This window comes from Martes martes, assembly GCF_963455335.1.
Source record: "Martes martes genome assembly, chromosome: 2".
NCBI lineage: Eukaryota > Metazoa > Chordata > Mammalia > Carnivora > Mustelidae > Martes > Martes martes.
In genome coordinates this window covers 150,207,629-150,495,986 of record NC_137889.1, presented here as the reverse complement: position 1 = coordinate 150,495,986, position 288,358 = coordinate 150,207,629, and the positions used below count along the sequence as shown (strand labels likewise).

At 41.0% G+C, this 288,358-nt stretch overlaps 4 protein-coding genes and 1 long non-coding RNA gene across 10 annotated transcripts in view; 1 reads left to right on the top strand and 4 right to left on the bottom strand.

Moving 5' to 3' along the window:
- BST1 (bone marrow stromal cell antigen 1) overlaps positions 1–11,524 on the bottom strand; it is a 27,106-nt gene extending 15,582 nt beyond the window's left edge. For 2 of the 4 annotated variants that reach the window (XR_013966482.1, XM_080797742.1), the window contains exons 1-6: positions 11,238–11,474; positions 8,947–9,073; positions 6,752–6,887; positions 4,260–4,342; positions 1,084–1,160; positions 1–86 (exon numbers count right to left, since the gene is read on the bottom strand). The exon at positions 1–86 is cut by the window's left edge and continues 7 nt beyond it. Coding sequence is in view for 3 of the 4 variants with exons in the window: in XM_080797742.1 (XP_080653868.1) it covers positions 1–86; positions 1,084–1,160; positions 4,260–4,342; positions 6,752–6,887; positions 8,947–9,073; positions 11,238–11,398 (670 nt within the window). In the remaining variant the exon portion in view is untranslated. Of the gene's footprint in view, positions 87–1,083; positions 1,161–4,259; positions 4,343–6,751; positions 6,888–8,946; positions 9,074–11,237 lie in introns of all 4 variants that reach the window. The other 2 variants (XM_080797741.1, XM_080797743.1) reach the window with 2 other exon arrangements.
- A 14,393-nt stretch (positions 11,525–25,917) lies between these two features.
- LOC308338889 lies at positions 25,918–30,212 on the bottom strand. The gene is made up of 3 exons (XR_013966443.1): positions 30,068–30,212; positions 28,259–28,374; positions 25,918–26,279 (listed from the first exon to the last, which is right to left on the bottom strand). It is a non-coding gene; the product is annotated as an uncharacterized lncRNA (long non-coding RNA).
- Positions 30,213–61,812: 31,600 nt separating this feature from the next.
- FBXL5 (F-box and leucine rich repeat protein 5) lies at positions 61,813–104,843 on the top strand. The gene is made up of 11 exons (XM_080796174.1): positions 61,813–61,964; positions 70,653–70,868; positions 73,274–73,369; positions 74,921–75,107; positions 77,624–77,806; positions 80,259–80,384; positions 83,758–83,906; positions 84,511–84,593; positions 85,499–86,221; positions 97,515–97,663; positions 104,052–104,843. The coding sequence occupies exons 1-11, from the start codon at positions 61,881–61,883 to the stop codon at positions 104,126–104,128; spliced, it is 2,073 nt and encodes a 690-aa protein (XP_080652300.1). The 5' UTR covers positions 61,813–61,880; the 3' UTR covers positions 104,129–104,843.
- Positions 104,844–108,665: 3,822 nt separating this feature from the next.
- CC2D2A (coiled-coil and C2 domain containing 2A) lies at positions 108,666–243,873 on the bottom strand. Of its 3 annotated transcripts, none has more exons than XM_080795297.1 (37): positions 243,571–243,873; positions 238,069–238,127; positions 235,991–236,074; positions 234,022–234,145; positions 213,433–213,521; positions 212,997–213,098; positions 207,294–207,392; positions 206,401–206,574; positions 201,708–201,870; positions 197,846–197,982; positions 197,098–197,229; positions 190,587–190,796; positions 189,528–189,634; positions 183,995–184,135; positions 180,818–180,974; positions 180,018–180,256; positions 176,871–177,048; positions 163,147–163,303; positions 160,791–160,938; positions 158,200–158,338; positions 155,851–156,054; positions 154,142–154,234; positions 152,957–153,048; positions 149,574–149,741; positions 146,473–146,578; positions 146,173–146,282; positions 144,552–144,723; positions 144,026–144,124; positions 140,573–140,749; positions 135,183–135,386; positions 129,944–130,033; positions 128,270–128,383; positions 126,607–126,741; positions 115,486–115,608; positions 113,188–113,246; positions 110,890–111,067; positions 108,666–108,984 (listed from the first exon to the last, which is right to left on the bottom strand). In XM_080795297.1, the coding sequence occupies exons 2-37, from the start codon at positions 238,105–238,107 to the stop codon at positions 108,796–108,798; spliced, it is 4,932 nt and encodes a 1,643-aa protein (XP_080651423.1). In that variant the 5' UTR covers positions 238,108–238,127; positions 243,571–243,873; the 3' UTR covers positions 108,666–108,795. The 3 variants fall into 3 exon arrangements, with proteins under 3 accessions (XP_080651423.1, XP_080651424.1, XP_080651425.1); XM_080795298.1 differs by having other exon boundaries at positions 144,552–144,648; XM_080795299.1 differs by lacking the exons at positions 238,069–238,127; positions 243,571–243,873 and adding an exon at positions 236,819–236,909.
- Positions 243,874–261,605: 17,732 nt separating this feature from the next.
- On the bottom strand, positions 261,606–271,196 carry C1QTNF7 (C1q and TNF related 7). The gene is made up of 2 exons (XM_080796896.1): positions 270,956–271,196; positions 261,606–265,240 (listed from the first exon to the last, which is right to left on the bottom strand). The coding sequence occupies exons 1-2, from the start codon at positions 271,191–271,193 to the stop codon at positions 264,609–264,611; spliced, it is 870 nt and encodes a 289-aa protein (XP_080653022.1). The 5' UTR covers positions 271,194–271,196; the 3' UTR covers positions 261,606–264,608.
- Between the last annotated feature and the right edge of the window lie 17,162 nt (positions 271,197–288,358).

Genomic DNA, 288,358 nt, shown 5'->3' with positions numbered 1-288,358 from the left:
GTTTTCCGATTTCATGCATAACCCAGATCTCAATTCGTGTGATTTTATCCTTCTGGAAGTAGGGAATTTCAAAATCTGCAAAAAAACTGAGAAACAGGAAAGACAATTTTCTGGGGTAAGATTTTATTTATTTATTTGGGACGGTGGGGAGAGCACAGAGGGAGAAGCAGATTCCCCACTGAGCAGAGAGCCCAATGCAGGGCTCCATCCCAGGACCCTGAGATCATGACCTGAGCCAAAGGCAGGTGCTTAACCAACTAAGCCACGCAGGTACCCCAAGACAGACAATTTTTTAAAAAGATTTTTATTTATTTAGAGAGAGAGCAAGCGAGTGAGAACACGAGCATGTGAGCAGGGAGAGAGGCAAAGAAAGAGGGGGAGAGAGAATCCCAAGCAGATTCTACGCTGAGTGTGGAGCCAGACAGATGCTAGACTTGATCCCACAACCCTGAGATGGTGACCTGAGCCAAAATCAAGAGTTGGACGCTTAACTGATTGAGCCAACCAGGCACCCCAACATTTCTTTTTTCTTTTCTTTTTTATTTTTTAAGATTTTATTTATTTCTTTGATAGAGAGAGAGAGATCACAAGTAGGCAGAGAGGCAGGCAGAGGGGGAGTGGGGAAGCAGGCCCCTGCTGAGCAGAGAACCCGAAGCGGGGCTCGATCCCAGGACTCTGAGATCATGACCTGAGCGGAAGGCAAAGGCTTAACCCACTGAGCCACCCAGGCACCCCCACCCCAACATTTCTTAAAGTCCTAAAGCAAGAGGATATCTTTCCCATTTCATTGTTAGTTACTTGCACATTACTTTTGTTGGAAAGCTTCCAGGGAGTTCTATGGGGGCATTTTTGGCCTTTATTTTTAGGTTATTTATTTCATTCATGCATTCATCAGCTATTAATGGCAGAGATGTATAGATGCGGCTCTGACCTCCAGTTCATTCAACTGTCTTTGCTTTACCTGAATTTACAGAAGCAAGCATTTTGCTGTTGATTAAGATGATTTTCTCAAGTTTCCATTGGAAAAGACTAAACATACATCCTGGCATTCTTTGCTGTATTTGTTGATGCTGGTGTTCTTACCCTTTAACAGGATAGGCTCCTGATGGCTCTGAACCATTCAGCATGACAGAGATCACTCCAGAACTCTCCCTTGCATACTATAAGAAGAAACAAGCATTTTGATTAAATTAACATGTTACTTTTTTTCACCAATGAAATGAACAATTTTTTAAAATTGACCTTCCTCATGTGAGCAAGGATGTACTAAATTTGATATCTCATACAGCTGGTAGGGATGAAACTGGCATCTCTTGGAAAGCAAATTGCTTTGAAATGTCAAAAACTCATAGACTCTGTAATTCCATGGCAGAATCTGCTCTTGGAAAACCATGTGAAATAATCAGTTTCCAGCACTCTATCAGCTGGAATAGACTAAAGTATGCTGCCAAACAACCTCAAAATCACAGTGGCTATAAACAACAAAGATTTGGGGCTCCTGAGTGGCCCAGTTAAGCATCTGCCTTTGGCTCAGGTTGTGATCCCAGGGTCCTGGAATCGAGCCCCACCTCGGGCTCCCTGGTCAGCAGGAAGGCTGCCTCTCCCTCTTCCACTCCCCCAGCTTGTGTGCCCTCTCTGTGTCTCTCTCTGTCAAAAGAATAAAATAAAATAAAATCTCAAACAAAATAAAAATGACAAAGATTGATTTCATGCTCACACTACATCTTTATCACAAGTCCACTGGGGTTTTGTTCCCTATGTCCTCGAGCTGATGAAGAGTCCATCTCTACAAAGTCATTGATTGTCAGGGAAGGTAGAAGTTGACAGTGGCAAATCACTGACCAGTTCTGAGACACTTCCACCCAGAAATCACAGCCACTCCCTCTCACATCTCATTGACAAGTCACAAGAAGTCACAAGAAAGTAACATCCACAGGCAGGGGAATGCAAACCACGTATGCAGGAGATGAGGCAGACATTTTGTAAGCAGTTCTAAGGACCATCACAAGCACTGTGCACAAAGGTATGTACTGCAGCCTTGTTTGCAAGCCATCTAAAATAGTGAAGAAAAAAGGAATAGCAAGTAAGTAACTCATAGTACTTAAGTGTCTGAAATATTAGCCAGCCATTAATAAAAGCGCAAAAGATTTGCAAACGCAGAGGAAATATGGATTTATAAAGCAAAATGAAATATTAAGAAGAAGCAGCATGAGCTCTACTGTGCTTAAAATAAATAAGCAAAAGTCTGAGAATATTAGTCAACCCCCCAAATTTCCCAAGGAAGATATGGGTCCAGAGAATTTCAGAAATCTCCACTTCAGAATAGTACCAGAACATTCAATTTCCCTGATAAGAGGTTTATACTGGAATGAGGTGGGGGGCTGGGAAGGCAAGTGGCACTGAGATAGCCCTGGCTGGACTTAGTGATGCCCAATACCAGCGGCAGCAAACCAACAATACACTTCGTATCATGCATGTCTCAGGGTGCTTCCAAGCAGTCAGTGCTAATGGTCATGGTTAAATCCACAAATGCCAAGGTCTGATGACCATGATGCTGAAGGGATTGCCTTCAAGCAGTAGTAGGCATATACATGAATAATTTTCTTATCTGTATTTTCTATTATTTGTCACTTTTTTATCCTGAGCAGCTATCACATTGATAAGAAAAAAATGTAATAAATAAAAATTGCATGCAGATATAATGAAGCTATATGATATAGTGGTTGAAAAATTTGTTCCCTGGCTCCTCCACTTATTAGCTCTGGAATAAGTCTACATAATAAGTTGAACAGAAAGAAAATACATAAATAAAAAAAAATAAGTCTGCCTAAGTTTCTTGATCTCTTTGTGCCTCATTTTTCCTATCTGTAAAACAGGAGTCATAAGGGTCCCTGATCTCACAGGATTGCTGTAAAGATTAAATCATTTAAAATAATAATTATTGGGATACCTGGGTAGCTCAGTCAGTTAACCCTCCGACTCCGCTTCAGCTCAGGTCATGATCTCAAGGTCATGGGATTAAGCTCTGTGCCAGGCTCCAGTGCTCAATACAGAGTCTGCTTGAGATTCTCTCCCTCTGGCCCTCCCCCCACTTGTATGCATGTGCTCTCTCTCTCTCTAAAATAAAGTTTAAAATCTTTTAAAAAATAAATAAAAATAAAACAAAATAATAATTATTAACATTTATGGAATACTTCTCTGCTACAGTTCAAACCCTTTCCTCATCACTAAACTACCTCTCCTTGTGCATAGATGATCCAGCACAGTCTAAGGGCTCATACGATGTGGGCATGATTCTTAGTTCCTTTACGAGAATGTTGACACAGTGCCTAAGTTGCTGCTATTATCCTACATTCAGGTGATGATGCCCCCATAACCTCCATGAGGGGCTCTGACAGCCCAGCACTCAGGGAGTGGAGTCTCCACCGGAAATGGAGCCTGTGGGTAGGGAGCATAAATGGGGTGCTCCCACTGGAGCAGCAGGAGAGCTCAGGAATAAACAGTGACTTTTGCCTGGAGCCGGCCCTCTACCCTGCTCCACCGCAGCATGGAGGAGGATTTAACCAACGTCATCTCACTCTGATCAACAAGGGACCCTGCGGACACCCGAAGATCCAGCATGGGACAAAAAGGGACATGGCCAGCCCTGAGAGGGAGTTGGTGGTGGTGGATGGCAGGACCCTGAAGTCCACTGGCCTCCCAGTCAACAGAACTAACATTTACTAGATTGCCATCATCTCTGGTGACAGTATTCTCTGACGAACAGACCTTTGGTAAGGGGCCATTTCTGTGTCTCCAGTTATCTTCTCCTCACCTGTCACCCATCACCTCCTATCACCTCCTCTATCATGAATAGTATGCTGCCTTGGGGACATTTCTGACTCCCATATCTGGATCTCAGGTGTCCCAGGGTCTCACATGAAACAGGTGCCACCCCTGATTGCTTTACACAGCAATCAAAAGCGTATTGCTTCCAAACTAAGAGCAGCCACATCACAACAGTAATAATAGTGACTATTTAATATCCTCATCTATACCAACACTCACTGAATATGTTGGCTGCACTAAGTATTTAGGCTCCTTAAGTCCTCACGCCTTTATGGAGCAGAAGGAGTGAATCAGAAAGTGGTGAATGTGAACAGCAAGACAGCCTCAGAGACGTTAAATCACGACCCAATGGTTCTGTCTCTGAACCCCTCTGTTCCGTGTTCGCATGTCCCACATGTGCTCAGCCTCCCAGTCAGCCTTCCCAAGCTCACCTGCATAGAGGCCCTTTTCCAGAAAGAATCCACAGCGTTGTTTTCACAATCTTCTGATGTAGGGCAGGACTGGTAATCGAGTCCTAAGGGGAAAATAGACAGACGTGTTTCATTTCAAACATTGTATCAGAGAAGAATTAATTTAAAACATTTCCTGACTCCACAAAATCTATATTTAGCCTGTGTTCACAAGTTTGATGTTCACAGTTCTGCCTACCCAACCCACAAAGAACCCAAGCTGTGTTGGGAAGACAGGTGTCATTTTGCTTCACACAAACGTGAGGAAGGCAAAGACCCAAGCAGTTGGCTAATGAGTGAGGCTGCCGACCATCAAGCATCATCATGTCAGCTCGGCTATTTCTTTACTGAGGTTCCAGTGAAGTGATTAAAAAACGAAACAAAACAAAACCTTTGCTCTGCTGGGTGAAGTGCCTTCTCTAGTTAGCCCTGGTCTTGGAAGTAAACGCAGCAAAAATACACCAAGAAAGTGATAGTCCTTAGCCAGAAAACAGAAATGTTATGACATTTAAACGTATAAAGTATTAAAATGTATTACATTTAAAAAATTCTAACGACGGGGCACCTGGGTGGCTCAGTGGGTTAAGCCTCTGCCTTCAGCTCAGGTCATGATCTCAGGGTCCTGAGATGGAACCCCACATCAGGCTCCCTGCTCAGAGGGGAGCCTGCTTCTCCCTCTCCCTCTGCCACTCCCCCTGCTTGTGCACTTTCTCAGATAAATAAATAAAATATTTCCTTCCTGGAGGACAGGGATGGGGTTAAACCTCAGAGGCTCTATTCTGGTTTTCCTTGGTCTTTGGGTGACCAGCCCCCATGCGAAGCCATCTAGGGGCCCCCAACCACTACTCATATCACTATCACACATAAGACACTCTTATTACTCCTCACATTCCCAGGGTTTTAGGAGCTGTGTGCCAGGAACTGGGGACAACAACCGAATTATTTGTGATTACACCATACTCTTCCTTCCTTCACATCCTTTTTCTCACGCTCCACATATCTCTCCTGCAGGATAATCAGACTTCCTGGTCACTGTGTATTGGATGAATGGCCACATCCGTTGACCTGAACCCTGCAATTTTCTATCTCCCTCCCAGTGGAAGCCCCATGCCATCTGGCCCTCCTTTATTCCTCTACCCTCACAGCCTATTACTTCCTGCTGTCCTTGCTGTTCCTTAAATACACCAGACGTTACTTCTTTGCACTGGCTGTTCCCTCTCTCAGGAAATGCTCTTCCTCAACTCCTTCAGATCTTTGCTCAAAGAGCTTCACAGCAAGGCTTTCTCTGGACATGAATGTAAACCTGCAACACTGTCCTCCCTCTTCCTCCCCCTTTCTACTTTCTACTCTCTTTCCTGTTTTGTTTCTCTCTGTAGCCCATGTATTCTTATGGCACACTATTTGACTTGCCTGTGTCTTGTCTTACCTCCCCATCTATAATGTAAGGATGGGGTATTATTTTCCTGTTTTATTCTCTGCTGTGTTTACAGTGCATAGAGGCAGAGAATGTACTCTATGACTCATAGTTGGATAAATGAATGAATGGAGGAGAATACAGAGAAATGAACTTAGGCTAACTTTTAAAGGGATTCCAGTCCCTAGGCAGGAAGAATCACCAATTTTCATGAAGGGAACACCTCCTCCCACCTCCTTTCTTGCTCACCCTTCAAGACTCATTGAGAACCAACAGCTGGTGGGAAGCTTTCCAGATTGGTCTAGGTGGGTGTCTCCGCTACTGCTTAGGACCTGGCCTTTCCTGCATCAGAGCACAGCATAAAGGAAACGACCCTCACAAAGCTGTAAGCCCACTGAGGAGGGGGACTGCTCTATCTCCAGGTCTCAGAAGGATCTGGATGCATAAGGAGAATTTTTCCTCACCACCAGGCCAACCCTTGTGACTTTCACTCTGATTTTAATCTTAAAACATCTCTGGTACCTGGAGTGGCATTTAAGTGCACAAGCTTCAGAATCCATCAGAAGAGGATTAACTCCTGGCCTGACTCCTTCGAGTGACTTAACCTTCTCAAACTTCAGTTTCCCCTTCTGGAAAATGAGAATCCTGAGGCCAGGTTGGGCAGGGCAGGGCAGGAAGCATGTGCCCTGGAATCAGACAGTCTGACCCTGCTGCTTTCTAGTGATTCACTCCTCAGCAACTTTCTTAACCTTGCTGTGCCTCAGTTTCCTTATTTATCACAACAGGGATTAGGAGAGGACCTATCTGCTGCTGGGGCTGCTCTAGAGATTAAATTAGTTAGTAAATGTCAATATATGCTTACAGAGTAGCCAGCAAAAGATAAGTGCTTTCTCTCTACTATTGTTATTATTAATTATTATTATGACCACCAACATCAGATGATTTAGGGGGAATCAAATGAGACAAATGCATAGGAAAACATTTAGCACAAATGGCAAATGCACAGTATCAACTTAACCAGGAGCTCTTACTCTCCTTGTGATTTGTCCAGGAGTCTTACCGGAGGCATTTTCCTGTCGACACCAGCTCAGAAAATCTCCAATCCTCCCGTATAGAACACTGCACAAAGGCAAAAAGCGAAGGCCATTCTCTGAGTAGCTAGTGACCAGGAGGTGGTTGTTTTCCCAGAACAGGGACTAAGGAAAAACAAACACAAAATTAACATGAAAATGAAATCAAAGCAGATTTTTTTCAGCCAGGCAGTCCATTTCTTTTTTTTTTTTTTTTAATTTTATTTATTTGTCAGAGAGAGAGAGCACAAGCAGGTAGAGTGGCAGGCAGAGGCAGAGAGAGAAGTAGGTTCCCTGCCGAGCAAGGAGCCTGATGTGGGACTGGATCCCAGAACCCTGGGATCATGACCTGAGTGGAAGGCAGCAGCTTAACCGACTGAGCCACCCAGGCATCCCCAGGCAGTTCATTTCTTATTCAACTCTTGACTTCCCTGACAACACGCAAACTTTCTTTTTCTTTGTCTTTGTTTGCCCATTCAGAGAGTGCTATGATCTCTCCTCCATCATTCCAAGGGTATCCTGCACACATTAAAAAAGTACTTTCCCTGTAGTATATATATGTATTTAACCTCTGGATTTAAAAATATCTTGTCTGTCTGTCTGATCTTGAGGAAGGCATGTCAGAGTCCTCTGCCTCAGTTTCCACTTCTGGACAATGGAGAGCATGAGCCCTTTCTCTTCTTCCACAGCTGTGTTCAGGAGGCTATGTCACCACAAAAAGCATTGGAGAGTATAAAGTGCCTCAGAAATATGTTACTTTTATATTGTATTTTACGATCTCCACTATAATGCTCAGTGTTTTCAGATAACACTAACAGAAATAACAATAGCCCTCTCATGATCTCATCAGACCCTCAGTAGTCCAACTGGACTATCCCTAGACTGGAAACTTCCCAGAGGGCAGGGGCTGTTTTGTTCCCCACTGCAGGTGTCCTCCAGCCTTAGCACAAGGTCCAACACATGGAAGGAGCTCAATAACTATTTACTGAGTTCATCAACTAGCACCAAAATATATGAAAGAGAACATTTAGGGTTCCTCTTTTTACTGGCAGGGAGACAGCAAGGTTCAAAAAGCAACATATTCTTTTTTTTTTAAAAGATTTCATTTATGGGACGCCTGGGTGGCTCAGTTGGTTAAGCAGCTGCCTTCGGCTCAGGTCATGATCCCGGCGTCCTGGGATCGAGTCCCGCATCGGGCTCCTTGCTCGGCGGGGAGTCTGCTTCTCCCTCTGCCTCTGCCTACCACTCTGTCTGCCTGTGCTTGCTCGTTCTCTCTCTAACAAATAAATAAATTTAAAAAAAAAAAGATTTCATTTATTTATTTGACAGACAGAGATCACAAGTAGGCAGAGAGGCAGGCAGAGAGAGAGGGAGAAGCAGGCTCCCCACTGAGCAGAGAGCCCGACATGGGGCTCGATCCCAGGACCCTGAGATCATGACTTGAGCTAAAAGCAGAGGCTCAACCCACTGAGCCACCCAGGTGCCCCTCAAAATGCAACATATTCTTAAAAATTATTATTTTTCAATCTATTATGTCTCTGAACCTTCCATCTCCATTTGCAAATTTTAAAAAACAATGTTAAGATTTTTTTCATTGGTAAATATCAATGTTATCTGATTTTACAATGAAAATGAAAATCATGTCATCGAGAAACAAAGCTATCTGACTTTTTTTAAACTCAAGGTATTGTTCTAAGTGAGCATTTTACATAGACTTTCTCATTTATTTTCATTTTATTAGAACTCAGAACACAGACATGGTTTTCTTAAAGAAACTGCTACTGAATAGCTAAAACCTTAAGGTCCCTTAAAATAAGGAGGGACGAGTCTTCAGGGAAAATACTGAGGGTAAGGGTCCTCTGAGCCACTTGGATGTTCAGGCCTTTGGGGCCAGTTAGGACACAAGTTATTCAGAATTGGCTAGGGGCAGAGCCCCAGGGGAAAGGTGCGGCAAGGTCCTTCTGTAGTGATTCCCTGAAGAAACTGTTGCCTTAGGAAAGTTCCTTCCACCCAGACAGGAAAGAGACCCAGGATTGCCACTGAAGACAAAGATGCCTTCCCACCAGAAAATTCAGGTGAGTTTGCTACTTGACTTTTTGAATTAGTTAAATTTAAAAGGGGGGCCTGCAGGGTCACAGACACCTGGCACCATCTATCTCTATAGGGACGGAGAGGAATATTTTACCTTGTCTCTGGGAATGGAATGTCTGGAGAGGTCAATAAAATGGTCGTAGTCTGAGGGAAGGACGGAACAGGGATCCTTAACCAGCACCACTTTGAAGGCTTCCCAGATAGCTGTGCAGTTCCTGCCCCTGTGCGGCACGACGCATTAAAAAAAGAAAAAAGAAAAAAAAAAACACATCATGAGGTGTCATGAAGTATTGCCATTTCTAAGTACTCCAACAGCTTTCCGAGCACTTTTGCCATTTATTAACTCTGCAAAACTGGGCAGAAAAAAGACAGCAAACTGTCCCGTCTCGTGCATTAACGCCCAGTCAGAAGAGAAGAAAAACCTAGGTGATGGATTTGGGAATCCAGTGGTGGAAATGGCTCTCAGACACTGTGGCACACATTTTTCAGAGCTAAGGAACACAGTCGTGGCAGGGTCTCCTGGAGATGAACACAAAAGGCACTTTGCTGGAGGATGACAATTCCAATAAACCATTCAGGCTCCCGACTCCAAGGGCCTCTCCATTGAGACTTAAGGTGTTGCAGAAAAATCATCAGACCTGCGAGAGACCAAGTGACCCTGGGAGAAGTAGGAGAACTTGGATTTATTTTACGCCCGTGGACCCAGCTGAGCTCGTGCTCCAAGTTCTGGGCCCCAGGCAGTGGGTTATAGGGCTTTTATAGGGGGCTGCAGGCAGTCAGGGTCCAAGGGCTATGCTGACTGCTGGTAGGTGGGTTTAAACTGGGGGAGTGGGAGCTGCTTTAGGTGGGAAGAGTAGTTGCAGGGAGCCTGTGGCAGGAAGCCCCTTTACAGGAGCAGAAGCAGCTGGTTATCTCTTGCTCCCAGTAGGGCTTCTGGTTTTCTCTAACTCTGGTTTTCTGTAACTTTCCATCTTCTGGGACCCCCTGGCCTGGGCCTACTCTGGGTAATTTTCCTCTTCAAAGGTCCACTGCGGGGTTGGTGGGGGGGCACATTGGTCAGGCCGGTGGACCAGTGAGTTAGTTAGGGATAAGGTTACCAGGGACCACAGTGAGAAGTTAAAAGGAATACACTGTTTTGTTCCTCCAGCATGTTCATTTGTTAGGTTCGCAAATCCTGTAAACTGCCCCGTTTCTGGGAAACCCCCAAGTCACTTAAGAATGCGGCAGATGTTCTTGGGAAATTACGGAGCCCCACCTTCGTATGCAAACTCCTTCAATGCCTTGCTCAAAAGATTACAAAGGTTTTACTAAATTCTTCTGACCAGCTTCCTCTTTGTAGGGAGTAACTAACCCAGATGTTGCTGGCTGGCAGCCTAAAACAGCCCAGAAGTTTATGTTAGAGACAGTGCTTTGAGAACTACCTCCCTCTCTCCTTACTTGCTGTTAAGTAACAGAAACTGTCCGCTTAAGCCAGAAGATTTGGGCTGATCTATTGGCTGACACACCTCCCGCCCTCACCCTTTGCTTTCAGTAACACTAAGGCAGACAGGACGCCCTCTGGTGACAGCCACACTTTTCAAGTCCATCCTAGCTTTCCAAAAACATTTCCCAAGGCATTTGTAACTGTTTCTTGTGTGGGGACTGGGTAATATGGGTGTTCCTTGTATTATTCTCTGCTCTTTTTGTCTGAAATGAAACAGAAAAAAAACTGGCACAAGAAAAAAAATTATGAAAACTGTAAAAGTAGGTCCAAAGAAGGAACAAAAGTTAGAAGAACGGGGGTGCTTGGGTGGCTCAGTGGGTTAAAGCCTCTGCCTTCGGCTCAGGTCATGATCCCAGGGTCCTGGGATTGAGCCCTACATCGGGCTCTCTGCTCAGCGGGGAGCCTGCTTCCTCCTCTCTCTCTGCCTGCCTCTCGGCCTACTTGTTATCTCTGTCAAATGAATGCATAGAATCTTAGAAGAAAAAAAAAATGTTAGAAGAAAGAAATAAGAAGCACTGTGCTGGCAAGAGTGACTCAAACTCATAAAGTCCTGTAGGTTTCAGAAAATCCGAAACTAATTCCCCAAGTCTCTGTATCGACCAATTTCCAGGTCCGCCATCCAGGGTCTGACCATTCTGGCTAAAACAAACACACACACACACAAACACACACACACACTCTCTCTCTCTCACTCTTTCTCTCTCTCTCTTCTTTCGTTCTCTCCTTATCCCTAGACGTACCACGCTCTGCTCTTGGCTCCCCGGACCTTTAGAATCCCACCTCCCCCCGCCCCACCCCGCGCACACCTCTCGGGTGGAGAGACCCCTACCCTTTAGACTCCATCTGCCCCTCCGAACAGCCTCCTCCCCTCTAGACTTCCCCGCTTCCCGGGCCCTGCTCACCGCGGGTCGGGATTCACCAGGGCGTCATACTCCGCGCACCGGCCCAGGATAATGCTTTGGAGGTGCCGTGTGGTTCCCTCCCCGCGCCAGCGGGCGCCCGCAGCGCCCGCGACCACCAGCAGCAGCAGCAGCAACGAAGGCGTGAGCCCCCTGGCTGTCATCGCCGCGACTCTGTTCCTCCAGCCCTGTCCCTACTGACTCACTTTCCATCCCTCGCCACCGTCACTCCCTCCGGCCGCGCTGCGCAGTGAGGCAATCCCAACACCACCCCCTGGCTCTCCGCCTCTGCTAGCTGCTTCAGTTCTAGGATTGACTTGGGACTTCAGTGGCGATAGGATTCTTGCTCTTGGCTATTTTTTTTTTTTTAAGATTTTATTTTTAAGTAATCTCTGTAGAGAGTACTTGGGTATACGAAGGTGGGGCTCAGACTCAAAACCCGGAGATCAACAGTCGCATGATCTAAGGACTGTGACGTTTTTGCTTTTGTTTTAATTGCGGTATAGTTACCATTAGGTGTTAAAGGAGTTGCAGGTGTACGACGTAGTGATTCATCAGTTCCATACACTACTCAGTGCTCACCCACCACCCCCCACCGTCACTATAGGTTATTATATTCACTATATTCCCTGGGCTCTACTTTTCATCTCCGTGACTTATTTGAGAACTTATTTATTTTATGTAACTTTTAATCTTCTTCAGTTATTTTGAAGAGGAAAATGGTACCCACAGCAGGATCAGGCCAGGGGGTCCCAGATGATGGAAACTCACTGACAACAAGCTAGAAATAACCAGAAACCCTACCCGGAGCAAGAGAAAACCAGCGCCTTCCGCTCCTGTAAGGAGGCTTCCCGCCAGACTCCCTGCACTACTGTTCCTCCCTAAAGCAGACCCCGCCTTCCCAGTTTAAACCCACCTACCAGCAGTCAGTATAGCGTTTTGGACCCTGACTGCCTGTTTTCCAGCCCTATAACCCACTGCCCGGGGCCCAGGACTCGGAGCACGAGCTCTTCTGGGTCCGAGCATAAAATAAAACCGAGTTCTCCTGCTTCTCCGAGTTCACTTGGTCTCTCGCAGGTCTGATTATTTTTCCGCAACATTTTTAGAGGTGAGATTCCAACCGTTCCGGCCCCTTGAGCTGCCGGCCGGGGTGGCTAGACTGCACCGGGGCAGGAAGGAACTCGGGATCCAACTGAGGGGGTGCGCCACAGACACTATTCGGGGTTCTCCTTCACCCCGAGTTCCAACCCTCTGGGCAGTCGTGCCCCGCTGGACTCTAAGGAGAAGTGGACCAACTTGCCTGGCAACTCGCCAGGACTCGGTAAACCTGCCCGGAAGATCATGTGTAGTCAGTTCCCGCTCGCTCGGTTGAGCGGGAAGGGAAGCTTCATCACCTTTTAGGAATTTCCAAAAGGAATTCCACAGGTCAGGGGCCTGGGGCGGGACAGGAAGGAATTTCCAAAAGGAATGCTACTGGAAAGACACCTGGGGGGGGGGGTGCGGGGACCTTAATAACTTCTAACTTTGAGTGAACGGCCTGTTTGTGTTTGCGGCTCTGGGGTATTGAGACTAGGAGTCTGAGTGGGCCCCAATCTGTTTCCGTGGTGACCTCGTAGAGTCTAGGGCGAGCCCTTCAGGCCCCAGTCTGGGTCTTATGGGAGACATCCTGCGGCTAGGAGGCACCCACGTCTCCCGCAGGAGATCCAGAGACCAGCATCTAACTGGTCTCTCCTTTGGAGGGGCCCCACCCTTTGTTTTGCGCCACCGAGGCAGGGAGGGAACAATAGGGTGAGCAAAAGAGCCCCTGTTTATCATGGGTGGAAGCTCTCCAAAACCTACGGTCCCAGACTGTATGCTCACAAATTTTAAGAAGGGTTCTCAGGAGACTGGCATCAAAATGTCTCCTGGAAAATTGTGCACATTATGTGAACTGGAACAGGCCACCTTTGGGGTCAGCTGGCCCTCCGAGGGTACCCTAAGACCTACCCACTGTCCAGCTCCTTTACAAAAATTATGGTCGGGGCTCCTGGACACCCTGACCAATTCCCATATGTTGATTCTTGGCTTCAGATAGCCCAAATTCTGCACTCATGGGTCTGATTCTGTGCTAATAGAAGGGACCAAAGTAGGATATTTGCAACCCAAGTAAAACCCAATAAAAGAGCCCGGAGGCTGTAAGGAAGCAATGCCTGTCCATCAAGGAGACCCCTTCCCAGACAGCAGGGGCGGCAGCCTGGATGAGCTTGGGAGGAGGATGAGCGAGCCCCTGAGGGAGCATGGAGTCTGCAGTCCTCCTCTGACTCCCGGGCCTGAAGCTGATCTACATGAAGACAGTGCTCCTGCTTCCTCTAAGTGGCCTGTGTGGGGAGATACCTAATTTAGCAGCTCTGACAGCCTACAGGAAACTTGATCCAGACAGAAACAGAATGTAAAATAACAGGAGCTCTCATCCTAAAGTTAAGAAAAAGGAGAGGAGGGGTGCCTGGGTGGCTCAGTGGGTTAAAGCCTCTGCCTTCGGCTCAGGTCATGATCTCAGGGTCCTGGGATCAGGCCCCGCATCAGGCTCTCTGCATAGCAGGGAGCCTGCTTTCCCCCTCTCTCTCCCTGCCTCTCTGCCTACTTGTGATCTCTGTCTGTCAAATAAATAAATAAAACTCTTTAACAAAAAATAAATAAATAAATAAATAAAAGAAAAAGGAGAGGAGACTAAGAATTCTGAGTGTCTCTGATAAACCAGGCATTATGTTGGATGTGAAACATACATTTTCATTTAATTTCTCAAAAACACCATGTATGCTTGTAGAATGTAAATAATGTAACTTTGGTTACCTAGTAAGTAGTTATAGGTAAAAAAAAAAAAAATCTGATAATCTGAAGCAGTGATTCAAACACAGAGAGGAAATGTGTGGGTTTTGGAATCCTGCAACTTAGTTTCAAAATTTTGTTTCAATCACTTCCTAGTGATGAGATTTGAACAACTTTTCTAAATTTTTTGTGCCTTGGTTCCTCTTTTACAAAATATGGGTAGTGTTTACATAACAGAGTTGTAAGATTCAAATTAGATTATCTCTGTTAATTGCTTAGACAAACACCTAATGTTTAAGTAACTCCCAGAAAATGTTTGATATTATTCTCCAATGATCTTCAAAATCTATGCTATTCTAAAATGTCATTCTGCTTCCTGTATTTTGCATATGGCAGTCATAATACCTACTGAAGTGTACTTTTCATGTTTCTTTTAAGATTAGTTTGTCTTAGTTATGGTGATAATCATGCCATTTGTGTATTTTTTTAAAAGATTTTATTTATTTATTTGACACAGATCACAAGCAGGCGGGGGGTGGGGGGAAGCAGGCTCCCCGTTGAGCAGAGAGCCGGATGTGGGCCTCGATCCCAGGACCCTGAGACCATGACCTGAGCCGAAGGCAGAGGCCTTAACCCACTGAGCCACCCAGGTGCCCCCCATTTGTGTATTTTTTAAAACTCAACTTATTTTACCCCTATTGTTTGAAAGTTGCTCTTTGATGAGTTATAAGTAATACATTATTGGAAATGGAAAACTTAATTGGTAACTAGCCTTAGGAATTGAATAGAGAGTCAAAGAAGGCAGAACGAGAGTCATAAAGTACAGAGCCCACGAGGAGACCCAGCCAGAAGGATAAGGCGGCTAATGGAAACTGCCTGCCTGATAGATGTGGGGGCTTCTCCCTCACTCATTTCCCAGGTTAATGGCTATTACTGAAGCCATCTGTGGTTAGTCTCCCTCCGGATGGTGATTTTTTTTTTTTTAAGATTTTATTTATTTATTTGACAGAGAGAGAGATCACAAGTAGGCAGAGAGGCAGGCAGAGAGAAAGGGGAAAGCAGGCTCCCCACTGAGCAGAGAGCCCGACACGGGGCTCGATCCTAGGACCCCGAGATCATGACCTGAGCTGAAGGCAGAAGCTTAACCCACTGAGCCACCCAGGCTCCCCCAGGACGGGGATTTTAAGGAATATTCCCAAGTGTCTGCTTCTCTTTTGGAGCTGACGAGCTCTAAAACCGGGAACGCTTTCTCTGCCTTCTGGCAACACTTTGCCTCTTCTGTCTTGTCTCCCCCTTGTCCTGTTTCTGCCCCACCTTGGGTGTGGCCTCCTTAACTGGCTTCTAGACCAGTCTCAGGCACTGTGGCTCCTTCTCTCTTCACTGTCAAGGAGCAAGAAGAGCATCCCCTGGACACAACACTGCCCACTCCAGATTTCCCCACTTGTCTTAGGTAGAACTTGACAATGGGGAGGATCCAGGTGGAATATAGTTTGGTATTTTTTTTTAAAGATTTTATTTATTTATTTGACAGACAGATCACAAGTAGGCAGAGAGGCAGGCAGAGAGAGAGGAAGGGAAGCAGGCTCCCTGCTCAGCAGAGAGCCCGATGTGGGGCTCTATCCCAGGACCCTGGGATCATGACCTGAGCCGAAGGCAGAGGCTTTAACACACTGAGCCACCCAGACGCCCCATAGTTTGGTATACAAACTAAGTTAAATTGTTGTTCCAATTAAGATAGACGTGTCTTTTAAGTTATCAGCACTAAATGTGAAACCTTTACTCTACCAAGGGTTACTGAAGGTCAAATAAGGTTGTGTTATCTCTGTTACAGTTTGTTAGCAAAAATACTAAAATGCTGGGTAATTGTCTCAAAGTTTTCATGGGCGGTTCTTAAGATAGTCTTTGGTAACCTGAAACTTTAAAGTTCTGCTTGGATGATAAATGGGACTAAATTCGTTAGACATCTAGGTCTTTTCCAAATAGCATGAAGTGCTAAATCATTGATAACTAGACACAGTTTTTTAAAAAAAATTTTAGTAACATATAATGTATTATTTGTTTCAGGGGTACAGGTCTGTGAATCATCAGTCTTACACAACTCACAGCACTCACCATAGCACATACTTTCCCCAATGTCCATCACTCAACCACCCATCCCTCCCATCCCCCTCCCCTTTAGCAACCCTCAGTTTGTTTCCTGAGATTAAGAATCTCTTATGGTTTGTCTCCCTCCCGATCCCATCTTGTTTCATTTTTTCCCTCTCTTCCCCCCCATGACCTTCCGCTCTGCCTCTCAAATTCTCATATCAGAGAGATCATATGTTAATTGTCTTTCTCTGATTGACTTCTTTCCTTCTTTTTTTCTGATTGCCTTATTTCACTTAGCATAATACCCGTTCCGCCCACATCATTGCAAATGGCAAGATTTCAGGTGTTTTGATGGCTGCACAGTATTCCACAACATTCCATTTATATTTATACACACACACACACACACACACACACACATATACATACATGCATATCTTCTTTATCCATTCATCTGTTGATGGACATCTAGGTTCTTTCCATAGTTTGGCTATTGCGGACATTGCTGCTATAAACATTCGGGTGCACGTGCCCCCTTCAGATCACTACATTTGTGTCTTTAGGGTAAATACCCAGTAGGGCAGTAGCTGGGTCGTATGGTAGCTCTATTTTTCACTTTCTGAGGAACCTCCATACCGTTTTCCAGAGTGGTTGCACCAGCTTGCATTCCACCAATGAAGTAGGAGGGTTCCCCTTTCTCCGCATCCTCACCAACACCTGTCGTTTCCTGACTGGTTAATTTTAACCATTCTTGACTGGTGTGAGGTGGTATCTCACTGTGGTTTGATTTGTATTTCCCTGATGCCAAGTGATGTTGAGCACTTTCTCATGTGACTAGACACAGTTTTGACTTCTTACTGAAAACAAAGCAAAACAAAACAAAAAACTAAGGATATTTAAATCTATTGGTAAACATGTTTTGTGCTTAATTGATTCATAAATTTGCCATCAAAAGAATTCTTGTGTAACAGTTCACAATTGGTTACTACTCAGTCTTCACTGGAGACTAAAGTTTCTAAGAGTATGAAATTCTAAATGTAATTAAGACGATGGGAATAAGGTAAACAACTCTGTATGTAGAAAAGTAAGAGATATGTAAAAAGATATAAGAAATAGGAATGCATTTTTGTTAAAGATAAAAGAAGGTAATTTTGTCCTAAGTGAGACTGGTTGTTGGGAAAGAAATGGCTTGGGACAAAATCTAAATGCAAAGGAAGGTTGTAGAAGGTTTGTGAAGGGAAAACTTTGGAATGAAATTTTAGGGGTGGTCAGAACAGACTAAGATTAAAATAGATGGATTTTAAAGTACACTGGTATAAGATTAACAGTATGCTTTCTCTCTTCAAAAAAGACAAGTTTTCTTAAATTGCTGGTCTACTCTTGATAAGAAAATGTAAACAGTTGTTTTCTCTTTGCCTGCCCCCCCTCCAAAAAAAAACCCTCAGTCTCTGTGGCTTGCCTTTATCAGGTCTTTAACACCCCTAATCCTATGTAGGCATGTGCTTTAAAACTTCCTAAGATCTTAACAAACTTCCCAAGATTTAAATTGTAAAGGAAGTGTTCTACATGTGATCTTAGCCAAAAGGCCGAGAAGCAATGTAAATGAAGTCCTCTTAACTCTTAACTTATTAGCCTTTTATTTGGTATGCGAAGTCACTCCAAAGTACTGTTAAATAAATGATAAGCCTTGGGTTACATTTGGGTGAGTGCTATGGCTATTCTGCAGGTAATGTGCAGTTCCTAAAGTTTTAATGTACTAACAAGATCATCACGCAATGTTCTGACTGTTGAAGTGTTGAGTGTCACAGAGTAACTAAGCTTCCTAGTCAGTAGTATTGTGGTGAACTCTCATATTGGATCATTGGCAATGTCTGTTTCTGAGTTTTTGTCATTTGCAAGTGTTCTTATTTTTCTTGGAAAATGAGTTTCATCTTCCAGGAAGTTCATATAAAGGACTTTGAGGACAAAAATAGGTATTCAATATCTTTAAGATCAAAACTGAAATTAGTAAAATTTCCAGACTAACTGAAGCTGCCTTCAAACTAAACAAGAATTAGTAACAAGGGACTGAATGAACTAAAAAGATAATTATAGTGTTATGACTCTTGTTTGAAACATTGCTAGTCTCTAATGTTTACTCTTCCAGACTAAGAAAAACTTTTTCATAAGATATCTATGACTTACAAAAAACATGATGAAGTATTCATTTGTGAACAAATTGAAGCATTTAACTTTTCTCTCTACCTGAACCCTCTGAAATTCAAAAGATCTCAGTAAGTATTCTTTCTTCCATGGCAATCGTAGTTATTTGCGTTATAAGAATCTTGTAGCAAGACACCATTGAAAGCATTTGTTATTTTACCAAGGCTTTGATGGGAATGTCTTATTTGAGAGACATGCATAGACTCAGATATGACCAAACATTTTTAAGGAACTAACCTGACTTTTTGAAATGTGGAGCCATAACGCCCCTTGGAAATGTTAGCCTGATACCTTGCTTACAGAGTTTCCCTCAGCCTCATCAGGTGAGTAAAGAATGTCACTTCCTGGCAGGTGAAGGAACCTCAAGCTTTATTGGGGACCTCATGAAGAGGAATCCACCCAAATCTACAGGCATTGCAGGCATGTCTGATAGCAAGTACTTGGCTTGGCTTCTGGCCTGGAGAGACTACTAAAAGTTCGACCTGGAGATTCCTTATGAAAGTTCCAACTAAAACAGATTCTAAAAGATCTATACAATCAATCATTCTTGCTGAGCTTGTGTAAATGATTATGCCATTTGTAAAACTGGACTTGTTTTTCAAACAAATTAGTCTTATTTGGCTATCTCTGGAAATGAGGGTTATTATAGAGAAAAATTATGTTTCAATGACACACCTTTGTGGATGTTAAATTATAGTTCTGACTGTCTTTGGATAATGTTTACCTAAGATAGACAACTTGAGGTAAACTTTGGGGAAAAAATGCACAATAGCTCATATAGACAATCGTTGTGCTTTTTTATTGTGTGGGGTTAATAACAGGACCCCGTGAGCATGATTATTTAAACGACTGGAAAATGGGATTGATTCCCCTACAATTGTATTATGCAACTAGTACCTTGACCAATTCTATGTGGCTGGGACAGTGAAATCACTCCATAAAAGCCAGAGCATACCCCCTTCTATAGGGTTAACTGTGGGCTTGTGGAGATAATGGATTGCCCCACTTTCTTCATGATTGGATTGGATGATATACTTGGGGATGCCCTTATCTCTTGACAAGTCTTCTCCCACTTGCCGGTGATTCCTTATAATTAGGTTCTTGTTAAGGTTAAACCTCAAAGGGCTTCTTGTTGGATTTCATCCCTCATAATCATATTTATTCTATTGAAGTACAGTCATAAACAAAGGCTTTAGCTAAGCACTTAACAGCCCTCTTTGTAAAAAGAGCCTCAAAACTCGCTATGGGACAGTCCCTGACTGGAATGAATTCACATCAGGTCCAGAGTGTCTCAGAGACCAAAGGCCCCCAATTGATGATGGGAGGCAGACTTATTAAATACCAGGCAATGCTTAAAATAATACCTAAAACCTGTCAGACTTTAAACCCAGCTACCCTGATGCCTGGACCTGACCATCATACTTCTCTAGAGCATAACTCTTGGAGGTTATTGATCTTGTTTATTCTAACCAACTGGATTCTAAAGATTCCCCTGTCAAAAATAAAGATGACAGTTGGTTTACTGATGGCAATAGTTTTATTAAAAAAGGGAATAATAATAATAAAAAAAGGAATAATAAGCTAGGTGTGCTATAGTGTTCACTCATGCTTGGCAATTGCCAAAGCCTTAAAAATTAATATTTATACTGACTCCAAATATGCTTCCCTAGTCCAACATACTCATGGACCAATTTGGAAATTATTACTCTTCTTTTTTTTTTTTTTTAAGATTTTATTTATTTATTTATTTGTCAGATTGAGAGAGAGAGAGAGAGAGAGCAAGCAGGCAGAATGGCAGGCAGAGGCAGAGAGAGAAACAAGCTCCCCACTGAGCAAGGAGCCCAATGTGGGATTCGATCCCAGGACCCTGGGATCATGACCTGAGCCAATGGCCTCGGCTTAACCGACTTGAACCACCCAGGCATCACAGAAATTACTACTCAGGTCATGATCCCAGGGTCCTAGGATTGACCCCCATATTGGGCTCCCTGCTCAAGGCAGAATCTGCTTTTCCCTTTCCTGCTCCCCCTGCTTGTGCTCTCTCTCTCTCTGTCAAATAAATCTTTTTACAAATTTTGCCTTAAGAAAATAAAAATAGAAAAAGTTATACCTTTTGTTATTGGTTGCTAAAGGATGAAGTAAGAGAAGAGAGATGAGGCATTTAAAGGTCTTAGAACAGGGGCACCTGGGTGGCTTAGTTGGTTAAGAGTTCAACTCTTGATTTCAGCTCAGCTCTTGATCTCAGGGTCATGAGTTCAAGCTTCACATCGGAGGTAGAGTTTACTGAAAGAAAGTAAAAAAGAAAAGAAAAGAAAGAAAAAGTGTGAGTCCAAGGGTGGAGCCCTTATCCCAGAGAGTAGCCTTAGTCCAGAGGAAGAAGTATGTGCCACCTAAGTTATCCCCAGGCTTTGAAACCTAGTGGAGTTTGCCTGGGTGGACCACTGAAGGTGATTGGATGGTGACTCCTTTTTGCCCCTTGTTTTCTTTCTTTTTTAATGGGAAAGGTTTTGACTGTTACCTAGGTCTGTCCCACCACTCTATGTTTGAAGCATAGAACTGGCTTTCTAATTTCACAGGTCCACAGATAGAGGATTTTGCCCTGGGATAGATTATACCCAGACCTTGTACCCACACCTGATTTAGGTGATGTAAATACAAGATTTGAGCTTTTGAGCTAGTGAGACTTCGATGAAATTTGAACTTGAGTTGATGTTGTAGTGGGCTGAGACTTTTGGCTACTTCAGGACAGGTGAGAGAATTTCTCATGCAAGATGGGTATGAGTCTTTGCGAAGAGTAGACTGTGATAGGTGGAGTCCCCCTTCACTACCCAGAAGATAACCAGATCTAAAAAGGATTTTGCACAAGTGATATATACTGATAAAAGGACACAAGATCTCTGGGTCTGAAACAATTACACATAGCAAAAACCCAGCCAAATCAGTATTGTTTGTTGGTTCCCCATACCCCAGTTCCCACAGCATGACATGGTAAGGGCCAGGCGTTACCTCTGCATCGTGCAATGGGTTGTACCAGAGAAGACTCTAGGGTGTTGGGGAGTTGGTGGTATTGTCTTCCCATCTTCCCCTCCAGAGAGATGATCTGATATGAAAGTAAACATCTCTGAGGGGGGGGGAAAGGCTTTATTTTTACTTCCCTGGATGTCTCTAGCTTCATGATACTAAACTGTTTCCCTTTACAAACGTTCTTAACTTGGCTGCAAATACCTTCATTCAGAGGATCCACAGAGCAGACAAGTGAAATATTCATAGGGAACTGTCTTCTAACACTTTATTTCAAGCACAAAGAAACTGGGGGTGGGGGTGTGATTACCTTCAACAGAATACAAAATATGGAAAATCAAATATTACAATAATGCTAGAGGTGGTGGCTGATGGAAACGAATTGCTAACCTTTATGATTTTAGAGAAAGCCCTTGCCCACAGAAACATCACTCACTTAAAAAAAAAAAAAATCACTCACTGGAGTCAGTGAATACACAAAGAAAGGCAGAAGTTGAAATTGGTTTGAGAAAGACCTATTAAGCAATTTAAGTTGCTTAATTATCAGCAACAACGTGAGGAAGCTCTATCAGTCAGTGCCCTTTTTGGATGCTTATTGAGGTCATCTAACAAAATCAGATTTTAGGGCACCTGGGTGGCTCAGTTGGTTAAGCGACTGCCTTTGGTTCAGGTCAGGATCACAGAATCAAGTCCCACATCAGACTCCCTGCTCATTGGGGAGTCTGCTTCTCCCCCTGATCCTCTCCCCTCTCATGCTTTCACTCTCTTTCTTTAAATAAATTAAAAAAAAAATCAACCTGTACCCCTGGGGCTAAAAATACATTATATGTTAATAAAAAAATGAATATATAAGAAGAAAAAAATCAGATTTTAAAATGTAAAAAAGGCTTTGCTACACATTTAATAATTATTCCTGAGAATATGACCTCAAGTTCAGATGTTAGAGTCCATTATTTGTTAATCATATGTATACTGAATTCCCCCTTACTATCATACAAAACGGACAGGAACTCTGCTCTTGTGGAGCACTCATCCTAAGGTGGCAGACTGACAGAACTAGTTATCAAATAAATAAAAATACTACAAATGATATACTACAAAGAAAAGAAATAAAGGGAATAATGAGAACAAAAACTACAGGGGCTGGGAAAATCCTCTTTAGTGAAGCAGCACTTAATTTATTCTCAAAGTATCAGTCAGTGTGAGTCATTCATTCACTCATTTATTATTTATTTATTCTATTTTTAAGTAATCTTTTCACCCAATGAGGTGTTCAAACTCAACGACCCTCAGATCAAGAGTCAGATGCTTCACTGACTGGGCCAGCCAGGTGCCCATGGAATGAGTCATTTTTTTAAAAGATTTTATTTATTTACTTTGAGAGAAAGGGAAAGCATGAATGAGTGGGCAGGGGGTGTGGGTGCAGAAGCAGAGGGAAAGAGAATCTCAAGCAGACTCCACAAGGAGCACAGAGTCCCCATGTATGGCTTGATCTCACAACCCTGACATCATGACCTGAGCCGAAATCAAGAGTCAGGTGCTAAACCTACTGAGCCACCCAGGCATTCCTGGAGTGTCTTTGTTTTTCTTTTTTTTTTTTTTTTAAATTTTTATTTATTTATTCGAGAGAGAGAGAACAGGAGCAGGGAGGAGGGGCAGAGGGAGAGGGAGAACCTGAGCTGAGGCAGACACCCAACCAACTGAGCCACCTAGGTGCCCCCTTCTAGAGTGTCTTTTAAAACCTAATTCAGATCATGTCTTGCCTATACATAATATTCTTCAATTGCTTTCCATTTCACTGAGAAAAACCCAGAGGCCCTATGAGGGTCTATAGAGCCCCTCATGATTTGGTCCCCAAATAGTTCCCTGGCCTTCTTTATTATTACTCTTTCTATAGCACTTATCTTTAAAATATTATAAGCCTTATTGTCTCTCTCCCTGCCAGAACATAAGTTCCACTATAGAATGATCTTTGCTTTCTTCATTTTGTATCCCAAATGTCTCTCAAATAGTTCCTAGACTTAACAGAAGTTCACTGAATTTGTGTTAAATCAATGTGAAGGTACATTATGATTTTATTAGTATTTAAATATAAACAAAACAAAAACAAAGTTATCACAGACAATGCTCTATCAACATCTAAATGCAGCATAGAAAAATATCACAAAATAAGAAACACAAAAGCAAAAATCAGGTAAGATTTATTTAATGTGATCGGTGTGCTTCCCTGTTCATAAGTTCACTCCAGTCTGGAACACAGGAGGACAATGCTACCCGCATAGCTGCTGCACCATTCAATCCATTTCTTTCCTTTGTTTTTAAGTGGGTTAAGATGGAAAACCCTAGCTCACACAAGCTAGCTGTTGTGAGTGGTCATAATAATGGGACACTCTTCCTACTTAGCAAAGTCTTTCTTTACCTTAATCCAAAATGCTGATAAACTTAATGTTTCATAATCACTCTTCAATGTATAAGAAGAACTGAGCTGCAGTAATTCACTTTCTTCTTCAGGCTCCAAGTTTAACTCAATTATTGATTCTGGGTTTCGAAAAGCAAATAGATGTCTAACCCAGCAGTTTTCGCTCAACATTTCAAATTTCTCTTCTGGGAAGAAATGGTTAAAAGTTTGAGACAGAGAAGTGAGATGCAACAATATCTCTAATTTTATTTCTTTCAAAATGTTTTCAGTAATAATATTCTCAATATGTTGCAAAAATCTTGGAAACATGTAGTAGCTAGGACTGTTGCTTTTAAGTCTCACTTGCGGTAACAATGATGTCTTTCAGAATCCCTGGATACGTTCAACATATTGGAATATATCACTATTTTTCCCCTGTAGTTTTAAACTCAGTTCATTAAGAATGCCAAAAATATCAGTTAAATATGCCAATTTCATTACCCAAATATCATCTTCAAAAATACTTGCCAAATGAGATTTTCTTGCAGTAAGAAAAATGTGAATCTCATTCCTGAGTTCGTAAACCCTGCTTAGTATTTTCCCGTGAGATAACCGACGGACTTGGGTATGATATAGTAAGTGGGTATGATTAGTTCCAATCTCTGAACAAAATGTTTCAAGAAGCTGGTTATTTAGTGAGCTTCCTTTAATAAAGTTAACAACTCACTGCATTTTTCAATACTCCCATGAGATTCTGTGGGATTTCTCTGGATGCTAAAGCTTCATGATGTATAAAACAATGATTCCACACAGCACCATTATTAGTAACTTCCAGCAATTTTTTAATTACTCCGCTATGTTTTCCTGCTATGCGTGCTGCTCTGTCACTTGTAATTCCTTTGCAGTTTTTCCACTTTAATTTATATTGACCAACAATACACTTTTCTAATTCTGTGAAAATATCTAATCCACTTAGGTGTGAGGTTATATTTAAACAACACAAGAAATCCTCTATAAAATCATCTTGCCACACATATCTGACATAAACTAAGAGTGTTGTGCAACTCCCTGTATCAGTGCTTTCATCAAGCTGGACTGCAAAATCTATACCAGACTGCAACCGAGCAAGAAGCATTGTTTCTAAATGTTCCGCAATAGTACAAATGTGGAGAGATACTATGTTATCACTAGATATCATTTTTAATTTATCAGCGGATTTGTCATCAAAAATTGTGCGTACCATATCCAAACATGCTGGGAGAATTATTTTTTCGGCAGCTGTGTTAGCCATTTTCTCTTTTGCTACTCGATATGCAATTAAGTATGATGATAATAAGGCTTTCTCACTAACGGCAGTAGAACCAAGAAATTGTGTTGACAACTTTACATCTTTTTTCTTTCCTTGAAAATATTCAAGAGGCTTATCAATAAGTTCAGCATGCTGAGTTTCTAAGTGTCTTTTTAATTTTGAAGGTTTTAAGCTTTCATTTGCAAGAATATTATTACAAATAACACACTGAGGTCTGTCATTTTCAAAGGGTTTTTCACATTTGATAAAACTGTATTTTAAATAATCTTCATTATAACGTCTTGCACTTAATTTTTTCTTTTTGAAATGTGGCTCAAACGAAGTTGAAGTCTGCAAATTAGAGTCAATATTTTTCTCAATATTGTCACTATTCACATTTCCAGATCCAGCAGTTGAACTTGAACATGCTTCTGCATATTTCACTTCATTTTTCCTCTTTCTTTTAAAACAGATATGATCCATTTTAAAAGTAATTTTGATTAAAATGTTTTAACTGCCACTTAACAAAAAATAAATTTTATATATATATATATATGTGCATATAAATATAGCCTAGATAACATCTTTCCAAAAAAATGCAGTTTGCAAATGCATCTCAGTTGAACATCTGAGAATTCACATCTAGTTGCAAGTCATGGTAACATAAAACTAGACTGCTCACCAACTTATTATGAAAACTGAACAAGACATCAGTGGACAAAGGACTGAAAAACCATTTCTTAGTCAGTACACATTCTATTCATTATATGCGCTCCATTAATTACCTTTTCACATATTGAAATTGACCTTAGTATTCCTTGCAGCACAATTCTGGCAGAGGATTCATACAAACACCTGATACTTTATATTTTATTTTATTTAAAAAAAATTTCATTGTGACTCACAGAACTGATTGCATGACCTACTGATGGGTCACATACAGAATGTGAAAGATACTGATACAGAGACATTTTCCTCTGCCGTGTTGAGCTTGAGTATGTCTATTTGATGATCAAAGCAGCAAGCTAATGTGCTCGACTGTTGGCTGGTACAGGAACTTCCTTGAAGTGGTAGGAATATATCTTATCTTTTCATTCTTGATATTTTTTGATGGGAAGAGTTTTTAAGAATGTCAGTATGATCTGACCCAGTGAGGATCCAGGGAGGCTTTCCACAGGTAGGTCAACTACCAGGTTGGACCTGATGATATATTTTTAGAACTTTATTGGAATGCATCCTTGACCTGGGAATAAAAGCAGAGATATGACGTCAAAGCTTTATAATACAAAGAGTATTACTGCCAGCTATGACAACCTTCAAGACCTCCAAGATCATGGATGCTGAAGCAAAAAGCCTAAGGCTCTTCTCATCACTATGCTGTAACAGCTTAGGCCTATTTCTGTAAGGCAAATCACCTAAACCAAGACTGGTAAGTAGAAAAAATGTCAGTAAAGCCTGGAAGTCAGCTCCAGGAGTTGGAAAGTACACTTACAAAGCTGAATACAGTAAGTCATGGAGGAACATAGTTCATTCACCATTACATACTTCCTCTTAGCTCGGTTTGGTTATGTCCATCTTAAAAGCACAGGTATCCCCCACTTTCTAAAAGTTCATGTTATGCTATTTCACTTTTAGGACAGACCTACGTTAATATCTATTTTTGTTAACTCAAAGAAATCCAAAGAAGATTTTAACTTTTATAAAAAAAAGCTGTTACTGTACTAATGTAGGTCTTTGATAAAAGTGAACTGGCATAACAAACTTTCAGAGAGCAGGGGATTTCAAGAGGAATGCTCTCCTTTTGCAGGGGAAACCTCACTTAATGCACTGCTCTCGTTGATCCTGGTGTATCTCCGTCTTAGCACTGTAACAAAGCACTTCCTTACACACCCTTCCATCAAGTTGTTTCACCCTTCTGGAGGAGGGGGGTATAGCCTTATATTTACTGTAATGTTTGTTAGAAATTCAACGACTTGGGGCACCACGGTGGCTCAGTCAGTTGAGCATCGACTCTTGGTTTGGGCCCAGGTCATGATCCAGGAGTCCCGAGACTGATCCTTTCTTGGGCCGCCTGCGCTCAGCTGAGTCTGCTTGGAATTCTTTTCCTCTTCCTCTCCCTCCTCCTCTCCTCCCCCCCATTCACATGTGCCATGTCTCTGTCAAATAAATAAATAAATAAATAAATAAATAAAATAGGATAATCAAAGAGATCCTATTTCATAATAAACTGCATATAATATTAAGTAGTAGAAAGAATGGTCCTATAAAAACATAAATGTAAACTATGTTTAGATTTAGCTTATAAAGCTTAACACCTAAATCTACCTAAAAATAACTCACATAAAAATACTAATATCTTATTTATTATTATAGGTATGAATTATTATTCTTTTAGACAAAACAGCTGTCATTTAGTGATTCTGGTCTTTTATATTTTTATTACTTCTATTTCAACCCAGTCCTCCTTGGGAGTTTATAATTGGCTATGCTTCAGACTCTTGTATCCAAAAAGTATTCTTAAAGAGCTTACTCCCTCGGGACGCCTGGGTGGCTCAGTGGGTTAAGCCTCTGCCTTCGGCTCAGGTCATGATTTCAGGGTCCTGGAATCAAGTCCCGCATGGGGCTCTCTGCTCAGCATGGAGCCTGCTTCCCCCTCTCTCTCTGCCTACCTCTCTGCCTACTTGTGATCTCTCTTTCTCTGTCAAGTAAATAAATAAAATAAAATAAATAAATAAATTAAAAAAAAAAAGCGCTTACTCCCTCTCCTAAATCAGGTAATTCACTTACAGTAATAGAGGTAATGTATTAGGGTACAGACCTGGTAGATGGGATAATGAAAGCATGGGGAAGTTCTTTTTTCTTTTTTTAAGTTGATTTATTAAGTAATCTCTGCCCCCAATATGAGGCTCTAACTCATGACCCCACGATCAATAGGTGCATGCTCTTCTGACTTGGCCACCCAGGCACCCTGGGGTTAGTTCTTCTCTAACTGAAAAAGGATGCAAGAGATAAGCTAAATGGAACACATACATAAGTAGAAAATGGTGCAAGTTTGATAGAGAGGGTATAAATAGTTTTCTAGGAAAGTGGTACTATGAATAGTCTAGGAAAATGTTTTAGGATTTTAAGCTGTATGCATGATTATCTTATATGCTTAATGCAACGATCATTATTGCTGTAAGCTTAATAGATGGTCTTTAGTTTCCTGCCACGAATTCTTACCTCTTAGATGTATCTCCATGGTGTTATTGAATATTTTCTTTTAAACACAGCAGGGGCACCTGCGTGGCTCAGTGGGTTAAGCCTCTGCCTTCGGCTCAGGTCATGATTTCAGGGTCCTGGGATCAAGCGCCACATCAGGCTCTCTGCTCAGCAGGGAGCCTGCTTCCCCCTCTCACTCTGCCTGCCTCTCTGCCTGCTTGTGATCTCTCTCTCTCTCTCTGTCAAATAAATAAATAAAATCTTAAAAAAAAACCACAGAGCAATATTTATGTATTTATTTATTTATTTTTAAGTAAATGCTGCCCCCAATGTGGGGCTCAAACTCACAGCTTTGATCGGTTTCCTCATAATTCAAAAACCTCTAATGGTTCTGAGCTAGTGCATCCTCGTCAGGACAATAACCTTTAAATCTAAGCCTTATCTTATCTCTCTAGATGTCTCCTTCATCCCATACCTTCAAACAATTCTACATTTTAAGCTCTAAGACTATTGAAGTTCTTGAAATACATCATGCACTTCCATGATTCTGCTTCTGACTAGTATTCTGTTTGTATCGAATACCTGTAAGTCATTTAAAATTCTCTTCATTCTTTTTTTTTTTTTTAAGATTTATTTATTTGACAGATCACAAGTAGGCAGAGAGGCAGGCAGAGAGAGAGAGGAAGGGAAGCCCAGGAGCCCTAAATTCTCTTCATTCTTGAAATGATATAGCTCAAATGCTAAAGCATTCATCCATTTAACTAACATTTAAGTACTTACAATGTACCAGGCACTGGGCATACAAAGCCCCCCCCCCCCCAAAAAAAAGATAGTGAAAAATTAATATAAGGGGATATCTGTTCAGTTCTTATAATGAATGAACCAGAATTACATCCCACTGATAAAGATTAAGAACATTAAGTAAACAAGGGGTGCCTGGGTGGCTCAGTGGGCTAAAGCCTCTGCCTTCAGCTCAGGTCATGATCCCAGCGTCTGGGGATCGAGCCCCGCACGGGGCTCTCTGTTCAGCAGGGAGCCTGCTTCCTCCTCTCTCTGCCTGCCTCTCTGCCTACTTGTGACCTCTGTCCGTCAAATAAATAAATAAAATCTTAAAAAAAAAAAAAGAACATTAAGTAAACAAGCAAACTGCAAAAGGATATCACATTACTGGTTGTTAAAATTATGCAAAACAGTACTATGTATGAAATTAAACATAAAGGTGCTTGGGGGAGTGGTTACCTAGCGCAAGAGGGAACAGAATGAAATTGCGTGGAGTAGACAAAGGACTTCAATTTATATTATCAAACAATTTATGTTATTTATTTCTCCAGTTAGATGGCGAGTACACAACGTTTGAGTTACACTTCTGTTTCTTTTGTCTAAAATAATCCTACTTTTTAAAAGAATCTATAAGGCTTGATTCCCTCCTGCAGGCATTGCTGATCCGTCTCATAACCAGTAACTTAAAATGACCTTCCATCTCTTGGACTCTCTCTTGTTTCCCTTTATGCACGCCATTAGTACCCTAGACCTTAAGGATAGAAGTTCCAGGTATCACCTCTGGGTATATTCACACGTTATCCACTTCAGCAGATTCCTGTTCTCTGCAGCCCTCTCAGGCCCACCATGCCTTCTAAGAATTTCTGCCTGACCCTTTCAGCCAACCCTAGAATAGCTCCCCTCAAATCCTTGATTGCTATTCCCCTTCTCCCGGGAGACCTCAACTCGTCCCTTGAGCAAAACCAGAAGGTGCCTCCCCCAACGAACCCTGGAATATCTCCCCTTAGAAGTCTGAGGTTCAGTCATATCACAGGCTGCCTTTCTCCTCACCTCCAGCCCAGAGCAGGAAGCCTCGCGTTTCGCCTGTCGAGCGGCGATTCAGCGCGTCCCCCAATTCCCAGCGCAACACCACTTCCGGCCGAACCTTACCACCCATAAACATCTCACTTCCAGAAGGAAAAGGACAGGCTCCGCCTTCTGCGCACGCGCCAAACCAGAGGCCCGGTCCGTCTCTTCCCTGTCCAAGCTCTCCTGCGGCAGTCTCGCGGTATTTCCTTCTCCCGCGGGAGTTACTTGAACGCTCGGGCGGTAATTCCAACTTGGGGGCTCAGCTGCGGGTAACCCGATCCTAAGGCGGCTTTGTAGACTTGACCTGTTCCGTAGGGCCCCTGCACCCCGGAGCGGACGAGGCTTGTCCCGGCCAGGTCCCGCCGCCATGAGGGCGGGGAAAGAGCCGCTGCCGGTTGAGGCCTTCCAGCGGACGCAGCAGCCGCACCAGAACAAGGTCACCAGCGCTGAGCCGCACGTACCGCACGGTAAGTGCGGCCCCGGGTCTCGGCTGCCGCCCCTCGCCCTCCTGGGACCAGCTTCCCCCAGGAGCCTCCCGTGGCCCTCCGGACTCCAACCTTCTGAACCTTCCCGACCCAGTTCAGAGAGGTCTGGAGGTCAGCCCGACGTCGCCCGGGCACCCCCTCTCCCCAGGGGCCTCCGGCCGCCCCTTCCACCCCCTCCTCCCGCGGACCCCCGAGTGACTCGTGAGCGCACGCACATTCCGACAGTCTTTATAAGAGGATTGTAGTGAATTTTGAATTTTCGTACCATTTTACCTTGTTTACTTATTTAGAGACCAACATTGTATTTAAAAAAATTTTTTTTTAAGATTTTATTTATTTGACAGAGAGAGATCACAAGCAGGCAGAGAGGCAGGCAGAGAGAGTGAGAGGGAAGCAGGCTCCCTGCCCAGCAGAGAGCCCGATGCGAGGCTCGATCCAAGCATCCTGAGATCATGACCCCAGCCCAAGGCAGCGGCTCAAACCACCGAACTACCCAGGCGTCCGGAGACCAACATTGTATTTAATGATCACAGTTTGGTGTCTCTTTAGGTTAAGAGTTCACTGATTTTAACATAAGTCTGCATTTCATTAACCAGGTTTAAAATACATACATAAATACAAATTTGTATTTCTGCCCTGTAATGATTTTAACAAAACACACTTCTTTGTTATTGACAAAATCAGTGTGTAAGTAAGCGCATCTTTGCTACAAACCAGCTATTTTTCAGGTTGATATACTTAATACTTAATTGGCTTTTATTATGGTTTTAAGAAATAGAAAAAAATAGACTAGATAGACTGGAGGAGCAAGGTGTTGGTGGAGCTGGGGACCTAAATTTTCCCAGGAATTCAGCTAGGTATCAAACCATTCCGAACACCTACAAACTCAACAGGATTTTGAAGAGAAGAATAGCAGCAATTCTAGGAACAGAAAAGCGACCATTTTCTGGAAGGTTTAAAAAGATGACAGAAGAATGATGTTGAACAAATATATATGGTTGGCTAATTTATTCAGAGGGAAAAAGATAGAAAAAAATTTCTTTTTCTCAAGCTAATTTTTCTTATTTGGCAGGATTACACAAATATTTTTTTTAAAAACTATTTCACTGGATGTTTAATTTTTTTTTTTTTTTTAAGATTTTATTTGTTTGACAGAGATCACAAGTAGGCAGAGAGGCAGACAGAGAGAGAGAGAGGGAAACTGGCTTCCTGCTGAGCAGAGAGCCTGAGGTGGGTCTCCATCGAATGACCCTGAGATCATGACCTGAGCCTAAGACAGAGGCTTAACCCACTGAGCCACCCAGGTTTCACTGGATTTTTAAAAACATTTTTTGATTAGTAAATATTTTACATGCTCCAAGTTTATAGAAAGAAATTCACCGAGAAGACTCGCTCCTTTCCTAGTCCCCATCCAGTATTTTCCCTCAGTCTTTTACAGATAACCATTTTTAACTAGTTTCTTGTTTACCCTCAGGTCTTCATGCAAATACAAGCAAATGTGAATATGCGTTCTTATTTCCTTTCATTTCTCCTTCAAGATTTTCTACATTGTTCTGCACTTTGCTTTTTTCTTTTTCTTTTTTTTTTTTTTAAGATTTTATTTATTTGCCAGAGAGAGAGTACACACAAGCAGGCAGAGAAGCAGGCAGAGGCAGCGAGAGAAGCAGGCTCCCTGCTGAGCAAGGAACCCCATGCGGGACTCGATCCCAGGACCCTGGGATCATGACCTGAGCCGAAGGCAGCGGCTTAACCAACTGAGCCACCCAGGCGTCCCATGCTTTTTTCATTTAATAGTATATTCTGGATACTCCTTATCAGTTAGATTTCCTCATTTTTTTTTAAGCTGTCACATGTTCCATTTTGTGGACATACTCTAATAGCCAATGCACTACAGGTACACACTTGTGTTGTTTCCAGTATTTATGTATTAGAAATGACTTTTTTAAAAAAGTAATTTCTGTACCCAGTGTTGAGAGCTCGAATCCCCAATCCCAAAATCAAAAGTGGTATGCTCCACTGACTGAGCCAGTCGGACACCCCTAGACATGATGCTTTAATGAATATGTATTTCCTACATTTGCAGGGGTAACTGTCAGATTATCTGAGGGGAATTGCTGGGTCAAAGAGGAAGTGTATTTGTAAACGTGGTAATTACAGTTGCCCTTCATAGAGTGGTCCATTCTATCCTCCCAGCAGCCAAATATGAGAGCTATTGCTTTTTTGTTTGTTTTTGAGAGTGTTTGGGAACCACTGAAATATAATTGGGTGTTTTTTTTTTTAAGAGTTTATTTATTTATTTGACAGAGAACACAAACACAGGGAGCAGGAGGGAGAGGGAGTAGCAGGCTCCCAGTTGAGCAGAGAGCCTAGACCCTGGGATCATGACCTGAGCAGAAGGCAGATGCCCTACCCCTACCTACCCATACCCACTAAGCCACTGAGGTGCCTTTGGGAGGATGTTTTTGATAGATAAGAACATTTGTAAGTAATATCCTGAGTAGTGTGGGAATAGGAGTTAAAATGATAAATGATAAATCAAAATGAAATTGCTGTGTTATAGGCAGGTGAAATTATAAAAGGCAGGGTTGAATTCACAACTGAACTGTATTTGGTACATTTTTCTAAATAGACTGAAGGATGTGTAGAAGAATCAAAACAATCTTTTGTAATCAAAATCTTATGCTTCTTTCCTCTGTGACAGAAGTAATTCAGAAACAGGAGAGAGACAAGTAAATGATTACCAAGTCTATCTTCCTTAATCATTTCTTTTGGATAGATGATTAAAAGTTATTAAGGACTAAAGATTTTAGTTTGATGAGACATTATTAATATCTTGGAGAGTCTGAGGTCAGTGCTAGGGATAAAGACTTATCAATGTAGTTTGTGAAGGATTGGTTTTATATTTCTGGTTGTCAGTAAAGCATTTTTTCGGGAGGCATTTGTTCATACCTTAAATACATTATGATAGTCTATAAATATGAAATCTGCAGCGGAGCAAGAAATAGAATTTGCGCCAGTTTATTACTTCATTTAGCCAAGTAGAGGGAATATGAAGACAGTGACATTTCAACTTATTTTAATTATTTTACTTTATCTTGAAAATACTCTGCAAGTTTTCTCAATTTGTGTTAACATTTGCAGTGAGTGTATCATCTAAAAACTTACTGGGTGAAAGCCTTCAGGGCTTTAATAATTTAGAGAGAAGACAGGGGTCTAAATTTATATGTGATGATAAATAGGGGCACCTGGGTGGCTCAGTTGGTTGAGTGTCCAACTCTTGATTTCAGCTCAGGTCATGATCTCGGGGTCATGAGATAGAGCCCCACATCGGGTCCCTGCTGCCAAGTCTGCCCGTCTCTCTCTCTCTCAAATAAATAGTCTTAAAAAAAAAATAAATAAAATGTTATGTGTGATGATAAGTAAGTTTATGTTATATGTACCTACATATACTTATTTATGTCACATGAAAGTCACCTTATACATTTTTTCTGCAGGGTAAAATATGATTGTAATCAAAAGCTAATTTACTATATAATGCTAGGTTTACTTTATTATTATAATGCTAGCTTTACTTAAAAAAATTTAAGAACCAGTTTCAGGTAAATATATTTAAATGAGAATTCTACTTAGGAAAGAAGTTAAATTTTGGTCCAGAAATTATTGCATCCTGTTATTTGGCAAATATTATTTCAGGTAAGGGTTATTTTGAGACTGTATTAAATGCATATGTAGTATATCTATGACTATGAATGACATTAATGTTAAAGCCTTTTTCTTTTTTCTGTTATTTATATTTTTTATTTTTTGCATAAATTGTAACTTCCTCATGAGTTATTATTAAATTCTAGAATTCTGAACTTGGGGAAAATCAGATGGTTGTCATTATAATGCCTCCTGGGAATAATTTTTTTTTTCTTTTCTTTTTTAGGACTGAGGCATATAGCAATGAAGTTCAGTGTTTGTTGTGCCAGATTCTAAATAAGTTCTTGGGAAATATGCTGGGAAAAGGCCAGATTGATAATATTTTGGGCATAAAATGGATGAAGCTCTTCTTATTAGACTAAAAGTTAAAAATCCAAATGTGAGGATATAGGTAGACCCGGCTCTTTCAAGACTTAAGACCTATGGGTAATGATTGCCCCAAGGTTAAAGGTAAGTGCTACCTCATGGTTTTTGTTTGATTTAAATGCACAGTAGTTAAATTTTTCCTTTTTAATTATGTAATATATGATGAGAGAAGAGTGTATGTAATACATGCACACATCCCATTTAAATATATGTTGTTTCAATAGCAATCCTTTGATACCAAATGGGTACCCTGTAATTGAAATACCCAGCATTAGAGTAGACCTACAGGTCAAGCAAAGGCTTATTCCCACAAGACTGCCCCCACTTCAGATACTAGCCACAAGTCTCAGGTATACCCAAACTACTTGCACTTTTACCTACCTAACTACAAATTTGGGGGATTCCCATGAATTGCCACACCCCCATCTAAGATATGAGAATTCTTTAGAATAATGGAACAGAATTCAAGTAGGTGCTGTGCTTACTATTACAGTTTTGGTTTTTTAAGATTTTATTTACTTATTTGACACAGAGAGAGATCACAAGTAGGCAGAGAGGTGGCTGAGAGAGTGGGGGAAGCAGGCTCCCTGCTGAGCAGAGAGCCTGATGTGGGGCTTGATGCCAGGACCCTGAGATCATGACCTGAGCTGAAAGCAGAGGCTTAACCCACTGAGCCACCCAGGCATTCCTCTATTACAGTTTTATTGTAAAGGTTACCACTGAAACAGCCAAATGGAAGAGATACATAGGGCAAAGTATGGGGGAAAAGGAGAGCAGAGCTTCCATGACCTCTGTGGGTATCCTATCTTCCCAGCACATTGATGTGTTCGCCGACCTAGAAGCTTGAGCCTGGTTGTTTCAGGGTTTTTTTTTACACTTGATCTTAGCCAAAAGGCCGAGAAGCGATCAGGGTTTTTTTTTTATGAGATTTCATTGAATAGGTATGTTGGATTAAATCATTGGCTATTTGAACTCAATCAGCAGTTCCTCTCCCCTACTGAAAATAAGGATGGGCCTGAAAATTCCAGCCCTGTAATCACCTAATTAGCTTTTCAGGTGATGAGCTTCCATCCTGAAACTATCTAGGGACCACTAACCTCTACCTTGAGTCACCTCATTACCATAAACTCTAGTAAAGTTACTCTGGATTCCAGAATAACCGGCGACACTCCTTTCACTCAGGACATGCCAAGGTTTTTGAGCTCTGTACCAGGGACAAAGATCAAATACATTTTTTTTTTTTAAAGATTTTATTTATTTATTTGACAGAGATCACAAGTGGGTGGAGAGGCAGGCAGAGAGAGAGAAGGAAGCAGGCTCCCTGCTGAGCGGAGAGCCTGATGAGGGGCTCGATCCCAGGACCCTGGGATCATGACCTGAGCTGAAGGCTTTAACCCACTGAGCCACCCAGGTGCCCAATACATTTTTTTATTACTTCATAAAAGAATAATAAAATGAACACATATCCCAACATCTGAGTTAAGAAATGGAATGCTGAGGTACCTTTTTAAGTGTCTTGTGCCTTTTTCTGAATGTATTTCCCCTTCCTTCCTTTCCAGAGGAAAACACTATCCTGAATTTTGGGTCACTCATTCATTACCGTGCTTTTCTTTGGAGTTTACTTTAGTTTTAAGGCTACCTAGATGTATCCCAAAATATGTGTTTTATCTTTGCCTTTTTTCACCTTAATATAAATGGAGTTATATTACATATATGCTTTTGTAACTATTTTTTTCCACTTAGTACTGTTTCTGAGAATCTAAAATCCAAATTTAAGCTTGTAGCTGTAGTTCATTCCTTTTCACTGTTAGATAGTAATGCAGCACACTTGGAATGTCCAGTCTATTGTGTGCTGTTATAAGCTAAGCTTTTTTTTTTTTTTTTAAACCACAGTGAGATATCACTTTATATATTTATTTTTAAAGATTTTATTTATTTATTTGAGAGAGCAAGGGAGAGATAGCACGAGGTGAGGGTGGGGGCAGAGGGAGAAGGAGGAACAGACTCCCAGCTGATCAGGGACCCTGAGATCATGACCCGAGCCAAAGGCAGACACTTAACCAACTAAGCTACCAATGAACCCCATGAACTGAACTTCTATCAGTATTCTCAAACATGTATAAGAATTTCTTTGGCTAATAATGCCTAGAGGCAGAATTGGGACTGAATTATGTATCCACAAAGTTCATACATTGAAGCCCTAACTCCTAGTACCTCAGAATGTGACTGGATGTGGAGATAGGGTCTTAAAATAGGTGACTAAGTTAAAATAAGGCCTTTGAGATGGGGTCCTCATCCAGTCTGACTGGTGTTGTAAAAGAAAAGGAAATTAGAACATGTCTATGTAGAGAGGAAAGACCATGTGAGGGCACTGCAAGAAGACATCTATCTACAAGCCAAGAGTCTCAAGAACTCAAACCTGTCGACACTTTGATCTTTGGTCTTCTAGCCTCCAAAACCAGGAAGATAAATTTCTGTTGTTTAAGACACCTAGAATATATTATTTTTTGTTAGGGCAACCCTAGTAAACTAATCAAGTTAGAATTGTTAGGTGGTAGGATTATGTACCTATGTAGCTTAGTTAATAATACTGTTATTTTTCTTACATAATTGGACTAATTTCCAGTCCTACTAGCAGTGTATGAGAATTCTTATTTTGCATTCTTGCCCGTGTGTGATATTGTCAGGCTTTACTTTTTCTAGTCTGGTAGGGGAGGACTGAAATCTTAACATTCACTTTAATTGCATTTTTCTGACAACTAAGAGTTGAGTATTTTCATATGTTTCTTGTTTCTATGTCAATAAAATACCTTTTATATCTTAGTCCACTTTTTTTATTGTGCCATGTTGTTACTTATGGACAGAAGTTGATTTTATAAAATTTATCCTTTAACTGGGGCACCTGGGTAGTTCAGTGGGTTAAAGCCTCTCCTTCGGCTCAGGTTATGATTTTAGGGTCCTGGGATTGAGCCCCACATCAGGCTCTCTGCTCAGCGGTGAACCTGCTTTCCCCCTCTCACTCTGCCTGCCTCTCTGCCTACTTGTGATCTCTCTCTGTCAAATAAATAAATAAAATCTTAAAAAAAAATTATCCTTTAATGGCCTGTCCTCTTTTTTATCTTATTTAAGAAATTCTTCCCACCCCCAGAGTATAAAAAAAGATATTCTCTCAATATTTTTCTGAATGTTGTACTTTACATTTAAATCCTTCTACTGGATTTTTTTTTTTTTTAATGTTTGGGAAGTACACAATTTCATATAATTTCATTTTTCCCCACATTAATAACTGTTGGCCCAGCCCTATTGAATAGTCTTTTATTTCTCCTCAGCTGATCAACAGTGGCAGCTTTGTCACCCATCAGAAGTCTGCATGGAATGTGGTCCTCTTTCTTGTCTCTTTCAGTTACAGTTTTTATCCACTACTAGACCAGCATCACATTGCCCCTCCACCTTTTTTTAGAGAGAGAGAGAGATTGCAGGGGTTGGGGGAGAGAATATTAAGCAGGCTCCACACTCAGTGTGGAGCCCAATATGGGACTCCGTCTCATGACCCTGAGATCATGACCTGAGACAAAATCAAGAGTCAGTTGCTGAACCGACTGAGTCACCCAGGCGCCCCTATGTTGTCTTTTTTTTTTTTTTTAAGATTTTGTTTATTTGAGAGAGAGAGAGAGGAGATCACAAGTAGCAGGGAGGGTAGAGGGAGAAGCAGATTTCCCACTGAGCAGGGAGCCTGGTGCAGAACTCAATTCTCTGGGATCATGACTGAGCCGAAGGCAGACACTTAACTGACTGAGCCACACAGGCATCCCCACATTGTCTTAATTATTATGTTTTTATAATCTTAATATCTGATAGTATTTTTAAAAAGTTTTTTTAAAGATTTTATTATTTGACAGAGAGAGAGAGAGATATCACAAGTAGGCAGAGAGGTAGGCAGAGAGAGAGGGGGAAGCAGGCTCCCTGCTGAGCAGAGAGCGTGATGTGGGGCTTGATCCCAGGACCCTAAGATCATGACCTGAGCTGACGGCAGAGGCTTAACCCACTGAGCCACCCAGGCGCCCCTCAAAAATTTTTGTTTTAAATGATATATGACATATAATTGTTTAATAATCAACATGTACATGATCCTGAAACTGTCAAATGTGGAAGTAGAGCTAAATAATTACATTTAAGCATAGGAAATGGGTTTTGCTTCTAAGATAAAAGAATCTTTTCAAGGCAGCACAATTAAAATCAAACTAATGGGACTTTTAAAAGCCATTTCTAATATGGGACTCAAGTTTAGGGTCTTTTGGATGGGGTTTTAGGTGAAAAAAGGTGGTGGGCCATGAATTGATAATTGGTGAAGCCACTTTAATGTATTAATTTTATAGGTTTCAGTGGTTTATTTTCTTTTTCTTTTTTTAAAAAGATTTTATTTATTAGCTAGAGAGCGCAAGCATAGAAGGAGAATGAGAAAGAGACTCACTGCTGAGCAGAGAGAGCCCGACTTTTGCTAGATCCCAGGACGGTGAGATCATGACCTGAGCCAAAGGCAGATGCTTAACTGACTGCGCCTCCAGATGCTCCAAGGTCTTATTTTCTTAATAAATACAGAATGCATCATTTGTTATATAATTATATTGGGTCCTTACTACTTTGTCTTTTTGTTTGTTAAGATTTTGTTAGCTTAGAGAATTCCATGTCTTCAACAGGCTAATGATAATATCATGTCATATGTACATAAAGTTAATAGATTTGAAAATCATACTTTTTTAGTATTATGGAAAATATCAAAGAGAATGGTAAAATGAACTGTTATCGATATTTGACCAATTTTGTTTCTGTTCCTTGTCTCCTTAATGGCCCCCTTCCCCATATACGCACACATATACACACACTTCCTGCACCCTACTCTCAGCTAGAATTATTTTGAGTCTTGGCCATTATAGCATTTCATCTAATATCCAGCATTCAGGTTTTTCTAATTTTCTAAAAAAAAAGTCTTCACCCTTGTTTCTTTGAACTGGAATCTAAACCATGTCCATATATTTTGTATGATTAATAATTCTTACTGTATCTTTTAATACATAACAGGCTGTCTTCGCCTCCTTGACATTTATTTGTTGTAAAGATTAGGTCATTTGTCAGGCTGATTTTTTCATATACTGGATTTGACTGATTTCATCCTCATACTCAAGTTATTCTACCATGTGTATTTCCTATAAACTGATAGTTAAGTTTAATCATGGCTACATTGACGTTTTAACTTTGGGGAGGTTTTAACCAAAGTTAAAACTTAGGTAGGTAGTGGCTTCTAAACAAAGGTTCTGTTATGTTGATTTTAGGAGGTGAATGACTTCGATAACATTTTTGAAATGGTGTCCTAATATATATGAATAATGGATTAAAAAGCAGTGATATAATTTCTATAAACCAGGTTCCTCTATATCCTACCTCCTCTAACCTCCCTATTTATACAAATGGGGAAACTAAGGCCCAGAGAGTTAAGTATTTGCCAAAGACCAAACATTTAATTTAATAGAAGTAAGGCTCTTGGGGTGCCTGGATGGTTCAGTTGGTTAAGCATCTGCCTTCATTCGGCTCAGGTCATGATTTCAGGATCATGAGATCAAGCCCTGCATCAGGCTCCACGCTCAGCACAGAGTCTTCTTGAGATTCCTGCCTTCTCCTCCCCAGCTCATGTACTCTCGTGCCCTCTCCCCCTACCCCCCCCACTCCAAATAAATAAAATCTTTAAAAACAAAAGGCAGGGCTCTTTTCCACCTTCCTTTCCTTTTACAATTTTGCCTCAGTTGTAGATACCTCCACCTAAAGGTGTTTGTGCATCGGAAAAGAGGTGTTCAGGATAGCATCTTTGCCCATCCAACCAGTTTTTGGGGCGAAGAAGGTAACAAATAGTATGCTGTAAACTTTGAATGCTTTGAGTTGTTTTTCGCACTGCCAGTGTGGTAAATAAGACCTTTAAAAGTAGTAGTCACAGAAAGGTCTTAGATAGGACCTAGACCTGAAGCCTGGTATATCCAGGATAGAAAGAATGTAATAAAATCTTTTTTTTTTTCCTTAAAGATTTATTTTTATTTATGTGAGAGAGAGCGAGCACAAGCAAGGGGAGGGGCAGAGGGAGAGAAAGGGGAAAAAACTCCCCACTGAGCACAGAGCCTGTCTCAGGGCTTGATTCCAAGAACTTGGGATCAGAAATCAGAACTTGGATGCTTAACTGTGCATCTGACTCTCGGGCCTTCTAGTCGCCCCTGCAATAAAATCTTTATAGGCCATAATAGTAGTAGGTTATTTGGTCCTAAATAATTTTTATTTATGGTACTTGTTCACCTCATTTCTTTTTGGGTTAGTATGGTTTGTTTTCCATTTTGATTTCTATTTATCCTATAAATACTGGGTGTAAATTAATGCTAATTTGAAGAAAATGAGTTATGTAACAAAATACAGGAAAACTAGAGGGAAGTTACATTCCTCTACAGCTTATATAACTGAACAGATGCTTTGAAATCAGTGATGCGAAACAATCTTCTATAAGCCTCGTTACCCTTCACTGAGATACCTTAGTTACTTCATCTGTTTGATATGTAAAAGTGGCCTGCAGTGGCAAGCTCATTGTTTTCTTTTTTTGTGACTCTCAACAAACTTGGGAATTTGCAAAAGTGATGGTTGTAGGTATATGACAAAATAATTCATCATTAAGAGCCATTACCTTGATTATTATTATTTTTTTTTACCTTGATTATTTTTAAAAGATTTTTATTTAGTCATTAGAGAGAGAGACAGAGCACATAAGCAGGGGGAGAGGGAGAGGAAGAAACAGATTCCCCGCTGAGCCAGCCTAGGAGCCCAAGGTGGGGCTTGATCCCAGGATCTGGAGATCATGACCCAAGCTGAAGACACCTGAGCCACCCAGGCACACCCCTTAATTATTTTCTAACACAATAGAAATATGTTAGCTGATAGGGCTTTGTAAATTTATAATGCAGCTAATACATAAATGCAACAGAGAAAAAATCCTAAATAAATACAATGCAAATAAAAATTCGGGAGCATTTTATTTAATGTGATGAGTATCCAGTCTGTGATACACCAGGGCAATTCTCACATGTCTGATATACTATTAACACCTGTTTCTTGTGTTCTTGATTTGATTATTTTAAAGTACTTATTTAAAGTACTAATAAGTAGTACTACAGTGATTCTGTTTTCTACAGTCTTACTCATCCAAAAGAATGATAAAGTTAGGGACGCCTGGGTGGCTCAGTTGGTTAAGCGGCTGCCTTCGGCTCATGTCATGATCCCAGCGTTCTGGGATCGAGTCCCACATCCGGCTCCTTGCTCAGCAGGGAGCCTGCTTCTCCCTCTGCCTCTGCTTGCCTCTCTGTCTGCCTGTGCTCACTCTCTCTGACAAATAAATAAAAATAAATAAAATCTTTAAAAAAAAAAAAAGGATAAAGTTAATGTCTCCTAAGCATTGTTTAATTTTTATGAAAAAATTAGTGTTTTCTTTTATTCTCAAGTATAACTCAATTTCTGATTCAGGGTTTTTAGAAAGCAACTGACGCTATCCAGATATTTTTCTTGAATGCATCAGATTTTGGGGGGGGCATAATGGTTAAAAGGTTGAGACATGACAGTAATAATAAAAAAATAGACAAAATATATGAAACTGTTTTTCAAGACATCAAGGAATGAAGTACACGAACCCTCGAGAGGAAACAAACAAGGTGAGTTCTATGATTGCTACAGCTTACTACCTTGAGAGAGTTTTCCCGCTGAATCACAGGGAGGAGGAAACAGGGAGAGAGAGCCTGGTGGAATCTGATGAGATAGTTGAGAGTCTGGTGAAACTGATGTGGTTAGAGTTTGCAGCACAGAGTACTAGAGAGAGGAGAGTTGCACAGGAAAAGAACTAAAAACTCCTTGAGTTTTCAGGTGAGTACTAATCAGTGCATGTAGCTGAGGATATTAATTACCTGAGGCTGAGTAAAAGATTACTGGAAGTTAATAGAGCATCTCCAAAAGGGCTGGGAATAATAGCTGCACCTACAAGACAGACTGGAAAACCTCAATGTTCTCAGAGCATTGGGTAGAGTACACTGATGGGTTTCACCTCAGTTGTGGGGAGTAATTTGTCCTTGGTTGAGCGTTGTTCTCTCTTGTGTTTAAAGCAAGACCTGAAAGCAATAAATCCTTTCCAAGTAACTGTACTAGAACAAAGATTTGCGGGAATGCAAAAACATCCAATACCCAGAAAGATAAAATTCCTAATGTCTAGCATTCAATCAAAAACTATCAAAGATGTAAATAAGTAGGAAAATAGGACCCATAATCAGACAAGTCAATTGAAACTGACACAGATGTTAAAATTTGCAGACATTATATTGTAACTCTTCCAAATTGTTGAAAAGTTTAGAGACACAGAAGATGGAAAAACAATCTTCTAGATGTGTGAAATATAAAACACCAGGTGGGAATAATGGCAGACTTGACATCCAGCAGAAAAGATTCATGAGTTTGAAGACCTATCAATGGAAACTCCAAAATCACAGAAAATTTTAAAAAGCATCTAATGTACTATAATGGACTAAGAAGTGGAGAAGAAATATGAAGAAACTGTTGAAGGAATGAGAGCTAAAAAGTGTCTAAATATGACGAAAACCATAAACCTATATAGATTTAGGATCAATGAGTCCCAAGTACAAGTAGCATGAAAAAACAGGGGCACCTGGGTGGCTCAGTGAGTTAAAGCCTCTGCCTTCAGCTTGTGTCACGATCCCAGTGTCCTGGGATTGAGCCCCACATTGGGCTCTCTGCTCAGTGGGGAGCCTGCTTCCTCCTCTCTCTGCCTGCCTCCCTGCCTACTTGTAATCTCCGCCTGTCAAATAAATAAATAAAATCTTAAAAAAAAAAACATGAAAAAACAGTACACCAAGGCACCTAATTGTTTCATACCAGTGAAAGAAAGGAAAAAAAAAAAGACCAGAGGGTAAATGCACTATCCAAGTAATTTGGAAACAAGGTTAAAATATGAGAATGACCTCAGATTTCTTTCAGAAAGAAATTGTAGAAGTTGACATACATAGTGTACTAGAAAGCACCCGTCAGCTTAAAATTATATGCCTAGAGAAAATGTGTTTTAAAAACAAAGGCAAGGGGCACCTGGATGGCTCAGTGGGTGGGGCCTCTGCCTTCGGCTGGGGTGGTGATCTTGGGGTTCTGGGATCAGGTCCAGCGGCAGGCTCTGCTCAGCAGGGAGCCTGCTTCCCCCCCCCCCCCCCGCCTGCTGCTCTGCCTACTTGTGATCTTTCTCTGTCAAATAAATAAATAAAATCTTAAAAAAAATTAAAAAAAGGCAAGGGGCACCTGGGTGTGGCTCAGTCTGTTAAGTGCCTGCTTTCCGCTCAGGTCATGATCTCCGTTTCCTGGGATCGAACCCCATTCCTGAGGTCCCTGCTCAGCAGAGTCTATTGCTCCCTTTCCCTCTGCCTCTGGCCCCTGCTTGTTGTGCGCTCTCTCAAATAAATAAAACCTTGAACAAAAATAAAAACAAAGGCAAAATACTCTTTCAGACTAAAGGTGAAAGAATTAATCACTAGCAGGTCTGTTACACGAGAAATTTTAAAGGAAGTCAAGTCTTTTAAGGCTGACAGGAATACACTAGAGACCAAAAAACAGGTCTGCAACTTGTTACTGAACTGCCGTAAGCTATGGATTATATGTTTTTTTTTCTTCAAGATTTTATCTATTTGACAGAGACAGAGCTCACAAGTAGGCAGAGAGGCAGGCAGAGAGAGAGGGAGAAGCAGGCTTCCCACCGAGCAGAGACCCCGATCCGGAGCTCGATCCCAGGACCCTGAGATCATGACCTGAGCCAAACGCAGAGGCTTTAACCCACTGAGCCACCCAGGCACCCCTGGATTGTATGTTTTTTAAAAAGATTTTATTGAGAGAGAGCGTGCTCACAAATGGGGATGAGGGGCAGAGGAACAGGGAGAAGCAGGCTCCACTGAGCAGGGAGCCCTATGGGTGGGCTTGATCCCAGGACCCTGAGATTATGACCTGAGCAACTCAACCGACTGAGCCACCCAGGTGCCCTGGATTGTGCTTTTTTTTTTTTTTTTTTTCTCCCCAGGGCCCCCATATAGATAATTAGTAAAGCTGGTATTAGGTGCATGATGGTGTTCATGCTATTGTCTCTTTTTTTTCCTATTCTTAATATTTGAGATTTTCCATCATAGAATATTTTTTTTAATTTATATTACCCAACAGTATATTATCTACAATGAATGGATCTAATTCAGTTTCATGTGAGGCTATGTTTAGATGACAGGAATCCTGTACTAAATGATCTTGTAACATATGTCCGACAAAGTGTTAGACAGTTCTCATCAAACTGGATTTTGAAATCTCTACAGACTACAGTAATAAGTATTGCTTCTAAGTGTTCCATAATAGTAAAAAAGAAAAAAGAAAAAGCTACTGTGCTGTCACTCTGCATAGGTTTTAATTAATTAGTTGGGACTTAAAAGTATACACACATTCAAACATGCTGGAAGAAAATATGTGCATTGTTTTCCCTTCTGTCTTGCAATATGCTTTAAAGATGATAATAAGGTTTTATCAGTAACAGTGGTGGACTGACTAAGAAATTAGACTGGGGACCTGAATGCATTTCCCTCCTTTATTAATAATCTTAGCTTGTTTCCAAGTAGCTTTTTAATTTTGTGTATCTTATGCTTTTACTTTTAAAATACCAATAATTTTTCTAAACGAGTATGAGTTCTTTTTTTTTAAGGTTTTATTTATTTTTTGTCAGAGACAGTGAGAGAGCAAACACAAGCAGGGGGAGTGGGAGAGGGAGAAGCAGGCTTCCTGCTGGCAGGGAGCCCGATGCGGGTCTCGATCCCAGGACCCTGAGATATGACCTGAGCTGAAGGCAGACATTTAATGACTGAGTCACCCAGGCACCCTAAAATACCAATGATTTGATAAACCCACGTATTAAATTATCTTTATTATAATCTTCTATACTTTTACATTTTAAAATGTAGCTTGAATAATGGCACCTGGCTAGCTCAGTTGGTAGAGCATATGACTCTTGATCTTGAGGTTGTGAATTTGAGCCCCCCACTTTGGGTGTAGAGATTGCTTAAAAATAAAATCTTTAGGGGCGCCTGGGTGGCTCAGTGGGTTAATCTGCCTTCGGCTCAGGTCATGATCCCAGGGTCCTGGGATCGAGCCCTGCATTGGGCTCTCTACCTGGCAGGGAGCCTGCTTCCCCTTCTCTCTCTCTGCCTCCCTCTCTGCCTACTTGTGATCTCTGTCAAATAAATAAATAAAATATTTTTTAAAAAATAAGTAAAATCTTTAAAAGGGAATAAAAAAAGAATATAACTTGAATGAAGTAAAGATTTGCTGTTTAACCCACTGAGCCACCCAGGCGCCCCTAAAGATTTGCTGTTTAAAATAAACATTAAAAAAATACATTAAAAAAATAAAAATAAAATAAAATAAACATTTTTCTCCATATTGTCATTATTTTATATTCCAGATCCAGGGGTTGAGCTCGAACTCTGTTTTCAGTTCATACTTTAAAAAAATTTTTTTATTAACTTTTTAAAAAAGTAATCCCTGTGGGGTGCCTGGGTGGTTCAGTCATTATGTGGCTGCCTTTGGCTCAGGTCATGATCCCAGGGTCCTGGGATCAAGTGCTGAATTGGGCTCCCACTCAGCTAGAAGCCTGCTTCTCCCTTCCCCCCTCCCCCTGCTTGTGTTCCCTCTCTGGCTGTGTGTGTGTGTCTCTCTCTGTGTCAAATAAATAAAGTCTTTAAAAAAAAAAAAAAGTAATCTCTGTTCCCAATATGCAGCTCGAACTCATGACCTTGCGACTGAGAGTGGGATGCTGTACCAACTGAGCCAGTCAGGTGCTCCGTCACTTCATACTTTTAAATTATTTTTTAAAGTATGGTTTATGTGCAATTTGTATTAGTTTGATTAAAATGTTACAAGTTACAGATTTGAAAATGTCACACTACACATGGACTGAACATCTGTAGCTGAAAATCTTGATACTTTCTGTCAGTAGCAGATGAAATGCCTTCACACATTAAACCACAAGTAATTGGATTTTGTTAACCAACACTTAATTGTACAATTATTAGCCTTCCCAATAAAGCAGTAATTAAATTGGCCATCTTATACCAGGAAAACAAATGAAAAGGCAGCAAACGATCCTAACAATTAATATTTTATTTATTACCTACTTTCCATTACTTGTTTCTCATAACAGTTGCCAAGGATAATCGTGGCATTATTGCTCAGACTTTAAGCAAATTGCTTTGGCATTTTCTATAAAGAGATTTGCTGGTTTCAATTCACAATTAGCTTGTGACCTGGTGTTTAAGAAAGCACTATCCTATGCCATTTAATTTGCATTTAGAGGCAGTATAAGGCTTTGCTTAGTCTCATTTGAAGGCAATGATGAGTATTTCCAGATCTACATGTAAAATAGGAGGATGCTGCTACTTAGTATAAAACTCATAAAGGATACAAGTTGTTCTGGACACCTGGGTGGCTCGGTAGGTTATGCGTCTGCCTTGGGCTCAGGTTATGACCCAGTCCGGCATCGGCATCGGACTCCTTGCTCAGCGGGAAGCCTGCTTCTCCCTCTGCCTCCTACTCTCCCTGATTGTGCTCTCTCTCTGACAAAATCTTTTTAAAACATACAAGATGCTTAACATGTGTTAAATAAAACTCCATTTTAAGAAATACCGAATTCCTGTAGAAAATGCCAAGTGTTATATTAGGCACTTGTTTTTTAAATAAATAAATAAATATTTATTTATTTATTTAGAGAGCACGAAGGGGAAGAGTGTGAGAGAGAATCTTGAGCAGACTTCCCATGGAGTGCAGAGCCCATCATAGGGCTCAACCTCACAGCCCCACGATTGTGACCTGATCCAAAATCAAGAGTCGGATGCTTAACCAACTGAGCCACCCAGGGGCCTGCTAGGCACTTTCATGATGTTTTGTCATGGATTGCCATAAAGGTTAAAGACCTTGCCCATGACCATGTGATGGTTCAGTGAAAGAGCCAAAGAACCTAAGTACTATGACATATTCAAGTGTCTTTTGCACTTACCATGATTCAAATCATTAAGCATGGGATGAAATTTCTTGATTAATAGTTTGAATTTGTAAAAGCACTAATATAATTTATAATTTCCCTTTAAACTGAGAGGTATTCAACAACTAGTAATTTCTTTTTAAGTGAGTCTTAGTTAATGCCAGTGACCTGAAAACAGTGCCAATGTTTAAAACCCTAATCTAGTTAGCAATTTGGGGAAGTTTTCTACATTAATACCTTGTGGCCTAACACGCTGCACTTTCATCAAAATTACAGCAAACAACAAATACCTTATATATTTAAAATGCGAAAAGTCATGTCAGTCTAAAAGATTTACATTATATGGATGAGATAACTAAATGGTTTTTGTTTGTTTTTTTAAAGATTTTTATTTATTTGACAGAGATCACAAGTAGGCAGAGAAGCAGGCAGAAAGAGGGGGAAGCAGGCTCCCTGCTGGGCAGAGAGCCCGATATGGGCCTGATCCCAGGACCCTGGGATCATGACCTGAGCCGAAGGCAGAGGCTTAACCCACTGAGCCACCCAGGCGCCCTGTTTGTTTTATCCAAAATGTGTTTATTGGGATAGTTTCTCATCTTGATTCAGGGGCTTTTAGTGCTCCATCCTTCTGTAAGCCTTGCTTTCCTCTTGTAGGCTGCCAAAGGACAGTGGAACAACCAACACACAAAACTACCATTTATGCATGGTTAAAAACCATGGTGATTTTGTAGCATCCTGGGCTCTTTCATGTCCATGAACTAGGAGGTGGGCTCTGCACCAGGTGCTTCTTCTTGTTCTTCCTCTTCTCTCCTGGGAAGTGAAAGAAGGAGGTCCTTCTCCAGGGTCATGTTCTCATGGGGAGGTCATCACCACCAGGTAGTCTTTTTAAAAAGAGTATGTCAACAGGAACTTGAGGCAATTCTGTCCACAGTGGGCCACAAGAAGAGTGAATCAGCTTCCTCTTGCTTCAGCGGAAGGGTTTGGCATCCAGTCATGAACACTTCACTTGTGACCCAGATTCCTTTGGAGGGGGTCCTTTGGAGAACACAGATGTACATATACTGTAGTCAAGAGTCCTGGCAACAGCCAAATGCCCCTCAGGTGAGAGCTCGTGTATTTGGTTTTTTCCTTAAAGGCCAGACTTTCTGTGTAATTTTGGATTGAGGGCCAGAGAGTCTCATCCTAAATTTCTATGCCTTTCCTCAGATAAACTTTAGCTCTTCTCAAGTGGCATAAAAATCACTTTTATTACATTTAAAAACATTTACTATAATTTTCGTATGAACAAAGCTCCATGCTAAGCAGAGAAGTTGGTGAGGGATGTAGGAAAAGGGGAAACAGCTGTAGCTTAGAGCATATACCTTGAGCATTCCCTGTGGGCACTCTGGGACTCAGGTAATATTAAACACACCTAGAAGACTGGTAGGATGGCCCCGCAAAAAGTTTTAACAAATTTGCTGGATAACTTAAGCAAGGCAGATCATCTTAAGGGAAAAAGAAATGAGTTGGGCAAGTACTAAAACCACTGTTGGAGTGAAGGAGGGATTCTGAATATGATGTACCTCAAATTTATCCTGGCTCAGACCCCTGAGAGTGTATCTGGTCCCCAGGGAACTAGAGGCAACACTACTTCAACAGTATTTCACAAGGAAGAAGGCACCTAAGTTCATGATGACCATTGGAATACAGGGTTCAGAGGAAGAATAGGAGAACCACAGGGGCTCATTTGTCATGTGGGGTTGCAGTTTAGCTACAATGGGAGAGAATCTGCTACTGAGCATGTGGGAGACATTCCTGGGGAGTCAGGAGCATGTTGCAGTATGGTGGATTTTGCTGAAGCTACAGGTCCTGTACTTGCTAGAGGAACAATGAATCATTAAGATTAATATATTAATGATATCTTGACCTCATTTGTACCTGTGGGCTCTTGGGGCCTGGGATATATAGTTATATAAGGATGAACAAAAGTGTCCCTACTTTGACAGAGGGCCCACTTTAGTGAGGAAACAGACACATTCATATCAATGAAAATAAAATGCAATGTATTCACCATTGTAAATGAAATACTGCACTGGATGCCTTATTGAACAGCACATAGGAGTATATGGGTCCTATTCTGTAGAAATTGGGATGCCATTGCATGTTTTAACTAAGGCAGAGTCATTTAGCTTATCTATGTTTTAGAAATACTTCTGACTGGTCTGGTGGAAGGATTGAATGAGAAGAAGCTAAAATCAAGGAGACTCGTTCAATCAGGTCGATTGGGCCTAAATTAGGTGTGTATTAGAATGATTGGAGAAGAGGGGGTGCATCAGAGATGTTTAAGAGGACAACGTATCTTATTAGATACTGAAGTTATGGAGAGTGAGAGCTTTTAAAATAACTCAAAAATCTTTAGAGGCAGTATTTCCTTTTTAAAAAAATTTTGTAAGAAATTTCTACACCCAACATGAGGTTTGAACCCAACCACAAGATCAAGAGTCATGTGCTCCAGCCTCTGAGCCTGTGAGGCACCCATAGAGGCAGTATTATGTACACTAAAAGATACAGGATCTGGGACTATACTGCCTAGATCTGAGTCATGACACTGCTGTTCCAGGACTGCCTTGGGCAAATTGTGCATCCTGTCCATCTCCGTTCTTTCATCTGTAAAATGGGGATGATAATAGTACACATACTTCATACAGTCATTCTGTGTGAATAAATACAATTTAATATAAAAGAAGCCCTTAGGAGAGTGCCTGGTACCCAGGTTTGTTTACTATCATTATTCTAGCTAGGGTAGGTAACTGGACGAGCATCAGTAAAAGTCACTGAAATGAAAATACAGAGGACTGGCAAACTCAGAGGACAGAGAAAATGGTGAGTTCATTCTTGGACGTACCGAATCTAGAGTTTCTGACCCATGGTAGTCACATACTGTTTGTTGACTACTAATAGAAATGAGCAGGTTTTTCCTTTTAAAAGTGCTTTGATCATATACGAGATACTGTCATAAGCTCTATACATGTATAATCTCAATTCTCACACAGTCCCTGTCAGATAGGTGGTAGTATTTCCATTTTAGTTTATTTAGCAGAATAATGAACAGGTTTGTATCTTAACAGTATTAACAAAGGCCTCATTTCCAGAAAGTAAAAGAAGTTCTGATTTACTCTGCTGGTGGTGAGTGAGAAAGTAGACTGGTTGAGATTTGAACCCAGACACTCTGATTCCAAAGCTGGTGTACTGAATCACTACGATAGCTTGAACCATTTTGAAACCTTTGACCCCTAGTGTCTCTCTCTCTCTCTTTCTCTCTCCTTTAAGATTTTATTTATTTATGGGATGCCTGGGTGCCTCAGTTGGTTGAGCATCTGCCTTCAGCTCGGGTCATGATCTGGGATTGAGTCCCATATCAGGCTCCCTGCTCAGTGGGGAATCTACTTCTCCCTCTCCCTCTGCCATTCCTTCTGCTTGTACTCTCTCTATCTGTCAAATAAATAAAGTATTTAAAAAAAAAAAAAGACTTTATTTATTTATTTATTTGAAGCAAGGGGCGGGGAGTGGGTGGGAGCAGAGGGAGATGGAGAAAGAGAATCTTAAGCAAACTGTGCTGAGTGTGTAGCCCAGGGGCTCGACTTCACAACCCTGAGATCATGACCTCAGCCAAAATCAAGAGTTGGGTACTCAGCTGACCAAGCTACCCAGGCACCCCCCCCTTCCCTGAATCTCTTAATACTAGAGTCTATTAAGAAATGGCGTCCTATTTTATAAAGTGTTGAATGTTTAATAAGAATATCTGTAATTTATTCTATGGCTATTATGGGTCAGGCATTACACATATATTGTCTTCAATCTTCACAATACCCCCTCAGTGTGTTATAATAGGTATTTTAAAGCAGTGGAAACTAAGGCTCAGAGATGTCCAAAAACTTGCCAAGAGTTGCATAACTACTAAGAGGAGAGGAGAGATTTGAGCTCAGGTCTATTTATTCCCAAAGTCTGTACTATTATCTTCCAAATTTAGCTATATTACGTTTAATATATCATGTCACGTTTTGCAAGTGATACCACGAGTTCCATGAATTCTACAACCATGTTATCAAGTTCAGAAAACAGTTTTAATTATGAAAGCATAATAACTGGAATAGTATTTTTCAAACTTCAGTTACATAAGAATCATATACAGAGCCTGAGACTTTGCCCCAAATGTATCGAATCAAATGTTCAAAGGTTGAGTCTTAGAAATCAGATCTTTAAAAGGACCTGATACGATTCTAATGAAGGTTCTCCAAGGACCATGTTTTGAGGAATGTTGCAAGGATGGGGTTGATTCAGGTACTCTTGGCATCTGAGCTCTGTAGGTGAAGTCTTTTTATTTTTTGGAAAAAAAATTTTTTAAAGATTTTATTTCTTTGTCAGGGAGAGAGAGAGCACACACAAGCAAGGGGAACTGTAGGCAGAGGGAGAAGCAGGCTCTGCTCTGAGTAAGTAGCCTGATTTGGAACTTGATTCCAGTACCCTGAGCCAAAGGTAGATGCTTAACCAACTGAGCCACCCAGGTGTCCCTGGGTAAAGTCTTATGGCACTTTTATTGCCAGTACCATAGCTTATTACCTCTAAGTTATTTTTTCAGATCTTCTATTATTAATTTAGCTGATTGCAAGCACTTAGCTAAGAAACTTGAAGTCATGTGCGCTCTGCCTCATGTTCTGTCAATATATTATTTCCCATTCCCTCCGCACTTTTTTCACGGATGAAATTCCCAGCAAAGCTGTGTGGAAGAACTTGCACTTCACAGAAAATGAACTATGATAGCTGTGTAAGAGGAAGAGCATTGCAGCATGGTGAAAACATCAGACCTGGTTTCGAGTCCTACTTCTGCCCCTTTGAGCTTTGGTTCCAGTAATATTGGTTTGGCAGAACCTACTTCACAATGTTGTGAGAGAATGGGGTGCCTGGTGTAGAGTTAAGATCTCTCAATAATTGGTGGCTATCATCAATGCTTAATACACCCTTGTGTTTAGAGAGGAAGACTGTAGAAGTACTATGCTATATGCAAAGAGAGGGTTATCATTTCTTCTGAACTGGTTCACTTAGAGGTTGGCAAGATTAAATGCATGTAAATCTGTAATTGTGAATGAACTAATCACAATAAAATGCATCGTAAACTAAAATGCATTATGTAAACTAATTACAGTTAGACTAGTTACACAGAGAATATAATGGTTGGGTAAAGGTCAAATAACTCTTGATAGACTTATCTGGGTGGTTGGTGATTGATTTCCCATAATAGGTAAGCAGTTGTCTGAGAGAGTCCTTTTTGCATGTGTTGGAGATTATATGTATTAATTACTTATCCCCCCTTATCACTCTCAAAATTGTCCAGAAAGGGCAAGTGATTTGCCCAAGGTCCCATGGGTAGGTAGGCAGTGACAGAGGTAGAATTAGAACTTTGGTCTATGTTTTATGTATTAACCTGGCCATTAAAAAATGAAAAAGCTATTAGTTAATGGGAAGCAGAGGTGTGTATGACCTGTTTCTTTCTGCTGTCAGCATTTAAAAATTTACCAGGAGTTGCCTTATATAACTCCAGATACTGTGTTTTGAGTTTATGAGGGTTTTAAAAAATGTCAGTGGTAGGAGGAAGAAAACAGAACTGGTACTTCCATAAATCCTCCCCACACCCGTGGGGATTAAGCAATTGCCTGCCAGATTTCATCATTACAATAAATGTAAGCCTGACAATTTACAGGAAGCTTATCGGTCCTTTCCGTTCCAGAAACTTGTGATGCTTTTCCTTACTACATGGTACAAACAGCTGAATCAAATTGTCTTTAAGAGTAGCCACCTTTCCCTCAGGCTATATACACTGAACCATCCTGTTCCATGCAAGTTAGCCCATAATAGGGCCTTTGTTTGAAAGTCAAGCAGGTGGTGCTGACTTGGCAATATTTATTGAGAACAAAATAAGTGACACATAGGTATGTTTAAGAAATGGAAGGCTCTTATCTGTTTGGAATTTTTGCAAAGAAACATTATGAACCATTATACACATTATATGTTCATATTTATAATGAAACAAAATCTGGTCTTAGCATTATCTGAACTACTAATCTTCAAAAGGTAACCTAAGGACTGAGACCATTCTGTATTTGGACACCTGTAGTTTATGGTGTAGCCCATATTCTTTGCGCGGTTACTTTTGGCTCCAGTTCAGAGATTAAGAGCACATATTAGTCATTTAGTTTGTTGACATAAACTAATGACAAAATTTTCTTTTGGTGTAGGGTTAAGTGCATGTTCTGGGATGAGTAAGACATAGATTTATATCCCTGATTTTCCACTAATTGGCTCTATGACCTTGGACAAGTCAATAACTGTCTAAACATAATTTCCCTTTTCTGCCAAGTGAGAAAAAAATAAAACCTTCCACATATAGTAGTTTTAAGGATTATACATGATAATTCATTGAAGAATTTATAGTGCCTAGTACATAGAAAGACCTTAATACATTTTAATTACTGCTTTCTTCTCTTTCCATCTATATATTTTTCTTTCCTTTATTCTTTCCCCTACTCTGTTTTTCCTCATTTTTATTTCTATCAATTTGTTTCTTTTTTCTTTTATGCTTCTTCCTCTTCTCAGTTCTTCTGTTATCCTATGCCTTTGTACAAGTCCAAGCAATTCTTTTTCTCATATGTGAGACCCCCATCTCTAGGGGAGACAGGGCCACATCTTGAAAAAGGGAACAATAAGTCATGTCTGTATTCCAGTCTGATGCCCTATCCTTTTAGTCAAGAATGGGAAGCATGTGTTCCAAAAATGCAAAGTTGAAGTTCTGGAAAGGGATACTGAGGCTCACTGTGGACACAAAGGGCCAATGAACAGGAAAATGCCCAATGTGGCAGATATTCCCCAACTCAATCCCCTTCAGCAGCCCCCCCCCCGAATTTCTAAGACTTTAAAAAAAATATATTTATTTATTTGTTAGAGAGAAAGGGATTGAGAGAGACCAGAAGTGGTCTTCCTTGCAGGGACACCTGATGTGGGACTCAGTCCCAGGACCCTGAGATCATGACCTGAGCCGAAGGCAGATACTTAAACATCTGAGTCACCCATGCATCCCCCAAATTTCTAAGACTTTTGAAAGATCTGGCAGCAACCCTGGAACCCTGGCTGGCTCCGGAGGCCCTGCCCAGGTGAGGCGGGTCCTATGTGTGTGTCATGCAGGAAGTGCCACAGGGGTTTGGTGGTCAAAGGAGTAGAATCCAGCTAGAACTCACTGGAATGGCTTTCTCAGGACAAGTGAGAAAGCCCCATGTCAGAAGAATAGGACCGTGAGGAGGAAATGTAGGCCAAGTTCTCCAGACACAGTTACAGCAAGCATCCTTGTGCTCTCTCTGTGGGGTGGGATGGACCTCAGACACTGGATATAGCTCTGTCATTATGGATCTTATGGTGATTAATGTTAATTAAACTGAAATATTTAAAACAAAAGAAAACCTAATTTTGTTTTTGTTTTTCTTTTCTTTCTTTTTTTTTTTTTAAAGATTACTTATTTATTTATTTGACAGAGAGAGAGAGAGAGTGTGAGCACAAGCAGAGGAAGCAGCAGAGGGAGAGGGAGAAGCAGGCTCTCCACTGAGCACAGAGTCCCACGGGGGGCTCCATCCCAGGACCCTGGGATGATGACCTGAGCTGAAGGCAGATGCTTAACCAACTGAGCCACTCAGCCATCTCTAATTTTGTTTTTCTTTCCTTTTTTTTTTTTTTTAAAGATTTTATTTATTTATTTGACAGAGAGAGACAGTGAGAGAGGGAATATAAGCAGGGGAAGTGGGAGAGGGAGATTCAGGCCTCCTGCTGAGCAGGGAGCCCGATGTGGGGCTGAATCCCAGGATGCTGGGATCATGACCTGAGCTGAAGGCAGACGCCCAATGATTGAGCCACCCAGGTACCCCATAATTTTGTTTTTCAAATACAAAGTTAGGGGAAATTTTTTTTGCTAAAATTTTATTATTTATTTATTTTTAGAATTTATTATTTGAGAGAACGCACACACAGGAGGAAGGGCAGAGGGAGAGGGAGAGAGAGAATCTTAAGCAGTCTCAATGCCCATCTCATAGCTCCATCCTCAATCTCATGACTCTGAGATTGTGACCTCAATGGAAATCAAGAGTGGGGTGCTTAACCCACTGAGCCACTCAGATGCCCCCTTTTAGTGCCTTTTAGATGTATTTATAAAATACAGTTATCAGATTATAATGTGTCCATTTCTGTATTTCTGACATTAAAAGTAAAACATGTTCATTTAAAACATCAGAAAGAATAGAAAAAATGCAAAAGAGGGAGGGAATCACCCATAATTCTTATCACTCAGAAGAGACTTATTAAGATTTTTCCTCATTTATTTCCTATCCTTCATATGCATTCTATAAACATGGTGTGGATTATACTGTAAGCACAATTTTGATCCTACTCTTTTCAACTAACATTCTACCAGACCCATTTCTCCGTGTCATTAGAACACTGTCTCTTCCCCGAAAGATGCTTCCAGTCCTATGGGAAAGATGATTTTGGACCAAAGGGCAGTGTACAAAGAGAAACCACAGAGGCAAAGCAGATGTATAAAACAGGTTAGAAAAAAATTTTAAGATAAATACAAAATGGCTCTGTGCAATTAGCACTGTCGCTATTGATTATTTATAATCAAACATTTTTAAATAGTATTTTTAAAGATTTAAAATTTATTGCCTAAATTCTTAAAAAAATTCTTATTAACAATTTTTTTTATAACTGTAAGAGCAATAGGTGAATGTAGTAAAATATTAAAACTGCACCAAAGGGTACATATTTAAAAAGTATTTAACTGCTTCCCATCCCAGAATCCCTGCTTACAAATTTCTATTTTTATTCTAGAAACATACTTTTTCTTTTTCAACACAAAAGAAATCATACTTAACAGAATGTTCTCTACATTTTTTTTTTTAACTTAGAAAATCTTGGTTTCATTCTGTATCAACAAACATAGATACATCTTATGCTTTTTATTTTTTTTAATTTTTTTTATTTTTTAAAAAATTTTATTTATTTATTTGACAGAGAGAGAGATCACAAGTAGGCAGAGAGAGAGGAGGAAGCAGGCTCCCCGCTGAGCAGAGAGCCCGATGCGGGGCTTGATCCCAGGACCCTGAGATCATGACCTGAGCCGAAGGCAGAGGCTTTAACCCACTGAGCCACCCAGGTGCCCCATCTTATGCTTTTTAAACAGATGTATATTTGCCCATTGAATGAATGTGCTATAGTTTATTTATCTGATATCCAGTATCCTACCAAGGGACATCTAGTTGTTTCCAGTTTTTTGTTTGTTTGTTTTCTTGTCATTATACCAGAAGTTTTATTATATCTTTGTGACAAACTTTTCTTTCCATAGTGTTACAGGTTGCATTGTGTTCCCCTAAAAATATATGTTGAAGCCGTAACCCTCAGTATCTCAGAATGTGACTATAGTTGGAGATAGGCCTTTCTAAGAGATAAATTACATGAGGTGGTTATAGTGGGCCCTAATCCAATCTGACTGGTGTCCTTACACAAAAAGTAGGTTAGGACATAGGCACAGAGGAAAGGCCCTGTGAGAACATGTGAGAAGGTAGCCATATGCAAGCCCATGAGGGAGGCCTCAGAGGAAATTAACATGCTGACACCTCAATGTTGGACTTTCAGAACAGTGAGAAAATAAATTTCTGTTGTGTAAACTGCCCAGTCTGTGGTATTTTGTTATGGTGGCCCTAGCAAACTAATACGCACAGTGACTCATCTATAATTATATGGTGAACACAAATGGGGAAATAGCATTCACTATTTAAATTAAAAAAAGAAAGTGAGGGTTTGGGGCAAACTGAAGGTCTATATATATTTCATTTTTTGAAGGCTGTTTACCTATAAGTTATCCTAAAGGAAAATGAAAATAAAGGAAAGAAGGAAAGAAAATTACCATCTGAGATTGCATTTCAAGTCTGGCTATCCTGTCTTTAACAATGCCCTCATGCCTACTGAAACCTGTACTCCCTGATCAACCTAGCCTGCTGCAGCAAAATGTTGATTGGCTATTTTGACTGACAGTGAGGATGAATTCTGATACTGAGTTAAGACAGGGATTCCAACTGTTTTTGCAACAGCAACATTCTTTCATTGCTTGTTTTCACAGCTCACCTCCTATTGGGGAAAGTGCTGTGTCACTCACATAAACAGAGTTAAATGCCTTAGAATTGACTTTCCTTGACCACTAATCCTTTCCAGGGCCCTCAAAACTAGGGTTGGAAAATACTAGTGAAGAGGCTTAATGTCGTATTTTTAGGTCACCACGGAATGATTTGGCATCTTTTTGTCCCCCCTGTGGCATGCAGTTTTTCAGAGAGAATGAGAGCAGAAAGAAGTAACTGAAGATACACCAGGCACCATACGATGTGGATTTTCATTGCTCTGTTCACCTGCCTATCCAGTCTCCCTGTGGTAGCTGATAGCTAGATGGTCTGTTAGAACTTCTCTGTCATATATGAGAAGAAATCATTGACAGGTGAGTAAAGACAACCTTGGCCTCAGTAACAGTTCCTGATTGGCTGAGTTGCAGCAACCTATAATGACACTCCACTGATCAATGCCTTCTTTCTGGGGCTAAAGTTTAATGTAAATCATTCATTTGTTCTAGATATAGCAGATAATTAATTGCTACATTACTCAGCATATGGAGCTAATGTTAACAGCTTCCTTCAGAGGGGAGAATGACCCACAGGACTTATTTTTTATCACTTTATTTCTTTCATTTTGTCATCTTAAACAAATTCCCTGAGATGGCCAGAGTCCAAAGGGGCTGTTATTACTGTTGAGCTGACTACACAGCTTCAAATTCTAGGTTACAGCAAAACTGTCTGGATGGATTTTTTTTATTGTTGTGAAACACTTATTTAATGTGCTTGCTTCTGGAGGTACTAGGTGAACAACACAGACACAAATAAGTATTGGGAAATAGAACATTGTGTATTGAAAGTCAGTTAAGATGAGGAAATTACAGAATACACGGAACTTTCCTCATTCCTTCTTTCTTTTTTGTTTTTTAAAGATTCTTATTTTTAAGTAATCTCTATACCCAACATGGGGCTCGAACCTATAACCCCAAGATCGAACGTTGCATACTTCACCGAGCCAGCCAGGTACCCCTGTTTCTTTTTTTATTCAATAGATATTGAGTCCTGGGGCACCTGGGGGGCTCAGTCCTTAAGAGTCTGCCTTTGGCTCAGGTCATAATTCCAGGGTTCTGGTATCGAGCCCCGCATTGGGCTGAAATAGATATTGAGTACTAACTATGACAGGCATTGTTCTAAGTGCTGAGCATAAAACAAGGTGCATGTTCTCATGGAACTCATTTCTTCACATAACTGGCTCACCTGAGGTCTGATTCTACATTTTGAGACAGAGTGAAAGATCACAATGAATTAAAGAAATGGAGCAGAAATAAGAAAATGTCTTCTGGCGGATAATAAAAAACAGAAGTAAAGCCCTAGTGAAAGAGCAGAGTTTAAAAGAAAGAAGGAGAAAGGGGAAGAGGATGACAGAGATTAATATATATTCTATTACTTAAGTGTTAAATACTATTTCTTTTTTTTTTTTTTAAGATTTTTATTTATTTATTTGGCAGAGAGAGAGCATACAAACAGGGGGAACAGCAGGCAGAGGCAGAGTGAGAAGCAGGCTTCCTCACTGAGCAGGGAACCCGATGCCAGGCTCAACCCCAGGACCCAAGCTGAAGGCAGATGCCCAACCAACTGAGCCACCCATGCATTCCTGTTTCTTTAGGACAGACTATGCATAAACCACATCTCTGTATGCCACACAACTAATACAGTGCCTGGGAGGGTAATACTGGACCTAGATTCATATGGCCAGATTATTCTGTTTCTAATCCGTGGGATGCTAGGCAATTACCAGAATGTCTTCAAGACTTAGTTTCCTACAGGGCTACCTCACAAAATTGTTTCATTTAATAACAGCTTACAGGCAGTACTTACTATGTGCCAGGTGCTAATATAAGCAGTTCAAATATATGAACGCTCTTAATTCGTGTAACAGTGCCATAAGGAGGTATTTGTCTTAGCTCAAACTGCTATAATGATACCACAGACTGGATAAAACAACATAAGTTTATTTCTCATGGTTCTGGAAATTGGAAATCCAAAATCAGGGTGCCAGCATGGTGAGCGCCCTCTTCTCCTCCCATCAAGTGGTGAAGGGGAGCAAGCTCTAGGGACTCTTAGAAGGGCAAGAATCCATCAAGAGGGCTTTAGAAGGGCAACAATCCGTCATGACTTCATCTAATCCTGATTACCTTCCAAAGGCCCACTCTTTATACCGGCACATGGTGAGGCAAGGGGGTTTCAACAGATGATTCTGAGGACACAAGCATTTAGTCCATAGCAGTTTCGTCCCCATTTTCTACATGAGGAAGCGGAGGAACAAAGACTTCATGCCGCTTATTCAAAGTCCTACAAGCAGTAGCGGGCAAAACCAATAATTTAACTTTATCTCCAGTCTGTGCATTAGAAATAAACAGATGCATTCTACTACAAGGCTCTTTCTGACCTTCTACTCCATCATTTCTTGAATATTCATGAAATTCCTATGTAGTCATGGAACTATGATAGATAATAGGGATATAAGGAGTGAACAGAACGTATTTGGTTCTTGCCTTTCTGCAATTTATAGTTATTAAGCAAATAACCAAACACTTCCAGGTTCTTAGTCTTTCCTGTTTTCTCCCATTTTTCTTGGACTCTCTTAGTCCTCCAGGCAACCAATTGAGAGTTGATCATGATCAGTAAAGCCGGCAACAGGGTCTCCCTAGGTCTCTTCGACGGCTAGGGCAGGGGGAAATTGGCCTGTGGGCAGGGACTGACCTTTTTCCTGGCAGTGACCTTGCTTATCTCCTTTCTCTGTGAGTCTCGGCTTAAAATGGAAGTATGTGGGGGCACCTGGGTGGCTCAGTGGGTTAAGCCTCTGCCTTCGGCTCAGGTCATGATCTCAGGGTCCTGGGATCGAGCCCCGCATCGGGATCTCTGCTCAGCAGGGAGCCTGCTTCCTCCTCTCTACCTGCCTCTCTGCCTACTTGTGATCTCTCTCTGTGTCAAATAAAAAAAAAATCTTAAAAAAAAAAAAAAAGTATGTGTACCAAGTTTCTTTCTCGCCCTTCTGTGGTAATTCGCCCTTTCCCCCCACCACCCAATGCCTTTCTGACATCCCTGACCAGGTGTTCCTGTGCTTGAGGTACATTTTTGCCTCCTTGATCTCCAGGGCACATTTTTCCTTCCTTCCTTGGAAGCTCCAGAATTTCACGCTGCCCTCCTCTCTGGCCTGCCCTGGAGGAGATGGTGCCTTGCCCCCAGACCCAGCCTCGGCGCTCCCCGAGAACAGAAGGGCGGCAATTGTCCGGTCTGCTCACGCAGCATGGTTTCTCTGTGGGTGCTGAGTTCTCAGAGCCTCAGTCCTGGTCCACCCATTCCCGGAGCCTTTGACCAGCGGGCAGGCAGGTCAAGCCCGCCACTCAGGAATGGCAGGGGTGCAAAGGGCGGCCAAGGAGGGCCCGGTGGGGCACAGAACAGCCACATGGGCAATGGGCGTCACTGCCCGCGGCGCCCAGACGAAGGTCCTGGCCTGAGCTCGGCCATTGTGCTCGGCTGCCTCGGCCTCAAGGCCTGGTGGGCGTAGCGGCAGCGCTGAGAGCGCCCCCAAAGCGACCGCCCATGCCTTCAGTTAATGTGTTTGATGTTGTGAAACAAATAGGGTAAAGACTTGGTTTCTTTCCTCGGCAAGCGAAGGGGCCAAGGAACGAAAAAAGCGGAGGAGGTGGGTGAGAGCGCGAGCCGCCGCCGCGAGCCTGGTCACGTGGGCCTCAGGGACCGCATGGCGGCGGCCCGCGCGTCCCCGCGTCCCGGCTGGCGGAGTAGGCCGGGCGCGCGCGCCGACGGGGCGGGCGCATGCGCAGGGGGGCGCGCCGCCTCTGCCCCGCGGCGAGGGTGTCTATGGAGAGGCGGCGGCCGCGGCTGCTGAGGCAGAGGCTGAGGCAGTGGCGATGGCGCCCTTCCCCGAAGAAGTGGACGTCTTCACCGCCCCACACTGGCGGATGAAGCAGCTGGTGGGGCTCTACTGCGACAAGGTAACGGTGTGCAGAGCCTCTTGCTCCGGGCAGCGCGGGCTAAGAGGAGGAGCGGGCCGGTCCCCGGGCGGCCTGGCCTGCGCCGCGCCCGCAGCCCCCGGGGCCGCGGCGCACGGATTGCCGCCTGCGCAGCTGTCAGCGCCGCGCTTGCTCCCCGCACCTTCTCGGGGGAGCCCGCGTCCCGACCCGGCCGGCGGCCTCGAACGTGCCCTCGGGGGCCGGGGCGCGACTCCTGCCCGGCTGCGTGCCCCTGGCGGAGGGCCGGGTTCCCTGCGGCCGCGCTGGGCCTCCGGCCCCTGCCCCCGCCCACTCAGGGAGGGGAGTTCCTTGGCGCCCCACCGACCTTCGGGGACCCCGGGCCGGCCACCTGCGCTGGGCTTCCTATCCGCTTGGGCAGACCGTTTCTGCAGCTGTCCCCCGCTTCCCCCAGCAGCACCGCCCCTCATCCTGCTCCTGGCCCGTTTGGGGGCTCTCGAGTCTCTTTGCAAACACCCATCCATCCTCGGAACCTCTAGCATATTTCCTGCCTCAATGGGCAGCTTCTCTCAACCCTGCTCATTTTACGCCCCAGCTTTTCACTGGCTTGATTGGGAAGAAAACCCAGGTTTCTCGGTCTAGGGACTGCAGAAACTTCACTTTTCGTTTATGGTTATCTTTTTCCTCGCAACTTTTATTGTCCTGGAGCATTTACCCGGTGTAGATTTTGTTGTAAGACCGCCGTTCTCTTTTGGAATTCTTACCGTGGTCTCGAATACAAGGGACCTCGGAAAAAGTTCGGTTTAACTGTGAGAACCTTTTTGGAGTGTTAATTGGTGCAGCATTAACTGAAAAAGGACTTTTCTGGAGATAGTGCAGGGCCTTTTTGATGATTTTAAAACAGTATTAAGCGTCCACATTTTTATCAGTTTTACATTGGGGGAAGTCCACATGTATCCTGAAAACTTCAGGCGGTCCTGTCTCGTGTAGAAATGAACCAAATAAAAAGCATTTAAATAACGATTGTTTAAGTATAGAAGTCAGCTCTGATGAATTTTCAGAAATTACATAGCATTAAGCGGAACCACTATTGAGAGAAAAGAGGGGTTCTTACAGCTCAGGGTAGTTGAAGGGTGCCCACAGTGTTCAGTGCTAGGCCACATTCAAAACCAACACTTTAAAACGCATTCACAACCATCGTTTCCTCCCTCCATTTTGAAAATTAAAAAATACCTGATTCAGATATACAGGTTTAAACAGGACAGTGATTCTCAACGTTGGTTGCTGATTAGAATCATCCTAAAGGCTGTTAAAAATCCCAATGCCCAGACCACTGAAAATCAGCCTCTCTCAGGGTAGGACCCAGGCATCAGCTGTAATATAAAGCTCCTGAGGTGAGTCCGGTGTGCAGCCAAGGGTGAGAACCATTTATCCTGGAGAAGCATAAGGAATGGGCAAGCCATAGCTTAAGCTCTGTAGCCCTAAATTTTTTTGAGATAGATTGCTATAGTGTTTTTACTTCCTCTGGCTTTTGAACTTAGTTATTCTGACAGTATTCATTAATTGCAGGAAATTAAAAAGTGGGAGGTTTATTTCTCAAAATTGGAAAGGGAAAGTTAATGAGGACTAATGGAATAGGAGGTCGTCTCTGCAGTTTAGCCTGGAGAGCACCTGAAATTGTTACGGAAATTTTTGTGCATGTGTACACTTTGCTAGGGAGTCTGTCGCTTTCATCAAATGATTGTGACTCTTCCATAGTAGTTAAGAGTCACCATTTTACTTAGTTATGTGATAGATTAACCAGCCTCATACAGTGCCATTAAAAAAAAAAAACAATACCTCAGTCAAGGAAGATTCTTTTCAGTAAATGTTTCCTCTTTAAGTATTTAAGAAAGCAGTTTCAACTTGACATGGCCTAAATCAAAATAATCATTAATTCTTAATTACATATAGTTAATGAGCTTGCTGTGTATCTTCATCAAGGAAATTAAAAGTCCCGATTTTCCAAACTGTGGATCAGAGACCAAGGTGATTTAGGGGGAAAAAAGTGTATAGGAATTCTACATCAAGATTTCTTCTTGATACTGATAGCTAGTGGAAATCTCTCCTAGCATGTCCTTTGGGAGCTACAGTGGAGAAATAAGTGTTTAATGCTGGCTGAGTAATCTTAAAGGACTATTTTCGTATTCATTTGTCATCTGAAGTTTTGCCTTCACCATCATTCGGTTTGTAAAGACCATGGATATTCAACCCAAATAGTCTACAGTAGAATTTTATAAAATGAGAACTAGTTTTTGTACTCAAACTAAAAAGATACAAGGTATGTTATTTCACTGTATTCTAAATGTTAATTCTGAATGTCAAGTAACTGTAAAGTGGTCAGTTTTATTTCCAGTATCAGACTTTTCAAGTACAATATATTTCAGAAGCATCCATGTATTTACTAGCATCAGCTCAATCATTTGTATGCTCAGACTAGTTTACTTAGAATGCTTTATTCTTGTAGGACATTTTAAATATTGCTGTGTAATACCTAATTTAATCCTTTGCTCTTGGATTTCCTCTTATATTTATATAACATTTTATGGAAAGATTTTCCCCTGTTGTGCAGACAATAGTCCTTTGAGGTAGGTAAAGAAGGGGGTATTTCTGTTTTTAATAGCTGGGAAGTCGTAGGCTTTGGTTAGCTAGACCCATTCTACAAAAGCAGTTACAGATTCAGACGGAAACCCAAGTCAGGATCTTGATTTCCAGTTTAATTTTCTTTGTATGAAACCAGAGTCGTTTCTGAAAAATTTTTTTGGTTAAAAGTCAGTTACGAAATCTTTTTCTAATTCACTGACCTTCCAAATTGGGATGATTTTAGTGAACATTTCATTGGATGACGTCTTTTTTCTAGTTTACTCCGATTCTCCAGTGTTTCCTCTAGTCCTCAAAATTCTGCCAGTAAGTGTGGAGTCTCTACTGTCTGTCGGCCCTGTGTTGTGTCAGCCAGCATTGGTGGTGCGACATGGGGAATTTACGGTCTTACAATTGTTCTAAGGTGGAAATCCAAATGCAGTATAGTAGGAGCAGAGGGAAGTGTACAGCTAGCTGTATATTAAAATGTCAGGAGTGGTCTTAAGATTTCCTTCAGGTGAGTTCTGAGAATAAAAAGTAAGTGGTGGTTTTAAGGATGTGTATAATACAGAGATTCCTAGACTTACCTATAAGCCAGTTATAAAATTTTTGAAGTGGTGGAGGCTGTTATAGAGTGCCCAAGTTTTTCAGGTAGTGATACTAAAAGTGCCATTTGGTTACCATTTTATACATAAGGGACATTTTTATGACAGAAGTCCTAGGAAGGAAATAAGCTCGTAATAATTGGAACAGATTATTTTTTAAAATTGAGTGGGTATAGCTTTATGAAGAATTTAGTTTTCCTTTTTTTCTCTTTCTACATACCTATAAAAACTCTAGTTGACTGGAATTGGGAAGACCGGTTTAGAGACAATATTGAATGGAGAACTAGGAGAGGAAGGAGAAGGGAATTTAATGAGTTCTTACTACATGCTTACGTTATTTCTTTGAATCCTCACAGGAGCCCCATGAGAAAGTATTACCCATCATTTAAAGCCGGGGAAACAGACTTAGTTATTATGTAACTTCCCAATTCAACTAGTGATTAGGAGAGCCTAAATTTTAATTACAGGATTTCCCCCCCCCCTTCTGAAGCCCTTGTTTTTTTTTTTTAAAGATTTTATTTATTTCTTTGACAGAGAGAGATCACAAGTAGGCGGAGAGGCAGGCGGGGGGGGGGGGGGGGGCGGTGAAGCAGGCTCCCTGCTGAGCAGAGAGCCCATGTGGGGCTGGATCCCAGGACCCTGGGACCATGACCCGAGCCGAAAGCAGAGGCTTTAACCGACTGAGCCACCCAGGCGCCCCATGAAGCCCTTGTTTTTTAATATTACCTTACTAGTTCTGTTACTTACTATTTGTTACATGATTTTATTGAAAACATTTCACGTGTAGGCCATAGTTCTTTTCTATCTGTATAGACCAGATAGTTTTGACCAGATAGTTAATTGAGGTTTCTTTATTGGATATAAGTTTCCCTTGATTGAATCAAAGCATTGTTTGGCTTGGTAGCTGAAAAGTAAAATTTATTTGGGATAATAGTGTTTGGGTTTTTGTTGTACTATTTTTCATATCTATTTTTAAACTTAATCTAGGCTTTAAGTCACATAATTTTTTGAGTCACTTTGAAGCCAGGTTGTAAGATTTTAGATTGTAGAGTGAGACATAAAGTTAGTTATGAATTTTTTTAAAATACAGGAGATATCATGTCACTGGTTGTTACTGTTTGTTATGTGTGTCTTGTTCTATATAGGTTCATTTTTTAGTTTGCCAAGCATCAGAGTATACAAGTTTGTAGGTCATTTAGGAACTTGTATATCCTCCTGTAGGGCAATGTTTTTCATAGTGTGTCCTTTAATCCATTAGTGGGTCATGAAATCAATTTTGTGGGTCAGAAACAGCGTTTAAAAAAGGGAAGGCAGCTATGCTCACCACTATACCACCAAGGCCGATAGAAACAGCGTTTAAAAAATGAAATGGAAGAGTAAATATTAGAGTACATCACAGGGTAGAGAGGGAAATAGTGTTTCCTGAAATTTGTTTGAAGTGTCTGTGATGTGTGTGTCTAGGTTGCACTGTATTTCAGACTAAAGGTCATAGTTAAACGTGTTTGAAAAACACTTCTTTAGAGTAGCATTTCTCAACCACAGCACGATTGACATTTTGGGCTAGATGATTTTTTTTTGTGGCTGCTGTCCTGTGCAATGTAGGATGTTTAGCTGGATCCCTGGCTTTTACCCACTAGATGTCAGTAGCACTTCTGCAGTGGTACCAACCAAAAATGTCCTTGCCCATTAGTTCCTAGAGGGTGGGTGGGGGGGTGCGCAGAACTGTCCCTTGGTGAGAACTATTGCTTGAGAGCAAGTATTCTTTCTGACAGTTTACTCTGTTGGATGTGGAAGGATAACTTTATGATTGGGACTAATATCGTATCTTGTGGAAAGAAGGTAAGTTTTAGAGCCCTAGAGATTTGATCTTTGTTTTGTTGTCTACTGGTTGTGTGGTTTTGGGCAAGTTATTTTTTCTCAGCCTCATCTCTTCATCTCTGAAATGGGAATTTTAATACCTACATAATCTAAAAATACTTAGTATAGTACATAGTGCGTCGTAGACTTCAGTATGTCACAGATAATTAATGTGTAGGTTTATTTTTGTGTCACTCAAGTTTGTATGTTTGAATAACTTTGCAGAGGCAAACAAAGTTTTAAAAATTCATATAAACAAATTTTTAAAATGTTAAATTGTATGTGCTCTGGCTATCTTTTAGCTGCTAAATTTACTGACTTTTAGATACCAGGTTGAAACAGTTGCTCATTTAAAGTGGAAATACAGTGATTCGTGTGGTATAAGGACTTTTTTTTTTTTTTAATTTTATTTATTTGAGAGAGAGCATGAGCAGCGGGGAGGGGCAGAGGGAGAGGAAGCAGCAGTCTCCTGCTTAGCAGGGAGCATAATGCAGAACTCCATCACAGGACCCTGGGATCATGATCTAAGCTGACGGCACACGCTTAACCGACTAAGCCACCCAGACGTCCCAGTATAAGGACTTTTTTTTTTTTTTTTTTTTTAAGATTATTTATTTATTTATTTGACAGGGAGAAAGAGAGAGAGCGCACATGCAAGTAGGGATAGTGGCAGAGGGAGAAGCAGGCTTCCTGCTGAGCAGGGAGCTCGATGTGGGGCTCTATCCCAGGACCCTGAGATCATGACATGAGCTGAAGGCAGATGCTTAACCGACTGAGCCACCTAGGACTTCTAATGATAGTTTCATATGGGCTAACTATATAAATAACAGAAAAACCCAAGTAGGGCTTAATACAGGTTAGATTTTGTATTCTTTAGATATATTATTAAATTATTACAAGAACCCTATGAGGTATTTAATATTATTAGGCATATTTTACACATGGAAGAAACTGAAGTACAGAGCAATTTAGTGACTTGCTGACAGAGATGGATTTGTACCTAAGTAATCTGGCTCCAGAGTCAGCACTTTTAGCCACTAAGCTGGATTGACTATGAATAATGTAGAGTCCTCTTATACATCTTACTGGGTTCTCAGTCTATAGTATGAGTCTCGTCTTTATCTTAGCTTGTTATTAAATCTGAAGATTTTGTAACAGTCCAATGAGAATGTATGCAGAATTTCCTGCATGTCTTTTAAAATGTTAAGTCATATGAGGGTTTTAATTTATTTTTTTGCCATGCTTTGGTTTTTTTTTTCAAAAATTATATAGCTAATATCATGTTTTCTTTAGATTAGTCTCTTATTTCTACTAAGACTTATTTTTAATTAAAAATTTAATTTTTGAGATTAGCCACTAGTAAACTTTATGTGGTCTTGTGTAGCATTTCTTAGGATAAAATCTACAACATTGGTTTAAAGAAATCCATCCTGCCTGCTGTTTTTGTATGGCTCAGGAGTAAGAATGATTTTTACATTTTTAAATAGTTGCAGAAAATCAGAAGAATAATATATTTTAATACGTGAAAATTACATGAAATTCACATTTCTCTGTCCTTAGATAATCTTTTGTTGGAACATAGCCACACTCATTCATAGACTGCTTTTATGCTACAGCAGCTAAATTAAATGGTTGCTGCAGACAGTATGCTCTGTAGAACTTGAAATATTTACTATCAGACCCTTTACAGAAAAAGTTGCCAACCCTTGTTCTAGATAATTTACTTACTTATTGTGGCTACTGCTCCTTGTGTTACTTCCCTTCACTAGAATGTAAGCTTCCTAAAGGCAGCGATTTTGCTCACTGATGTATTTATCCTGAGTATCAGAAGCAATGCCCAGCTCATAAGAGTTGCTCATTAAATATTTGAATAGAGTAAACAGTGCATGAATTTATAAAAATGAGTGATTAATTTTCAAAATGGTGAGAGCTATGCTTCTTGAGCACCAATTCATTTAAATTTCACAGCAACCATGTAAACTACAGATGTTGTTGTTCTCATTTAAACACCAAGAAGAAAAACTAAGACATTGAAGGAGGAAAGTAACTAACCCAGGATTACAGAGCTAAGTAAAGGATAGAAGTGGGATCTGCTCTGGAGTCCTACAAATGACTTTTAATACCTAATCCATAGTGCATTTTCCAGAAGATACTTAGTTAATTCTGCTATGTATAGTGGAATAGTTCGGCTTTAGGAGTCTACCGTCTTTTCTGATGCTTTGTCATGAGCCTGCTACTCCTGCCTGAGACCAGGCAATTAAGACAGCTTAGCATCTACTCCATTTTAAGGAATACTGGATCAGACTTGACAAACCCAAGACTAGAAGTGTGGTGTTAGAGGCTTTTTGCCCTCCATTTACAGTCTGTGTTTTTATTGTAATCAGATTTTGCCTCTTAAAATGACTTTTGAAACTGGAGTTGAGTTGATATAGTAGAAGGTAGATTTAATATGGCAGTGGAGGTAATGGAAGATTTGAATATTATTTTGAGCTTTAATTTGAATCAGGTTTCTTGATAAGATGTATGCGTTTAAACATGAGAATTTAATTTGCCATTAAAGGTAAAAAATTAAAATTACATACAAATAGTCATTTTCTTTGGTTAAACAGTAGAATTAAAGAATATGACAGTGTATACATTTCTTTGTATTTTCATTGATTTGTATTTTCATTGATTTGTAGCTTTCCTTCAGTCCTTTTGCTAGGTTTCAACGTTATACTATTACAGTGCCTCTACCTCAGAAAAGTATGTGATTTCTTATACAAGCTGCTAAGTGTTTATGCCATTTTTCTTTTTTCTTTTTTTTCTTTTTTTTTTTTTTTTAATTTTTTTTTTTTTTATTTATTTATTTGGTGCAGAGAGAGACAGAGACCACAAGTAGTCAGAGAGACAGGCAGAGAGAGGGGGGAAGCAGGCTCCCCGCCGAGCAGAGAGCCCGATGTGGGGCTCGATCCCAGGACCCCGAGATCATGACCTGAGCCGAAGGCAGAGGCTTTAACCCACTGAGCCACTCAGGCGCCCCTATGCCATTTTTCTTAAGATAAAAACCCCCAAAACTAGTTCCCCTGAAATTGTCTAGTAATATTTTAATAGCTCAATACTTTATAATTATTTCTGTAACAGATCAGACCCCTCTTGATAGTAAAGTTTAAACAAACTATGAGAGTATTTTTAAATTTTTACATTGTAAAAGTAATATAATAGCATAAAAAATATTTGAACAAAGACAAAAACACTTACATGTTATCCTAACACAACTGTTTTAGAATTTCATACAACTTTATAGAGTGTGTGTATTTTTAGTATGTACATAGAGTAATGGAATTTTAGGTTTGGAGGGAGTTGGGCTAATCCCTTTAGTTTAAAGAAATTATGTGATATATTGGTGTACCATCATTTACCTGTATCATCAAGCCCTTCAGAATATAAATCGGTATCTTCCTGACCTAGTGTACTTTTTATTATACTTTTATAATTTGTTAATTTATGAATTTCTCTTATTTGTACTTGAACCAAGTGTAAGAGAGGTATTCTTCTATGTACAAAACTAAATAGGGGTGCATTTGAGTATTTTTTATAGATGCATATTTACATATACTTATTATGCTTTTCTTTTTAAATTTTTATTCAGCTTTCTAAAACGAACTTTTCCAACAACAATGATTTCCGTGCTCTTCTGCAGTCTCTGTATGCTACTTTTAAGGAGTTCAAAATGCATGAGCAGATTGAAAATGAGTACATTATTGGTTTGCTTCAACAACGCAGCCAGACCATTTATAATGTGCATTCTGACAATAAACTCTCTGAGATGCTTAGTCTCTTTGAAAAGGGACTGAAGAATGTTAAGGTGAGTTACAAAAATGGGTATTTATCACAGTTTGTGTCATTTGCTGGTATGTCAGCAAAAAGTGTTAGCATTTTATAGTAAACGATGTTATAGAAAATATTCTGACACTTGTTAAAAGACCATAAGGAAGACTTTATTCAAGGGATTACTACATTGAGGTTTTGCAGTAGGGGTGAGAGATTGGACTCTCAACTCTGAATATATCAAGGAAAGCTGGGGATTTATGGCCAAGGAGCAGAGTGGGGGTCAGGAAAATACTAAGAGGAAGCATCAAGGATAGGGAGAATCTTGCTAGACTGACTCAAAAGGGTTTTTGCTGAAGGCAGACCTGGCTGATAAGATATTGAGGGTGGATAGATACTGAGGATGGTAAGATGCCTAGGGTAGAGGGATTTTTGCTAAACTGACTCAGAATGACTTTAGCTAAAACTGGGCTAAGTGGGCCAAAGACAGAGCTTACGGTTGAGGCCTAGTTGAGAAGGGGGCTCAGAGGAGTCTGTCTCAGGTTGATGAGAATCTTTGTCAGTTACCTCCTCATTACCGTATATAAAATTTTATAGTGAGTGCTCTTCCCCAAATCTTAAAGTTGTTTTTGTAAGTCAAAATTTTAATTACCATAGAATTTTTACTTTCTGGTAACTTTTGTTCAACTCTTAAAGCTATAATATATGTAGTTATTGGTGACTAAAGGTGAGATTATTACTAGAGTGGGTACTTTTATAAATTTTATTTATTGAAAAATTGAATGTTAGTGATAATGTTTATTTCCTTTCCATATTTTAGGGTGCAGGATTGTTAAAAACAGGACAATTTTTAATTGTATAACATAAAATTAGCCATATTTGAGTATAGTTTAGGATAATGATAAAAAGATTTTCCTTTCAATTATATTTACATATTGTCGCAATTTGAAATTTGATCTTCATTTACAGCTCCCTTCTGGCTTGGTGAAGCATAGACTTAAGTTGTAACTGTGTCAAACCCCACACACTTTTCACTTACAGATTTATATTCTAGAAAGACTGTTCTGCAGCAAGGAGGAGAATGGGTTGAAGGAAAGGACAGGACTGAGGAGGAAGACCATTCTCAAAAGTATTGAAATAGTGTCTGGAAGAAGACACATTAGTAACTGCTTGGTGGGAAAGTGGGCGATTGGGTAAGGGTAGAGTACTGGGTAGTGATGGAAGAGAGATTTACTTTTTATTGAATACTTCTTTGTACTTTTTCAGTTTTATATCATGTTCATATATTACCTGTTCAATAAAACGATTAAGATCTGAACTAAAGTAGTGGCTAGTGGAGACAGAGGGAAGGGGACAGATGAGAATTATGTAGGATATATAATTGGTAGCATGTAGGGCATGCACATAAAGGGGAAAGGAAAGGAGAAAGAGAAAGGAAGTAAGAAATGAGAATTGAGCCTAAAATTCTGGGGAATATAGAAAAGGCTTGGGGAATAAAAAGATTCATTTTGGACATGTTGGATTTGAACTGCTTGTGCAGTCCAGGCGGGCATTTGTTAACAGGAGGATGTGTAGATGGGTTTCAGGGTGAGAAGAGTAATTTGATTTGGAAAAGCAAATTTGATCATTCTTAGCAGGTGAAGTGGAACTGGAAGCCACTAGGGATGGTTAGGGAAAATGTATAAAATCTTCAGAGAATAGGACTTTGGATGAAATAATGGGAAGCAGTTGAATAAATTAGTAAAAAATGGAGGAGACTCAGCAGGGATACAATATTCCTATATTTTAAAAGTTTCATTATTTTGTAAAGTTCCACATGTTTTAACTTGAGAGGGCTGATGTAGAAGTGATAGCTGTTATACAGGGAGGAGATGGGATCTTAGTTCATCTGAGAAAACCTTTCAGCTGTTGTCCAGAACTAGACTGATTTACTTCAAGATGTCTTGAGCCCCTTATCTAGAGGTATATTGATACCTGACCTTTTGAAGTAGACATGGTCTTCCATTAGCATAAATATCTGTTACTGGCATAACAGATGTTGTGGATTGTGTATTGGAGGGTACATTGGATGAGTATGAAGGTACTCTGGTGATCAAGTCCACTAAGCTCTTGGAGACTGCTCAGACATAGGTTAAGAAAACTGAAACATAGAAATTATATAAATGTATATGTCAGAAATTAATAGAAGTTTTGAGCAAATAGTTGCTATTTTTAGACTTTTTATGACATTTTAAAGAAGTATTAGATCACATTACTAAAAATTCAGGGTTCCTTTGCAAGATATTTTAAGGACATCTTTTATGCTACAAAAAATACAGAGACCACTTTGCTGTTCTTCAGTCTATTTTTTCCCTGAGGTTTTATGTTGCAACTTCCTAGGATCAGTACAGTATAAATAATGAAGCAACATTTTTATAGAATATAATTTTTTTATGTTTCTAGAATGAATGTGAGCAGTTAAATTATGCAAAACAGCTGAAAGAGAGATTGGAGGCTTTTACAAGAGATTTTCTTCCTCACATGAAAGAGGAAGAGGAGGTAAGCATAATTTTTTCTTCCTTGTGATTTTGACTTAAAAATTTTTAATTTGTTTTGGCTTTCATTCTTCAAAATAATGCATAGGAAGATAAGCCTCTGGTTCATTTTAGGAAAAGAAGAAAACCCTAAGAAAACATAAAATTTGTTCTCTCAGAGAGGTGGTTGCTTTTCACTGAATCAGTGACTTAATTCATTTGCTCAACTAATCCTTATTTTCTGTGGGTCCCTGGGTTGCTCAATTTGGTTAAGCAACTGCCTTCAGCTCAGGTCATGATCTGGGAGTCCCAGGATTAAGTCCCATATCTGGGCTCCCTAATCAGCAGGGAGTCTGTGCTCCTTCTGACCCTCCCCCATCTCGTGCTCTCTCTTTTTCACATTCTCTTTCTCTCAAATAAATAAAATGTTGAAAATTTTTTTTCTTATTATGTAGATGGCACTGTATTGAATGTTAACTTTTCATGTTACCTTAATGTCTTCTTAGAACCTTTAGAGGATTCTTGAAACTTTTCAATGTTTTGTGTATATTCATGCTGACATTAAAGTATTTTTCGTGTTCTTTTTTTTTGTAGGGGATTTTGGTAACCAAATGGTAGTGTTTAACTAATCAGTTTTATTCCTAGTACACATGTATTAGGATATCACTGATTGGATGAGCAAAACATTTTCCCATTCTCTTCTTTCTCTAAATGTGGGGTGAATATTAGGATTAGGGTAAGGAATAGAAAAATTATTTTATGAGGAATGGGATTCTTGTTTAATTGTTAATCAGTTACTATGGTGATTATCACTTATGGCTTCACCTTATAATCAGATCTCTATTTAAAAAAACAAACAAACCTACTTTTCAGCTCTTTCTAGACTGATTAAATCAGGTGAGAGATACTGGCCTGGATATATTTTAAAGGTCCCCAAGTCATTGTAATATGAAACTAGCATTGAAGCCAATGAGTTACTAGAGTAGTGTTCCTTAACCTGAGATGGTCATCAAAATTATGTGTAGAACAAAAAAAAAAAAACCCAGAAAACAAAACAAAACCAAACCTGTGGCTTCATTTCTTAAAGATTCTAATTCTGTAAATTGGAGGTTGGGACTAAGCATCTGTTTCAAAGAAGAAATGTGGATAGTTCAGGGTCTCAGTAGAGCTTTGAGTTTCAGGGTTCTTAGTATACTGGGTACCTTTTACCTTTCTTATATGATTTAGAGGTACTACTGAGGTCCAGTTCAGTTGCTGGAGTAGCAGAAGGCAGTTAACTGACCTAAATGTCTAACCATATGAGACTGCTTAAGAGTGTTTCACAGCTTTGCACAGGAAAACCTTCTGCTTCTGATGCTTTTTAATTACTTGGGATTTATTAACCAGAGAAGCCATAGAAGGAAGGGTCTTTTTGGTGTTATTCTTCTCTACACTTTTTTGGATAAGCTGACTGGGTGGCAACAACCTAAATTTCTTTCTCTTGGAAATATGGGGTCATAATACTGCAATTGAGCCATTATTTAAAAGGTGTAAACAAAATTAGTCAAGCATCTTTCCTTATGAATGTTTCATTTAGGTTTTTCAGCCAATGTTAATGGAATATTTTACCTATGAAGAGCTTAAGGATATTAAGAAGAAAGTGATTGCACAACACTGCTCTCAGAAGGACACTGCAGAACTCCTTAGAGGTCTTAGCCTGTGGAATCAAGCTGAGGAGCGACAGAAGTTTTTTAAATATTCTGTGGATGAAAAGTCAGATAAAGGTGAGATTCATATGTTTAAATAGTGAGAAGTTTGGAGACCATTTGCATCTTGTTAATAAGAACTTTAGATTTTGTTTGAAGAATAATTTAAGTCATTTATTTTCAAGTGTATATTTAATTGAAGACAGTAATTTCTTTTTTTTTTTTTAATGATTTTATGTATGTATTTGACAGAGATCACAAGTAGGCAGAGAGGCAGGCAGAGAGAGCGAGAGGAGGAAGCAGGCTCCCTGCTAAGCAGAGAGCCCGATGGGGGGCTCGATCCCAGGACCCTGGGATTATGACCCGAGCTGAAGGCAGAGGCTTTAACCCACTGAACCACCCAGGTGCCCCTCTTTTTTTTTTTTTTTTAAGACTTTATTTATTTGAGAGAGAGAACAAGTGGTAGGGAGGGGCAGAGAAGGAGAGAGAGAGAGAGAGAGAGAGAGAGAGAGAGAGAGAAAAGCAGACTCCCTGCTGAGCAGGAAGCCTGATGTGGGGCTCTATCTCAGGATCCTGGGATCATGACCTGAGCCGAAGGCAGATGCTTAACCAACTGAGCCACCCAGGTGCCCCAAAGACAGTAGTATCTAAGAATTTGGTGTGGTTTGTGATAATTTAACATCCCATATGCAATGTAATGTTGGGCCACATGCAGTGTAGTGTTTCTTAAAGGAACTTATGTAGTAATAATAATAATAAAAATTATTTTGGTCAGTCAGTATCACTGAAAGCTATCATATACAGAGTACTTTTGCAGTATCATCCAACTTTCTTTTTTTTTCCTCCCCATCATCTAGCTTTCTGAGCTCCATTGACCATAGTGACTGTTTATCTTTCCTTGTTTTGTCCATCAGTTTTTAAAATAAGTTATGCTTATAGCTTTATTTCCATCCTTTTCCATGTGTTATTCTCTTAGCTTATATCCAATAATACACAGGGGAGCAAGTATGAGAACACTGTTTTTCTATGTATTGTTACTTTAAGAAAACAAATGAGAAATGCAAATAAAGTCTGCTTGCCTTTTTAATTCATAGAGTACTTCCTCATATTTATTCTTTTTTTTTTTTAAAGATTTTATTTATTTATATGACAGAGATCACAAGTAGGCAGAGAGGCAGGCAGAGAGAGAGAGGAAGGGAAGCAGGCTCCCTGCTGAGCAGAGAGCTCAATGCGGGGCTTGATCCCAGGAACCTGGGATCATGACCCAAGCCAAAAGCAGAGGCTTTAACCCACTGAGCCACCCAGGTGCCGCACCTCATATTTATTCTTATTGATCTTTGATAGCTTTGCCTTTTAAAATATCATTAAAGGAAATTGGCATCCTCAGGCTAATAAAAATTTCTTTTCTGCTTCTAGATGGGCAATAACAGTGACAGTCCTGTTAAAATAGCTTAAAATTCTTTGAAATTGGTCCTTTTCTCTTTATTTAACAAAGTAGGTGAGATGCATGTTGAAACAAAAATGTTTTTATAGGTGAACCTATAATTAAACCCATAAAGCTTGTGTGCTTCATTCTGAAATGCAGCTTGTGCCTTCGACACCAAGCCAAGACCTGTTGTGTCTAGTTTAATTGTAATTCTCACATGGGATTTAAAAGCATCACACTTATTACATTTAGTTTTCCCACTCCTTCAAAGCAAATTATAGCTGTATTATGATTAAATATTTGCCATTTGAAAAGGTTGGGTTAAAGTAATGTGATCATAGCATTTCTGTATTTAAGTTGCTTTGTGAGGGCAAATCAGGTGTACAAGGTACCTAAAATTCTTTGCAGTCCTTATTGATGAATCTCTTGTAGTTTGTATTCTTATTGTAGCACTTCATTTGCATTTTTTGGGAAAATTGCTACTGAAGTAATTATAGGAAATTGGACATTCAATGGCTATTTTTTTTAAATAGTTGCTGACAAAAGATTGCCGATAAAAATGTACACGAGCATTAGAAATGTTAACATTACATTGTCTCAGCTGGCTCACAAATAGTAGAAGTAGGTTTGGTTACCTGTGGTTACAGAAGTTAGATTTCACAGACCTCTTATATCAAATGTGAAAATCAAAGAGGGAGCAAAAGGAAAATATTGACAGGAGTCCTAGTACATGAATGGAACGTGTTATGAGATTTGTGTGTGTCATTAAAAATGCCTTGGAGATCTCATAATCTGGCTGACTCTATACTTGAAGCTGTATAACCTGCTGGGTTCCTTTTTCAAATGATGCTTCTTAGGCTACAGAGTGAGTATTGTTTTTTCTGTGACGCCTTTGTAAGAGGAAGTCAATTCTGTGTTCATTATTGTTGCTCCCACTGATGAAGTATGATTTGGGACCTCATAGTTTAACCCTACAGGTTCTTAACAATTTGAACATCCCCATGTTACCACTAATCCATGTTATTTCCTTTTCACATCTTGGAAGCAGGAAGGAGTGGACTTTAGGCACTGGATTTTATTTATAGAAATGCGATTGTAATTTTTTACTGCATTTGCTCTTATAGCCTTTAATGTTAACGTTTTTTGTTTTTTTTTTTTTTAATTTCAGAAGCGGAAGTGTCAGAACAAGCCACAGGTATAACCCATCTTCCTCCTGAGGTAATGCTGTCAATTTTCAGTTATCTTAATCCTCAAGAATTGTGTCGATGCAGTCAAGTAAGCACTAAATGGTCTCAGCTCGCAAAAACTGGATCGCTTTGGAAACATCTTTACCCTGTTCATTGGGCTAGAGGTAGGTAAATGAAACTTTTAGTTTGTTTTAAGAAATACTTCAATCCATTTTTCTAAGTGATTACTTGTAGACATTAATAAGCAGGGTCAGGGAGGGAAATTCTGAGAGGTTGACCAAAAAGTAGATTTTAAAGTTAGATGATGTGCTTTTGTATACACTTTTGAAAAACTAGCAATGCTGATGTATTCATGGGTGATTTATGTGATGTGTGCAATTTCTTTTAAAATAATTAGGAAAAAAAATAGGGGAGAGAGTGCAAAATAATTGGCAAAATGTTGATAATTGTTGAAGATCGGTGATGAGGTGATGGGTATTCATTATGCTACTTTTTAAATACTACTTCTTCCTGCTTTTGCCTGTGTTTGGAGTTAAAATGAAATTAATAGGTTGTCAGAACAGATTGAAATAATTATATTATATAAAAAAGTAGAGAATAAATTCTATAAAATTTAAAGATGAGGCACCATTAGGGCTGCCTTGGTAGTGGCTCAGAATAACTGACTCTGTTTTTGACTTAAGCATATTTTTTGGTGATTGGTAATGCCTCATCCTAAATCACAATTTCATATTTATTTCATTGTGATAAGTTACTTTTACTTGTAAACAATTAAAGAAAATTTCCTTTTCATGAGCATATAGTGCAGTCATGGAGTAAAAGCAAATAATATGGCATACATTTTTCCTGTATGAAGCTGAGTTAAAACAGTTTCTTCTAAATGATTCTTTTAACTTCACATTTAAATTAAATTTTTTTGTTTGTAATTTGTCATTTTGACATGCAAATACATATTTCTCACATAATTATAAATTGAATTTAAAGCATTTATTTTTTTATTTATTTTTTTTTTTTAAAGATTTTATTTATTTATTTGTCAGAGAGAGAAAGAGAGAGAGAGAGAGAGATCGAGAGCGAGCACAGGCAGACAGAGTGGCAGAGGGAGAAGCAGGCTCCCCGAGGAGCAAGGAGCCCGATGTGGGACTCGATCCCAGGACGCTGGGATCATGACCTGAGCCGAAGGCAGCCGCTTAACCAACTGAGCCACCCAGGCGTCCCAAAGCATTTATTTTTTATGTTAATATATAGCATCTTTAAAATAGCTGTTCTTAGATATTTTTTTATCAAAGCTGTTTGAAGTATTGAGTGGACTTACTACATGATTAGAATTATTATTACTTTTTAAAGATTTTATTTTTTTTATTTGACAGAGAGAGAGAGAGCGTGCACAAGTAGGCAGAGTAGCAGGCAGAGGGAGAGGCAGAAGCAGGCTCTCCCTTCACTGAGCAGGGAGCCTGATGTGGGGCTCGATCTCAAGACCCGGGGATCATGACCTGAGCCAAAGGCAGCCGCTTAACTGACTGAGCCACCCAGGCGCCCCAGAATTATTATTTTTATGTAGAATAATTTTCCTATTGGAGGAAAATGAAATATTAAGTGAGAAGTCGAGGGAAATATGGATATAGTTAATACTTTCTTGTTTAGCTGTATTTTTAACTATTAATAACTAATTAATAGGGATTAACACATAATTAGGTACTATTTAAAAAAAATTAGGTACTATTTGATGTAAAGATCAAATGTAAAAGTGCTGTACAAGACTTCTGTGATCTTAACCAGATCTTAAATATGCTTCTCTTTGTTTTTTAATGTTTAAACAAAAAGTTTCAATAACAATTTTAAATTTATTTATGGTGTTTGTTTCTAGTGTCTCAATCAGAATTTATTTTTACCACCATCCAGGGAACATTTTGAAATGTCTGTGGAGACATATTTGTTTGTCCCATTTGGGGGGATTTTACTAGCCTGCAGTGAGTAGAGGCCAGGGTTTGTGCTAAACATACCATATTATAATGCACAGTACAGCTCCCCACTGGAAAGAATTACCCAGCCCAGAATGTCAGTACTGTTAAGATTGAGAAATTGTAATTTAGATGTAATGTTAAGAGTTCAGTAAATTAATTCTGCATTATCTCTTACTTCACAGTTGTATAATTTAATCTCCAGGATCTTTGCATTTATGATTTAGCTTTACCTTAATCTTTCCCCTTTGACTATGTTCCTATCTATTGCTGAATTGCCGACTATTCACTATTGAGCAGAAAGTCTTTGCTTACTTTTGTTTATTAGCTATCATCATTTGGAGGGTATTGCTGGTGCCAGTGTGAAGCCACAGTAGGGGAAAAAGGTTAAGTTCTTTTCAATGATTTCTAAAATTGCATGTAAGACTATTGATAATTATTTTTCATAATTCTTTTTAGTATGTCTGAAATTCCCTTGCATATTATTTAAGTGTAATTTTTAAACCATAATTGAACATTTCTAACAATTGCTGGCCCATTGCCTAGAGCTCAAGTATATTCTGTGTGCAGAGATTTTTATTGTAAATAGGTAAATTTTTTTTTAATGGTAGCTGGTCTAATCTTACTTTGTTCCTTTTATTTATTTGTTGAGTAGGTGACTGGTATAGTGGTCCAGCAACTGAACTTGATACTGAACCTGATGAGGAATGGGTGAAAAATAGAAAAGATGAAAGTCGTGCTTTTCAGGAGTGGGATGAAGATGCTGATATAGATGAATCTGGTAAGCTATGTTTGGAATTAAAATGAATACATGGTGCTTTAGTAATTAATATACTTAACAGTTAAGTGCTTATAAATTATTAGGTGTTAAGATTTGCATATTTTGTGTCTTTTAAAGAAATTGGAGTTTATAAGCCTACTACTTTGTAAAATTTGAAAGAATAATAAGCAAACTTAAAATTTATTGTTTGATTTAAGTGTATATAGGATTTTTTCCCATCTGTTGTTATATTTAAATACTTAAATCAGAAAATAATGGCTATTCTTATGGAAGTAATGTACATTCATTATATAGCACTTTGTAGTTTACAGTGTTTCTTTTAGGACCATTTTATTTGATCAGTACAGCAATATTTATTGAGTCATCGTGGCTTATAGGAAGGAGCATGAAGCTGTTGAATCTGTTTATTCATTTGTAAACCATCATACTACTTGCTTCACAATGTTAATGTGGAATTAAGTTATGTATATATGAAAATTCTCTGTAAATAACAAGGGATTATAATAACTAGTCTAGCCATTCTATAAGTACTGTGGGAGAATTGAAGGGTGACTAAGACTTTATTCTTAAAGAACTCATCTGGCAGAGAATTTAGAATAGGTAATTCTTAATTCAAGGTATATAATTAAAAATGCCACAGTAGAGGTGCAGAAAGACGCTATTTGGGAGTATAGAGGAGGAAGAGAAAAATTCTTACGTACTATTGTAGGAGGTAATTACTAAAAGGTGGTGAAAGAGTAAAAAAAAAAAACGGACAAGACATTCTAATACCTGGTAAAACTGAAACTGTAGGAAATTTTTATTTATAACTTGCTCACTTAAAAAATACTAAGCTGGGGGCGCCTAGATGGTGCAGTTGGCGTGTCAGACTCTTGGTTTCTGCTCAGGTGTTAATCTCAGGGTTGTGGGATCCAGGCCCACGTCAGGGTCTGTGCTCAGCAGGGAGTGTGCTTGAGTTTCTTACCCTCTCCCTTGCCCAAATAAATAAATAAATCTTTAAAAAAAATTTTGGCCAAGAACCAAATGTGGAAAAGGAGGACTATAAATATAAAGATCTGTGAAATGAAGTCGCCACATTGTGTTATGGTTTTGAACATTTAGAGGATGCTACACAAGAAAGAGGTCTGTTTCAGCTAGATTGGGTGATATGCTCACCCTGTGTGTGGCAAGAACTTTCTTGGGCATGGGGTTAATAGCAAACAAAATAGGAAAAAAAAATCCTTGGCCTTAAAATTTGGAGAGGGGAGGGACCTCTGGGTGGCTCAGTCAGTTAAGCATCTGCCTTTTGGTTCAGATCTTGATCTCAGGGTCCTGGGATCAAGCCCCGCATTGGGGTCCTTGCTCAGCCAGGAATCTGCTTCTTCCTCTCCAACTCCCTCTGCCCCTCCCCCTGCTTTTTAACCCTCTCTCTCCATCTCTCTCAAATAAATAAAATCTAAAAAAAAAAAAAAGGGAAGATGAATGATAAACACAGGCAAAATATATATGCTGTGTTGGTTAGTGTTGGGAGCCATGGAGGAAGAGAGGAAAGAAACTAAAATTTTAAATAGGGTGACTAAGGTCTTCTGAGAAGTTTGAGCAAAACCCATGTGAGCTTTAAAGTCTTTACCAAACTTAGTGTATTTGTCTCAGCACTTGAGGAAATAACCAAAGAATGCTTATCAATAAGCATTCACATTGAAAAGGAAAGGTTAAGGCTGTAATGATTGAGCCTTGTTAAGGTAATATACCCGTTCAGCTGTTTGGTGTAGCTAAGACTAAACTTTGGATCTACCACCTATTTTATGTTAGTGCTTTTTCAGTTTAGTTGTCTTTTCTAGTCTTGCAGGAAGATATTGTTCTTCATAGGATATTTAATTTCTTATTTTTTTTTAAAATTTTTTAAGGATTTCCCAGTAAAACAGATTTAGGTAGGGAGGACCACAGAAACAAAAGAATTATTTGGGAATAAAATTACTGTAGGATAAATAGGGTTTGCCAAAAGTCATTTTTATCTTTGTACTTTACATATGTCTGACTAATAAACAAGAAATTTAGGTAAATCTGTAAATATGGAACCATTAGTCACAAATTCAGAATTTTTAAAAATATTTCTTTCATAAGCTACACTCAGTTTTATTTTATTTTATTTTATTTTATTATTTTTTTTTTTTTAAAGATTTTATTTATTTATTTGACAGACAGATCACAAGTAGGCAGAGAGGCAGGCAGAGAGAGAAGGGAGGAAGCAGGCTCCCCGCCAAGCAGAGAGCCTGATGCGGGGCTCGATCCCAGGATGCTGGGATCATGACCTGAGCCGAAGGCAGTGGCTTTAACCCACTGAGCCACCCAGGCGCCCCACTCAGTTTTATTTTAAATGAGACTTTCTTAAAAATGAGACTTTCTTAGTTCTGTTAAACTGTTCAGAGATATTCAGGTTACGTCTTTAGGTAAGCATAATAATAATAGTGCCCTGAGAAAGGTAATACAATTATTAATTCATTCTTTTTGGTTTAGTTGGCATATTTTTTTCACTTATATCAAATTGGAGTTTGTAGTGTTTTTGTGATGTTGGTTGTTAACAGTGTGGCATCCTATTGCAAACATCTAGGCTCTACAGAAGTTACTAAGCAAAAACCAAAAACCATGCTTCTTAAAAATTCTAAGGTACTTTACTTTTACTTGATTTGTTATGACCAGGCTCATTCAATTGTTTTAAATCCTTTTTAGCTCTGTGTCCCTTTTATTTTTCTAAAATAACAAATGATACTTTTATCATAGTTACTTTTCTTTTGATTTTTTTCTTGAAGGGCTTCTACTGTTTTCTTGAAGAGCTTCTACTGTTCTTTTAAATGCTCAATATTTTTCCAAAACTTTTTCAAGTTCCTGAAGCTGAAGTTATTTTTTTCTGTCTCTGCTATACTTACTCATCACCTTCAGCCTCAAAGAAAGTGAAAAAAAAAAATCTTCCCTTCATTCTCATTATAAAGTTTTTTTTCCCTTTTGTCTCTTTTTAGTTGATGTCAGACCTGTTAAATATTAAGTTCTGGTGAGTGAGACCTTATCCATTGAAGTTGCTTTACATACATATATAAGGGAATTTAAGAATAGCATAAAGTATTAAAAAAAAAAAAAACCAGAGAGAGAAAGAAAAGGGATTGACCTGGTTGACCCAGCTGGATAGGCACCTGACTCTTGATCACAGCTCAAGTCTTGATCTTAGGGTAATGTGTTCAATTCCTGCACTGGGCTCCACACTAGACATGGAGCCTACTTAAAAAAAAAAAAAAAAAAAAGCAAAAAGTATTTCATATTTAATAACTTGGTGATTCCTTGAGTAGCCTAATTATAATTACTGGTATCAAATTCTTAGATTTTTGAATTCATTTTACAGAAGAGTCTGCAGAGGAATCGATTGCTATCAGCATTGCGCAAATGGAAAAACGTTTACTTCATGGCTTAATTCATAATGTTCTACCATATGTCGGAACTTCAGTAAAAACTATAGTATTAGCATACAGCTCTGCAGTTTCCAGCAAAATGGTATGTATAAATTAGTACTAGTTTGGGTATTAAGAAAAAGTAGCAGTGATCTAAATTTGGTTTACTTATTCCTGAATTTAATGAAGGAAAAAAAAAACAGCTGTTTATTCAGGAGAGTGCCTTCCCATGGGCAGCCATACACTGCTAACTTTTCATGTTATTTCATTTCAGTTTTCCTAGTAGTTTTGGCATATAGGTACTCTCTACACATTATAGAAAAGGAAACAGAGACCAGGAGAGGTTAAACAATTTACTTAGTTTCACAGATACTAAGTTCAATGATGAAGCCCAGTTTTTTTTAATGTTTTTTTTATATGTAAGACTTGGTAAAACAGGCAAGTGAGATTAAATCACACTGTCTTACAAGTGTGTCTTGTCCTCCATCAGAATCTCCTTGGGTATTCTTTAGAAATATAAATTTCTTGGGTCTAATCTCATGGTTACTAAAACAGATTGTCCAGAGTTTTGAGTCCAGAATATATATTTGTAATGCGAACTGAAGTGATTTTTTACATGCACAAAAGCTTGAGAACCACTGGCTTATGTTATTTACTGAAAGTTATTTACTAAAAGTTATGTCTTTCTTAATCTACCCCCCCACCAGGTTAGGCAGATTTTAGAACTTTGTCCTAACTTGGAGCATCTGGATCTGACCCAGACTGACATTTCAGATTCTGCATTTGACAGGTTAGTTATTTTTTGGACATTTCAGTATAATGATTTCAACCTATGTATTAGTAGAATTGTTCTGTAGTTTCTTATTTCCATAATTGCAGTTTAATTGTACTATAATTTTTTACTATCAGATCTAAGTCATATGTGACTTAACTTGATAGCACCCTCCAGTTCTTTGCTTCTTGCCATAGGATCCAGCTGATCCAAAAATTCAATTTGCATCATCCTTTCATCTTTATAATCCTCTACTGTGTGTAGACCTTTGAGCCTTGCTGGGCAGTCAATGTAGATTGGCATTATATATTTTTAAGAAGTTTCCAGTTTCATTTGGGCTCCAAATGCCATTTGGCAAAGCTTTCTCTTACATTCTTCATATTCTGGAACTGTAGCATTTTCCTCAAGCTACAGTCTTCATAGGTTTTATTTCCTTAGATACCATCACTTTCTTTCTTATTCTACCTCACCCTTCTCTTTCCTCCTCTAGCATTTATATCAGCATCTCTCTCCCTGTTTCAGAGGGAGAGGTGTACCCTTCTCTGGCTATGGCTAATTCTATCCCAGTTCCTAGAGTTTGTTTCTTCTGGATCTTCCTCCTTTAATTAGTTATTCTCTTTCTTTGGTGTGTGTACAGCCTTTCTTCCACTGGTTACTTGTTGGAATAATAAGTGAAGTCTCTCCTCTCTATATCTTTGTCCTTCTACCCTTATAACGGAAGGGTAGCAATAATCTTAGACCCTAATTACTCTTACTGTCTTTTCTAACTCCTAGTTTCTAAAATGATGCCTGACAATAGATACTCAGTAAATATTTGATTATATTAGATTTTAAATCTTTTAGTTTCTGTCTACTCATGTAGTCAAATGCTTTTGAAGATTTTAACAATATCCACTAATAGTCCTATTATTTCTTAATTATAGTTGGTCTTGGCTTGGTTGCTGCCAGAGTCTTCGGCATCTTGATCTGTCTGGATGTGAAAAAATCACAGATGTGGCTCTAGAGAAGATTTCTAGAGCCCTTGGAATTCTGACATCTCATCAGAGTGGCCTTTTAAAAACTACGAGCAAAATTACTTCGACTACATGGAAAAATAAAGACATTACCATGCAGTCCACCAAGCAATACACTTGTTTGCACGATTTAACTAACAAAGGTATTGGAGAAGAAATGGATAATGAACACCCCTGGACTAAGACCGTTTCTTCTGACAGTTTCACTTCTCCATATGTGTGGATGTTGGATGCTGAAGATTTGGCTGATATTGAAGATGCTGTAGAATGGAGACATAGAAATGTTGAAAGTCTTTGTGTAATGGAAACAGCATCCAACTTTAGTTGTTCCTCCTCTGGTTGTTACAGTAAAGATATTGTTGGATTAAGGACTAGTGTCTGTTGGCAGCAGCATTGTGCTTCTCCAGCCTTTGCATATTGTGGTCATTCATTTTGTTGTACAGGAACAGCTCTAAGAACTATGTCAGCACTCCCAGAGTCTTCTGCATTGTGTAAAAAAGCATCAAGGACTAGATCGCTTAGAGGACAAGACTTAATTTACTCTGGGAGTGAAAAATCTGATCAAGAGACTGGACGTGTACTTCTGTTTCTCAGTCTGTCTGGATGTTATCAGATCACAGACCATGGTCTCAGGTAAGTAATTAGTTGCTGAATATTAAGAAGTGGACATGTTCACGTTCTCAAATAGAATATAAAAATTTCAGTTTAAGTCATTCCTTTTAGCTGATTTGTTTAACTGAAAGAGTTATCCAGAATCTGTCCTACTTCAAAGCATTAGAACAATGTAAGTTGAGCTCAGAGTTTCATTTCAGTCCATTTAAATTCTTTGTGAAATATGGAAGAACATTAAGAGTTAGTTTTTTTAAAAAGAATTTTTGTTTATTTTTCAGAGAGAGACAGTGAGTGTGTGTGCATATGTACAAGGTGGAGGAAGGCAAAGGGAGAAGCAGACTCCCTACTGAGCAGGGAGCCTGAGTGGGACTTTATCCCAGAACTCTGGAATCCTGACCTCAGCCAAAGGCAGACACTTAACTTGAGCCACCCAGGCACCCAGAATGTTGAGTTTAATCAATAGTCAGCAAATGCCTACAAATTTTCCAAGATGCTTTAGTAGATGAAAAATAGGATAGTTTTTCCCTCAAGGGCTTGTGACAGAGAAGAAAATAAAATATACCATATTCCATTGCCGTGTATTATCTGTGTATACTCTTTAAGGGGTGTCATATAGAGATTCTGTGGGTATCAAAGGAGATAGAGAGAAGACATCTCTCATTCAGTTGTAGTAAATGATCAGGAAATTTAATGAAGAAGGGTGCCTGGCTGGGTCAGTCACCAGAGCATCTGACTCTTGATCTCAGGGTTGTGAGTTCAAGCCCCATGTTGGACATGGAGGGAGCACCTGCTTAAAAACAAACAAACAAACAAACCCAAAAACCAAAAAAACAGAAAGAAAAAAAGAAATGACACTGAATTGAATCTTGAAGAAAAATGAAGGATTTTGATAGGTGACAGTGGGAGAAGACACCATTCATTCCAAGCAGTGAGGATTACTTGAGCACACAGTACACACAGTAGTAAAGCGCTATTGTAATTGTTGTTAGGTTATTTTGTTGTTATGGCTGTTCTCAGCATTATTAATGTGCAATAATTATTTCATTATGTTTGATAGGAACTTTTGGAAATTTGTTTATGTGTTTTCTCTTTTACCTTGTAATAGACTTGAATTTTATTAAGGTTCTTTAATAATGGGATGATAGACATGTTAAACAATGAAAATTCATCCAACATGAAGCCTAGTATTCTTCTTTTCTTGTCGGTATGATCTTTAGCAGATTAAGTTGGACTCAGTAAATGTTTAGAGACTTGGTATTCCAGTTTGGTTGTGGTGAATGATACGTACTGGGTGATAGTAGGATGTAAGTTTATAAAAGTAGATTGGTGATATATAAGTGGAAGGTAGAAGAGCAGAAAAATTATTTTTTGAGTAGCCTTCTGTATTCTTTCTTTAAGAAGCAAGGTCCTTAAAAAAGGTATGTATTTCAAATGTACCCACATGGTTTAATAATTTATAAAAATGTTTGCAGTTAAAATCCTATTTTAAATTTATAGGGAAGTTATCAGAAAAGTGATCTTTGTAAAGAGTTTTAAAAAAATTTTTAATTGTTTAATTTTTAAATTTTTATTAACATATAATATATTATTTGCCCCAGGGATACAGGTCTGTGAATCATCAGGCTTACACATTTCACAGCACTCACCATAGCACATACCCTTCCATACCCATACCCAACCATCCTCTCCCTACCCCCCCAGCAACCCTCAGTTTGTTTTGTGAGATTAAGAGCCTCTTAATGGTTTGTCTCCCTCTTGAGCCCATCTTTTTTTTTTTTTTTTTTAGATTTAATTTATTTATTTGACATACAGAGACCACAAGTAGGCGGAGAGGCAGGCAGAGAGAGAGATGGGGAAGCAGGCTCCTTGGCGAGCAAAGAGCCCGATGTGGGGCTCGATCCCAGGACCCTGGGATCATGACCTGAGCTGAAGGCAGAGGCTTTAACCCACTGAGCCACCCAGGTGCCATCCCCTTTTTTTAAAAGATTTTATTATTTATTTGACAGATGGAGATCACAAGTAGACAGAGAGGCAGGCAGAGAGAGAGAGGAGGAAGCAGGCTCCCCTCTGAGCAGAGAGCCTGATGTGGGGCTGAATCCCAGGACCCTGGGTCTTGATCCCAGCTTGTTTCATTTTTTCCTTCCCTATCCCCCAGACCCCCTGCCCTGCTTCTCAAATTCCTCAGAAAATAATTCTATACTAATTTATTGGCATTAATATTAGAATTTGGCCTACTAAAATCTTCAAGGGGCACAGAATTACATTTATTATTATTTTATCATTTAGGATTTTCTTTTCTCTTTTTAACTTAAAATGAGTCATGGTTTTATATTGGGAATTTTTGGAAAATGTAGAGTATCTGTTGAAGTAATTTAGTGCCATTATATAGCCTTAAGTTTTACAAAAAGCACTGCTGAGTTGTATCGGAATTGAATAGCCAGAGTTTAGAATTTTTGGTCTTTGAGCATGATCTACTTGTACTGCCTTTTTTTTTTTTTTTTTTTTTGAAAAAAAAAACAAAACTTTAATAGAAGCAACAAAATAGCTGAAGTACTAAAGACAAGCTTAACAAGTAATGGACACCATCTATAAGAAGAAAACTTTAAAATACTGAACAACACAGAAGAAGATTTTCATTTAAACAAGCAAAGTTCTGCCATATTCTTGAATAGAAAAAGCCAACAACATAACGAAGTCAAAGCTCCCAATATTATCAGTTGGTTGGCCAAATACAGACAAAAATTCTAGGAAAAAATCATAATAAATAGTGCCTTTGTAATTTATTAAACCACATTATGAAACTAACTATATGGAAACAGAGTGGTATGTGCTTATAACTAGAAAAAAAAGAATAGAAAATGCATCTAAATCTATAAAGCATTCTTTTCGTTTGATAAAGAGAGCTCGTCAATTTAAGTAAAAAAATATATGAGTTACTAAGTAAATTAAACTAAGTCAATAATAAGCCATTTTGAAAAAAAAACATAAATTTGGATTCCTGCCTCATATACAATAAATTCCAGATGGATCAAAGAATTATAAATGAAAAATTAATCATAAAGTATTAGTGGCAAAAAACTCAAGCACATAGAGTTCTTTTATAATCTCAGAATGGTGAAGACCTGTTAACCATTGCAGACAACTCTAGAAGCCTTGAAGTAACATATTGGTAAATTCAGCTATATAAAATACAGTTTTTCTGCCTGAAGAAAAAAATAAAAGGCAAGTGACAAATGGGGGAAAAATTGCAACTTATATCACAAAGTATTTGTTTTCCTAATGTGGAAACATTCATACCAATTAATAAGAAAATAATCGAAAACAGTTGAAAATTTGCAAAGCACATGAAAAAGCAAATTACAGAAAATGACATACAAATATTTAACTCCTGAAAATATGAAAAGACACTTGATCTCATTTATAATAAGGAAAATATAAAATTATAATTTTGTAAGATACAATTTTCACTTACAGAATTTGGCAAGTATTTTAAAATTTGATAACACAGAGGCACTTTCATACTTCTTGCTAGAACTGTAAGTTGTACTTGTACTGCTTTTTTAAGTTATAAAGAAACTACCTAGGAGAAGTTCTGTATTTTATTTTCTCTCGTTTTTTCTTTTTGTTACTACAATCTTTAGTAAACTAAATTAATCTCTTTCTTCCTGGAGAATGGAAGGGTGGAGGTAAAGCATTCATTAGCTCAGAGATGTAGCTCTTCTTGGCTCCTAGATTCTGTTATGTATTATGGGACCCACTTAGAGCTCTGTTATGTTATGTGTTCTTATGAAAAATGTTGGAGAAAATACCATGGTTCACTGACTTTGGGGCCAGACAGACTTGGTGTAGGTTGATACTGTTTTTTTTTCCTACATAACTGGCTTTGTGTAAAATACTTAAGCTAGCCTTATATAGGGTGAATAGGTGACACATAGTAGATTTTCAATAAATAGTAGTAGCTGTGTAATGATTGCTTAGTTATCTTTGACATGAGCCTTTGGAAATTGATTACATGTTTATATTGTAAGAAGACAGTATATATTACATATAACATACAAAATATGTGTTAGTTGACTGTTTATGTTATGGGTAAGGCTTCCAGTCAGCAGTAGGCTACTAGTAGTTAAGTGTTTGGGAGTCAGAAGTTACGCTTGGATTTTCTGTTGCACAAGGTGGGGATTGTTGGTGTGCTTACCTCTGCAATGTTCAGGGGTCAACTGTAGATTTGAATATTACCAGACTCTTTAAAAATTGGATATCAGATATGTTATAATGAAGAATTTATCCAGCACAAAACCTAATACTTCCCTGCCATTACAAGAGATACTTAATATGAGATGATCACAAAAATCTTTCAGAAGGCGTGTACCAAGAGTATTTTCCCCTGAGGTAACTGCTGTTGCTATGGCTTGACTGCTGTGCATCATTCCATTAATTTTCTTTTTGTTCAAATTCAAGTGCATAGATTGTAGTTAAAGCAATACAAAGTAAGACGACCATATTCTCATTCCTTTTTAAAGTTTTTTTATTGTATTTTTATATATGTATTCCTGATAATGGTTTTAGTTGTTTTTGAATGTAACTTGGTTTTTTGTTTTTTGTTTTTTTTGAATGTAACTTGGTTTTAAAGAATTAGGAATTTTTGGTTCCTAATAATTCATTTCCATATAATTCATTTCCAATACCATTATCTTTTTTATTACCACTGTACCTTATTAAAACATATCTGTAGCTCTATTCAGTTGTGTTTTTTTTTCTTTTTCCTTTTTTTTAGTTTATTTTAAGTAATCTCTACACCCACTCTGAAGCTTATATTCAAAACCCTGAGATCAAGAGTTGCCTGTTCTTCTGATGAGCCAGGCAGGCACGCTTCAGTTGTGTGTTCCTTTTTTCTAATTTTTAAAATTTTTAAGTTAAAATTCTTTGTTTTTACTTTTGTTGTGGTGGTGGTGGTGGGATTTTTTTTTTTTTAAAGACTTCTTTTTTAAACACTTTTTAAAAAAAATTTATTTCTTTATTTATTTGACAGACAGAGATCACAAGCAGGCAGAGAGGCAGGCAGAGAGAGAGAGGGGGAAGCAGGCTCCTCACTGAGCAGAGAGCCCATGTTGGGCTCGATCCCAGGATCCTGGGATCATGACTTGAGTGGAAGGCAGGGGCTTCAACCCACTGAGCCACCTAGGCGCTAGTGGTGGGTTTTTTTGAGAGGGAGTACAAAAAGTGATTTTATTTGGGGACAGGACCTGTGGGCAGAAAGAGCTGTTGCCACTTTTGTTGTTTTTTAAGTTTTAAATAGGCTTCACACCCATCCTTAAGTGTATGGTAGGGCCCAAACTTACTAACCTGAGATTAAGACCTGAGCTGAAATCAAGAGTCACTCAACTGACTGAACCACCCATGTGCCCTCAGTTGTATTTTCAGCATGACCAGTTTTATCATTCAAAGAATGAAATAACACCTATACCCTTTTGTAATATTTCAGAGCTGCAGTGATATCTGAGCAAGTGGCAGTTTTCCTATGTTTTCTTAGTTTTATTGGGGTATTTTTAAATAAGTCAGTTTATTAAAAAAATCTGTATAATTAAAAATCTATTTCAAAGAGAGTCAGAATTATTTATTTATTTTTTAAATTTAAATATAATGTTTTTTAAATTTAAATATAATGTATTATTTGCCCCAGGTGTATGGGTCTGTGAATCATCAGGCTTACACATTTCACAGCACTCACCATAGCACATACCCTCCCCAATGTCCATAACCCAGCCACCCTATCCCTCCCCACTCCCACTCCCCAGCAAGGGAGTCAGAATTTTGATGACTATAATTAAGAGGTATCTTCTATTTGCTTTTAGTGAAAAAGGATTTAGAAACTTCCTGATAAGCTTTGGAAAATGCTAGGAGGGGGACATATTTCATCTAAAAGCAGAATTATAGAGGGGGTGGGGGTGAGGGATGAGGTAATTGGGTGATGGACATTAAGGATGGCACATGATATAATGAGCAGTAAGTATTATATAAGACTGATGAATCCCTGAACTCTACATCTGAAACTAATACATTATATGGTAATCAATTCAATTTAAATAAAAAATGCAAAAAAAGTAAAAGCAGAATTATAGGGCTTTATTTGACTATAAGTTTCCATCCCCACTTCCCTCCAAGGCATAATTCTTTTGTATTCATTATGTTGGTTTAAAAATTACTTCATTTTGGGGTGCCTGGGTGGCTCATTTTGTTAGGTATCTGACTCTTGATCTTAGCTCAGGTCTTGATCTCCGGTTGTGAGTTGAGGCCCTTCACTGGCTGTGCACTGGGTGTGGAGTCTCCTTAAAAAATAATAGTAATAAAAATTATTTCAAGTGATCAGTTGCAATAGTAACTACAATTGGTGTCAGTGGGTTTGAGAACAAATAAAACTCACATGTGCATACAACTTAGTATATGGGAACAGAGGGGCTAATTGGGAGCTTTCAGTCCTTCTGCATTAATCATTATGTTCTATTTAGGGATGGGGTAGCATGCGTTTTGGCAGATTGGTTATATGGGGCTTGTTACAAGAGCATTGACTATGAGAATGTAGATTGAAAATCAGTACTTTTTTTTAAAGATTTTTATTTATTTGAGGGAGGGAGATGGTGGGGGAAAGACTATGAGCACAGTGGGCAGTGAGAGGGGCGGAAGAAGAGGGTGAAGCAGACCTCCTGTGGAGCAGTGAACCCAATGTGGACCTGGATCCCAAGACCCTGAGATTGTGACCTGAGCTGAAGGCAGGCACTTAAGTGACAGAGCCACCCAGGTGCCCTGAAAAATCAATATTGTAAAGTAAATTGAAGCCTTAAGGAACAGATAGTGTCATGCATAGTCTCAGTGCAGTGTTTCCAGGTTTTTGTAGGAATGAAATCTTGGCTGTTATTGATTAAAAGTAGCCTCTTATTTAAATTCTCAACCTTCTTTGGCCCCCTCACGTTGCTATTATTGTTTTGTTATGCACTACTCTTTCTCTCCTTGACCCCAAGGCAACTACTCTTCAATTTTTTGCAGATAGCATATATTATTGTTAGGTCTTGCTTTTTAAAATTCAGTCAGATACTCCCTGTCATTTAATTAATTTATTTAGGCTGTTTACATTTAACATAATTATTGTTACGGTTATTTTTATGCCTATCATTGTGCTGTTTGTTTTTCTCTTGTTTTACCTTTTCTTCTTCTTTTGTCTTTTCCTGACTTCTTTTGGATTTATTAAGTACTTTTTAGTATCTTGTTCTGTTTCTCTTGTTGACTAGTACCTCATGTATTTAGTGTTTTCTCCAGAGTTTGTATGCATTTTTGTAAAGTCATTGTTTACTAATCCCATCATTATCATTTATTGGTCTGTTTCTATTGATTGATTTTTTCCCTCATTCTTTGAATGTCTAGTATGTCATGTGATACCAGATAGTGTGAATTATACATTGATGAATTCTGGATTTTGTTCCGTTTCTTTAAAGATTACTACTTTTTTAAAAAAGATTTTATTTACTTATTTGACACAGAGAGAGATCACAAGTAGACAGAGAGGCAGGCAGAGAGAGGGGGAAGCAGGCTCCCTGCCGAGCAGAGAGCCCGATGTGGGGCTTGATACCAGGACCCTGAGATCATGACTTGAGCTGAAGGCAGAGGCTTAACCCACTGAGCCACCCAGGTGCCCCAAGATTACTACTTTTGAATTATTCCCTGCTCTGTAATATTTCTGTATATCTTATATATATTTCTATAACTTTTTTTTCTTACTGCATGTATTGCCAATACTTGGTTTAGTGTTTCTTTCCTTAAGTTGAGGACAGAACCTGTATTTTACTCATCTTGGATTTTACTGTTTAGGCTTGTGTCTGACATACTTGGGCATTGGTGATAAAAGGTAGACTTGAGTGATCTTCCTTGAATGCATTTTTTTAACTTGTTATTACTTTTCTTTCTAAACCTTTCAGTGAGTTTTGTTACACTTTGGTTAGGTCCAAATTCTTGGCCCTTGCTTACTTCTGTAGTTTATATCTTTTTATCTTCTTAAATCTCTAAATTTTTACTTGGTCACATCCTCACCCCCACCAAGGAAAGACAAGAGACAAATGTCTCTCTCTCACACACAAACAGACACACACACAGAGCCATCCTTTTTGTAGCCATATTCAACTATTTTCACTTTCTTCAAGGCACCATATTTCTCATCCTTAGGCATTTGAATTTGCTCTGTCTGTAACATACATTTATTGGCTAACTTCTGTTTGTTTCTATCACAGTTTAAATGTCTCTTCTTGGGGTGCCTGGGTGGCTCAGTTGTTTAATTGTCTGTCTTCAGCTGAGGTCATGATCCCAGGGTCTTGGGATGGAGCCCAGAGTTGGACTCTCTGCTCCCGTGGGGAGCCGCCGCCTTCCTCTCCCTCTGCCTGCTGCTCCCCCTATTTGTGCTCCCACTGTCTGTCAAATGAATAAGAAATCTTAAAAAAAAATTAATGTCCCTTCTTATAGGAAACCTTTTTGGACTCCCCTCCTTCCCCCATCAGTGCCCTTCTGTATGTTCCAGGAGACCATCATATGGTATTATAATTGCATATTTATTTTTGATTTGTTTGATTTCCCATTAAGCTCAGTGAGGGCACTGACTGCCCAAGTTTTTTCTTCAAGTATGCTGTGAAAAGAAGTTTTATATTCCATGCAGTCTGTCCTTAGTGTGCTGAAAATTTTAAATTTTAGGAAATGGAGCAGCCTCTGCATCTCAGAAATAGCTTCTGAGATCTTTTCAGACCACTTTTTTTCCCTCCCAGATCCACTTTTTTTTTTTCTTTTAAGGTTTTATTTATTTAGGGGCTCCTGGGTGGCTTAGTCAGTTGAGTGTTCAACTCTTGATTTTGGCTCAGGTCACGATCTCAGGGTCATGAGGTCAGGCTCTGCTCTCAGCTGGGAGTCCGCTTGAGATTTTCTCTACCTTTGTGCCTTCCCCATCCCCGTTCTGCTCACACACACACTGTCTCTCAAGTGAATAGATATATATATATTTTTAAGGATTTTTTATTTATTTGGCAGAGAGAGGTCACAAGTAGGCAGAGAGGCAGGCAGAGAGAGAGGGGGAAGCAGGCTCCCTGCCGAGCAGAGAGCCCGATGCGGGGCTCGATCCCAGGACCCTGAGATCATGACCTGAGCTGAAGGCAGAGACTTAACCCACTGAGCCACCCAGGCGCCCCGTGAATAGATATATCTTAAAAAAAAAAAAAAAGATTTTATTTATTTAGAGTGAGAGAGAGAGTGAATGTGAGCAGGGAGAGGAGCAGGGCAGGGAGAAGGAAAGAGAGAAGAGAATCTCAAGCTGACATGGCACTGAACATGGAACCTGGTGCCAGGCTTGCTTTCATGATGCTGAGATCATGACCTGAGCTGAAATCAAGAGTCCACTCAACCAACAGAGCCACCCAGGTGCCTTGAGACCACTTTTTAAAAGCTGTTTATTATTTTTTATTATGAGCTATTCAGCTTTATAGGAGAAAAATAATTAACTTTAAACTTTGTACTGTCTTCCTTTAAAGACCAGTGTCTCTAACTGCTGTGGTCCAGTCAAGCCACTGAGTTCCTGAACTGTCACTGTTGTTAATTTGAAATCTGAAGGGATGGCTCAAGATAATTTATGATTAAAAAAAAAAATTAGTTTAAATCAATTTTTTTTTTTTCAGTCAAAATGTAAGGGGATGTATGCATTTAAATCTCCCTTGGGGCTTGGAGTTTTGATTTTTTTTTTTTTAAGAATTTTTTATTTGAGAGAGATGAGAGCAAGTGAGCATGAGCAGGGGGAGGGGTACAGGGAGAGGGAGAGAGAGAATCCCAGTAAACTCCCTGCTGAGCTTAGAGCCTGATGCAGGGTATGATCCCATGATGCTGAGATCATAACCTGAGCCAAATTCAAGACTTAGATGCTCAACTGACTGAATAACCCACCTGCCCTGATAATTTTTTTTTAATAGATCAGTTTCTTCTTTTAAATATGTAGTTACAAAACTTTAAAATGTCCCTTTCTAGTTTTTGCTAGTCAGCAGTCCTTTATGGAATATAGAAGTATTTCCATAGTTTTAAAAAATCTCAGTAATTTATATACTTTTACTTAACTTCCTAATTTTCCTGTACCTGCACAATCATGTTAATTTTTTTAACTAAATTTATTGTATTGTTAGTCTCTTGACATCCCTTTTAAGATAGACTGTTCCAGTTTTCACAGTTTTGCCATTGTAATATTGCTTTATATATTGTACAGAAAAATGATGTTCTCAGTTTTGTTCTTGATATTTTTCAGCTCTGCCATTGTAATTTTAGCTAACTTTTCATTTTATCTATTTATATTAATGTTTTTATTCTTCTAGGATATGCCATTAGGTTTTCAGCCATTAGGTTTTCATTTTTACTGACATGTAATTCACTTACCGTTAAGTTCATCCTTTTGAAGTTATACAAATCAGTGATTTCAGTAGATTTATTGGATTGGCAGGCATCACCACTGATTCAGAAAACATTTTCATCATACCATAAGGAAACCCTCTACTCTTTAGCAATTACTCCTTATTCCTCTTTGCCCTGGGCCCCTGGCAACTACTAATCTGCTTTCTGTCTCTATGCCTATTCTGCCTATTTTGGATATTCATATAAATAGAATCATACAGTATGTGGCCTTTGTGTCTGGCTTTTTTCACTTAGCATAATGTTTTCAAGGTTCATTCATGTGGTAATAATATGAGTACTTTATGCTTTATAATGTATGTTTATCCATTTTAATTAGTTGGAATTTGGGTTGTTTCCACTTTTTGGTTATTATGAATGATGCTGCTATGAATATTTGTTTGCAAGTTATGTGAACATATTTTTTCAGTTCTCTTGTGTGTACACTTAGGAGAGGAAGTGTTGGGTCAAATGCAAAATGCTAATGCTAACTCTGAGGAACTGCCAAAATTGGTCAGTAATTTTCTTGATAATTTTTATTTAGACAACCTGTAGGAGAATGAAGATGACAATTCCAAGATTCAGTACTTCTTCTAAGAATTGAGTTGCTGTAATATTCTTATAAAGAGAAATTTCATAGACTTGTTTATGGAATGTCCTTAAGGAAAAATGTAGGAAGTTTTTCTCAGTTAAATGTATTGCTACCTAAGGATGAGGTTAGTTACTATGTTTTATAGAAATTCTTGAATTTCCTCATTACCAAATTGAAAGATTTGTTAATAGTGGTCCAGTGGGCCATAGGAATACATAAATTTTCATAGAATAATATATTCTAATTGTTGGGTTTCTTCTCTTACAGGGTTTTGACTCTGGGAGGAGGGCTGCCTTATTTGGAGCACCTTAATCTCTCTGGTTGTCTTACTGTAACTGGTGCAGGCCTGCAGGATTTGGTTTCAGCATGTCCTTCTCTAAATGATGAATACTTTTACTACTGTGACAACATTAACGGTAATGCCTTTTAATAATGAGATAATTTTGAAGGAATGGATTTAAAATTTTTTGACAGTTCTCATGGTTCTTAGGGTTTTTGTTTAATTTTCTAGATTTCTAATTACCAAACTTTTTTACTTTCAGAGAATTCTTTACATTTGATAAAATTTAAAAATCATGTATGTTTTCATTAATTAGCTTCTATAAAGGTAAGTTTTTTTTTTTCAGATAGGTATTTCAAGTATATATTCTGCCAGATTTTTGAGCTATGTAAATGGCAAGTTGTAAGAATACTAAAATTCTTTTTTTTTTTTTAAGACTTTATTTATTTGTTAGAGAGAGAGAAGAAGTAGAGGGAGAGGGAGAAGCAGACTCCCTGCTGAGCAGGGAGCCCAATGCAGGTCTTGATCCCAGGACCCTGAGACCGTGACCTGAGCCAAAGGCAGATGCTTAACCAACTGAGCCACCTCGGCTCCCCTAGAAATATTAAAGTTCTTATAAAGTTTTGGGAAATTCTTCTAGAGTGATACAGCATTCATGAACAATTTAGAGGTATTGATGTTCTAGATATACCAATTTCTTAGGGATGATGGCTCAGATTTCTTGTAACATGACTTTAAAAAAAAGTGCAGTTGAGAAGGGAGGACTTCGGTAATGGGAACTTCTTGGGGATCCTGGGTCTGGTTTCAAATCAGTCTCATGGAAGATTGAGGTGGGGGAGTGGTATTGGGGAAGAGGCTGAGATGCCTTAGACATGACTAAAATTCCTATACTATTTTGGAGATTGATTGCTGAACCTACTTAAAACAATCATTGGATAAATATTTATTGATTGTTTTGTTTCTTAAACCTATCCTTACCCTGCATATGTTTTTTTCAAGGTACATTCAGGGCCCTTCTGGGCTTTTGATAGTCACTGGTAGAAACTGAAGTTTCTAGAGGCATAAAAAGCTCCTCAGTTATTAGTAAGCAAATAAATTCCCTGTATTTATAACTGGAAAAACATTTACATGGTTCAGACTCTACCATGCAGCTGTCTTTTTTACACCATATGCTGTTTTCTTTGAAAGCCCAAGTTATCTTAAGATGACAAGAAAATCACCTGAGTTTCTCTCAGGGAGAACAGTTGAAAGGAACCAGGAAGACTGGAGGAATGGTCTCTTTAATGACATACCTGTAGGCAGAGAAGTTAGCAAATTGCTATATCTGGGCGATTAGGTTTTCCTTAAATACATAAAAAGAGACAGGAGATTGCAGCTCTTTTATTTCTGGCATAACATGGGTGATACGGGAGATGACCTCCCTTGTTCTTGAAGTTGCAACACTAAGAAGGAGCATTTCTTTGCTCTCTCGCCTTCAGCATATAATCCAGGAATGGTGAAAATGAATGTCATTTTAGTTGCAACCTGTTAAGCATACAAAACCAGTTTGATTGCTTCCATGAACCATTTGCTGCTTTTGTAGATGCAGTGAATTTGAGATGGGAATTTTTTTTTTTTTAAATGTGCAGTTATGTCATTGTAGGTGCAATGTTGTACTTCCTAAGGCTTAAGGACATATCATGAAAAGTAACTAGTAGGCAGTTATTTTTATAAGAAAAACATCTTATTTGTATGTTGCACTTAAATTGTGTACAGTTGATTTCAGCATAGATTTTGCTTGTGGGAATATCACAACTGAATTTGTTAGATTTGTATTTGGGTATATAGATGTTACAGGGTGGGGGAGATTGGATTTTCAGTTCATTTTTATGATTTGTCTACTTGTTTTGCTTGTGTAATTTTGAAAACTTTTTGAAATTTAGGTGATGGGATGGAGTTAAATACCTGAAATCTTTTGCATCTTGTTAGGATGTTAGAATTCATTTCATCTTAACTGGTTTTGAATATATAAATATTAAAGTGTTCCAAAGGAGCTGCTGCATTCCTTTTGTTGAATGTGATTTTTTCTTGATAAATGAGTGGTAATTTTCAATAAATGAATTTTAATGAAGATATCTGACTTTGAGAGATTTGAAAGGAAATTGACAGCACTTGTATAATCCAATATTAAGTCTCGTTTCACAGCTTCTTAAAACGTGATTTTGGGGAAATGGAAATCCTTAACTTTATAGGGTGATTTTTCATATTAACTTATGTTCTAAAGTTCCATAGCCAGTTGCTCTTAAAGCAGTGCTCTGATGGCATTTTTTTTCCTTAAAAGGATATGTGGACAACCTAGAAAGTGTTAGAATAAAGTTGCATTGTATCCAGTTTTGCAAGATGATATGATTGATCCAGTAACTTTTACTACAGCTCAATTTGTACAATAAATATTTAATGACTGCTTATGGGGTCCCCTTTTTATTTTTATTTTTTCTGAAAATAGTATGTTTTATACATGGTCTTAGAATAATAGGGAACATAGGTGACAAACTATATCTTAAATATTTGGGTAACATTTAACTAAAAATGTATTTGTTAAAAAAAAAGCTTCATATAGTTAGCTACTAGATTATTAACTAAAAGAAGTAAATACTGATAAACAATATGCTTAACTAAATAATGAGTGATAAATAAAGCAGAATGACCTGTTTCCTAAAAGATTTTGGAGAAGATAAGTTAGTATCAGATATTCAAATATTACCTGCTGTGATCAAGATACTGTACTAAATACTGATTAAAAAATGCCAGTTTTATTCTTCTGAATGATTCCTCATGACATTTAAATTTGTGATTTGATTGAGAAAGTTTAAGATTTAAACATAAAAGAAGGCTTCTTCACCATAACATTTAAAAACTTCTTTGTCATTTAAGAAGTGTTAAGTGGAATTGCATAGTTTCGGAGCTCTGAGGAACACTTGAACAATGATAGCAAACATTTTGTACTGATTTTGCATTTCATTGTCTGTATAATTTATGAATTAAGATAGATTAGCTCATAGTTCTGGAGGTGACAAAGTCTCAGATGATTTGCTCTCTTATGTTTCTAATTTAAGTTAAAGAGGAATTAAAGGTAAGTGAAGGTAAGTGCAGATATACAGCATAAATAATATACTTAAAATCCAGGAAAAACAAATCAATCAATAATACAAATTTGGGAAAATAACTATAGTTAACATTATGGCTCTTTTATCTAATATTTAAAAAATGCTTCTTTATCTTTAACATGCATTTAAAATTTTTATTTAATGATTATGCCAATTTTATTTTCCTATTTTCTTTATTATTCTTTAATGTAACTTAGCCCTCAGCCCTCATGTATTACAGCCATTTGAATTCTTTGTTCTATATTGAGATAGACATTTGCTGATGATGAGTCAAATATTTAAAGAGAATGGCTTTTTGAGTTGTCAGTGTCTATGGAAGCACAGCTGTCTGCTTGAGATACTTGGCAAAATAACAAATCTTAGTCGTGTTTCTGTATAATGCTGCCTCACTTTCTGTTGTCCATTTATTCCCTTTTCTGAACAGTCCTTCTACGATGCTTAAGAGTCTCACTGTTAACATTGCTTACAATTTTCATGCTTTGGAAATTGCCGTTCTCTCCTGTTTTCTACATTATGAGACTAACGTAAATTAAAAACGGTGGTTGTCTTCCCTTTTGCTTTGCCCCAGGACTTTAATAGAATAAAATCTCCTCATGGATGACCTTACTTTCATGACTATGAGGATCAGATACCTGGTCTGTAATTGACCTTAAGGTGGGATTATAGTTTTGAGATAGTATCATAGTTACTGTCTAAGTCCTCATAGGTTTCTCCAGATAGATCCTACTTTCTGATTTGAAAACACTGATGTATTAATTTCCTCTCTTCACTCTCTACTTAAACCTCAGATATTCTAGTGCATATTTGAAGGAGGGGGTACATTTTATATCAGTGTGAGGAATTTGTTTTGTGATGTTAATAAGGAGATCCTGACAGATAAGCAGGATTGGGTTACTTTCAACCTAATATGGGACACATAATTTTATTCCTACACTTTTCTTCCTCTGTGATTCCTATTACCATCCTTTAGACTTTGAGATCAAAGAGTGACCAGAGTGGCCAGGCTGGTACCTCAGTACCTCAGGTTACTCAGTAACCTGAGGTTACTGACTGAGCCTGTCTTCTGGGGGGATGGTGACTAGCTATATGTATTTGGAAAGATAGGGATCTCTAGATAGTTTCCTTGATCTTATTGGCTCCTTTGAGGCTCCCTTATATTTCCTGTGTTAAAACTAGTAGCATACTTCACTTTCATTGCTTTCGGCCATCACTTAGGACTTTTCCCAGGTTATTGTTGAATTCAGTGTAAAGTTTCTTCCTTACCTTTCTGTTCTTTTAAAAAACAGGAATATAGAAATTTTAAAGTATTTTAAGGGAGTTTTAGTTGGAAAATTGTCTAACGTCTCCATGTCTTTTTCCTTTCTAAAAAATTTGGAGTAGAATTACATACTGAGAAATAGATTTTTGCAGAATCCACCAGTTCAGGCATTTCATCACAGGGACTGAGTGTCAGTTAGAGCAGTTAGCTAGTGAGGCGGGGGATAGGTCTTGAAAAGAAGCTCTAGGTGATTGTCAGGCAGAGCAGGAACCAGCATTTAAGGGGTACAGAAAGACAAGCTCAGAATAGGTGGCATGGAGGGTTGAGTACTGTCTAAGGAAAAAGCTGAAGATACGTTCAGAAGGAAAACCTGGTCAAAGGTTGACGGTGGGAGAGTTTCAAACTATAGGATTCCTTATCAGGACATTTCTGTATGATATGTACTAGGACATTTTACTTTGATTTTGGTTAAGGTGACTAACCTGGAGTCTTATTTTAAGGGAAATTGATAACAGATAGTACTTTGTGAATTGTTTAAATATTTGACACATTCAACTTTGCCTTTTTAAAATAGGACAGATTTTAATTTTGGTTAAATAAAAATGGGTTTATGGTAATTCAGTTTTATATTTGAAATGTTTTAGACTTTTTTATGGAAAATTTTAAATATATAAACATGGAATAATAAAGCCTCATGTATTATTTGCTTTGGCAGTTATAAAAGTGTGGCTGATCTACTTCCATTGCTCACTCCCATACCTGCTCCCCATATCCCAGGCATCACATCTATTTTAAAATTAAACATACATTTTTGAAAATAACTGAAGTCCTAACCTATTGAATTCTCCCATATGCTTGTAAAGTTCATTAGTTTCTTTTTTTACTTAAAGATACATATATATGTTATCATTTCTTTATTGAAATACATGAACGTTATACTTCATTGATTGTATATCCTAAGAAGTATGCCTGTAATGTTTCGTGTGTGACATGTCAGGTATACAAGGGGAAATTCTGGGAAATAAAGTGTTTTGTGTATTTCATTGCAAGTAGCTATTTCCTTATGTTGGTATTAGCACAGATGCCTTCTTTTGCAGCAGACTGTTACTTTAAAAAAACAAAACTAACCTTATTTAAAAATAGTTTTCTGGGTTAAACTAGATATTAATCCAGAGTACTATGTTTTTTCAGTTATCAGTTTGACATAGTCTATAAAATGACATTTCATGTACTTCTTGTATGGGATCTTTATATTTCACAAATGCAAGGATTTTGGTTCTAATTGATGAGTAAAGAACGAATTAACTGCTCTTTGTTCATGGTGCAGACACACTGAAAGTCTTCCATATAGTTAAAGCATCCTTTTGCACATTGCCTGCCTTTATGAAAACTGTGATTCATTCAGAGAACTTAACCATGATACTGCTGCTTTGATATTTCCTAATTCTTAGCTGTGTTCCCTAATGGCTCTTTTATGTAGTGTCTGAGCAGCGTAACATGAATGGGATGAAATGTCAGTTATTCCACAGTGCTGCATTCTTCTTTTGTAATTGAATCATAATTTTTATTACATCTTAGGTATGTTTATTTAGCTATTCATTCATTATATACTTAATTCTGGAAGATAATTTCATTTAACCCTAGCCATTTTGGCTGCAGCTGTTAAAGATATGGAAGACATATTCAGTTTATGTCTATATAGTTTAAGTTTTGACTGTAATGTTTTTGTAATTGCTCTATACTGGATTCTTTAGCTGATCTACAGAAAGGGCAGTTTTTGTCTTAATTATATTTTGAGGAAGGATGTTCTGAGTGTAAGAAATCTGTTGTTAAGTTAGCTCGGCAGTCTGGCTTCTGTGGGTTATCTTTTTATCTTTGTTTTTATTTTGTAAGATTGTTGCTGAAAAATTATTTCTTTCCCTTCTTCTTTCATTTAGCTTTTGGACCAGTTAAAGTAGAGCTGCTGTTGGTTTATTTGTGCCTAATTTTTATTTATTAATTGGGACGTTTACTTCTAAGTTATACATGTATTGCTAGTTTAAAAAAAAGTCAGATGTTTTAGCTCTTTCATGTGATGTCTAAGAAATTTCCTCCTTTCACATTTCTCTGTTTTTATACAGGTCCTCATGCTGATACCGCCAGCGGATGCCAGAATTTGCAGTGTGGTTTTCGAGCCTGCTGCCGCTCTGGCGAATGACCCTTGACTCCTGACCTTTGTCTACTTCATTTAGCTGAGCAGGCTTCCTTTCATGCACTTTACTTACAGCACATTTCTTGTGTTAACCATCCCTTTTTGAGTGTGACTTGTTTTGGCCCCATTTCTTCAGCCTCAGAAATCCTAATTTACCAGTCAGTTGTACAGTGTTGTTTCTCTTGCAAATCATATTTTTGTTTTAGAAAGGGGTTAGATCTTTCCATAAGGGTGAGAACAGTTTTATCAGTTTTCTTTTAAATGGAATGCTTTGAAAAGAATGTCACTAATGCCATGCCATTTAAAGTATTTTTTAGATTAATTTGAGTTTTAAAGTCAGTGGGGTTATTGATTCTCCTTATATATAAACACTGTACCAAGCTTTGCAGATCTTTTCAAACATACATTTTTGAAGTTTTATTTTCAAAGATTGCACATTTTGAAAACCAGTCTTTTTTCCATGTTTCCTTTGTTTGAGCAATTCTCAGAGGGCCAATTCAAACATACCCACATACAAGAGTCTTTAGGATAATAGAATAAATTGGCTTCTTGGTGTTAGCTCAGTGAGCTAGCAAAGTACCAATGTATTTGTATTTGCTTTCTTCAAATATTCCTGGTTCCTACCACTGTCCCTAAATTGTCAAATTTGGGAGGGATTTTTAAAAATTCCACAATCATTTGAAGATATGTATCAATAAAATCTACTTTGAGGACTTTACCAAATAATTCTTTTGGTGTTTTGATTTCATTAGAAATCTCAAATCACGTTTATGTTAGTGTAAAATAGGACTAAATATTTTTCTTTGAGCTCCCTTGAAATCATGATCCTGGCAATTTTAGACAGATACCTAATTTTGTTGAGCTGAATTGTCTTTTTTGAAATTAATTGTGCAGTAGTCAGAGTTTGAATGTGTATTGCCTGTCTTCATTGCTGTGTGAAGAGACAGTGGGAGGGGGGACCTGTCATTCAGATATCGTATATTGAATCAGTTTTATGTAATGCTCTATATAATTTTATGTCCTGAAGAGAAGAGTCAGCAGCATGCTGTCTACTTTAGGAAATTTCGTGCAAGGCTGTGGAAGAGGAATTAATCTTGTAGTCTTGTTACTTGTGTCCCAGGTATTCTTTTGTTTGTTTTATGGAGGGATAGGAGGAGTCTCCCATCCAAGTACTAAACGGGCCTAACCCTGCTTAGCTTCCAAGATCAGATGAGATTGGGCATGTTCAGGGTCGTATGGCTATAGAGGAAGGGTAAGAGGGGGAGGAGTAGGAAAGGTGCAAACTACAGGTAAGCCCATTTCAGTTCAGGCTAAGAGAAAACTTTGAGACAGAGCTGTGTAAAGATGAAGGAAGACTCATTTGATGAGAACATGAACAGGGAGATCCATCCATGTTTTAAGTCTCACTAATACTTGAATTAAACACTCCAAGGGAGACTAAGTCTGGGGTGGGGGTGCCTTTCTAATGGCTCTCTCTGAAGTGTTGGCTCCTGTCACAGTTGACACTTGCACAATGTTTTCTTGTTGGACAAGGCAGCTGTGTGAGCGACCTTCTTCCTTTTGAGCTTGTGCCTCTTAGGTGTAAGTAGTTGTGGCTTTTGTGGCACTGTGAGACCCAGCCTCCTTAAAAAAAGTCTGGCCTAAGCACAAAATAAGAAGTGAATTCTTGATTCCCTTGGATAATGTGAAAGGAAATCTAAGCTTAGTGAGCACTTAAGGGGTCTGAAGTTTTATTTTGTCAGGTTGATTATCTTGTAGTTACTGTGTTTTTATTTCCTTAAGTGTTTAATAAAGTTGATTTGAAAAGCTTACATCAGGGACTATTTCAAGAAAACAAACTACAAGAATTTTTCTGAGTTAAGTCCATCCAGCTCCATACTTCATCTTACCTGTATTTACATGAATCGTAAATAAAATTACTCACCTGGACTCCTGGCTCTGAGTCATCAAGTGAGGACTCAAGTTTTTCCTCCGTGTAGTCACAAAACAGTATAATATTTTGGGGGAGAAATCTTGATAATGATTCAGTGATGTTTCAGGAGTTGACTTAAATGTTACCCTTTTACATTAACTAATTTGAGCAGGGTATCCAGAGGAGTACCAGGTGATTGAGGTGCCTCCCTTTTGCTTTGTCCGGTGGTGCTTGATATTAGCGAACCATTCAGTAGGACTCGGCGGCCTCGGAGGCCTCGGACTACACTCACTTTGGTGTGTCAGCACATTGTCCTCAAGACTCACGGTTTTCTACTCTTTTTCTCTAGTTGCATGGGGGAGATAGACAACATCAACACCCATTTAATTTTTATACATTAACGTCAGAGTATAGTTAGTATTTGATGAAACACTATAAATACTTGGTTTAAATTTACCTTGGTTTTATGATTGATTTAATGAGTTTTTGGAACTGTTCATTCTTAGACTAAAATATAAGTTATGCGAACTGCCATGGGGTCCCTGACAGACATCACGTACTCAGCGCTGGGCAGTATTCTAAGTACCTATACTTACATATACTGACTTGTTGAAACAGTGAGAGGAAGTAATGTGATCATTCTGATCCTACTTGTGGGGAAAATAGGTAGCACAGGGGTTAAGTAACTCGTTCATGGATACCTTGTAATCCTGGTAATGACTGTTACAGGTCAGTCCTTGAACTCTCCCTTGACAAAGAATTCATAGTTGAGGTATCAGAGGCATGCAAACACATAACTATAATATAATCGGATAGAGGAAAGCATAAGGGAATAAAGTAAAAGGTGAATGTTTTGCTTAATTTGGGCCCTCTGGCGTTATGTTTTGTTTTTTATTTTTTATTTTTATTTATTTTTTTAAGATTTTATTTATTTATTTGACATACAGAGATCACAAGTAGGCAGAGAGACAGGCAGAGAGAGAGGAAGGGAAGTAGGCTCCCTGCTGAGCAGAGAGCCTGACTCGGGACTCAATCCCAGGACCCTGGGATCATTACCTGAGCCGAAGGCAGAGGCTTTAACCCATTGAGCCACCCAGGCACCCCTATGTTTTGTTTTTTAAAAGTGAGATCAGATTCTAGTTATATCGCTAGTTCTTAGCTGGAGTCAATTTATCCCATAGAGGACATTAGACAATGTCTGGAAACATTTTGGTCGTCAAAATTTGGCAGAGGGAAAGGATGCCACTGACATCTAGTGGGGAGAGGTCAGGGATGCTGCTAAACATCCTCTAATGAACAGGTCAGCCCTCCACCAAAAAAAGAAAAAAAAAAAAAGGCCTAAAATGTCAGTAGTGCTTCTATTAAGAAATCCTGCTTTATGTACTTCTGTTTTGTGTACATCTTCCATGTCAGCACATATATTTAATACCTTTTAATGGCTTAGTATAGTAGTACCTGTGTTTGTCTTAGTCTGTTTAGGCTGCCGTTAACAGAATACCATACACTTGGTGGCTTAAACAACAAACATTTATTTCTCCTATATTTGGAGGCTGGGAAGTCAAGGGATAAGGTGTTGGTGGATCTGGTTTCTGGTGAGAGCTCTTTTTCTCATTTGCAGAGGGCCATCTTCTTATTGTATCCAGACATGGCCTAAAGAAAGGAAGCAAATTCTCTCCTGTCTCTTCTTAGAGTGGCATTCATCCCAACACAGGGCCTCCACTCTCATAAGCTAATTGCCTCCCAAAAGACCAGTCTCCAAAAACCATTGCATAGTTGGGTTTCAAGATAGGAATTTTGTGGGGCGCCTGGGTGGCTCAGAGGGTTAAGCCTCTGCCTTCGGCTCAGGTCATGATCCCAGGGTCCTGGGATTGAGCCCCGCATCGGACTCTCTGCTCGGCAGGGAACCTGCTTCCTCCTCTCTCTGCCTGCCTCTCTGCCTACTTGTGATCTCTGTCAAATAAAATCTTTAAAAAAAAAAAAAGATAGGAATTTTGTGGGGGAGACAAACCTTTAGTCCATAGCAATGTCTTAATTTTTTAAATGACTTCCCTTTTGGTGAATGTTTAAACATACTCCCCCGTGCGAATACCATATTGTTTCAGTAGGAGTATGTGTGTGTATATATGGGTACATCGTGTACATGTGCATGTTTGCTCAGTATTTCTATAGGATAAGGTCTTTTTTTTTTTTTAAGATTTTATTTATTTGACAGAGAGATCACAAGTAGTCAGAGAGGCAGGCAGAGAGAGAGGGAGAAACAGGCTCCCTGCCAAGCAGGGAGCCTGATGCGGGGCCTGATCCCAGGATCCTGGGACCATGACCTGAGCCAAAGGCAGAGGCCCCAACCCACTGAACCACCCAGGCGCCCCTATGGGATAGGTCTTAAGAGGTATTTGGTGTTAAAATTTTTATATTGCAAAGTTGTTCCTTCCCCCAGAGAAATTGTGTTGTTTTGCTGGGTCTTGAAAGTATGATGGGTATTCTGCTGGGCAGGCAAAGAAGGAGGGCATTCCAAGTAGAAGGTAAATACAAAGGCATAGAGTTAGGGAGCTCTTAGTGTGAGGGGGAACTCTGGGTAGCTTTGGTTAAATGTGGGGTCAGAGTGGCAAGAGGCAAGGCCGACTACTAAGTAATACTTATTTTGAAAATGATACTTTATTTCGTTACTTACAAATAATTTGTTCTGATGTCAATATCACAAAAATATTCTCATACCTTAATTACAGTTTTTACAAGATTCAAAAAATACACAATGAAAAAATTACCTGTTGCGTATAAGGGAGGCAACATAAATCCAAACAGACAAAACATTTTTGGGGTATGGGTGGATATATACAGCTAAAGCAAATTCAACATTAGGAACATCAATATTATGTACTCCGGTGCTGTACACTGCTTCAATTAGAGGCTTCAGTTCAGAATAGGGCATGTGCAGGGGAAATCCAGAGAACTGAAGGAAAAAAAAAACAACCAAGATTTGTAGTCATTTGTGAAGCTTGAAGATTTCATTGTATTTTTTTCTCCATGTTTAAACATATGCAATTCTTAATATTCTTGTCTTCCTTCTGCATCTCAAAGTCATTTATTTAGTTCTGCTTTTCTATTCAGCTATGTATTAGCAATACAGAAAATGGAGAGGGGCCACATGTCTTTTTTGTTCAGTTGCTAGCATATTGACTTGGTGTATAAGACAGCTGTTAGCACCCAGCCTCCCTCCACTATTCCCTTCCCTCTCCTTTATAGTACCTAGTTTGCATAGTAACCCACATAATTCTAGGGATCTAGATTAATCCGAATCAATGTATTCTGTCCCCATGGCCACAGTGACTGATCTATAGGGATGGGTATGTGATCAAAGTGAATCTCAGGAAACTTGCTAGGAATGATGGTACACAGATGCGCTCTCCTGCTTTGGACAGTATGTGTGCAGATGTGAGTCGTGCCTGAAGCTCTTCCAGCCATTTGGTTCCATGAAAAAAGTGAGCGTGAGGACAGTGCCATCACACAGAAGAGGACAAGTTGGAAGACTTACAGAAGAGTGACAGCTCTGACAGCTACTCACCTCTAACTTTTACTTAAATAAACCAATAAATTCTTTTATTGCTCAAACTTGTTTGAGTTACTTGAAGACATCCTAGCTGAAAACCTAGTTGTTGTTTTAAGATTTATTCATCTATTTTAGAGAGAGACCAAGTGGAAGATGGGCAGAGGGAGAGAATCTTCAGACTCCCTACTGAGCGCAGAACCCAACTTGGGGTGGGGGGGGGCGATCCCAGGACCGGTCAATCAAGACCTGAGCTGAAACCAAGAGTCAGACTCAACTGACTGAGCCACCCAGGCACCCCTGAAAACCTCGTTTTAGTAAATAGAATTAAATGTCCAACTTGACTTCGTGCTGTTTAGCCAACAAGACTTACTACCTTAATTGAGACTACTTTCTAGGTTTTATTATCCACGTAGCACTGCTGACAGACAGTGGTGAGGACATACCTAATGAGAATTTTTCTTAGCATTGAAAAGCAATTAGATTTATCCTCAGCCCAGAACAATGCCTGCGGTCAGAGAAAGACCCCTGAATCCACTCATGGTCTTCATTGTTCTCTCAGGGCTGTGATGCACTATTAGGATAAGTCAGAGGTCTGTCTTTGGTTTATTTAGTTTCTTCTACATAGTAAATAATTTATCATACCATTATGTAATAGCTTCTATGATAGTCTATCATACTATTATGATAGCATACATACGTATCAGTAAGTATACAGAGATGATAAGCAGTACTTTGAAAAGCAATTGAATGTCATATTCAGGAGATGGGGAATGAAAGTAAAAAATGGCAGTCTTGTACATTTTTGGGGGGAAGAAAGTTAAAGCTATTGGCTTCATTATTATGTAATTGAATAATACCTTATAATGAATATAGAATATTCATAACATGTAATATTCTATTATGTAATAGAATATTTTAAAATAAAAAAAATGTTAAAAAAAAGCAATTAGTATAAAATCATCTCCTTAAAACTAATCAAGAGTGGTGTTGGTTTTACCTTTATGCACAGTTGAGTCTAATATGATTTAGCCAGATGTTTTAATTGTATTTAATATTAATACTCTTGCAATGCATTTTATTAAAAGATACTTTTCATTCCATAGTCTAAGCATTTTCAGTTTGTAGAGGCATTTTGCTGTTTAATAGCTTAATTACTGAGATGAACTTTGAATTACATCTTTTACTCTATGCAGCTTCATCTATGTACTGTGGAGAGTGAAGTCGTTACTTTCTCTCAAAATCCATTACCATGCAATTTCCAATTTGAAATGAAATCCACAGGCTTAGTTTAGAGCTACTGGTACTTACCCGATAGTCTCCCAGCTGTTTGAGCAGCTCTGCTCTGTGGTCATCTTCTACATCTTCTCCTCGACTTCTTTCTAACACCGGCAAGAAGTGCCGTAGAGCGGAGGTACAGTACCTGTTCCATCTAGTCAGATGGCGTGGCCTCCAGTCCATGATTTTTTCTTTTAGTATTTTTTCAATCCTGTTTATAAAAAAGAAGCTCTGTTTTTGGCAGCTGTGGCTTTTTTTTTTTTTTCCAAGACTTTATTTCACAGACAGAGATCACAAGCAGGCAGAGAGAGAGTGGAGGAAACAGGCTCCCCACTGAGCAGAGAGCCCCAAGGCTCAATCCCAGGACCCCAGGATCACAACCTGAGCCGAAAGGCAGAGGCCTCAACCCACTGAGCCACCAGGCACCCCAGCTGTGGCTTTTGTAAACAAAGACACAATTGTATGCAGTGGGGATTTAGGCAGAGTTGTCATTCACTAGGCATAGTTCATGTTGAAAGCCTTAAATATATATATATACACACATACATACATATATGTGTATATATATATATATATACATTTTAAAGATCTTATTTATTTATTTGACAGAGATCGCAAGTAGGCAGAAAAGCAGGCAGAGAGAGAAGGGGGAAGCAGGCTCCCCACTGAGCAGAGAGCCCGACGTGGGGCTCAATCCCATGACCCTGAGATCATGACCTGAGCTGAAGGCAGAGGCTTTAACCCACTGAGCCACCCAGGTGCCCCAAATACATTTTTTTTCTAAAGATTTTTATTTATTTATTTGACAGACAATGAGAGAGGGAACATGAACAGGGGGAGTGGGAGAGAGCTTCCCGCTAGCAGGGAGCCTGATGTGGGGCTCGATTCCAGGACCCTGGGATCATGATGTGAGCCAAAGGTGGATGCTTAACGACTGAGCCACCCAGGCACCCTGAAAGCCTTAAATATTTGTAGGTCTTTTAACGCTGTGTATTGATTCTTTACCATGTGCTGTGACTTCTGTTTATGAGGATTATTTTTCTGAATTTCCTTAAGACTGTTCTTAGGATATCCATCATTACTAAGCTTTACATCCTATAGATCCAATACCTATCATATTAACTACAAAGCAGGATATCAAAAATAAAGTTGCAAACAGAATAAAGGAAAATAGCTAACATTTACTGAGCTTTCATTTAGCAGGTACTATGTAAAATGCTTTCTATTCATTTTTATTTAATCCTAACTGTGACTATGAGGGGGATACTGTCCCAATTTTACTTACGTGGGGACAGTATGAGGCAAGATGACTTGAAAATGGCAGGGGGAAAAAAAAAAAGAAAATGGCAGGGGAAACTTGGGTTGAGTTGAAACCCTGCCAATTCTAAGGCCTCTTGGGTATTCCTAACCAAATGCATAGGTTTAGGGGACCCAGCTAGCTCCCCACTGCTTAATAGCTAGAGGATCCTCTTCTCATTTGGCACGTTATACATGTTTTTGTTCTGGTTTTCAAGATGATCTGAGCAAGAGTATGGTTGAATTGCCATGCGCTTCATTAGTATTGGATAAATAAATAATGTGGGTCTAATAGTATCCTGAACCTATCAGAAGAAACAAAAACTTTTGGGGGAATTAGTTGTCTAGGTAGGGATCTCCAGTAAGGCTTTATTTAAAACTTGAAATTGAGAATAAATTGGAGTCTTTTAGTAATAATACCTTAGAAAGGGTCACATTTATTCTTGAGTATTTGACATGCTGCTCTTTAACACAGCTTGATACAGTAGAAAGGGCACACAGACTTTGAAATCAGAAAGATCTGACTGGGCTCAGAAGCCGCCTCTGACACTGAGCGAGTACGTTGAGCCCTTTGAACCTTGGTTTCCATGTTTGCAAAACCGGACGAGTGAAGTTTTGTTTTACAGGGTGTTAAGAATTACAGGGACTCTTACCAGCTTTCTCCATGTGTTAGGTTTATAAGCTAGCTGAGGCTCAGTAAGTCACTAACTGGACAAAAGAGGCATGTTTAACTAAGGTGAGGATTATGGTAAGTCTGAACAAGACCCATAATATGATGCTGAGCTCTCATCTGAGGTGAAGTTTTGGGAGAACTATCGTCATTGCTGGAGGTCACTTGTGTTTGTTCCACGCCACGCTGGTACAAAGACCTCCCTTTGAGCTATGGGATTTAGAGATCATATCTGTATTTGGTATCTGTCTGTGAACATGAATTAAATTTAATTGCTCAAATTATTGATCCAGGCTGAGAATTGCTTAGTTTGGTATTACACTCCCAGTGACAGATTGCATGTGGATTTATGAGTATCATATGACCTGTCTTGTAGCTCAGCTGCAGCCACTTTGTCTGTGCGCTGGTAAATTAGTTCTTCTGGCTATAAAAGAGAAAATAGTTCAGAAATTCTAGAAATCACTTACACTTAATTTGAATAGCTATCCATTCTTTTCTAAATCTTTTAAAAAGTTATGAAATCTGAGACATTCCTTCAGATACAGAGGATACTATTACGGATACCAGTGTTCCCATAACCCACCATAAGTACAATACCACAAATAAATTATACTGCTGTGTAGTTCTTAATTTCTTCTCTTTCCTCTTTCATCACAGAAGTAGCTATGACCTGAATTTATTTTTTAGCACTTTCAACATGTACCTACTTTGTGCCAGGCACTTTTACAGGTGATAGGAATATATCCATGAATAAAAATTCCTGCCCTCCCAGTGTTTCTATCATAGTCGGTAGAGATAGGCAAGTTAATAAAATGTATTTATGATTTAGTTGCAGATTTATGTTCTCTCAAACATTGTTTCGTTTTGGTTTGGGTGTTTTCTAAACTTTTTGTAATAGTTTTTTTTTTTTTTTTTTTGTAATTCAAGTTTAGTTGACAATGTTTCATTAGTTATTTCAGGTGTACAAAGTAGTGATTTGACAAGTCTATGTAATAGTTTTATGCTGTGAATATGCACCTTTTCTTTTTTCCCTTAATACTATATTTAGAGATAATAACATCCACACCTTTAGAGTGCTAAGATTTATTAATGTTGATTCATTTGTGTAACTACTATAAAATATTCCATTATATACTCTACATAATTTGTCTCTTCTGTAATTACAGTTCTTTGGGTATTATAAACAATTTTTAAAAAAATATTTTATCTATTTATTTGACAGAGAGATAGCACAAGTAGGCAGAATGGGAGGGGGAGGGAGAGGGAGAAGCAGGCACTCTGGGGAGCAGGGAGCCCCATGCGGGACTTGATCCCAGGACCCCTGGACCATGACCTGAGCCCGAGGCAACTGCTCAACTGACTGAGCCACCCAGGTGCCCATAAACAATGTTTCTATGGAAAATCTTGTATATGTCACCTTGTACACATGGAAGAATTTCTGTAGGGCACTGTTTTTTAAACCTTTTTTTTTTTATTTTTTGGAAAGGTCTGGATCACAGTAAAAAATATATGTATTATACACTCAGTATACACATACACATACACACATATATAGCTAACAAATTAAGTTTTAGTAAACAGTTTTCATGCTTACTACTTAAAAGTCATCTTTTCGGGGCACCTGGGTGGCTCAGTGGGTTAAAGCCTCTGCCTTCGGCTCAGGTCATGATCCCAGGGTCCTGGGATCGAGCCCCACATTGGGCTCTCTGCTCAGCAGGGAGCCTGCTTCCCTTCCTCTCTCTCTCTGCCTGCTTCTCTGCCTACTTGTGATCTGTCAAATAAATAAATAAATAAATAAAATTTTTTTTAAAAGTAATCTTTTCATGCTTAGTACTTAACCACTGGCTATGACCCTCTGGATCGTGACCTGTGATTTGATTTCATGTTTTAATAGCAGTCATGAAATTTAGTTATTAATTTAGTGAATTGAGACCAGCATTTAAGAAATTAAATAGAATATATTTTGAGGTACTTTATGTCATGAGGCTTATTATATCAAAACTTAATATTTATATACTGATTCATGATATGGTGGTAATTTCTTTCTTTTTTTTTTAATTTTATTTTAGAACCCCGGTTTTTTTTTAATTTTTTATTATTATTATTTTTAATGATTTTATTTATTTATTTGAGAGAGAGAGAGCATGAGAGGAGAGAGGTCAGAGGGAGAAGCAGACTCCCTGCCATGCAGGGAGTCTGATGTGGGACTCGATCCCAGGACTCTAGGACCATGACCTGAGCCAAAGGCAGTCACCTAACCAACTGAGCCACCCAGGTGCCCCCATATGGTGGTAATTTCTTACTGTGAGTTGGGCTCAACTAAGTTTGAAAAACATTATTTTTGACTGAATATCTACGAGTAGAATTAAGGGTCAAAAAATATCTGGCTACCCAGTATAATGATTTCAAATTCCTTACTTTGTCTAATTTTTTTTTTTTTTAAGAGAGGGAAAGAGAGAGGGGGTGGGGATGAAGGGGGTGTCAGAAGGAGAGGGAGAGAGAGAATCTTAATTAGGCAGGCTCCACACCTAGTGTGGCACCCTACCCAGGTCTCTATCTCACAACCCTGGGATCATGACCCAAGCCGAAATCAAAAGACACTTAACTGACTGAGCTACACAGGTGCCCCCTTTGTCTACATTGTTAATAAAAGGATTATATACCTGAACACTAGAAAGGCCAGGATATGGTAGACTTCTTGAAAAGAAAGATTTCCATAGCTTGGGCTTGGTGATGTCAAAATTTATCCGTAGTGGGGAGTCATATCGTTGAATATTAAACCAAATCTAAAAAAGATAAGACTACATTAGTATATATGGTGGCAGATATATATATAGATGCGTGTATGTGCATGTATGTATAGAGGAAGCAGACAGCAAGAGGACAGGATGCACTTTTTTTTTTTTTGGCCTATTTTGATTTGTAAAACCAGCATGCATTTTACAATCAGAGGCATCATAAAATGGTTATTAGCCACTTTTTCATATTTTTACATCTGAAGTTGAGGTGCACTTCACCACTGATTATAGGTTGACAAAATAAGATAGTTCTAATAAGAAAAAACTTTTTAAGGAGAAGATAGACAAAGCTTTTCCTTTCTCAGTGGCTTTTCTCTGTTCTTCCTAGCCTCATAATTGAGTTACGTATCTCGTCTTTGCTTCCAGAGCACTCTGCAATCTCTAAATAGCACCTTTCGTGTTGAGGCATGCAGCATATTGGTTCTGGAATCAGGCCACTTGTGTTTGAATTCTGCCTCAACATTTACTAATGGTGTGACCTTGGATGATTTTTTTTTTTTTTTTTAAGATTTTATGTACTTATTTGTCAGAGAGAGGAGGGGAGAGAGGGAACGCAAGCCGGGGGAGCAGCAGGCAGAGGGAGAAGCAGGTTCCCCGCTGAGCAAGGAGCCCAGTGTGAGACTTTGTCCATGACCTGAGCCGAAGGCAGACGCTTAACTGACAGCCACCCATGCATCCCTTGGGTGGTTCATTTAACTTCTTTGTACCTCATTTTCCTCCTCTATGAAACTGGGATAATAGTACCCACCTCAAGTTTGCTGAGGTAGATTAGTTAATTCACCTCTTAGAACAATGCCTCGTATATCGTAGATGCTCAGTAGTTGTTAGCTAATTTATTACTGTTATTAATTGCCTATCCACCTGTCTCCTCACTAGATATGGCAGTGTTGTCTTGAAGACATTTGCCATGTGTGTTAGTCACCACTGTATCTTTAGCATTTAGCATAGCTTCTGGTATACAGTAGGTGTATTAAACGACGTACGCATTAGTGGTAAATTTGTCCATTCCACAAATTTTCAAGTATCTACTATGTTTGGACCCAATTTCAGTCACTAGGGATAAAGTAATCAATCAAACAAAGTTCTTGCCCTTATGCAGGAGCTTGTGAGAAGATAGTGTGAACAAATAAGTAAATATATGGGATTTCAGATGATGTTACATGATGTAGTAGATTGTGTCACTGACCTCAATTCTTCACCCCTTCATATATCTACACTCTGCCATGTTACTTTGCAGTTCCTCTCACTAAATGCGGTGAAATAGATTTCCCTGCTCCTTGATGTTTGGTCAGTAGAATGGGACAGAAGTGTTTGTGTGTAACTTCTGAGTCTAAGCTTAAGAGGCTTTGTGTGTTCCTGCTTGCCTTTTTGTGCTTCTGCCAAGTCCCAGAATAAACACATATGAAGCTGAGCTGTCCTGCTGACCCAGAGATTCATAAGAATAACCATTTGAGGCCATTTAGTTTGGGGATGGGTTTTTACTGTCTTTACGGTGGCAACAGGTAACTGTACAAGGGCTGTGGAGAAAACATGGGAAGACATGAAATTTCAGCGTGCGCAGGGAAATTCTTGCTGGAAAGATGACATTTGATCAGAAATGCAAGAAATGAGAGAGAAATTTATAAAGCTATCCAGTAAGGGGAAAGGTCATCTATGCAGAGGAGACAGCAAATGCAAAATCTGCTTGATGTGTTGAGGATCAGTGAGGAAGATGGTAGCTTTAGAGGAATGAGCAAATTACAGCAGGTAAGAGATGACATCAGTGGAAGATGGGGAGTGGTGGTGGGATGGCCGTCAGGTCATAAAAGGCCTTGTGGATTATTTTAAAGACTTTGATTTTAGAGTGAGCTAGGAAGACACTGGAATATTTTAAGCAGGGGGTGACATAGTCTTTTATTTTCACACTAATACTCTCTGCTGTTTTGAGACTAGACCCAAGGTGGTAAAGGCAAATACTGAAGTCTCCAGTTGGGAGGCTATTTGAAATAATCCAGGTAAGAGCTGCAGTAGTGTGGATCAAATAGTAACAGTGAAACTGGTGAGCTATGGTCAGATTCTGGATATACTGTGAAGCCCACAGGATTTGCTGATGAATAGGATGTGGGAGAAAGAGAGAAAGGAATCAAAGTGACTGCAAGGGTTTTGGCCCAAGTAACTGGACTGATGGAATTGCCCTTTACTAGATCAGAAAGACTGCAAAAGGAAAATGGGAATTCAAGTTTGGGCATGTTAAGTTTGAGTTGTATGTCTGGCATCTACATGAAGATGATGAGTAGGCAATTGGATATTTGAGTCTGAAGTTCTGGGAACTAGGTGAGCTAGAGATATACATTTGGGGATTATCAGCATATATATGTTCTTAGGGAGGAGGTATAGATCGAAAAGATGTTTGATGAACTTGAACTTTGAGGATCTGATTTTTCAAATTTGGAGAAATAATGAAAAAGCAGCAACGGATGCAGAGAAGGGGCAGCCAGTGAGGTTAGGGAGGCTTTGGTACTTGGAATTCAAATCAAATTGTTTTAAGAAGGCAAGGTCTTTAAGAACTACAGTTTGACTGTAGGGTAGGGAATGTACAGAAAAGTAGTGGGAAATAGTGCTGGAAAAAGTCGAGGTCTGATTATACAGGACTTTGAAATCTGAGGTGAGAAATTTGTTCTTAAATCTATATACTTTTTGAGCCATAGAGTGATGAAGCCAATTTCATAGGTTTAATCAGTTATCAGCGTACCAAATAATTGGTTGAGTTGGAGAGATTTAGTTGGTTATTTATAGTTAATTAGGGTTTGAAACAATTATGGCGTGGCCTGGGAAACAACAGGTAGAATCTGTATGATTTGGTATCTGTTAATATGATTGAGGTAGGAGGAAGTAAGGGAGAGAGAAAAATCAAAGACAGTTCTGAGGAGTGAATCTAGGTAACTGACGTCATAGAAACAGGAAGCCAGGAGGAGGAACTGGTTTTGGAGGCAAGGGGGAAATGATTTGAGTTTTGGATGGCCAAGTTTTAGATTTATTTTTAAAGATTTATTATATATAGAGAGAGAGCGAGAGAGAACGTGCGAGCGCGCACTCATGCATGAGCAGTGGGGAGGGGCAGAGGGTGAGGGAGGGAAAGAATCTTTGAGCAGACTCGCCATCCCCCTGAGGACCTTGAGATCATGCCCTGAGCCGAAACTGAGAATCAGCTGCTCAATGGACTGAGCCACCCAGGTGCTCCCAAGTTTGAGATTTTAATAAAGCCCTTGGGTGTCTCGCAGAGAGGTGAAAATTCAGGATCCAAAGACAGATTCTGGGGCTAGTGACAGGATTAGAACTTCTCTGCCAGGATAGCCTGTACAGAGTTACAGTTAATAATAATAGGTGTGGTCCTGCAAGAAATCTAAATATAGAATATTCAGGAACATAGACTTTTTTTTTTCATTTAGCTTACTTTATTCTTTTTTTTAGTGGTCTCCAAACATTTTTTTATTAACATGTAATGTTTTATTTGTTTCATGGGTAGAGGTCTGTGATTCATCAGTCTTATACAATTCACAGCACTCACCATAGCTGTACCCTCCCCAATGTCCATCACCCAGCCACCCTATCCCTCCCATCCCCCTCCACTCCATCAACCCTTGACTTTGAAGCCGTGGGAAGAAGTGCCAGTGAAAGAAACCTAAGAAACTCTTGCAGAGAAAATGAAAATCAAACAGTTCTTTATCTGTAAACCAAGGTGGGGGAAAGTGTTTGTTTGTTTGTTTGTTTTCATGAAGATGGTGTTAGTAGTGTCATGTACCACAGAAAAGGTGAAGAGAACGAAGGTGAGAGTAAACCATTGGATTTATTTATCCATTAGCAAAACAATGGTACTTCTTAGAATTGAATTTCTATAGGATGGTGGGGAGGGAGTGGGGAGAACTAAATTATTAAAAGGGTTAAAGTCTGAGTTTCCTGGGAACATAGAAGCAGGGGATATAATTAGTAATTGAAGAATTCTTGAAGCAAAGGAAGTAGAGGCAGTGGTAGTTTAGGGTGTATCTGGGTTGGCAGAAGCATTCAAGCACACCTCTGAGATATTGTGGTTTGGTTCCAGACCACTGCAGTAAAGTGAGTATCATAATAAAGGAAGTCAAATGAATATTTGGTTTTCCAGTGCATATAAAAATTATGTTTACAGCATACTGTAACCTATTAAGTGCACAATAGCATTATGCCTAAAGAAACAATATATATACCTTAATTTAAAAAATATTGCTAAATATGCTAACCATCATCTGGGCTCTCAGTGAATTATCATCACTGATAACAATCATCATAACAAATATAATAATAATGAAAAAGTTTGAAATGTTGCAAGAATTACCAAAACATGACACAGAGACATAGAGACACAAAGTGAGCAAATGCTGTTGGAAAATGGCATCGACTGACTTGCCTGGCACAGAGTTGGCATTGACGTTTAATTTGTAAGAAAACACAGTATCTGTGAATATAATGAAGCATAACAAAATGAGATATGCCTGTATTTCGGGACTGTTGGACTTCTGAGCATATCAATAGATAGAGAAAGAAAAAAAAATATAGGGGCAAGTTGTAATAATGAGTAGAGAGACAGGTCTTGTAGTAAGAGTGGAAAGTGAAACATAGGTAGAAAGGGGAGATACTTATTTCTTGGCAAAGGAGTACAGGAGGAGAATGGCTGACAGTCCAGAGAAGCTGTGTGGTGGAGCAGAGGGCAGTGGAGGTTTTAGAGCACAGTATCAGACCAGCTAGTGAGGGTAAGGTCCTCTACCAGGAAAGGCCAAGGCTTAGAGCAGCTTTGGAACAGCTGCCATGAAGGATGCTCAACATCATGAGCTACTGTTGTGCTTCTTGTTAGTAAGGAGGGGGGTCTTTCTCATGAAATCTGGGCATTACGTAATTAGTCAACCACACAGTAATTGTTTTGAGGACTAATAATAATTTTGACAGAGAGTGGAGTTCTTTGAGGGCTTCCTCAATGCCTGTTAACTCTGCTTGATTACAAATGGCCTTAACATGGTTCTTTAAACATAGGAGAAGCTTAGCAGTTCACTCATGATTATGATAATGCTTTTAATTAAAAAAGTAATGAACATGAGAATGGCACTCCACAGGGCTCTTCAAACTTGCAATTAATAATAGTTGCCATTTGCTGAAGACCTATGAAAGACAGGTACTTTGTTGGGTGCTTGGCATATATTTTCTCTTATTTTAGCAGTTACTGTAAAGGGTAGACTACCCTAAAAGGTATATTTATGAGAGAACAAGAGCATGTGAATGGGGAGGGGTAGAGGGAGGGAGGGAGAGAATCTGGAGTTTGACACACCGCTTGATCTCATGACTCCAAGATCATGACCCGAGCTGAGAGCAATAGACGCTAAACTGGCTGAGCCACCAGATGCCCCTAGACTAGTGGTCTTTAAAGTAGGTTGCACTCACCAGAAATATGAGGAGGAAATACTAGATCTTTTTTTTTTTTAAGATCTTATTTATTTGACAGAAAAAGAGATCACAAGTAGGCAGAGTGGCAGGCAAAGAGAGAGGGGGAAGCAGGCTCCCCAGTGAGCAGAGAGCCCAATGTGGGGCTTGATCCCAGGACCCTGAGATCACGACCTGAGCCAAAGGCAAAGGCTGAACCCACTGAGCCACCCAGGTACCCAGGTATTAGATCTTCTAATTCCTTTTTTAAGAGTTTTTTTCCCTGTATGATAATATATTGATGTACAAATGAAATATATTTTATAAACAAAAATAATATATTGTGGATGCATGCTCAAGTGGTTTTTTTTTTTCTGATGTCCATGAAGATTGAAAATTAAGGGAAGGAGGGACGCCTGGGTGGCTCAGTTGGTTAAGCGGCTGCCTTCGGCTCAGGTCATGATCCCAGCATCCTGGGATCGAGTCCCGCATGGGGCTCCTTGCTCAGCAGGGAGCCTGCTTCTCCCTCTGCCTCTGCCTGCCACTCTGTCTGCCTGTGTTCACTCTCTCTGACAAATAAATAAAAAATAAAAAAAAAAAAAGAAAATTAAGGGAAGGAAACACACACAAGTGGAAGCAAAAAGAAACTGGGGTAGCTCTACTTGTATTGGAGAAAATAGACTTTAAGACAAAGACTGTCACAAGAGACAAAGAAGAATACTACATAATGATAAAAGGGACAATCCAAAAAGAGAATTATAACAATTGTAAATATCTATGCACCCTGGATAGGAGTACCTTAATACTTAGGGCAACTGCTAACAGACATAAAGGAAAAAATAGACAGTAATACAATAATAGTAGGGAAGTTTAACACAACACTTAACATCAATGGATAGATCATCCAGACAGAAAATCAACAAGGAAACAATTCTTTGAATGACATGTTAAACCAGATGGACCTAACAGATAGATATAAACACACTATTCCATCCAAAAACAGCAGGAACATTTTAGGTGCACGTGGAACTTTCTCCAGGATACAACATGTATTAGGTCACAAAGTAAGTCTTAATAAATTCAAAAAGACTGAGATCAAATGATGCATCTTTTCTGACCACAATGGTTATGAAACTAGAAATCAATCACAAGAAAAAATTTGAAAAGAACACAAATAGGTGGAGGCTAAATAACATTATTAAATAATGAATGGTTTATAGCAGTATAGGCCTACCTTAAGAAACATTTTTAATAAACAACCTAGCCTTACTCCTAAAGGAGCTAGAAAGAGAAGAACCAAAAAAGCCCAAAGCCAGTAGAAGGAAGGAAATAAGATTAGAGCAGAAAAAATGAAATAGAGACCAAAAAACCCCAGAAAAGATCAACGTAACCAAGAACTGGTTCTTTGAAATGATAAAAAAAATTTGTAAATCTTTATCCAGACCCATAGAGCAAAAAAAAAAAAAGATAAAAGAAAAGAAAAAAGGACTCAAAATCAGAAATGAAAGAAATAGTAACTGATCACAGAAATACAAATGATTATAAGAGAATATTATGAAAAACTATATATACCAACAAACTGGACAACCTAGAAGAAATGAATAAATTCCTAAATATAACTTAAAACTGACTCCAGAAGAAATAGAAACTTTGAACAGACCAATTACAAACAATGAAATTGAATCAGTAATAAAAAAACCTCCCAATATGGGGGGCCTGGGCGGCTCAGTGAGTTAAAGCCTCTGCCTTTGGCTCAGGTCATGATCCCAGCATCCTGGGATTGAGCCCCGCATTGCATCGGGCTCTCTGCTGGGAGCCTGCTTTCCCCTCTCTCTCTGCCTACCTCTCTGCCTACTTGTGATCTCTGTCTGTCAAATAAATTAAAAACAAAAAAGAAAAAAAAAAACAAAGACTCCTAACAAAATTTTAGGACCAGATGGCTTCACAGGTGAATTCTACCAAACATTCAAAGAAGAGTTAATACCTATTCTTTTCAAACTATTCCAAATAATGGATTTGGAAGGAAAGCTTCCAAATTCATTCTATGAGGCCAGCATTATCCTCACACCAAAACCAGACAAAGACACTACAAAAACCCAAAACCAAAAACATATAGGTCAACATCTCTGAGGAACACAGTTGCAAAAATCCTCCACAAAATATTAGCAAACCAAATCAACAATATATTTTAAAAAATCATTCATTGCTGAGTGGCATTTACTCCAGGGAGGCAAGGGTGGTTCAGTATTTGCAAGGTAATCAATATCCTACATCACATTAATAAGAGAAAAGATAAAAACCATATGATCCTCTCAACAGGTGAAGAAAAAGCATTCGGCAAAGTACAGTATCCATTCATGATAAAAAAAAAACTCTCAACAAAGTAGATTTAGAGGCAACATACTCAACATAATAAAAGCTATATATATGGCAAACCCACAGGTAACATCACAGTCAATGGTGAACAACTCAGATACTTTCCTCTAAGATCAGAAACAAGACGGATGTTCACTATAACCACTTTTATTCAACATAGTACTGGAAATCCTAGTCACAGCAATCAAACAATTAAAGAAAAGGCATTAAAATTGGTAAGGAAGAAATAAAAATTTCACTATTTGCAGATGATATGATATTATATAAAGACAACCCTCAAGACGCCAGCAAAAAACTCCTAGAACTGATAATTGAATTCAGTGAAGTAGGATACAAAATTAATATACAGAAATCTGTTACAATTCTATATACTAATAATGAAGTAGCAGAAAGAGAAATGAAGAAAACAATCCCATTTACAGTTGTGCCAAAAATAACAAAATAACTAGGAATAAACTTAACCAAGTAGGTGAAAGACCTACACTATGAAAACTATTAAACATTGATGAAAATAGTTGAAGATGACACAACAAATGGAAAGATATTCCATGCTTATGGACTGGGAGAACAAATATTGTTAAAATGTCTATGCTAAGGTGTGGTGCATAAACAATGAATCTTGGAAAACTGGAAAAAATAAAAAAGTAAAAAAAATTAAATAAAACCATCTCTCAAAATTAAAAACAAAACAAAGCAAAAATCTCTATGCTACCCAAAGCAATCTACAGATTTAATGCAATCCCTATCAAAATACCAATGGCATTTTTTTTTCATAGAACTAGAACAAATAATCCTAAAGTTTGTATGGAACCACAAAAGACCCCAAATAGTCAAAGCAGTCTTGAAAAAGAAGAACAAAACTAGAAATATCTCAATTCCTGGTATCAAGATGTAGTAATCAAAGCAGCATAGTATGGTACTGGCACAAAGACAGACACATAGATCAACAGAACAGAATGGAGAGCCCAGAAATAAACCCATGCTTATATAGTCAATTAATCTTCAAAAAGGAGGCAAGAATATGCAATGGGAAAAAGACAGTGTCTTCAACAAATGGTTTTGGGAAAAAATTCAAAAGAATGACGCTGACGCTGGCCCACTTTCTTACACTGTACACAAAAATAAACTCAAAATTGATTAAAGACCTAAATATGAAACCTGAAACCATAAAAATCCTGGATGAGAGTGCTGGCAGTAATTACTCTGACATTGGCTTGTAGCCATATTTTTCTGGATATGTCTCCTGAGGAGGCAAGGGAAGCAAAAGCAAAAATAAACTACTTGGATTACATCAAAATAAGAAGCTTCTGCCCAGTGTAGGACACAACGAAACTAAAGGACAATATACTAAATGGGATAAGGTATTTGCAAATGATATATCTGATAAAGGGTTAGTATGCCAAATATATAAAGAACTTATAGAACTCCATACCAAAACAACAACAAACCCCCTAAGTAATCCAATTAAAAAATGGACAAAAGAAATGAACAGACATTTCTCCATAGAAGATGTCTTATACATATGGCCAACAGACATATGAAAAGATTTCCAACATCACTAGTCATCAGAGAAGTGCAGATCAAAACTACAATGAGATAATACCTCACACCTGTCAGAATTGCTAAAATAAAGAACACAAGAAAGAACAAGTGTTGGTGAAGATGTAGAAAAAAAGGAACTCGTGTATTGTTGGTGGGAATGCAAACTATGGAAAATAGTATTTTCCACTATGGAAACCAGTAACCACTATGGTTAACACTAAAAAGTGCAACCCCTATGGAAAACAGTATTTTTTTTTCAGGAAATTAAAAATAGAATTACCATATGATCCAGTGATTCCACTCCTGGGTATTTACCCAAAGAAAATGAAAACAATTCATTTGAAAAGATATATGCACCTCTGTTGTTTACTGCAACACTATTTACAATAGCCAAGATATGGAAAGAACCCAAGTGTCCACTGATAGATGAATGGATAAAGAAGATATATATATGTATTTGTGTACACACACACACACTGGAATATTACTGAGTCATAGAAAAGAATGAGATCTTGCCATTTGTGACAACATGGATGGACCTATAGGATATAACTCTAAGTGAAATAAGTCAGACAGAGAAAGAAAAATACCGCATGACCTCTTGTATGTGGAATTTAAGAAACAAAACAAAAAAGAGATAAAACACCAGACCCTTAAATACAGAGAACAAACTGCGGGTTGCTGGAGGGGAGGTGGGTAGGGGGATGGGTAAAGGGGATCAAGAGGCAGACTTATTGAGATGAGCACTGAGTACTCTGCAGAATTGTTGAATCATCATATTGTACACCTGAAACTAATGTAACACGTGTGTTAATTGTACTTCAATAAAAAATACACATTGGGGATACATGCTGAAATGATTTTTCTGACAGATGCACAAAGTTCAGACCACTAAGACAGATGATGATGATAAAAATAATCATAACAAACAGTATAGAGTTGTTCCTGTGTGTTAGCTGCTCTACACTGATCACCTCATCCATGGCTCACAACACTCTTCAGTGTAATTGCTACCATTACCGCCATTTTACCAGTGAAGAAGCTGAGGCTGTATGACACAAGAAATTTTCCCAAGCTCACACAACTAGTAAATGATGAAGTTTAAACTCAGGTAGTCTGACCCTGTGACTCGTGTTTTTAACCACTGTCTTATATGGTATCCTTCATAATTAAGTTTGCCCCCAATCACCTGGTGTACACTAGGAATCTCTCTTTAAAAAGGGAAAGGAAGGGGGAAGGGAAGGAAAGAAGGATGGAAGGAAGGAGGAAGGAGGGAAGAGGGGAGGGAGGAAGGAACCCAGTCTTCTTAGATAGTAAGTTTGCCTCCCTTAGTTCTCAAAACTATGAGTTAGATACTTATAAACTGTACTTTGGAAGAGATGAGGACAGAGCCAGGACATAAACTCAGGTCCTCTGAATCTAAGGTTTTAATCTTTTTAACCTCATTGTGCTTCTCTGCAGATCAAGTGACTAATTCAACCAAAAGTTATTGTTTAGGACAGTCTTGCCACTGTGCTTGACACTACATTTCTTTAACTGTTATATATGAATGTTCATATAAATTTTTTGATATATAAAATATTATTAAATCAGTAGGTCAATTAAAAAAAAAGAAAGCAACAGTCATCCAAAGGTAATACTTACATTATCGGGACCTATTAAACAGCCCACACTTTTTAAGGGACAGAATGTATCAAATTGTCCATAAAAATGTCCAGTGCAGGGATTCCATATTAAATAGTGACTTTGCTCCCGAGTTAGCACATAAGCAGTTGGACCCTGAAGGAAAATAGTCATTACGTTTCTAATTAATTACACAGTTGAGGTCAAGATTAGTTTGCATACACGATTCATTATTTTAGTTGGACCCCTGATTTCTAAAATTCATGGCTAATGATGAAAATTAGTTTGAAGTCCTAGGTTGCACTGGACTTAAGAAATAAAAGCAAATGTTCATTTTTGCAAAATGTTTGCATCTGCTAGTATAGTACACAAAATAGGGATAGTTGAGTAAGTATTTGGAGGGCTGATTACATCTGACTACAACTCTTTTTAATACAGTAACTAGTGGGGGCACCTGGGTGGCTCAGTGGGTTAAGCCTCTGCCTTCGGCTCGGATCGTGATCTCAGGGTCCTGGGATTGAGCCCCGCATCGGGCTCTCTGCTCAGCAGGGAGCCTGCTTCCCCCTCTCTCTCTGCCTGCCTCTCTGCCTACTTGTCATCTCTGTCTGTCAAATAAATAAAATCTTTAAAAAGAAAATACAGTAACTAGTGTTTGAGATACATTTATAATTATGTAAATGCGTAGATGTTTTGAAGAGATACACACCAAACTGTTAGCAGTGAATACACCTGGGGTAGGGAGTGGGGTGGGGGTTAGAGCCTGACAAAGTACTTTAACTTTTTACTCAGAATACTTGTGTATTCTTGGATTATAATTATTACTTTTTGTACAGTGAGCATTTATTCATTTACTGCTCATGTATGGATTTCCTTTGATGCTCACAATAGCCTTCTGGGGAAGGGAGGGCAAGTTTTATTATCCTGATTTCCTTATAAAGCTCAGAGTTGTGAACTGACTTGCTTAGAGCCACACAACTCATGAGGAATAGGCAGAGCTTTGAACCCTTCGTGACTTCCTAGACTAGTGTTCTTTTCCTTGTACCGGGCTCTCTGAAATATTATGATGGATAATGAATTAGTTTTTGATGTGATATTACCTGTGCAGTGGCAACTCGTGCTATCTAATTCCCAAGGATTCCTGGAAACGTGTGGCCTCCTTTGGATACACTCTTTTTGGATAAGCTGCTTTAATTCATGTGAACTTTCTAAACTTGCACCTCAAATTACCCTAACATTCCCAAAATTTGGGGATATTTGCAGTGGGCTGGAGGAAACATTCAAATAGTTGGCTATCTCCAGTCCAATAAAAGTAACAGTATTATCAAAATATAGCTGCTGACATTCTTTTCTTTGCTCCTGGTGGTTATCTGCTGGGTTCCCCTTTGGCTGCTGGTTAGTCCCAGATGCCCGAGGAAGCGGTGGGCGTGACAGGAGAGATCTCTGCCCTTGCCACACTTCTTCAGCCCCCCTTCACTCCTTAGCGTGAGTAACACTGGATCACTAAGGGAATCCACCGTTTCATGTCTTATCGCTGGTTCTCTCTGCCCACCATGCAATCTCTGGGCCACTTTCCTTGCAACTCAAAGGACTGTTATGCAAATGGGCATTGTTCATAATCTGGAACCCAACACAACCATTTTAGACAACTACACTCCTCTGTTGGAGCCAGCCCGCACGGTCTTACCTCAGGAATCGCACTGCCCATCATGAGCCAGGCCTTCTTCCCCAGAGAGAGAAAGTAATTACATAGCAACACTGCATGCTCTTCTTCGTCTCCTGCCAGGAGATCCAGAAATTGCTGACAGAAAGAAAGAAAAGCGATGTTGTGTTGACTGCTTCGTTCTGGATTTGCCATACAGGATTTTTAAAAAGTCACTGTTAAAATGAGTGCCTTAAAGTGGAAGACCTATTTTAAAAACCCTTTTTCCAGATTTTGGTACTATCTTCTAATTCATTAGAACAAACAAACGAACATGATATTTTCTCTGACACCGATGACATGGATTTCTAAAATCGACACGATGGGTGGGGGAGACAAATGTCAAAGTTTTACTTTTCATTTTGAATTTATATATGATAGCTCACTGTGTGCTGAACACTTTTTTAAAGGCTATTTTTACAGCAGGTTTAGATTCACAGCATAATTGGAGGGAAAGATATCCCATCCACTCTTGCCCCCACACATTATCAGCATCCACTCACAGTAGTGTTACGACTGTTACAACTGAGAGACCTACACTGACACATCAGAATCACCAGAAATCCACAGCTTACAGGAGGTTTCACGCTTGGTGTTGTATAGTCTTTGGGTTTCAACAAATGTGGTGTAGTGACATGTACCCATTACTAGAGTATCACAGAATATTTTCACAGCCCTAAAAATCATTTGTGTTATGCCTATTCACCTCTCCCCGCCCCTGCTCCCAAATTGTTTTAAACCCATTGCATGCATGAACTCATTTAATCCTAGAATAAACTTTTGAGGGAGGTACTCCTCTTCCCATTTTATAGATGAGGAAGTGGAAACACAGAGAGGTGAGGGAATCTCTAGGGACTGGTAAAGCCAATCTGGCTTAAGGGCACATGAATATTCTGTTCTTCGCATATTTTCTTTAGATGTCTTGAGGTTGTGGAAATGTTACTCTAATATGTCAACGTTATGTTGCCAAAATATCCCAGGGAACAAAAAAAATTTAAAGTGTACTTAAACTTCTTTGGTTTAGAGCTATCTTTCAAAAGGAGTTGTAGGATATTGCTTAATTTTATGCAAACAAAGTACCACATGAGATCCAGAAGCAGAACGACTACCTGGGATAATATATGTGTTTGTTTCGTAGAAGATCCATTTGGATGTTATGTAACATACACAGAATGTAAATCCCATGAACGGCAGAGGCCATGTTTATTTCGCTCATAGCCTGAATTTAGTACAATGTCTGATATGTGGTAGGTGACCAGGAAGTACATACGGAATCAATAATGACATCATGTGCCTTAAGAAGCCCATAAATTATGGAATATGTGAGTTCCATGTGTAATATGGAGCATAATTTTGATTTTTTTAAGTGAATAAGGCTGGGATATTGTTAAGATAATACTGGGAGGATACATCAGTATTAAGACATCTGAAACATTTTTTTATTCTCTGTGCAAATGTTTTTTTCTTCATTTCTGAACTTGGTCAAATGGAACCAGAAAGAAAAAAAATACTTCAGAATTTAGCTCAGTCTGCTAAACAGATGACCAAATGGATTTTCATAAGGACTAATGAACATTGCAATTTAAAATCACACAAACCGTTGGCCCATGTTCAATGAAGTCAGCGCAAACTGTAAATCTGTGAGGAAGAACTACTCACGTCAGAGGTGCTCCACAGGTCACAGATGCCGGCAAATGAAACCGTATCAGGCAAGAAAGGAATCAATGACACATATCGAGCCACCAGTTCCTGTTTAAACAAAAAATAACAGAGCAGTTCCTGTTTAAAAAAAATAATTTGTGGTAAAATAGAAAGCTGGATATGCTACCTCATTTCTTTCTTTCTTTTTTTTTTTTTTTAAAGATATTTATTTATTTATTTATTTGACAGACAGAGATCACAAGTAGGCAGAGAGGCAGGCGGGGTGGGGTGGGGGAGCAGGCTCCCTGCTGAGCAGAGAGTCTGATGCGGGGCTCAATTCAAGGACCCTGAGATCATGACCTGAGCCGAAAGCAGAGGATTGAACCCACTGAGCCACCCAGGCGCCCACTACCTCATTTCTTGCAAGAAAGTTTCCTGTATCACAGACATTTACGTGTACAAAATGAAGTGAGTGCTCACCAACTGTTCCCTGAGTGTTGTGTTCACAATATGTCATTTTGCCCTCCGCACACACCCTATGGAGGAAGTCACAGCTAATACCCATCTTTCACAGATGAACACACTGGCTCCTAGGTCTCTTACTTTCTGGTGTAAGAAGACTTTTCACAGTCATCTTGTATTTTCTCAAGCTCAGTCCAGAAAGCAGCCATTTCTCCAGGGAGGTTTTTTTTTTGTTTTTTTTTTTGTAATTTAATTTAATATTTTTCAGTGTTCCAAGATTCATTGTTTATGCACCACACCCAGTGCTCCATGCAATACGTGCCCTCCTTAATACCCACCACCAGGCTCACCTAACCCCATCCCCCTCCCCTCCAAAACCTTCAGTTTATTTCTCAGAGTCCACAGTTTCTCATGGTTCGTCTCCCTCTCTGATTTCCCCGAACTCACTTCTCCTTTTTAGAGAGCAATAGTATTTAGAAACTGAAACCCAGGCATCATTAGAGTTACGACTCATATTCCTGCAGTTTGTAAACATCTTCTTATTTGTGGCTTTTCATTTCCTTTGTGGTGTCTTTGATAAACCCAAGTTCTCACTGTTAATATGGCCAAATGTATCTTTTTTTTTTTCCCTTACAGCTTGTGCTTTTTTTCTATCTTGTTTAAGAAATACTTTCTATCTCAAGTCATAAAGATAAAAATGCCTTCATATTTAAGTCCTCAATCTGTCTCTGCTCTTGAGTGATGTGGAGTAGGAATCTATTTTTATTTTTTCAATATGTAAAAATCCATGATTCCAGTAAAATTTATGTAATAGTCAATCTTTTCTTTACTCATTTCCAGTCATCGGGTTTGAGTGGGTTAAATTTGAATGGACTTTTTATTCTTTTCCATTTTTCTCTCTGTTATCTGTGTGCCAACACCATTAATTACTGTGGTCTCATGATAGTCTGGATATATGGTATGGCAAATCTCCCCACTGACTTCTTCTTCTTCTTCTTTTTTTTTAAAGATTTTATTTATTTATTTGTCAGAGAGAGAGAGAGAGAGAGAGCACTGGCAGACGGAGGCAGAGGGAGAAGCAGGCTCCGTGCCGAGCAAGGGGCCCGATGTGGGACTCAATCCCAGGACGCTGGGATCATGACCTGAGCCGAAGGCAGCTGTTTAACCAACTGAGCCACCCAGGCATCCCTCCACTGAGTTCTTCTTATTCCTCAGGATGTCTTGGCCACTTCAGCCCTTTGCACCATCATATGAATATTAGAATCAGCTTGTCAAATTCCACCATAATCAGTTTAAAAATCTAGTTTTACAGTCTTTGTTTTTTAACTGGAAAGTTGAATCCCTTTGCTTTGATTGCGATTGCTAGTAAACATTTAGACTACTTCTACTACCTTATTCTGTGCTTTTTATTTTTCATACTTTTTTTTTCATACTTTTTTGTTTCTTTTTTTCTCCCTGCTCTCTTCTTCATCCCATTTCATTATTTTATCTCCCCCCCCACTTTGGAAGCTATATGCACTTTCTTTTACTCTTTTAAGTGATTGATTTAGAAATTTCAACATGGGGGCAGCTGGGTGGCTCAGTCAGCTGAGCCCCCAACTCTTGACTTTGGCTTGCATCATGATCTCAGGGTCATGGGATCGAGCCCCTCATCGGGCTCCACACTTAGCACAGTCTGCTTGTCCCCTTCCCTCGCACTCTGCCCCTCACCTGCTTGTGTCCTCTCTTTTTAAAATAAGTAAATAAAATCTTAAAAAAAGTAAAAGAAGTTTCAACATGAGTATTTAACTTTAAAACTCTTAAAAGTTAATAAATAGCTTCACTCTCCTCTTGGAAAATACAAGGGCATTAAAATACTCTCATCAGTCCTTTCCCGACATATATGCATTTTTTTCCCAGGATTTTTGTTTTTATCACAATTTTCCATCATCATTGCTAGTAGTATTGATGTGAAGACAATGCCTATTTAGATTTACTCACAAAGTTCCCATTTTCCTTATTATTATGCTAATAATCATAGTACTACCATCCTTACTTCTCTTGGATGTATATTTTTTTTATAAATTTCTTAACTGAGAATCTTTTGGTTGTAAATTCTCCCAGTGTTTATGTGAAAGTTGGCTTCACTGGATATAAATGACTAGTGTGATGGCTATTTTCCTCCAGCCTTTTGCAAATATTATTCCTTCTCTGACTTTCATTTGTGCAGCTGAAAAGTCTATTGGTTGAATCATTGCTCTTTTATAGAAAATCTGTTTTTTCTCTCCAGCTGCTTTTAAGACCATCTTTGTAGTTCTCATGACATGCCTAGATTTTAATTCCATTTCATTTATCTTGTGTAGGATATACTGGGCTTCCTAAATCAGAGGATTGTTGACTTTCATCAAGTCTTAAATTCTTAGCTCTATCTCTTTGAACGTTGTCTTTCTCTTTTCATACAGGGTGTCCTGCCTCCATCCTCCATGTCTCTTAACCTTTCCTTTAAATATTCTATTTTTTGCTATCTCTGCTCTATATTCCAAGTAATTTCTTTGCATGCATATTCCAGTTCACGAAGTCTCTCTGTACTTAACTATATTTAGTGTTTTGCTTAAGCCAGTTGTTTTCTCATTTTAACTATTCTATTTCATATTTCTATAAGTACCATGCAATATTTTAAATAATTTTTCCTATCAGTTCTGAGAGTCTACTGTTCTGTTACATTTTCAGTTCCCTGGATTTCTTAAACTGAGTAAACATGTCTGTTTTATAGTACGAATCTGATAATTCCATTATCTGCAGTCTTTGTGGCCCAATTCTGCAGTGTGTTGTGTGTGTTAACTCTTACCTTCTTTATGGTGACTTATTTCTTCATTGATAATCTTTTATATGTTTGTGTTGCTTGAGACTTTGGAACATTTTCTGTTTGTTTTTAAGGCTGAGTTTAAAGGGCGTTCTAGAAAGATCTGTGTTTCCTTCTGTCAGGGATTTAGGCGCATTCCCAACAGGGAACACTTTCAATTAAATTTTCAGCTGAAGTCTGTTTTTTTGGTTTTGGGGGGGGGGAGGGTCATCCAGGCAGTGTAAATTCCAGTCTCAAATGTGAATAAATACAACTTATTGATTACAAATTCCCTGGGAAAAGTTTTCTCGTTTCTCTTCCATCCAGGCAGAGACAGGCAAGGTCCCTTCTGCAAAGCGGGGTATTTCCTGGTTTACTCACTGTTGACATTACCTGTCAAGAGTCCTAACTCTGTACCTGAGTCTCTGATTCACCTGTCCTCCCTCCCTGCCCTGGCACCATACATTACCTCCTTCCTCAACAGCCTTGTGGCCTGCTTGAAGCCCAGCACAAGGCATCAGGAATTACTGGACGACCTCAGAGAAGACATTATTTCAGGCTCTCACCCTTGTGGAATCTGCTCCATTGTTTCCTGTCTCTGAGTTTTTCCCCTCACCTTAGTTCTATGTCAGCCATGATTTTAAAAATGGTTTAAAAATTTTATTCATCCCTCCTCAGTGTTCTCTCCTGAAAGAAGTTTTCTGCATATTTACTATGCTAGGAAGAATAGAGGGAAGTCCCTATTATGGTTTTTAATAAAAATTGATTAACAAAAAATGTAACTGATATGTGGAACACAGGTTTTTCTTTTTTGCTGTATCTATGTCTGCAAATAGATATATCATCACCCTGTTCCTAAATTATTATGTTAATGACTTATTAGCAGCAACTACTTCCTAGACTACCCACCCTCTAAAGATAGTTATGGGTTACAGTAGTCATTTAATAATAGCCTGTTTAACATATGGCTTCTGTTATGTGTGGTTGTGAGGGGGAAGGTGCTTTGCAGCCATATTTAATGGCCCAGTATGGATGTGGTCTGTGGTGACAGCTTACATGTTTGTACATCCTCAAATCTTGGAAATAATTTTTGCTTCATTTGGAGTCAATGACGCCTATCATATTAAGTATAATACTGAATACTTATCTTGCTATGGTAGAAAGTGCATGAGTTCTGAATTCTGAGGCCTAGGTTTGAATCCCAGGAAATGATGGAGGACTCATAATGAAGGTGTGTTTATGTAAGACACTGAAAGTGTAAAGCATCTTCCAAATGTTAATTTCCAGAATCCAGTCTAGAGCCAGGGACAGGGTAAGCACCCATTCGTTCACTGAAAGAATGAACTAAGGATTACTACTGTCTCTGGTTCCTTCAGACTTTTCTTTTTTTTTAAGATTTTATTTATTTATTTGACAGACAGATTACAAGTAGGCAAGAGAGGCAGGCAGGGAGAGAGAGGAGGAAGCAGGCTCTCCACGGACCAGAGAGCCCAATGTGGGGCTCGATCCCAGGACCCTGGGATCATGACCTGAGCCGAAGGCAGAGGCTTTAACCCACTGAGCCACCCAGGCACCCCATCCTTCAGACTTTTCTAAAGAAAGTGAGCCTCAGAGTAATAAAAAAGTGTTAATCATTTCTTTCACCACTAATGATCTCAATATAGTGACTATCTGAAGTACTAGGAAACATGGTAATTAAGAGGGTGATATATTAAACTTTTTTTAAAAAATATATTTAATTTATTTATTTGACAGAGAGAGAGCATAAGTAGGCAGAGAGGCAGGCAGAGGGGGAGGAGGGAAGCAGGCTCCCTGCTGAACAGACAGCCCAATGCGGGGCTCGATCCCAGGACCCTGAGATCATGACCTGAGCCGAGGGAAGAGGCTTAACCCACTGAGCCACCCAGGCGCCCCAATATATTAAACTTTTAACACATTTTTAGCAGCAGCCTTGATGGGCTATGAAACACTCACCGCCGTTGCCTGGGGGTTGTTGGGGCAGGCATCCAGGAGCTCCTGGGGAGGGTTTAAAGGCTTGAGGTAACGGGTGACAAAGACGGTTTTCCCACTGATGTCCGTCACTGTTGTGAGGCACTGGCGATGTGGAAACTTTAAGGCACATTCAGTTTGAAACTTCTCTGTTGCTTGAAGCAATTTCTCATCTTCCTGAGAATCAAACTTCAAAAACAAAGACTCCATGGAGTTTACAGATGATGACAGGAGACACAGTAGAACTCGCTGAGATCCCACAGTTGACACGAACTAAATGTGTGGTTCAGGAACTATGATTAAGTGACCCTTTCGCTATTGCCAAGCCCTGGAGTCCTAGGGCTTCATTTAACTATATTTATAATCTAAAAATTAGATGGATTCCTCAAGTATTTAAAAGATATTGAACAGGATTGAAAGAAAGTAGTCAACAGGGAAGCGAGCCTGTGGAAACTATAGCCACCTATAGAAAGTAAACTATGATGTACCAATTCTGGGTGATGAGACCAAGCAGAGGTTTTTTTTGGTGTATTTTGATGTTGGTTTTAGAGGGGAGAGGGGCTCAGAAATCTAACATCTTAAAGGCAAGCTTGAACAACTCACGTTAAATGCATAACAAACTGACAGATACATGTGGGTGTGTTAAGTTTTAAACCCATGATCAATGTAATACATAATTGTAATGGGTCTCAGGAAAAAGGAAACAGAACTAGAAAGACCAAATTTATTATATTTATTCTAAGCAGTTCTCTGATCCAAGATGAGCTACCAGTTCCCAGACTTCTGATAGTAACTCAAAGCAGATGAAACAGAGAAATTTTCATTTGCCTTTAGACACACATAATTTTTCCCCCTAAAGACACTGCTAAAGCAGTAGTTTGAAAAAAGCACATATTTAAGTGTTTTTTTAACCAGATTTTTGTTGCTTACATAAAAATATACATATGGTTGCTTACATTTCAAAGGGTTTCAAGATAAAACTCATATAAAATTTTATTAGAAAAATTAACTGTTAGGTGAAATTTAGATTCTGGGCAGTGCCTGAAAATATGTATGTTTTGAGAAGGGAAATGCACTCAGCTATCCTTCTCATACTCTGCTTTATTTTTATTTTTTTAGCATTTTAAACTGCTGATAAGTTTACTCTGTCTCCCCCATAGAGCAAGATGCCTAGAATCAGGGATTTTGTTTTGATCTTGTGTGTTTTTTTTTTTTTTTTTTAATCTCCAGTACCAATCGCACCTGGCACATAGTACATATAGTGTTTAACAAATGCTGGTGAGTGAATGAACAAGTGCACAGAAAACATCCCCTTACTTTTGATGACTTCAGATCGAATCTAGACTATCCCAGCTGTTCTTGACTTCTGTTTCATTGGAGCTGAACTGTGGTTCCTGTTACTGATTTGACTGCTGTCCCCTGAGGGACTGGGGTAGAGGTTGTGGGGATTAAGTAGGATGGAGGCACTTCCAGAAGCCTGCCATATACTCTCACGGGATGTCCCTGACAGCTGAATCTGAACACCATCATCATCATCATCACTATAACCACCTACCGCTCAGCACATTGGGACAGAGATATAAATAAATGAAAAAGGGTAAGCTCCGAAGATTTGTTTGGTATGGGTGTGTCACAGACTCCGGAGATATTAACTGTCACCCCAGAAATAATTGTAATTTTATAAAGATGGAAAATCATGCAACAAGAGTGGCTGAAAAAAGCACCCAGTGAATTCATCCCTGTGTCCTTTAAACTCATTCATTTACTTACTCGTCCAATTATTTGCTGAGAGTCTGAAAGGTTCCAGGCTCTGTGGTAAAAGGAGGATGAAACAGTGCCCTCAGGCAACTTCTAGTCTAGAGGAAAACACTAACCAGCAGTCAGGCACTTAATTACTTGACCTGAGATTCTATGGAGTTAAACACGGGATGCTAGGGGTGCACTTAAGAGGCAGCAGTAGGCACTGTCCAGAAAAAGCAGTAAGAACCCTGAATCAGTCTTGGCTATTGGCCTTGAAGAAACTGTGCCTAAAACCTTTTTTACCACTTGGACCTGGATGTGCTGTTGTGTATTTTGACTACGTGCCCAGTACTGTGGGAGAGCAGGGCCCGTGCTTGAATCATCTTGTGTTCCTGTCTGCCCCAAGCATACACAAGGTAAGCATTTAATTAAATATCTATTAATGGTCATGAATGCTTGCTTAGACCACCAGGATGCTGTTTCATGGAGCGAAACAGTGATTTACGGAGGAGTGTGCCATCTTCGTAATCTAAGGAGTGCCAAGGGAAAGTTAAATATTGGAAGAATTCGGGTTGTTTATTACAAAACAAATTAAGGGCTAACTGACAAATTCTCAGTTTGATTCAACACGGAATGTGGAAGATTCTTAACTGGTTCAATTTTTTTTTTTTTAACCGTTAGGTTAGTGTCAGTATTTACAGAAAATTGAATGGGTTCAAAACCTCGCTTTGGACACTCTGACAGCTCCGTGGATCAGAAATCCTTGTCACGGCTGCGTGGTCTCTGTAAGCAGCAGCTCATGGATTTTATGGGCTTGGAGACAGTGGAGATGGTTCCCAGCAGGCAAGCTACATTCACACCTATGACTTCCTACATTCAAAGCTAACTAAGAATCTCTCTGACAGAATGAAACGGGCCAGAAACTGGACATTCTTCATGACTCTGGACATCTGTAGCTCATCGCCCAGGGATTGCACACATAGCAGGACCCATCAGCCTCCGTGAAGTGGCAGGGGACAGAGGGCAGCTGAGTAAAAGCCTAATGACTACTGACCAATGAATGTAAAACACAATACCTGGTACACCTTTTTAAGCATGTCACTCATCTATCAGAGGCAAGAAAGAAAAAAGACATGAGAGGAAGACTTTATTAACGGAAATAATCTATTTTTAAAAACTTAACTTTCCTCGAGACAACATAAAGTAGTTATAAGAATTTCAGGTGTTGCACTATGGAGTATTATGCCTCCATCAGAAAGGACGAATACCCAACTTTTGTAGCAACATGGACAGGACTGGAAGAGATTATGCTGAGTGAAATAAGTCAAACAGAGAAAGTCAAGTATCATATGGTTTCACTTATTGGTGGAGCATAACAAATAATATAGAGGACAAGGGTAGATGGAGAGGAGAAGGGAGTTGAGGGAAATTGGAAGGGGAGGTGAACCATGAGAGACTATGGACTCTGAAAAACAACTCTGAAGGGGCGGGGGTGGGAGGGTGGGGGAACCAGGTGGTGGGTATTAGGGAGGGCACAGATTGCATGGAGCACTGGGTGTGGTGAAAAAACAATGAATACTGTTACGCTGAAAATAAATAAAAAATTTAAAAAAAAAAAAAAAAAAGAATTTCAGGTGTTGCTACTGATTCTCTATGAAAATCCCATGAGTAAATCCCTTAAAAATTCACAGGGAATGGTTCCCCATGGGGTGACGGTGGAGGGAAGATTCTAATCTGCTAATCCTGGAAGTTGCTGGTAAGCGGAGAGCCAATTCCAGGTTATGGGCTCTATGCTCTTAGGATCAGAGCTTGTCTCTCCTGCATTATCTTCAGGGGACTCACCTGGCAGTGTTTTCTGCCACCGTGTTTAGGACCTCAGGGTGCTGTCAGTCCACATGCTTCCTCATCAAATAGCAGCAAAGAGCCTGCCCTCCAAAGGGGTTTCTTAAGCCCTCTTTTCGGAGGCCTAAGGGAAATGCTTCACACAGCCACAGCGGGGCAGTGACATGCCATGGAAGACAGCAGTGGACAGCCCCGGTACCTGTCTGTAGACAGGGCAGGCTTCGGGACCTGGGGGACCTGGGTTCAGAGCCCTTGGAGGGCAGTGCCAGGACATGCACCAGGCGCTAAGGCAGCCCTGGGTTTCAGCCCTTTAGCCAGTGGTCCCAGAAAGTGGTCCCAGACTGCTTTCACGGGCTCTGGAAGCTCACCTCCAGATGGAGTGCTTTTCCTTCATGAAGAAGACAGAAATAGCAAAGCCATCTTTTGTCTGGGAGCATTTTTCTGTGTCAGCATGTTTTCTGGCTTTCTCTTGAGTTTATACATAAAGAAAGAACATTAAGAATATATGTTTCACTTCCTAGAAATACTTTGAAACACATATATTCTGCCATGCCTTCTAGAAAACAGATTTTCACAGCATTTGTGACAAAGGCTAGCATATAAAATTAATTTGAATTTCAGAAGATTTATTTTTCCAATAATCCTTGCAAAGGGGAATAGTGGTAGTATTTTCTCTGTGAACAAAACTGTAATACTGAAAAAGAAACAGAGGAATGTGCTCTTCCCCCCCCATCTCCATCTGAGTCTTAATTATAAAGATAAGATGGATAAACTCAAGAAAGAGTCAGCAGAAGAATCCACGTTTAGTGCAGTAGGTGACAAGCTGGGTTTACACAGGAATGTAAGCTCCGTGGGATTTTTCTCTGCTTTTCTAGGCTGCTGTATCCCCAGTGCCTGAAAAGTGCCAGTCACATAGAAGATGCTCAGTAAATATTTATTGAATATATACGATTTCGAGTCAGACAGACTCGTTAGCTCTGCATTTACTGTTTGGGTGAACTGGACGATTGAGCCTTGGTTTCCTCCTGTCTCAGTCAGAGACCCACCACACAGTACAGCTGTGAGTATTAAGAGAGAACAGGTGTCAAATGTCTGACCCGGTGCGGAGAATCGAGTAAGAACTCAGTACATGGTGGTGGGAATTGGATCAGTTTATAGTATGAACAAGGTCATGATTGATGCTCTCCCCCCAGACCAGAGAGGGGCAGCACACATCACTGCTGAATAAGCATGTTAAGTTAAGGAAGTGTGTCCTGGCTGTAAGGGCTGGGAAACAGTTGCCAACAAACCTAGGTTCTGGAAACTTTGTTGTAGAGCAGTTCAGAATTAGGGCACTTGTGCAGGTACCTGCTCCTGTCTGAAGGCACTGAAGCGAGGTGACCCCGGAGGTCTAGCCTTGCAGTGCTGTAAATCGATTCAACGCACAGCCCAGCTAGGGATGTGAGGTCAGACGCGGAGCTGTATTTCGGCGTGCTTGCCGATAAATATCAAGATAAAAGAGCGGTCTGCTTTTTACCTCCCATTAAGAAAATTCTTCTAAACCTGATGCATGTTTATGTCTGTCTTGCTTTGCCTGAACGTCTAAGTTGTTGATCAGCCGAAGTATCGGCTCAATGATAGTGCAAATCCGCCGTCTCTCCTTCTGTCCGTCCAGACTGTAAGAGCAGTGAGTGGACAGTGTCAGGGACCTCTGCCTGCGCCATGCGGTCTGTGTTTATAAAAGAGCAGCCCAGCCAGCCTAGCAGCATCTCTTCAACACCAGACCTGCGATTCCCGAGTGGGGGCAGGGTTACCTTTTCTCGAACCGACTCCCCAGGAACCAGCTGAGGCTCGATGGTAATGAACAGGGTGATGTAGGAGCCTTCACTCAGGCTTCGCACAGAGTCAAAACCCCGCTCGATAATCAGACTTCGCTCCTTGCTGTAGCCCAGAAGAACAGGGGGGATGTCTATTTTAAACGTCCCATCAATCTGTGAAGAACATACGACTTGGTAAACATCTCAGTGGTTTTCCAATGAACTGCCTAGTGAATCCAATAAAGTCTGCTCAGACTGGCATTCAAGGCTCCCCCTCTTTCAGGGCGTGTCTTCCTAAGCTCTCACGGGAAGGGCTCTCTACTTCCCTGCCTCTGCACAGTTCCACGGAGCATCCCCCAGCTCTTCGGGGTGACTGTGACAGCAGGTCACCTGGCTTTAAATCCTGGATTACAGTCCAGGTGCCTGAGCTCCTGCATTTATCAAGAGACAGTAATAGGACCTGTTGTAGGGTGGTTCTGGGTGCTAGATGAGTAGATGTCAGACACTCACAAAACTGCCTGGCAGAAGCTCAGTGCTCAGTATGGGTGGGCCAGCAGCCATTCCCCCACCCCCCCTGGCAGAGTGCTAAGCACTACTTCCAGATCAGATGTCATCTCCTTGGTGAATTATTCTGTCATCTCCAACAGCCTCACGCAGGCAGTGTGTCTTGGGCTTGTTACCGTGACCCATTCTGCCCGTAGGCGTGTGCCTATTTATCACTTCCTTCTGGAGACTCTGTGATTTCTCTCTGTGAATAGATCTCTGTACCACCCAGGTTTCGACCACCCTTCTCCAATGTAGAGCAGCGTTCTGGATACACAGCAGGTGCTCAATACATGCAGGTCTGGTGCACTACCAGCCACTTACGTAAGATGACCTGACTTCTGTAGAGACTTCAAAAGACAGGACTTTCCACTCTTGCACAGTCAACACAACAATACATTTATTATGACTGTCTGGTGCCACGCCACTATTCAGGGCCAGAATTTGAGGTTCACACGCTTACAGAGAATCCGATTTTCATTTCAGTCTTTAGTGGTATTTATGTGTCATAGAGAAGAAGTTAAACTTTCAGTGACTGTGCTTTCCAGGGAAGAATTAAGTGACCTGTTGTTTAATTTCCTCCTTACACCAGTGCTTTGCCCCAGAGCCTGCACTGGGAGTGGGGGAAGGGCTGAAGGGGTACAGAGAAAAGGATACAAAAACAGGGCACCTGGGGGGCTCAGTCAGTTAAGTGTCTGCCTTCAGCTCAGGTCATGATCCCAGGGTCCTAGGATCGAGCGCCACATCAGGCTCCCTGATCAGTGGGGACTCTGCTTCTCCCTCTACCACTTCCCCCTGCTTGTGCGCGTGCTCTTTCTCTCTCCCTGACAAATAAATAAATAAATAAAATCTTAAAAAAAAAAAAAAAAGGATACAGAAACAACGCCATGAAGTGTGTAGCTGAAATAACTGAGCACATCTGATGTGAGACATAGGCTGATGACCCAGAGAGGAATGGGCATTATCTCCAGATAGCTGGGGTATAAGGATTTAAGACAGGGTTTCTCACCCTGCACACAGCTGATATTTGGGGCCCGATGACTTCTGTACTGGGGGCTGTCCTGTGTACTGTGGGGTGTCTGCAACATTCCTGGCCTCCACCCACAAGATGCCACTAGCTCCCCCTCTATCGTGACAACCAATGGTGTCTCCAGATCCTGCCAGATGTCCCCTGCGGCTGCACGAAGAGCACGAGCTTTGGAATGAGACAAAACTTCTAAATGACAAATGTAACGAAACCATTCTCAAAAATTAATATTGAAATGTATAAACCCCAAAGTTGAATAGTTCTCTCTCCTTTTACCAATCTCGTTCTCCAGGGATACACGATGTGAGCATTGTGGGAAGTGGGTAAACGCTGAATCCCACTCCACTGTAAGCTTTGGGATTTGAGTAGTGACCTCACCTCTCTAGGCTTCTGTTTCTTCATCTGTAAAATGGGAACAATAAAGCTGACTGGGTTGTTGTGAGGTTTAATTGAGGTGACATACAAACTAGCTAGTAATGGCATGCAATATAGCAACTCCTACTGTTATTGGTGGGTCAGGGCTTGACTTGCTATGTGTAGCTCCAAACCATGACCTACGAATAGGGAAGCACATAGATTATGGCATGGTTCAAGGAAGAAATTTATAACACAGCTATGGCAAAGAGAACAAACTGCCTCATGAAGTAGTGAGTTCCCTGTTTCTAGAGACACTCAAGCAGAGTACAGATATTACCATAATAAAGGAGATTCATTTATCAGGAAGGGATCGGGAGTAATTACCTCTGAGTACCCTTCCAAATGTGAAATTCAGCAATGCCAAATAACATGGCAGTTTCGTTTACAAACTCATGTGCTCTTAAACAGCTTTTCTTTCATTTAAGATCTTTAAAAAAAAAAAAAAGGACTTTATTTATTTATTTGACAGTGAGAGTGAGAGAGTGCACAAGTAGAGGGAATGGCAGGGGGAGAGAGAGGCAGGCTCCCCGCTGAGCAGGGAGCCTGACATGGGGCTCGATCACAGGACCCTGAGATCATGACCTGAGCCGAAGGTGACACTTAAGCAACTGAGTCACCCAGGTGCCCCTTAAGATGTATTCAAAGAGAGAAATGGAAATTTTTTGGCCAGTACATCACGGAATCTTCACCTGTGGACTGTCCCTTTGTCTAGGAGGAGAATCACAATTTCAGTTATCCTTGAGATTCCAACCCATCCAGGCCTGGGTTTTGCCAAAGACTCTGGGGCCCGGGCGACACCTGGTCTGGGTGGTCATCACGTGTGGGATTAAACTGCTTCCTCTGTGGCTGTGGGAGATTACCTACAGGCTTGTGGCTCAAAGCCTCCTGTTGCCATGGATTTAATACCAGGATATTAGAGCCATTGCCGGATCTTTCACTGCCCCAGATGAGAGCTACTGAATCATTCAAGCATTGTTAACCTAATGGGTCCCCTTAAGCAAAATCATTAAACTCTGAAGAAGGGTATCTTAGTTGAACAAGTCTACACTAACCATTTTTCATGTCTGAAATAGGGAGCACTCTAGAAGCATTAATAGAATGTATGTGATTAAATAGGCCATCACTGTCCTGACTGTTCCCTTCAAGTTACTCTCAGGCATCTATCTACTCCACTTTTGTCGTTTTGACACGTTTCTCCTTTGTTCCACCTTCTGCTTTACTTCTATTTATATGTTAGAAAAATTCTCAGATTGGAACAATTGTACATTAACTCCTGACTTTGAGGGAAATTGATGTTTTACAAGCCACGCAGATATGACCCAAATTGATGGCTTATCTTGCCAACCGCGGCTCGCGCTAGGTTCTCTCAGTATGGAGGGTACAGACCCACCGAGAAAGCCGTAACAGGAGCAGTGGACACAGCCGTTCCCGAGTCCCATGGAATTCAGACATCAGATGCTTACCTTGGCTTGGAAATAAATGGTGCTAAATGGAATTTTCACGCTTCCCAACCAGTGTCTCTCAATACGCGTGTGGATTCCCCTTCCTCTTTCACGGTCGTCCTGCGGGGGGTGGGAAGCAGTAAACCTTTAGGAACATCAGCCACTCATGTAATTAACTGGCCCTAGAAAAACGGCCGAGGTGTAGCTGAAAGCCTGTGGGCTAGCCTGTGGCCCATTCTGGTTCATACACTTTATTGTTTTGTGACCCTGGGAAAGTCACTCAACCCTTCTGCACCTCAGTTTCCCCTTCACTAAACTGGAGATTTAACAATCTCCTTCACAGGCTCGTTCTAGAATTAAGACCACGGATGTAATACACCCAGGGCAGTTACCAAAAATCAAAAAGCTAGCTCTCTCCCTCCCTTCTCCTGTTCTTGCTGATACATGTCAAGTCTGACGACGATCACAGAGAGAATGTGTTAGGGACATTGGTGGGTAGAGGACGTGAACATGGGTGCAGACGTCTTCCTCAAAACTGTGAGCTTACCTCTAGGACGTCATACAGCACTTCGTCAAAAATGTTAATGAACACGTCGTCTTTCACTGACTGCAAACTGGTCGTGCTGTAATCCCCATTGGGGGCCCTGCAAATGGGCACATGTGACCAGACACCATGACAATGGGTAAGATGGAAACAAGGAGCATTCATATACCAAAATCTGAAAAATACTCAAATATGAGCATAGAGATAAGGATCAAAAGCAGTGTTTTCATTCCAAACATTTACCTTTTTATAAAAAAATTTTTACTATTTTTTATTATGTTAGCCACCATACAGTACAACATTAGTTTTTGATGTAGTGTTCTATGATTCACTGTTTATGTATAATACCCACTGCTTCATGCAATATGTGCTCTCCTTAATACCTTTCACTGGGCTCACCCATCCTCCCACCCCTTTCCTCTCTAAAACCCTCAGTTTGTTTCTTGGAGTCCACAGTCTCTCATGGTTCATCTCCCCCTCTGATTTCCCCCCAATTCACTTTTCCTTTCCTTCTCCTAATGTCCTCCATGCTATTCCTTATGTTCCACATTACCTTTGTACTGAGACGCTATAACTTAACACCATACTCAGGAGGAAGGGACCCTAGGCTGGAGGCTCTGGACAGAGAGAAGCCCCCTGTCTGCTGGCTTGCCCTGCCGAGTCTCACATCATCCCCTCAGCTGGCCATGGCTGAGCTGGCTCGGTGGACGGGCTACACTCAAGGCCTCCGGCTGACACTTGTGCCGGTGTGCAGCTTTCTTTAGCAACGGGGCTCTAGAAGGTGTGTCTCCAGCAGACTACTCCCTACCCTTAAATCTCCAATTACAAGGCTGCTGGAACAGACCCTGCCTCCCACTCACCTTCCCACAGAAAACTCAAGCGGTGCAGGGGTGAGGATCTTCTCCTATAATACCACCTGCTCTGAGTCCAGCCAGGCCCTGCCCCATACTGGGCTGTTGCCTGTGTTTTGTTGAGCATCTGCCTTTATGTTTTCTCATCCTTTTTGCTTGCTTTGGGCATAATAGTGGCATGTGTCCTTCTCTTCTGGCTGAACCAGCTCGAGTCCTTGCTCTGTCTCTAAGGTACTATGTGGCCTTAAGCCAGTCACCTTCTATCCTTGGGTTTTCATTTCTTTCCTATAAAAGTAGAGTGGCGCACTAGGTAATTTCTAAGGTTGCTTCAAGATCTGAAATAAGGAGTCTTTTAAATACCTAAAATCACTTGAAGTTTTAAATGCCTATGTAGTATTTCTGGTGAGGAAGAAAGCGTAATTATGGAAAGTAGGGAGTTACAGACTGGGGAATTTACTTGGAGGTTCCAGAGTCGGGGAGACGAGGAACAACAGAAAGCAGTGGAGGGGCCATGGGGTCCAGGGAATGGGCAGCTTGGAGTGTCTCAACAATGAACCTGCGTCTCAAAAGTTGGACATTTTCCCATTTTCCTCTGGACTGGAGTCAGTTGTGGTACCAGTGGAACAGTGTGGGACTTGGGCTCAGACTCCTGGATCTTGTACCGGCCCACGAGCTACAGAAACTTTCACCATAGTCATTTTCCCCCGGGGCTCCGTTTTACTCACCTTTCTTCAAAATATCCTATAGTTCCCTAAAGAGGAAAATATGCTCACCTAAAAGGAAGTTCCAGTTCTTCATTCCAGCTGGGGTTGGGTCCTTCAGCTGTAGTTGTGTGGCAAATTGTGCGTTGAAAAGAAACTTCTACAAAAGGACGTACTAAAACCTTAAAGAGAAGAGCAAGGCGTTAGAGTCCGTAACACCTCGTTGAATTATTTTGTTCTTGGCAGAGGTAGAATATGTTGACTAAGTAGTGTGTTTGCAAAGAAAATGAAGCATTAAAGAGACAATACAGTTTCTGGGCAGTTCTGAAGGGGCAAGGATCTAAGCCAACCCATAGCATCTGGGTTTGTCACCTGGCTGAGGGGGTAGTCCACGCTGTGGGTAGGGCTGTGTGTGGTCGGGGAAGTAGCACGTTTCTCACTGAAAGTCCTTGAAGATCTTGATGGCTGCTGGAATTTGCTAGGAGGGAGAAATGCATGACAGGAATTAGACACTCAGCAAGATAGCTTCTCCAAGGAGGTGGGGCTCTGGTGACAGATGTTTTCTTTAAGTTTGTTGACACTTCAGAAAGCTTTTAGTATGTTCAGGTCCTCTCCATGACTTAGTGATTAACTATGCCACCCCAACTTCCATCCCTAGACCTACATGTCTGGCTGGAACAGTGAAAAGGGTCCTCCCCCTGTTCTTCCTCTCCCAGGGGGTGCCTGAGTGAGGACTCTGTCTTTTCCCCCACAAATGAGAGCCACAGTCCCTCTCAGGTGGTAGAATCCTGAACTCCTGCCAGCCTGCCCTGTTTCCACCCAGGTCCCCTCCCACTGCATTCATTCTCTGTGACCCTGAACTCTCTAATAACTGTGAGCCACATAGCCTGTGTAAGACCCCTCTCTCTGGGCCTGCCAAACCTCACTGGGAAAGACACCCTCATGAATTCCTTGCTTGAATTAGGATCTATGGGTCTTTCCTCCTTTCCCTTTTGGGATTTTTTTTTTTAAGATTTTATTTATTTCTTTGAGAAAGAGAGAGAGAGAGAACACGAGAAGGGGGAGGGTAAGGGGGAGAAGCAGGCTCCCCGCTGAGCAGGGAGCCGGATGCGGGACTCCACCCTGGGACTCTGGGATCATAACCTGAGCTGAAGGCAGTTGCTTAACCAACTGAGCTGCCCAGGTGCCTCCTTTTGGGATTCTTTTAAGAGAGAGAGAGCATACACATGAGCCAGGGTGGGGGTTGGGGGTGCGTGGGTGGCTAAGTGTGGGGTGGGTGGGGGACAAAGGGAGAGGGAGAGAGAGAATCTTAAGCAGACTCCATGTCCAGCACGGAGTCTGATGTGGGCTCGATCTCATGATCCTGAGATCATGACTTGAGCCAAAATCAAGAGTCGGATGCTCAATCAACTCAGTCACCCAGACACCCTATCCCTTTTGGGATTCTAAAAAAAAGAAAAGAAGGTTATCTCGAGAGAGTCGCTTCCAGATACCTTTCTCCTCATCCTAACAACACACCTGTATATTTGCCCTGAACCTTGCGGTTTACCAAGTATTTTATTCATATTCATTACTGGGCTATAAAGTATACATTGTCTCCTTCTACCAAACTGTCCTCCCTTTTCACAGATTAGGGTATCAGACAAACCACGAGACAATAGAAGTGGAATATTTAACACAAGACCTACTAGAGAAATCCTTTTTCTCTTTAGAACACCACTGACTACAGTATCACCAAAACATCTGTTAAATACCTACTATATTTGCAGCCTGTGTTAGACTCTGGGGTTGCAAAGACAAACGCAACACACTTCAGCTCCATTGAAAAGGGCTGGCAGACATGTAAACAAATAACCACAATCCAGTGGGATGCACGTTAGACCACAGGGATGGGCGTGAGCTAGGAGAGTACAGAGCAGGCGATGAAAAATCCAATCTTGTTTGATGCAAGGGTAGAGGGTGGAGATTCGGACAGGCTTATTGCAAGCGTTGCTATCTGAGCTGTGTTGATGAGCCTACTCGGAAATGTATAACACAGAGGATCAACCCAGCCTCCTCGTAGTTTGAACAGAATAGTTTAACACTTAAAAAAAAATTCTACAGAGACCAAAATAAGAGAAACACCTAATTATTATTTTAAAAAACAGCTTTTCTCCCCACAGTTGGGCTTTGATGCAATCAAGGTGAAGGGATGAGGCTATGGCTCAAGAAAGCTATGCTAGGCACAGATTCGAGAACTTAAATGGACATTTACTAATGACCCAATGGTGGGAATAGTTGGTGGTGATCAGATGTTCTGTAATGGGTGGAAGAGTTAGGCAGTTAAAAAAAAAGTATATAATAATGTATATTATTATAATGTATATGTATATGTATAATGTATGTATAATGTATACATATACATTGTATGTATAATGTATAAAAAAGTATAAAGTAATGGATGGGGGATAAATTTAAAAGCAAGATCCTAGAGAGGAAACAAGATTCCAAAGTCCAGAACGGGGCTCTTCTGTGAATCAGACAGAGCTGGATGACCCCGGACAAGCCAGCCACACATTTTCCCTTTGTGAAAAGGAGATATTAATAAAAGTAAGTGAGATACTCTGTATGAAAGAGCCTTAGCACAGCGCGGGGAAGCTGGTGAGCGGGCAGGAAAGTCAGACTTCCTCATTACACTGGCAAAGGTACTGGCTGGCAGAAGTTTTAATTCTTGCTCTTTCTCTCCTGAATTCTTGCTCATCTCTGTTCTCTAAAGGGGATAAGAGACTCAGGCTCACTTTATCCTGGCTGTTGGGGGGGGGGTCCCCATTACCCCAGTGGAGTGCAACGTAGTAGGCATCGCTCATGTCTCGGAGCAGATAAAAGGAAAGTCACATTTTTATGCTCGTAGCATGTGTTGTTTAGAACTTAGGACATACACCTTTTGGGTATCTGCCTAGTTCACACCCACTTCTCTGAGAACTGTTCCCCACCTTCAGGCCTGGGCCTGGGGACCCTGCCTCTCTGGCTGTAGGTGATGAGACCATGGATCAACCCCCAACCCACGTCAGGGACCTTCAGCTTCTCTCCTGAGAAACTGATGCTTGGTGGATGGTACCGTGGCTGAAAGCACCACTTCCTTTGCATGGAGATGAGGCAGACCCAAGGAGGGGAAGCAAGCGAGAGAGACAATGGGGCCTCAGAAGAACCGTCAGAATCTTTTACTGTCCACTGTCCACCATGTAGTTCAGCTGTACCTCTTAACCTTGAGTTCTCTGAGATATTCCCAATAAATCCCCTCTTTAGCCTATATTGACTTAGTTGGTTCTATTACTTATAACCAATAGGGTTTTGGCTTCAGTAAGACTGCCCCCACCCCGGGCCTCCATGATCAACCACTATGTTCAAAGTAGGGATGGACATGCTATAAAGAAGTGACCCACTTGGCTGGGACCCTGCACTCTCCATTCCAAGGCCATCTGGAGGGCTCTCACCTTGCCGTTGGCTTCCTCACGGGAATGTCATAAGCCCGGATGATGTTCACCAGCACCTTTATGTCTCCATCGGACAGGTTTTGGGCTGTCACCTTCTTCCGACCTTTTCTCCTTGGCCTTAGTGGTCGCTTTTGTTCTGCCAGCTTGAAAAGGCTTAGCCCCAGAATGCTAATGATTACAGAGCAGGATTAGGACTCTGAGGAAAGGAAAGGTCTGGAACGCTATGAAACAATTTCCCAAACTCCCCCCACCAAGGGGCCCTCAAAGGCCCCTGAAAAACTCTGTCTTTTTAAGTGGGGTAGAAATCGTCAAGAAATTCTCCTGAGATTGGGGAGATCCTCTGGCGCGGCTCCTTAACCTTGCTCTTAGCTGCTATCGGTCAGAGGAAGCTAAGTGCGCCTGGGCCCCTCTTGCTTCCTGCCTGGTGCTCTGCCCACTCTTCCCCCAGGTGCTTTCCTGCTCCTGGCCTCAAAGGCCAGTCCTGCCTATGGGGTGCCCTCTGCCCTTCCTCCACATCTGCCCCAGGCTGCCATACCCCTTCAGGGCCCGTGTCTCCCTTCCCCAGGGATGCTCCCTCTCCTGAGCCCGGGGGCAGGCATTAACCTGCTCCATTCCCACAGTGACGTTCACAGCCTTCCTGGGTACTTCCCAGGTAACAGCCTCTGGAGTTAGACAAAGCTGTGGGACTCCTGGCTCCCCTCTTTGATCTTGGGCAAGTCATCTCACCTTTTTGTCTCTGTTTTATCATCTGTAAAGTGGGGATGATCATGCCTACCTCTTGGGGTGATGAAGAGGATGGGGGGGGTGGGTAGGCAAAGCAGCCAGGCCCTGGTCTAGCACTGGGTGGATGCCCTAAAATGGCAGCTGTTGGAGAGATGAGGATGGCATGATGGCAATGATTCTGCAAGAGGAAGGGGCGGGCGGGAGGATCCCTCTCCCCACTCTCCCTCTTGGTGAGGTGAAATCCTGTAAACACTTCCAGGAAGATGGAAGCACGGCAGTGAGTCATGGCAGAAGAAGGGCCATGAAACAGGTCATTAAATTCCAGCCCAGAGACTGAGCAGAAGCACAGATGTGACTCTGGACCCACAAGCTGATGCCACGGGGCCCCACAGCAAGGGACAGCGCTGGCCTCCTGCCCGCTCTCGCTTCTCGGCCTCCCCACCAGCACCAGGCTGCCCAGTGGCCTCCTTCTGAGGGCCACAAGCCAGCTAGGGAGGCCAACAGGCTCCCACTTGCTCCCAAGGTCTTCCAGAGCAGCTGTCATTGACCAGCCCCTTCTATGGATTAAGCAGAGTGATGGGTGCCTCACAGAGACTGTTTCTAACCCTGACAAGCCTAACCTTTATTTACCCCATTTTTCACATGAACAAACTGGAGGCTCTGGGAGGGGACATGATTTGCTAAAGGCTCCTCAGGAAGAGGGAGCTGTGGCTGCAGCTCGGGTCACTCTGACTAAACGGCCACCTTCTCCTGCTTTGGAAAATGCTGACATATATTTATTCTTAACTCACTTAAAACAAGAGCGGGCCCATTACATGTTAACATAATGGAAAGTTATGAAATATAACTGTCTCCCCCAACTAAAAAAAAAAAAAAAAGAGTGTGAGGAGAATAATATTGCAAATCTCCTTTTCTGTGCATGACTCATTATCTGCATTTTAGTATTCTTAAATTTATCTCCATTGAGATGTAATTGTCATATCACATTGTGTATATTTAAGGCGTACAATGTATTGGTCTGATACATTTACCTACTGGAATATGACTACCACTGTGGAGTCAGCCAACACCTCTATAACTTCACATAATTATCCTTTTTTTTTTTTTTTCTGGTGGGAGAACAATTAAGATCAAGGCATTCAGTAACTTTGAAGTTTATGGTACATATTGACTGTGTTCACTCTGCTATGCCTGAGATCTCCAGAACTTATTTAATTCCTAGTTGCAAGTTGTACCCTTAAACAGCATCTCCCTGATTTTCCCACCCCCTGGCCAGTGTGGGTGGGAATTCTACTCTGTTTTTATTAGTTTCGGTTTTTTAGATTCCACCTATAAGTGAGATCAAATGGTATTTGTCTTTCTCTATCTGATTTATCTCAACATAATGTCCTCAGGGTTCACTCTGTTGCAAATTAAGCCCATCTTATTAATCACTGTGCCAGGACATCCTCTGAACCCAAACTTGGGGACCTCCAAGAGACACCTTTGGCAGGGGGTCCTAACCTGGCACAGCCCTTCTTTTTGTCACAATTCCTCCCGTCCCCCAGAGGGGGATCTTTTCCTGAGACTTTGCCGCCCCGCTAGCAGTCTGCATGGGAATGTCTTGGTGGTTGGGACCATCACATACAGAAACATCTTAGTTTAATGCTAAGAGCAAACCAAAATTAAAAGAAGAAAGAACATACCCTGAGCCTTCAGAACTTAATGCAGAAAGTAAAGCAGAAAAAGAAAAAGAAAGAAAAGAAATGGAAAAACAGCATGAAAATCACCATCTATTCTAAAATATAATTTTCATGACTGAAAAAATACATTCAGTGACTGGACCCGGGGCCTGGAATGAAGGGGAGGGTGTGTATGAGAGTCTGTGGGTACAGCCTCCCTCCTGGATGCAAGCCAAAGAAAGGGGGTGTCATGGAATTTTTTTTTTTTTTTTTTTGGTCTCCTGCCCAACTTGGCAGTGGAGAGAAAGTACAAGCATAGGAAATAACTTTTTAGGAGACCAAGACACTTAATCACAGACAGGTCAGGAAGTTAATGCACTACACAAGGACCACCAATATAGAAAGTTATTTTTCACCTTTTATGCCTCCACCTTTAGTTGAGATAATTTGAAGATTTTTCTAAGTAACAGGGAGACAACTGAGCAAATGCAATCAAATCCCAGTTTCTACGTAAATATCCATTTTCCCTGCTGCTCCTGACCCCTCATCAAGCACACAGCAGCTCTCAGTCTCTCCCCACCACCTGGAATCTCAGGGCTTGTTCTGAGGCACCCCATCTGTCCCGTGTGTGCGTGTGTGCAGGGGAGTGAGGGACAGACTGGAAGGGGTAGAGGAAAAGCAGGAGCGTGCAGGAGGGAGATGCTGTCAGACTTCATCTGACTGCAGCAGGGAACTGGCAAAGGCTGGTGGAGCTGACTTGGGCATGGTGGGAGATGAGATGGTGTGTACTGGGCATGATGGAGAGCATCTCGTGTGACTTGCTCAGTAAAACCCTCCAACTACTGTAACCATGAGGTGTTAATCAGGTTTTACCAGTTCCCAGCATTACCGAGGGCCCAAATATGTACCATACAAGGATAAAAATCTTCTATGTACATGAAAATTTTAATATACAATGAAAATAATTTGATAAGAAACAAAAGATTTCTTCACTCTTACCTGATATTGGGAACTTCTTCTTCTATGACCAAATCCGAAAGAAGAAAATGGTGTTTTGCAATCAGGAAACGATTTATCACAGATTCTCTAACCTGAGGACAGATAAGTGTTTTATTTCAAATGTTCCTGGAACATTACAGCTCACTCCCTCGACTCCTTCCAGTCTTCACCCAATGTCACCTCAGTGCCTCCTCCCGGCACATGTGCACTTTTCTCCCTGGTGCTGACCTCTTCCTATAGCAATCATCCCGCTTTGCTCACTAATGCCCCCTAAGGCAGAGGGGGTTCTGTTCCATTCACTGCTATATTCATGGGATGAGGGAAAGTTCCTGGCGGATATCGTGAAATTCTGCTGAGTCAATGAACAATTGGAGAAAACAGGACCCATCTTGAAGCACATAGATTTCAGATTCTTAACTTCTTCCTCTATTCAGACTGATTTATTTTCTAATTATTCCTTAAATAGAGAATGTCTTAAATATAATAAATTGTGGCTTTTTTTAAAAAAAGATTTTATTTATTTATTTGAGAGACTGAGTGAGAGAGAGCACAAGTGGGGGAGGGGGGAGCCACGTTAGGGAGAGGGAGAAGCAGACTCCCCGCTGAGCAAGGATCCCAATGTGGGACTCAATCCCAGGACTCTGGGATCATGACCCGACCCAAAGGCAATTGCTTAACCAACTGAGCCACCCAGGCGCCCATAAATTGTTTTTTTTATACGGAGCCCACAGGGTAAATCTTTTGGGTGGGAAAAATGTGCCCCAGTGACTATAGCATTTCCAACAAGTTACATTTATTAGGAGAAGGAAGGGCAAAAGGATATTTCAAGTTTTTATTGCCTCAGAGCAGTTAGTATGTGGTTTATAAAATTTTTTCCTTACAAAGGTGATATGATAGAAACATTGAAATATGAGAAAAATTGTGACTTAGAAATTCTATCCCTTGTAATCATGCCTCACTTAAGATAACCACTGATCATAAATGAGATACATCCTGGTGTTCCATACGTTCAAAAGACGAAGATGGCTGCTAATTTCATATCTGTAATTATGAGCAAATAAGTCTAGAGAGGTTAAGTGGTGTTTGTCCCACAGAGAACTTAGAAAAATAGACATCACCCTCCCCCCACTGTGAGGGTACTAGCTATTTTCCCCTCTGAGGACTCTGTAAAATGATATTCCTTACCTGTTGGAGGTATTTGGCTACTATGGCCCTATGGGTATCTATGTGGTCCTTGGTTTCAATTATGTTTCTGTCTCGTAAACGTTTCTCATAGTCCTAAAATTGAAAAGGAATCATTTTGTGATTGTAAATTACTAGTACTTTCCCACGTGAGACTAGAGAATTTATCTTAAATCAGAGAATTTATCACATGTGGTTTAAATAATAAGTTATGGTTCTAAGTGTTCCTTCTACCTTCCTCTTCATTTTTGGTTCAAGATTCATCTTGGATGCAGTATGCAGGTTTTGGAACCAGTTGGCTGAACTGCCTTATAAGTAGAAGATAATTCTGTAGCGCAATTACAACGTAAGCTTTCCATGTAGGAAGAAAGAAGCCACAGAGGTAACCAAGAGACGCACTATAGTTCAAGATGCTAAGCTCACCCAAGCAACTCAGCCAAAGCTTCTGTTCACATTTTTGTCTTTTCTATTTTAAGTAGAGCAATTGCAAAAATAGTAAATAGCATCTGGCCACAGCTGACACGGGTCACCTACTTGGAGGACTACAGGGTGCATGAGCTTTGTCTTAGGCTGCTGACTTTCCTCTCTCTTTCTATCAGTAAAATCCCCCAGGGGCCCAGGAAGCTGCCGTGTTCTGCTTCAGTCCTTTGGTGGTCACAGCTGAATACCCGGAGAGGATCCTAACCCAGCCTGGACAACTCAAGCCAGCTGTTCCCAAAACTTTTTTTTTAAAGATTTATTTACTTATCTTAGAGAGAGAGAGTGTGCCCGAGAGCATGGCTGGGAGGAAAGGGGAGAAAGAGAGGGAGAGAATACTCAATCAGATTCTCCACTCAGTAGAGCCCAGCTCTGGCTGGATCCCAGGACCCCGAGATCATGACCTGAGCTGAAATCAAGAGCCCGAAGCTCAACCGACTGATCCACCCAGGCTCCCAAAGTTGCTCCCAAGATTTTTTAAGCTTGGGACAAATGGAAAAAAGTCCTGGCCGAGTTCAGGTTCTGGGTCCAGGTGTTGTTGAGGCGCAGCTGAACTCCCACCATTCATGCCTCTTTAGATAGTCAACCCGATTTTCACATTACGTCATCCAATAAACTCTCCTTGGTGCTTTCGGAGTAGCTTAAATTGGCTTTCTATCACTCACCGTCACAAACCCAAACTAATACAAAGAACCAAGTAACCAAAAATACTCTCCAATAGTTTCCACACTTTCTGCATAAAAAATCATCATGGTATCAATTTCCAATGGCTCTCCGTTTACCTCATCAAACACTAACTTGCCTGTCTGGCTCTCACTGGCCTGACGCCCCCACCCACCAAAACACATGCCTATTGCCTGTAGCTCCTCAAAGGTTCCCCACCTGCGGTCTTCCTCATCTGCCAGACCTGTGCACCCTGCCCACCCAAGGCGGCTGAGACCCCAGCAGCTCCTGCCAGCGCCTCCCACAGGAACAGCGTGGCAGGGTAATTTCCTATAGTAACACTTAAGAGACTTTTCAACCCTAATTTTTCTTCATTTTTATGTTATTATATTGGGCAAAGAGATCACTTAAACGTTAAGTTTAAGAAAAATAATGGAAAGGTTAAGTGCTATAAATGAGAAACCAATATGGCCATCGAGAACATGACAGCAAGAAAACACACATGTAATAGTATACTGAATGGTACAGAGATATTTTATTACGGTATTAACTCTTCCATGGCAGTTTCTTACCTGGAATACTTTTTCCAGAATTTCTCGATCATATGCCGGAATTTGCTTATAATTTCGGAATTCGGGCACCTCTTGGCTTCTAAGACAAAGAAGCCTGAATCGTTTGGATCTATTTAATTCCTCATCTGAAACAAAGTTAAATTCTTGTTGCAGCTGCTCTAGGCGGAAGAAATCTGGGACATAGGATTCACCGCTGGTAGCAACCTAAAGAAAACGAGACACAACTGTAGATGGCAGGCGTTTTGCATCTGAAGAAACCCAGCACGGAGCTTTTGGGAATGGAAGCTGAATGGCTGTGGACTGAGACTTGAAACATCCAGCCTTTCATTTAAGGATGAGATGCATTAAAATATAACAGTAGTAAGTCAGATGCTGTTCTATTCCTGTATTAGTTGTAAAAAGTACCACAAATCATTTTCCCCCCCCAAATTATAAAGTTCGTTTTTTGATATGCATGCATCCCTCATAGGTTGTTATGCAAATCTACAGCCTGTAAGGTGAGAGATTTGTATCAGTGTATTACCAGATGCCTCTTGGAAATAGGATTGCTTATATACAGAGTATATGAAATCTAATATATGTATTTAAAATATGGCTAAGACATATTATATATTAAAATACAAATATATAAAAGATAATAAAACTTTAAAAATATATTTAACAAAATATTTTAAAATATTAAAAAAATACATATTTATGCACACATGTAGATCTGGTCCCAGAATCAGCTGGTCAGCCTCCCTGGTTTAAGGGCCATGCTCTTCTGTCTCTAAATAGCACCTCACGGCTTTGGTCACTGAGTCGAGAGAACCAGAGATGGTTCTGGGCACCAACCATTCCCTACACTGGCATCAAAAGGATGGTTTCAGGATACCACTGAGAGGCTGAGCAGGTGGGGCTGCCCTTTGCCCAGGTGTCTGCTTGCCTGTCTGTGGGGGCTTTGCCAGTGGCACCCTCCTCCTCCTCACTGAAGGAAAGCTAGGGAGCAGAGATTTGCTGGGGCTTTGCATGGGGAAAGGTGATCTCGCTGTGAAAGTCCATTAAAAAGAGGCTAGTCAGGAAGACATCCCTGTGTTCTGTCCCTCTAATGGGAAGACAAATAGTTTAAAAGAAAAACATGGAGGTGACACTTGTACTATATTACCAATGACTTAAAGATAGTAATCGAGGGCGCCTGGGAGGCTCAGGCAGTTGAGCATCTGTCTTCAGCTCAGGTCAGGAATGATCCCGGGGTTCTGGGATCAAGCCCCACGTCGGCTTCCTGCTCCGCAGGGAGTCTGCTTCTCCCTCTGCCCCACCTCCCCACTCGTGCTCGCTCTCTCTCCCTCTTGCAAAAATAGATAGTAATCGAAATGTGATTTGAAAACTCTACAAGGAATAGTCTATGCTCTTTTTCATAGTCTATGGCCTTTTCTTTTCAATATTTCTTTTATTCACACTAAGAAGTATCATGTTGGAAGGAGAGGTTCTAAAGATAAACATCAAAATAAACCAAAGCTTGCTTTGAGACTTATCTTAGAAAGTTGAGGGCAGAAATGAACATGTTATCCTGGTCCCAGGTCCCCTGCTGAAGAACTCACATGAATGAACACAATCACAAAATGTGTTGCTGTGGTCACTTTCTGGATCATCTACTTGTTTATTATGTTTTTGTGGCAATTATGAACTTGGGAATAAAAAGTTGTATTTGCTACGAAGAAAAATCATTTACTGACTAATGTTCCATTTTATGTATAAATTCAGTGAAGAATTTTGAATGGTATGATAGACACAAGCAATTTATCTCAGACATACTTAAATGAAACCGAAATGATAATCTAATTAATCATCAAATAGGAGAACAAACATAATCACCTTTTCTGAAAACATCCCTACCAGCCTTTCCACGTGTGATGGACTGAGCATGTGCTCTGGAACCAGGTCAATTCGGACCCAAGTCCTTACCCGTCATGTAAGCTTGAGGAAGTGACTCTGAGTGCCCACACTCAGGTTCCTCTCCATAGGAGGGCCAGTAAGACCTCTCTTTAGGGCTTTGCAGAAATTGGAGGTAGGAGCAAAAACAATACCACAATAACAACTGTTACTGATTGCCCAACGATTGTGTGCCTGGCTAAGTGTGGAAATGCAGCAGCGCGTGTCCTCACAGCCACACTGTGAGGGCGTCCGAGCCAGAGAGGGGCAGAGCCTGACCATAAACCTATCATTCAACCCAGCCCTCATGTTCTTACATGCTATCACAAGGGAGATCACCGTATGAAAGAAAATGTGTGTGAAGGGCTGAGCCATTTCTATTATGATCACCCCAAGTTGAGAAGTGGGGATGTACACACAGTTCTGCTGCCACATTACCGAGATTAGCTGCATCAAAGGGGCATTGTTGGGGTCGTTCGGGTCGAGCTTGGACTCTGCTGCCCACTTGGCCAACTTTTTCAAGTCTGTCAGTCCGGATGTGCCAATAGAGGAGATGGCATCTGCCCTCTTCAAAGCGCTGGGGAAAAAAATGAGTGCCATGAGACAGCCATGTTCACAGGGTGGTTTGCCTCAGGCCCACAAAGTCCCAGGGACAGCACTGCTTCAGGAGGCTCTCACCGTCTACGGGAGAAAATCTGATCGTAAGGAAGTAGTTTTGCTATTTTCCTTTACTTGATGATGGCTCTTAAGCAGGTTATAGGGATAACAGAGAAGAGTGAATGGGGGGGACACAATACCTGATACCTGCAAACCACATATCCGATGAAGAGTTATGGTTTAAAATATCCAGGGAACTCGTAGCTCAATAGCAATAAAACAAAGAATCTAATTAAAAAATGGGCAGAGGACCAACAGACATTTCTCCAAAGAAGACATGCAGATGGCCAGCAGGGACTTGAAAAGGTGCTCAATCACCATCACTCCCCACCAGGGAAATGCAAACCCAAACCACAGTGAGAAATCATCTTACACCTCTTAGAATGGCCATCATCAAAGAGACACGAGGTAACAAGTGCTGGTGAGGAAGTGGAGAAAAGCGAACCCTCGTGCACTATTGGGGGGAATGTAATTTGCTGCAAACACTGGAAAACACTGGAGGTTCCTCAAGAAATTAAAAGTAGAACATCCACATGATTTAGTAATTCCACTTCTGGGTATATATCTGAAGGACACAAAATCACTATCCTGGAGAGGTATCTGCACCCCCATATTTATTACAGCATTATTTGTAAGAGCCAAGATATGGCAACTTGACTGTCCATCAGCGGAAGAAGGGATAAAGAAAATATGGTATGGATATGCAATGGAATATTACCCAGCCATAAAAAAGAAGGCATTCTATCATCTGCAACGACATGGATGGAGCTTGAGGGCATCATGCTAAGTGAAATAAGTCAGACAGAGCAAGACAAATATTGTAGGATCTCACTTATATATGGAATTAAAAACGAAACAAAACTCATAGAAACAGAGAACAGATTGGTGGTTGCCAGGGATAGGGTGAGGGGAGGGGAATGGGCAAAGAGGGGTCAAAAGGTCCAAAGTTCCAGTTATACGATAGATAATTTTGGAAGGTCTAATGTACAGCATGGCGGCCATAGTTAACAATACTTTACATTTAAAAGTAGAAAAAAAAAAAAAGTTCCTGGGAGAGTAGATCTTAAAAGGTCTCATGGCAAGGAAAACAAAATTTGTCACTGTGTGTGGTGACCCATATGAAGTAGACTTATTTGGGTGATTATTATTTCACAGTATATACATTAATCAAATCTCTATATTGTACATCTTAAACTTATACAATGTTTTGTGTCAGTTCCATCTCAAGAAAACCAAGTACGATGTGGCCCATCCCTAGAGTCCTGGGATCCAGGCCAGATCGGCCTCCAGTGCCTCAGTTCCCACACAACTGGGGACCACTGGTAGCCAGGGCTCAAATAAACACACAAGTGATTTAAGCACCATCTTCGGACACGCCTGAGTTGCCACGAGGCCAGCAGTTGCCAGCAACGGTGAGCTGGGGCTTTGTTAGCAGCACTGCATTTCTTGGTACCCATCCTGGGCTCGCTCGACCCCCTCTCCTGAGTTGCTGGAGCTCTCATCCCCAGTGCGAAACTCAGTGGGATGAATCCATCAGCTGCGCTTATACTCCAAGGCCTCCCCTGGACGTGGCTGCCAATCTCCTGACTGAGACAGTGTGGAGCAGCATTCCTTGTGCTCATCCCAGGAACACAGGCATCAGAATCAGGATGGAGAGGACATAAAGGGAACAAAACAAGCCCCACTCTATTTTCACATGTGTTGTAAATGACAGCTTGTGAACTGGAAAGTGTCTTCTTGACAATGAGAAGTCTTTTTGTTTTAGAGTGGAGGCACCCGAGGCCTAGAATAGTAAAAGGTTAACTCAAGACACATCTGTTGGGGCAGGACGGAAGCAAGAATCGAGCCTAGGCCACCTGGTTCCCATGGTCCAGGGCTCCTCCTGGATAGGCACCTGCCACGAGGAGGTAGGGACTGCCAAAGGGGGAAATGGCGGAGGCCCAGAGTGCCTTTTCTTCTGTTCTGGGTTGGAACCTAAGGAGCTAGCAGTCAAGGAAGAGATCTGACTGTAGAGACTTTTATAATAACCAGAAGGTTCTACAACCGTCCTCATTCACATTGAGGGCCATGTACGTATACACAACTGTATGCTGTGTACTTCCCCGTCTATAAAATGGGGCCAGGGATCCTTCACAGAGTTACTGGAGAGATTAAATAAGGCAAAGTGCTTTGTGCTGTTTCTGACACTCCTGAACATCTAATACTTATTAGGCTATTAATATTTTAATTCTTACCTCAAGAACAATAAAAAACCCTGAAAATCCTGGCACAGGAGAATAAAAGGAAAGAAGGTGATATTGCAAGGTTCCCCCTCCCATGTCATGAATACAAATGCTGGCATTACTCATCCATTTACTCAAGACACCCATTACCTTCTAAATCCGATGTTCTGCTGTGACAGTGGGGGAATTAAAGGGATCCCATTTTCTCCAATGGCCCAGGCCACACTGTTGGACACCTTCCCTGAGGTCATTAGAATCAGTTGATTACTACCGTCTGCTTCAAATGAGAAGGGCACTCCTAGGGAAACACCAGATTACAGAGACATCGTTGAGAAAAAGGGAGTGAGCCCAGCCCTGGTAGGATAGCAGACAGTAGACAAATGGGCTGGCAGGATGGAACAGAATTCCAGTCAGCATCACTGAACTTCTTCAGGCAGTGACGCTTAGAATTGGCCGCTTGGTTCTAGCTCTGACAGCAGCTTGTAGACCTTATATAATGAATGAAGCATGGTGAGTGGGACCATCTGTGTGTCTATTCTGGTTCTGCCACTTAACAGCTGTGCGGCCATAAACAGATTGCTTAGCTTCTCCAAGCCTTCGTTTCTTTATGTGTGAAATAAAGATAAAAATAGTACCTCCTAAGAAAGATGACTGTGAAGACCTCCATTCATTCACTCAGTGAACAAATACGTATTTGGCTCCTCCTTCATGCCAGGCACTATTCTAGGTACTGCCGATCGCAGTAAAGAAGCACAAAACGGATGAGAATCCCTGTTCTCAAGGAGTTTCTATTGCAACAGGAGGCAGGCAATAAATAAGAGGAACATGTGGTATGTTAGAGAGGGATAAATGTGGAAGAAAAACCATAAATTAGGGAGCATATATAGAAAATGTGTATTTTGGGAGGGTGGGGAAGGGCTGAACTTTTAGACAGGGTGGCAGAGGAGGCTTCATGAGAGGGGACTTTTGGATAAAGGCCTGAAGCAAAGGAGGAAGGGAGACATGCAGATTGTTGGGAAAGAGCATTTCTGGCGGAAGGAAAAAGTTCAAGGGCCTAAGGGTGGGAGGTGTGCCCGAGTGAGGAGCCACATGTCAAGTGCGGTTGTCCTTGCAGAGCACTTAGTGCCTGGAAGACAGTGGCCACTCCACAGACCTCAGCTACGTGCAAGCTACTGGGCAACAGTGAGCCTCACTTACTTATCTGGCCTCTACCGATTGGAAATTCACGATAAAAAGTCTCGGGGCAGGTTGTTTAATCCACTAAAGGAAGGAAAGGTTTTTCAAGCACTAAATATAGTGACTGCATGCCCTGCAGTTCCAGTTAATATTAGTAACACAAAACAGAACCACTACTACGCTGTAATAGCATCTCTGTATTTTTCAAAGATCTTCCCTTAAAATTGAATGTCCACTTTAATCTTCAAAATAACCCTAAAAGACATGAAAGGAGGTCTCCTTAGATTCATTTTATGAATGAAGATGATGATATTCAAAGAGATTACATAATTACTAGGGTCCCACAATTTATCAGTGTGAGAGCTGGAACTAAAGCCTAGGTCTCCAGACTTGTAGGTTGGTAACTGGATTTGAGCCTCAAAGAATTCTTGCAGATACATTTCCAGATATGAACTTAAAATAAAAAAATCACTAGACACACAAAGAAACAAGACATCAAGAATAAGGGGCAACAAAAGCAGACCAATAAGCAGACAGGTGTTGGAATGATTAGTACAGAATGTTCAAACTATGTGTATGTGTTTTTAAAAATAAAGGAAGTAATGACTGGATAAAAGAAATGAAATGATTGAGAGTTGGAGGAAAGGACAAATGTTATCAGAACTGACCAGACAGATTGGAAAATAACTAAATAGAATTTATAGAGGTGAAAATGCAATAATTAAAATGAAAAACTCCATGATGAGTTTCAATGATTAGATACAGCCAAAGAGTGAATTCATGACTTAGAAGACAGATTTAAAGAAGTTTTATGGAATATAGTAGTGAAAGAAAAAGATAGCAAGGTATATTATAGAGGTAAAGAAAATGGTGGGCAGAGAAGGTACATCATATATCTAATCACAATTTTGGGGATAAGAGAGAAGATATTAATTAATAATATCCCTATTATAATTATTTAAGTTTTTCAAACTTTCAGTCTTATGAATAATACCATGATGTACATTTTTTATGCACAAAGCTTTGTCCTTGCTTTAAATTATTTTCTTACAACAGATTCCTAGAAGAAAAATTAAGGTGTCAAAGGCATTTTAAAGGTCTTTATTCACATTGTCAAACTACTTTATACTTGCCTAGTTATATGAATTTATTGGCCACCAACAGTATACAAAAAAAAAGAATTTGCAAAAAATTACATATCATCATTTTAATTTGAATTTCTGAAAGCAATCTTATAATTATCTGGTTGTGTGAAAATGAAAAAAAAAAAAGCCAAGTTCAAAAATGACAGTAAAATCATGAGCCATTAAGAATAATTAGCTTTCCTTACCACTTCCAACTCCCTCGTGGTCCAGTGTCACATGCTGGTTACTACTAAACTCCACTTCCTCAATGGGAGCTCTGCCAGTGACAACGGTAGTTTCAGGAATAGGCAGAAACACTTCTGCTAGCAAAGTGGTACCAGTGTGTCCAACTGTTTCATATACCTGAAATTGAGGAAGAAAAACAGTCAAAGAAAAACAGCAGGAGTATGCTCACTCCCAGATATTTAATCCATTTACCTATGCTGATCACTGTTCTAGCCCAGAGCATCCACGTCAGAGTGGAAAAGTTGAGTTGTGTTATTATGGTTCCCATGGAGATTAAGTTACACCCTGTTAGTGGTCAAGTTGTTGACATCCTGTTCTCATGTCTGGTCTACTGTCCTGGGGTGGAGAGGTTAATCATAGGAGTAGGCTATCACAACCGTTTCCATTTCAAACCAATACATAGGTTATGAATGGGCTTTCTCTTTTTCCTGGTTTGTGTTATTTCTCAGGAAAAGAAATGCCATCAGGTGGAATGGGTGAGATAAAATGGGCATGCCACTAGATGATTTATTATTTACACCTCAAAGTCAATAGGAGAAGTATCATACCTAGAAGTACTCTAGAGCATCAGGTTCAAATCTACTATTTAGTAAATCTTCCAAATTCTTTCCTTCAAGAGCTCATTTAATTTGTTGGCTGCTGAAACCCTACCAGCTCCTTCTCAGACTTTCTCCCAAGAGGGAGCCAACTGGACCAACTGCAACTCTAATTACTGTGGCGTATCTCATTTTAATGCCATCACCATGAAAGGATCCGTTGTCAAGGCAACCATAGATTATGTACATACAATGCAGCTCAATAGGAACTTTGCTCCATTGGATCAAATGTCTCTTGTACCCTTGGATCATTTCAATTTTGTGGTAAGAAGATGACAAAATATTCCACAGTTCTGCTGGTTTCTTTCCTGTGTTTTTTGCTTTGCCTCCAAGAGGTCTCTGGCTAGTACACATTTCTCCACAGTGCTGACTTTGCTCATTTATTTTTACTAATTAAATATTCATATTTTTCTTCTTGTGCAATAGAGTCCCCCTCTGATTAATACTTTTCACCTACCGCTGAGATGCACAAAGGAGACACTACAGGTCCTCTCCCCCCTCACTCTCCCCTACAGGGCATATGATATGAATTCTTTTTCAAGGATGAGGATGAGGCTGAATTTGTGCTAGGCTGCCATCCTGGCCTCGTCTCCCTGTATGCACCAGCTCGCATTTGCCAGATGGCTGGCTGAGCTTGGAGGGGCTACTGGAGCAAAGACAAAGACATGACAACTGAACTCAGGACCCTGGACTTAATATCACTGTGAGCTATTCTAACAGGTTATGTGCACCGAGAGACCTGTGATTGCCAGGGCCCACCTGTGCTGAGTGGCCAAGTCCACCTAATTCAGGGCTCAGCAAGAAGCCCACGAGTATGCCGCATTCTCCAAATTCATCTTTATCATCTTTATCAGTAAAAAAAAGTGATATTTTGGTCTCTATTAAAATACATCTTTTACAGAAAATGTCAAATACATAATCCTAGAAGAACAATACAGCATGAACCCATCACCTGGCTTCAAATACCATTAGCTTATGGCCAACCTGGTTTCATCTCTCCTCTCATGTTTTCCCCTCTCCACCAATATTTGGAACCCAGACATCATTCCATCTGTAAATATTTCAGTATGTGTTTCTAAAATACAAGGATATAAAAAAGCATAGCTATAATACTATTATCACAGTAATTCCTTTATAATGTCAAATATCAGCAAGTTTTAAATTTCCTTCAGAATCTCAAAAAATTACTATAGGGACGCCTGGGTGGCTCAGTGGGTTGGGGCCTCTGCCTTCGGCTCAGGTCATGGTCTCAGGGTCCTGGGATCGAGCCCCGCATCGGGCTCTCTGCTCGTCGGGGAGCCTGCTTCCTCCTCTCTCTGCCTGCCTCTCTGCCTACTTGTGATCTGTGTCAAATGGATAAATAAAATCTTTAAAAAAAAAAATTACTATAAAACTTTGAATCAGGATCAAAATATATTCTCCACAGTGTGAATGATTGATAATTCCCTCAAGCCTCTATTGATTTGTAGGTGACACCCCTCCCTTTTCATAAGTTTTAAATTTTTAAATTTCTCTGTATTTTTATTGGTTTAGAGCTCTAATGGGAAAAGGAGTGCCACTTACTGCTTGCCCAAACTCCCATAGGATACTCTGGATTTATAATCTCACAGAACTTAAAGAACATAAGCAGATTATTTTTTCTTACACAGAAGACCTTGGTTGACTGTGTTAAATTATCACGAGCGTGAAGTTTCAGCCTGAGAAAATGGTATGTTTTCGTTCCTTTTTAAAATTTTTTATTTTTTGCCAACATTTTAATTGAGACATTCATTTGTATGCAGCCCAGTACGGGCTTTTGGTCTGGTATTTTGTTCAGTCTTTCACACATTCCTATGAAGGACGGTTTGTGGTGAAGATTAAGCCAGATAACAGACCCAACAATTCTGGATGATGGATTTGAGGCTCCAAAAGGAGAAACTTCTCCAGCCACTCACTTGGTAATTCAAAAAGCTGGGATTTGAATGTACAACTGTTTCACTTAAAAACTCATACACTTTTTTGCTATGACTTCTTTATGGGCCAGAGACAAGCTGAAAGGCAACCAAACAATTAAGAATTCTTTTAAAGTCATAGCTATGATCCAGAAAATGTAATTCGTTTAGACAAACTGGTGGGAAATAATGATTGAAAGAGTATTTAGAATCTGAATGAAAAAAAAAACCTACAAAAAATGGAAGTACTATAAAAACAGTGTCGAGCGGCGCCTGGGTGACCCAGTTGGTTAAGGGTCTGACTCTTGATCTCAGCTCAGGTCTTGATCTCAGGGTTATGGGTTCACACTCCATGTTGGGCTCCACAATGGGCATGGAGCCTACTTTAAAAACAAACAAAAAAACAAGCAAAAAAAAATGTCTATAATCAAAACTGAAAGGATCACTTCAGCATATGCAATCATTATCAAAAGACTGCTGAGCTATTCCTGTCTCAGACTTACTTCTTGGTTGCTCAGAACTCTCAAGAGGATTGCTGCCTCAGCAAGATAGGTGTGTCTCGTTCACTCTAGTGCAGGGGCTTTAACTCACTGTAAGGTGCCTATGTGGACTGGCACCAAGCGAGGCATTTGGGGAGTTGCCACCTGCCCACCAATACCCACGGATGTGCCACCATCATACCCTGTGTTTTCCCTAAAGAAATACGTATCCACTCTATAGAAATTTCTTGTTAATGCATTGTCTGTCTCACTGGACATGGTGATTCCTGAGGACAAGGTCTTGCTTGATTTCCCTTTGAAAGCCCAGTACCTGCCATCTGAGAATTAATGTATTTAGAAGGAGCATGCTAACTCTTAATAGAAGTAAGGCATTATTGTTGCTGTTATTGTTGTTGTTGTTATTATTATTATTATTATGTAAACTCTACCCTTAATGTTGGGCTCAAACTCTTGACCCTGAGGTCAAGAGTTGCATTCTCCACTGACTGAACCAGTCAGGCACCCCTAGAAATAAGGTGTTAAATGATAAATCCAAGGAATGGTTTTCTTCTCTGAACTGCTACTACCCTGGGTGTAGTATGGCTCTCAGATTTTGTCTTCTTTTACTCCCTACTTGTCACTCCTCTCACAGCCTGAAGAGGGCAATGTGGGACAGAGCAGCCTTGTGTTCCAGCAGCTCTGAATCCTGACACTGACAGTAGCTGCTATGAGACCTTGGGCATGACATTCCCTCCTTTTTGCTTTCATTGTGAAATAAAGATGTTAAAGCTCTCCAGGAGGGCAGTGGTGAAGCTCTGGGACCTGGATGAGAAGTCTCTTTCCTTCCTTATGAGCTCAGTAAATGTTTATTCTTCTTCCTCCGGGCATACAATCGACAATAAGCGTCTGCATTTTTATAGTACTCTGTGGTTGACAAAGCTCTTTCATAAAGTAATTACACTTCCCAAATATCTTGTTAAATCTTGCTGGCCAACTGGTTTTAGTAAATTTTATGAAATAAGAATTTCTTTTATTTAAATTAAACTTATAAGATCTGTCTTTTCAAGACACTAATTTTTTTTCCAAGGAAGACATTAAGTTGCTTAGGATTTATAGGAATTTTACAGTATATCCTATATTTGTAATGAAATCATCTATATTTCTGGGTCCCCAAAGGCAAGGAGGTGAAAAATGAAATACATTAAGTCTTAAATGCTTTTGAAAAAATCAGGAGCTAATGAAGTCCTGATACCACTTCAAGTCAAGGGAATAGACAGCACACCAATAGTTAGAAAATACCATTTATGATGGCAAAGCAAGTTTCAGAAAGGGACATAAATGCAGTATTTAATATTTCATTAAACCTGTGTCTCTGACCTTGTGACTCTCTTACCTTCTACTACTTCAGAATTCTAAAATGTTCCAACACTCAGTGCAGTTAAATAAGTGTGTGAAGAATATTTAAAAATAAGAACAAATCCAAATATTTTTCATATAGCTTGCATCTCTTTCTATAACATAAGAACCGAGTGTTCGCTTATTTAGCTGTATAAGATAAAGTTTCTATATTACATGGCACCAAAGGCTTTACAAAAACATCTCTCTTAGACTTTGATAATTCATCAAATGCTTTATCGTGGAAGGACCACAGGAGTTGGCGCTGAGCTTTTCTGTTTTGGTTTTTATTCCTTGTGGGTGTGCCCTGTGCTGGTCATTCTGCTTAGTAATGACCCACAAAGCATGCAGTTATTGTAGAAAGGACATTTCTGGAGGACATCAGTGGAAAGGTCCTTGTTCCCAGTTTCTGGAAACACATTCCTGTCTAATGTCAGGAGAGGAACTAAATGCTCTTGGTGCTGAGTCTTTAGGACAGAGGCAGTATGAACTCTAGGGGAGTGTAAGGTTTGCTAATTGAGACTAGTGTCTCAGAAGATTGTTATCAACTTTTTAAATTTTTAAATTTTATTTTTTTTAAGATTTTTTATTTATTTGAGACACACACACAGAGTGTGTGTGTGTGTGTGAGCGAGTACAGGGGGAGGTGCAGAGGGAGAGAGAGAAGCAGACTCCCCGCTGAGCAGAGAGCCCATGAACTTTTTTTAATAAGGAAAAATGGATTCCATCTGACAAAGCCAAAAAAAAAAAAAAATCCAAAGTTTTCCCACACTTTTCACTCTCTTCTTTCAAGGTGGCAGCAGTTCCATTTAATGCTAGGGTGCCGTGCTGTTTTCAAAAAATCAGAAAATGGGCACCTTGGGCTTGGTGTTTGTAAACAGCTTTCTGTATAATTAACTTTAACTTTTTTTTCCCCCAAGTCGGGGGTTGTCAACCTCAGCACTATTGACATTTTGGTCAGATGATACTTCATTGTGGTGAGCTGTTCTGTACGTTGCAGGCTGTTTAGCGACATCTCTGACCTCAACCAATCAGAGGTGCCATTAGCTCCCCACTTGTTATAATCAAAATGTCTCCCGACACTGTCACATGTCCCCTGGGGTGTAAAATTACCTCTGCCTGAGAAGCACTGCTCTGAGCAAAACAAGTGCTTATGTGTGTGTTTGAAGGTGGAACGCTAAGGGAGAGACATGGTTTACATTCAACTGTTCAAAAATCCTTCTGTTGTGTAAAGCAAGGCAGCAATGAATTCAGAACAGCAATTAGATCCACTGCTACCAACTTGAGATTATTGTTAAAAAATTTGTTATTGGGGCGCCTGGGTGGCTCATTCGGTTAAGTGTCCTATTGTTGATTTTCGCTCAGGTCACGATCTCAGGGTCGTGAGATCAAGTCCCATGTTGGGCTCCACGCTGAGCATGGAGCCTGCTTGCAATGCTCCCTCTCCCTCTGCCTCTCCCCTGCTCGTGCATGCATGTGTGAGTGTGTGTGTGCACTCTTTCTCCCTTTAAAATAAATCAATAAATCTTAAAAAATAATCATTAAACTTCGATTAACATACTATGCTATATTTGTTTCAGGTGGTGTCCAACACAGTGATCCTACAATTCTGTACATTATGCAATGCTCACCATGATAGGAGCAGTCATTACCTGTCACCACACAACCTTATTACAATATTATTAACTAGGCTGTATCTTTCATCTCCGTGACTTGTTTATTTCATAACTGGAAGATTGTACCCCTAATGCTCTCTACCTATTTCTTTTAGCCTGCCATCCTTCTCCCTTCTGGCAACCACCAGTTTGTTCTCTGTATTTAAGAGTTTGCTTCTGTTTCTGTTTTGTTTTGTTTGTATATTTGTCCAGCTTGGGATGGTTTGTGCAATTATAATGGCTTCCCTTTGGAATCTTGTTTGCTTTAACTCAACCATCTGGGGCACATTTGCCTGCTAACAGGGATTAGAATTGTATAGATAAGATGAACCTTAGAAATACAGGGACATTAAGACAGATAAAAAACAGTATTCCACTGGGAAGTAGAATTTATATCACATGGCTTAAAATGATGATTCTCTAATTTTAAAACAGAAGAGAACAAACCAGAACAGTCTCATGGCTTGTACTTGGTAGAGCTAGATTCAGACAAGTAGCTGTCCTCTCAGCTCGGCTGCTTGTGATGTTCACGGCTGTTAGTCACCTCGTGGTCCCCATTTCCCTCAGGGTTGAATCCAAGTGTTATCCTAGTGTTATCCCCACAGACTTCCCTCCTTCACTGAAAAGGTGGAGGGCATCTGAGGGGGACCCCCTACAGCCCTGTCTCTTACCCTCATCCCGTGTCCTCATGCCTGCCCCGAAGGAACTTCCCATCATGCCTTGACCCCAACCCCCCCAGTATCCTGTGGGCTCTGGTCCCTCTCCCCACCACTTTCCTTTTTATTTTCAGTCACCAATCTTTTCTGCACTGGTTGCTTTTCTTATGGTTTAACAGACACGCTCAATCAACACCCTAAAGTAAGCCACAGTTCCTGTCAAAACCCTGATCCAGGGGCGCCTGGGTGGCTCAGTGGGTTAAGTCTCTGCCTTCAGCTCAGGTCATGATCTTAGGGTCCTGGGATTGAGCCCCGCCTGGGCTCTCTGCTCAGCGGGGAGCCTGCTTCTCTCTCTCTCTCTCTGCCTGCCTCTCTGCCTACTTGTGATCTCTGTCAAATAAATAAATAAAATATTAAAAAAAAAAACCCCAAAACCAAAACTCTGATCCTTTTACCTCCTTCCCTTTTCTGCTGAGCCTCTGGGAGAGGAGCCTTCCCTTGGCATCTTCCTTTTTTCTCCCCCTGCCCCACTAGACCTCAGTCACCAGGTCCCCCTGTAACATTTCCCCACCACAGTCTAACTGCTGTGTGGAGACTACATCAGACTCATCTTTCTGCATCCCCTGCCCGCCACCCCCTGCACAATGTCTATGCGATAAGATACTCGTTGGATTGAAGGGATGAACTATCGGTGGATGCAGCACGATGAGGAGGATATGAGAGCAGGTTCTGGGGGCTGGGGGCTCGGGGCTGGCCCTGCCACCTTTTGGCTGTGTGATGTTAGGGCAGGTACTTAAGTTCCCTGACTTTCAGTATAACGGGCACCCTAACACAGCTACTGCGGGACTGCTGTGAAGGTGGAATGAGTTTATACACAAAACATGGTGCCTGCAATATTGTAAATGCTCGGGGACTGTTACACTGGGTATTACTAAATAGCTACACAGCTCAATGTGCTGTGATGCCTGCTGTTGTTTTCTAAGACTTCTCCCAAAGTGATTAGCTCTGAAAGTGCAGAGATATATCAAATTTTAGACTTTGCTCTTCTTTGCTGTTATACCCAATTCATAGGGTGAAATGTGTGTGAAATTTAGAGTCAGACAGGCTTGAATTCTCCTCTGCCTCTTGACCTGCTTAGTGTTGTAAAGTTACTCAGTATCTCTGAAGCTCATCAGGAGAATAAGAGTATCTATGGTTTTCTTTAGGATAACATCAGACAGTGTTTGTGAAGAACCTAGTGTTAGGGTTAGATAAGCGATAAGTATTATTTCCTAGAGATCTCCTCCATTTTCATGCGCCCCGTCCACTCCAAGCCTGCATCTTCTCACCCGTAGATGACCTCACCTGGACCCCTGACCCATCCTCCCACGGCAGCTGCTGTCCTTCCTCCCTGTTCTCAGCCACCTGGCTCCTCTGTTCTGCTCACTCACTGTAGGACCTCCTGGTATCTGCTCCCCTTGGCTCCCAGGGTCAGCTTTCAACAGTCTGACTCAGCATCATGCAATTGAGTAGATAGAGATGTTTGTGTAAAAACTATGTTTTAGATGAATGTCCCACAAAGGACCAGCAGCAACCACGGAAATGAGCTGGCCAAGGGCTAACAAAGACACTTCTCCAAACAGGACTGTTCCCCCAACTCTGACGGTGCAGTTCTGCAGATGAGCCGGAGCATCAGGACAGGACGTAGGAAGGAACTCGAGTAATTGCCAATTTAGGTTCAAAGAACAATTCCCTATCTCAGTCCACATGCCAGGAACATGAAAGCTCAACAGCATTTACTCATAAGGAAAAATAATAATGCTACAAAATGTAATCGCCCCCCCACCCAGCAGTACAATGGGATCATTGTCAGTTTGGGGGGGTCAGGAACACAAATGACTGATACAGATGTGAATGATAAGGAAATAAAGGTAGGCATCACAAAACTCTTTTCTTTCCCTCCCTCCTTCCCTTCCTTTTTTAGGGAGAGGGAGAGAGAATCCTAAGCAGGCTCCATGCCCAGTGCAGAGCCTGACACGGGGCTCAATCCCATGACCTTGAGATCATGACCTGAGCTGAAATCAGGAGTCAGACACTTAACCAACTGAGCCACCCAGGAGCCTCCAAACTATTTTATTTCTAAATCAAACTTCATTCTTGTGAAAGGCCAAGCATTTGTTTTGGAAAGACCTCAAAAATGGAGATTTTTAGGACCTTTCTGGAGGGATTCTGGGCCTGCTCCTACTCCCCTGTCCCGAGAAAAGTCCAGCCTCTTTCTCCCCTTGGGACCAGGCGTGGTTCGACTCCTTTATACCTTCACAGGTCCAGCCTTTGTGAAGTGCTGTCCGTCCCTTTTTTCGGGTCCCAGTGTTGTTCCAATTAATTCCTTCTGCCTGCTTCCCGTGCTGGGCCCCATCCCATCCCATCCCCTCACTGCTGGCTATTTGTGCCCGCTCTGGCCTCATCTCCTGCTTCACGGGACCGCCCACGCATTCCTTTCTCAAGCCTGGGTTCAGCCTTAGGGTTTAAAACATGCGAGGAATCAAACCCTGCAATTAACATTGTTCCCATCAAGGGTCCTTGACATCCGCACAAAGCCAAGTACTCTTTCTCTGGAGCTCTCTCCTCTCCCAGCAGGATTTAAAGCTCCCTGAAGGCAGCGCCATGGGGACCCCCCTGGCCTGGGGCTTCCAGTTCTCCCCTGAACGCCTGGCTCAGGATTAGACACTCAGTTGGCGCTCAAGCTGCAACCAGGGATGGCGCGTTTGTTGGGTCGCCAAATGATGCATTACTGTTTTGAGAATCTCGGAAATCCTTCTGAAGTACACTGGGCTCTAAAGTTAGGGATTTTATAACGCTGGTATAAACAGTTGCGTTTAAGGCGATTTTTCTCACCATCTTAAAGCTGCCAGTAATTCTTGAACCTTCTCTAATCCCACACTTGCAATTATGTGGAAAATTCCCAAATGGCGTAGTTCTATTCCTAGAAAGTTGAAATACAATAGCCCTTAAATTAATTTCATCTGTAACTACTCCTCAATCATAAAAATTATGCCATTGAGCCATTATGATATGTGATTGAATCCCTTATCAAATCTCTATAGATAGCCTAAGAATGTAACCAAGGCTCTTTTAATTTGTAATATTTAAAAGATTACATGGTTCAGCTCTTAGGGCCAAGCTAATTGCCTGTGAATACATTCTTGGTATTCGAGAAGCAAAGTTTGCTTGTTTAGTTAAAAGATTTATTTCATCATATTTTGGAGAATTACTTTTTCCATATTACTTAAAAAAATTGTTTTGATTGCAATATCCAAGCAAGCTAATATCCAAGATAGCAAATAGGAGAGAGGTTAGGAGACTGCCCTTCTATTTCAGAATATATGTGAAGTAAAATATTGGTGATCATGGAAGGTGGAGGATGTTTTTCCTTCTATGGAAAAATCAGAAAATGTAGGGCTGCCTAGAAGAGAAACTCTCACAGGCTTCCAGGGGGTCTGAGCTCTTAGAGGCACCTGCCTGTAGGTGGAGGGATCTTCTCTCCTGTCTTCTGTGTTCTCCTCAGTGGGGCGTCCCCTACCGGGACTCCCTCTCCTACTACTGGCCATGTTGTCGCACATGGTTGTCTGCTGCTCTCCCTTGCTTCACTCCACTCCTCTATCTGCTTCGTCCCCTCAGTATTGGTCTCCTCATGTCAGCTTTTCCTCAGCAGGGAGGAATGGGGGGATGAGTCAAGGACAGATCTCTAACGAGGGGGCAAACTCCAAATAACTGAACACTTAACCATTCTGTGGACCTAGTATGGGAGGGACCTCCAGACCTCCAGCAACCCCTTGTTATTCAGGGAAGGTGACAGCACAGCATCAAGCTGGCTTCTGGGGTCTGTGTTTATGTACTTTCTCCATCAAGTTTTCTTCTTCCTCTTTTTTTTTTTTTTAAGATTTTTTATTTAATTATTTGAGAGTGAGAGATAGTGAGAGAGAGAGCACATAGGATCGGGGAGGCGAGGGAGAAGTAGACTCCCCACTGAGCAGGGAGCCTGATGCAGGCTCCATCCCAGGACCCGGGATCACGACCTGAGCTGAAGATGCTTAACCGACTGAGCCACCCAGGTGCCTCTCCATCAAGGTTTATTCTTAATTTAGACAGTTTTTCATGCACAGTAAGTCTTTCTTTAAACTGTCACTAAAGCCACAGGAGTTCAGGGCCGTGGCAGGAGGGATCATGTAGAAAGTGGCGAAAATTTGGGGCTTTGGGACCAGTGGGGTACAACCCTTATCCATTCAGATTCTAAACCATCCAAAGCCCCTGGTCATCCAAACGGAAGGGCACGGCCTCCCCCCTCCCCCAGTTCCTCGCTCACAGACTCCCTGGACAGAAAGGTCCCTCTTAATCAGGTCTTCGTGGTACAGAGAGTAACAGATTTTTAAAATCTCAGCATATCTGAAATGGGATTGTCTTTGGATCCACAGTGCATGGTAGCTCAGTGATGCAAATAATGGTACATTGCACAGGGAGTGGTGATGAGATGCAACCCAGTCCCTACGATCCCAGAGCCCCCCAGCGTGGCTTTGCTAAGGGGACAGAGGAAGAGGAGCCCTCAGTGTGGTGCAGGCAGTCAGCTGGGGCCCGGAAGAGGTGGGTGGGAGAGGGGGCATGAACCTGACACCCAAGAGTGCAGACGGCTCTAGCTCACCTCCCAGCGCAGGGTGGCACGTGACTCTGGGTGACTCCACTGCCTCGCCTTCAGACAGCATCACCTCAATTTCACCCTTGGTATCCACACAGCATTGTAAACCAAGGGGGAAGCAAGTAGAAACTTACAGAGATTATTTTCCCACAGATGATCTCCAGAAAGGGAATTTTCAAGCTTTAGGAAAGCTCAGTTTTCCACCAAAACTCCAAATCCGACCCCCTTTCAAATACCATGTTTCATGTCAACAAAAATGTCCTTGCCTTCTCCTCCCGCCCACAGTAAACTTTCAAGGTAGCAGCAAAATAAGTTCTATTTTTTCCCAAGTTCCAGTATCCATAGGCACTTTCTTAAACATTAGGGTTTTATTTTATTTATTATTATTTTTTTTAAACATTAGGGTTTTAAATCAAGAGTCGGACGCTCAACTGACTAAGCCCCCCAGGTGCCCCTCCTCGACCAGTTTTAATAGGCTTTTAATTACTGAGATCTAGGTAATGGTTGATGTTCAAAGTGTCAGAGAATATTCACAGCCAAGTGCTAACCAATCAGAAGAGATGTCAGCCATACATGAGAACAAGTTCCTGGAGGCATTAGCCGTGTCCACACACCCTTTAACTGGCCCGTTGTGGGAAGGTCCAGGGGATCTTGGAAGTGGGCCAGGGTGGCATTTGGGGAATCCAGTACAGAAGTATTTAAATATTTTAATTTATTTATCTTATTTTTTTTTAAGATTTTATTTATTTATTTGAGAGAGAGAAAGAGCATAAGCAGGTAGAGGGGCAGAAGGAGAGGGACAAGCAGACTCCCTGTCTAGCAGGGACCCCAACGAGGGCCTCGATCCCAGGACCCTGGGATCATGACCTGAGTCAAAGGCAGATGCTCAACCAACTGAGGCACCTGTGTACCCCTAAATATTTTAATAATGATACAGCTGTAATTTTCCCTGCAGATACGTAGTGGCTGCCTCGAGTACAGTGTTAAGAAGGATTCTGAAGTTCTATGTTTGGAAGACATGATAAATAGTCATCTTGCGAGGGTGGTGGATGGGAATGAGAAATCTGTGCATAAATGGTGGATGTGGACTACATGGGTGGTGGATGGCAAAGGCATGTGTGCCAGATATTTGCAACCCTAGTCAACAGGCCTATTACTATCATAAAAGAGAATTCTGTTAGCATCCTAGGAGAGGATTCAAACAGCAAGCTTGGACACTGTTGTGGATTAAATAGTGTCCTCCAAAAATTGCTGTCTACCTGGAACCACCGAATGTGACCTTATTCTTTTTTTTTTTGAAATAAGCTCTTTATAGACTTAATTAGTTAAACATCGAGATAAGCTGACACTGGATGATGGTTGACTCTAATCCAGTGAGAATGTCTTTGTAAGAGACAAAAAAGGACACACAGAGATAGGGAGATGACCAAATAAAGTTGGAGGAGATTGGAGTGACACTATAGCTAAGGGATGCCAAGGGCCACCAGAAGCAGAAGAGGCCAGGAAGGATTCTCTGCTAGTGCTTTTGGGGGGAGCACAGCCCCCCTAGACTTCAGACCTCAGAGCCTCCAGAGCTATATAAGAATAACTATCTGTTGTTTTAGCCAGTTGAACAGTGTAATTGGTGCAGTCCCAGGAAACTTAAACAGGAACAAATAGATGCCTTGCTAATGGTGGGATTTAGAGCATTGGTGATACTTATTTTGGGGAGATCCTGTAATCTGTAGCCACCCCATCATAGCCACCTGTGATTATGGTGGTATTGATTTCTGGGTCTATCATGCTAGGATCCAGGTAGACAGCAATACTGAACTACTGAAAAAGCCAGGGACTCCCACCTCTCATTCCCTTTCCCCAACTCGAGGCACGCCCTGGAGCACCGTGGCCAGCATTTTCAGAGGGTGAGGAGGAAACAGATCCCCTTCTGCCAAGACCATAAGGACAGATGTGCCCAGGAGGCGGCTGACCTTCTGTTCACCTTGAAAATCTATCAGGACACCAGCGTTGCCAATGGATGATTTAAAACCACCTTATACCTGGAGCACCGGGGTGGCTCAGTCAGTTGAACGCCTGACTCTTGGTTTTGGCTCAGGTCATGATCTCAGGGTAGTGAGATCGAGCCTCACGTTGGGCTCCCTGCTTAGCGAGAAGTCTGCTTCCCCTCTCTGTCTCCCTCTGCCCCTCCCCACTGCTTGTGAACTCTCTTTCTCTCTTTTTGGCTAAAATAAATAAGTCTTAAAACCATCTCCTACCCGTGATCACCAAAAAATGCTTGGGATAATGACTATAATTGAAATGCATACCTGCAATGTTAAACTCTCTGGCCAGTTGAATATTTGCAAATTGAAAATCTGTCCAAAGTGAACTCGGAAGTCTGCCCCGAGTGGCCGACTGTCGGTCCTGGACACTTCCTTGTCGTTGAAGATCACTTTTATATATATCGAGCGCCTCTTGACATCCTCCCTTCGCAAGACCTCCACCCTGCAAAGTGAGACCGATCATAGATGGGGTTAGTAGTTTACTAGGGAAAACTGGAGTGTCTGACAAATGGGCACTGCACAGAACAAGATACACTGGAGATGACTCCGCCAGTCACTGGAGCTCTTGTCCCGCCAAGACAGCCACGGGTCTCGAGGAACTTCATAGAACAAATTGCAATATGGACTAAGAAATGTGCGCTCCAGAGTCCAGCAGGGACCGGGGAACTGCAGTCTAAGCATCATTCACTCTGTTACGGTGTCCTTAATTGTTTTAAAGAAGCCTCATGTTTGCACCCCAAAGCTTTAAGTATTTTTTAAATTTAATTTTATTTTTTCAGTGTTCCAAGATACCCTGTTTATGCACCACACCCAGTGCTCCATGCAATACGTGCCCTCCTTAATACCCACCACCAGGCTCACCCACCCGCCAGCCCCTACCCTTCAAAACCCTCAGTTTGTTCCTCAGGATCCACAGTCTCTCATGGTTCTTCGCCCCCTCTGATCATAGTCCTTGTAAGTACGGTGAATCCAATTCATAAGGGAGAGTAATAATGTATATTTGGGGGGGGATTTTTAATCCTAAAAATGTAATAGCATATTGTAACAGGTCAAATCCACTTTTCCAAGATTCCAGTTTTTTTTTTTTTTTTTTTTTTGTTAACACTTTCCAACGATGAGTATTCACTGGATGCAGAGGCTTAAGAACGGTTTCTTTTTTCTTTAAAGGCCACTTGGATTCCAAAAAAAGGTATCCCGGCCAGCATATCATTCTTTTAGCCAGGAAGTTAAAAAAAATTGAAACCCCCAAGAGTAGTTTTTAATTTTATCGTGTATATTTTCAGAAATACCCACCCAGAGTGACAGTCATTGGTTAAGTCAATAGCAACTCAAGTTCGGTAAGAACAGGGAACGTTTAGAAAAATGAAAATCCAAAGCACATTCTGGTGTGAAGTCTTTTTTTCTAAACTGCAGTGAGACAGGGGTGCTTGGGTGGCTCAGTTGCTTACGTGTCTGAATTCAGCTCAGGTCATGATCCTAGTGTCCTGGGATCAAGCCCCGCATTGGGCTCCTGGCTCAGCTGGGAATCTGCTTCTCCCTCTGACCTACCCCCTGCTCTACCCCCTGCTCATTCTCTTTCTCTTTCTCTCTCAAACAAATAAAAAATACTCTAAAAAAATTAAAAAAATAAATTTCAGTGAGATATACACAACATAACACAATTTTACCTATTTTTAAGTGGACTATTCAGTGGCATTAAATACATTCACAATGTTATGCATCCATCCCACCAACCTTCTCAGGAATGTTTTCAGCATCCCAAATAGAAATTTTGTACCCATTAAATTCGGTGGTAGTTTTAACTCTTTATATCTCTGTAATTTAGGCCCATCCCAGATATAGAATTCCTCCAATGACTTCAACATTTTTTTTCTATAAAGGAGTTTAACACCAAATTTCAAGAATAATTCAAGACACCTGAAGACTTGACTTAAGAGTTATATTATGGTTTCTTCCCAGTAACCTGCTACAAACAGAACTAAGACCCCCCCCCACCCGCATGGTCCCCCTTAAGTGATGGCCTGATGAGAAGTGTCAATCATGATCACTGGTTTCGGGTAACCTAGGTTATAATCCCAAATCCCAGTGAGAAACCAGGAAATTCAAGACTGAATTATATATTCTCAGTCAAAATGAGACTCATGACAAAAGACTGCCAAAACTAGTGCAAATTTTCCCTTTAAAAAAACATGTAATCACAGGTGCCTGGGTGGCTCAGATGGCTAAGGGTCTGTCTTCGGCTCAGGTCATGATCTCCAGGTCCTGGGATCAAGCTCCGCATTGGGCTCCTACCTCAGCTGGGAGTCTGCTTCTCCCTCTCCCTCTGCCTGCTGCTCCCCCTGCTTGTGCTCTCCTTGTCTGTCTCTCTCAAATGAATAAATAAAATCTTTTAAAAAAGAAAACAAAAGACATGTAATAAAAAAAATAAAACCCCACTGTGTAATCACATATTTTGGATGTTCATGTTTTTTAAAATATGGCATGCTATTTGTGGCTTTAAAATAGCTAATTCAGTACTGGGGAATAGTTTATATATATGTAGCATCTGAATGCTATGAAGTTGGGAGAACAGATATAGAAAGCCATAATTAAAAAATATATTATTGGTACATTAACAGAAGTTTGAAACTAAGGAGGCTGTAGGAAGTCTTACATGGACATTCTAATGAATCCCCACAACCTAATTATCTCTGAGGGTGACCAAATTTATTATATGTACAGATGTATGTGTATAAGGTGACGCTTCTGACTGTTTCTCTCTTAGGCATCATATGAATGACTAGAAATGTATTTCTTTTTTTCCGAGAGCAAGACAGAAAGAGAGAAAGCACACGTAGGATAGGAGGGGCAGAAGGAGAGACAGAATCTTAGGTAGGCTCCAGGCCCAGCACAGAGCCTAACATAGGGCTCGGTCTCACAACCCTGAGCCTAAATCAAGAGTCCGACGACGCTTAATCAGCCGAGCTACCCAGGGGCCCCTAGAAGTATATTTCTATCAAAGCTGGAGAATATGCTTCAGATGGCTACAGGGGCTATCCGTAGTTCCTCTGGGAGGCTCTCTGGGGACCTTCAAAGAGAGAAGCTAGCCCCCCGGGGCAGCTGGAGACAAGAGTCAAGGACAGACCTGCATGTCTGTGCCCAGGAGCAGAGAACAAGCTACCAGTGGACAGAAGACTCCCCAGGTTACAGACAAAGTCTCCAAATCAAAAGCCATGCAGATACCACCTGCCCTAGGCGACTTCCCTCAGCGTGCTCCTGAGTGGTCCATCGGGATGCCCGAGGTAGGGGAACTGTGGGAAATCATCAAAATATGGACAAATACCTATGCGTTCATGTAGTTCCATCTGAGAAAGACTTACAGAGCTCAGGATTCTCCTGATCATATGGGCCAGACAGGGGCCATCTACTCACCTGGGACACTGCTCGTTGGGAGTGATGCTCCCCGCCAGGCTCAGCTCCGGCACCAGCGTGGGCTCCCCGGGCCTTCTCCTGCTCTGGGCTGCCCTCTCCCTCACCTGTTGCTCTACCAGCGCCTGATCGGTGGGCTCCGGGGGGACTGGCTTCACAGGCTCCTCCCCGGGATACGGCTCCTCCAAGCCCTCGTCGGGATGCTCTTCAACAGCTTGCTTTTTTTTCTTCTTCTTGGCCCTCTGTTGGACAGAAGGCAATCTATATCAAGCAGACATTTTGCAATTTTGCTTACGACCACAGTCTTCAGAACCAGATAGACCCGGACGCCCACCCAGCTCTGCCTCAAGCCGCTGTGTGTCCTCCGGCAGCCGCGTGACCTCTCTATGCCTGTTTGCTCATCTACAGAATGGTAACGATCACAGGAAGCTCTCCCAGGGCTGCTGAACTGAGGTAATGCCTGGGACCTCGAAAGAGCTTAAAAAGGTTAGCTGTTCTGGTGATCATTAATATGGTTCTAAAGGTCAAGGATACATCTTGAAAGTAAAGTAAGGCTTGTGGGCAGAGCTATGGCAGGTCACCCTGATCTGTTACTTACTGTGCCTGGAGTCAATATTGCAGGGTTATGTGTACAAAGGGAAGCCCAGAAGCATCAATGCCCTGCCTTCCACGGGAGACAGAACAGAGCCAGCAGAGGCCCCAGTCAGCCTGTCCAGTTTCCCTCCTCCAGCCTCAGGGGCGGCCTCCCAGACCCCTCCTGTCCCCAAGGTCAGCCCTGCTCAAGGCCGAGGGGCTTGACAAACCTGGGCTTTCTTCCAGGCTTTCCACTGCTGGTACTCGGCTCTGTATGCCTCCATCTTCTGTTCATACTCTTCCCTGCGCTCTTCCAACAACTCACTTATCTCAGCTTGAATTTCTGCCTCATATGCTTCTTCGTCTGCTTCCTGGTCAACTTTTTCCCTTTAAAAGAATTTACAGTAGCTTCATTATCTCTTGACATTAAGTAACAGAGTAGTAATAACAGCAAACACCTGTATGGAGCTTGACAGGTCCTCGTCTGACAGCTTTGCACCAGTTAGCCCTCAACCCTGGGAGGCCGAAACTACGATCATCTGCACTTTACATGCAAGGAGACCAGGGCACAGAGAGATGAAGGAACTTGCCCAAGGACACACAGCTGGCGAGTGGAAGAGCTGAACTATGAGCTATAGATTGCTATTTATGGCTAAGCAACGATGCCCCCCTGGGCTAAGTGACGCAGACAGCATACAGACACGGTCCCTATAGATTCCAGGCCAGGAGGGGTAGTGGGTCATCGCAGTTACTAGTGCTTCAAGTCTCTGAGGAACCTCTTCATTATGTTGCTTCTGAGCCCCTGAAACTACTAGTCTGACTTTGGATTGGCAATTTGAGTTTTTCTTTGATGATTCTGCTGACACTTTATCAGGAGCTCTGACCAGCCCAAAGCAGTGTTTCCTGCAGTGTGCTTGGTAGGACATTAGTCCTGTGAGATCTCCTGCCCTAAAAGGTGCTGTGGCCCTAGCCACACCGAGATTAAATAAACGTGGTATGTGAAACAGCTCGTGATTCTTCTGGAAAGCGGTGGCAGGCACGCCACACCCAACACCTCCTTCCTCGTCCCCAGCCCAACATTGTAGCTCATTGCCCAGGCTTACTTGATCACTGCCGCCAGGCCTTCAGGTTCTACTCCTAAAGTTCCTATTCCTTTTGGATAAACTTACTCAGGTGTCTGAGGCTGACACAGATTTGCTTACATTCACGTGGGGCCTGGTGGTTTAGCCATTAGCATTTCCCTAGGGCACAGACTCAGCGCTCCAGGATACTACTGAAGACCTCACTTTGGAAACAAAGTAGCACTGGAAATTTATAAACATTGTAGAAATCTGACTCAGAAATTATGCTCCATCTTCGATATATAGAGACCCACTCGCTTTGCTCCCTGTTATTCAGAGGCATACATAAACTAGTGAAAATTCAATGACTTTTTCAGGGAAGAATTTATGCTGTCGTAAGGTGGCTAGGTGAATCGAGAGTGTGGAGAAGGGCACTCCAAAAGAATTTAGGAGGCAGCTACTTATGGAAAGAAGGGGAGTTAAGGATCACAAAAAGTGTCACCTACAGGTGACCTTAAGGGCAAATTTCCTATAAAGTTTAGTTTATTCTAAACTGAAGGAAGGAGGAAAGAGAAAGCAGGGAAATATTTATGTTCTGCTTCTGGGAAGGAGAGGTAGTCTGGGAGATGGAATTCGGAAGCTGAAACACTGGAATTTCTGGAAGACACCGTGGTTTCTTTGGGACAGATTGTATGAATTTGTTTTTCTTCAGCTAATATTAACTGAGCAGATACTGAATGGCGGGTGCTCTATTTGGGATCAGAGATCCAATGGCAACCTGGTCCTTTCAGAAAGCATGATCCTGTGTTTGTCCTGGGAACTGTAGGATGTTTTCTGAGCCTCATGAAAATTACAACCCTGAAAGAAAATTACAATCCACAGCTATTTTTGGCTGAAACAGGGCTGTCTTCAAAGCAAAGTATCCAATAACTGCCCACATTTGTTACTTTTCTTGTCGATGTATGGTACAACACTTACTCAGAAACAACTGGGAACACCAGCAGCAGAGATGCTCTTTACTTAATATACAGAATATGGTTTTATTGTGATAACTGTCCTCTTAGTCATGTATCAAAGTCTAGAGAATTACGGAGCATAAATGTTATCCAAGCATACTTTCTCCACACCGTACACAAAGATCAATTCCAAACGGACCAAAGATGAATGAGGAAGACAAAACTATAAAGATTATAGAGACAATAGAGTAGAACATCAACTTGACTCAGGGGAAGTATTTCTAAAGCAGCAGCAGAAAGCACCGATCATAAACAGAAAGATGAACATATCTTATCTGCTTAAAATTAAGAATTTCTGTCCTCAAAAAGCAGCAAGAGGAAGTAAGAGGCAACTACAGAGGGTATCCGCACATCATCAACAAAGGCCCCTGTCCAGGACATACACAGAACTCCCACCAACTATGAAAAGGAAACAAAGACAACCAATTCAGTCCAAAATTCAACAGAAGCCTTGAACAGACAGAGGAAGTCCAAATGGCCAATTCTTGAATGGAAAAATCAGGTCAAGCAAAGTGTAATGTTTGACAACAGCAGGGGACATGGACGGTTTGGGTGATTGGGATCCACAGGAACACTGGCCAGAGTACAGGTGGGCACAACCACTCCAGAAAAGTGTCTGGCCTCGGCATGTGGGTAGCAAAGAAGCGCATCCCCTAAGACACAACGATGTTACTTCCAGGTGTATTTTGGGGAAAGCTTAGATGCATGTACCTTAAAACACATGCTGAAGGATCCCTACAGAAGTGCTGTCTGTAAGCTGAGAAACAGAAGCAACTCAAATGTCTGTCAACAGTGAAATGGGCAAATTTTGTTGTATTCATATAATGAAGCATTATAAACAAAGAAAATATATAAACTCCAGCGAACTATGTGATATTAAGTAAATGGTTCTCACATAGTTGTGAAGAAACACTAAAGACTGTAGATAGGTCACATACAGGGGATATTAAACTATCTTTTCTTAGGAATTACACACAGATGGGAACAAGGAAACAAGGACACGCTGATCATAAAAATGTGGGAAATGGTTACTTCTGGGAGGGAGAGGGAAGTAGCTGGGGTTAGGAACATGGGGGCTGGTAATGTCCCCAGGCACTGGTAATGCCCCATTTCTTAACCTGGGGAGTGGTTACATCATTATTTATTTGTTTTCTTAGTCGTTATTACTTGTTAATTATTTATTCATAATTATTTTTAAGCCGTATCCATGTTTTATGCATTATTACTTGTTAATTATTTATTCATAATTATTTTTTAAGCCGTATCCATGTTTTATGCATTTTCTCTATGCATATATATCCCAATAAAACAACTTTTGAAAAAAGCGTACTTTCTCAGAACAAGTTTCAAGGGTGTATTCGTAAACCTCTGAAATTCTCGAAGGGATTTCATCTCCTTCCAAACTTTTATGATGGTTTTAAGCAATGTTCGATCTTTTTCTTGTTCAGTGTCGCGTAGTTTTCTTGTTTGCCTAAAAGACAGAATATTATTATTATTATTATTTATACACATCAAAAACTAATGATGTATAGTGACTAACATATCAATAAAAAAGAAGATACTAAAAAATTTACAAAAAGTTATTTAGATGGTTTGCAAATAGAAAGAAGAAACTAATAACTATAATAACTATATATAATAAACTATAATAACTATAGCATAGTATATTTAACTTGATACCTATGATACTTCTTAAGTGCTGGAAATCCAACGATATGAATGGAAATTTGAAGACAATAAGAGGCCAATGTGTTTCAAGAGGTTATTTGGTTTTGTTTTCCCTAGGTGAATCTGACTTCAATTAAACTAAGTTACCTTCTAAAGTTCTTATTAATACTATGTACCCTTAGGCAAACAGCCATCTTTGAAATTGTAAAAATAAGAAGCCCAGTAAACTCAATTCTCATGGACTAAACTATTATACACTTAGGGAAGTACGTTGTTGTCCTAGTTAACAACAAACATACTGAAGTCTGTCTCTGTTAACACAAATCACAAGTTCTACATTTAGGAGATGAGGTAATGTCACTGCCTGCCGAGGAGAGTTTTCTAACCAGATTAACAATATTTCGGGTTGCTTTGAAGAGGCACCAAATGGTTGGTGATTGTTGGAAACGCTTTCATGTTTATTTCCATTATTTAAAGTGTCTGGGAATTATTTAATGCCTTACTTTAAGCCCTCTTACGAATGAGAGTCAAATCCAGAACCCAAATGTACTCTATTATGCTATTAATTACTTAATTAGACAATTTTTCTTTTCTTGAACAAGCACCAGGTGTTTCTCCAGATGATTCAGAAATGTCTAGGAGATTGGGGGTGTCTTTGTCCTCAAGGAATTTACCATTTAGCTCAGGAATCAGACACACAGACAAATGACGACATACAATGTGAGATTTGCCTAAGAGAGTGCCCTTGGAAACCACGGAGGCAGGGTCTCATTAATTAGCATCTTCTGACCTCCAGAAGGAAGGTCCGAGCCTGGAGGGTGTACTTGTGATGACTCAGCTGTGGAGGTGGTACAGAGGCCTAGGTTTCTAATCATTTAGCTGCCGGCTCCAGAAAAGGAGGATGGTAGGAGATGACAGCCGGTTAGCGACTGGATGGCCAAGATTCGAGACTCTCTGAAGACCGCACAGAAGCAAGAAAGCAATGAATTAAGAAACATTCTCCTTCATCATCATCTTCTTCTTCTTTTTTTTTTTTTTTAAGATTTTATTTATTTATCTGAGAGAGAGTGAGGGCACACAAGCAGAGGGGAGGGGCAGAGGGAGAGGCAGACTCCCCGCTGAGCAGGGAGCCCAGGGAGGGGCTAGATTTCAGGACCTTGAGTTCTTGACCTGAACTGAAGTCAGGTGCTTAACCGTCGGAGCCACCCAGGCACCCCCAAAATGTTCTTCTTGAAAATCAGTAAGGCATGTGTTTGAAGGCACAGAGGTTGGAATCAGACTCTGTAGGTTTTGCTGGCCTCGGGCAAACAACTTAACTTCTCCAAGCCTCATCTGTGAACTCAGGGTGCTAATGGAATGCACTCCATAGGGCTGTTGAGAGGAGTAAGAGTTAATACGAGAACCGTGCCTGACATCCGGTAAGTGACCCACAAATGTTAGCTGTCATTATCAAGTGGCCTATTCTTCTCTTAAGCTGCCTCCTTTGCCTCCTTTTGAAAAACTTCAATGTAATATTATTTTACTGAGTTACGTGACACCTTAAGGCTTCCTGATATACTTTCTACTTGCTTTTTTAGTACCTGACAAAATAGTTTCTCAGAAATGCTGAAAAAGAACCCCTGGCAAGAAAAATTTGACATCTGAGCTAAAGAAGAAAGCATCATGGAAGAATATTTAATGACAAATCACAGTCAGGGCTCTAGAGGAAAGGAAAAGGCAGTTTTGTTCAAGGAATCAGGTAACCCTTTTTGAAACCTGGTACAGATGGAGTCCAGAGTGTGGAACGGAGTTTCAAGCCAGAGGTGAAATTCTGGGAGCCACTGGCTTCTGGATGATCTTTCCAACCACAGGACTGGATTCAAATGTCAGGAGGAAACGCAGATTAATAACGAAAACAAGAAGAAACACTTGTGAGGAACTCTGAACCTTTGGGAGCTGGGCAGAGGAGAGTAAGTAGATAAAGGACAGTGGGAAGGACAGGGGCAGGAGAGGGGTGCAGACATCCAAGACAGGGTGGCGTAGGGAGGGGAAGGGAAGAAATATGTCATACCAGGCCTCTCTGGTGACAAGACCTCTCATGGTCAAGAGGCCAGGTAGCAGGAGGGGCTTAGCAAGGCGGAGGCGCCCAGGGCCTGTGGCAAGATCAGCCTCCAAGGAAAGGTGGGGGGGGCAGTGAGGATGGGTTTGAGTGAACGGGAGGCGAGGGAGTAGAGCTGCAAGAAAGCTAGTGTTTTCCACAAGTTTGGGTGTGAAGGAAAATAGAAAGTGGCAGCCGGATGGGGATCTAGAGTCATATTTTTATTTGTTCAAGTCTGAGTAGGTCTGAGGGCGAAGACCCAGTAGAAAGAGTTAAATGCAGTGCTTCCCTATCTTGCACGAACACCCACGCTGCCTTCCCTTTAGGGCTGGTTCCAGTTCAGGGGACAAGCGATGAGGTCAGGAGGCCATTTACAGAAGGTAAGATGGAGAATGACTGAAGTGCTGGGGCCGAGGTGAGCTGCACCTGCCAGGGACCCTCTGCATAGCCAGTGGGGCCTCCCAGGGACGCTGGTCAGCGGCAGCCAGGGCCCGCATGAGGGGAGAGCCAGGAGCAGGCCATCTGCTTAGATTTGTTTGAACAATAGTGAAATGTCAGGAAAGGGCTAGAACCCACTCTCTTACTGGGCCAGAAATGCTGGATCACAGAGGCGTTCATCTCCAGCGGCAGCGGAAAGACTGCCCTGGGTCTGGGGGTCCGGGGGGTCCGCAGGGCCCCCCTGCATGGTCTGTCCATCTCTCACAAAATTCTGCTAGTTCTCAAATACTGATGAATAAATACGAGTCCTATAAAACCACTACTGTATTCAGGACAGCTTTCTATCATTTTTCTTACCCAATGTATGCTTAAGCAAAAATTATTTTCACAAGGAGGCTGCATTGTGGGCTTTTTTTTTTTTAAGACTAAATAAGAATTTTCCTTTTAAAACATACTCTTCATACTTTTACAGTGATAGTATCTCAACATTGCTAATTTCCACTTTGCTGGAGGAATTTCCAACTCCAGGCTAGACTGTAAAAAGAAAAATATATATTGAAAGTCCTTGATTTATAAATTCCTGTTCTAAGAATTCATTCTGTGGGAATACGCATGCACACAAGAATGTCAATTAGTGTGCAGTTTCTATAATAAAAAAAATAGGAATAATACAAACGCCTATCAACAGGGAACATCACATCTCTATAATGTCAGCCTTTGAATAATGATACAGGGGTGCCTTGGTGGTGCAGTTGGCTAAGCATCTGACTCAGAGTGTGGACTCAGGTCATGATCTCAGGGTCTTGGGACTGAGCCCCAGGTCAGGCTTCACGCTCAGCAGGGAGTTTGCTTTCGATTCTCTCTCTCTGCACCCCCCAGCCCCGTGCTTGTGGGCGCACACCTGTGCAAATGCTCTCTCTCTAAAATAAATAAATCTTTAGGGCCCCTGGATGACTCAGTGGGTTGGGCCTCTGCCTTCAGCTCAAGTCCTGATCCTAGGGTTCTGGGATCGAGCCCCGCATCGGGTTCTCCGCTCAGCAGGGAGCCTGCTTTCCCCTCTCTCTTTGCCTGTCTCTCTGCCTACTTGTGATCTCTCTCTCTCTGTGTCAAATAAATAAATCAAATCTGAAAAAAACCCTTTAAAAATAAATAATGATGCAGAACTAGATATAGTATAAAAGGCAAAGGTTTGAGAGGTATTTTACATAGAAAAGCCAGTTGTGAGATTGTAAATGCAATATGATTCCTTAAATAAATATATACACATGAATGCATCTGTGTATATAAGCGTGAGTGTTCACACACATAGGTGACTACACATGTGGAAGAACTAGCAACAATCTGCTACCACGATTTCCCCCGAGGGATGGGATTCCAGAGGATACCATCTATATTAGGTTATTTCCTTATTGTTTGGCAACAATCAGGGTTTTAACTTCTGAATTTTAATTATGAAAAAGTCTAAGAAATAGAGAAGTCCATGTCATAAATCATTAGGACACTTGTACACATTTGGTCACATTTACTCAGGGCTTTTGGTCATGTCTCAAATGTTATAGCTGCATTTGAAGACCTCTTGGATTACATTCCTTTCTCTCCCTCCCTGGAACTGGCATGTGCGCCTTTTCCATCTGTACCACACACGTGTGTACCTACAACAGACAAGCGTTGTGTTGGGTATTCTTTTTTTTTTTTTTTAAAGATTTTATTTATTTGAGAGAGAGAGAGTGAGAGGCCATGAGAGGGGAGAAGGTCAGAGGGAGAAGCAGACTCCCCATGGAGCTGGGAGCCCGATGCGGGACTTGATCCCGGGACTGTGGGGTCATGACCTGAGCTGAAGGCAGTCGCCCAACCAACTGAGCCACCCAGGTGCCCCTGTGCTGGGTATTCTTTAGGGTTCATGAGCTGTCTCACACGGCAAGTAACCTCTTACACCTGGATGTTCTCATTCAACATTCCTTTCTCCATATTTGTACGCGCAGATCTAATTCAGTCAGTTTAACTGTGCTACAGATGTTCAGTGTAAGACTATCAGATGTGGTCATTCTGGTATGGGGTCATTCCCAGCGCCTCCTCAATTTTGTAAATGATGCTGTGAATTCCTTACACACTAAACGTCTCCATGTGCACACATGCTTGTAGCTCTTAGAGTACACACACCGGAAACAGAATTTTCTGGGTCCCAGCTTACAGACATTTTCCATTTTGCTAGCCTATGGTCAGGATGCCCTCTAAACTGGGGTCTGTAGGGGCGCCTGGGTGACTCAGTCGGTTAAGCGTCTGCCTTCAGCTCAGGTCATGGTCCCGGGGTCCTAGGATCGAGCCCCACATCAGGCTCCCTGCTCAGTGGGGAGTCTGCTTCTCCCTCTCCCACTCCCCCTGCTTGTGCTCTCTCTCTTCTCACTATGTCAAATAAATAAATAAAATCTTTAAAAAAAAATAAAGTGGTGGCTGTCACAACGTTTGTTTATAGGAGCAGAGTAAGTTACAATATCTTACATACTCGTTCTTTTCTTGGACTTCAAATTTGGTGTTAAAAGGATGGATCTACCTCAGTACTTCGTTTGGCTTAATTTCTCATGTATTCAGCGCATTTGGAAAAACTGAAAAAAAGCTTTCAATGAGGATACATCTAACAGGAACAAAAAAAGTAGAAGTTACAATTACAGACTTTACTCACCGAATTTCAGATTTATACTCATTGATGGCTTTTTGGGTTGTATCAAGAGATTTATGAGGCTTTGCTGGATTCAGTCCTGTCTGAACTGCATTTCTTAGAGCTTGAAGCTTAAAAAAATATGGATACAGGTTTTAAGTTAGAGACTACCACCTACTGCAAATTATGTGCCTTGAACCACCCACCTTGCCAGGGCAAAATGATGCCAGCAAAGCTGTGAATGGATGTTCAAGCATCCAGCTCTTCCCACACTTTAACCTCAATGAACTCTGACAGAGAGCTCTTTCTTCTACTCTTAAAAAAGAAAAGGAATGACAAAGGACAGGGTATGTCCTTCCCTGTTCTGTAGCCCAGATAATTACATTGCTCATGACACATGTTGCTTTTATGTGTGTCTCAGAAATAAGGTTTCTTTCAAGGCTAACAGTGGCTCTTTCTGGGTCCTGGATATACAGGGATATTTTTGGGAACAGATCATAAACCTATAGACTCAAAAAGAGGTAATGTGGCATTATCCCTTGTTTGGGCCAGTAGGTTTTAAAGTCAGGGTGTGGGACTAAAATTGCCCACAGTCAAAATTACTCAAGAAAATCCCATGGGATGGTGTCACATTGGAAGTAAGTGCCATTTCTTTGAGCATCATTGGAGACAACTGACTCGTGTTTGGGTACCACATTATAGCAAATTACACGTCAAGATGAGAACACCTTTAAAGACTGAGAGATTCTCAAGCCATGCATAGTCTCAGCATCTGAGGTCATGCAAGCAAGACACAGCTATGTGTCTTCCATTAAAAGCCCACACTCCCTTGTAGGTGAGACTACTTGCACCATTTGCACAAACCTTTCTCCTTAAGCCAAGTGTGAGCCACTGAATTTGCACATATGAAATGTACATTGTCATAGCCTTCCGTTTGCTTGCAGATAGAACAATCTACCATCCATCGTAGGCTGAGGGGGCATGTGTAAGGGGTGCATGAACATTTGCTGCAGGCTGGTGTTTTTGTGGCTTGGGCTCATCAGAAGCACCAATCCCATCAGCAGTAAGAATGGAAGAATGTACCTTATCAGTGAGGAATTTTGCCTTGTTTCTCTGGTGTCTTGCAAGGTACTGGTCGTATAATTGGGCCAGCTTGGCTGCCAAAACATGCTCTCGGCTAAAACAAGGATGATGAGTGAAGATTAACCCTGAAATATCAATGTCCAGTTGGAAATTTCCAGGGGAGTCCCCAGATCCAATCATGTGTTGACTTCTGTGGACATATTTTACTGCCTGTTAAAGAGAACAGAGTATGGGGGGACCTCAGTTAAAGCACTCACTGGATAATGACAAGTTAATGTGCAATGGGACAACAGCCAGTTGCACCAGGACCCACAAGTGGGAATATATGAGTTTATTTCTTTTTAGCCATTTTGTTTCATTTTTCCCACCTTCCCCCAGATCAGTAGACTATTAATGTATACTTAGGACTTATGATTTCCTGTGGGACTTCAACACAGTGTATCTTCATTTACTTTAATAAAATAATGTGTCTTCTCCTATAACATTCAATCTGTCTTTGATGAGAAGACCAAGAGACTTTTTGCTTAAAAAAATGTCCTTGTTAAAACCAGGAGGTGTTTACAAATGGTAGGCTTGAATAGGAAGGGACTGACTCTATCTCAGTACCTTCCAGAATATGCTGAGTTGAGTCTCTATTTCCATTTATAGGGAGGGAAGACCATCTCTGCTGGGATCATATTCCACTGTTATTTCATGTCTTATAAAAGCTCCAGTTCTGATCGTTAATATCCTTATACTTCAGACTGCCACAATGGAGGGCATAATTTCTTTTCTCTTTCGTCCGGATAAGAGTAGAGTATTCAATTATAACCCACATTTGTGTTAGAAGCTTATTTTATTTTATTTTTTTAATTTTTAAGAGAGAGTGAGCGGGGATTGGTGTTGGGAAGAAGGAGAAGGACAGAATTCCAAGCAGGCTCCACGCCCAGCATCCCACAGGGCTCAGTCCCACGACCCTGACATCATGACCTGAGCCAAAATCAAGAGTTGGACATAAAACCAACTGAGCCACCCAGGCGCCCTATGTTAGAAGTTTTTCACCTGCATGTGGCCACTATGTGTCTTATGATTACCCAGACTGCTGAGATTAATTACAAAATTTCCACCTCACAAAGACATGTACAACTAAACAGCATTCTATAGACTTAATAGAAAATTCCTTTCTAATTGCTCTGCTCCTGCTGGTTCTTGCCTTTCCTCTTGCCATGGGGTTCCAGAGTTATGAGGTCATTCAGGGTGTGGCTCTCAGGTTCCATCTTGTACTCTTCTTGGTATGAGTAAGTAATGTGGGTAGTGTGGTCCAATTTACCTGAAATGTTACCTAGGGCACCTGGACTTCATTTCCCCTTCCCCACATCTGCATTAGCCCATGGTCAAATGATTGCTGGTGATCTCTGCCCTAATTAGGCTCAGCTCAACCACAGAAAAAAAGCTTCTAGGACCATTGTAGTCACTGGGCTAGACTGCTCAAAAGAGCCTAACTCTCTTCCTATAAGAGATAAAGACGGTTCCTTGTTTCTCTTTTTGTTAAATTTATTTTCTTTTACTATATACTGAGAATGATCATGAAAATAGTGGAAATAATTTCTTCTAAGAATAAATGATATTTATAGAACATATTATTTTAATCTTGAAATTGATTTGATTCTTCATTTTTCAATTGAAAACCAAAACCCAAAACTACCAGAGGTGATGCAAATGGATTATCTGCTGATGGTCTTGGCGTGTGTGGAGATGCATGCCAATGGAGAAAGAAATTTAAAAGCTGTAGAGGGGTGCCTGGGTGGCTCAGTCAGTTGAGCAACCGACACTTGGTTTTGGCTCAGGTTGTGATCTTGGGATCCTGGGATCAAGCCCCTGATTGGGTCCTGTGCTCAGCAGGGAGTCTGCTTCTCTCTCTTCTCTCTCCTCCCTCCACTCCTCCCCTTGCTCACGTATTCTCTCTATAAAATAAATAAACCTTTAAAAAATTAAAAAAATAAGAGTCGTATAGAAAAAGAATAATCATTGCTGGGATTAAAATACAAGTCTCTATATTTGGCCTGGGAAAATAACAGGAACAGAGTGTGAATCCAGTCCAGAGCCTGCTACAGATTTTGTGGCTGTTGTTCTGGTCTTCTCTGGAAGCTTTCTCATTCCCGTCTTCTGGGTGTGAGGTGAGGGTCACAAGTCTCACAACTGACCAGTTTGTCCTTGCTATGGATAATGTGAATCTAGGAGAAAAAGATAGAGTCCTTTCCCCTGGTGTTGTTAAGCTTAGATTATCAGGGGTCATGTCTCCTAACACATGGAGAATCCTGGTCTGTCAGCAATCAGAGGGAATGAAACTAGTCAACATTCAAGGAGAACCAGGGAAAAGAGAGGCAGAGAGAGAGCGAGCCACCAAAGTCCTGGTTCCCAAAGTCCCTCCTTCATTTTTATGATTTATCTCCAGGTCCCTCCCAGTTTTATGGACCACCAAATTCTCTCTTTACTTAAGCTGATTTGCTTTAGTTTTTATCATTTGCAAACCAAAGAGTGCTGGTCCATGCAGTGCTTATAACATAGTAGGTGAAGGAAGTAGTAGAAAGTAGTAGAGGGAAGAGGTAATCTTACCAAGTGGTAATTAACAAGGAGGTTGGAGTCGGTAAATTCCTCAAAATGGTAAGCAGTTTCATGAAGGGGAGGCTCCTACACATATGCCTACCAGGAATGTCATGCCAACTTCTAATCACAGAATCTTTAATTTTTTTAAAAAATGTAGACTGTGCCCAACGTGGTGCTCAAACTCATGACCTTGAGATCACGAGTCACATGCTCTATAGACTGAGCCAGCCAGGTGCCCCCTGACAGAATTTGCAACACTTGACATTTCTGTCTACCTGTATACTAGGGACAGTCTAAGGCCATATTTGAATATTACTACCTCTATACTTTCTGAGTTTAGGACAACTGAGAATATAGTGGACTTTCCGTTAAGGATGGGAAGAATAAAAATAAAAGAAGGAAGGAAGGAAATATGGAAGGAAGGAAGGAACGGAGGAGGCAGGAAGGGAGGGAAGGAGGAAGGGAGGCAGGAGGGAAGCTATTGGGATTGCTTTCAACAACCCTGACCCTACTTTGACATTAGGATTAGGTGAACTGCATTTTATATTGTTTATGTCTGATGTTCAATGTCCCCTTGGCATTTTTATTTTTTAAGTTTTGGAATAGTTCCTTCTTAAGAGGTATTCAATTGCATTCTTTCTCATTTGACGTCTAACTTTGTTCTTTGCACGATATGGACTCTTTTTTATATTCCTTTATTTTTAATGGTCTTTCACAAAGGTCTTAATTTTGGAAGAGTAGAATATTCCACTTTAATGAACTACTGATGAGGGATGGGTTTGGTCAGTCCTGCTGGGTTAGCTTTGGGCCTGAGAGCTCTGAGGCATAAATTCAGCATTAATGGCCCAGGGAATTGCCAACTCCTGATCCAGAACACTAACTTGGTTTTCTGTCACTAGGATGCCAGGGTTATGCCAGAGCCCAGGAAAGCCACTGTTCTGCAGGAGAGACAGCTGAAGAGAGGAATAAGGAAGGAGTTTCTTCTAGAGACATTCAACTCAGCTGAATCATTTTAATAACATTCAGTTTGTACTTCGATTGAGGTGTCCCTATGTGCCAGCCTCCTACTACTCAGTGCTACAGTTAAAAGAAGAAGAAAACCCCATCTTTGCCTTTAGTCGTTTTCAGGTTAGTGGGGGTTAGTGGGGGGGGGGGAGATGCATTAATAAGTTATCAGTGAAGCCCTCTTGCCCGTTTATCACCTTCTGTGTTCCTGCATCATGTCAAAACTTCCAGATGGAAAGTCTGTTTAGATATAAGACTAAAAATATAGGTCATATGCATTTAATATTTTTTTCTTAAAGGCAAGCCTCTTACATGGAACAGTGGAAAAAACATGGGTTTTGACATTGGACAGATCTGAATAAATGTAGGAAAATGTAAAAGTTAGTAAAGAAATAAAATTGTGAAAAAACGAATCCAGAAAGAGATGCATTATGTTTTGAATCACTGGAAGTTTCCACAACCACATTCCTCAAAAAAGACTGAGGTGTGTAAGTCCACAGTGAAGGTAATAGGTCACATGGAAAGGGGGAACATGCAAAGAGAATATTATCCCCTCCCTCTAATTTAAACCCTTCTGCATCCTTCCCATACACTCAGATATATTCTTCCCACTTTGCTAGATCCAAAGCCTGACCCTCTGGGAAATGACCTTGGGAGTCTCTAGTCCCTTTGGCTTTTCTCTCTTAATTTTTTTGCTCTGTGATGCTGGATGACCAGACCCAAAGAGTGGGACATCCTCCTTCTCTCCTTCCTCATTTCTGTACGCAAGATGGGAAGATCTCTCCTCTCATAGGCATTGGGAGAAAACCACCCTGCTTCTCTCCGCATGTCTCATCCTCATGGCTCCTTCCCCAGAGGGAAGGAAGAACATGACTAGAGAGCCAGCTGAAGCCCGAGAGCCATTGATCCGGGTTCTCTGCTGCCCTTTCTTAGCTCTCTCCTGAGAACCTGCTTACTGGCCCTCCTCAGCACTCCTCATGGTGAACTCACCAGGGCTGTGTCTAGACGGGAGCGGAATTCATGGGATTTGGAGCAGGAAGCTCATCTGGTCTTGCATTCCAGTAGCCTTCTGCTGTCCAGTTTTACCCTTAGGGAGACGGATCTCTGCATCCCTCTATGACCCCCATGTATTTCCCAACTAGCTCACAACTTCCAAAGCAGACAGATAAGATTAATTGGCTCCCTTAATACCCAACTCAACATAGCACTTACTCTTCTGTTTTCTCACTGCAACTCATAATTTAGTGCCTCATTATATCAGTGTATCCTGCTGAAACAGATGGAAGGTGAAGGAAGACTGATGTACTACTGGATATGTGCACAAGGGGATGATTGTCTTGATCACTAATTATATCATGTGTCTGTCATGTAAGCAAACAGATGACAAATCCCTCATGGACTGTGACTTGGGTTTATGCTTGTTTTGTGATCATCTACTCCCATGATCGTGTTTCTGTGCAAAGTAGGCACTTTTTTTTTTTTTTTAAGATTTTATTTATTTGGCAGAGAGAGACACAGTGAGAGAGAGAACACAAGCAGGGGGAGTGGAAGAGGGAGGAGCTGGCTTCCCGCTAGCAGGGAGCCCGATGTGGGACTTGATCCCAGGACCCTTGGATAAGCCAAAGGCAGATGCTTAACTGACTGAGCCACCCAGGTGCCCCAAAGTAGCCACTCATTAATACTTGTCTGTAATAATAAAATTTCATAGAAATTCACAATTTAAGAAAAAGTGGGATACAGTGACATCACCTTAATACCCACAATGCTCCTCTGAGGTAGAGAAGATTATTATTGCTCCATTTTTCAACCCAGGAAATGGGCACAGAGGTAAAGGGACCCACCCAAAGTTGCACAATAGTTGTTGACAAGACAGCTCAGATGCTCCAACTTGCACCTGTGTTTTCTCTGTTGGGCACCCTGCTTTCCAGAATGATCATTAAATCCCCTCATTCTGTTTCACTTTATCTGTGTTGAAATATTACAAATAAAAAATTTCCTGGGTTTCAGAAGGAGGTGATCTTTTCTCAGCAGCTCAGGAAAGGAAAAGCAATATAATTAAACACTAAGGCAGGCAACTGCGTCTGTTGAACACTAGTCAGCACCTACTGAGCTTGGTTCCAAGCTCTCGAATGTACGAACTCCACCCATCTGCACAACTATCCCAGGAGGTAGGTGCTATTATTATGTCCATTTTACAGATGAAGAAATTGCAACACAGAGAGATGACAACACAGAGTTTGCCTCATGAGTGTTAGTGCCTGGACTTACAGCAGGCAGTTTGGTACCAGACCGTAGGAAAACACAGTAAAAAGGATTTTCAAGGATAGAAAATCTCCAGCTGGGGGAACCTGGATGGCTCTGTCAGTTAAACAGCCGACTCTTGATTTCGGCTCAGGTCATGATCTCAGGGTCCTGGGACGGAGCCCCGCATCGGCCTCTCCGCTCAGTGGGAAGCCTGCTTCCTCCTCTCTCTCTCTGCCTGACTCTCTGCCTACTTGTGATCTCTCTCTGTCAAATAAATAAATAAAATCTTAAAAAAAAAATTCCAAAAAAAAAAAAAGGCCTCTGCCTTTGGGTCAGGTCACGATCTCAGGGTCCTGGGATCAAGCCCCCATGGGGCTCCCTGCTTGGTGGGAAGCCTGCTTCTCCCTCTCCCACTCCCCCTGTTTGTGTTCCTTCTCTCACTGTGTGTCTCTCTGTCAAATAAACAAATAAATAAATAAAAGAGAGGATTAGGTGAGCAGAGCAGACTGGCTTTTACATAACACACCTGCTGTTTGTTCCTTGTATGTAAGGTAGTGAACTTAAAAAACAAAACAACAACCAAGGTAGAATGTTATGAATTTAGTACCCCAAGCTACTGGAAGAGCAAAGCACTGCGAAGCACCTTCATGTCTTGAAAATGAGGAGTTGGTCTTACCTTTTTATACAGTGTTTCAAGTTCTGCCTTTACGTCTTGCGGCTGTGTCAGTATTGGTGGTCTGGAAGGAAACGCCTTGGTGGGGTTGGGCAGTGCCAGGATTCTCCCGTCATCTCCAAACCACTTCCTTCCCTGCAGATCAAACAGAGGCAAGAACACCATTTTCTTTTAACTGGAGAGAAAATGGTTTACAAAATAAACAACAGTTGCCAGAAAACTCTGGGTTGACATACACCTTTCACGCACCTTCCTCTGTCCCGACTAGATCTTTAAAAGCCTCATTTCCATTAGCAACTGAGTCTTCACTAACACCCCTGCACAACTAATTGAAGATATAATCCTCACTCCCCTCCAAAAAAACCATAACGAAAAGCTTATAGGAGTGCTTAAAACAAGTATTTTCTAGTCATTAAAAATTAGAGGAAAAAACCATAGGAGAAAAACAATTGTGAACGTTCCATCTATGGAGAATTAAACATTGTGCATTGTGCAAAAGTCACCGACATCTGACTCAGCAGGAGAATCCCAAGCCTGGCCCGTAGAAGATGGGCTTTTTGGGCAGCGGAGAGGGTGTGTGGTCTGAGGATCACCAAATGTACTAGGAGACAAATTAAAAGAAAAAAAAATTGAACCACTGTCTGTAGACAGGAGGGCATGAGCATGAGGGTGTGGTGACTGCCCTGGACGGCAAGAAGCTGCTCTGACCCGAGACACGCCCGGGGGCTACAGGGGGGACAGGGCGGCTTACGGGCTCCTGCGTCAGCAGCCTGTTCTCCATGGTGTTCTGACAGGCGCGGGGCACCTCCGGTCTTGCCCCAATATAAAGGCCTTCGTCTTCCAGAAATCTGGGCTGCACGTTCTCGGGAAGCTTTTTATACGTCGGCACTAGAGAGTACATAAACAAACACCGCAACATGAGTGCCAGCCTACACATTTCAAACCACACCGGAAATTGCATTTGTATTCCCGGAAGCGGCAAAGGCCCCATCTTAATTCTCAAGGACCAAGGACAAGAGGAAGGTGTTCCCCTGTCATAGCATGCTGTGGAACGGTGACAGGACTCCGCGCGCCGCTCACCCATGGGGCCTGCGACGGGGAGGGCGGTGTTCACATCCCAGGGCCTGCTCGGCTCGCTTGCCCGCCCAACGCACCTGGGCCAGGCATGGCTTGGAACCTTTCCTTCTGTACAGAAGGGATGATTCTATCTATTCCCTGGGTTCTCGGGAGAATTAAAGGAGGTAAAGTAAGAGAAAGTGCTGTGTAAGTTAAAAAGTTAAAAAGAGGATAAAGGAGACAGAGCAGGGAGGGAGGCTTTTCTCAGGGGGCCTTGCATCTGCACTGACTCGTGAAGGTTGAGAGGGATGGAGCCTGGGGTAGTGTAGCCCCCCTCCCCCAAGGGCATGGTGTGGCCCAAAGAGTGGGGTAACACTGGGCGCTGTGGGGTGGCGAGCAGGGGCAGGGCGGATGGAAGGCCCTTCCAGTCATCAGCAGCTTGAGTTTTGGTCAGGGGATGGACCCCTGAAGGCTCCACCCGGGGAGTGACCTAGCAGATTTTCAGTTCTGGAAAGATCCCTGGGCCTGCCTGGGCAGAATAGGCCAGAGGAGAAAATAAGAGAAGAAGCCAGGGGACCTGTGAGTGTCCGGAGGTAATTTGGGAGTTAATGAGGAAAGGTGGAGAGTCTCTTGTTTATAATTATCTCATTCTGAATCTTGCCAAATCCCTGAATCGGCTAATTTTCCTGCATGTGGCCCTTTGCACACTCTGCTTCCCAAACTCACCCACGCAAAACAGCTAATGCCAGTGTTCTTGGAAAAAGCGACCTCAGAATCCTGAGACAATGGGGGCAAACGTGAGCAAACATGGGGGTCTGCTCCCAGCCCTCCATTCACATGGCTAGGCAGCTGCCCGGCACCAACAGAGAGGTTTTCGAAGGTTTTCATGGAAAGGTTTCTGCCTACTCTCACTCTATGTATGCTTACATGTGGACATGCTATCATACACAGAAAGTTAAATCAGGAAAGGATGAGATTAAAAATATGTGCCAACAGAAGCCTTGACATCTGCTTCCCACGTCCCCGGGGCGAATGCACTCTGCTTTGTCCACTATTCTTCAAGCAGTGACAAGAACGGACCCAGTGACAAAAACATTATTACTCTTGATCCCCTGCTATGTGCTGGTCACAACACAAGGGCTTCACTCAGGCAATTTCCTCCATGCTCAAAGGAAGAAGAAACACCTGGAGTCATGTCCTAGGATCATTTCAGTTCCTCCTGTTTTCTGGTGAGGCACTGAAAATGGAGGAGCTCGCTCAAGGTCATTCCTCGAGGAGGAGGAGCTGGGGCAGCGTGGCTCCCCACCTCCTGTTTGCTAGGCCAGGGGTTGCCTCCCCTCTGGACTGGAGCAGAGATTCCCCACTCAGAGCAGGTGCCAGGTGCCGCTGGTGCTCCCACAGCCAATTCCACATACTCCTCTCCCACCCCCGCCCCTCGTCTGAGCCAGCCCCTGGGGTCTAACCTCCCCTCCCAGCCCAGGGAGGCTCCAGGGACAGGCCTGGCAGGGAGTCCTCTGAGCACAAACACAAAGAGACGGCACTCCTCCTTGGCCAAGGCTGCTGCCCATGCATTTCTCCAAACCCCCAAGGAGCATCAGGACACATTGTGCCTGGTGTGTGGCTTTTGTGGCTGGCCTCAGGTCAGAGACCCGCCTTCCCTCCCCTCACTAGCTTTGTGGTCTCAGACTAGTTCCCTAACTTCTCTGGGCTTCTGCTTTTTCATCTGTAAAATGGGTGTGAGAAAGAACCTTTGTCCAGCCCTGGTGTGGAGCCAGGTGGGTTTATACACAACAAGTACTTAGAAAGGAACCTGGCAGAGGAAGGGCATGGAATGCGTTCGCTATTATTGTTTCGGCAAAGTTGTAACCTCTGGGCACATTTCCCAGCTACCTACTTTAAAAGGAAACCTGAGATGTCCAACAAATCCCAGTACTTTGAACCATACACGATTCAAAATGACCTATCGAAATGGAACAATAATTTATCCTTGGCTTGGCATTTAACTGGAACTCAGAACATGACAAATGAAAAGAAATCCAAATCCCAGGTAAAGTGAGTGCAGCCCCCCTTCCCAGCCTGAGGGGCTCTCCTGGGGGACTCCCATTTTAAGCTTGAACTATCAGCTAACTAACTGGGGAGGTCCCTCAGGTACTCTCGGGAGGAAAGAAAATTCCAGGGGAAAAAAGAACAAAGGGAAACCCAGGGCAGAAACGAAGCAAGGGGCAGTCACTAGGAGTTAACTGGATGGTCCCTGCTCTAGTACCCTGGCCATTGTCCCCGAGGTGAGGAACCTCAGCCAATCTGCTTCATACCTCCCTCAGAATCTCTGATGTGATCATGTCCTCTTGCATGTGAGTGAGATGCCTGGTGGCTGGGGGCTCCTGGATAGTCTCAGGGTGGTGCCCGCAGACAGGGGAACCAGCCATGCGAGTAGAGGGTTGGGGCTTTCAGCCAGTGCTGTTCTCTATCCCCACTTCCGGGAGAGGACAGGGACTACAGGGTTCATTAATCACCAATGGCACTGACTTGGTCTCTCCTGTGACTCCATAAAAATCCTAGCTGTAGGGTTTGGAGAACTTCCTGGTCAATGAACTCATGGTGGGGCTGGAAGGGTGGGGACCCTGGAGAGGGCTCCACACCCCTTCTCACATGACTCTCTTCAGCTCTGTTCTCTCTCATACCCTTGTTTTTTTGTTTTTTGTTTTTCTTTTTTTAAGATTTTTAAAATTTATTTGAGAGCAAGAGAGAGCACAAGCAGGAGAAATGGCAGGCAGAGGGAGAGGGAGAACCAGACTCCCTGCTGAGCGACATGGGGCTCAATCCCAGGACCCTGAGATCATGACCTAAGTTGAAGGCAGGTGCTTAACCAACGAAGCCACCCAGGTGCCCACGTATCTTTTATTATATGATAAACCAGTAAATGTAAGTGTTTCTCTGACTACTATGCACTGTTAGAACAAATTATCAAACCTGAGGAGGGTGTTATGGAACCTCCAATTTGTGGCAAAATCAAATAGAAGCATGGGTAATGTGGGGACCCACTACTTGTGATTGGTGTTTAAGCAGAAGGCAATCTTGTGGGACTGAGTCCTTAACTTGTGGGGTATGTGCTGACTCCAGGTATAAGTGTCAGAGCTGAACTGTAGAATATCCAGCTAGTATTGGAGAATTGGTTGGTGTGGGGGAACCCCCCCCCAAATCTGGTCACTGTAAGTGTTCTAGCAGGGTTGAGAGGGAGTAGAGGATGAAACAGAGAGATTCTCCTTCTCACAGCCTGAATCTCAGACTCTCTCAGACTCTCTGCCCCCAGAACTGGTTGCCAATTTGATGAGGGGACCCCTCACAACACCTTGGTGTTTCTTGGGCTATTCCATCAGTGAGTGAGTGTTCAATGGGCATTTGCTCATGTTCTTTATCTTTTTTTAAATCTGAAGGTATTTCTTGATGAGAAACTGGGATCTGCAGTGGAAATTGGAGATCCTCAGACACCTGCCGTATTTCACGTGAAGGAAAATGAAGATGCCCAAAGCGAGCAGGAAGGCAAAAAACGCAAGTACCTGTCACCTTGCTGGGTACGAAGAGGAGTTCTCTTTCCATCTGCAGTCGAATGTGGACACTTTCATACTCTGCGGGTCTGACGGCCATGAAATCCTCAGCCGTGTGGTCTAAACCCAACAGAAAATCCTCGTCATCCTTGGCACTAAGCAGCTCTTCCTCGTCCTGCATTACAATAAACAGCAAGAAAAATTGTGCTGTGATTATAAGTCTACTTAGAAAAACAATGGCATTAAACTCATCCAACAACGTATCTTATAAGACAGTGATCTTTTCCTCGTATCTTTTTTTAAAAGCAAGGGTAAGACTCGATGGCCTTTCATGTTCCACCACAAGCGGGTTTTCTTTGGTTTTCACTCTTCCACGTGGTTGGAAAATGTCAAAACCAGAATGGGCTGAAGTCAGAAGAGATACGCTGCTCAAAGCAATCGAAATCTCAACAACTCTGGGCTCTGAGGGTGTGTATTCTTCTGCATGCACTTCAAGTCCTTGGGCTCAGAAGTTACGTGGTATGTTAACCTTCCCCAGGGCACCGACCCCAGGACAAGACGCCGTAAGCAGTGTCCACACTCTGCTCCGTGTCCACACCTGCAGCCCAGCCCCACCCACATCGCCTGCGGGATGCTGGGGAACTTACCAGCCGTTCTAATCCTTGGTTTTCTCCACTGTAAGATGGGGACATTAACAGAGCTTACCTCTTAGGGTTTTGTGAGGATGGAGCTATTGGATGCACGTAAAGATTCTAAGCACTGGGTCCATCATCACAAATGCTAGCTGTAGCACGTCAATTGAGTATTTCCCGATCTTTTTCTCCTTTTCTTTCTTCCTTTCTCTGTCTCCTCCTTACTTCTCTCCTTCTTCTTCCCCTCCTCCTCCTCCTTCCCCTCTTCTTCCTCTATCTCCTCCTCCTCCTCCTCCTCCTCCTCCTTCTTAATTAAAGCCTGGTGCCCATTTAGGAGGAACAACCTTTAAAATCCCAGGGAAATCTGCACAGGTGATAACCTTGCTACCTGCCTTTTCATACTTCCCCCCAAATAAACCAAACAATGAGAAGGGGAAGTAAATCTATGGGGTAGCCAAGCTCCCAGCACAACCTGAGAACACAGAATGCCAAAAACTTCAAAAAAGGAAAAAAGAGAAAAGTGCCCTCATTTCAGTGTGTGATTTTTTTTTTTTCCTTGCTTAGGCCCCCTTTTGGTTTTGTGGTAAGCAGAGACAGACGGAGAAAAATTGCAGACAGAGGTGGAGAACTACACAGGATCTAAAACCTCTGCCAGAAAGACTAAATCCACTTTTGAGTATGAAAGTACCGGAAAAGGGTCTGAGCAGACAGAGGGATGGAGTACAGGGAAGGGGCTTCACAGGAGGGCATGATTTCAAAGGGCAGGTTTAGGAACACAGAGCTTCCAGGGGAAAACCATGCAAAAGGGAAGAGAGGTGGCTTGTTGAGACACGTCATGTCTCATGTCATGGTTTCAAAGCCTACAGATCTGTTGATAGCTCTGCCTTCCAAAAAGCAGACCCTGGTTCTCCCCACTTTCTGTGGGGGCCTCACTTAGTGACTCACTTCTAATGAGCGGGATACGAGTGCAGGTATGTAGCTTCTGACTCTAGGTCAGGAAAGGTACTGTGGCTTTGTCCTTGCTTTCTTTTGGATCACTTGCTTTGGGGGGAAATTATGTCAGGAGGACACTCAAGCAGTTTGTGGGGAGGTCTGAACTGAGCCTCCTGCCAAAACCCAGCACCTGCCGGGCAGGAGAACAAGCCACCTTGGAAGAAAACCACCCCAACCCAGTCAAGCTTTCAACTGACTGCATCCTTGGCCGCCTTGCCTGCAACCTCACGAGACCTCTGGAGTCAGAACAAGCTGAATATTGACTTGTAAAACAATGACTATCAAATAAGCTGATGTACTCCCAAGCTTCCATAAACCTAGCTAAAAAATTACATTTTGATTTTGTTGCTTGTGTTTAGGTAACATATCCAAAAACTCATTACCAGGACCCATGTCAAGGAGATTTTTCCTAAGGTCCCCCCCTCCCTCCAAGGAGTTTCATGGATTCAGGTCTTACATTTAAGCCTTTACTCCATTTTGAGTTCATTTTTTATGAGTGGTGTAAGATCGGGGTCCTCTTTCATTTTTGTGCACGTGAATATCCAATTATCTCTGCACCATTTACTGAAGAGACTGTCTTTTCTCCACAGAGTACTTTTGGCTCCCTTGTCAAATATCAGTTGACCGTATGTACTTGGGTTTACTTCTGGGCTCTTGATTCTGTTCCACTGGCCTATTGGTCTGTTTTTATGCCAATACCATGCTGTTTCAACGACTGTAACTTTATAGTATAGCTTGAAATCAAAGTGTGACGCCTCCTGAGAAGAACAAAGCAGGAGGCATCACACTTTGATTACTTCGGCTTTTGGGGTCTTGTGGTTCCACATAAATTTTAGGAGTTTTTTCCCTACTTCTGTAAAGAGGGTCATTGAAATCGTTATAGAGATTGCATGGAATCTACAGATGGCTTTTGGCAGTATCGACATTTTAGTAATATTAATTCTTCTGATCCATGAACATGGGATAATTTTACATTGACATTTGTGTCTTCTTTGACTTCTTTCATCAGGGTCTTACATTTTTCAGAGTACAGGTCTTTCACCACCTTAGTTAAATTTATTCCTAAGTATTTGATTATTTTTGAAACTATTGTAAATGGGATCAATTTCTTTATTTTTTTTCTCAGAAAATTTGTTGTAATTGTAAAGAAACACTACTGATTTTTGTTTTTATTTTGTTTTTAAAGGTTTTATTTATTTATTTGAGAGAGAGAGAGCATAGGGTAGGGAGAGCGAGAAGGAGAAGCAGACTCCCTGCTGAGCAGGGATCCTGATGTGGGGCTCCATCCTGAGATCCTGGGATCATGACCTGAGCTGAAGGCAGACACTTAACCAACTAAGCCACCTGGGTACCCCCATACTACTGATTTTTGTATGTTAATTTTGTATGCTGCAACTTTGCAGAATACATTGTTTAGATCTAACAATTTTTTGATTGAGTCTCTAGTTTTATTTCTACATAAAATCAAAGCATCTGCAAATAAAGACAATTTTATTTTTTCCAATTTAGATATCTTTAATTTCTTTTTCTTGCCTGATTGCTCTAGCTAAGTCTTCTAGTATTATGTTGAAATAGGAGTGGCGAGAGTGAGCACCATTGTCTTGCTCCTGATTTTAGAGAAAAAGCTTTCAAGCTTTCATCACTGAGTATGATGTTAGCTGTGGTTTTGTCACAGATGGCCTTTATTATGTTGAGGTACATTTCTTCTATGCCTAATTTAAGAGTTTTTATCATGAATAGTACTGAATGTTGTCAAATGTATTTTCTGTATCTATTAGAATTTCTTTCCTTTTTAAAAATTAGAAAAAATATTTATTTAAAAATTTTTTCAGTTTTATTGAGATATAATTGAAATATCCAAATCTTTTTTTTAAAGTAAACTCTGTACCCAATATAGGGCTCAAACTCTGAGATCAAGAGTTGTATGTTCTACTGACTGAGCAAGCCAGGTGCTCGAATTTCTTTCCTTTTTAACACGGAAAATTTCCCATTGTGTGTATATATCATATTTTGTTTATCTGTTCATCTGCTGATGGATATTTCGGTTGCTTTTACCTTTTGGCTATTGAGAACGTTTCTCTCAGTGTTAAGTGTACAAGTATCTGTTTGAGTGCCTGCTTCTATTCTTTTGGGCATATACCCAGAAATGGAGTTGCTGGAACATAGTAATTCCATGTTTAAATTTTTGAGGAATGATCAGACTGTTTTCATAGCAGCTGTACCATTTTATGTTGCCATCAGCAATGCACAAGGGTCTAATGTTTCTACATCCTTGCCAGCCCATCTCCCTTCCTACCTTCCTTCCTTCCTTCCCTCTTCTCCGTTCCTCTCCTCTCCTCTCCCCTCCCCTCCCATCTCCTCTCCTCTCCTCTTCCTTCCTTCCTACCTACCTTCCTTAATAAAAGCCATTCTAATTTGTGTAAAATGGTATCTCATTGTGGTTTTGATTTGCATCCCTTAGTGATGTTAAGTTTATTTCATGTAGTTATTGGCCATTTGTATATCTTCTTTGGAGATATGTCTATTCAAGTCCTTTGTCAATTTTTTTTTAATGGGATATTTTCTTTTGTCTTACATGTGCCATGCATAATTACAGAGTCTGAGTCATAGCTTGGGTGTGGAATGGAGCGCAAAAAGCTAATTACCTGTGAGGCTGTGGGACGAGAGAGAGAGAGAGAGAGAGAGAGAGAGAGAGAGAGGATTCATTTGCCTTGGAGAGGCCAACATTTTGCATCTGAAATGAATGCGAATCACTGTGTGGCATCTAGCAAGAAAAACCTGTAAGCTGCCTTGTTCTGTTTTTCTTCTTTTTCCACAAGAAAGAAATAGACATATTTAATCAAGGTCCTTATTATCCAAATTATGGGGTAAAATCAAAGGCTACAGAAAGTAACGTGAACACAGTATTCATTTTGCTTTCCATTAAAGGATGGATGAGCTGTTGTGTGTGGTGGTGGCAGGTTTGCCCTCAGCCACTTTCCTTCTGGTGAGGATGTCATCATTATCGTCACCATTGTCACCACCGTGGTCATTAACACCATCATCATCCCTCACCTCACTACCATCGTAATGTTAAATACCGTTTTGTGTTCCCCTTGCGCAGGAGGCTCTTCTTCCTCTCCTTCCTCCTCCTTTTGGTTCGTGCCAGCTCTGGTTTTGGCTTTTGGTTTTTCTTGTGATTCCTCTGGTTCGGGATCAAAGTTGAAAGTGAAGAAGTTATAGGCTTCTTCGGCAGAAGGGAAGCCAGGTGGAACCTAAGGAGAAGTGGCGAGCGATAGAATTTCAGATTGTAGAAGTGGAGATGAGTGGCACAGCTCGCTGACAGCAGCTTGACGTTAGTGGCGTCGAGCGCGTTCTAGGCATCCTGAGCGTATTACCTTTGTCGAAGGCACAAGATGACCTGTCACAAACTTTAAATGTGCGATAGGCAAGTGGTGGCTTCCTCGAATAAGTAGCTTTCATAGTCACTTTTTTATAAACTAGCAAACATTCTCATAGGTACATAAATATATTATTTATAGGAGTAACAGCTTTTGAAAAAATGAGTAAAATACCAAAAAAGTAGATTCATTATTTTATAGATCAATGCTGAGATAGTTTTGTTTAATTATGAGCAATCCAGGGGTCTGTTAACTTTTTTTTAAAAATGACATTTTTTGTTTTGATTCTTCTTGAGTTGGTATTCCCTTTCTTCCCCACAACTTCAGAGCTGAAAAAATAGTCTTTTTGCTGACATTTCCTGCCCTTCCATGAGCCCCCTTTACCCAGTCAGGCAGTACTCTAATCGTCCTGCTGGTTCTAGCATTTTAAAAGTAGGAATCAGTTCTCATACTTTTTTCTTGCATATTCCACAGTAATAAGAGTCAGGGTATGTATATAAGCATCTTTCATAGGATATTTTTGAAAAACACAAACAAATCAACAAAAAACATGATTTAAAGCATGCATGATTTAAAAAGACAAGATTTCTCACCGGGGGTTTAGGCTTGATTTTTTGTACAGAATCACGGAATTTTACTCTTGAGTAACTTTGGGAATCATCTTGTTGAGTCTTCTGTACCTCCTCACCTGCCTATATGAGCAGAAAAAAGGATAAGTAGAATATTTATTATTTTAAAAGGGTTTTATTTATTTATTTGAGAGAGAGAGCTCGCACGAGCGACGGGGGGAGCAGAGGGAGAGGGAGAAGTTTCTCCATCCTTAGCATGGAACCTGATGTAGGGCTTGATCTCATGACTCTGAGATCATGACCTGAGCTGAAATCAAGAGTTGGATGCTCAACCGACTAAGGCACCCAGGTGCCTCAGGATAGACAGAACATTTAAATCAAGAAACTAAAGATGTTCTAAAATAAGCATTAACTCTCAAAGGGGAGAACCTCTGACCATGGGTGCAGACTATCATTCCTAAGGAATGAAATGCTTACAAATGTCAAATATATTTGAAGGTTAAGGTTGCTGAATATTTTCTTACTCAGCTGTCTCTCTCAAGACCAAATAAATATAAAATTTTATACTCAAAGGACCATAAAATGACAAATGCTATTTCTTCTACAGATCAATAGATCATTTAGTTCGCAGAGGACCATTTCCAAACAACTTACGAAGATAAGCAGTAATCCCTGGGTATGAATAAATCTGAAATACACCCTCCAGGGTGCGAGGCCTATCCTCTTGAGCCGCTGGATCTTCTGCCCGCCCCCTCCCACGGAAGCTGAGTTTTGCCTATGATAGCTCAGTGTGGTAACTCCTATTATGGGGGCTCCCTTTGTCCTGTGACGACCAATCCAAGGGTTGTTCCCACTTTGTCCTCATCTCTGCTTCTAATCCACCACTTCCAGATCCTGGCTACTTCTCCTTTCCCACCCAGCACAATCCAAATGCCAAGCCTTCCTTCTGAGGGACTCCAGGCTGTTCCAACAGCATATCTAGATCTCATTGTAAGAAGGGACAAACTTATTCCACCTGTGATGGAAACTTTGTTATTATTATCTGGACTGAGACTGTGTCACAGCATGAAATAATTTTCATCAGGGTAAATGGAATGTAGTGTATTTGTACCAGGCCCCTCTCACATATCCTTCCCAAATCCTACCTGTTTTTCCAGATCATGCAAAGCTACTTCTTTTCTCAGACTCCTCCATCCTAAAATGAAATCTCTTTTCTAGAATCTTATTGTCTGAGGCACATCAGGTGCTATTCTGTCTAGCTTAGTATCAAACCACAGGCTCTGGAGCTCCCTGCTGGCTGTGAATCCCAACTCCATCACTCACAGCTTAGACCACTTGTTCTGAGCATCAGGTAAAGCAATGCACCTAAAATATGCTTACAGTTATGGCTCAATCATGGTGGGTCTCATTACCACATTCTTGATTTTCTTTTTACATGTCTTTGATCTCCCTGGTTGGCATTTACATCACATGGCTATAAACGTTTTATTTTAGTCTGCCAGAAACTAGGGCCTGAGGCACAGAATTTTACATCAAGGGAATGGCATATATTTTTTTATTATGATAGATTATACTTAACTGATACTCTGGTTTTTCTTCTGGTCATGCTAGACATCTAGCTGCATTTAGGTGAACCTTCATAGCCCTTGGTTTTAGCTTTTCCAAGGATATCAAGCTCTCATCACTGGCCTGTGGAGACCCACTCAGACATTCTGAGGCTTAGACAAAACCAGGAGGGCCAGGAGCCTTGGGCAAATCTTGCTGGGAACAGACGCCATGAGACAAACGTCCTATCTTCCAGGAACTAGGCAGGCAATTCTGAGAAGCAGTCTCCTCAGCAGGGCCCTGGCAGGATCGAGCCCTGGTCACCACAGCATTAGCCAGCTCAGTAACATTCGCCAGAACTGACTTTCCCTCCTGATTCTCCCCAGTTCCCAACTCCTGCTCATTGATATCACTTCTCAGAAGAAGCCACACAGATAAGGCATGAAAAATCCTTGCCTCAGGCTCTATTTTCTTGTGGGAAGTAGGGTCCAGAGAGGAGATAAATTACACCTCCAAGGTCACACAGCTGGTGAGTGAGGTTGCCAGCATTTAACGCTGGGCAGCTGGGGTCCAGCATCTGGGCTCTTCCTGTCCTCCATTATTTGCTCAAATAGGATTTAAATGGACAACTTTTTCAATATTCCTTCTGGATTGAGGTCTATACATCAAGAAATCTGCTTTGTGAGATATTCTGTTAACCTGAGATCAGGTCTAAAAAGGGCAGCTGAGTCCACTGTTCACGTAACTTGGCTATTTTGAACCCTCATCCACGGTATCATTGAAACCCAGCACTGTAAGAGAAAGGAACTGTGGAACCCGGCCTGTCCAACACAACTTCACAGGAAAAGGAGTCACTCATTCCTGCCAGGTCAGCCTGTCCTGTCAGGGAGGGACGCCAGGCATGCAGGTCGTTGAGACATGAGCTGAGCTCTGCACCCCGCCACTCCCGCCCACTTGGTTTCACTCTCCCCTTTGCTAGTTATACAGGCCTTGCTGGCTGAATCAGACTTTAAAAAGGCACTATTGTGATTAACCTGAGTCCAGAAAAATAAAAAATACAATGAAATTGAATATCGAAGCTGTTTCATTTCTGGCGCCAAAATGTACAAGCCTGAGGCCTCTCCTTCCGTGCAACTGACTAAGGTAAACACACATATTTTTCTCACTCAGTGTGCCTAAGAACAGATTTTTCTTTACCAGGACTTTTTTCTTTTTTTTCTTTTTGTGGAGAGCTAAAATCATCCAGTATTGCTATGGTTCCAGGGCTGTGCTGAAAGCAATTTTGTACATCCCTTCCACATTGTCCACCAGAATTCACTTTGACAACCACTTGGGATCATCAAGGAGAAAAAAAAAAAAAACAACAACAACAACAAAAAAACCCCCAAAGAGAGGTATTTTTAAAAAGCCAGTGGACTGAAAGGTGAGTTAGAACCCAGATCTGAGAGCCCCTGCTTGGCTAACTGAAGACTGAGAACATTAGCCCTGCCCCACCCCTGGAAGGGACTGCTAGGCCTTCAATGCCAGATTTTGTCTGAAGTTACAACATCTTATCTCTTCTTTGTTCTATTTCTCCTTTCCTGTCATCTCCATGTTCCTTATGGTCCTTTTTAGTTCTTAAAATATTTTAAAAATATAACTTTTTTTTATAACTTCATAACTTTTCTATGATAAATGAAACTTTAATTGATCCCCAAACTGATATGAGGTAACCACTAGCCAATTCCCTTTCATTTAAGAAAATTCTAATCCTGTAACCAGTCATTACCTCCATCCTACATAAGCTGATTTCTAACAATATACCTCTGAGCCTCCTTCCATGTTCTGGTGTGAGAGCCCCTGGCTTGCAAACTGTCTTTTTGATAAAAGCACAATTAACTTAGTAATAGTACTTCAGGGACTAAAAAATAAATAAATAAATAAAAATAACTTTTCTGAAAATAAAACAAAACACAGAGAGACAAGTCAGCTGATGTTTGCCTCATGCTGTTTTGCAAATTGGCCACGAGTGCACGCAGAGGGCAAGGAGAGACTGAAGAGAAGCAGACCATTCTAGATTGGGAGGTGGCAGTTTTAATAAGTGAGGGAGCTTACGAGGCATGTCTTGGGTGGCTGCAAGATGAGGAGATCCTCACGCCTGCCTGCCAAATCTTGGAAGTTTATACAGACGTCCTAACTGGGTTCAGTCAAGTGTACTAGACAGATGGTCAACACCACATTCCTATCTCAAGGCTGTATCCCTGGGGCAGCTTCTGGGAGTGGGGAAGGCAAGTGGAACACACATTCCCAGGACAGGGGAGGGCATGAGGAACCTCCAATTACTTGGGTCCAGCTTGCGGGTCAACCAGTGGTCATGTCTTTTTGATGACCTCTTCCAACACCTCAAATCCATAGAATGGCTCTTAGGGGATACAGAATAGAAGAGGTAGAAGTCACGGACCTGCTCACAAAAAGCAATAAATACTCTGTAGGCCAAGGGAGTATATTTTTACTTCTATAACTTAAAGCTTTATTGGGGATATTGTATTCATGAACCATGGACAAGTAAGAGCTGCTATGATTTTGTGAAATGATTATCAATCAGAAAGTACAGACAGGCTCAGGGATACCTGGGTGGCTCAGTCAGTTAGGCATCTGCCTTCAGCTCAGGTCATGATCCTGGGGTCCTGGGATCGAGTCCCGCATCGGACTCCTTGCTCAGTGGGGAGCCTGCGTCTCTGTCTGCCTGCCTCTCGCCCTGCTTGTGCTCACTCTCTCTCTCTGACAAATAAATAAAATCTTAAAGAAAAAAAAGTATAGACAGGCTCAGATATGAGACCAGATCATCCAATCATTTAGCCCGTCTGACCAGATGCCAGGATTCATACACCTAACAACATAACAGAAGTGTTTGTGTCAAAGCTGATGAGATTTTATGTAGTTTTTCTTTATTTTTCAGTATTTTAAAATTTCAGTATTTTAAAATTATGGCTTACACTGAAGAAGATAATTGGAATCAAAGAAAAATAAATGTCTCCTCAGCAGAATGGAGCAACGAACTGTCATAAAGCCGTTTCATCAGATCTACAGAACATTCCTACTAAAGAACCACAGGCCATGACACATGAACGCGGCTGTAACTTTCCTTGTAATCATGCAATCTTTGGCTTAATTTGGGATGAATATAGGCAAAATGTTATAACATCTCATCACAGAAAAAGAGAAGGCATCCTTTAAGCAATCAGTGATCTCCACACTGTGAAATTTCTTCACACCTGTGCTTTTCTGTCTCAAGAGTAAAAACCAACCCAACCATCACCATCAACAACAAAAAAGTGGGTTAGACTTGCAAACACCTCACTGAGCCATTTGTTCTGTTCTTCCACCCTCTTAGAGGCTTGTCCTTCGTTTACACCCCTGACAAGATTTTCTGTCTTTTACTGGCTTCCTGTCCTCCTCATGGGCCTCAACTGTCAGTTTTCCTCCAAGTGTCAAGACCTTCCTCATTCAGTCTTCTTTCTTTTAGGAAACAAAGGCCGCTCAAAACTTCAAAACTCACCACAGTAGAAATGCTTATTAAATTCATTTCTCCAGGCCTGGTCCCTTCCTTTGTGCATGTTTCTAGAGACACACACATTGACATGTCCCCCCAGCACCTCAGACTCAAACAAAAATCACTCCAGTACACTCAAACCACCTCCCCAGCCTATGGTTCACTGCTTTCCATGGCTTGTAGGAAAAAACTGAGGCCCTTTGTGTGACATTCAAGGCCCCCACCATTCCACGCTACTTTCCTACTGCACTCCTATCTCTCTCTTCTTCCCAGCAAGATCCATAGGTCCAGCAACGCTGACCCCAGGGACAGACTGGGAATGAGAAAGAACTGGAATCCGATCTCAAATCCCGCATGCATGCCTGTGACCTGCAGATGGCCTCGTGGCTGCTTTGAACCTCAATTTACTCATCCATCAAATGTGACTGAAAACAAAAGAACCCACCCACTGGGGTACTGGGATCAGGACATATGAGAACACAGGGAAAACACCTGGCCTGAGCAGAACTCTATAAACAGTAGCTATGACGATTATCAATAAGTGTTGAACGCCGCCTCTGTGCACAGCTGTGTTCTAGAAACATTTGCTGGAAATGTTATATTCTGCTTCACTGTCTTTGATCGCAAAGTGGAGAAGGTCCATTTCTCACCTCTGTGCCAAATTCAGTCTCCAGTTCTTTCTCGTGGGGGCTTTGTAAGCGCCTGGGCCGAGGCTTAGGAATTTCCTGCAGCAACGTGCTTTCTGCTTTGGACTACAAAGTCAAACAGAGAATCACTGCTGGTTAGCATCAGGAATGCTGCAGAAACCTGTCACCATCTTAGTAGAAAACGATCCATAAGAACCACACACTGAACTTCTTTAAGAGAGAAGAGCAAGTGAAATAGTTGAGGAAAATGACACTGAATACTTCTTAAGCATAATTTTCCGCCTGTGCCAATGTTAAATACCACATTAATATTTAAAACAAGGAAAACAAATTTAACGGCACTCAAACCCATGCAGTTTTGAGCAGACAGAGCATTCTAGACAAGACCTGAGGAATGGCAATCAGCCACTGAGCAAAATATTCATGTGGTTTTTCTCACCCTTGCAGCTTGTAATTTCTCCCTCATGCGTTCCCTCATGGAAAATTCTGCAAAGCCTGTCCTGGAAGCTGAAGGAATTGGAGGTAAGCCTAAAAAAACACAGGAAAATCACTTTAAAGCAACATTTTTTTCCCTTTTTTTCCAAAGGGAAGATGAGATTAAAAAATAACATGAGAATGTAATTTTGTTTTGCAAAGTTAGAACTTTACATAAGCAAACATGAGCTCATGCTGACAGCTGTCCATGTGACGTACGCAGTGCATGTCTTGGCTTCTTTGCTACAGACAGGACGAAGCTTGGTCCTGCCAGGAGTGCCACATTGACTTAACCAAGAGTAAAATGAATGACATTTGACGGTTCAAGACAGAGACACACCAATTCAATTACCAGTGGGGAGAGACCTTCCAATTTGTTGAATTGAGAAACAGGCTTGTAGGTGAACGGACAGCTAACGAGTTCAGGGTTCAGCTTTCAACAGCGTTGATCACTTCAATCAGGCCCAAGCCATTGCCCTAGTCTATGTCATAGACACGGCATGTATTTTGAACTATTATTAAATATATACATAAATCTCATGGACCGTTGTGTAACTATGAGGTGTGGGGAAGACACAGGATCAGGGATCTTGAGGACCTAGAATGTAAGCCCCTGGGGTAAGTGACTGGCTCTCCAATCATACCTGGGATGTGAGATGTTTGGGATGTTCCTGGTTCTTTCATTCCCAGTGCTCTAAACCAAAGTGTTTGGGGAACAGAATGTTGCCGTGCTTGGAGCAGAAAGGCCGAACCAGTGTGGAGCAGGATATAAGATGGCAGAAAGAGCTGGGGATTGAATTATGGGGAGTCTCTGATGTCACACAAAGGAGCCTAGAACATATCCTCCAAGCGGCGGGGGAGTCCTGAGGTTGCATGTATGGGGTGGGTGGGTGGAGAGAGGAAGTCACCAGCTCGAATGTCATGGTGAGTCAGTGGGAGAAACCGCATAGAAGCCACAAGAAGGAAAGGACCACAGGATCCTGTGACCAGAGGGAGGTCATGGAGTTCTCACGGCAGTGCATCTTCCCAGCATTTGTCAGCATGCACATCCTCAGGCCAGGCCCAGACCCACTGACCCAGAGACTGGAGGTGCAACCCAGTGATCTAGGGGATGGACTTAAACACACACTCAAGGTGGAGGACCCCTGGTTCACAGAAAGAAGGAGGAGGTGATGATGTTTGAGTTTTGACTGAGTTGACACTGATGGGCTTTATGCGGCAACAGGACACTTTTGAAGAGCCGGCAGGACAAGAAAACGTGTGCTTGTCCAGCACCCGGCGCTCTGGGCAAGGCTCAGGCCTGGAAGTGAAGGCAAAGGAAATGTGTCTATCATGGCGGGTGCTGGCGTCTGGAGAAAGCCTTTCCCGAGGCAGAGCATGCAGGAAGAGGGGTTTCTGACACCTGTGGCCACCAGCGCTGTTGAGGGGAGAAAATTGGCAAGTGCAAGAAAAAGCGGGAGAAGATATTCTATTAGAAGGGAGAAGGAACAGCACCAGGGAGAAGAAGGAGGAGGGGGGATGGGCTGTAAAGGTCTCTGCTGGCAACAGATTTGGCTCCTTCAGTGCCGGCTTGGTGCAGAGAGATGAGGGTCCCAGGCTTCAAAGCTCATTTCTGCAGTCTGGCACACAGTTGGTTAGGTTGTGTGATAGAAAGACAGAAGATCCTTCTTCCATCAGGCTTCAACCACAGCACTCACTCCGTGCCGGGAAGGAGGCAGGAAATAATTAAAGATTGTGGTCTCACGTGTGTGGGTTGAGGTTCAAGTTCTTGAAGAGCATCTCCATCAGCGCAATGAAATGGCCTTTGACGTTCTTTTTTAACTTGTTTGAAAAAAATTCTTTCCATTTTCTTTCTTTCCAATGGAAATTACTTTCCATGTTAAAGGTCATGTCAACCCGGTAGATACTATCCGCTGTTCTGTACATCTAGGGTCCCAAGACTTTTCCTGTACGGCACTGGCCATTTTGTTTGTGTGATTATTTGATTAATGGCTGTTCCCTCACCCAGGTTTCATGGTCCCCAGCCACACAGGGCAGGCATATAGCAAGCGTCATTAAGTGTGTGTGATCCCCTGATTGGGCAATGAAAGCACTTTGGGACAGCTGCTCGCCAATCTTGTTCTCTGGCTGGCCACCCGCCTTGCTTCTGCCCCCAAAAGAAGGATGTCTATAGTCAACAAAGTGTCTCTAAACATGAAAATGCACCTTACTTATTTACTTGCCCCTTTTTTTTTTTAAAGAGAATCAGTTTTTCAAGTTCATTTAAAATAGCTACCATCTATATATAGTTCACTAGAAAAATTGTATTTGTCTTTAAAAGTAGACAAGATATTTTATTCAACATGATTTCTGAATAAAGAAAACAAAGTGGCTTCTCTAGGATTGCTTTTAAAAACTTTGAAAAAGGGGCGCCTGGGTGACTCAGTCAGTTGGGCATCTGCCCTTGGCTCAGTGGGGAGTCTGTTTCTCTTTATCCCTCTGCTACTCCTCCTGCTTGTGCATGCGCACTCTCTCTCGCTCAAATAACTAAATACACTATAAAAAACAAAACAAAACAACTTTGAAAGATTCTGAAATGGTAAAAAGTCGTTCTTGCTTGATATTTTCTAGTCCATGCTAGTGGAAGACATTTCGAGGGTGTGGAGATTCCCAAGCCCAATCTGCACAACCAGCTGGGGACGTGTCATTTCCATTCCACTCCAAGAATGTGGAGAATGTGACCCACTCGAGTTGGTGACCTTTGTACCTGGCACTTAGTAGCACTAAATCAGTGAAGGAAAACATATAAGTGAGGGTGTGAGGGAGATTGTACAAACAAAATAAATGGAATTCTCATTTGGGTGAAACCAGATGGTGATGACACAGTTTTTTCAAGATAACATGATGAACCATGTGTACTCTCATTCACTCCCTTTAACATAATAACTGATAGAGATTAGATGCCTTCATTTTTATCTGGGTAGAATAATATAGCAATGTTTCTTTAAACAACTAGAACTAAAATAACCCTCCTAAGACATTATTTCCCTTAATTTAGTGTCAGTTCCTTCACTACATTACTACTCTGCTATGTGATCCCAAACTGTGTCTGTTTTTCCTGCCCTGGGGACCAGTGCTGACTTGCCAAACCCAAGGACCACTGTGACCTCACAGTTGCACACAGAGGCTCTTGGATACAGCTGAGCTGACCTGGCATGAATAAAGTTTCTGCAGAGTCCAGTGTGAAGGGTGTGATGAAAATAATTTTAAAAATTAGGAAAGACTTGATTTGGAGGCAATGCAAGAACTTGCAGATAATGAGAATAGGAAGACATTCCGTTCAACATATGACATCAATCGGTATGAAATATGGATTTCCTTTGCAAGGTGGTGTTTCTCACGGAGGCACCACAGTGTTGCTCTGGCTTCCTAGGAAACCTGTCCATCCTGAGGCTGCATCAGCCTCGTGTTTGCAAATGCTTCCGGATCTTCTCTGCTCTGTGTCCTTTACCCGCCCAGTCACTCAGGCACACCATACCCCGTCTCTCTCTCCTTACAGACTTCACAAACTGGTGGACACTTTCCATTTTTCTCTCGAACACTTCTATTAAACCTGACCCCTTAAACCTTCTAGGAAGACAGGCACTGCATTTTGAAATAACGTTGTCATCTTCTCATCTGTCTGCAAGTCGATGTGATCTTGTTTTTGTGGAGAAGTTTCCACAGTTCCTTCTCCATCTGGACGTCCTTCCTTCCTCCCCTTGCCGGTGCCAAGAGAATCCCATCCTTCTTGCAAGGCGTTGTTCTGGGACTCTCACTGTTAAGACCTAGCTCTCTGTCTACCGCCGTGTGTACTAGGACTTTCCAGGGACTTGATGTAAAATCAGAAACAGGCTATTTGGGTTTGGATTTGAATTGGTATTATCTGGATTCACATAGAACAGGTGAGCGTGAAGATGGCTATATACTGACCTCCCTCTTCTGCTCACCCTCTCTAGTGAAACAATCTACTTTAGAGTGTTTGTATTTGTTTTACTTGTTAAGTCGAACAAATATTTACCAAATCCTATAGCACCTTTATGTTTTCATCATGTGGGCCCTATTGATAACTGTGATAACAGCATGATCAAAAATTCAGTTCGTTAACATGGTGAGTAATGAAAGACTTTACAGGATAGAAACAGGTTACCTAAAGTTCTTGGAGGGAGGAGTGGAATGAAGGAGTTCAAGAACAAAAGGGAATGGTGTCAAATTTCCAACTGTGCAGAGAGGGCTTTTTTTTTTTTTTTTTGAAGGTGGTGACAGGGGTCATCAAAAAAACACTGTCATTTAGACTCTTTCGGATAACTTCAAGAGTGATATAATATTTTTATTTTAAAACATATTTATATTAATATACTTCTATTTTGTTAATACTTATATACTTATGTCATCAATAAAATATTTAAAATTTTTTATGGCAACTTACACATAGCATAATTCTTCTAAAAGAAAAGACTGTATTTATTTATTTGCGAGAGAGAGGGAGAGATAGGGATAGAGAGAGAGAAAGAGAGAGAGCATAAGTGGGGAGGAAACGGAGAGGCAGGCTTCCAGGGAGCCTGATGTGGTGTTGGATCCCAGAACCCTGGGCTCATGACCTGAGCTGAACACAGACACTGAACCAACTGAGCCACCCAGGTGCCCCCACATAGCATTAATTCTTATAGGGACAATGGACAAGAGGATGGGGGTAACACTGGCCTGACCTGGCTTTTAATTCCTGCCTCTTTTCTCCCCCAAATAGATAATTACCCCCGAGCCCTGTTAAAGAATTCCTGGATAGAATAAATACAGAGTTGGGGGGGGAGGGAGAGCATGGAACAGAAGCCAGCTCGACCTCCTCGACCTCAGTACGAGAAGCTGGAGGGGAACAGAGGCTCTATCCTACAGACTTGAGAAGGAAAACCTGAGGAGTTGGACCATCTGTCCAATTGTTCCCAACATCTGACCAACCATATGGATGTAAGAAAATGGAATGTCCTTTCAGCCACAGTCAGCCTCTGGGAACATAGGACGTCCTTGGCTGTCTGACAGGAAAACCCAGCAAAATGAAAGGGCCTCAGGTTAGTGGTGATTGTCACTAGGATATAAGAATGTGGGTGACTATTTTCTTCTATTTCCTTCTTCTGATTTTCTAATTTTTACCCAGCAGAGTAGCATCGCTTGTGAAAATTTTACTGCATAAAATGAAAGTCCAAATAGGCTGAGAATAGCAGGCTCTGCCCTGGGCTTTGAGCCTCAGTGCTGCTGATAGTTCACATTTGCTGAGGCATCTGGAGGGATTTCTGTGGTCACTTTTTCTTTTCTGCTTCTTTATTTCATAGTCTCATTAACACTGCATTTGATGTTAGCTGAAAACGTGGGACCCTTATTTTTGCCCATGTTTCCTTCTCACTCATGGGTGCTTGGACCCCAAGATCTGGCTCTGCCCACTGCCCCCTCCTATATCTCTACACATCAGGACATATCCCAGACCTGGGAATTGTTTAGGATTGACTGTTTTGGTCCCTGCAGTGTTCATATGTTGAAGTTCTCAGCCCCATCCATGTGATGTTATCTGGAGGCGAAGCCTATTTGTGTGGGGGATAATTAGGTTTAGGTGAGGTCATGAGGTGTGTGTGGGGGGGGTGTCCTATGATGGGATTAGTGTCATCTGAAGAGAAGAAAGCCCAGAACCGTGGCTCTCTGTCTTTCCACCATGAGAGGATGCTGTGAGAAGGTGGCCATCTACAAGTTAGGAGGAGACCTCTTACCAGGAACCGAATGATTCTGAGCTTTGGTCTTGGATTCCTCAGCCTCCAGAACTGTGAGAAACAAATGTCTGTTGTTTGAGACACCAGTCTATGGTATTTCATTATAGCAGCTGGAGCTGATTGAGACAGGGATCATCACCATGTGCAAGATTGCACCTGGCCAGCCCTGCCTTCTGTCCCTCTGCTCCAGGTGGTGGGATAGGGCAAGGGGGCTTCAGACAGGGCTGAAATTCTGCAAGGTGGCTTCCTACATATATTTTGCCATGACATTCTGCCTGCGGTTAAGCTTTCCATATTGCCTTGGGTAGAGTAGAAAAAAAAAGTAAACCTCATTCAGGAGGGCCAGGGACTGCCTGTGAGATGCCAGGGGAATGGAGTGCTCTCAGAACAAGCTTTGTGAACTTCCAAGAGGGGAAATGACACGTAAAGGGTCTGACCTTGCAGTATTTTTGCAGACATGACTCTCTGTCAGGTGGCTAGCGTTCTACAAAACCCAAGTTTGGACATGCTTAGAGATCAGAGAATTAGAGAATCTCTTCTCCAGTTTTTAAGCATTCAACTGACAAATAGGTCTTGAGTACCTATTGTGTGTACAAGGCACGAAGGATGGAACAGTGGAGAAAGAAACAAATCCTCATCTTCACGGAGTGTGTTTTCTGGCAGGGAAGAGAGACCACAGACAGGCAGTATATTTAATATGTCAGATGGTAATAGGTGATATGAGACAACTAAAACAGGATTAGGGATGAGGAGGGCCGGGTGCGGTGTGTATTACAGTTTTAGGAGTGACTAGGCAAGGGCTTCAAGGTGACCTTGGAACAGGTGAAGGAAATGAGCGATCAAGCCATGTGGATGGCTGGGGGATAAGCATTTTAGTTAGAGTAATATTTGGTACAAAGACTCCAAGACAGGGCCATACCTAATGTAGGACCAGAGCAGAAAAGGAGAAAGATAAGAGGTGGGAGATAGAATACCAGGGTATCTGGTCGCAGAGTTAAGGCGGAACTGAAATGTGTAGGTCATCCTACCCAATTCGGCTTAAATTCTGAGTCAGGGGAGAACCACTGAAGGGTTGGAACAGAGGAGAGACACGGCCTTATTTTCCTAAGACCATTCTGGCTGCTGGGGTGAGAACAGAAGCCAGGCCATCAGCTGGGATGCTGTGATATACTCCAGATGGGAGCTGAAGGTGGCTTGGATTGGGATCAGAGTGGGTGGAAGTAGTGGGAAATAGGTATACTTTAGGTCTAGTTTGAAAGTAGAGCAAACAGGACTTATGGGCACTTATGGATGGGGGCAGATAAAGACAGGAGTTAAGGATGACCCAAGCAATAGAAGAAATGAAATGTGTGTTTCTCAAGATGGGAAGACTATAGGACAAACAAGTTAGGAGAAGGAAATCAGGAGCTCAGCTTCAGTAGAGTGAAATCTTAGTTGTCTCAGGAGAGATCACAGACCTAACTAAATGTAAGACCTAAAAGCATAAAACTTATAGAAGAAAATATAGGAGAAAAACTTCATGAACATGGGTTAGGCAAAGAATTCTCAATATAATCCTGAAAGCACAATCCATAATAATAAAAAAAAAGTGATGCCCTTGACTTCATTGACATTAAAGCTTTTTGTATTTCTAAAGACATGATTAAGAAAATGAAATGATGAGACATTTACTCAGAGAAAATATCTATGAATTATTGATCTGATAAAGTACTTGTATCTAGAATACATAGACAAGTCTTACAACTCCACACTAGACAGTGAATCAGGTTAATAATGAGCAAACATTTAATAGACATTTTACTAAGATGATACACAAATGGCTAATAAGCATATGACAAAAATACTCACTATCATTAATCATTAGGGAGATACAAGTTAAAAGCACACTAAGATACCATTATACACCTTATAGAGACTATAATTAAAGACTGACCATACCAAGTGTGGACAGTTCTTATAAACTGTTGGTGGGAGAGTAAACTGACATGGCTGTTTTGCAAAACAGGTTGATGGTTTCTTATAAAGTTAAATATAAATTTATCATATGACCCAGAAATTCTACTATTTCTCAAAAGCAACGAAAACAGACATCCATGCAAAGTCACACTCCAAAGGTGTTTAGCAGCATTATTCATAATAACCCCAAGCTGGAAATAATCCAAATGTCCATCAATAGGTGAATGAATAAGTAAAATGTGGGACATTCATATGATGGAATACAATTCAGCAATACAAAGGAAGAAAATGTGGATAGATGCTACATTTATGAATCCCAAAAAACATTATGCTAAGTGAAAGAAGCCACACACAAAACACTATGTACTGTATGATTCTGTTTCCAGGAAAAGTCTGGAAAAGGCATATTTGTAAGGATATAAAACAAACCAGTGTTTGTCTAGGGCTGGGGTGGGAGTTGGGATTAACCGTAAATAGGCACAAAGGAACTTTCTGGGGTGATGAAATGTTCTAAAACTGGACTACGGTGATGGTGGCACAGATCTACCACCACTGAAAACCACTGAATTGTATACTTACAGTAGACAAATTTTCTGTTTTGCAAATTATACTTCAGTAAGTCTCTCAAAAATACGAATTGCCTCATTAGACATGCAAACGAACATACTGAGTAGAAGGCTGCAGCCCATTTATTCTGAAGGAGCCCTGGGCTAGAGATGACCATTTGGGACTGGTCAGTTACACTCCCAATAGGTATACGTTAGGTTTTCAAGTCTTTTTTTTTTTTTTTTAAATTAACATATAATGTATTATTTGCTGCAGGGGTACAGGTCTGTGAATCATCAGTCTTACATAATTCACAGCCCTCACCATAGCACATACCCTCCCTAATGTCCATAACCCAGCCACCCTATCCCTCCCCACCCCTCCAGCAACCCTCAGTTTGTTTCCTGAGATTAAGAGTCTCTAATGGTTTGTCTCCCTCCCAATCCCATCTTATTTTATTTTTTTCCTTCCGTACCTCCCAGCATCCCCCACCATGCCTTTCAAATTCCTCACATCAGTGAGATCATATGATAATTGTCTTTCTCTGATTGACTTATTTCACTAAGCATAATACCCTCTAGTTCCATCCACATCATTGCAAATGGCAAGATATCGGGGTTTTTTTTGATGGCTGCATGGTATTCCATTGTGTATATATACCACATCTTTATCCATTCATCTGTTGATGGGCATCTAGGCTCTTTCCATAGTTTGGCTGTTGTGGACATTGCTGCTATAAACGTTCGGGTGCACGTGCCCCTTTGGATCATTACCTTTGTATCTTTAGGATAAACACCCAGTAGTGCAATTGCTGGGTCGTAGGGTAGCTCTATTTTCAGGGTTTTCAAGTCTTGAGATGACCAAGAGAATGAGGATTGAGGAAGAAAAGAGGGCCAGGCCTGTTCCTGGAGGTTGGGGATGTAAGAACCAGCAAGGACACTGAGAGGGACAGCTCACGAGGGAGAAGTAAGAGAGGATCGCTGGAAGCAAAGGGCGAAGGGAGGGGTGGTGGTGAGCTACACCAAATGGGCTGAAAGTCAGTAAGGGAAAGATTGGCAACTGACCAGTGAGTTAGGCAAATGGGCAATCACTGGCCTCCTCCACAAGAGCAGTGCCGACGGAAGTGGGGATGTGAGTTAGACTGGAGTAGGTTCAAGGCTGGACATGAACACAGGGAGGGATGACTTGGGAGCCATTTTGCTTAAAGGATTCTTTTGGAAAATGCCTTTCCCAACAACAAATCATCACGCTGTGTATGTTTCCTACTTGTTGTACTCTTATGGTGTGGTCTGTAAGGGGGGGCCACAAGAGACAGAGGAGAGGCTCAGGAAACAGTTCCTCATACTCCTGAGTTCTAGAACTAGGAGGCATGGCATGCCATGCAGGGCACACGGGAAGACCCCACCGTGATCTGGAGGCAGAAGACGAGAGCAAGGTGAGACCTTTGTCCGTGGCCTTTATTGGGATTTCTTAGGGAAAGGCAAGGCAGGGCAGGATAAATAGTTTAGGCCTGGCTAGTTTGAATTCTTTTAGAGGGCTATAAGCTATAGTGGTGTCTCTAGTTGCCTGGTACCTGATCCTGGGATGATGCAGGCAAAGGAATACTGCTTTCTACGCCAGAAAGAGGTGGGCTCTGGATTGGTCAGTGTGCATCTCAAAAGCACTCTCCACTCTGAGTCCTTTGTCATCTCTGAGAACTGGCTCAAATCTCCTCAACCCAGAAAGGTTTTTTTCCCCCCAGTTGTCAAACATCGTAATATCAAAAAAAATTACAGAATACAATGTGCTATTTATTCATACTTGTTTTACTGTTTTAATTTGGTCCCCTCAGTAGCATGTGAGGTGGCAAACACCAGTGCTGGTGAACTTTCTGGCCTTTCCTACATCCCCCAGCATGCATGTTCTGACTAGAATGTTCTTTCCCTTCTCCCGCTGCCAGACTCCAAGGTAACTTCCAAGACCCAGCTTTTTCGGCCAGGTCTCCTCTGGGTCCCCTACTGTCCTTTGTGACATTTCTTTTCTGGGTCAGTCCCTCCATGGCTTGGTGACTTTTAAAAAGCAAGCCTAAAACGAATGATCTACTTCTTTACCTTTGCATCAGATTTTACCAGATTCCCAACTTTCTTTTCCACCAATACTGAGAAATTGGCTCTGAAATGATGCTTTAATCAGAGAAACTAACACGAATGAATGGAAAACAGATGTCAGTAATGAGGAAATTTATGTTCATAAGAAACTACTTAACATTTGATAGTTACTCCCTTAAGAGACGGTACAAGTTGGAATCATGGGGGAAATGTGTGTACTTTTTTTCTAGATGTTTATTTGATTTGGAACTGGTGCCTGTTCAGTGAAGTGCTTTCTTTACTTGGAATGTCATGACTGTATGGATATTTGAATAGCAAATCAGGAGCCAAACCTTTCACTGCATGATTTAAGCTGCTGTTAATCAGGGAGGTGGCCCCTCTGAGCATGTGCGTGGTGCATTGGGGGAGGGCGCAGAATCCGTGTGCTGGTATCTGAGTACTTGAATATGGTCTTTCACACCCCTTGGAGGCCTGTAGGAATGCTAGAGAGGCTTGTAGGTTCAAGATGAGGAGCTGGGGTGCTGGCACCAAGGGGGAGGCCAGACTCATGAGAGGTTTGGGAAGTTAATGTAAGAAGGAGTCAAAGATCCGGGTCTAGGAGAGCAGACCTGGAGGGAAGGATGCTGTGGGCATGGAAGGTGAGCGTACCTAAGCCAGAGCATGGCCTTGCATAAAAAGCAGAGAGGCCAGCTTGAGGCATCTGTTCACTCAGTAAGCATCGTTGAGTGCCAACTGGGTACCAGCCCTGCGGTTAGCAGACCCGAAAGTCAGTCTCTACCCTCAAGAATTTCTAGTCCAGTAGAGAGTGGAGGCTATGCACCAAAAAAAGATGACTTCAGATACTCGCATGGGCACAGGAGTCGTGAAGCACAGAGGAGGTCTACTCAGCCCATACTGGGGCACAGGGAAGCTTTCCAAAGGAGGTGGTATATGTACTGATTTTTGAAAGGTAAGTCATGAGGTTAAGAGAAACCAATAAACAAAACCTCTAAATAGAGAAGGGTTAGTTGAGGTAGGGAGAGTAAGGTAGGTGATTCACCCAAGTGACACTCTTTTGCAGAAGAAAATGACGCATAGCCAGAGTGACAATCTTGTGAAGGCTCCAAGCTGTCTCTACGCCCCGTGTGAAGAATACGCTGGGGGCCTGGGAGCCACCGCGGACAGTGTTGGTCGCAGCATTGCAAATGTACTTTTGTGGGCGACTGCAAAGCCTTAGCTTTAAGGACCAGTCAAGGTTGCGATTTGTGTCAAGTGATGCCATTTTCATGGCCATGAAGAGCCCAGAGGTCTACAGACTGGCCCTACCACCTCTGGCAGGGAGTTCTTCCTGAACGTGGTTTCCTAGTCGATGAAACAATGCCCTATGATCGTGCAGTTGTGGGAAATACATGATGTGATGCATGCAGTGACCTTTGCACTCAAGAAAGGTAATTATTTTTGTTAGTTATTTGGCAACAAGTTCTTCTTTTGGCTGGAGAAGACTACTATGTATGTGCCAGCCCCTCCCCAGGTGCTTTCTGTGTATCTCCTGATTTCATTGTCGTAACTGCTGTATTACCTGGAGGTTTTTTACGATCCCCATTTTATAAATGAGGCTCTTGTGGCTTGGGAAGATTAGGTTATTGCTCAAGGTCCCATGACTGAATGTATGAACAGTAGTATCGGGTCTGACTGCAGTTTCTATAGGCTTCAAGGAATGTTTGCTGGCTTGACATGTTTATTTATCTTAATACCTTGGCAATATAATGGGATGTGGGCAAGGAAAGAGAATAAGGAATCTTGATAGAAATCCTATCAGAAAGCTTGCGACCTGGCTCAGAATTTGCTCTCAAGCTCTCAGAGTTCAAGACTGTCAAATTTTATCATCTGTCTGTCTACCTTGTCTATCTTCCTTCTATCTATCTATCTATCGTCTATCTATCTTGGCCAGGTGATTCGGAGGACGACTCAGATAAACTACTAATTGCTTAGGGAAGAAAATAAAATGAATTACATGAGTTTAAAAAGTTCCATTGCGCTGTTAACATAAATTGTCCTGTTGGGGCTAGGCAAACCACTGAACCTGAGGATTCCCCCAGGAAAATGTAAACAGTATTCATAAACTGGTCATGAGAGATGATCCACTGACACATAGTATTAGCTCAGCCCAGGTTGGGCTTATACTTATACACAAAGTATAACTCAGGGGGTGGCAGGATGGTTCAGCATATGAAAATCAATCAATACGATACCCCTCCATAATAGAACTCAGGACAAAAAAGCACGAGACCACCTCAACTGATCCAGGAAAAGCATCTGACAAGATCCAACATCCTTTTATGATAAAAAAAATTCAACAAAATAAGGATAAAAGGCAACTACCTCAACACAGTAGAGGTCATACATGAAAGCCCAGAAATAACATCGCGCTCAGTGGTGGACAACTGAAGTATCTCCTCTAACATCAGGAGCAAAGCAAGGATGCTTCTCCTCACCACTTTTATTCAACTGGGCACTGGAATCCTAGCCAGAACTGTTAGGTAAGTGCTATAGCCTGAATGTTTCTGTCCTCCCCAAATTCTTATAGTATAATTTAACCCCAGTGTGATGGTATTTGGAACTGAGGTTTTTGGGAGCTAGTTAGGTCATGAGGTCATGACCTTATAAGGCACTAGCTCCCTTCCACCTTCCACCGTGTAAGGACACAGCCAGATGACAGCCATCCATGAACCAGGACGTGGGCCCTCCTTATGAGACACCGAATCTGCCAGTGCCTTGATTTAGAACTTTCCAGCCTCCAGATCTATGAGAAATAAATTTCTGTTCTTTATAAGTTATCCAGTCTATGGTATGCTGTTATAGCAGCTCAGACATACTAAGAGAGCAAGAAAAAAAAGTTACGAAAGGCATCCTACTTGGAAAGGAAGACATCAAACTATCTCTGTTTGCTGATGACATGGTCTTACATATAGAAATCCCTGAAGATTCCACACAAAAACACTGTTCAGCCAAATTGCAGGATATAAAGTTGATATGAAAAATCAGTTGTGTTTCTATACACTAATAACAAAAAAAGCTAAAAAGGAAATTAAGAAAACAATTCCATTTAGAATAGCATGAAAAAGAATAAAATATTTAGGAATAAGCTTCATCAAGGACACAAAGGACTTGTACACTGAGAACTGTGAAACATTGTTGAAAGAAATTAAAGACACAAATAAATGGCAAGATATCTCATGTTCATGGGTTGGAAAACTTAATACTATTAAAATGTCGGTACTACCCAAGATGACCTACAGATTTAATGCAATCCCTATCAAAATCTTACTGGCATTTTTCACAGATATAGAGAAATTCATCCCTATTCATGTGAAATATTAAGAGACCCTGAAATAGCCAAAATAATTTTGAAAAAGAACAGAGTTGGAAGTCTCACACTTCCTGACTTCAAAACATACTACAAAGCTATAGTAATCAAAATGGTATGGTCCTGGCATAAAGACAGACATATGTCTTTGGGTGGAATAGATAGAAAACCCAGAAATAAGCATTTGCACATATGGGCAAATGATCTTCAACAAAGGTGCCAAGACGCTCAATGGGGAAAGAATTATCTCCTCAACAAATGATGTTGGGAAAGTGGCAATTCATATGCAAAAGAATGAACTTGGATCCTTACCTTACACCTGTAAAAAATAAACTCAGAATGGATTAAAGATCCAAATGTAAGACCTAAAATTATAAAACTCTTAGAAGAAAACATAGAGGAAATTATTCAAGACACTGAATTTGGCAATGATTTATGAGCTAAGTCACCAAAAGCACAGGCAATAAAAGCAAAAGCAGACAAATGGGACAACCTCAAACTTCAAACCTCTTGTGCATCAAAGGACATAATCAATGGAATGAAAATGCAAACTGTGGCATGGGAGAAAAAATTTGCAAATCACATATCTGATAAGGGTTGATATACAGAATCCATAAAGTCTGTCTGTAACTCAACAACAACCACCCAAACACATAACTTGATCAGAAAATGGAAAAAAAAGAAAAAGAAAATGGAAAAGGATAGACGCTTCTTCCAAGCATGATACACAAATGGTCAACAAGCACACGAAAAGATGCTCAACATCACTAACCATCAGAGAAATGCAAATCAAAACCTCAATGAGAGATCAGTTCACATCCACTTAAGATGGCTAGTGTAGAAACAAACAGAAATAACAAATGTTGGTAAGGATGTGGAGAAACTGGAAACCTTGTGCAGTGTTGGTGGAAATACAAACGATGCACCCACTATGCAAAAGTATGTTGGTTCCTCAAAATATTAAGCAAAGAACTACCTTATAAACCAGCAGGCACTTCTTGCAATATATCCAGAAGAATTGAAAGTGGGAGCTTGAAGATGTATCTGCACATTCATGTTGATAATGTTATTCACAACAGCCAAGAGGCAGAAGCAACTCAAATGTCCACCAAGGATGAATGTATCAGCAGGATGTGATATAATGAAATATTACTCAGCTTTGAAAAGTAACCGATTCCTATCACCTGCTCTAATGTGGATGAACCCTGATGACATTATGCTAAGTGAAATGAGCCAGTCATAAAGACAAATACTGATGATTTTACCTATATGGGGTGGCGAAAATAATCTAATTCATTTCGTCAGAAAGGAGGATAGAGGTTGCGAAGGGCTAAGGGAGGAGAAATGGGGAGTTAGTGTTTAATAGGTATAGAGTTTCGGTTTTGCAAGAAGAAAGAGTTCCAGAGATCTGTCGTACAAATGGGAACAGTTACCTCTACTGAAGTGTATATTGAAAAATGGTTAAGATAGGTTGGGGTGTCTGGGTGTCTCAGTCAGTTAAAGGTCTGACTCTTGATTTTGACTCAGGTCATAATCTGAGGGTTGTGAGATTGAGCCCTGCATTGGGCTGGGCATGGAGCCTGCTTAATATTCTCTCTCTCCCCTGCCCCTCCCCCGACTCGTATGCACAGGTACAGTGTTCTCAGGTGCTCTCTCTCTCTCCCTCAAAAAGAAAAAAAAAAAAGATTAAGATGGCAAATTTTATGTGTTTCTTTTTTTTAAACCACAATTTATATATATTCTGGCAAAGACAAAAAAAAAAAGAGAGAGAGAGAGAGAAAGGCTACTTGAACATGGCAAAATCTTATTAATCCTTGAATCTAGTGTGTGCATATGAGGTTCGCTGGATTTTTTTTTTTAAGTAAGCTTTACACCCAGTGTGGATCTTGAACTCACAACCCTGAGATCAAGAGTCCCATGATCTACTGACTGAGCCAACCAGGCTCCCTGGTTCCCTGAATTTTATTTAATTCTGTGCACGTTCGAATTTCCATAATGAAAAACAGAAGCCCCAAAGGGTCTTACGTTTAGGATCTTAAGGACATGGCACTTGCCGTGGTGACATTTGATTTCCTTTGAGAATATCAAAAGTTATTTTGATAACCAGACATGTAAAACCTTAATAGATGGGCTAAAGAACTGTGAGCAGAGAAAATAAATTTGTATTTCCTGTTCTGCTTGGAAAACGTAATAAAAGGGGTTGAGGAGAAAATGTGCCTGAGGGTTGGAAACTCCTCTCTCCCTAGAGCAGCCAGCCTACTTGAACTCACGGTGGAACCCTGCGCCCCCAGGCCCTGTTCCTCTTATACTCTAACACTCATTTTTATAACTGTCACCTCCTCATCCTCTGCTTCTCCCACAAAGTCTGACGGGGCTCTGTCTGAGACTTTGGCTGGTGTGCCCAGGGCAGACTGTCCAACAAATGTCACTGAGCCTGAGGACTGCTCTGGGCACTGGGGTTAGGGGGTTAGGGTCAGCCATGAATGGAGAAGACTCAGTCCTGCTCTCAGGGACAGTCAGCAAACAGTTGCCTAGAGCATGCCAGGGGGTGATGAGGGCTCTAGAGGAAAACCAGGGGGAGGACAGAATAGGAGGAGGTGGGAAAGTTCTCTTTTAGACAGATGGTCAGCAAAGGCCTCCCCAACTTCCGGACCCCAATTTCCAACTCCACTTGGATATCCAGTGGACATCTCAAACTTTGCAAGTCCTTTGCTGATTTACCCCAAACCCATTCTTTCTGCCGTCTTCCCCCTCTGTCAATGGCAACTCTCTTTTCCTCATTGCTCAAGTTACAAAGCTGACATCATCTGTCTTGCTTTCAAAACTCCTGTTCAGTTCAGGCAGAAACCCTGCTGCTTCTACCTTCCAGAGGCCCCTTCACCCCTTCTTTTCACCTCTTTCACTGCTACCTTGGTCCCAGTCGCCACCACCACTCTCTTGGGTTTCGCCCTTGCTCTTTGCCTCGTCTGTGTTCTGTCCTTGCACCCTCCAGAGTCAACTGCTTAACACGGCATCTTGCAGCCTTAAGTCAGAGCAGACCCTCTGGCGGCCCTCATCTCACGGGGACTGAAAGTGTAGGGGCCTGCAGGCTCCTCCCTTCTGGTCTCATTTCCTATTTTTCCTCCTTGCTCACTCTGTCAACCAGGGGGTCCTCCTTGCTGTGCTGTAACCATACTGAGCACACTCTTGCATTAAGAGCTCTTTTCTTGTAGTGCCTGGGTGGCTCAGTTAGGTAAGCATCTGCCTTTGGCTTGGGTCATGATCCCGGGGTCCCAGGATTGATCCCCACATCGGGCTCCCTACTGGAGCCTGCTTCTTCCTCTCCCTCTGCTCATCCCCCACTCATGCTCTCTTAAATAAATAAATAAATAAATAAATAAAGAGCACTTTTCTCAGGGATCTCCCATATTCCTCCTAGCCTCTGTTCAAACATGCTCTGACTGGAGAGGCCTTCCTCTGACGACCCTTCAAAAAAGAGCAGCCCTCCCTGATACCCACTGCTTCTGGGCCAGCTTGGTCTTTACCTGCCTCTGCTGCATTTCCCCCAGCCTGCCATATTGTATCTCCATCATGCCTAACTCACATTCTCTTTTCCCCTCTCACCCCCCAACTGGAATATAAACTCTTTGGAGGTATTAAGGTATTCTGTTCTTGTCCTCACTTTGCAAATAAAGAAACTGAAGTTTAGGGAGCTGGGGGAAATTGCCCAGGCGAGTAAGAACCGGACAGGTAGAGATTGGTACCCTCACTCATTTGACGCCAAAGACTACGGTCTTCACTGCTACAACTTCCTGGCCTTTCTGCCTCAAGGTTGCAGAGACATGGGTAGAGAGCTTTCCTTGAGTGGGCACCAAAGCCTGGGATGCTCAGGTGGTCACAAGGCATTCTGAGGTCAGCAAACAGTCAAGTAGGTGGGGACAGATGGGAGAGGAGAGGAAACACCAGTGGAAGGGGCTAGAGTACATAGGGTCTTGGGACCCAGAACAAAGAAGGAGTGTGGATTTTATGTGATGCTCATCACAAACTTCTGAGTAGGAAAGCAGTCTACAGAGTTTTAAAGAAAGATGAACGTGGTGGCTTAAAAATATGTTCATAAATTTCTCCGACAGACACACCTCTCTTTAAAGGGGGAAGCCCGATGTCCCTCCCCTTGACAGTGGGCTGGACTCAATGCTATACTTGTAACAAAAGGCAGAGGTGTGTGATTTCCCAGGCTGCCTCTACGTAGCTCAGGGTGCATGGTTTTCTGCCCACATTTATGTGTTTCCAAGCTGTCTGGATGCTCCCTCCCCCAACGCTCCCTCACGACTCCTACACACCCTTCAGCATGTGTTCCTCTGTCGCCCCGTGGTGCCCCTGGCCCTGCCTCAGCCCAGAGTCTTTGCTGTATTTCTCACGGCTCTTGTCAACCCCGGTCCCTCATCTGTCTCTTGCTTTACTGTGCGTTGGCGTCATGAATGAGATCTGTCCTGCGATCTTGACCCCATGGCTGGCTTTCTGATCGTCTTGGCCTCTCATTTCCGATGCATGCCTGGCCCCCCAGGCTTTTTACCCACCAGGTGCCCCCAGCTCACTCATAGGGCTGTTTTCTTTACCTCTTGGCCCCCTCGTGCTGCCAACTAACAACAGCATTAGCTTTACCCAGGGATGTCCAGACACCTGTGCGTCATGACCTTGTTCAGGCAGGCAAATCTTAGTTTTGCATTGTTCTCTTCTCCAAATCAGAAAGAGAGCCTTTAAAAAATTTTCACTTTTGGACTAATGCAAAGTCCAAAATTCTCTTAGTTGTAGAACAGCTGAATCACTGTGCGGTTATCTACGTAATATGCTAGTGTATTTGTTACAGTGCACGCTACTTAAAGTACGTACATACCTTTTTAAAATTTCATCCTCACAACCACTCCCATGGTGAGAGTAAATAGTAATTTTCCTATTTTAGGAATAAGGAACGAATTGACTTTTTATTAAGAGACTGGGTGGCTCAGTAGGTTAAGTGTCTGACTGCAGCTCAGGTCATGATCTCAGGGTCCTGGGATGGAGCCCGGCACTGGGCTCCCTGCTCAGCGGGGAGTCTGCTTCTCCCTCTCTCCACTCATGCTCTCTCTCTTACTCTCTCTCAAATAAATAAATAAAATCTTAGAAAAAGAGTTTTATTATTGGCCAACCTCTCTTACCTTTTTTCCCTTGATTTAAAAATAACTACTAAATGGGACACCTGGGTGGTTCATTGGGTTGAGCATCCAGCTCTAGGTTCTGGCTCAGGTTGGTGTCTCAGGGTTGTGGGATTGAGCCCTAGTTGAGCTCTGCACGGGGCATGGAGTCTGCTGAAGATTCTCTCCCTCTGCCCCACACCCCCTCACATGTGCACACACTCTCTCTCTCAATTCATAAATAAATAAATAAGTAAAATCTTAAAAAATAACTACTTAATTATCCAATAGTTATGCTATGGACTGAATTGTGTCTCTGAAGAATTCTTATGTTGAAGCCCTAGCTCCTAATGTGACCATATTTGGAGGGCCTCTGAGGAGGTAATGGAGGTTAAATGGAGATACACAGTGGGACCCTGATAAGTAGGATTCGTGTCCTTATAAACTCAGACACCTGAGTGAGCACACAGGGGATGGCAGACACCTATAAAGCAGGAAGAGAGGCCTTGCAGGAAACCCACCACCCAGGAGCCCTGGCTTGGACTTCCAGCTTCCAGAATTATGGGAACATAGATGTCTGCCATCTGAGTTACCCAGGCTATGGTATTTCATTGTGGTAGCCTGAACTACGATAAATTGTGATCTTCAATAACGAGTAATTTTGAGCATTTCGAAAGAAAAGTGACTCTATGGGATAAAGTTTGGTTCTGTTTTCCTAATTTGTAACAGTCCTATGATATCACTACTCTTAGACGAGAACCACATTTTTCTTAGGGTTGGACTTCGGATGAGTTTGCTTCCAAAGCCCTCTGGTTTCCAGTAGTTACTTTCTTCCCCAGCCCTGCTGCAGGGAGACAGGGTAACCAATTGTGTAATGATTACTTTTAAAAGATTTTTTTTTTTAAGATTTTATTTATTTATCTGACAGACAGAGATCACAAGTAGATAGAGAGGCAGACAGAGAGAGAGGAAGGGAAGCAGGCTCCCTGCTGAGCAGAGAGCCCGACGTGGGGCTTGATCCCAGGACCCTGGGATCATGACCTGAGCCGAAGGCAGAGGCTTTAACCCACTGAGCCACCCAGGCACCCCATGTGTAATGATTACTTAACAACTGAAAAGTGTTCCACACCTTCTCCTGTAGTCTAATCCACTTCTCATGAAAAGCCATAAGCAAGGGATAATCCTTTTCTCTACAATTGAGCAGTTAATTTATGGTGTCCTTGGTAGTGGAGGTTCTTGGAAGGGGGAAGAATATGCATGTGTGTGTGTGTGTGTGTATGTGTGTGTGTATGTAGGGGAGTGTGGTATGTGCAGGGGTCCCCAAGGGCAAGACCATTGAGACCCTCCCAAGTTCCCTCGAGTCTTGCAACATCTGATTCAAGCCCCACTTCTTGAGCTTGGGTGGCTTCCTAACCATTCACCCTCCCTTGAATTTCTACGAATTTGAACACCTGTACTATTCCTATTTCAAGGAATACTTACAAACATATGTGGCTATAGAAACATGTCCTGAAGCTATGTGTCTTGTCTCCCAGCAGATGCTAACCTAGAAAATTATCCACAGAGTTGGGGTGAAGTGGGTGGAGGGGTGGCAGCCACGGATGAGAAATATGACCCATTAAAAATTCCCATATGGCTCTGTGCTAATCACAGTAAGCAATTAATACTGGCTGAACTCGATGTGGGGACACTTACTTCGTGGACCACGACGGCTTGTTATGCTCAGGGGCCGAGTGTCAGAATCTTCCTGCATGGGCTCCTGCTGATCGCCCAAGTGGGGATTTTCAGACACCATTTCCTCAGGGCCAGCAGTGGGCAGCTGTGGGCAGAAGGTCAGAGATGGTTACTCCCTGGGCTTCTATTGACTTAGATCCTATCTGGGGATGAGGTGGGTCACTCAGCGAGGAGAGAGACCCCAATATTATTCAGATCTAGATATCCGTGGTCCTGTTACCTGTGTCAGAAAAGGGATGCCAACCCTAAGTTTGTCTAAGAGCGTTCTTGTGAAATTACCGAGGCCTCCCACATAAAATAAATATTTCCACTATTTCTATGTATACTGTGCAGAGCTCTGCAGAAATTGGGTGGAAAAGGGAAGCAGAAAAGCCATGGCCCAACTATGTGATCCTGACCCCAAATCATCTGGAAACAGCTGCCAAAGTGTCCCCGGATGATTCAGGGCAAAGGATAGCCTTTGGTTCCTTCCCCTGCTCCCCGAGGAGGAAGGGAGTCTGGTGCGCAGAGGTGGCAGTGGAGGACAAGCCGAGTGACGGCTTTTGGAGCCAAAGGCTTGCCTCTGAGCTCAGATGAACCTTGGGACTTTGGGCAAGTTACTTAACTGCCTAGCTTCCTTCCTTTCCCATCTTAAAGTAGGGAGATAAAAATAGCCCATTCATGGAGATGCTCGCAGCAAAGTATCAGGCCAGGAGCAAAGCGCAGACATTGTGATTTAAATGAGTGGCCTGGGTTGGGTGTGAGGCACCATCCTAAAACCACAACAACAACCTCCCCCCCAAAACAACATTCCTCCCAGATTCCATTCTGAAGTGCCACTGGCTTTAAGAAACAGTCTTCTGGATTTCTGGCAACAACCCCCCCACCTCCGCCCCCGCTCAAACTGCTCCTGTTCCGTGGTCTGCAAGCCTGGTATTAAGCTCTCCTCCCCATCCCTTCCTCTTTTCCTGTCCTGTCCTGGTTCATGCCTGTCACCCCTGCTCACTGTGCCTGTGGTCCTTGAGCTAAGGGCTTGCACTCTTTCTGTCCGTGCTGGGTCCCCTGCCCTGGCTGCAGAGCCTCTGAGGGATCCTGTAGGAAGGAGTTAAAGCTCCCTCAGTGGCCAGAGAGACCAGCCACGTGGCTGGCAGCGCCTCCCGCCCTCTGGCCCTCCCCTGGGCTGCTCCATCCCAGCTGCAGGAGACGCAGAGGCTGCCCCTCAGCCCCTCCCAGCTGGAGTGTGCTGGGTAGGGGTGGGGGCTGGTGGAGAGAGGGTGTTTCTCCCAGACTTCGATCCCCTGGTGTCCTCCCCACCTCCCAGCCACCCTCTCTAGGCAGTCCCATCACGTGGCTGCCGGCTCAAAATGGCGCTCTCTCCCTTCCCTCCCCTGCTGGGACCTCCATTTTTCCAGGAAAATTGCCGCTCCAGAAGAACTTCCCTGCCTCCCTTTCTCAGAGGACAGGGGTTCCTGAGCATGGGGATTTATTTACCTTGAGAAGGCTGGTCTTGCTGGGGGATGGATACTCTCAGACCAGGAGCGTCACTCCTGTGGAGGAGAGCTGGGGGGTGGGGGGCCCGCTGGTTTAGACCGCAGCTGAATTTGTGTTTGAAATTGGAGAAAGGGGGAATTCCCCATGATTCGTAATCCTGCACTGCCATCTATCGCCAGCCTCAGTTCATGGCCTCTCAAAAGACTCCGCCTTCCCTCTGCCCTGGCCATCTCTCTCAGGAGACCTGGGGAACCTCAGAAGAAAAACGCTCAGAATATCGACCAGGGCCTCCTTATGAGGGTCACCCGTGAGGCCCCACACAGGTCCTACACCCTGCACCTTTCATCCACATCCCTGCCTTCTCCAGGGGGCACCCGCAGGAGGAGGTGTGGTCCCCTGCAGGTGGGAACATCTTGCTAACTAGCCTGATGCACAGAACCTGATCCCTAGCCCCACCTACCCGTTTCCTCCTTTTTTGTTTTGCAGTCTTTGAGGTCTTCTTCTGCCTTCCCACACCTGCGTCCTCATCATTTTCGATGAACTCCTTTGAAAAAATGCAAAGGGAAGAGTCATCGTCACTTGGTCCCCGTGTCAGTTGGGAAACAAAAGCCAGTAAGGCGGGGAGGGGGCATTTTAGGTATTAACATTAAAATGGCCATCTTGTCCCTCCCCAAAAGTTAAATGTGAGCAAAGGGACAGCTGCCATGGTCTGAGCAGCCACCAGCATCTCTTCTCAAAATAGTCATGGTCTTGAAAAGTCGTATCCAAATGGAAACATCATAAATGGGGTGTTGTTGGAGCCTCCACGGTCCCAGATCCTCATTTGTGCATAGGACATCACTGTGCATCCAGAGAGCCCCATGGCCTCAAAACGCACGATCTAATGATGGCCAAGGACAAGTGAATCTGCCACGATAGCCGGTGTGTCCAGGGGGAGGACCCCAGCACAGGACGACATCGGAATCAGACCTGGGGTTCCAAGGGCCGGGCTCCTCTGCACCCCTAGCCTCAGTCTCAGGTCCAGAATAATGAAGATACATGTCCAATCACCATGAGGTTTCAATTTAAAGAAAACGTTTGCAAGTCTTTTTGAAAACAGAGAAATTCTTTCACAGTGCAAACTTTTCTTTTTCCACATTGCACTTTCTAAAGTTTTACTTATAAAATGGTAGAGCTGAATGCTCGGAAGTGTTCAAGCTTTAAACTTCTCTGGTTCTAGAGTTTTATAAACTGGGCCACAAACACCTCTGGGTGTAAGCGAGGTTGCAAGGTAAACCCAGAACCTTACCCGATCATACCGAAGTCATTAGAAAGTTGTTCAAAACGAAACTGGGATTTTCATTGCTGAGACAGTCTCCAATTGTACATCCCTGCCCTTGGTCATCGAGCTTAGAGATGGCAAGAACTTCGGTTAGTGGAGGGAACTGAGGTCCTAACCAGCGAATGCGCAGAGCTTGGGCTGTCTTTTGTCCGAGGGACCTGATCTCCCCGACTCATCCTCTGGGTGCAAGTCCCATTCTCACCAGGGCCTCACGACTCAGGGCCACCAGGTAGGGGGTATTCTTATCTTAGGAGTTGGCCAACTTAGGTTATAGGATCAGTAAGGATCAGTAAGACTGAGATGTGCAAATGTGCCCTTAACTCATGTTTAAGTTCTCACTGGCTTAGAACAGATTTATGGAAAATTTGGGTTTTGTTTTGGTTTAATTGTTTTTTGTTTGCTTACTTTCCAATAATGTTGTGATTCTCTGTCAGTGGAAAACTGTTTAGTAGGACCACAAATTAGGTAGAACAGAAACTCCATGAAGGCACAGGGTTTTGCTTGTTGCTGTAACCCCAGAGACCAGAGGCACAATAAATGTTTGTTGCATGAATGCATAAGCTGATGTAGATTTATGTGGTTTGTCAGAATTGGCTTCAAGCAAACCTGCTTGGTTTTTGCTAGCTCCTTCTGGCTTCCGAAGTCCTCAGTAGAAAACAGCTTATCTTCTCCATTTCTGCCTCTGTGGTCTCAAGTCAGTGAGCCTTGGAGCCAGGAGAGAAGCTAGGCTTTAGGGCAGTAGCTTCTCCGTTCAGAGGTCTACGGTCTCCCAACAGGAGATGGTTTTCCTTCTCTGTCCTAGATTGTGTTTAATGATGTTTTGTACATGATGGGTTGGAAATTGCAGGACTCCTTGTGACAGATTTCATTAGTGGTTATAATCTATGATTATTACCTTCACTCTGAATTTCTCTGCAAATGAATGTGCTTCAGCAGAGCTGACTCAGCAGCAGGTGGTAACTCAAAACGGCTGTGTGTCGGAATTCATGAAATGGAGACCAAGCAGCCTCAGAGCATTCACAGACAGCCCGCAAGGACGCATTTCCTACACCTCAGCCCCCATCCCTACCACGTGCCTGGCATAGAACCCTCTGCATGCAGCCTGTGTGCAGAAAATGCTTGTTGCTGACCTAATGTCCTCACTCACAAACACATGCGACACAAATGCAGTGCACACACAAACATACCTTTAGGGGAACATCCAAGCAACCACTTACCTCTGTGATTATTTTTACTTTTTCTTCCTTGGGATTCATTTTGGCTGCAATGGCAGTTCCTGGACAAGAGGAAAAACACAACGGGACGCCTGGGTGGCTCAGTTGGTTAAGCGGCTGCCTTCAGCTCAGGTCATGATCCCAGCATCCTGAGATCAAGTCCCATGTGAGGCTCCTCACTCGGCACGGAGCCTGCTTCTCCCTCTGCCTCTGCCTGCCACTCTGTTTGCCTGTGCTTGCTCGCTCTCTCTCCCACTCTCTCTCTCACAAATAAATAAAATCTTAAAAAAAAAAAGAGGAAAAACACAAAAAACAAAGAAGTCAGACCTTTGAAAATCAGTGAAACATCATTCTTACTATCCATAAATATGAAGCTGACCTCGATTGTTAATGAAGTGTTAGAGCTGAGTAAACGTTTCATTCCCAAGGGATATGTGCTTGCAGACCCAGATTGGTGAAAACGAGCCCCAGAGGAAAAGGAAGGATGCTAGACACTTCTGAACCCATGAGCCCGGCAATGAGCCCAACCAAGAACCTGGCACCACCGTGAAGGAGGTGGAGGTGAGAAAGAGTTCTGCCCTTGGAGTCAGAGGCTCCTGGTGGCCATCCAGTCCACAGCTTCCCCTTTCTCCTCAAACCCCACCTCCCCAATCCAGCCTCACTCTCCTCCCTTGGCTTTGATTCTCAGTTCACTGGAAAGAGAGATGACACCGGAGGGGCTCTCCCCACCTCCTGCCCCTCTCCCACGCTCTTTTGCTTCCACTCACTGCCATGCCCGTCCCTGCTCCCATCTAGGCTGGGACCTCACCCTGTGCACCAGGCCCATCACAACCCTCCTCTGAGACCTTGAATTGACAATTTCCTTCTTTCCTCTGAATAATTACTTCTTCCTGCTGTATTGGCTCATTTCCCTCCATGAAAAAAGTGTTGCAATTGGCCCCTTCCTTAAAAGGGCTCTTTCTGGGGGCACCTGGGTGGCTCAGTAAGTTGGGCATCTGCCTTCTGCTCAGATCATGATCCCAGGGTCCTGGGACTGAGCCCTGCGTTGAGCTCTCTGCTCCGTGGGGAACCTGCTTCTTCCTCTTCCTCTGTGCGTGCACTCTCTCTCTCAAATAAATGAATAAATCTTCAAAAAAAAAATAAATAAAAGGGCTCTCTCTGGACTTCACTTCCCTTTCTAGCTAGTGATCAGTTTTACAACCTTCTACAGGAAAACTTCTCAAACCCTCTTTCTGAGTCAGTTTGCTGGGCCCAGCACTCCCTGTAACTCCTCTTGTCCGGGTCTCCAGTGGCCCTGCTTTGCCACATCTAATGATCAATCCTTGGTGCTCATCTTATTTGACCCTCAGAGGCATTTAGTAACAAAAGTGACCCATCACCTCCTTTTTTCTTGAAATAGTTTCTTCACTTGTCTCCTGGGATGTGTTTTTTCTTGACGTTCCTCCTACCCCCTCTCAGGCTCCCAGGCTGCTCTGTACCTGTCTGCATCTCCCCGAAGACCATGCATGGGGCTCTGCTTTGCTCGACTCATCTCCTAGTGGTCTTACTCTGTCTCTTGGCTTTAAATGCTGCCTGTCTACTGATACTCTCCATGCTTACGTCCTGGGTCCCCACACACACCCAGAGCTCCAGACTCAAATATCTAGATGCTTGATAGATATCTTCGCTTGGCCTAACATGCCCCAGGTGAAGCTCCATATCATGACCCCCTACTCTGCTTGTGCTGCAACCTTTCTTGTTGCAACAGACAGATCTCACTCGTCTTAAGCCAGAAGCCCTGGAGTCCTTGACTCCTCTATGACTCTCACACGACACACTATATGCAATCCATGGAAATCCTGCCAGCGTTGCCTTCAAGTTACATTGAGAGCAATGTCTGAGAACCTCTAAGCACTTCTAAGCACCCCAATCCACCTCTAAGCACTCTACTGTTCTCATCCTGGTCAGACACCACTGTCTCTCACATGGCTTCTTCTAAGACCCTCCTAATTTCTCTGCTTCCCACCTTGCTCATCTACAGCTTGTTCTTTGAAGCGAGTGAATTGTTTAAAATTCCACTGCAATCATGTCCTTCCTGCACTCAAAATCCAAAGACTTCCTTTTTTCAACAGAGTAAAATTCCAAACCCTTTCAGTTGCCTACATGGCTCTGTATGATCAGAACTTGACTCCTCTGGCCTCAGGGGCTTTGTACGTGCCGTTCCCTCTGCCTAAAACTCTCTTGCTCAAGATAACTGCACAGCTCTTTCCCTCTTTTAATTCCTTCAGGACCTTACAGAGACCCTTCAGAGAATGCCTCCCAGAAAACTCATAATACAATGATAACCTGCCTCCCTCACCCTCCTGGGACTCCCTAACTACCTTATACCTATTTCTTTTTCCATAATATTTATTGCCACTCTACATATTTATTTGTTATTGTCTGTCCATTCCTGTTAGAATATAAGCTGCACGAGGGCGGGGGGACATTTGTTCATTGTTTACGCTCAGAACCTAAGAGTATGGCACACAGTAGACATTCGATAAATGTGTTTCCAATGAATGACTGAATCACTATTTATTGGCGGTGTCTCCTGTGGCCACCTTCTGGAGCCCCTTTAAATCCTCATTGTCTTCTCTGGGCTGCCATGAGGATCAAATGGGAGAACACGGGGGAGAGCACGGGGGAGAACGGCTGGGGCTGATGAATCATAAGCTCTTCCTAATATCCCAAGATCCGAATCTCAGCTAGGTCCTGTCATTTAAGCAGCTCATCTGAGGTGTTCAAGGTTGCCCTGACCCTGATGGGGAATTAGCATATTCAAGGGACACAACGCATCTGAAAATCTGAGGTCTCCCTTTCAGACCTCACAGGCTCCCAGAAACGGTGGAAGGAAGCTGATGACAGCAGCTCGGAAAATAAAAGGACAGAGGAGGTGATCCCGACGGAACAAGGGACAGAAAACAAGAACAGAACGCCGAAGGACACAAGACTCTCTAGTGAACAACTCTGGGAATTATGAGCTGGAAAAAAAGAACTGCGATGTATTTTGGGAAAGAAAGATTCGTTCTCAATAAATACACACAAAAAAGTTAGATACGAAACAAACAGAAGTAAAAGTGAAAAATGTAACGGAGTTGATGTTTTTCTCCTCATTCTTTCCTGATCATTACCTTTGAATGAGTTTCTCAGGAAATCAACTGACATCAAAATTTATCTTTTCATGAGCACGGTTCTAGGAAAAGATCAATCAATCCATACCGCCTGACTTTAATATGCAGCCTGTCACCACCAAATGCATTGAGCACGTGTTAGTATATTCCTACTGGCATCATCAAAATAAGAGCCATGGTTTACTGCAGACTCACTTCCTGCTATCTCCAGATATACAATACCCCCAGACCTTATGACTGTTCTGTTCCCATGTGAGGGACAAAAGCTTCCCCTGAGGTTAGCCTCTGGCAGGTTACATGCTTTGTCCAAGGTTATGGTCATTACATGTCACTTTTGGAATGTGACCCCAGGACTTGGTGATTCCACAGTCCTCCCCATGCCACTCTACCCCTCTGTCTCACTGTTTACTCCTGGTTTTGTAAAGCTATCAAAGGCTAGTGTATGCTAGTCCACTATTCTGGAAATATATACAGTTGAAAACTACAGAGTATTTTCCCAGTGAGAAAGGGCTCTGGCTCCTTTAGGTCAATGATTTATTTATCTTAGTGCAGAAACCCAAAGACATTTTTCTAGGGAAGTACTGATACCTTCATCCAAACAAATGGACTGTCTCTGAGGGTCATGAGTGGATCAGAGTCATAACCGGAGGACCCTGTGACAAATTCTATAGGACGCAGGGAAAAGAATGAAAGTGTATGATGTGAGATGCACTACATCTCACCTTGGGCTGCTTAAAGAATAACATAGTATGAGCGTCCTATTCCAAAACAGTGCGCACACGGGTGTATAGAAATACTGAGACCTTTGTAAAACATTATATGAACCTGGGTTCCCATTACAGCTCTATTGATCAGCTGTTGTGATCTCAAGGCAATGCCTTCAACTCTCTGAGATACATTTCCTCTCCTGTAAACTTGCAATGCTAATTCTTACCTCCTGTTGATTCTAGAAGGACTAGATGATAAGAGCGTGTGGGTAAAATACCTAGCATGGACCAGGATCTTGAGATTGGCAAGTGTTATTATTAAGAAAAGGTGATGTTATAGAGGGAAAGTAGAAGATGGAAGTGGAGATGAAAAAAAGAGCTTAGAGGACAGCAGGGGGAATCATAAGAAAGAACAGAGGTGGCATTCAAGTTCCTCATTACTAACTTTGGTTCCCACTTTCAACCTCCTGGCTCCAAAACCCAAGGTCCTTGCTTTCCCCCCCTCAGCGGAGCCCAGCGGAGTTTCCCTTCTCATTGGTGCTTCCGAAACACCCCTCACCCCAGCCCCATATGCCCACAGGCGTTTCCTCTCTGTGTACGGAGCTTAGTTTGTTCTGTCCTAGCCTGTTAGGGATGTAGCCTGGAAGCCTGGTGGGTGCTACACACACCCCTTCTAAATTCATTATCTAATTCTACAAGGTAGTCCAGCCACCGCTTCCCTTTGTGTAAGGTTAGTGACATACAGCTTTATAGAATCATTGAATCAGCTTGACATAACACATATTACCCTGGAAGGGTATGTTTAAATGCCACACTTGAGCTATGCTCTGTGGCCTATGCCCCGTGCATTTATGTGGTGAACTAAGGGCTCCCAGGCCCTCCCTGGGAGTAGTTCACTGTGCTTCAAGCATGTTCAACTCTTTTATACATATCTGATGGTGCTTACCCCATCTGTTTATAGGTCTGTTTTCCAAGTAAACTCTGAGCTTCTGACCCGGTCTAATGCATTTCTGTACATTCTGAACTATAGCACTTTGCCTGGTGCATTGTTCATGCTCAATAAATGCTGGCATGAATGACTCTTTAAATGCACTCTAGGAGACAGACATAGAGAGATATTTCATTCTGGAGCTGAATTTGTTTGCAGAAGAGGTTATATGAAAATCCAGTAAAAGACATGTCTTTCCCATGAGATTTTATTAGCTTTCCACAGCCCCTCTCTACAAAAAAGGCAAACTAGCAGTATAAATAACAGCTAGCATATTTCCTTGTGGTTTTTTGGAGTGGTGATCCCCTTCCCTTTGCCTGTAATGGCTCTTTCTCTGCCTAATGACAAGCAGAATCAAGTTTGCAATAATTAGAACTTTGCCCCTTGAATCAATTTGAACTGAAAGACTCAGAAATGCAACAGGCAGCAAATGTTTCCGGGAGACCAGAATGCAACAGGACGGCATAAAAGTCCAAGGACGGAAGCAGAGCGACCATCTGGGAGGAATTCCACCCAGGGGCAGTGATGAGCCAGACTTCCATTTCCTGCAAACCAGACACCAGACAGCCGCTCAAATCAAAGCAGCCCGAGTAATGCTCTATGATTCAATTTCAGAAAGTAAAACGTAAATCACAGTGATGAGAACCCCTACACTTACAATTCATTACATCCGTTCAGGGTGCCGAGGGGAGAGGCTGAACTCCAAGCCCGTCACTGGAGGCAGGACACCATTGCGGCAGCCCTCTCCCAGTAAGAAGGGATTACCTTAAGGAACTTTACAAAGCACTTTGCAGATTCCGCTTTCTGGGATGAAAGGGAAAGTGGAGAGAGTCGAGTCCTACTGTTGAATCTTCTAAAAGAATCCAAAGGGAAAGGCTGGGTGTTGGGGCGGACCTGGGGCTGCTCCCTGGGAGGCTGCAGCCATCTGGGAGACAAAACACCCTCTTAGCAACACGTTCCTAAGGGAGGTCACTGGGTGGCTTTTCTTTTTTTTTCTTTTAAAGAGACAGGTTGCTTCCAGTAGTGGAGTATAAACATAATGGGTGAATAGAGGAGCACAGCTGGCAGAAGAAGGACAAAGACGAGTCAGCCTGGGGCGGCTGATAAGAAACTAAGAAAAGCTTTAGAAGCCATGTCCTCCGTCCTGTGATCAGGGTCGCTGGGCATTTCTAGTGAAAGAAGGCGATGCTCAGAGTCAGGCGGTTTAGAATCATGCAAGGTCACACAGTTACAGGGCTGTATGTCTGGCTTATCTGCAGAAAGGTTTTGTAGCAGTGCTGCCGGGCACCAGTGAGTGTGGCACGGGAGTGTTTTCCAGTTAAATGTGGAGACTGAATGTACTGGGTTAATCTTTGCTTATTTTTGGAATCCCTCTGAAATTGCTGAAAGAGGATATAAATAGTATGGCTCAAAAAAGCAAAGGTAATGGGAAAAGAGGCAAAGCAGATGGAAGACTAATGGAATGATAGACCAAGGAAACCCACTCTCCAAGCTCTCTAATGTGTGTGTGTAAGTGCACCCATGTGTGTATCTGTGTGTGTATGTGTGAGTGTATCTGTGTGTCTTTGTCTGTGTGTCTGTGTATGGGAGGGAGGAGGCAAGGAGGCATAGGAATGTGGCAATGAGCCCATCCATTCTGTAGGATTCCAGAGAGGATTTGGCTCAGTGGTGTGATGGGTGGAATTGGGTCCCTCCAAAAAAAGATACATTGGAGTCCTAACCCCAGGACCTCAGAACGTGATCTTATTTGGAGAGAGGATCTTGACAGAGGCAATCAATTTAAAAGAGGTCAGTAGGGTGGACTGTGATCAAATCTGTGTTCTTATAAGAAGGGAAAATTTGGGGACAGAGACACATGCACATGGGGAAGATGATGTGAAGATCCAGGGAGAACAGCACTTACAAGCCAAGGAAGGCCTGAAGCCATGAGAAGCTGGGAGAGGGGCCTGGAATAGATTCTACCTCACAGCCCTCAGAGGGAACAAATCCTGCCAATACCCGATTTCCTTCTTATATTATATTGTATTAAATTATGTTATATTATATTATATTTTACTTTATTTTTTAACACCCTATTTCTTACCTCTTGTTTCCATGATTGTGAGACAACACATTTCTCACCACGTATATGGTGCTTTGTTATGACCTCCCCAGGAAACGAATATAGTCAGATAACAAGGCAAGTGGGGGCTGAAAATGCAAGAAGATGTGAAAGGCTGTATATGGAGGGACTAGATCCTCAGGACCCTCCCTTACCCCTGGCAGCCTGAGAAATATGTCCATCCTCCCTGCTCTCCCTTTTTGTACCACCTACCCCCAGAGAAGACTGGAGGCTTGGAGGCTACTTCTCTAGGAAAGTTGAGCCAGAGACACTCTGGTCTCAAGTTCCCAGGTACAGCAGAGGGTGGGTGTGCCTCAGGGCTGAAAACTGGGTAGGAAATGGAGAGGTGCACAGGGCTCTTTCCCTCTCATAGAACTGAAGGAACCAGACATACACCTTTGCCTCTTCCTGTCCCTCCTTCACCAGCACCAAACTGGAAAACATGGAAAATTGTTTTCTGAAGAAACAGAATGGTCACAAAGAAAAGAATCCAAATGTTGACATTTTTGGGTCTTCCAATGAAAAACTATCATATTGCCCTTACAAAAAAGCATTACAGAGAAAATGAGGGGACCTCAGGTTAAGATATTCCACATTTAAAAAAAAAGAGATTTATTTATTTATTTTAGGGAGAGAGTGTGTGAGCGAGAGGAAAAGCAAAGGGAGAGGGAGAGGGGAAGCAGACTCCTCGTTGAGCACAGAGCCCCAAGCAGGGCTTGACATGGGGCTCTATCTCACAACCCTGACATCATGACCTGAGCCGAAAACAAGAGTCAGATGTCCAACCCACTGAGCCACCCAGGTGCTTTAAGAAATTCCACATTTGTAGTTATAGAAAGAGATAACTGAGAAAATGAAAAGGTAGGATTTATCAAAGAACTAATACAAGAAAAACTCTCAGAGGTAAAAGAATATGTCTTTAGTTTAAAATAGAATATTGGGGTACTTGGGTGGCTCAGTTGGTGGAGCATCTGACTCTTGGTCTCAGGTCTTGATTTCAGGGTCATGAGTTCAAGCCCTGTGTTGGGCATGGAACCTATTTGAAAGAAACAAAAAATAAAATAAAATAAAATAAACTATTTGTTAACTAGGGCTCATACAAGGAGACAACACCAAAATCAGTCTCAGTTTATGCTTTGCTTGTGGTGGGAAAAATATTCTCCAGAGAATTCACAACAATTGGCTTACAATATGCTGGCTTGCCTTATTTATGCTTCTGATACTGTTTAGGAATTCTCTAAGTGACAAATTTTAAAGGTGGTCTCAGGCTACTGCATCCCTGTGGGGTTGTGGGCAAGAGCACATACAAAACTTTCCTGGAGGATTACACCTTCAAGTAGTTAGTTCAGGACAGCCATGGATAAACCTTGCTGAAGATGAGTTCACAATCCAGAATTAGCCAACACAGCAGGAAATAATCAAGAATCCACAATGAGAGGTGTAATTATATATACAAGAACTAATGATAATCAAATAATCAGATGGAGAATATTTGAAAACAATGATCATAAAAGAACTTAAAGGAAGGCTTTGAAAATATGAAAGAAGAGTGAGATAAGATCAAACAGATGAGGCAAATGTGAGAAAGAATCAGCTAGAGCTTTTAGAAATGATTAATAAAGTCAGGTTTTATTTATTTATTTATTTGAGACAGAGAGAGAGAGAGAGAGAGAGAGAGAGAGCAGGAGGAGGAGCAGAGTGGGAAGGAGGGGAAAGTATCTCAAGCAGCTTCCACACTGAGCATGGAACCCAACTTGGGGCTCGATCTCACAACCCTGAGATCATGACCTGAGCCAAAACCACGTCAGATGCTTAACCAACTGAGCCGCCCAGGCACCCTCTCTTCCTCTTCTTATAAGACCACTGATCCTGTTGGGTTAGGACTCCACTCATCTGACCCCATTTAACCTTAATGACCTCTTCAAATCCCTGTCTCCAAATATAGTCACATTGAGGATTAGGGCATCTACATGTGAGTTTCAGTTCAGTCTAAAGCAGATGTTTTTTGTATGAGATCACCTATTTGAAGAGATCAGCTGTCAGAAGAGAGAGGATCTGTTCACCACCCTTGTGCTAATTAACCTTCTGATAATGACTTTGCTGATATTTTAACATTTAGCTAAATGAAACCAGTTCCTAAGAATTACATATGTCAGAATGTTCTGAAATTATTAAAAAGCATAATTCAAAAACATTTTTTACAAAATTTCTTATGCAAGCAAAATAAATGAATCTAGCAGATTTGTCTTAAATAAAAATGCAAAAATCTCATTCTTTTAGGTTAAGTGTTCCGAGCTGGTTAGAGTTTTTAATCAAGAACAAGTGTTGAATCATATCATAAGCTTTTATTCCTGCATCTTTTGAGATAATCAAGTATGATTTTTCTTCTTTCATCTTTTAATGTGGTGAATTACATTAACAGGCTTTTGAATGCCAAACTTTTCTTGCATTTCTGGGATATACTAAACTTGGTCAAGATAATTAAAAAATTAATTCTTGGATTTAGTTACCAATATTAGGATTGTTGTTTTGCCTTTGTGTTCATCAGTGAAATTGTACAATTGTTTCTCCTTTCTTGTATTGTCCTTGTTTTATTTTAGTAGAAAGGATATTTGAATCTCAAAAAAAAGCAGACTAAGCTCTCTGTCTTTCTGTCTTTCTCTCCCTCTGCCTTTCTGTGTTTGTCTTTGTATCTGTTTTTCTCTGTCATACACACACACACACACACACACACACACACACACGATCTGTTCTGTAAACTTATCTTTAAAACCATTTGGATCTGGAGAGTTTTTTATTGTATTAAAATACATATAACATAAGATTTGTTGCTTTAGTTATTTGCCCAGTTATACTCGGACATACTTCACATACAAAGTTGCATTAGCTATAGGTGTGCAACATAATGATTTGGTATTTGCATATATTACAAAGTGATTGGCACAATAAATCCAATTAACACCCACCACCTCACATAGTTACATTTTTTTCTTGCAATGAGAACTTTTAAGATCTACTTTCTTAGTAATTTTCAAATGTATTTTAGCCATTTTTAAGTGTATAACTCAGAGGCATTAGTTATATTCACAGCATTGAGCAACCGTCACTACTATCTCTTTCCAAAACTTTTTCTCCACCCCAAAATAGAAACTCTGTACCCATTAAACAATAATTCTATACTTCTCCCTCACGTAATCTAATCCAGCTCCTGGCAACCTCTAATCTCTACTCTCTGTCTTTATAAATTTGCCTATGCTAGTTATTTCATATAAATGGAATCCTACAACAATTGTTCTTTTGTGTTTGGCTTAGGTGACTAACCATAATGTTTTCAAGGTTTATCCATGTTGTAGCAGGTGTCAGCACATCATTTCTTTTTGAAGCTGAATAATAATCCATTGTATAGATATATGACATTTAACTTATGCATTTATCTGCTGATGGACACTTGGCTTGTTTCTACCATCCATTTAGTATGCATAGTGTTGCAATGAACAGTCACATACAAGTGTCTTTCTGAGTCTGTTTTCAATTCATTCGGGTAGACCATATGAGTAGAATTGTTGAGTCATATGGTAATTCTTTGTTTACCTTTTTGAAGAACTGCCACTGTCTTCCACAGTGGCTGAGCCGTTTTATGGTCTACCAGTCATGTGCAATTTCTGCACATCCTTGCCAACACTTGTTATTTTCCACTTTTTTGATGACAGTCATTCTAGTAGGTATGAAGTGGTATCATACTGTGGTTTTAATTCACATTTCCTTATGAGTAGTGATGTTGAGCTCTGCAATTCATTGAGTTGATTGGTTAGTCCTATATCCTCTTTGGAAAATAAAGGATTTGTGGACAGTAGGGGGTGGCTGTAGCTCAATTTGTGACCCATGATTCTATTTCTTTGATGCGTATAAGCCCATTCAAGTTTTAAATTTCTTCTCCTTTCAGTTTTAGTATTGTAAATTTTTAGGGGATTGTTCTTTTCTTTGTTTTTAAATTAATCAGCATGAGGATTTTCAAAATATTCTTTATTATTTTTAAGCTCTACCATATAGAGTAGTATATATAACTGCATATAGTATATATAATGACATAAAAGATGTAGTTATATCTTTTTTTATAACTTCAAGTAATAAAATCCCATGCTCTATGTTGGTTATGCCTTTGTGGTTGTTTTAAAACAAAACCTCCAAGTTTTTTGATGTTTCTCTCATTGAGGATTGGAGTTTATTTTCCTTCCCTTTGTATCTGAGTAGACTTATAACCTCATTGACAATCAGATACTGTGCAAATGATGCTGACTTGCTGGCTGATATCTGGGGCTGAGTCACAAAAGATGCTGTGGTTTCTATGTTGTTTGCTAGAACTTTAATGCTCAGAGTCTTGAGTTGCTGTATAAGTTTGACTACTGTGAAGCCAGCACACCATGAGGGAGCCAGGCAACATGGAAAGGTCAGGTGCACACACTCTGTTTGGCAGTTCTGGTCATCGAGTCATCCTGACCAAGGCCCAGACATGTGTATTAGAAGCCTTTGGATGTTTCCAGCCCCTAGATGTTGAGTCACCTCTAGGGGGGGGTTCGACTTTTCTCAACTGAAGCATCAGATATTGTGGAGTAGACTAGTGAATAAGCTGTGCTCTGTTCAAATTGCTGACTTTCAGAATCCATGTGCATAATAAAATGATCTTTTTAAGTCGCTGCATTTTGGGGTCATTTGTTACACAGCAATAGTAACTTAGCAGTCACATCTTTAGATGGACGAAGAAATGAATGAATGAACAAACGAAATATTGTCATTATTTATTTACTTTTTTACATAGGACCCTGAAGCATATACATTTTACCTGTATACCTAAGAAAAAATTGGCAAATATATTCAATGCCTTAAAAGATATGCCACTAAAGCATGGTTCATTGGAATCCTCTTTGGGAGATTAGAACATTAGAATAAACATGGAAAAATCATAGAACTGAGATGAGACTATCATGCTATATTCTTTTTGGAAGAAAGCTGCCATGGCCCATTATTTAGGTCAGTAAATAGTTAAAATATGGTTTTCACACTCGAATGGGTGAAACACAAGTTCAGTTTTAGACAAATGTGTCATTTACACTCAGTTCTTGGAATTTTATAATATTTTGATTGTAGCTGATACTTTCTCCATGAAAGAAAAATATGTCACAAGGGAAAACACATCACTAAAATGAAGCTCAGCCTGGAAGGTAAAGAATCACCTCTGAATCATAAATGATATAAAACCATGCTCTTCAACATTTGATCCATATTTTCCAATTGACTGAATTATATACATCTCCCCTGAAATATAACTTGAACTCCAGCAAATTTGAACCTCTTGTTTCTACAGTTAGTGGAGAGAAACACTTACTGATTCAGATATATAGGTTTGTAGTCTATTTTTATTTTATAGACATTAAAGCATTTAATTTTCTTCCTCCAAGGCTATGATTTTCAACTTGTTTTGAATTGCAATGACTTTTTCCTCATTTCTTCTTTTCAAAATATTCTCCCTTCCTAAGAGAGTTGTCTGAGCTATTGAGAATAAAATGCTATAAGATTCATTTTATTTAGAGTTTCATGTCATAACTTGAAATAATTGGACACGCTCTTACATATCAGAGAAAACCGCTGCTCTTAATACGAATTGTGAATTCTTCTATTTTTTCTTGTCAAAAAGGTTATTTCCCCCCAATTTTTATATTCTCTCTCTCTCTCTCCAGCTACTTCCCTTAAAAGTGTCTCACTGCTATGACCTGCTTCACCAGCTTAGGATATAAATATCATCACAATGCTTCCGTTTTCTAATTAGTTGCTCAAAAATGTTCTTGCCTTTATCAGCAGGACATGCGGTGTGTCCCCCTTGAAGTCTCAATTTCACTTAGAATTGTTAATAAATCTTGAAGGGCTTACTCCATTCCAGGGGCAGTCCTGCATCCAAATGCCAGTGGAGGGAGAACAGAGGAGGCTGGTTCATTACTGCAGTAAATGACCCCAAGAAGGCAGAACATTTTTGCTTTCAGATGCATCGATGTATCTGATGGTCCAAATATTCATACCAGATTTCTCACATTTAAGATTTCATGGTTGTACTTTTTAGTTTATAGCACTGCTTTTCAACCAGTGGTGATTTTGTCCTTACAGGAAACATTTGGCAAAGTTTGAGGACGCTTTTGGTTGTCACAATTTAGGGAACCTCTTAGTTGCAACTAGTGTGTAGAGGCCAGGGATGCTGCTAAACATTCTTTCAATGTACAGGATGGCCCTCCACCCCTCACCACAAAAAAACTGGTCCCAAATGTCAATAGCACCCGGATTGAGAAATCCTGGTTTCTCCAGTATGGTTTACACCAATGCAATCTGCTACTGTTCCCTGCATCTGGAGAGGTTTAAGACCTCAGTCACAAGCTATGCCTATACCAGCAACTATACTCCTTCCTCCACTCCCCCCAGTCACCTGAGTTTTTATATGAAATTTGGTCTCTAGTCCACAGTCCCCACACCCCTTTTCCTCATGTTGAATTGCCTTCCAGGGCTGCAAGTATCTCTTCTGACTGGTCAACACAATTAGGACCATCAAAGTTCACCAGAGAGCTCTTAATATTGTTGAAATTCAGGAAAGAGTCTAGTATCTAAATCCTTTTTGTCTCCAGGAGGTTCCTTAGCCACTTTGCAAATTTGTTCAGTGTTGTCAAGGACGCAAGGGGCATTTAGAAAGGACATCAACCATCATGTCATAGAAAATCCTGTTGTATCCCCATTTCTCAAGGCAATAAGTGTCTTTGTCTTACATTTGTATAATCAAGAATCGTTGCTCAGATGACCCTTCATCAAAACAAGATCTTATCCAAGGAGATCTTCTGGGCTCACTAGACAAGAGAAGTTGCTGACAATATCTCAATTAAAAATATGCTCTACTTCATTGGGCACTGATCCATCTATTTTTCTCATGTTCTGTGATGCCATAAATTGTAATGTATTTCCTTCAAATGCACCGAAAGCTAATTATGCTCTGGAAACATAGACTGTTTGTTAGGCTCAATTTAGGAATAACCTTTTTACTGACTCCAGGTCAAGAATTTTTTTTCTGTCTGCAGCCATAGCTGCCTGTACAGACATCTGTGCTTTGTCCCTTGATGCAGAATTCTTGAGGACATGGTAGGGGGAGGATTTGGGTTCTTATATTGGTACAGATGATACATTGATATAACAAGTACCCAGGAACATCTATACTCACTTCCTCATTTCTGTCAAATTGGGAAGCTATGTTTCTAACATTCTCAAATGGACCAGGGTATAAATAGAATTTTCTTGGACTTGTCTCTGATTTCAATCACTGTTGATGCTTTGAGAAATTCATGGCAGATTCCAAATAACTGTCTAGCAAAAGATTTCTGGAGTAAGAGCCATCTGTAAATTGGTAGCTGCCTGTGTTCTCACTATTTAAGAGATGGAATTTGGATCACAGTGCAAAGGAACGCTTGCCACTAAGCACCATTCTGCTCTCTTGGGCTTGGACTCTGAGGCATTTTGATGTACTTGAGGAATTTCCCAGGGCAGTAGGGACAGATGGACACTGCCCTATGATGTCTAACAGGGCAGGACAGGGAAGCAATCCAACAGGAGCCTGGCCAACCTCATGAGGGTGGCCTGTGAGCCCCAATTGCCGTCATATCTGATTACAAGCCTTTAGTAACTCTGTTATAATTCCCCTGTCTTGTGGGGGAGATTTTAAAAATCTCTTACTTGTTCCAACATAGTCTTGTAGTGCTGTGGGGAATTATGGAAAGGTTTTATATCTGTGCTTGGGACAGAAGGGTAGGGAGAGGAAGAAGAATTTTAGGAGCCAGAAGGTTGGTATCAGGAGAGATTGCTAAAATCCTCAAAAGGTAAGTAAATTTCAGGAACAATAATTGGGAGAGGGAGACATGAATTTTGTCACTTACTATGTGAAGATTATGACCCTTTACTACCTATTGGGTTATTTTACCATAGGATCTTGAGGTTTACTCACATGTTCTTTGAGGTACAAATATATGCTAAAATCCTTCAGGACTGTCACCTAACTCCCATCTCCACTAACACTGAAGAAAGATTTGCCATCACTGACAAGTCTTCCATATTTCTTTATCTTCCCAGAGCTTACTGCTAGCATAGTGGTTGACACATTATTCTGTCTTTCCCACTGGGTTCTCATTACTCAGGGCAATTCCTGGAACAATATATTGAATTCCTGGAACATTCAATATATGTTGAATGTTTGAAGAAACATATGAAAGAAAGTTTTCATTGGGTCATTATTTGAGGACAAAAACTCAGTATGACTGAGGGTCTGAAAAACACAATCTTCTCTTGAATCATCTGTTGGGACTCAAGAGCCAGTAAGGCTGCTTCTGTGAAATTCAGGAAGACCATCATTGGTACTTAAGCATCCTTGGGGTAGGTGGTTGGGATAGTAGCTTTTAATGTAAGACAGAACTGCTGGCCTCAAATTTTGGATCTTCCACTTGCCAATAGGATAAAAAGGCAAGTAGTTTTTGGTTTTAGTTGATTTACAATTTCAAGTTAAAATGTGTCTGTCCATCTGTCCATCTGACGGTCATTAACCTACTTGCCATGTGGCAGGCCTGGAGAGAAGAACCAGATATCAAAGATTAGGAGAAAGTCCTTACCTTCTAGCTGTTTTTACCATCTCATAGAAGGGGTGTCTGGAACTAAAGTGTTGTCACTGTCACTCTATTTGTCAAGGGCAGCACCTGTGGGAGAGTAGCTTTGAAAGGTATGCTAGGCGGGGGAAGAGATGAAACACAATGAAAGACAGACCTTGGCTCCAGTCCCGTCTTAGGAACCACTGACACGTTCTTCATCTTTTATCAATCTCTAATTCCTCTTCTATAACATGAGGTGGGCAGAGAAAGATGATCTTCAAAGTCCCCTCCACGCTCAACACCTGGGTTTGTAAAATCTTAGAACATTTGTTCTTGAGCAGAGTAGTTATCATTGTTGGCCACTAGAGGTCAGTACCTTAAAAAGCAAACTGGCCACATTCCATTCTGCCATAAAAGTAAACCTTGAAGCAGAAGCAATATTATTATTTTCTTACCTTGTTTTGGGAAGGAAGAAATATTCCAAAGAAACAGTTTTCCGTTTGACATATTGAGCCTTGGTCTTGAGATCCTTAAACTCCTTTTGCTAAATTCTCACTGCAGAGTTTTCTAGCAATCTCAGTGTGAGAGATGGGATGAACAGAAGAAGATACAGCACTGGTTATTGAAGCATTTGTGGTTTCTGTACAAACCTAAATGCATTGATATCTGTATGATAGGATGAAAGAGTAATTGAAAATGATTCTTCTGTAGAGCAGGCTCCTCAGCTTGTCCAGTGTCCAAAGGGAAATAGGTTTTCAGATCAGCTCTTCTCCTAGATGTAGGATGGGAAGGCATCATTGTTTTCCTCTCCTTGAGTTTCTGGAACCCTGAGAAATAGGAACTTCTATTCACTTATTGGCTTGAAATTACCAATGACTTATCTGTATCTTTCAATGGCTCCTTCCCATGGAGGGAGGGAGGAGAGGTAGTTTCTGTGATGAGAGATGGCAAGAGTCTAGAATCCACTGGCCTTTGCATCACTTTTGGGAGTAGGCTGTGTGCAAATGGCCAGTTGCAGGTGTGGCCCTTGTGGGGATTTATGAAGTTGACTTGAGGTGAGGCAGACCTTGGTCCTTGCTGAGGCTGAAAGGGAAAGTTTCTCATCTGCAGGACAAATAGTCCCCAAGGTCTAGACCTAGAGACAACCATTGGGAAATTTGTTTCATCCTCATATCCAAATTGTATTCTATGATTTCTATCAGTAAGAAAACCAATATTTTGGTTCATTTGCATCTTCTGAGAGTATCTGTCAGTTGGTTCAGCACTGTCACAGAGGAGTGAGATTGAGCAGAAGCTCAAGTCCTATCAATGTCCTCACAACACATACTACTGTTGTCTTATTCATGACATGGCTGTTGTGGGATTTAAGCAAGAGGAGGGCTCAGGGTCTTGAGGGTCCTTGAGGACATAGGACTGGGGAAAGAAGACAAATACAGCCCTCTTCCATTCATCATCATTTTATACATCTGAAAACAAACTGACATGAATATAAGAACAAATAATAGAAGTCATTAAAGTTCAACTGAGGAGCGTGTAGGAGAAAGATGATTCTATTATGTGCCAGGCACTGTTTCCCTGTCCTTGACTGGCATTTATCTGCACTTTGAGAGTTGACAAAGTGCTATAGCAGGGGATGTCAGTACCTCTCCTGTATTCCTCTCATATTGTCCCCATATTCCTTGGGTCTTAACCAATTCAGGGTGTTCTTGTGGATTTCCAAGTGTCTTACCTGGATCTCTGTGCCTGAAGCCCTTTTCCAGAACCTTGGAAAGCCACTCTTCTGGAACACCAGTGCATGCCCAAAGTACTGGGGAGTAGCCCTCAACCAACAGCTCTTGGGAGTTGGTCTTTAAATGCTTCAGCTTCCTCCCTTTTGGAGTGAGCTCATTTTGGGGTGTGTGTTTCATCCCATTTCCCCTAGTTTCCCTTGGGGACAAGTCTCAGGCAGCTACTGTAGCAGTTTCTTAGTAATACGCACATTTCCCTGCTTCCTCATCTCCCTTCTGGTGTTTCCTGCACGTCTCAAATGAGCTACTTGCATTCAGATTTTTGCCTCAGGTTCTGTTTTGGGGGGGAACCAGCCAAAACAGTCACTTTTCACATACATGATTGTGTTTGGTCCTTGAAAATACCCTGGGAAGTTATGAACTAGACATCATGATAGCCATCACACCCTTTTGAAGAGAAAAAAACAACCATCTCCCAGTCCCCCAACACCCCCTGCTGATGAGCTTCGCCCAGGCAACCATATTTTATGCCAGGTATTTATAGTCCTAGCTGACAGAACCTGTGGATCCTAACTGAACTAACAGCCAGTACCTAGACTGGCCATTTGGCCAACAGGGATCAGCTAAGACTTGAGACCCTCAATCTGGGCAAGCAGGAGAGAATCAGGCAGATTGAACTATTGGAGATGAAACAAAAAAGAAGTCATGAACTAGGATGGTACTACGAGAGGCTAGGAGAGATTGGGATTGTGAGAAAGCAGTATTCATGAAGTAGAGAATATATATATATACATATAAACATGCACATATATATGTAAACGTATATATATGAAGCCAGTGAGTCATATGAGAAGCCCATGGTGTGCAGAAAGAAGTGAAAAGATGAAGAGAAACGGAGTCAAAGTCATTGCTGAAGGTGGGAGTCAGGCCCTGCCATGTCCTCCACTGAGGTTCTTAAGAACAGTTGGAGCCATCCAGCTCCCATATGGTCCAATCAAAGCAGGACTCCTGTGTCTATTACTCGTGCTCTGAATTTGAAAAAGCTCTACTTCAAAAAAGGTAGTTGCCGTGTTTTACATTTAATCAAGGATGTGAAACTTGGCATGATCTTGCTTTTCAGAGTTGAGTTGGAATTCCAAAGAATTCCAAACTTTTATTACAGCCAGAAAGGAAACCCAAGGCTCATTTATTTAATTTTGGGAAGACAAGAAGTTTCATCTCAAGGGTAGATTCTTGTCAGTGCATGATGAATGACAGAGATTTGGTTGAGCAAGTTTCTGTGGCTGTCTATGGGCACAGTGGGACGGAATGTAGTGATCAATTGACAATGTGTGCCATGAGCTCAGAGAAAGAAAGGCAGCCTCGTATTTTCCACTGCGGATCTAATGTGGAAATAGACTTACTGGATCTAAATGACTTGTTAAAAGAGTTACACAAGGCTGGTTACTATAATTGCTGGGACTAGATCTTATATCTTCTGACTTTCCACCTAACTTCTCTTACGTCTTTCTGATTCAGTTAAATTTATTTCTTTGAAGCTCTTTTGGGAAACTAAGAATTTCTTCTCATAAGAAAAGCTGCCTCTTATTGTATGAAAAACTATATGCACAGCCTTTCTGAAGGTCAGTTGGGTTCACATTATGTCTTTGCAGGTGAATTCTAGGGGAGTAGAGTTGCCAGATTCAGCAAATAAAAATACAAGGTTCTCAGTGAAATACTTGGGACATCTTTACACTCAGTAATGATTTGTTGTGCTACCTGAAATTCAAATTTGATTGGACATCCTGAATTTAATCAGAATTTTAAGCCTAAGAGAAGTCAAGCGCGTAGGACTATGTATGTGTGTGCGTGTGTCTTGGTATATTGATGAATATGTGTTCTGGAGCCTGACAATCTCACCTACCAACTATATAATTATTTTTTCCAATAGTCTGGCCCACTGGACTGGTTCAGGCAGCTGCACTTTAATTTCAGTTGTGAATATAGTCAGACCTGGGTGTTTTCAGTAGAAGATCCTTACAACTCCCTTTCATTATTTCAGAGTAATTTCAAGAACAACAGAGATGTACTGCGGTGCCAAGGATGTTATCTGAAGCTGTGGTAGGGATAGATTATAAAGACTTCGCCTTTTCCTGCTTTTCATTTCAGCCAATGCAACATCTCATGAACAATCTGGTAAAAGATAATGTGTGAATATTTAAGTAACCCCTTAGAGTTTATGATTTTTCTACTTCCAGTGCTTTCAGATAATTTCTTGGAATTCAGCTAGATTGGGAAAGGTTTTATTTCAATAAATTCTGCCACCTTCATGATGGCACTGGAGTGAAGCCACAGACATGGTCTTCTTCATATTGCTGCTCATAAATGTCTTTGCCATCTGACAGATGCATCGATTCGGAATGACTTCATACTGTGGCTAATCCATTGGGTTTATAGCTCCGGACTAATAAAAACTCAATAAAATGATGTCAATTCAAGACTCATTTCCTTCCCTGTTCAAGTTAGGGTGGGATAATTAAAAAAAGTATAGAAACTAGGATTATTCTGGTTTGTTCTTGCTTTAAAGAATCCTCTGAAATAGATATCCAGGTATGTCACCAAAAAACTCAAAGGATGATGTCGTTTCACATGTAACTTACAATTTTAGTTTTTTTTTTTCTCTCTCTCTTTATCTTCTTAGACTTTTCTCTGCAATCTTCTGGGAGCATAATAGTGTACAACTAACCTGACTATCCAAGAGCTTATATAAAAACATTTTATATAAAATAAGTAAAATATGTTTATTATAAAAATGAAAATAAATATCAAAAGGGTAGAAATTAAAAAATACACATGAATCACTTATTTTCATTCAGCTTTTTCTAGGCACATATGCAATCACACCTTAAAAGTGCCATAATTACAGAAATACTTTTCAGTTATCCGCTTAGTTCTGTTTGTATTCTAAGAAGATCTTATGGTGTCAATGCATTTCCATTCTCACCACTTTTTATGACACTCCATATATCCTGTTGGATGAATGTATCACAGTTCATTTAACCAATATTCTATTATCACTGGGCTATTTCTTAGTTTTCCATATTATAAACTTTTCTGCAAGGCTTTCTCTGTAATTAAATCTTTGCACACATTGGTAATTATTTCTTGACGTACATTATCAGAAATTGGAGGCTTTGTGACTTTTGTGTCTTAGAACACAAAAGAAATATTTTGGCCATAGCAAGAGGCAACTGGGATGAGGGCATGGTTTCTCTCTTCTTTTCATGTGCTTTTGAGGATAGGGAACTCTGCAACTACGGGATCCTTTGAAAAGAAAAAAATATCTTCTTTGAAATAGTGACCAGCCAGGTGGTTGATGTCTGTCAAAAGAAAAGATCAGCTAGAAAATGGCTATTGGCAAATAGGTGGACTGTGAGGACTGAGCAGACTCTGTCGCCATGACCAGATTGTACAGAAATGGTTCTCAGCTGGGGACCTTTTTGCCCCTCAGGGAACATCTGGTAGTGTCTGTAGATATCACTGACTGCCATGACCAGAGGGGATGCTATTGCACCTACTGGGCAGAGGCCAGGGATGATACTAGGCCTAGGTTCATAAGACGACCCATGGAACAAAGAAGGATCTGGTTCACGAGGTCAGTATTGTTGAGGCTGAGAAAACTTGTGGTAGAACAAAAAGAAAAGGAATGTCAGTGTATCTCTGGAAACCCTGGCACAGCATTTAAACACTCCTCATTGAAAATTTTATGTGTGTTTTAAATATTTTTCTCCAAAGGACTCTTCAGTTACCCAACATATTTGGCTTGTCTTAAACTTGAGTACCAGCCACACTGAGGGACACAGGAGGCCTATGCACAGTATAGTCCTGCTTGCTCCTGGCTTCTGTTAGGATTAATTTGGGCAGGAGTGTGTGTGTGTGTGTGTGTGCGTGTGTGTGCGCGCATGTGTGTGTGTGTCCTAACTATAGAGAGACTGTCTTGTGAGGAAGGCGGAGAGGAATTCAGGCTGCCTGATTTGTCTCAGCATGATGATAAACATGGTGATGTAAAAGATTGACTGAGTTCTTGGCAGAACTAAACCAGACCCAAAGAATCGACGCCTGTCCCAGGGCTAGTCTTTGTTTTAAGGGAGACAGCTTTATCTCCCTAGAGTTTGCAGAGCTGCCTGGTCAAGCCACACTGCATGTTTCAATCATGCAGCAGCCAGTCCTGATTGTGATGGGCTTAGCTGAAATAGGAGGAAAATGATGTTTATAAGCATCAAAAGAAGAAGATGGAAGAATTGGGCACTTTTCCCACAGTGAAATAATTCATCTGTGAAACACATGCAAAAAATTGAGGCTAAAAACAACTTGGCACCGATCAATTCATCACGTTTTTTATTGAGCACATATTAAGGCTGGCTTTGTGTACAGCCCTTGAATATAAAGATGTATAGGATAGATAGCCAAATGTAGTAACATATGGGCAGTGCAGGAGCACCTGGGTGACTCAGTCACTTAAGCGTCTGATTTGATTTCAGCTCTGGTCATGATCTCAGGGTTGTGGGACTGAGCCCCATGTCAGGCTCTGCACTCAGTGTGGAGTCTGCTTGAGATTCTCTCCCTCCCTTTCTGCCCCTCTCTTCACTTGTGCTGGTTCTCTGTCTTTGTCTCTCAAATAAATAAATAAATAAATGAAATCTTGGGGAGGAAAAATATATGGGCAATGCCATTATGCACAACTATGGAATGAGAATGTAATAAGAGAAGGACCCAACATGATGATTAAGAGTAGACTCTGGTGTTCTTTGTGACCCTGAGTATTTGTGACCCTATTTAGGTAACAGTTTTCTTGTCTTTTCTGGCTCTCAGTTTCTTCATCTGTAAACTAGAGAGAATAATTGCTGTGAGGACCAAGTGAGCTAATCCATGTAAAACATTTGAAATAGTGCCAAGTGTTCACCATGGCTATCATAATTCTGTACTAGTTCCCAGATCATAAAGAAAATGTGTGAGGTCACCTATGATTCCTCTTGGGCACAGTGAAGAAGGAATATTAGAGAAAAGGAAGTAATTCCCTAGCTGAGTCTTAAAAGGTGAGCAAGGCAGGCAGACAAGACAGCAATAGCATGATGAGCAAACAAAACAGTGTGTGCAAAGGCTCTGAGGCACACAGGAACAAGGCATCCTAGAACTGTAGGTATCTTGCATTCGCTTGGATTATAGGTTTCTTGTGGTGGCTTTCGGCAATGTGACAATGAAAGTAAGCAGAGGCTGGATCCCAAAGGGCCTAATGTGCCTTGCTAAAGGGTGTTAATATTAGGTAAGATGTCTTTTGCTAGTGGTTGAATACCCACCTCTAAAAGACTTGGTAAAAATGGCATGAATAGTAACTGTAACTGAAAAGTCCAAGGGAAGCCTAGCTATAGGCATGTCTAATGTTCAAATGGAGACTCTCTTTATCTCTGTCCTTACTCCTCCTGTGTGTGGCTCCATTTCAAATGGAATTATGCTCTGTGATGGTAGAATAGCTTGTAGAGTCTCACAGGCTCAAGTCCAATGGGAAAGGATGAGATTCTCTCCTAGAGAAGTCCCAGCAGTCTCAGTCTCTAATTGAGTCACCTGAACCAATTATATTGGTGAGTGGAATGCTATGCTCTGATTGTTCAGGTCAGTGATTTACATAGTATCGGAGTCAATTCCATTTAGAAGCTCAAAGACTTAGCATGTAAGGGAGGGTGGTCCTTCAGAAGGAAATTAGGTATGAATACCAGAAAAAGGATATGGAATGAATACCAGATAGCAAAGTGTCCAAAAGTTCCTGGCCCCTTTCATACTGCAGGTATTGGAGGGCCATTGTTGGCCTTTAAACTGTGGATTGACATGATCATAACTGTAATTGAAGAGAATGGATTGGAGGGTTGTGGCTGGAGGTAGAGGGTCAGTTAGAAAGTTTTTACTCATCTGGGGAAGTAATGATGAGTGTATGAATGAAACCTTGACATTGGGGATGGAAAGATGTGACGACTCAGAACTGTATGTGTAAGAGCTGGAAACATTAAGGAATTTAGACTGAATAAAATTCAGTGGGAAGGGGAAGAACAACACCAACAATGTCCCTTAGGTTTGGCTTTGGTGACAGGTGGGGTATGGATGTTGTTTGTTGGAAGTGGAGGCTACAGAAGGTGAGAGAGAAGAAGGTATCAGACAACACGTTAGTCAATTTCTGAAATATTTTTATGTCCATGATCTATTTTCACAGACTGGCACAGAAGAAATATATTCAGAGTTTATAGAACCTTCTTATCACTGCAAACAACATCATTCACAATGACAAATGACCCGGGAATGCCCTTTTGCATGCACAAGTACAAGGAAACACACATGTCCCGAAAGTGTGCTACACAGGCACACACATGTTTTGTGCTGTTCTCACTTTTTAAAAACTTGTTTTGCCCTTTTATTCTCACCTGATTCTGACTAATGCATTCTTTCTGTGTTTTATCTGTCTTTGCAAGTGACTCTAAATCCTTTCTGGAACAAGATGTTATATAGTTAATAAATCTCTCTTAATACATATTCATTACAAGTCAGCCCTCACAAAGAATGATTGGAATGAGACTTAGAATTCTTTTTTTTAAACGAAAATCAGTCTTCTGTTATTTTTTTATGCAAATACCCATAAATGTGGATAAATGCTACATTTCTTTTTTAAGGAATAAAAGATACCTATGTTTGCTTAAGGAGTTTATCCTTTTATTACCAAAATAGTCTTTCTTTCCCACTTTAGGTCTCTGGTCCCCATCACCAGCCCACCAGATATTTCAAAATAAAATTCATCTTTGGGCCTAGAACCAGCTGAAGAAGCACGAGTTTAAAAAAGCTACTCAAAATAGGCTTTGTCATGAAAGAAACATTTAAAAGATAAGTAAACAATGTCCACAAAATGAATGCATGAATGGATCATGATCAGAAAAAAAAAATTAAATTACACAATAATTTTGTGGGTCATGATTTTCTACAATAAATCCTTCTTTTCCAGTTTCTCCAGCAAATCCCATGGTCTTCAAAGGGCCCATATTTTCATGTTCCTCAGATGAGCTTCTGCTGTTGGCTGTTTTTTACACTCTATAGCCTGGCCTTCCAGGTCCAGCTATTATGTCATAGCAGGTGACTATTCCAAACCACCTTTGCTTTCTCTTCTTCTCTACTTTCATTGCTCTTGGACTTCCAGACCTGTGTCCTGACTCTGGAGGAGAGCAACCAATGGGCAAAGCATGGCATGCAGGAGAAGATGTTGGGAAGTAGGTCTGCCGATGGGAGAAGCAGGCATTGCCCTTATACATTGCTGCTTGATCACCGCCAGTGTCATCTCTGATCACAGCAGCCCCCAGCTCTGGTGCACACAGGGACCCCAAGGTTCCTCATAACTGAGGTCCACATTTGTTAGGTTGACATTTGAGGCTCTTCTGGGTCTGTGTTCTTACTTTCATGCTTTGTCCCCATTCTTACCTCTCTCCCTACCTTGGCCCTTCTATGTCCCAGCTACCTCAGAAAGTGCAAGGGACAGAGGAGATTTCCCAAGTCCTCTTCTCTCACCTCCCAATTTGAGAGTAAACCTGTTCCCCTCAGCATTTCTTCCAGAGCATCTGTCTCTATGTCCAGTTTAGCACTTAGCATGTTTTAGCCTGCTCATTTCCAGAACTTTTGGTATTTTGTGTATGTGTGTATGTGTGTGCATGTCATTTCCTTTCTCATGTCCTTGGAAATTGGGTGGCAAGGGCTGGACCGTATTCACCTTGGTGTTCCTCCTGTGGTGACTCACACAGAGGAGGCATAAAAAAAGCTTATCGAATAAATGAGCCAAGAGAGAACACATGGAAGTAAGAGTAGAAGCCACCAAAAAGGAAGAGAGTAAGGGGGCGGCAGATGGGAGAGAATCCTGACTGGGATGGAATGGTGAAGAACTGTGCTGAAGTGGGGAACCAGACGCTCACCTGAGAGACTGCGGGACTGTGGGAGCTGTGAGCCTTGGAAGGGACAGTTACTTGTTCAGACGTCTGGCTTCTCTTCATCTTCCTCCCGTTCACCCCCATCAACACATGATAAATCAGTGAACATATACTTCACTTTACTTGAATTCAGTACCTTGGAGATCTATGAGAAATAATGCCTCCTGACAATGTAAAGTAGTGCCCTCATTCTTGCACAAGCTAAGAGGAATAATAATTGTCTTGGGAAACTGTCAAGCTAAAGGATTTAGGAGAATGCTCTCCAGGCTGATCTCAGTAACTTGTGTCTCTTCATTTACATTACTCCTCTTGGGCCCCCTCTATCTCTCAGATTTTTACCCTTTTCCAATGGCAAATACCAGTGGTGTTAAGAGGGTGAGATGGGGTGAATGCAGCTGCTGAATTCATATTTTCTTTGTATTCCTCCCAGCTCCTTAAACACAGACAACTTAGAATGCTTAGCATTTTTCCATGTGTAAAAGTTTCTCTGTCTCCCTTCTCCCGGATAGAGCAGCTCCCATGTGCATCCAGCTTCGAGTCAGTCTGTCAGGTGCTCATCTCACTGAATTGTGACAGTATGCTCATCACACACCAGCCTGTATGAAGGTAGAGATTTTGTTTTAACTCACTATTAAATCTGACCCACCACCACTGTGTCTGGGTTACATAGGCCTCCTAAAGAGTTGTTGAGCAAATACATACACGAGCGTGAAGGAACAAATAACAAAACAAAGGAAGTTATTGCTTCACTTTAGCTTGCCAGAAATTACTCAGTATCTCTTACCTTTAGTTTTTGACTTTTGAGAATTGTTAAAGACTTCGTCTCGGGAGTTATGATTTTCTTAAACAGCAAGCAAAAATGCAATTTTATGAAGATTTAATGAGACAATATCATTGCCAGCTGATTTTATCACTCAGGGAGTTTAATAGAAAATTTGTTAACATTGTCTTTAATTTGTTTAAATATTTATGAACACTGCTTTCGAGAAGATTCTTATCTGGGGCTATTGTTTTATAGAATTCATTTTGGTGTGCTTTCAACCATTTGGTGGTTCATCTTGCTTTAATAGATGCTGCTAGAATTCTCTGTAAGTGCTTTGGAATCTGAGTGGGAGTCTCTTTGGATTTCATTTCTGCTTGCTCCACCTTCCAAGGCCCCAGATTAAATCAAAGTGTCTGCCATAAGGATCTTGGAACATTCAGGACATGAGTCCTAATCACAGCTCATCATCTTCAGATATGGAATCTAGATAATCTGTGTCAACATATAGGAGAAATCCGGAGAACAAGCTGTCTGCCCAACCTGGGTCTGAGAAGAGGCCGTTCTGGTCAGTGAAGAAGATCTCCAACCACACTTCATCTTCTGGCTGCAGATAGATGACCGTGGACCCGGAAGCGACGTCATGGTTCCCTGTGTTGGCATCGAATGTCTTTATCTTGTACTGCCCGTTGTGAACTAGCCCAATTGCCAGATGCTTATTTGCCAATGTGATATCATAAGAAAAGTAATAGATCCCTGGGAAGGCACAGATGAACTTCCCTGTGGCAGGGTTGTAGTGCTCTCCCTCATTGAAGAGGACCTTGTTAAATATAATTGGTAGCCTTTCTTCTGGGTAGCTGGTTGTGATGCCAACAGAAAAGGCAGATTTGAGCACAATGCTTCCGCATCTACAAACTCCAGGCAGCCCTGGGTCCCCTTGCTCTCCTCTGTCCCCCTTTGCTCCAGGAGGCCCAACTGGACCTACTTCTCCTTTTTCTCCCTCTGGTCCCATGGGTCCTTTCTTCCCAGTCTCTCCTTGGTCCCCTTTCTCTCCAACAAGGCCCAGTGGTCCAGTCTTACCTCTCAAACCTTTAAAAAGAGTTTACAGTTTAATTAGTAGTTCCTCCATATATATAGTCACAAACAGCATGCCCCACAAAGTGCCAGGACACCCTAGATGTGTCTCTCCAATCAACTTTCAAGAGTACACTACTAAATACTAACACATCTTTAAAAAAAAAATCACTGACGCATTAAAATGGAAATAGAAAAATTTTATCAGAATTTCAGGTTAGTTTTCCTGAGTACATGAGAAATCATTTAAATGCTATTTTGATGATGAATCATTTGCAATGAAATCAGTCACATACAGTATTTGTCACTACAGGAGAAATTCAGTGAGCATAATGATATTATTCCCCAGAGTGGGGTCATGGGGGCAGACAGAACCAGATGAATCCTTCAAGGCTATTTTGTCTTATGCCCCATTCCACTTCTATCGGAATTAATAATACAAGAATTAATGAATATTAGATTAGCTCATATTTATTCAACATTTACTATGTACCAGGGACAGCACTTTATTCACAGACATTGTCTCCTTTAGGTCTTGCAACAACTTTATGGATTAGGAAATTATTATTGCTTCCCTTGCAGGTGGGGACACTGAGCCACAGAGAAGTTAGTTTGCTCAAGGGAACGGGTAGTAAGTGATAGAGCTGTGACCTGAACTCATGCCTGCCTGACTCTGGAGCTTGAGCATCCCCCCGAGGCAGGTGCTGGAGTGTACATTGTAGAGTGCACCAGCCGTAGTGAGGGCTCAGTATGCTATGATAACCAAACAACAGTGAGGGCCACCCTTATGCAGTAGTCCTTTTTTGGAGGAGAAAACTGAATCCCAGAGAGGGGAAGAAACTTGCTTCTGTAGCAAGGTTAAGACTGGAATCCAAGTCCTAGTGTAATGATGCTTCCCCTTCATCAAAGTGCCTCTTACCTTTGGGGCTGGAATCAAGAATCCTAAAGTCTGTTTGGCTTTGCAGCTAAATGGTTGTATCATTTTAGGCAAGTCCCTTAATTTCTCTGGGTCTCCTTATATATAGAAAAGACATAATATCTGTGAAAGGATTTCAACAAATTCAAAATCACCACAGTGAAATATTTTCTGTTTGTCTAAATCTTTATACCTACAGATCAACCACAGGCTAAATGCAGAGAAATTATGGTCATTGGTTGAAAGGGATAAGCAACATCTATTCAATTTTAAACCATATATATAATATATGTAATGTATATTATATATTATTTATATATTATATAAATGTTATACATATGTTATACATATATAATATATAATATGTATTATATTATATAAAATATTTAATTATATATAATAACAAAACATGAAATGTCATTTAATTTTTATGGTCAAATCCATTCCATAAATAATGCTTGTATAATGATATATCCTCAAAAATATCCAAATTATTGGTAATTTATCATGGCTTTTGTAGTCCGGGAAAATATATTATTGAGATACTGTGTGGTTAACTACATACTCTTAACTATGTATTTGTTCTCTGGAACTTTTATTAAGCTAAACCTTTTTATCTTGATAGTGCTCTGGTATCATTTATTTGAATATTGCATATATATCAGTGCTTGAGCTTAATAATTTTTCAGTTATTTGGCAAATGTAGGAAAGAAATATTCTGGATAATGTAAATTTGGGGAGAATTAATGCTATACCCTTAAAACATACAGTATTTTGTTTCAGTAATTTTGGAAAGAGGTTTTTTAACAATTTATGATGCACTAATCATGAATGAAACCCTTTTTTGGTGACTGGGATCAGTGTTATTACTGATCATAGAACTGTCCTCAAGTTCTAGGTGGCTTTTGTTGTGAAGTTGAAATTCCACTGGTCCCAGCCAGAGTATAGTCTGTGTTTATTTCTTGAAATAGTCTGACCTTTTGCTTCTTTTTGGTAGAAATAAAATATGAATACTATCTCACTGTTGAATTTATTTGTGAATCGAGGACCACAACTTCTAAATTGTTATTTTTATTTTCAATAGGAGCTTAACTTCTACTGTCTCCCTGAGTGACCTTTAATATATTAGTAAAAAAACTTTTTGGCATCAACAATTTCAACTTTTATGTACTCCAATCCTCCTGCTTCTGTGACTTTGGGCAAGTCACTTCTTGTCTGTGTTTCCAATGCTCCATTTGTAATATGAAGAATTGAATTTAAGTCCAGTCTCAGTGTTTGGATTTTCTATGGTTATTGAATTAGATAATCAGGGATTATCTATAATAACTTGAAGTAATTCTTCCTGTTTGCATGAAGGATTTGCACCTGTGCTAAGGACCAATTAATGAATAATGGAAAGAAGGGATACATCACTCTTCCCCTTCCTATTCAAGCATGTGCCTGGGTAGAGCGGAGAATTGTGGAGTAGTGGTGAGTTTATGCTTAGGTACTGACACTTGGAGACAGGAATTCTTAGTTCTCTAGGAAATGGGCTTACAAAGATTTATTCTTCAGTACTATTTTTTTCTCCCATCCATCCATCCATCCATCCATCCATCCATTCATGGATTCACGTGTGCATGTATACATACATACATCTAAACCATGTAGTATTTTTTTGACTATCCACTACATGCTAGGCACTATGCAAGGGGCTGAGTGGAACCTTGACATGAATGACACCTGTCCCACCCTCAAGTTAGCTGTTACTATGTATTATACTGTGATCTGCAAATATGTTCATGAATATCTAAAGCCATTTAATAAAGTAGAATGATCTGTTTCATGAGCTGGTTCTAGTGTTATTTGAAGATATCTATAGGGATGTGCATTCAGATTAACTTGTGATATTAGGCTACAAGAATAATTGCTATAGACCAGTGAGGGAGGCAGATATTTTGAAAAGAACATTTCTAATTTGCTATAATAAGTTCTGTGCTTGTAATTTAAGGTAAAGAATTTGGACAAAACTATGCTCGATTCTGCTTGCACTTGATTGGATGCATGTGATGGGGATATTTACCACGAGTATATGAATGAGAAGACATATGTGGTATCATTCCAGGGGACAGAAGAATCAAAGGCCACATTGTGTCCAGTTACAGCTGCATTAAAAGCTTGTCCCCAAAGCCCCAGAGCTCTGTTTCTATTGTTTGTAAATGGGGTGTGTTTTTCTTCATTGAACACACAGACATTCCTAACTTTCTTGGCTGTTACATATCCTTGTATGTGTATTTATGTATATTGAATTTAAGTCATCTCAGGTTGGGGAAGTCATTTTATTTGTGAATCTCAATGTTTTCACTGTAACATTGTAATTGTTGATTGTAATGATTTCTAACAGGGTTATGGTAGATGTTAAGTACTAAATGTAAAATTTCTGACACAGTAGTTGTTAATAAATGACTATGATGATGATGAATATTGTAATTATATGTTTCTATACTGGCCTCCCACATCCCCATGTTTGTTTATCAAGGCAAGGACAATGTCTTATTCATATTTGTGTTCTCATTGTCTACAACAGTAATAGGTGACAAATTTATATTGCCCACCAAGGGATGTTTGGCAATGTCTGGGGACATTTGTGTTGTCATGGGTGGTGAGGTTACCACTGGCATCTAGTGGGATGCTGCTAAGTGTCCTACAATGCTAAGAAAGCCATACCACAGTAGCTCATTATTTGGCCCCAAATGTCATTAGGGTGGAGGTTGAGAAACACTGGTCTAGAATAATACCAGATAGCAATATGTACACAAGAACCTTGCTGAAGAATAACGCATGGGTGAATAGATGACTATGGGGTGTAGCTGGCCTTGCATATTTAAAATTGTAGCAATTATGAACATTCAGTTTAACCTGAATGCATATCCATATACCTATTTTTTTAAAGATTTTATTTATTTATTTGACAGGCAGAGATCACAAGTAGGCAGAGAGGCAGGCAGAGAGAGAGGAGGAAACAGGCTCCCTGTTGAGCATAGAGCCTGATGCGGGGCTCGATCCCAGGACCCTGAGATCATGACCTGAGCCGAAGGCAGAGGCTTTAACCCACTGAGCCACCCAGGCGCCCCCATATACCTATTTTTAAATGACATTAGAACTACCTCATGAAACCCATCACTCATGTCTGGTTTATTATACGACTTTGGATATTCAGGAACTTAGCTATGACTCATGTTTGTGGAGCACTGTGTGATATGTAACACAGCTAACATTTACTAAGTGCCTACCACACGGCAACTTTTCTACTAAGTTTTTTATATGTATTATTGCACTTAATCATCACAATCATCACTACTACTCCCAGGTTACAAATGAGGGAACTGAGGCTCAAAGTAGCTATTTGCCCAAGGGTACTAAGTTAGTAATTGAAGGAGCCAAGATTTGAGCCTAAATCCAACTGACTCCATTGCCTGCTTGTATAAACACTACATTATTGCTTCCAGACATAGTAAACTAAAAGGGTTGGTCATATGTAACTCTGATCCTAGTGTTCTTACAGGATTTCAAGGCTATTCATGATCATGACACAATAAGTTGCATTCATAAGTGTTACCGTAGATAAGATGTTGAACCTTTACCTAACTAAAGATTTTTTTATCTAATATTGAACCATACTCATACACATTTGGTAGCAATTGGTTTCCCAAGTATCTTCTGCACAGCAAATACAGAAATGAGTTATTATCTGGTAACTTGCTTATGTATTATGCTATTGTTTCATGTAACATCAGTAAATCAGCTGCAATAACTAGATAGAAACCTGTTTTTTAGAATGGATTAACTTTTCTCTTCCTATCTTTCGTACTAGACTTTACACTCAGAAACTTGTTTTCAAAGATTGATGCCAAATCACTTCCTCTTTTAGAGTTAACACAGCTTCTCTAGAATTTCAATTTGGTTTACTCTGAAGGATTGCAGAGTCTGGCAATCTTCCTAGGCTAACTTTTTTGTGGGGGAAAAAGTAAAAACTACTGAAGTAGTGGAGGGCAATTGTGTTGCCATCAAGAGCTGTAAGAATCTACTTTTTTAGCTGTAATAGGATAGGTGGGGAAGAGATGAACCAGAAAGGGTGGGCTATACACTGCTATTGTCATTTCATCTCTGAAAAGTAAAATCTAGAAGTCCTTCATGTGACTTTGCTCTGGATATTAGCACAGAGCAGGATGGTACCTGTGCTTTTGGTTCCTGATTCCTGCTTCTGCTTCGTCTGTCCATTTCCCTTCCTTGTCCATCTGTCTGCTATCTATCCATGCCCTTGCACACCCAGACATTGCCTGCTAGCTGTGATCGCCCTGTGGTCTCAGGCATCAGTGTTTGAATCCAGCTCTGCCGGTCACTAGCAGTGAACTTCCGTCTTCAGTAATTAATTTAACCATGCTATTGCTCTGCGTTCTCATCTGTAAAATGGGATAACTGAAAAAGTTGTCATTACAATAAAATAAGGTTGCAGGTAAAGAGTTTCAAGCAGTATTTAAAGCATAGAAAGGGCTCAATATTAATTACGATTAAAGAAGGTGAAGTAGAGAAGGGATTTCAGGAGCAATTCTCATTAGAAAAGGCAATAAAGAAAGGAAACAGTTTAAGGTGGCGTGCTCATTTATTCATTTATTTATTTTAAAAGATTAGTAATTTATTTTAGAGAGAGAGAGAGAGCGTGCGCGCGTGAGCACCAGTGGGGGAAGGAGAAAAGGGAGAGGAGAGAAAAATCCCAAGCAGACTCCCCACTGAGCGCAGGCCAGGGGAGTTTAGGGAACTTCATTGTTCATTACCTGCCGCTCCCTTTTCACCTTTCTCTCCTTTCCTGCCGTCTCTACCATCTCGTCCTGGAAGGCCGATCCGACCATGCGGCCCTGGGGAACCATTTGCTCCAGGCGGTCCTGGAGGTCCAGGTAAGCCAGGAATGCTACAGATATATCTTGGGGAGTAGCTCTCTCCTTTGAACTGATTACCCCGAGGCTGTCCACTGGCACAAATGGCAAAACTTGTAACATAGAGCAAGATAAACATCTTTGGCTCTGGAAAAGAAACACAGGGACATAAATGCACCCACTCAGGTGGAAGTTTTGGCATAAATGAACATGTGAATGGGCATCGGAAACCTCTCACTCCAGTGCTTACCTTTCCATGCATGTATAAAACCCAGTTTACTCTCATAATTCCCTTGGAAACTATTAACACATTACTTATAGAGAGTTCTCAGTGCCCCACAGAAGGGTTGGTGGAGATGAAGGATTGATTTAAACAATTTCAAAATAAAGCCACTTGTATTTTTTTCCTGTGGGGTCAATGATGGATTTTGAAAAAGAACGCTTTCTTTTTGCAAAAATAATGCATTATTTTTAGAAAATTAGAAATGTATATGAATAAGATCAAGATTAACGTTGTTCTCACCACTAGAGATAATTACAGTTAACATTTTGATACACACATCCTTCTGGTCTGTGTTGTGGAGAAAAGTGATATTATGCCATTCTTGTATTTTTTTCAACTTTTTTTACTTAACAGTATATCATGAGCATCTTCCTGTCTCAAAAATTATTCATAACATTAAAAAAGTTGCATTTTTCTCTACTCTCCTTTATGTACATGATTCTCTATTGTAGATATTTCCTTCCAGTTTTCTGCCAATATAAACCCTATGCTAGACATTGGTATATCTAGTCTTTGCATGCATCCATGATCATTTCTTTAGAATTTACAGGCTTTTTATTTTATTTTTTTAAAAGATTTTATTTATTTATTTGACAGACAGAGATCACAATTAGGCAGAAAGGCAGGCAGAGAGAGAGGAAGGGAAGCAGGCTCCCCGATGAGCAGAGAGCCCGATGCAGGGCCCGATCCCAGGACCCTGGGATCATGACCTGAGCCGAAGGCAGAGGCTCTAACCCACTAAGCCACCCAGGCACCCCAAAATTTACAGGCTTTTTAAAGCAGGAGAAAAGAAGTGTCATTCTCAGGAAAACCATGTTTTTCACTTGACAATCATGTGTAAAACCAATTAGTGTTAATTGGAGTACTGTGCATGTCCTGCAAGGGGAGTTCTCAAACTTTAATTTAAAACCTGCAGGATACAATGCCCTGGTGAACCATTAAGTCATTAACACCAAGGCTCAATTAAAGAGCTGAGTGAAATTAAACCATGCATGGTGCCACGTGCTTCTAGGGAAGCAGACAACCGTTCTCTTCAGCTATGATTTAATAGGACTTTGTTTTCCCCTCCACAAATAGGATCCTGAACATGATGGATCATTTGTTAGTATGAAATTTTGGAATATAAGCTGAGGGATGGGCAGTATAGGCTGGAATGCCTGATTTTCTAGGCTTAATGGTCCTTAAGATTAGTAGCTTCTTGGATGGACAATGCATACACATGGTTTTGGGGAGGTGTAAATGAATAGTTTTTGGATAGTAGTATCCAATAGTTTTGGATAGTTTTGGGCCTGTGCTTTAATAAGAAATCTCAACAACGCTTGATGTATATGCCTGGCATATACTCGCCCAAAGGAACTAACATTAAAATGTGAAAAAAGCAATCGGATGGAGTTTCCTTGTTTTTTTTGACAGCCACATCAGAAAATTAACCAGGCACACAGTACCAGTATTATAATACCTGTGGGGAAATAGCAACATCTTGGAATTAGACCTAGAAATTTGCCAGAGCATAGGAATGACAGACTGAGAAAAACACAGTGTGCACATGTGGTTCAAAATAAATCTGTTTCCTAGAAATCTTATTAGTGAAAAACCGAGGCAACTTACCCAAATATAGGCTCTGTATCCTTGACCAAATCTCCATGCTGCCAGTGTCTCTCCCCACATGACCCCCCACCCCCAAATCCAGGAGAATATTTTTGCTGTGTACTGTCTGCTGTAATATAACACAAACTCAAAAGTACTGATCCCATTGCTCAACTGGGATTAAGGCACTTTCTGAGAAGCCCAGAGGATCTCATAAAGATACGAGCCCTTTCAAGGGTGTTCCAGATGAAAGAAAATGAAAGAACATTCTATGCATACCCCTGCCATAGTTAAAACAAACCATAGTGATTAAATTGCTAGCTTTTTCTTGTAAAAAACTGATTAGAGGAGGTTTTGAGAAGGAATTTGAAAGAGAGGAACATGCTCATAGAAGTTACTCATAAAAAGGCGTTTAAAGAGACATGGAGGGGCACCTGGGTGCCTCAGTGGGTTAAAGCCTCTGCCTTCGGCTCAGGTCATGATCCCAGGGTCCTGAGATCGAGCCCCAAGTCGGGCTCTGTGCTTGGTGGGGAGCCTGCTTCCCTTCCTCTCTCTCTGCCTGCCTCTCTGCCTCCTTGTGATCTCTGTCTGTAAAATAAATAAATAAATAAAATCTTAAAGAAAAAAAAAGAGACATGGAATGTGATGCTGTGGCTGAGGTCAGGATTTGGTTCTATGAGGGATTTGAAATTATGTGGAGAGAAGGCACTTTGGGCAGTGGCATCTCAGACACTGGTGGAGATGCTGAAAACACAAACATACCAATAGGTGGGTATTAGTTTATCAAGAAGCTTGTGGTAAGCTTCCAGGTTATGGTGGGTAGAAGAAGGAGAAATTTTAAGATGTGCTTGGAAGGATAGTAGTATTTCCAACAGCCAAGAAAAAGCTGCTCTAAGAAGGTAAAAATTAACACAATCTAAACAGATGCATCCATTGAACAAATGGTTTGCTTTTCATTGACAAATGCATTAGGATTTTATTTATTTATTTATTTATTTATTTATTTTTATTATGTTCAATTAGCCAGCATATAGTACATCATTAATTTTTGATGTAGTGTTCAATGATTCATTAGTTGCATGTAACACCCAGTGCTCATCACCACGCATGCCCTCATTAATACCAATCACCCAATTACACCATTCCTCAACCCCCTCCCTTCTGTAACCTTCAGTTTGGTTTCTGAGTTCAGAGTCTCTCATGGGTTGTCTCCCTCTTTGATTTCTTCCCAGTCAGTTGTCTGTGCTATAGTCTAAATGCTAGAAGCATCCCCAGTTAGAATATAATCTTTTTTAATTTATATAAAAGAGGTGGGGCAGAGGGGGAGGGAAGATAATCTTAAACAGGCTTGATGTTCATGGCAGGGCTCCATTTCATGACCCTGAGATCATGACCCAGGCTGAAATCAAGAGTCAGACACAACTGACTTAGCCACCCAGGCACTGGCAGATGCCCTCTGTCCTACCCAGTTAGAATTTTTGAAAGGCACTCAAAATGATTATCCATTAACAATCCTCATTGGAACTGAGGAAAAACATGAGGTGGTGCCTGATGCACGATGACAGCATGGTGGTAAGTGGCCACTCAAGTCTTGGGACTCAATTTACTATGATAACAAAGGGGTGTAGGGTATAATGGAAAACTACAGTGGCATCACCCTGCACTAGTTCTTCATTTTATTTAGAAGTCAAAAACCTCATAGTACATGGTCTTCAAGGCTCTACTGGATTGGGCACCCACCTTCCTTACTTCTCTGAAGTCATCTTCCTCTACTCTCCTTCCCACTCTCCTGCTCCAGTCACTATAAATTCCTTGGTGTTTCTCAGTGACACCAGGAATGTTCTGCCTTAGGGCGTTCATACTGTTTCTTCTGTCTAGAACTTTCTGCCCCAAGACATCTACATGTCTCACTCTCTCATCTCCCTTTCTTTTTTTTCTAAATTTTTAAAAAGATTTTTATTTATTTATTTATATTTATTTATATATAAATATATTTATATTTTATTTATTTATTTATAAATATATTTATTTATATTTATTTATCTCCGCCGAGCAGAGAACCTGATGCAGGGCTTGATTCCAGGACCCCAAGACCATGACCCAAGCCGAAGGCAGAGGCTTAACCCACTGAGCCACCCAGGAACCCCTCTCATCTCCCTTTCTGAGTCTTCTCAAATACCACTCTCTCCCTGAAGCCAATTATTTTTTTTTTAAATTTAATTTTATTTTTTCAGTGTTCCAAGATTCATTGTTTATGCACCACACCCAGTGCTCCATGCAATACGTACCCTCCTTAATTCGCACCACCAGGCTCACCCAACCCCCCACTTCCCTCCCCTCCAAAACCCTCAGTTTGTTTCTCAGAGTCCACAGTCTCTCATGGTTCGTCTCCGCCTGATTTCCCTCAATTCACTTTTCCTTTCTTTTTCCTAATGTCCTCCATGTTATTCCTTATGCTCCACAAAGTAAGTGAAACCATATGATAATTGACTCTCTTGCTTGACTTATTTCAGTCAGCATAATCTCTTCCAGTCCCATCCATGTTGATACAAAAGTTGGGTATTCATCCTTTCTGATGGAGGCATAATATTCCATTGTAAATCTTACACTGTATTTAACATTGCAATAGCCTTTCATACATCCTGACCCTCCCTCATTCTGCTCTACTGTTTTCTCTGCTTTGTACTCACCACCTCTAACTCACTAGATTAATATTACCTTTATTATGCTTTAAAAATATGGTTTATCACCAATCTGATAGAATGTAATCTCAATGATTGTCAGGGACTTTGTCTTAGTCATTGACTTCTACAACCATCTAGAATAGAATTTGGCACAAAAAAACCTCAGATTGTGGGCAAGGAAGGAGATATTTTGGGGGGCCAGGTATTAGTTTTATGAAAAACAAAATGAAGCAGAGAGAATGGACTGTGAGAATATTACAAGGGAAAGAAAAAAGAGAGACTTAAAGAAATATTCTGGAGATCTGTGGGTCCCTTTCACCATGTTTGAAAAATACAAACAAAAGACTTGAATTGTTTTAATTTTGCATAGTCTAGAGTATTTAGAAATACTTTAAATATTTACTTTTTTTGGTATAGACAGAACATGCACATTTATAAAAAGTAAATCTCTTCTCCCTCCTCCCAGTCTTACAGACATGTACTTTCCCTCTCTAGAGGCAATCATTGTTGCTAGCTTGTTGTGTGTCCTTCTTCCCCATGTTGGCACACTATATGCAACTTTTTGTATCTAGCCTTTTCAGGTAGCTAAGAGATTTTCTCATATATATATATGTGTATATACACATATATATATCTTAAATCTATAAATATATTTATAGATTTAATATGTATATTTAATATTGATATATTTTTGAATATATTATATATTTAAAATATATAAATAAATATACTCTTTTTATATATTGTTTGTACATTATCTTTTATTTTTTAAAAGATTTTATTTATTTATTTGCCAGAGAGAGAGAATGAGCAAGCACAAAGAGAATGGCAGGCAGAGAGAGAAGCAGGCTCCCTGCTGAGCAAGGAGCCTGATGTGGGTCACAATCCCAGGACCCTGGGACCACGACTTGAGCCAAAGGCAGACGCTTAACTGACTAAGCCACCCAGGCATCCCCGTACATGGTTTATGACATTAACAACAAATAGCTTTTCCCAGTTTGCCTTTTCATTTTCTTCAATGCACTTAAAAATATTTTATCACAAAAACATTCTTGGGGCGCCTTGGGGGTCAGTCAGTTAAACGCCTGCCTTTGTTTAGGTTATGATCCCAGGGTCCTGGGATTGAGCCCCATTGTGGCTCCCTTTCCCTCTTCCTCTGCCCTTCCCTGGCCAGCTCATGCTCTCTCTTGTGCTCTCTCTCTCTCAAATAAATAAATAAAATCTTAAAAAAGCCCCCAACATTCTTGAAGTTCAATTTATTATTTTGAAAAAGCCTTCCTCACTTCAAGATAATAAAAAGATTTCTCCCACTTTCAGTTCTTTTGTTGTTTCATTTGCTCACACTTAATATTTGACCCATTAGAATGTTTCTTTCTTTTTCTTTTTCAGTTGAAGGTTTATTTATTTATATTAGAGAAAGAGGGAGAGAAAGAGAGAGAGAAGTGGGAAAGGGGCAGAGGGAGAGGGGGAGAGAATCTTAAACAGACTCTGCACTGAACGTGGAGCCCAACACAGAGTTCTGTCTCACCACCCTGAGATCATGACCGGAGCTGAAACCAAGAGTTGGGTGCTTAACTGATTGCCACACCAGTGCCTCTAGAATGTTTCTGAAAACAAGTGTGAGATAGGGATCCAACTGTATATTTTCAACACTTTATATTGAATAATTTATCCTTCACCCACTTTTCCACTGGTTTGCAGTGAACTTGGTTATTTTGGCTGGGGCTGAACTCTGCAGGTCATGGCTTTATAAACATTACAATATTTTCTACAGCTTTGTTGAGATTTAATTTACACACCATAAATCTGACAAATTTGAAGTATACAACTCAATGTACGCTATAATCCAATTTTAGATCATTTTCAAAACTACAAAAAAACCTCATACACATTTGCAGTCACACTCCTTACATAAAATATTTTGAAAGATTGCATTGAATATGCAAATTTATGTAGAATATGTGCTAAAATGTATTTTTTTTCAACATCACGCTCCTTTGGAGTGAGAAAATCAAAGCTCTGGAAATATTGTTAATCTTGAACAGATCTGTCCTGGGATGTTAATGTATCCTATTTTTCTGTAGGGATTACAGTAACAGGTTTTTAGTTTTTTAAACTTCTATTTACTTCATGGTAATTTAGATTTCACAGCCTTTATGTTAAAGCGTATTTTGAATCTGTAAAGCATGAATGTAGTATGTAGTGTTTTGTAAGATATTTAGTGATAGAACTCTTTGTTCTTGCTAAACTAGACATTAAAAATACTTGGAGAAATACAGAATAAATCACTGCAAAAATTGAAATTTTAGACAATGTTCCCACAGATGAGATTCTTTCTTTTTTAAAAAATAAATTAAACCTTGGGGTGCCTGGGTGGCTCAGTGGGTTAAAGCCTCTGCCTTCGGCTCAGGTCATGATCTCAGGGTCCTGGGATCGAGCCCCACATCAGGCTCTCTGCTTGGCAGGGAGCCTGCTTTCTCCTCTCTCTCTCTGCCTGCCTCTCTGCCTACTTGTGATCCCTCTCTCTGTCAAATAAATAAATAAATAAAACCTTTAAAAAAATAAATTAAACCCATGTATATACAGTCAATTAATATTTGACAAGGAAGCCCAGAATACTTCCTTCATGGGAAAAAATAGTCTCTTCAATAAAATGATGTTGGGACAATGATATTTACGTACAAAAGAATGAAATTGGATCCCTAACTTACACCCCTCAAAAAATCAACTTGAAATGGATTAAAGACTTAAATAAAAGACCTGAAACCATAAAACCTCTAGAAGAAAACAGGGGAAAATATCTTTGACATTGGTCTTGGCAACAGTATTTTTGGATATGACACCAAAACACAAGCAACAAAAGCAAAAACAAACAAGTGGGACTACACCCAACTAAAAACTTCTGCATAGGAAAAGAAACATTCAACAAAATGAAAAAGCAATGTACAGAATGAGAGAAAAAAACTGCAAAGCATGTATCAAGTAGGAGGTTAATATTCAAAATATAAAAGGAACTCATACAACTCAACAGGAAAAACCAAATAATCTGATTAAAAACGGACAAAGGATCTGAATAGACATTTTCCCAAAGAAAACATACAAATGGCCAACAGGTACATGAAAAGATACTCAATAACATTAGTCATCAGTGGAGTACAAATCACAAAAGCACAATGAGATATCACCTTATATCTGTCAGAATGACTATCAGCAAAAAGAAGGGATAACAAGTTTTGCTGAGGATATGGAGAAAAGGGAATCTTTGTGCACTGCTGGTGAGAATGTAAACTGATATAGCCATTATGGAAAATAATATGGAGATTTCTCAAAAAATTAAAAATAAAACCACCACATGATCCAGGAACCCCACTTCTGCATGTATATCCAAAGGAAATGAAAACAAGATATCAAAAAGCTGTCTGTACTCCCACATTCACTGCAGCACTATTCACAATAGCCATGACATGGAAGCAAACTAAATGTCCATTGACAAATGAATAAGGAAAATGTGGCATATATACAATGGAATATTATTCAGCCATAAAAAGAAGGAAATCCTGCCATTTGTGACCTCATGGATGAACTTTGAAAGCATTATACTGTGCGAAATAAGTCAGAGGAAGACAAATACTCTATGATCTAACTTATATCTGTAATCCAAAACACTGAACTCACAGAAACAGAGTAGAATGGTGGTTGTCAAGGGCTGGAGGGTGGGGGAAACAGGGATATGTTGGTGAAATAATACAAACTTCCACCTATAAACTGAACAAGTTTTGGGGACCTAATGTGCAGCATGGTGTCTATAATTAACAATACTGTCTCCTTGTATACTTGAAAGAGAATAGATTTTACTGCATGTGATTATGACACACAATAAATGCTTTTACTGCACACAAAAAGTGATAATTATGATAGGTGAAGGATGGTGTTAACTAATCTTCCTGTAATAATAATAATAATAAATTATTAATAATAATAAATTAATTCCTCAAAAATGTAATCCAGAATTACCATATGATCCAGCAGTTGCACTTCTAAAAGAAGTGAAGACAGATACTCAGATATTTGTACATCCATGCTCATAGCAACAGTCTTCACAAGAGCCATCAACAGATGAATGGATGAACACAATATTCCATACAATGGAATATTATTCAACCATTAAAAGGAAGGGAATTCTGACCCATTTTACAACATGGAGGAATCTGAGAACTTTATGCTAAGTGAAATAGACCAGTCACAAAAGGACAAATACTGTATGATTTTTACCTATAGATGCATCTAGAATAGTCAAGATCATAGAGACAGAAAGTCAAACGGTGGTTGCCAGGGGCTGGGGAGTAGGGTAGGGGGTTCATGTTTAAGGAATACCAAGTTTTGGTTGGTGAGAATGAGAAAGTTTTGGAGATGCATAGTGGTGTGATGGTTGTAAAACTGTGTGAGCATACTTGCTGCCCCAGAACTAAATGCTTCAAAATGGTGAAGTGTATTTGTTGTCTGTTTCCCTACAATACAAAATACTAAGTGAAAAAAACAATATGAGTTGGGATGCAGGGAACCTACTAGTATTTTTATGACTGTGCTGGGTGTTCTAAAACATCACTTACTTCCTCCCTACACCACTTTTATGCAATAGGTGACATTATCTTCATTTTAAAGATAAGAAAATTGAGACTCCGAGGACTCACGTCCACACAGCCATACAACTGTCACAGGCAGGATTTGAACTGAGCTCTTTTTGTCTCCAAACACTCTAGTTTTCTCCCATGTTGTGTGAGGGAAACTGTAATATTACTTCATGATGAAGGGCTGGACTCAATTATTAATTCGACTTGAGAATGTATTCTGCCTGGAAATCATTAGGAAGAAGATAGGTAAGTAGGGGTGGCCCAAACACGGCATATCCTTGGCCTGCAGAGGAAGAGATTTCACAACAGCAAGTTTTGTCCTTTTCTAGCTGCATTAGGAATGGCTCTAGGCATGAGCAAGACAGGGTGGGGACCCGAGGTGTTCACATTCCAGCTGCTTCTGTTGTGTAGTTCGTCATCTCTGGCTTTGGGGCTCCAGTTTCTCTCCTCAGAACTGCCTTTCCTGTTGGCCATGGAACACCTTCCCTTCTGTCACTATGCAGCGAGCAGCACCTCATATCCATGTTGTGTTATGGCTATCTATTTAAATTGTTTTTTTCTCCACCAAAATATTAACTCTGTGCCACCAACATTTTTAGGACAACGACTGGTCTGCAGTGGAGGGTCAACAAAGGTTGAATGAAGAAAATATTTATTCATCAATATTTCCTTAAAGAACAGCTTATGATTTACAAAGCTTTGGCTGCTTTATGTAAAGTGCTATGATGGCACAAAGTAAAAAATGCTGACATTTGACAAACATTTTGTAGTCTACGGAGCAGTGTTAAGTCCATATGCTCTTTCCAAAAGACTGTTCCGTGGTAGATTGGACAAGGAACCGATGTCTAAAGAAGGCAGGTAACTTGTCTATGGCCACACAGCTAACGTCAGACCAGAGATTGGAACCCAGGCCTTCAGTTTTATGGAATTTTCTAACAACTGTCTGTTTTATAAACTCAGAAAGCTACCGTAATGAAACGGGCCACTGCATCTACATTTGCCAAAGTTCTAAAAAAAGAGTAAACACCATACCTTGCTCTGGGTTGGTGAGTTGCTCCAGGATTCTAAATGCACAAGAGACTGAGGATCTTTCATGAGAGCTTCGGCGAAAAACTTGCTTTGGTACCAGACAGAAAAAGAGATCCAAGTTCTCAGAGGTTTCCAAATAGTTGTGCTAAAAATAATTCTTTCCTTTAGTCCCAAAGAGCTAGAGGCCTTGGAAGTCATTCATGGGGTGAGGCTCAATCAGGGGCTGGTCAAAATTATGGTTTTGTTTGAGATAAACCTTAAGCTCCTGCTTTCTTTGACTGGTATGTTTAGAGGTACCTCCATCTCTGTGTGTTGTGGTCTGTTTTTCAGATTTGTTTACTTAAGTTTTTCCCTCTTCGTTTGTTTTCCACTGAGTGGAAGTTTCAGGAAAAAAATTACTCACTGACTGGAAATTAGTTGTTAACTTAGAGAAAAGAGTCATTTCCTATTTGAGAATTTTCAAGGTAGAATCTTCAAATTCTAGAGATTGGATGTTGTCTCATGGAACAAACAAGGAGAGGTGGTAAATATTCTTGGTAAATATGGCGGGAAAAGGGCCCCTCATCCTATGTGCTGTGAAATGGAAGAGGGTTATGAACACTGCACTGATCTTTTCTTTGTTCTCTGCTGAATGGGTAAATGATTGGGTATTTTTAGAAGACTGATATGTCTTTGTTACTACAAAGAACTGATCATAACAACTCAAAAGGCAGAATGATTCTCCAAAGCCTGTGACTACTCATCTTCGATGCAATCAATTTCTTTGTTCCCTTGTGATACGTACTTCTCACATCTCCTTAGCAACAGCAATATATAATTCATGATGTCACTTACGGAAATTTGGTGACTGAAAAATCTTGTTTTTATCTTGCTTTCCCCACCATTCTTTCCAAACATTTGAGAATGCTAATTTGAAGAAGTATTTTCAAAGTTTTCAAAGTGGACACTGATGATAAATTTAACAAAGAAGATGAATGGGCTCCCCATCCTGCTAATCCTCATTTTGCCCTAGCTATCCACCTTCCTGTCTGGAGGAAATGGTCTTTTGAATTTTTGGCTGTCCAAAATATGCGTGCAATCATAAGGTAGTAAAAACCCTGCCTTGGGCCCTGAAGTGAGACGGTTTTTTGCTAAATTAGAGTAGGGTCTTTTTTTTCAAATGAGTAAATTTGACATGTAGCACTGTGTTAGTGTAAGATGTACAGTGTGTTACTTGATATATTTATATATTGTAATATGATTGTTGTTGTCGTCGTATTACATAGTCATAGTACAATAGTATTGTCTGTATTCACTATATTGTGCCTTAGATCTCTAGGGCTTATTTACTGCTCGTTACAAGATAGTACCCTTAAACACCTTCAGTTTTATCCCCCTCCTCCCCTGATACCACCATTTTATAGAGCATGATCTTAATTAGATGTCCCTGGGTTTGTCTTCTCATCCTCAAAATGAAATCGTATCTTTCCTTATTTCTAAGTGCTCTCACAGTTCTAGTATTCCTCAACAAAGTGCTTGTGTTTGATGAGATGGAATTTGTAAAAATGCCCCATCTACACATATGGGTAGAGATATGAGACACTTTGAAAGAGATATTTATTGAGAGAAGTCACTCAAGTGACTCTTTTAGTGTTGTGCATATAAGTAGGTACTTGGTAGTAGCTGAATGAAGGTTTTTCCTCCCAGGGATTTTTGGCTGGCGAGGTGTTGAGATTATTTGCTTAAAGCACCCACGGTCTTCTAGAAGGAAGGAGCCAAGGGCCCAATTCCTCTCCATGATGCAAATTTAAGGAAATCAGTCATGGACTATAGGGTTGGCCTGCTCTAAGGCCTGTCATCAAGAAAGAACACAGTAGATCACAGAATGGAACTGACCAGGAGGTAAGGCCTACAGAATTTTGGGGTGGTGGCTTTGGTACAGTATATGAATGAGGCTGCAAGTTTGTCTGCTTTCAGTCATTCTGTCAGAGCAGATATCCTTTGGGGAACAGTGGTTAAACACACAATGGTGAATTAAAAGGATTATTACATTGAAACTTAGTAAGAGGGTAATACTGGGGTCAGCAAGAGCATCCTCTACAAAAGCACCTACTGGAATGTGCATGGCTAGTGTTCAACGGTGTCACCATTTGGTGACAGCTCAATCAATGGGAAAGGTGGAAAACCAAAGGTTTTGTTTTGTATGTTTTACCTGGGTTGGAATTAGGAATGACTCCATTGAACCAAGCAAACCCCTAGAATTCTTAGGTTATTCATGGAGGGGAGGATTGAGGTCTTAAGTAGTCTACATGCTAATAAAAGCAAATGGGATCCTAACAATTCATTGAAAGAAAAGGACCATATTGAGCTTAAATAGGCAAAGCAGGTCACTGGGGGTAAATTGCTTCCATTAGTTTAATACCAGTAGAATATCACACAACAACACTTTGTCATGTGTAAGACTTGACTCTCTGACTTCAAGGAATCTCCCGATTCCCCATACTGAAGTGTTCTAAGAGGCTGAAGTAGAACACCAGTCCTTTCAAGCTTAACATCAGGTGTTTCAGGCTTTGGATGTGTTCTTGTTATTATAAAGTGATAACTTCTTAATGGGCTTTTCTCATTCACTCTTTGAAATAGCACAATCTCTGTCAAAGAACTTAGAAATTGTTTCTTGACTTCCAAAAGAGACAGATGTATTCTTATTTACTGCCTTAACTTGGCAGAGTATTGATACAAATTATGGGTATTTATATTCACTCTTCTGTGTCATTCACAACTTCCTTAACTTCCCTTTAATGCTTGCTGATAAAGTTTCTTGTATTATTTAGGTACCACACTACTTTTTCTGTTCTGCAATATTAGATTTTAAAAGTTATTTTTCATCTTAGATAACTCATAATCTGTATCTTCTCAGACATATTCTTCTCCACAAAGAGAACTAGCCTTTGAAATTGTCTCCTAGAGCATTCATAGCTCTGATGGGGCTAAAGCTTGTTAGTGACTATTTCACTCAGCTTTTTTGTTGCTTTTTTAGAGACAATGGTGAAAGTGATGGGTAAAAGAATATGTTGAAGAGAGTATTAGCTGAGAGTAAAAAATCAGATTCTGTTTTTACCCGACAGTCATGCCAAGGCCAATGTCGTCCTCTGCCTTTCCAATGCAGAGAAGTCTTTCCTCTCAGCTTGTGCTTTGGTTTTCCTGTAGCCTTAACTCACTTTTCAACTAAAGGCAGTTCAAGCTAGACAATCCTATCAATGTCCACAGAGCATCTAACAGTGTGTTGGTTCAGCTCTCAAAAAAAGCGTTCAGCCTCCTGCACTGTTGATGGGAATGAAAGCTAGTGCAGCCACTCTGGAAAACAGTATGGAGGTTCCTCAAAAAGTTGAAAATAGAGCTACCCTATGACCCAGCAATTGCACTATTGTGTATTTACCCTAAAGATACAAATGTAGTGATCCAAAGGAGCATGTGCACCTGAATGTTTATAACAGCAATGTCCACAATAGCCAAACTATGGAAAGAGCCTAGATGTCCATCAACAGAAGAATGGATAAATAAGATGTGGTATAGATATACAACAGAATACTATGCAGTCATCAAAAAAAAAAAGAAATCTTACGATTTGCAATGATGTGGGTGGAACTAGAGGGTATTATTATGTTAAGTGAAATAAGTCAATCAGAGAAAGACAATTATCATATGATCTCACTGATATGAGGAATTTGAGAAACAAGACAGAGGATCATAGGGGATGGGAGGGAAAAATGAAACAGGATGAAACCAGAGAGGGAGACAAGCCGTAAGACTCTTAATCTCAGGAAACAAACTGAGGTTGTTGAAGGGGAAGGGAGTGGAAGGAATGGGGTGGCTGGTTTATGGACATTGGGGAGGGTATGTGCTATGGTGAGTGCTGTGAAGTGTGTAAACCTGGCAATTCACAGACCTGTACCCCTGGGGCTAATAATACATTATATGTTTATAAAAAAAATAAAAAATTAAAAAAAAAGTGTTCAGGTTCATTTGCAGTTTTGCTAAGTGGGGTTTTTTTTTTGTTTGTTTTCTTTGTTGTTGTTGTTGTTTTTTTTTTTTTTTGGTGTAAATATTCCCATGATAGGGGTGCATGTATTTTTTTGAATTAGCATTTCTGTTTTCTTTGGGTAGATACCCAGTGGTGGAATTATGGGATCATATGGTATTTTTAATTTTGGGGGAAACCTCTGTAGTATTTTCCTCAGTGGCTGCGCAAATTTACATTCCTACCAACAGTACACAACAGTTCCTTTTTCTCTACATCTTTATCAACATTTGTTATTTCTTGTTTTTTTTTTAATTTAAAATTTTTTTATTTTAGCCATTCTGTTAGGTGTAAGGTGATGTCTCATTGTAATTTTGATTTGTATTTCCTGGATGATGAGTGTTGAAAAAAAAACAAACAACACTTCCCATCAACCTAACTTTAACAAAATGCAAAGTTGGAAAGATATGTGCAGAATTGCCATTTTTCTAGGTATGAGAATTATTAAAAAATGTTCTAACTGATATACAATGAGCACTTATATGCTATGACATTACATTATTACTTCCCTTAATCTTCATTATAACCTCTTGAAATGAATAATTTTATCATTCTTCTTTTAGAGATAAAGACAGTGGATAGTCTGATCCACAATTGGCCCACCCAACCACTATACCATATACCTCCCCAGGGTGTTGTTAACTTTACAAGATCAGGTTCCTGCATCTAAAGAGCTTTCAGGCAGGTGGAATGCACACCTGAGTCCTCTTCCTCCCTGGAGCACTAGATTCTGTCTGGAATCTAATCTCTTTCTTGCCTCATTGCCTTACTTATTTCATCTCCTCTGGCTTGCAAGTTCCTGCTAACCATGTCTTCCCCATGCCCCTTTCTTCATCTGCTCACATTTTTCATCCTTATCCATTGCTTTGTCTAGAAAATCTCCTTGATTCTTCAAAAAGTCTCCCTGATTCTCCCCATCAGGTACAGCCTTGTCTTCCCTTGAGCCCTCCTGACACATTATTTGGACCTTTCTTATACACTTTAGCTCATGGACTCTCAATTAGGTCTATTGATTCAGCATATCAGCAAATTAGGGCAAAGCATTTGTATTTTTCAAACAGTCTATGAGTAATTCCGATGGACAGTCAGGCTTTGGGAATCTTTGTTTGATCTTCTCTTGTTCAAATGATGCCCCGTCTTTTAGTCCTTCTAAACCACAGGGTTCCAGTCATACAAATCTGGTCTTCTCCCTCCTTCCTCTTGTTCTTCTGTTCATTACCTCATCACATATTTATTAAGCTGTTACTATATGCTAGCTACAGAATGCTTGGTCTTGGTGTTCAAGGGAGAGTAAATGTAGAGCCCTTTTAGAGGAAAATCTAGTGAAGAAGACAGACATTCATCAAATAATCACAGAACTGTGTTTAACAGGATGTTAATTTGGATTTCCCATCATCTTGGAGTTTCAACTGAGAACTCAAAGCAAGGAATAATGGGCAATCAATGTCCATACATTCCTTTAAGACTTGCTAAGAACAGCTGGATCTGACACTGAGCTGTGGTCCACTTCCCATCCACATAAGAGAAAACTAGAAGTTAAAAAAATAAGTAATGGTTGAAGAGAGCCTCCAAAGTAAAAAGCTGTTAGCTGATAAGAGAGTGCTAATGAGCTCTCCCCTTCTTTCCTATGAGGGAAGTAAGGGAAGAGTGATACCCCCTCTACAGCCAGGTGGCAAGGACTTTAAGAGATCACCGATAGTGGGAAAGGTGCCCACAAGAAAGAAGCTGTTTATTTTCCAGCTGGATGTTTAACTAAACTGTGAAGCTAAAAGCCTTGCAGCTTTCATAGGATCAGAGAAATGCAATAAATAGGTTCTGGAGGAGCTTGACCTACCCCTGGAGGTTGATATCTTATGGTATCATAGAAACTAGAGAATTCTAGCTCTATAAAGGCAAAAGGCTGTCAGAGAAGGGAGCAAGCATAGGGATAGCCATCTGAGAGACAAGGGTACATAAATTTCTTAAGAGAGAGATGGTACCAAGAATGAAGGTGGGGTTGGGCCATTGAGATGGAAACTTAAGCCAGGTCAGAGTCTTCCTAAAACAAGGTAGCCAGTAAGAAGCCATTGAGTACATCACTGAGTACAGAAGCTGAGGCTGGTGTATGGCAGTGCAAAGTACCAACCAAGGAGTGAATCACCCATTCAGGGAACTGTGTGGTATGGAGGTCTCTCAGAAAGCTTCTAATGTCCCTGGGAATATGTTCAACTAGAGAGAGCTGGCATTTAAAGACAGGGCACACCTGTGTATGGCAGAAGAGAACCGTGCAAATAGCTCATACTGAGCAAAAATCATTTGATCATGTTTTTATAATTCTTTTATGTTCTGATCTGACTCTAGACATGTTCAAAGTGGAAGGAGGGAGAAGAGTTGGAGGAAGATCAAAAAACCATAGTAGATCCTGAGTTAAATGCATGGAAAGAGAACAGGCTATGTTTTAGATGTGAGATGAAAGTTATTATTTAGATTTGTCTTTTTAATATGTGAAAATAAGTCACAATTAAATAATGAAACTGGGTCATGTAACCGAAAATGACCAGAAAGTTAGGGAATTTGCCTGAGATGTCATGAAAGGACAGAGAAGAAGGATCCAAAAGAATTTGACTAGAAGAAGTGAAGGGGAAAGAAGGAAGTTGTTTCTTACTTATATCAAGGAAGATAAGTTCATTCGATAAATTTAATAAATTCTAGAGGATGTTCTAAAGGAAAGGTGAAGGGTGTTTTGGGAGTGTTTAGCAGGGTGACTTACATAGCTGAGACTATGGATCAGGAAGGGCTTGCCTAGAGATATGGTATCTGGCCTAAAATGTGAAACAGAAGCTGGCATTAACCAATAAGAGGTTGTGAGAAAAGATTTGCAGGCTGAGGGATTGCCACATGCAAATGTCCTGAGGTAGAAGAGGATAATTTTGAGGAAGGCTGTTGAGAAGGAGCAAAGGAGAGCCTGAGCCTGGAGGGAGGATGGCTCTCCTAGCCATGGAAGGTTCTGATCTTTTTCCTGGGGTGGTAGGAGCCCCTGAAGGACTGCAAATA

Excerpts from the sequence above, each read along its gene's own strand:
- FBXL5 (XM_080796174.1), top strand. The coding sequence starts at position 61,881 with ATGGCGCCCTTCCCCGAAGAAGTGGACGTCTTCACCGCCCCACACTGG. Across the intron at positions 61,965-70,652 it reads TGGGGCTCTACTGCGACAAG|CTTTCTAAAACGAACTTTTC; the intron begins GTAACGGTGTGC and ends ATTTTTATTCAG. Across the intron at positions 97,664-104,051 it reads CTACTGTGACAACATTAACG|GTCCTCATGCTGATACCGCC; the intron begins GTAATGCCTTTT and ends GTTTTTATACAG.
- C1QTNF7 (XM_080796896.1), bottom strand. The coding sequence starts at position 271,193 with ATGTTTATCTTGCTCTATGTTACAAGTTTTGCCATTTGTGCCAGTGGA. Across the intron at positions 265,241-270,955 it reads AGGTGAAAAGGGAGCGGCAG|GTTTGAGAGGTAAGACTGGA; the intron begins GTAATGAACAAT and ends CTCTTTTTAAAG.
- CC2D2A (XM_080795297.1), bottom strand. The coding sequence starts at position 238,107 with ATGAATCCCAAGGAAGAAAAAGTAAAAATAATCACAGAG. Across the intron at positions 207,393-212,996 it reads AGACTGAATTTGGCACAGAG|GCAGGTGAGGAGGTACAGAA; the intron begins GTGAGAAATGGA and ends CTGCTCATATAG. Across the intron at positions 149,742-152,956 it reads GAAGAAGTTCCCAATATCAG|CATTCTGGGGCTAAGCCTTT; the intron begins GTAAGAGTGAAG and ends TGTAATCATTAG.